This window comes from Ornithorhynchus anatinus, chromosome 10 (genome assembly GCF_004115215.2).
Source record: "Ornithorhynchus anatinus isolate Pmale09 chromosome 10, mOrnAna1.pri.v4, whole genome shotgun sequence".
NCBI lineage: Eukaryota > Metazoa > Chordata > Mammalia > Monotremata > Ornithorhynchidae > Ornithorhynchus > Ornithorhynchus anatinus.
The window spans coordinates 39,873,991-40,106,975 of record NC_041737.1 but is presented as its reverse complement, the minus strand read 5'-3'; the positions used below and the strand labels follow the sequence as shown (position 1 = coordinate 40,106,975).

Here is a 232,985-nt window from a genome sequence, read left to right as displayed (position 1 = left end):
TACCACTGAATGAATGACATCCAATATGGGGTTTGCCCAAGGTAGCATGATCCAATAGATTGTAAGAGCCTTGAAGGAAGGGATTGTAGAGTGCTTTCAGGTCAGAGATTGCATCTGTTAACCTGATTGTACTCTCCCAAGCACTTAATACAGTGCTCTGCATACTGTAAGGCTCAATAAATATCATTGATTGACTGATTGATTGATTAGGGCAGACCTCTAGACCTCTGATTTGCATTTACAGCCCAGCCCACAAGCCTGGAATGTACAACTTTTAATCCTAAATGTAAATAAGCTGATCTAGAGTAATTATATGGATGGGCCTACTTAGTGGTCTGTTGACCTTGACACTGTTGTTGCACAGAGGAAAGGTTCTCACTAAAATCACCAGAGGCCTGGGGGGCTACAGAACCTCCTCATACCCTGTTCCAATCCCCAGGAAGTATCTTTGAGGTTGAGAGCGTTTCCTATGATGTCACGATCAAATTTCTATCGTATTAAGCCTCTCTGGGCTGCTGCACATTGGAGAAATATCAAAATATTCTTCTCTGGCAGAGGGCAGACTTCCCTAGACTGTAAACTCCTTGTAGGCAGGAAATGTGTCTACCAACTCTGTTCTACTGTACTCTCCCAAGTGCTTAGTATCTTGCTATTACTGCACTCATTAATACAACTGTGATTATTTGGCATCTCTGAGCCCTCCTAGAATATAGTTATTCTCAAGCATCAGGGGTCCTTAGGCAGATACTTAACATGTTCATTCAGTCGTATTTATTGAGTGCTTACTGTGTGCAGAGGACTGTACTCAGTGCTTGGGAGAATACAATATAACAATAGATATTCCCTGCCCACAGCAAGTTTCACAAATGGGCCCATACAGAGATGGGGGGGTAAACATTCAGCCTATCAGAGTTTACACCTGACCAGGTCAGCTGGCCACTTGGCAGAGCTCTATCTGACCAGGCATGAGCCCTTACTGGATGTCAGAGGTCTCCAAGGAGGCTTGTCAGACTGACTTACCTTTCTAAACCATGATTCTCCATTCCTCATTCTCTCAGGGGAACCCAGATAGATCTGGCAGCTTATGGCAGCACAACAAATCTAAGGCAGGTATACAGTCCCATGATCTCAGAGCTGCACCTATCCTTGCCAGTCACCACCATCATGCTACCCTCCCCTCCACAACTCACCACCAAGAGCCTCTTAAGTACAGCCAGATGGAGTACATTCCCCCAACCCTGAGCCCCCATCCTTTCTCTTCCACAGCAGAGCTCCCTCTCTTCTCCACAGCCCCGGGGTTTCTGTCAGGGGCAGCATGCCGAAGGAAGTGAGAGCTGCAGCCCCCAGCTGCAAAGGAGCTAAAGCCCTGGCCGACCTGGTTCAGAAGACCCACCAGCTCAGCTTCAGGATGTCGGGAAGAGGAGCGATCTCCCAGACCTACACAGAAAGAAGGAGTGGGGAATCATCCCGTCACCTGTCCTCTCCCTCCCCCCATCCCAAATACCTCTGGATGGAAGAAAGTGGACTAAGTCAGCCATAGTTGCACCACCTGAGCCCAAAGAAAGTACCTGCCCTGCGGATTAAATGCCAGTCGCTCCACAGCACTTAGGTACTTAACCTTATGCTCTTCTATTTCTCTTATCTCTATGCTCTTTTTTTTCAAAATGGTGCTTGTTAAGCACTTGCTATGAGCCAGACACTGTACTAAGCACTGGGGTAGATACAAGCTAATCAGGTCAGACACAGTCCATGTCTCACAAGGGGTTCACAGTCTTTTAATCCCCGTTTTACAGATGAGGTAACTGAGACCCAGAGAAGTGTAGTGACTTACCCAAGGTCACACAGCAGAAAAGTGGTGAAGCCCAGATTATAATTCAGGTACTTCTGACTCCCAACCCCATGATCTAATTATTAGACAATGTTGCTTCTCTTGTGGGCAAGGTTCATTGCTACCAACTCAATTGGATTGTACATTCCCAAGCATTCAGTAAGGTGCTATACGTACAGTAAGCACTCAGGAAATACCACTGATTGATTAATTGATTGACCGGTGACTCACCAATTCTAAATGATGAGGGCTTCGCATTTGTTAATAGGCAGCACCTGGGCCCTGTAGAATCCCTTTTGGGCTGGGAGAGTGGGCAAGATGGCCACTGGGAGCTAAAATGTTCATGAAGATAGATGGCTTTTCTCTAGGCTTTATTCAGGTAAGCCTGGGATACTGTACATGTAAAAACCATTATACCCCCACCCCCTTCCTCCCTCCTTCCCAGCTCTGGTCCAAGCGAAAGGGGAATGGAAGGGAGAGGGGAATTAATGTAGTCCTGGCTAGTGATATCTTCTCTTCATTTTAAAATTACCTGCTTTCCTGGAGAGAACTCCAACAACATTTTTGCCTTTGCTTTTTCTATAGTATTTATTAAGTGATTACTATGTCAGGCACTGTACTAAATTCTGGGTAGAAACAAACTAATCATGTTGGACATAGCCCAAGTTCCAGATGGAGTTCATATCTTAATCCCCATTTTACAGATGAGGTAACTGAGGCACAGAGAAGTGAAGTGACTTGCTCAAGGTCACAGCAGACAAGTGGCAGAGCCGGGAGTGGAATCTCTGACTCCTAGCCCCGTGCTCTTTCCACTAGGCCATGTTGCTTCTCGGTATGGATGGAATGGCAGAAGCCTGATATATATTTGTATTAGATTCATGAATAGCTGTGTAGATTTGAATGAGGGAAATACATAGATGAACATCAAATGTATTTATATCTAGACTCCTATATGGATGTGTGTATGCAGGATTCCTAGAAATATATATCTAGAATGAGCCTCTGAAATCCTCTAAGGTTCTTAGATTTGACTTACATATTTACTCTGTCGCCAAATCCTGTCAGTTCTACCTTCACGACATCATTAAAATCCACCTTTTCCTTTCCAGCCTAACTGCTACCTCATTATTCTAACCACTTATCCTATCTCGCCTTGGCTACTGAATTAGCCTCCTTGCTCACCTCCCTGACTTCTGCCTCTCCCCATTCCAGTCCTTACTTCACTCTGCTGTTACCCAGATCAGTTTTCAAAAAAACATTTCAGTTCATGTTTCTCAACCTGAGCAGCTGGCATTAGAGGGAGTCAGAACAACAGCACTGGTTCACGGGATGGGAGGAAGAAACCACTTCATGAGCTGATTCTTTCTGAGGAAAAGCCCAGCGGGAGGAAAGACTGTGGGAGATTGTTGTTCCTTTGTGTATTCAACCAGTTCTTCTGTCTGCTACCTAGAGGTTTGTTTGTCTAAGTTGTTATGCAGCATTTAGTAATGAAATAATGACTGCCACTTTAATTTCAGCGGTTCCAACAAGATGATTTCTTTAAATCCATTTTTCAATTGTGGCAAACAGCATCATAAGTGCTATTCAATTAATACTGTTTTCATTACCTGAGGTTAGCTCATCCACCTCTGTATTAAAAAAAACCACAACACCTTACCATTGACTTTAAAGCCCTCCATCACCTTGCCCCCTGCTACCTCACGTCTCTCCTTCTGCAGTCCACCCCACACACTCTGGTTCTCTAGTGCTAACCTTCTCACTGTGGCCCATGACCCCTAGCCCCCATCCTGCCTCTGGTCTAGAAGGCCCTCCCTCCACTAATTTGCCAGACAAAAACTCCCATCCACTTCTAAGCCTTACTGAAGGCACATCTCCTCCAAAACCCCACTTTTCCTCATCTCGCACTCCCTTCTGCGTCACCCTGACTTGCTTCCTTTTGCTCTTCCCCACTCCCAGCCCCACAGCACTTATGTACATATCTGTAATTTTATCTGAAATGATGTCCGTCTCCCTGCCTCTAGACTGTTAGCTCGTTGTGGACAGGGAATGTCACTGTCTGTTGTTGTATTTTATTTTCCCAAGGGCTTAGTACAGTGCTCTGCTCCCAGTAACTGCTCAATAAATATGATCGAATGAATGAACGTGGTAGGAGCAGTCTGGTACTCTCAGGTCCTCGGGCTTTATTGTTACTGAATTGTTTATTCTCTCCTGGCTGAGACTTAAGATTCCACCTTGGGTTCTGTGTATAGAGAATAAATATTTTTATATTACCTATAAAGAGAGTTGCCTGTGTCATCTACCTGTGTGTGAGCTCAATAGCTCCAGGGGAGACCAGCTGGTTATTTGGGGAGTGGGTAGAAGATATTAACCCTGTTTCTTAATGGCTCCTGTCTCCTAGAAGTACCCAACTGAAGCACAAACCCCAAAAAGCCTCTCAGACAGCTTGGTGGTTCAAATGTGTCCAGCCACAAGACAGAAAATCCTCATCATCGGCTTTAAAGCACTCAATCACCTTGCCCTCTTCTACCTCACCTCGTTACTCTGCTACTACAACCCAGCCAGCACACTTCACTCCTCCAATGCTAACCTTCTCGCTGTACCTTGAGCTCATCTATCTCATCACCAACCCCTTGCCCGCATCCTGTCTCTGGCCTGGAAATACCCTCCCTCCTCATAACCAACAGACAATCAATCTCCCTGTCTTCAAAGCCTTAATGAGGGCATATCTCCTCCAAGCCTTCCCTGACTAAGCCCTCCTTTCCTCTTCTCCCATTCCTTCTGCATTGCCCTGACTTCCTTTATTCATCCCCCCTTCCAGCCCCACAGCACTTACATAAATTTACATAATTATTTACATATCTGTCATCCCCTCTAGACTGTAAGCTTGCTGTGGGCAGAGAATGTGTCTGTTTATTGTTAGATTATACTCTCCCAAGTGCTTAGTACTACGCTCTGCACACAGTTAGTGCTCAATAAATACAGTGAAATGAATGAATGAATGAATGAATAAAGGATGATGGCAGTGAATTTCCCGGTGCACTAGCTGGACCTGTATGGGAGGAGAAGGAATCCATATGTCCTCTTTTTCTCCAGGGCCACTCCAGTCAGGGGATGTTCTCTCTGTTGACATTTTCTGGCTAGTGCAAGCATGCTTACACAAACTGGGGACTTGGGACTTCAAGGCTCCAAGCTGGGCCGATCAACTTGAGTAATTTTGGGGCCAGGTTTTGCCTGCAGGGGCTACCAGATGTCATCTGCATAAATCTTGGCATCAAATTCAGGACAAAATCCACTTTATAGAGGCAGGGGATGTCACGTATTGTAATCTCCTTGAGGTCAGGGAACATTTGTTTTGCTTTGGTTATACTTCCCAAGAGGTCAGCGCAGGAACACCCCGCCCCCAGCTTCCGGACCACCCTGGGGCTTCGCTCCTGATCTGCCCTGCAGGCTCAAGGCTGAGGGGGATTTAAACAGGAACAGCCCCCACTTCCCAAATTTTAAGATAATGGAAAGATTTTGGTGGTGCCCGATGGACTCTGGTCAGCTTGTGTGGTTAAGAAACTTCACAGCAGCCTCTTCAACTGAAGTGTCCTGGTGCTCTCACTGTGTTTACAGTTGTCCTTGTGTTCTTATGTTGCACTGCTGCATTGCCTCTGCTTTTCTTCTTCAGTTCTCTCCTAGATGTCCTGCTATCTGCCTTCCGTTTCCTTCGCTCCAAGGAAACTGCCCTTTCTACGATCACCAATTCATTCATTCACTCATTCATTCAATCGCATTTATTGAGCACTTACTATGTGCAGAGCACTGTACTAAACGCTTGGAATGTACAATTCGGCAACAGATAGAGACAATCCCTGCCCAACAACGGACTCACAGTCTAAATGGGGGAGACAGACAACAAAACAAAACAAGTAGTCTGGCGTCAATATGACCACCTTCTTGCCAAATCCAACAGCTCCATCTTAAATCTCTTTGTCTTTCACACTGTGGACCACCCTTTTTCCTGGAAACATGATCTAATTTTCGTTTCACTGACAGTGTTCTTTCCTGGTTCCCCTATCTCTCTGGCTGCTCTGCCTCAGTCTCTCAAGGCTCCTTCCTTGCCTCCCCCCTTCTATCAGTGGGGGTTCCTCGAGGTTCCTGTTCTAGGTCCCTTTCTATTCCTCCTTTCACCCACTCCCTTGGAAGACTCATTTGCTTCCTTGACTTCCACTACCATCTCTATGTGGATGAGTTGAAATCTACCTCTCCAGCCCTGATCTCTCTCCTTCTCTGTGGTCTTGTATTCCCTCCTGCCTTCAGGACATTTGTACTCAGCTTATACTTGATATGTCTAAAACTGAATGCCTCATCTTCCTACCCACACTATCCTCTCCCTGACTTTCTCATCACTATAGATGACACCTCCATCCTCTCCATCTCTCTACCGATAACCTTAAGGAGGAACACAATACAATAGAGTTGGTAGACAAGATCCCTGCCTTTTTTTAAAAAATGGTATTTAAGTGCTTACTATGTGTCAAAAGCTGTTTTAAGCACCGGAGTAGGTGCAAGTGAATTAGGTCAGACACAGTCCCTGTCCCCTTTGGGCCCGCATGCTTTCAAAAGGACTTGCAATCCAACTGGGGAGATAGGCAAAATCAGTTATGGATAGGGGAAGCATCATGTAGTATAAAGTTGTGACTATAAGTCCAATGGGGCTGGAGATGGGCTGGGCATTACAGCGCTCAAGGGGTTCAGACTCGAGTGCATAGATGACACGGAGGAATATTTAGGGCTTTTTTTTTGAGGAGGTGAGTGGCTGCACTGAATTTGATTAATGGAGTGGTGGATCATGTCATCCAACGTGACTGCTTAGCTACCCTTTTAAAGGAACTATTCCTGCTGTCTCACAGTCGACCTGGAAGCTCCCACCGCCCCTGGTCATAGACCTACCCCTCACAAATCCTCCATCTCATTGGGGGAGAGAGGGGTGTCCCTTCACACCCAATACCCCAAAATTCTCAGCAGAGACTAGTCACCCTTCCAACCGAGCAGAGAGCAGTGACAGCCTCAGGGACCAAGGAAAACAGGCTGCTGCTGCTGCTGTGCTTGAGATCCTTTGGGACGTAGCACAAAACATACTTTCATCCCCTGCCGCCACTGAACTCTCTCTAGAGTGTCACTGTCTGCTCCCCTTTTCCGCCATAAAGGTTGGGTCCCATTTTGCAGCGGGAGCTAGGCAAATCTAATCCTGCTCCCTTCGGAGGTTAAAACACCAGATCTGTTCCCACAGCTTTCACAGACTTCCTGACCCTTCCACATCATCTCACCATCTGTCTCCCAGCTCCCGCCCCGCCCACACACATCCAACCACTTCTCTGTTTTATACTTTCTTTTATCTTTTATCTTTTATCTGGAGAAGCAGCGTGGCTCAGTGGAAAGAGCACGGGCTTTGGAATCAGGGCTCATGAGTTCGAATCCCAGCTCTGCCACTTGTCGGCTGTGTGACTGTGGGCAAGTCACTTAACTTCTCCGTGCCTCAGTTCCCTCATCTGTAAAATGGGGATTAAGACTGTGAGCCCCACGTGGGACAACCTGATTCCCCTATGTCTATCCCAGCGCTTAGAACAGTGCTCGGCACATAGTAAGCGCTTAACAAATACCAACATTATTATTATCTTACATATTTATATTTTTTGTGGTGTCTCAGATCAATAAATGGTATTTATTGAGTGCTTATGAGTGCAGAGCACCATACTAAGCACTTGGGAGAGTATGCTACACTAGAGTTGGTAGGCACGTTCCTGTCCACAGTGAACTTACAGTCCAGAAGGATCTACAATCTCCCCATATTGATATCCCAAATGCACTTTTAACACTTCGTTGCCACCTAAGTACTTGGCTTACTTGTCTTGAGAAGCAGCGTGGCTCAGTGGAAAGAGCACGGGCTTTGGAGTCAGAGGTCATGGGTTCGAATCCCGGCTCGGCCACTTGTCAGCTGTGTGACTTTTGGCAAGTCACTTAACTTCTCGGTGCCTCGGTTACCTCATCTGTAAAATGGGGATTAAGACTGTGAGCCCCACGTGGGACAACCTGATTCCCCTGTGTCTACCCCAGCGCTTAGAACAGTGCTCGGCACATAGTTAGCGCTTAACAAATACCAACATTATTATTTATGCCATCAAGTTGTTTCCAACCCATAGCGACACCACGGACACATCTCTCCCAGGAAGCCCCGCTCTCCATCTGCAATTGTTCTGGCAGTGTATCCGTAGAGTTTTCTTGGTAAAAATATGGAAGTGGTTTACCATTGCCTCCTTCTCGCAGTAAACTTGAGTCTCCACCCTTCATTCTCTCCCATGCCCCTGCTGCCCAGCATGGGTGAGTTTTGACTTGTGGCAGATTGCCTGCCACTCGCTAGCCACTGCCCAAGCTAGGAATGGAATGGTAGGCCTCTGCTTGACTCTCCCTCTTGTAGCCGAGACTGGTAGAGTACTGGAAACTCTCCAGGTGCGACCCTGAGAGGGGTACTGGCATACTATCAATCCCCCAAAGCATATGTGATCTCCCTACATCTCCCCATTTTTCAAATGCCTCCAACGGTTGCCCATCCATCTCTGCATCAACCAGAAACTACTGACCATTAGTCTTTAAAGCCCTCATTCGGCTCTCTTCCCACTACCTATTCTCGCTCCTCACCCACTAGAACTCAGTCACCATATTTTGCCCTCTAACCCCTTCCTACTCACTATAATTTGAACACATCTCTCTCATGGTTGACCCCTTTCTCAATCCCTCTTTCCTGCCTGGAACTCCCCCGTCTTCATCTCCAACAGATAGCCACTCTCCCTATCTTCAAAGCCTTTTTAAAATTATTTCTCCTCCAGGAAGCCTTCCCTGACTAACCTCTCATCTCCCCATTCTATTCTCCCTCCTTTCTGCATTGCCTATGTATTTGTTGTGAAGCCCCTTAAGTCTTTTGATAATCACCCCACCCCAGAGAATTTACATATGTATCCTTACACTCTGTGCTTCTCTTACCTGCAGTTGATTTTAATGTCTGTTTCTCCCCCCTAGGGACCTTGTCTAGAAACTCTATTGTATTCTTCCAAGCAATTAGTCAAGTGCTCAATATATACATTGGATTGATTGATACACATCCTACATATTCTATTAAGCGTTATCTTTTGCACAACATATCCCCTTTATTTTTTTCCTCCTCCTCCTCCTCCTCCTCCTATCCGTCAACTTAGAAGTCTGTCTTCCCAGCTTTCTGGTCAGCTTCCTTGAGAGCTGGGGTCGTGTCCATTCACTTTATTGTACTTTCTCAAGGGCTTGGTCAGTGCTCTGCATACAGTAGGCACCAAATGAATAATATTGATATTGATAATATTGTGCCAATGCTGCTGGCTCCGGTGAGGAACCACATTGTTGCTGCTGTTACAGCCACCATTTTGTCAGTCAGTCAGTTGTATTTATTGAGTACTTACTGTGTGAGAGCTCTGTACTAAGTGCTTGGGAGAAGGCAATATAACAATAGAACAGACACATTTCCTGCCCACAGTGAGCTTACAGTCTAGAGGAGGAGACAGACATTAATATAAATAAAGAGAATTTCAGATATGTATATAAGTGCTGTGGGGCTGGGTAGGGGGATGAATGAAGGAAGCAAGTCAGGGCCATCCAGAAGGGAGTGGGAGAAGAGGAAAGGAGGGCTTAGTCAGGAAAGGCCTCTTGGAAGAGATGTGCCTTCCAAAAGGCTTTGCAAGGAGGCAGGAAAGCAACTGTCATCAGATATAAGGAGGGAGGACATTCCAGGCCAAAAGCAGGGCAAGAGGTCTGTGGCGAGATAGACGAGATGGAGGCGCAGAGAGAAGGTTAGCATTAGAGGAGCAAAGTGTGTGGACTAGGTTGTAGTAGGAGAGTAATAAGGTGAAGTAGGAGGGGACAAGATGATGAAGTGCGAGGAATTTCTCTTTGATTCTGCTGCTGTGACCCCACCCTCAATGGCCATAGCCCTTGTCCCCCAGTTGGTTGCATAGCTGACAGTCCCCTCCTTCCCAGCTGCAAAGCCAGGGAAGCCAGGCTGGGCAGGAAGAGAAGAGGGAAGGCAATGGAAGTGGAGGATGAAGACCACCTATGTACATATCCGTAATTTATTTACATTAATGTCTGTCTCCCCCTCTAGAATGAAAGCTCCTTGTTGTCAGGGAACATGTCTACTAACTCTATTGTGCTCTCACAAGCACCTAGTACAGTGCTCTGAACACAGTAAGTGTTCAGTAAATACCACTGTTGATGGTGAAAAGGAGGTGTAAAATGGGGGAGAGAGTCCGAGGCTCCCACCTCTCACTTTTCTCCCACCTACCGCGTCTTTCTCCTGCTCCTCTTTCTCTTCTCTGCATTTCCTTCCCTCTCACTTTCCTCCCATTGTAGTCTGTCTCCAGTCCCTCAGATTTTGAGTCCCAGAAGCTGGTGATCACAAGCCATGAAAGGGGCAGGGGATGCTGGTTTGTTGGCAGTGGGGGAGGGAAGAAATGACTACAGCTACTCGCCCTAACTTCACAGTACTAACCATCTCCCAACTTTAAAGCCTTATTGAAGGCACATCTCCTCCAGGGACATTACCTGATTAAGCCCTCCTTTCCTCTTCTCCCGGCCTTCCTTTCCTCTTCTCCCGGCCCTCCTTTCCTCTTCTCCCGCTTCCTTTACTCATTTCCCCTTCCCAGCCCCATAGCACTTGTGTACATATCTGTAATATATTTATTTATACCTATCTGTAACATATTTACATTAATGTTGGTCTGTCCCAACCCCAAACTGTAAGATCACTGTGGGTAGGCAATGTGTCCGTTTATTGTTATATTGTAGTCTCCCAAGTGCTTAGTACAGTGCTTTTCACACAGTAAATGCTCAATAGGTTTGAATGAATGAATGTGAATATTTATATGTTTCCATCACTAATTTTAACTTATTCTAAGGTTTGTCACCCCCTGTAGAATGTAAGCTCCTTTGGGGCAGGAATTGCAGCTACCAACTCTAGTGTATTGAACTTTCCCAAGTGTTTAGTAGAGTGCTATGCACACAGTAAGTGCTCAGTAAATACCAGTGATGAATTGATTGATTTAAGGCTGTTAGTGTTGCCAAAAAAATTGATGCAAATAAGAAGGAAAAAAAAGAAGAGATATAAAGTTGAAGGGAGTTCAGTGGGGACCAGGGAGATAGGAGCCAAGTTTGGGGTGTGGGGAGAAAGCCGTGTGAACCAGGATGGGGTTGGCTGGTCAGAGGAGGGGCGGCTGGAACCACTTCCCTGAGAATTCCCCAAAGTAGAATCTGGAGCCGCAATCACTTTGAGAGGAGGGGATTTCCATTTTTGCGCCATAGACACTTTGTATCTGGAGACCTCCCTCTGTGGATTCAAGCACCCCTGTGATACTTCAGATACTGGGACCTTTGTTTTGTGGGTGAAGGAGTTGGAACCCACCCTCTTGGCTGAGGTAGGGGATGGAGACCCTGAGTCATTTTATTGTCTGAAGCAGCAGCAACTATTGAGATCTGGCCTACCAATTCTATTGCATTGTGTTCTCCCAAGTGTTTAGTAAGCTGTGTGACTTTGGGCAAGTCACTTAACCTCTCGGTGCCTCAGTTACCTCATCTGTAAAATGGAGATTAAGACTGTGAGCCCCACGTGGGACAACCTGATTCCCCTGTGTCTACCCCAGTGCTTAGAACAGTGCTTGGCACATAGTAAGCGCTTAACAAATACCAACATTATTATTATAATGTTCTGCACACAGAAAGTGCTCAATTAATAATAATTATTATTATGGTATTAAGCATTTACCATGTGCCAAGCACTGTTCTAAGTACTAAGAGTGCTCTGCACACAGTAAATGGTCAATAAATATGTTTGAATGAATGAAGTGCTGGGGTAGATACAAGGTAATTAGGTTGTCCCACATGGGGCTCATAGTCTTAATCCCCATTTTAAAGATGATGTAACTGAGGCACAGAGAAGTTAAGTGGCTTGTCCAAGGTCACATAGCGGACAAGTAGAGGAACTGAGATTAGAACACACATCCTCTGACTCCCAAGCCCATGCTCTTTCCAGCGAGCCACACTGCTTATTGTAATGGTATCAGTTAATACCATTGATTGATTGATTGAGTGCCCATTGTGTGTGTGGGACCCTGAATTGAGCTCCTCCAATATGCAGTGCACTATACTAAGCGTGTGGGACGATGGAATAGAAGTGGCTCTGCCACTTGCCTGTGTGACCTCGGGCAAATCACGTAATTTCTCTGTGGCTCGGTTTCCTGATCTGTAAAATGGAGATTCGATACCTGTCCTCCCCTCTATCTGGAGTGTGAGCACCATGTGGGACAGGGTCCGTGACCAACCTAACTTGTATCTACCCCAGCATTTAGAACAGTGCTTGACACATAGTATGTATTGAACAAATTCCATGAAAAATTAAAAAAGTTAAAAAAGCAAAAGATGGAGACCCAGTTCTTGAGGTGCTTGAGATCCAGTGGTAAATTTCTAAACTTTGTAACTTTATCATTTTCCTACTGCTGAGGGCCAGACAAGCCCCTCAGGACTCTCTCTCAATTGAGAGAAGCTCAGATAAGCCCCTCACTGACCTTGTAATCTTGGGAGCCCCAAAGGTCAGCTTTAAAATTTAGTTTGGCTTTTCAATTTAGCAATCCAGAAATCCAACTCTCCAATTTGTGCCCTGTAGATGCTCTTCACTGCTGGCCTGCCCCATCCTAACCTCCGGCCTAAGACAGGCGATGTTTTAATAATTATAGTTATGTTGACAATAATAATAGCGGTACTTAAGCACTGAACCCTTTTTAAAAACCTCCAACACTCCTTGTCCCCCTCTACCCCCAGGTTCTGCCCTGAAAATGGGCTTCCTTGGCTCTGACCAGTCTGGGTGGTCTGGGGTGTACCTAAGTTACGTCCACATATTTTGGGGTACCCCCAGTCAGAAAGCTGTGCAGCTCTTGCAAGAGGGACATGGTCGACTCAGCTTGGATCACCTTCTAGAGTTGATTGTCTGGAGAAGAGAAAAGGTGGGGGGAATTTTTCGTGCATTTTCAATATTGCCAATATCAATAGTTTTCCTCGAGATGATGGGATTATCTATTCTTGTTGCAGCCCGATTGTCCTTTCTCAGTTGTGCTCGAAACTGCCCTGATCTCATAATCATTCCCTTTGCTACTGCCAGGAACTCCCTGCCCCACCCCATTCTCCTGCTCCCTCCAGTATTCCCATACACACAGTTTGAACCCCACACCAGCCCTATAACCTCTCACTCTTAATGCTCTAATTTCACTAAGAGGCAGCACATTGGAAAGAGCACAGGCGGGGGAGTCAAAGGACCTGAGTTCTAACCCTGGATCTGCCATTTGCCTGTTGTGTAATCTTGGGCAATTCACTTAATTTCTCTGGGCCTCAGTTACCTCATCTGTAAAATGGAGATTAAATACTTGTTCTTCTCTCTATATCTGTGAGTCCCATGCAGGATAGGGATTGTGACTGATCTGATTATATCTACCCCAGCATTTAGTACAGTGCTTGGTCCATAGTTAGCACTTAACAATTACTATTATTATGTTTTTATAATAACTCTCCCAGTCCTGTCTGAGAAACTGGCCCAGCCTTGCCCCCAAGTAAGATGAACCAGGGCTTGGTGGTGGGGTTCTTCAAATGGGCAGAAGCAAGGGAGATGCCCTCTGAGTAACTGTGATGTTTCACAGGGGGGATAAGAATTGGAAGAGAAGGAAGGAATCAGAGGGACTGGATGGCAATCTCACTACCACCAACACCACAACCCATGGGCTGTTGGAAAAGTTTTGACAGGGGTCACGGTGGTGCTCTGATACCTTCCGATGTCCTAGAGGCAGTATGGTGTAGTGGCCTGGGAGTCAGAAGATCATGGGTTCTAGTCCTGACTCTGCCACTTGTTGGCTGGGTGGCCTTGAGAAAGTCACTTCGCTTCTGGGCCTCAGTTCCCTCATCTGTAAAATGGGGATGAGACTGTGAGCCCAATGTGGGACAGGAACTGTTTCCAACCTGATTCACTTCTATCTATCCCAGTGCTTAGAATAGTGCTTGGAACATGGTAAGTGCTTAACAAGTACCATAATTATTACTATTATTATTTATTATTATTCATGTACTGTACTTTGGGAGATGGAAGAAATGGAGAAAACAAAGTCCAGGAGGCAGGACAGTGATGAAGATCAGCCTCCCAGACTGTGGAAAGGACAGTTCTTGCTGACTACTGCTCTATGTATTCAGCTTTTTCCTTTCATGAAAATATCCAGATGAGGTTAAACCCCTAGCAGCCCAGAAGATTCCATCTGGGATACATTGGAAGCTTTTGGAAGACCACCAACCTTGACCACCTCAGAGCTGACCGGTGCCAGCTGGGAAAGGTGGGCCCAGCTAGAACTAACACCCTGACACCTGAGTCAGCTTCACTCATGACGGTTAGCGAAACCACCAAATCTAGATCCATTTCTTATGCCATCTCTGGAGGAGGGGCCATTACTAACCCACTAGTACCCTCTGGATCATCTTCTTCCACAAACTCATTTGGAATACGTGTGCAGAGCACTATGCTGGGAGTCCACTGTGGGCACAGCTTTAGACAGAGTGTCAGGAAGTTCTCCACAGGAAATCAGCACCCGTGATGTCAATCAATCAATCATTTATTGATTGCTTACTGTGTGCAGGGCACTGTACTAGGCACTTGGGAGAGTACAATATTACAGAGTCGGAGACATGTTCCCTGTCCATAAGGAATTTACAGCAAGGAAGCAACCATAAGGTCAGCTGGGCCCACACTAGGAGAAATGATGACCTCTGGGGTCAGCAGTGACAGCAAAGCTGTAAGGGAGGGGGAATAAAACCATTGACATTCTTGAGCATCAAACGTTATACTGAGAAGGCCAGGAGAGTAAGTAACAGATGTAAAAGTCCTTCAGAATCCCCTATCCTGTATTTATTTCATTGTGGAAGCAGTCATGTTTATGGAATAACATCCTAGATGAATTAAAGTACCCATCTGCCATTTTTATTCATCATCCACCTACATCATGATTGGACCATTATCCCATTCATGCTGCTAGTTTCCTTATTATTACTCTGCTTTGGTCTGGTGGCTTGGGTACACACTTGGATGGCCTCTGACCAGTAGTTTATTGTATTTTTCCCAGACCATATTGTGCCTAGATTTTCCAACCCAATTGATTTTGTGTCTTAAGGCCCTGAGGTATTTGTATTGCCTTTGTAGATTTTTTCACAGTATCTTTTTTTATTGGAAAAGGGGGGTTACCCACATTGACTTTTACAAGTCAAACAGGTTTGAACAGTGCGCTCTCCAAACAGGCGTCTCAACCGTGTTGGAGGCCCAGTCTTTGTCCTGTTTCTCAGATATTTGCTCTGGAGGCTTTCCTTTATTTCCTTTGTTCAACTGCAGGGTGATTTCCCAAACCCGTGGGGTCCCCTCTTCCTGGACAGAGTGAGTTAGCTCATTAAGTTTCACTCTTATATAAAAGTGGACAAAATGGGATAAGAAGAGATTGGAAACACTGAGGTGGGGAGGTGGATCAGATGGGAGGTGGGGGGAGGGCCAAGACGGAGAGGTAGCTTGCCAGTAGGTGGGGAGAGGGAGGCAAAGAAAATCGTAAGCTCCTGGAAAGCCATTATCAGATTTTACTTCCCTTGAACTCTACTGGGCACTTTAACTATAGTTTCCACATCAATAATCCAAGCACTTTAATACAGTGCTATGCACAGTATAGAGCGCTCGAGTGAATGGTCCTTTAATGAATACTGAGGAAAAGGAGGAGAAAAGAGGACTGGGGAGAAGGAGGAGGAGGCAGAGGAGGAGGAGAAAGAGAGGAGAGAATGGATTTGTGAGCAGGGAATGCATCTACCAACTCCGCGGTATTGTACTATCCCAAGTATTTAATACAGTGCTCTGCACACGGTGAGCCCTCAACAAATATGATCAACTGATTGAGGAACAGAGGAATTCAAAGCCGAGGGAAGGGGAGGAGTGGTCACGAAAGGAAGCAGAAGCCAGGACAAGGCATTGGCAGCGCAGGAGAGAGCAACGGAAAAGGGAAATTCAGGAGGCAGCAGGGCTTAAAAAAGAAAGGAGATGAGCGAAAACCCCAAGGGTTAGTCAGTCACCTATCTTGATTTTTCCTTTGGCTCTCCCAGGCGTCTCCTTGGGTCTTTGCCCCTTAACCAGACTTCCATCCTGAGGGTGTTCAATGTGTCTCAGCCGGTCTCCTGCTCTTGGTCCAAAGCTGTGGGGGCTGCAGGCTGAAATGGGGGCTTCAACAATTGGTCCAACTGGAGTGTGAGGTGTAACACTGCACTCTAAGACACATCTAGGCAAACTGGCACCGATGGCCTAGAAGGTTCTGGGAATTAACCTCTCTAAATTCCTGTGGGAAGAATGGGACGAGTGGAATTCAGAAAGATGGTTCCTCCTGAATTGAGGAAGCATCCGGTGGAGCCGTTAGAACTGAAACGATTTAGCCCGGGTCAGAAAACCAGATAAAGGTACTCACGCTGATAAAGCAATCCACTGGACCAGAGCGCCAGGCTCATTATAGCATGATCTGTCTGTAGGAGGTATCATTATAAACTACTACTAACAGTAATAATAACAAACACAATATTAATGATAGCTGCTTGTGGGCAGGGAACATGTCTATCAACTCTGTCATAGCGTGCAGTGCTCTGCACACAGTAAGTGCTCAATAATTACCATCAACTGATTGATAATAACTGTGGTATGTTAAGCACTTAAGATGTGCCAAGCACTGTGTTAAGCACTGGGAGAGATTCAAAACAATCAGATTGGACGCAGTCTCCTTCCCAAACAGGTATCACAGTCTAAGAGAAAGATTAGATACTTAATTCTCATTTTGTATATGAGTAAACTGAGGCACAGAGAAACCCACTGACTTTCCTAAGGTGACATAATTAGAGGATCTCCTTCTCCTCTGTGATTCGGCCTTTGAACGAGCAATGCATTTATTCTACTTTCAATCTCAAGGAACTCGCTCTCTCAAATCCCTTTTGAGTATGTTTAGGCAACAAGCCACCCTCACTGCAGCAACTAGAACAAAATAAGCTCTCTTGACTGTAAACTCAATGTGGGCAGGGAACGCGTCTATTTGCTGTTGTACTCTCCCAAGCTCTTAGTACAGTGCTCTGCACACAGTAAGTGCTAAGTAAATTCGACTGACAGTCTGAGACCGTTGGCTCAGAGTAGATACATGGGGGGAGGTTGGCGTGAAATGGGGATTTGAGAATGGTTTTCCAGTTACTTTCGGGACCCGTCGTTCAACCACCAGAGCCGCGATGCGGAGACAACAAACAAATCTGAAAGATCCAGGGTTCGTGTGCAACAACAACAAAAAAAACAAGCTGCATTTTATTGTCGAGCCTGAAACCACTGCCCCAGTAAGTAAATAGAACTTGTCTTGGCAGGCTTTCTGGGTCCAGCCGGGCAGCTTTCTTGGTCGGGAATGGATGTGGTTTCTGATGTATCTTCTCCCAGATGGCACCAAGTGGTGGCTTCTGCTGCATCCTGCCAGGGGGTGGGGGTGAGGCGGGGGTGTCTGGCATTTTTCTGAAGAACCAGATACGCACTACACGCGTCCGAGCCTACCAGTTTCCTGCCCACCTAAAGAGATGACTATAGGGTGTGATACTCACCCTTCTATGAGACCAGAAGTTCATTTCAGTTTCAGTGTAATATGCGATGAAAATAACTGGCCATAAAAAGAATGCATTTCAAATATAAAAAAAAAAATTATTTTCATACAAATATATTTTTATAGTGCAGAAGGTAATCATTCTTAAAATACAGCATTCTCTCAGTACAAGTTTTTGACGATATTAAAATAAATAATATTTTTCTAGAGGAAAATTCATTTGCATCATGAAATTGCAAACCGGAAATATATAAAAACTGATTCAAGATTAATTCTAGTTCAGTGGGTCTGCTTCTCATTCTGCCTCTCTTTCCCTCAGAAAAGCCAGTAGAAAGCATGAATAGCATCGGGGTCTGAGAACATCCACTGTGACCTCTGAACCCAGAACCTCAGGTGGGATGCATTGGAGTTCAAATGATTGGGAGTCCCCCAGGCCCTGGAAAGAACCCGCAAAAGCTCTCCTCCACCTTGTTCTCTGTTGCCTCTGGAGACAGGGCCTGGGGAGATCCTGAGGAGTGGAGCTCTCCTGGGGTCCTACAGCAGCCAGGGTCACAAGGAAGGATCGGGCAGACAGCCGATGGGTCTCGCTTTCGTTTCTCTAAGGACAATCGGTGGAAGGAAATCAATAAGCCTAAGGCAATCATGGAAAATTTGATTCTCATCATGGGCCCCACCAGGTGGCCAAGGAAGCTCACCTCTCTCCCCTCGGGCCCTAACAGAGCAGTGGGTGGGGGGAGGCGTTGGCGGGGCCTCGGAGCCAGTCTTCACAGGTTCGTGCCTCTCATCCTTCACACCGAAAGGAGATGGGCTTCGAGGTTTTTGCTTTTCTCGGGGAAATCCAGCTTATTGGAAGCCAGGGCAAATCTTCCAGGGCCGGCCACGCCTCGTGCGCTATTCCACCGGCGTGGGAAAGCCGGGAAGCAGGCACTTGGGGGCGGTCGTCCAAGCCACATCGGATGCCGGGACGTGGCCGACGGGACTCGGCCATCGGTGGGGCCACGTGCCTCCCTCTCGCTAGAGTCTGGTGTCCTGCACTTCCTCTTCCGTCTCCTCCTGGAGGGCCGTGATTTTGGGCCTGGACAAGCGCTTGCTCGAGTTCCGGCGGTGAATGGGGAACAGCTTCATTTTGTCCGAGTGGCTGATGGCCTGCTTGAAGACGCTCTTCTCATTCAGCAGCTTCTGGATAGACTCGTACTGCCGGACCTTGTTCTCCTCTATCACCTGGTTTAACGGAAGGCAGATCGAGTGACGGAAGGGACTCAAAGGGAGGGAGACCCTGACTTCATCGTGTGCTCTCTGAAAGGCGAAATGCCAAAGCCTCTCCCTGGAGGGTTTGAAACCAGCTGGCCCAGGCTGGGCTCTCTCTTTGTAACTGGGCCACAGTGAAGGGGGTGCTGGCCACCTCAGCCATTTCCTCCTGGCCCAAGTTGGAGCCACTCACCATCTGGACATTCTCCAGACACTGCACAGAGCTGGATGAGCTGACTGAGTTGGATCCTCTAACACACCCTGGGACTGAATTATTATCCCCGGGGAGTTTTGTACATGAAGGGGTTCCATAGGGTCAGGTGAATGTGTGGAGCTGGGGTCCGGATATAATCACATTTTTTTACTCCCCGTGCCAAGCCCGAGTCTCCACCTCCATCCCTGCCTGGTTGATGTCTCAACTCAGGGGCAGGAAGATTTCACCTGGAGTCAATGTCAGGTAGGCTAGGGGGTCTCCATGAGGACCTGGGAATCCTGTTGGAGAAGAAAGGCAGCAAGTCTGAAGTCTGAACACTGGTTTGCTTCAGCAACTCAGAGAGGCACAGGAAGTGCTGCGGACCACCCTCACCTCACCACAGACAAGGAGGCAAAGGGAATATCACTTCCTCTCCTCAGTTCCACAGAGTACCTGGGCACACACTTGAGAAGGAAATGAAAGACACAAAACTATGGGCCTTCCTGAGTCAAACCAATGGTTCCTTTGGCCCAGAATTCTGGCTGTGAAAACATGGAGGAAGCATGAGACGATCATCATCCTGGACACCCTTCCTCCTGCTTAGGGACAGACCTTTTAACTACCCTGATTTTTCTCTCCGAATTCATGATTTTTAAATCTTCATCTGTGCTCTCTGTCTTCATCTTAGCCTTTACATTCTACTCACCTATGGGATCTGTTCCATCCCCTTGATCATCACGGTTGCCCTTTACGGGACCTCCTCCAGCTTTGTTCTGTCCTACCTGAGACCAGAATGGCCTGCAGGACTCCAACTGTGGATGTCTCACTCTGTTTTTAGAAACTGGCACAACCGTTCCTTCCTGATGCTGCCCAGGAGTCCTAGAAGGAAGGTGCCATGCCCTGGAGGCCTCAAAAAAGGGCATGTGAGTGCACCTCAATACATCATGAGACGCGGAGTGACTAAGTGGATAGTGCACGGGCCTGGGAGTCAGAAGCCCCTCGGTTCTAATACCAGCTCCACCACGTGTCTGCCGTGTGACCTTGGGCAAGTCACTTAACTTGTCTGGGACTCAGTTCCTTCATCTGTAAAATGGGGATTAAGACTCTGAACCCCATGTGGGACCGGGACTGTGTCTAACCCGATTAACTCGTATGTACTCCAATGCTTAGAACAGTGATTTGCACAAAGTAAGCACTTAAGTACAATAATAATAATGATAATAATGATGTGGCAAAGGGCTAGATTAAGAGCTGCCATTCTGGACCGCCCGATCCATACCTGGCAGCTTCAATTTCCATTACAGAGACAATCCCGCTCTCAGAGTTGGGGAGATCCTTCCCGAAGGGGCTTCACAGATACAATCTCCTTCTCCAGCTTTACCTCCCAGGCCCCAAACCAGATGGAGCGCTTAATCTTCCTTTCTGAACCTGAATCAATTCTGCATATGAGATGAGGCCAGGGGGTGAGGGACGGCAGCTAGGTGTGTGAGCTGGAGCCCTCGACAGTGAGTAAAAGCTATTGCCTGGTGACACGTAATCAATGAATCATGCTCCGTAATTAATGTCTTGGCGGATGGAGTGCCAGAATACCTGAGAGAATAGGGGAATATTCAGGTGTGTTAGCAACCAACCACCATTGTAGTTCACCACCCGGATTAAATCGAGAAACCCGGGCAGCTATATTGGGCAATGCTGGATGGCATTAAGTGACAAAACTATAAAGGGAAGCTTCTATATTGGGGACATATATAGTTACGGGCTGAGCCAAAGGCTCTCAAAACAACACTGAAAAGCCAGCTACTCTTTGACACCCAAGAGACATAAAGATAGATATCTGGGAAATTCCCCCACATGGAACGAGGAGGAAATCATGCCCTGTAAAATCGCAAAATGCTCACCAGAAAGCGTTGACACTCGAGCATTGCTTCTATCCTGTGTTCTGAGAGGATGACTGTGCAGTTGGTAAATGCTTGCTTTAGAGTTTTGCGAATGACCTGGTATGTTCTAAGGAGAAAGAATCAAATCAGTCTTAGGTCCAAAAAGGAAACCCCTTCCAGGTATTTCCTTACTCCAGAGCAGGCTGGCCCTCACAGCTCTAAGATACCATCGAGCAAGCTCTTTCCCTCGGCCATTGGAGCTGATGACCCCTCATCTCCCCACTCCCCCCTTGCAAGTTTGCCCCCCACCCCAATCACCGTTCCAACCCCGCCTCTTTATAGGATCAGACGAAAGGGAAAGAAAACAAACATCGGCGTTGAACTCGTGTGGGAAGATCTGCCCTGCCCTGGGAGACACGAGAGGGTCCTTTGACCAGCCCTGATGTCCTCATCAATAACAATAGTGTTTCTTACACTTGGATGATGGGTGAAGTCTGCGCTCCAAATGTAATCTATGAATCATTCCTGTGTTCAAACCCCTGCTTTGGATTGGGGGGGGGGGGGGGGTCACCTCGAGGACAGGGGTTGTCTCCAACTCATCGTCTCTGTTTTCCCCAGTCTCCCACAGTGCCACACTCCATAGACAGTTTATGCCGACGGTGATGACAATGTAGTAGGATGATAAAGTAGTAGGTTTTTGAAACGCTCCAGAGGAATCCCTGCCCCGATAGATTCGGAATGGTGAGAAGTGGGCTATGTCCACATCTCTTGGAATTTTCAGTAAGGAGGCTCAATGCTGCCATCGTTGGGCCTAGCTCTCTCCACAATAGTTGGGGGTTGGCACCAGGTCACCAAGGGCCATGTCACACTCCATTCACACCTCTGAGAGAACACTCTGGTTTCACCACCTAGGCCCTTTCCTGGAAGGGTAGTCTTAGCCCACTGATTTGGGTGGGCTAAAGGAGTTTCTCCTAGTTTAGGCCCTGACAGAGTTGCCCATGCTATTTTGCAGGGGGTGAAAATTTTTCTCGGGGGTATCTTTGGGCCAGTGTTCTGCTGTTCATTCATTCGTTCATTCAATCAATCAATCAATCACATTTATGGTGGGCTTACTGTGTGGAGAACACTGTACTTAGCACTTGGGAGAGTACAATACAGGAGTAGTCCCTATCCCACGTAAAGAAGTGAAGCTACTTGCCCAAGTTCACACAGCAGACAAGTAGCAGAGTGGGGATTAGAACCCAAATCCTTCTGACTCCCAGGCATGTGCTCTATCCACTAGGCCACACACTCTTCAACACTGCTCTTGCCTGGGAGATGCAAATGAATTGCTACCCCTTGGATGGGGGTGAACTTGCTGGGGACCCAAGGGTTACAGTGATCAGTCAATGGTATTCATTGAGCACTGACTGTGTGCAGAGCACTAACTAAGCACTTGGGAGAGTACCATTCAACAAAGTTATCCCATATTAGCTTATAAATACCCCCTCCATCACATTCCTGGGTCACCTAAGGGCCAAGCAAGTGAACAGGACATGACCAAAGCCCAAGCGCCCTGGCCCACATCTCAGAATCATGAAGCAGTACTTTGGGATTTGCAAGTGAAGAACCGCAAGGTCAGGGGTGAGGAAAATTGACTCATAAAACTGGAAAAGACTTTCCCAGTCATGAAAGGGAATTCAGAGTGGAAACTCCATTTGGGGTCAAGGGCTTTAAGCCTGGGTCCGTCCTCGTAAAGTTGTAAGAGAACCTGTTTCCCTGGGAAGCTTTCTCAGTGTTCTGCAGGCCAGGAAAGACTGACCCATGGCAGAGTCAGTGGAGCTTTCTTATTTCTTTCTGTTGGCTGTCCACACACGACTACTCTCCTACTACAAGCCAGCCCGCACACTTCACTCCTCTAATGCTAACCTTCTCACTGTGCCTCAATCTATCTCGCCATCGACACTTTGCCCACGTCCTGCTTCTGGCCTGGAACACCCTCCCTTCTCAAACCCAGTTTGAGGCAGTTACGCTCCCTCGTTTCAAAGCCTTACTGGGGGTACATCTCCTCCGAGAGGCCTTACCTGACTTTCCTCTTCTCCCACTCCCTTCTGCATCGCCCTGACCTGCTCCCTTTGTTCACCGCCACCCCCCGTTCCACCCCCGCAGTACTTATGTACATATCTGTAATTTATTTATTTATATTAACGTCTATCTCCCTGCTCCCTAGACTATAAGTTTATTGTGGACAGGGAATATGTCTGTTCATTGTGGTGTTGTATTCTCTCAAGTGCTAGGTACGGTGCTCTGCACACAGTGAGTGCTCAATAAATGCGATTGAATGAATGAATGAATATGAGTCCTATGTGGGATAGGGACTCCTTCCAACTTGATTAGTTTGTTTTTATCCCACTACCTAGTGCAGTGCCTGGAACATAGTAAGCCTAACAAATACCATTAAAAAAAGTGTTTCACTCAACCCACCTTCACCCCCATCTCCTATCCAGAGCTAAATTTGGAATGAAAGAGGTGCCAGGGCTCAAATGAGCAGTAGAACAAGGCTCCACATGTGAAAGGAGAACGGTGATGGGATTATAACTACCAAGCCCAGAAGTGCCAAAGCTCTGAACTACCATCTTCATCACTGTCATCAATCATCACCATCATCATCAGTATCAGATCCTTCATTAGTATCATCACCCGCCTCATTTTCCTCTACCTACTGTGTCCAGAGCCCCGACGACAGTGCTATGGAGGACTCACAACGGAAGCAACGGACAAGGCCTCTGTTTTCTCCCTGTCAACCAGCCCAGAGGTGCTGTCAGAGTTGTGAACCCCTAGCCCAGAGACACTGGAGCAGAGGCTCAGAAAACCCCAGTGCAAATCCCTGCCTTGAGACCACCTAGACAGCATTAACTCTCAAGTTGGTCCACCTCAATTTGATGCTCCAAATGATTAAGACCTAAAAATCTCCCCACCCGACCAGTCACCAATCCATTCATTCTTTCATTCAATCATATTTTTTGAGACCTTACGGTGTGTGAAGCACTGTATTAAGCACTTGGGAAAGTACACTATACAATAATCAGGCAAAATCTCTGACCACAAAGAGCTGACGATCCACAGGGAAGGCCTCGGGTGAGCTCCCCTGTTCTTTGAGGACACGGTGGGGAGAGGAAGGAGAAAAAAAGGAGCAGCAGCTCTGAGGAACTTACATGGGGTCCAGGTGGGCACTGGGTTCGTCGAGGAGCAGGATTTTCGCCTTGCTGAGAACCGACCTGGCCAGGCACATGAGCTGCCTGTGGCCGTGGCTCAGGACGTAGCCTCCGTCGATGAGGACAAAGTCCAGCTGCCCCGGGAACTGTTCGATCACCGATTTCAGCCCAACCTACATGGAGACGAGTGGGAGAGAGTGGCCTGTTCAGCTGGGTGTCCGGGCTGGAGGACCCAGGGGGTCAGAGGTCGGGGAGGAACCCCTTTGGAGAGCCTGGAAGCCCCACAGGGAAGGGTGAGCATGGGTTCTTAACATAGAGAGCTCAGGAGCTGCAAATGCAACTGGGTATGGAGAGGTTTAGAATGGAGACTTGTGAGCAAGAGCTTAGACTTTTCCAATGAAATGAACTGAATGCAATAATAATAATAATAACTGTGGTATCTGTCAAGTGCTTACCATGTGCCAGGCACTGCACTAAGCTCTAGGGTGGATGCAAGAAAATCAATTTGGACACAGACCCTGTCCCAGGTGGGGCTCACAGTCTCAATCCCTATTTTAGGGACGAGGTAACTGAGAGACAGAAAAGTGAAGTGACTTGACCAAGGTCACACAGCAGATGAGCGGTGGAGCCGGGATTAGAATCCACGACCTTCTGACTCCCAGGCCCATGCTCTACGCTGCTTCCCACGGGTCCCTGTCTGCAAGTGCTCTACACTGTAAACTCATTTTGGGTAGGGAACTTGGTTGCTAATTCTGTTGTATTGTACACTCCCAGTATAGTGTCCCGCACATAGTAAGTGCTCAATAAATACTGTTAATAGATTGATTGCAAGTGACCGTCCCTGTCAAAATCAAGCAATCCATTGGTGGTATTTATTGAGCACTTGGGGAAGCAGCATGGCGCAGTGGAAAGAGTCTGGCCTTCGGAGTCAGAGGTCATGGGTTCGACTCCCGGCTCTGCCACTAGTCAGCTGAGTGACTGTGGGCAAGTCACTTAACTTCTCTGTCCCTCAGTTACCTCATCTGTAAAATGGGGATTAACTGTGAGGCTCACGTGGGACAACCTGATTACCCTATATCTACCCCAGTGCTTAGAACAGTGCTCTGCACATAGTAAGCGCTTAACAAATACCAACATTATTACTTACTGTATGCACAGCATTACAGTAACCACTTGGGAGAGTACAATACAACAGAGAAGGTAGACACGATCCCTGCACCCATGGAGCTTAGGAACAAAAATTTCCAACTGTCCCAGGGCAAGAACTCTTTCAGGGAGCCTCGTTCAAACTCAGGCTGGGGTGGTGAGGAGGGAGAGTCCTCTTCAGCCAAGCAGGCCCACCAGCTAGGCTGCCTCAGAAACACTGGTCAGCAGGAGCCTGGAGCCAGCAGACTGGGTATTTGTGGATTCCAGCTGGGTGGGGAAGGGAAGGGGGAATTCAGGGCTCAGAGCGGATCTAGTTAGATATGGAATGTCCAGATGCAATCCTTAGCATTTCTTTTCATCTTTTCTAGAATCCCAGAGCAGGAAAAGACTTCACAGCAAGTGGCCAGCCTCCTCTCTGAGACTGTAAAACAGGTGATGATGATGATGACGATAATGAGGATAGTTGGCTAAGTACTTACTTTATGCCAAGCACTGTTTTAAGCACTGGGGTAGATACAAAGCAATCAGGTGGCACATAGTTCATGTCCCACATAATAATAATAATAATTATGATACTTGTTACGTGCTAAGTGCCAAGCACTTTTCTAAGCACTAGGGTAAATACAAGTTAATCAGGTTGTACACAGTCCCTGTCCCACATGGAGCTCACACTCTTAATCCCCATTTTACAGAAGAGGGAACTGAAGCACAGAGAAGTGACTTGTCCGAGGTCTCACAGCAGAGAAGTGGCAGATCCGGGATTAGAACCCAGGTCCTTCTGACGCCCAGGCTTGTGCTCTATCCACTAAGCAGGGATCACAGTCTTAATCCCCATTTTACGGAAGATGTAACTGAGGCACAGAGAAATTAAGTGACTTGCCCAAGATCACACAGCAGGCAAGTGGCAGAGCTGGAACTAGAACTCAGGTCCTTCTGACTCCCAGGCCCGTGCCCTATCCACTAGGCCACCCTGCTTTTCATATTACCTGTGGAGCCACTTCTATCCCACTTTTCTGTGTTCTCCTACAAAGACAAAAATTCCCTCCTCCTGTTCATTTCCTTCTGGGTCAACCCCATGAGGTCATATCCTGAAACCTCACCTACTCTCAACCATAGATCAAAGATTCCACAGGGCATTGTTTGCAAATTGGGTTAATGTTTTCCTCTTGGGGGGAAAAAGAATTTCTGTTGGGTAATAAGGAAACTTGGCTGCTGAAAAGGCTTAATCTAACTAGTATTTTATTAGGGATATTTTAAGGTTGGGCACTCAACAGGTAAGTGTTTAACACTCTGAAGCAGTGCTAAGCAGGGTCAAACCTGAGTGCTCGAGGAGAATGAGCAGAGTCAGAGGACATCCCAGGATGTAGCGGACCACGGCCTAAAGGAAAGAGCACAGGCCCGGGAGTCAGAAGACCTGGGTTCTGATCCTGGCTCTGACACTTGTCTGCCGTGTGACCTTGGGCAGGTCACTTCACTTCTCTGTGCCTTAGTCTACTCATTCGTAAAATGGGGATCCAATACCTGCTCTCCCTCCTACTTAGATTGTGAGCCCTGTATGGGACAGGGACTGTGTCTGACCTAATTATCTTGTTTCTGCCTCAGCCTGTAGTACACTGCTTGGTACATAGTAAGCGCTTAACAGATACCACAGTTAAATCCCCCTTTCTGCCCACTGTGCTCTCAGTCCCATCCCAACCAGGAATGCACCAGGAACTTTGCCTTCCCTCTGCACAAATGCCAGACAGTGATGAGAAGTACCACGGCATAGTGGTTAAGGAAAGGCCTAGGAGTCAGAAGGTCATGGATTCCGCCACTTGTCTGCTGTGTGACTTTGGGCAAGTCACTTCACTTCTCTGGGCCTTAGTTCCCTCATTTGTAAAATGGGGATTGAGACTGTGAGCTCCACGTGGGTCAGGGACTGTTTCCAGCCCGATTTGCTTGCAACCACCCCAACGCTTAGTACAGTGCCTGGCACATAGTTAGGGCTTAACAAATACCACAATTATTATTCTTATTCTTTGTCTGGTGCCTTTAAAGCTCCCAGTGTCCAATCTTAGAAACCAGCAGGACCTTATGCAACTGTCTCTGCCAATTTCCCTTGGAGAAAGTCAGGCACTTGAGGAGGGCTATTAATCTTTTCAAACCTCCATCCCTTAGTTCTTCAAGTTCAGGGTGACAGTTCGTTAAGCTGCATCCTATTGGCCTGAAAGTACAAGCCTCACCCTTTTCCTTCTGTTGAGGCCTGGGTCTTCTGACATGAACCTCCTGGTCCTCACCTCCCCCACCCAGAACAGTTTGGTTCTGGTTTGTTCTGAGCTGAGGAGCCCTGGGGTCTCACCCTGCTGGAGGAGGTTGGAGGGGAAAAGAATGAGGACAGACTTGGACTGTTAGCCACGGGCTTTGCTTCACCTCTGGAGTTTTAGACAAGAGCCCGACGCCAAACTGGTCTCACAGAGGGTTCCCAACCAAGTGCTGCCCCGGAACCAACTAGGGTAGACCAAGATTGCTCACCCTCCATCACCCTGGGACCACGATGGGCTCTCTCCTGGCCAGGGACGTTGCGGGGGCGGGGAGGGAGGCTGTGAGGGAACGGTGAGAGGTTTTTGGTGGATTGCTATTAAAGGAAAAGTGGTTTCCCGGGGCTTTCTTCTGCAGAACTAACTCCCCTCTCCACCCCAGAAAAATCCACAGGGAAAATCTGAGTCTCAATGTTCACCAGTCACAGGCACCATGGAAAGTTATGCATATCAACGCCCCAGCTCCCCAAATTTGACTGCCATGCAGAAATGACAGTCAACCAAATGCGACTCTTTTGAGGACCACCAGGAGACTAGACCAAGGATAGTCCATGGAGGGAGTGGGAGGGATGGAACTCCCCAGGTCCTCTGTCACCGGCCGGGTGGTCTCGGCTCTAGTTCTTACAAGCGAGATGGGGGAAGGGCTTTGAAATTGTTGCATCCCTCTCAGCTTGTCTTTAAATGATCAAACCGGGAGAGGATTTGGAAACTGTCTTTGCTGCAGCTGTGTGTGATCGGGACATACGCTAGAGCATGTGTGAGTGCAAGGGTGCACAATTGCGGAAAACAGTGTTCTGTCAGATGTTCACATGTGTTAGCCGAGGGCCTTACCTCCTCTGCCACTTTCCATAGTTCCTGGTCTGTCCACTGCCCATAGGGATCCAGGTTCTTTCGAAAACTTCCGGAAAATATGAATACTTTCTGTCATAAGAAAGAGCCAGAAGACAACGAAGGATTGAATATTCCATCTCCCTGTTTGAAAGGTAATTTAAAATATTTCCAAACTTTTTAGCCACATGTCAAATTTCATATCAAAGATCAATCATCTCGGGGGTCCACAAGATCTCACCAACTTGAATTTGCTGCCACCTCTTTCCTCTTTCTCTTTTCTTTCAGGCTCCCCCTCTCGCCCCTTTCTCTCCTTCTCTGGGATTTCCCCTGTCATCCATCTCACTGTGTCAATTTGACTCTTTAAGCTATCATGGACCTGTGTAGTAATGCCTATGTTTGTCTCTTATTGATAATGAATGAGTCAATCATTTACTTGTAATTACTCAGAACCTACTGTGGGTGGAACACTGTAGTAAGCACTTGAGAGAGAACAAAGTAAGAAAAAGAAATGGTCCCTGCCCTTAAGTAGCTTAAAATCTAATGGAAAAAAAAATAGAGGAAATGAGGAAGAACAAGTATACAGCAGTGGCAGGATGAGTATTTAATGATGATGTGGATGAATAAATAATTGAACATAAATCTAGTTCTCCTATAACATGAGACCTGAACTTTTACAGAGTCCCGCATTATAGAAAAATTCCGCACTGCACGCATGAGTCACCATTTCTTCCAACCCTATATCATCTGTATCCAGGCATATTCATGTTGCCCGAAGAATGTTCCCCAATAATGGAGTTTGCAGTTTCGATCAATCATATTTATTGAGCACTTACTATTTGCAGAGCACTGTACTAAGCACTTGGGAGACTACAATACGGCCGTATTAGCAGATATGTTCTTTGCCCATAAAAGGTTTACAGTCTAGAGGGGAAGATGGTCATTAATATGAATAATGTTTCCATTATTCTATAGTCCTCATTACTCTAGCCAAAATGCGTAATGAAAATACGTGTTCTGACACCATGCCCTACTGCTTTTTTGGTTTTATTTTGGGTATTTGTCCTTGTCTTTTATGCTGCTTTAGAGTTTACAGTTTTCTTTCTTTCCTTACTTGTCCTGTCTCCAATCCCCTCTCCCAGCTTTTATTGTTAGTTGGTGAGCCTTTTGAGGGCCAGTAATTTCCATCCATGTTTCTTTCCCAGAGCTTAGTACACTGCTCTGCACACAGTAAGTCTTTAATAATGCCTATTATTACTCTTACTACCAAGTAAGTATAGCTATTGTATTTACTTGCATATTTGCTCCTTACCATAAGATTATGGCACTCCCTCAGCTCTGCCCTTCCTACCTTATCTGGCTGATCTTCTACTCCAACCCAGCCGGCCTATTTCATGTCTCCAACACAACCTACTCACTGTACTTCTATCTCATCTCTCCAGCTGCTGACCCCTTTCTCACTTTTTCCTCTGGTCTGGAACTCCCTCCTGCTTCATATCTGACAGATTACTATCCTCCCCATCTTCAAAACCCTCTTAAAATCATATCTCCTCCAAGTGGCCTTCCCTGACTAAAACCTTATTTCTCCTACCTGCATCTCCTATGTACTTGTATCAGTACCAGTTTAGCACTTCTTATTCACCCCACCCCACCCTCTGATTTCCACAGCAGTCATAACCATATCCTTACCACCTGCCACTTCCCCCATCTCTAATTTATTTTATTGTCTGTCTCTCCGCGTAGACTGTAAGCTCCTTGTGACTAGAGATCATCGTCATCATCATAACAATAATAATAAAAATAATAATGGTATTTGTTAAACACTTACTATGCTGCAAGCCCTGTTCTGAGCACTGGGGTAAACATAAATTCAGCAGATTGGACACCATCCCTGTCTCACATGGGGCTCACAATCTTAATCTCCATTTGACAGATGAGGTAAATGAGGACCAGAGAAGTTAAGTGACTTGCCCAAGGTTATACAGCAGATATGTGATGGAGCTGGGATTAGAACCCAGGTCCTTCTGACTCCCAGGTGCTTGTTCTGTCCACTGAGCCATGCTGTTTTTCTTGTCTATTTCTATTATATTGTACTTTCCCAAGTGTTTACTACAGTGCTCTGCACACAGAGAGGACCCAATAAATTCCTTGATTGACTGGTTGATTGCCCTATTTTAAAAAATAATTTTACAACCATCTGAGACCAACACCAAACATGCTCATGACGAGAGCCAGCCACTGAGATTTCCTCTGAATGACTCTGCTGCTACAGTCACATTGATTCCCTCTCCAGGGCCACATCCTCAAACTGAATAAATATTTGTTGAGGCCAATATTTGGAAAGCCTTTCTTCTCCCACTTTGCCTGCTCGCCTTGCAAAGGCTCACAAGGGATTTGCTTGAGAACTGTGGCCTGATTTAGCGATTTGTCCTCTTGCAGTCCTTCAATCAATCATGTTTATGAAGCACCTACTGCAGGCAGAGCACTGTACTAAGCATGGATTGTGATTATGGATTGGGAGCCCCACAAGGAACAGGGACCATGCTTACCCAATGCTTAGCACAGTGCTCTGCCTACAGTAAGCATTTAATAAATACCATTTCTACTCCTACTACTACCATTGGGAGAGTGAATCAAAAGTAAAAGTTGCTGCGGGAAGTGAACATGTCTGCTAATTCTGTTGTATTGTACTCTCCCAAGTGCTTAGTGCAGTGCTCTGCACATAGTAAGCGCTAAATAAATACCATTGATTGATTGATAAAAGACATATTTCCTGTCCTGGCTGGGGGGCAGAGGAGGGGTAAGGGGAGCAGGTTACTGTCTAGCAAGGGAGACAAGGAGACAGAAATCATTGAACAGTAGTGGGAGCGAGAGGAAGCGAACAAGAATGGAAATGGAAGTAATAATAATAATAATGTTGGTATTTGTTAAGCGCTTACTATGTGCAGAGCACTGTTCTAAGCGCTGGGGTAGATACAGGGTCATCAGGCTGTCCCACGTGAGGCTCACAATCTTAATCCCCACTTGACAGATGAGGTAACTGAGGCACAGAGAAGTGAAGTGACTTGCCCACAGTCACACAGCTGACAAGTGGCAGAGTGGGGATTCAAACCCATGACCTCTGACTCCCAAGCCCGGGCTCTTTCCACTGTGCCACGCCGCTTCTCTAAGTAGCAAGAGTATGGTGCAGTATGTGTTATGAAAGATAAACCAGAGGATATGGTGTCTTCATCAGAAGATAAGACTGTAGGATAAAGGTGCCAGTTATTAACAGTTGTTGGCCAGAGCCTTACCTAACAATAATAATAATAATAATAATAATGATGAAAATGGTACTTGTCAAGTGCTTACTGGGTGCCAAGCACTGTTCTAAACGCTGGGGTAGATACAAGTAAATCAAACTGTACACAGTCCCTGTCCCACATGGGGCTCACACTCTTAATCCCCATTTTGCAGATGAGATAACTGAGGGCCAGAGAAGTGAAGTGATTTGCCCAAAGTTCCACATCAGACATGTGGTAGAGCTGAGATTAGAACCCAGTTCTTTCTGACTCCCTGGTCAGTGCTCTATCCACTAAGCCACGCTGCAGCTGCCACTTTCCATTATTTCAATTTTAAAGGAAGCAAAAAAAGATTGAAGCAGCATAGCATAGTGGATAGAGCACAGACCTGGGAGTCAGAAGGTCATGGGTTTCAATCCCAGCTCCACTTCACTTCTCTGTGCCTCAGTTCCCTCATCTGTAAAATGGGGATTAAGACTGAGTCCTATGCAGGAGAGGGATTGCGCCCGACCCGACTGGCTTGTATCCACCTCAGCACTTAGTACAGTGCCTGGCACCTAGTAAGCGCTTAACATGGACCATAATTAATTAATTAAATGAAGACCCCGACGGAGAGAGGACATCAAAGTGTGATGAAAGAGTTCACCTGCTGCAAGGTATTTCATGAAGTCAAGAAGAAGGCTGTTGTCCAATCTAAGCTTTACAGATTCTTCTCGAAAATGGAAAACCACTAGCTCAGTCAGCAGAACAAGCATCTACTCTTGCAGTCATCTGCAAAGAATCATAACCCTACTACAACTCCTCCTTTAGGTACTGTTATCTCACTGTGGGCAGAGAATATGTCTGTTATATTGTTACATTTTACTCTCCAGAGCACTTAGAGCAGTGTTCTGCACATAGTAAGTGCTCGATAAATACAACTGATTGATTGATTAGTGATGCTTAACATAACAGTATATAGGTCATAAGGGAATTGAATTTACATTTCCAGAGGTTTGGGGATAGCAGGGATCATGTCTTCTAAATCTATTGCATCCACACATCCAATCCGTCACCAAAACCTGCCGATCTCACCTTCACAACATCGCCAAGATCCACCCCTTCCTCTCCATCCAAACCGAAACCAAACCAAACCTTGTTGATACAATCTCTCATCATATCCTGACAAGATTATTGCATCAGCATCCTTTCCGATCTCCCAACCTCCTGTCTCTCCCCGCTTCAGTCTATACTTCACTCTGCTGCCAGGATTATATTTCTACAGGAACGCTCTGGGCATGTCACCCCCCTCCTCAAAAATTTCCAGTGTTTGCCTATCAACCTTCATATGAAGCAAAACCTCCTCACTATTGGCTTCAAAGCTCTCCATCACCTTGCCCCCTCCTACCTCACCTCTGTTCTCTCCTACAACCCAGCCCGCACACTCTGCTCCTCTGCCACTAACCTCCTCACTATGCTTCGTTCTCACCTGTCCCGCCGTCGACCCCTGGCCCACATCCAACCTCTGGCCTGGAATGCTCTCCCTCATCACATCCGCCAAACTAGCTCTCTTCCCCTCTTCAAAGCCCTACTGAGAGCTCACCTCTTCCAAGAAGCCTTCCCAGACTGAGCCCTCTCTTTACCTCTGTCCCTCCTCCCCTCCTCACTGCCCCACTCCCTCATCCCACAGCACTTGTGTATATTTGTATATATTATTTATTACTCTATTTTATTAATGTGTATATATATATATATATATATATATATGGTTATATTTATCTATTTTGATGGTATTGATGCCCGTCTACTTGTTTTGTTTTGCTGCTTGTCTCTCCCTTTTAGACTGTGAACACGTTGTTGGGCAGGGATTGTCTCTATCTGTTGCCGAATTGTACATTCCAAGCACTTAGTACAGTGCTCTGCACACAGGAAGCGCTCAATAAATACGATTGAATGCATGAATGAATGAATAAAGGCTACTGACTGATTGGTCAAGAAAGATGGGCCAATCCACCCCCCAGACTGCAAGCTTGTAGTGGCAGGGAACATGTCTACCAACTCTACTATATTGTTCTCTCCCAAGTGCTTAGTACAGCGCTCCGCACACAGAAAGCACTCAGTAACTAATACTGATTGATTGATTGAGGATTGTGAGGTCTCCTACTGGCATTGATGTGGGATGGGTCTCTGTAGCTGCTAATTTGGCTCCTTCAGTTTTGAACCTGTTGGGGAGGAGCCTGCTGGTTTTAGGAGATCATAACCCCTGCAGAAAAGCCCATTTTTGCCTGAATCTTGACAAGACCTTCACCCTAGGCACAAACCTATCATTAGATTGGGTGATGTGGGCCTCTGGGGAGATCAGAGGGTCGTGATACTCACTGGCCTTTCTGTCTGCATGGATACCAATCAGAGAGTTGTGGCACCATCACAGGTCACTGTCCCCCACACCCTACTAAGTCTCATTTATACAGAGCCTTGGCATGAACCCAAGGCTCTGCAACAGCTGGTGGGTCTGTAGGACTGAAATCAATCAAGAAATCAATCATAATTACTGAATGCTTACTGTGTGCAGAATACTGTACTAAATGCTTGGGAAAGTACAATACAATAGAGTTAGTAGACACATTCCCCGCACGTGACAAGTTTACAGCTTACAGGCTGGGTTTACAGTCTAGAGGAGTGGAATTCTGCCCAGAATCTCGTAAAGACACCCATCTCTCCCCCTTGCCTGCCCACTGCCCAGCTAAATACTCAGAGGGAAAGGAGAAATGGGTAGAAAATCACATAGAGATGAAATCTTTCTCTCCTGGGCTTGATGCCCTGCTGAGCATAGGGAGAGATCAAGGCCCAACAAAGAAGAAAATATCAACAACTTTTCTTCCCTCTATGGCTTCAGCTTCTTCTAGGGCTACAGTCCATTTCTGGATCAATCTGGCTACAGGCAAATCTCCTTTATTTTGGAAGCGGAACCTGAAATATCATCACATGTCAAGCTGAGTCTGGGTCAGATCAGAGCATGTCCCCCATATCTATCCAGTGCAGAACTCTCCCTCTATATGAAATATGACCTCCTAGGTAATCCAAGCTAAATTTTGGCAAAGTCCTAAATTCCCCACTGCTCCCCTGGAAGGGGAAAAAAAATCTGCTTAAAGGGGGTGCTAGTGGAATCTCAAACTTGTCTACTGAGGCAGCATGAGCAGAGTAAAAGTGGATCTGGAGGCCCAAGAAGGAAAGTCAGGAGTGTTGGATGGTCCATCTCTAACCAGTATGATGGGTGTCCAGGATGTCAAGCGTATGGAGCTAATGTTGGAGACAGATATCTGGGCTGGATGGACCACATGGTTGACCCAGAAGGATGGTCAGGGAATGTGTCTGCTTATTGATATTGTACTCTCCCAAGTGCTTATTCAAAGCTTTGCACACAGTAAGCACTCAATAAATACAACTGAACAAATGAATGAATGTTACTCACAAGGTTTATGAGCAGAGGTAAGATTTGGATTTAGCCTACTGATCAGCTCATGAAGTCTTCTTTCACGAAATCAGGTTGGTTTTCATACTAAGGAATGAATAATCTCCCTTTCATGAGTTTCATGGACGAGAGGTCCATGATGAGCTGCTAGATGGAAAGTTAGTGTGTTGGAAGGCCCATCCCTTGCCACAAAGGTCAATGGCCAGGAAGGCAACCATCATGAAGTTCCTACAAGTCCTTTGGAACTACTTAGATATATTTCTAGTTGCCACCACCAATAAAAACCTAGTCTACAGTAATGCACACTCTATACTAGTCCTCAATACAGGGGAGTAATACCAGTAAAATAAAACCAGACCATGATGGTCAAATGAGTTTTGCTTCCCAAAGAAGGCAGATTTTCCAAGGTTCAGAAAGATTGGATTCTGTCAGCAGGGGGCCCCCAGCCCACAGAGTGAGAATCCTAGATCGGGAAACCGGTCTGAAATCGCGTCCCATAATCACCCATTTCACATCCCTTTCCACTTGCCCGAGCAAACAAAGTGGGCAGAGGCGGAACGGAGAGTTTCTGATTCCCGGATGTATGTCAAACATTTTCTTTTGACATTGTCGACTGATTTTTCAAAATTCGTGATGGGAGAGATCTGTTTACTGGGATTAGGTGCCCAGCGGTTTGGGGTGGGGCAGGATTAATCCCATTAGGGAAATAGAGTTTTGTAAGCCTTTGTTTACAGTTCATCTTTCTAACATTAAACTAATGAAGTTCTCTCCCAGGGGGGAAGAAAAGTCAACTGAACAAACCAGTTCTTTCCACTCCTTGAAGAGGAGAGGGGCACTTTCATAACCCTCCCCCAATAGGCTAGCCAGTTCTTTCGCATATCAGCCCCTATCTGCCTCCGGAAGAACCATTTAACCACTCCAGGCTCCCTTCTCAAAGGCTTCTGCTCCCTGACATAATCAGCCTCGATGAGATGCAAAAGACACTGCCACGAGTGATTCTCTTATCTCAGACTGCTGAACCAAGTGTTCATAATTAGGAAAGACTGGGGGGGCTGAATGTTAATATTAAGTGAGATAATCAACAATAAATCAGATGGTTCTCTACATATCTCGAAACTTGGCAAGCCACATGGGTACTGTGAACCTGAGTTTTCTCCCCCATCAAACTCCCTCCCCGCTACCTCGACCTTCCCATCTGAGGCCTGAAGGCGTGGGGAAGCTCTGGGGAGGACCCCTAGATCCATTGAAGACAAATGCTGGGTGAATTGATTATAGCTTATCTCCAAGGGACCAGAAAGAAGATGTCAGGGGTAGTTGGTACATACCAATTGACTGAGGAGCTTAAGATCCTTTTCTCTTGGAGTACCTCTACCCTAGCCTAGACTGAGTCACTATTCCTGAAGATTCTGTATTCACCTAGGGTGGCCTATGAATTGCAAAAGAGAATAAGGTGATGAACATTATCACTCCCGGATCAGACCAGTGGTTCTTCCAGGGAGGGACTGCATCTCCATAGCAACAGGAAGTTTGCAAGTACCTTGTGGTGGTTTTCCTCCTGGATGCTTCCCTTTATGCCCCTCTACATCTTTAATGTTCCTTCCAGTGATTAAGTAAGGAATTTATCATACTCTTCCAAGCATTTAGTACACTGCTCTACATACAGAAAGGGCTCCATAAATACTGTTGATTGATTGATCGATAGAATCAGGCTTCCAATATGTAATTTTCTTCTTTTGTCCTTCAGAAACTGCCGCCTAGGGGCCAATAAATCAATGGGGTTTTTTTTAGTTTTTACTGCACTAAGGACTTGGCAAAGTACAAGGATTGTATCTACCAACTCCCCTGCACTAAGCACTTGGGAAAGTTGGTAGACACAATCCTTGTCCTTGAGAAATTTACAATCTGCTTCATTTTTTCTGTCCAATAGGAATACCTGTCCCTGCCAACCTGTGAGGATTTGGGGAAGAAAAAATGAGGGGAGGGATATAAAAAGGGTTTGGAAAATTAAAGTGCTATATACATTCAAGTTATACACAATGCAAGGTACTCTCATTATTTCAGGTATGGCAAGGTGATTGAGTCTGCCCTCAATCCAACCAAACAGCCCTCTGAAGTGGGTGCCAAGCGCTGAATGGATCTTGCATCACAGGCCCCATATGACTTCCAGGGAATTTTACAAAAGCCAAGGCTGTTGTGCTGTGGTCAAAAGAGTGCTAATGGGGCTTTGAGAGACCCCATTCAGCAGTGAGTTCTTTGAAACGCCTAAGGGGTAGGGGTGGGTCTCAAGGAGAAAGCCCCTCACCTGGGGTTATGAGCAAGAGAGCATCAAGGGTGAACTTCCGGGTCTCCTCAGGGTTCCCAGAAATTGGGATTAGTGATGAATGGACATAGGGGGTTGATGCGAAGGAGAAAAAAAGAAAACTGCAGAGGGGGAAGGTCACTCCTAAACCAGAATAGCTCTCTCTTTCTTTAGGCCAGATTCCAGGAAGTTAAAAGAAAAATAATTCTTTCATCCAAAGTTCCAGTGAAAGGTTAGAAAAACAGGAGCTTCTCTGTCTGTCCCGACTGTGGAGAGTAGATGGGTGCTCTGGGTTTCTGGTTGGGAATCCACCCTGCTCTCAATTGAGAGTTTGGGGAGAATCGCGGTTTCGTGGCAAGAGGCCCGGTCGGGGCCATTGGCATTGAAGTCACTAGCCAGGGCAGCGGCACGGTCGGGGAGACCAGGCAGCTGAGCTCTGTGGCTCTGAATGAGGATTAGCAGTGGTATTTCAGGAAAAGTTTCATCAGGTTGGATGCAGTGGGGCCACAGAGCTAGACTACACGGCTCTTCTTGCAAAGACAAGCTGTGGAGAATTGGAGGTCCGGGAGGCAAACGAGCCACAGATAAGAAAGGGACGGACCGGCTGTGGAGAGTTTGGGGCTGGGGGGGACGGGACTAGATGCAGATGTGGATGCTGAGACCGTGAGCCCCACATGGGACAGGGGACTGTGTTCAACCCTATTTGCTTGTATCCACCCCAGCGCTTAGTACAGTACCTGGCACAGAGTAAACACAACAAATACCACAATTATTATTGCAATGATGATGGACTGGGACATCTAGGAAAGGAACGCAAGCCATCAGTGGTGGGTTAAATGCTAAATCACATCTCCTCTGCAGCCCTGCTAACTTCCACTTCTACCTCCAGAGCTCTATTCTTATAATAATAATAGTATTTGTTAAGCACTTATTATGTGCTAGCACTCTTCTAATGCTGGGGTAGATACAAGAAAATTGGGATGGACAAAATCCCAGTTCCATATAGGGCTCACAGTTTTAATCCCCATTTTACAGATGAGGTAGCTGGCGTGCATAAAAGTGACTTGTCCAAGGTCACACAGCAGACAATTGGAAGAGTCAGGATTAGAACCCAGGTCCTTCTGACTCCCAGGCCTTTGCTCTATCCACTAGGCCACAGTCCACATCCACCCCAGCCCTATCCTTCAATTGACCCTCCCTCTTATCTCTCTCATCTCCCATCCAATGCTCACACATTTGCCCCTGCCTGGCAGCATCCCCTCTCCTATCTGCTGTGAAAAACTTTTCTTCCCCTCCGTCCCCATTCCTATCCCAAATCCTTCCAAAGAGGAAGGAGCAGCAGCCTGGCTTAGTGGAAAGAGCACAGGATTGGGAGTCAGAGGACATGGGTTCTAATCCCGGCTACTCCACTTGTCTGCTGTGAGACCTTGGGCAAGCCACTTAACTTCTCTGTGCCTCAGTTACTGCATCTATAAAATGAGGATTAAGATTGGGAGCTCCAAGTGGGACAAGCTGATTACCATATACCTTCCCCAGCACTTAGAAGAGTGCTTGGCACATAGTAAGTGCTTAACAAATATCATTATCATCTTCCAAAAAGACACCATCTCCTAGAGGCATTCTCAGGTTAACTCTCCTACCCTTTCCTTCATGCCATTCAGTCACTCACTTGAACATTCCATGTATGTGTGCATTTATAAACATGCTATTGTTTTATTTATTTATTCCATCACTTGTGTTATTATTATATTTGTTACGTGATCGGTATGTGTCGAGCACTGTTCTAAGTGCTGGGGTGGATACAGGACAATCAGGTCAAACGGAGTCCCTCTCTCATATGGAGCTCACAGTCTAAGTATGGAGGGAGAACTTGTGTCCACTTTTGTCCACCTGTCTCTCCCATTAGACCGTAGGCCCCTCGAGAGCAAGAACCCCATTTTAGATGTTCTTCCTGGGCCTAATACAGTGCTTGCACCCAGAAGGTGCTCAATCAGTAGCATTAATCATGATGAAATACGTTTCTTCTCTTTCTCCGGAATTCAAGGCACTCGTGCATTTGGTCTAAAAAGTGATTATCTTGAAGACACCTAAGCTCTTGAACCGGAAATGGCAGAGCATCTACAGTCAGAGGTATTTATCGAGCACTTACTGTGTGCAGAGCTCTATAGGAAACACTCGGAAGAGTACAGTACAACAGAGTTCATAGCCACATTCCCAACTTCACCTTTACAACTTGGGCTTCTCCAGCCTTACCTGAGGTATTACTCCAAACGCCTTCCTCCACTGCTGCACAGGTACTGCGTCCCAGGATATGCCATCGATCCGGATATCTCCTTCAGTGTTCAGCAGCCTCAAAAAGGCGAACAATAAAGTGCTCTTCCCTGAGCCCGTTCTTCCCAGCAGGCCCACCTGGGGTTCAAAAGAAGAAGAAGGAGACTTCTGTTATCTACAAATGCTTTTAATGCCAAAACACGCTGCCCTTCAAGGCCTCAGTTCGGGATCCTCACCAGTTCTGACCCATTGGAAAGAGAAAAGAGCAGGGGACATTTCTACCAACTCTGTCAAATTGTACTCTCCCCAGTGCTTCCCACAGTAAGTGCTCAATAAATATCACTGATTGACTGACTGACCCTACAGAGTATACACGTCTCCTGGCTCATCCAATCCAACATGTGACTCAATACAGGGCTCTGAATGGGGTAAGTCCACAGTATTGTGCTTTGCACACAGACTGTGCTCAGTCCAGTGCTCTGAACCTAGGAGGTGTTCAATGCAATGGTCTGTACACAAGAAGTGCTCCCTACAGTGCACAACAGGCACTCCATGAACTCTGCTTCAATAATAATAGCAATAATAATGATGATAGTCACTGTCGAATTTGTTAAGTGTTTACTACATTCCAAGCACTGTACTAAGCACTGAGGCAGATACAAGATAATCGGTCCCAAAAGGGGCTCACAGTCGGAGTAGGAGGGAGAACATGTATTAAGTCCCCATTTTGCAGACACGGGAACTGAGACACAGAGATGTTAAGTGACTTGCCCAAGGCCACACAGCAGGTATAGAGCTGGGACTAGAACTGCGGCAGTGGCAGATAGATTGAGCCTTGAAGCATTGTTTGTGTCTGGAGATGCAGTGATTGTCTTTGCAATCTCGGTTAGAAACGGGCCGTTTTCCTTCTCCCCTCTTGGAGCGCCTCGAGAGATATCACAGGAAGGAAAAGCTGGACTCCACACAGGGAGCAAGCACTCCTTCCTCTTGGCTTCGTCTTTCCTTCTCTTCTGACCCTCTGGAAATTGTGCAATTGCATCTCCTCCACTTCAGCCTGATTGCTACTCAGGAGAGAACTCCACAGGTGTTTTGACAGCTGACTGGTCAGCTCAGTTCTGGGCTGTTGGAATCTGCACACCTGGGGCCTGGATGAATTCTTCTTGGCTTCACTTTGGATGTTCTTTTCCTGTACCACTAGGTCAGTTTGCCCAGGGAAAAATTCCATATTGGGGAGCGAACTTCCTTCAAGCATGCAAGAACACAGATGGACAATGCAGTCAAGTCCCCTAAAGGAATGGGCTCAGAGAACTGGTAAATGGAATATGAATCACTCCCCTGGCACCACCCCCTCGGGGAGATCCATCACCCCCTGTGGAATGCCCAAGGTCCGGCACAAACCAAGAGCAGCTGGCTTTTTCCACTGGGCCCAGATTTAGCTGTATGTTTCTAACTTGGCCCGCTGCACGTGGTGGGGAAAATGGGGAGGGCATAGAGAGGGTAAAGGAAATTGTTCTAGGTTTGGGGACAGGGAATGCATAAATTGGGTGACTGACAAGGTGCAAACTAACACCTCTATATCGACTGCTTCTAACTGACATCCCAGTTAAGGGCTTTTTCATCTATTAAGAGGGTTGGGCTTGAACTTTGAAGAACTGCCTGTTTTAGAAGAAAGCAAAGGAACAAACACTGGCATTTCTCTTGCTCCTGGACCTAACACTCTGGGTCTCTTTTATTTGTTGATGAAGCTCCCTCATTTCCTTTGTCCTCAACCTGGACTCTTCTCATCTAAGGTCTTCTCTGGCCTGAGTGGATCCCTCTGAACAATCATCCCCACAGTACAGTTAATAGAATCAATCAATCCATTGTATTTTTTGGGTGCTTGCTGTATGCGGAACACTGAACTAAGCACTTTGGAGAATACAATAGAATAGAGTTGGTAGAGGTAATCTCTACCCTCAAAGAGTTTCAAATCTCTTAACTCAGCTTGTTTCCGTTTTCCACTTCCAATTCAGACGCCAATCACCTGAGGAGGAACTCATCTTGCGTGCTGCCTGTTTCATGAAGCCCCATATCTGCATCCAGACTACACACATGGCAACACATCCCTAAGCTTCCCGTGATCTTTTCCTTCTCAAGAGATGCAATATTAACAATCTAGCCCAATATTAACAACTCCTACTTCTCCAGCAGCTAGGATCTCCATTTCTTCAGCAGTGAAGCCTCCTCCAGAGATAAAGATTCTATTTGCTTCTCCAGAAAATTACAGTTCAGGGTTCTAAATAGGCACCTAGGACAGTCAGTGCTCTGCATAAAGTAGTTGCCCCATAGAGCAGACTGCCTAAAGTAGTACAGGCTATGTACACAACGGATGCCCAACACAGTGCTCTACACATAGTAAGTGCCCAGAAGATGCAGTAGTTAGAATACAGTAGGTCCAATAATATAGATGCAATATTGAAAGTCAGGCCTCAAATCACTTCACTCTGCTTTTGTAACAAAGAAGAGTAGCCAGGTGTGCTTTTCGCTCAGAACAGTGCTCTACATAGAAGGCACCCACCACTGTGTGGTTGATGACAGTGTTTCCAGGGGACCAATGTTCTGCAGGCAACAGTAGGGTGGCCAATGGAAAGAGCACAGGACTGGGAGTCGAGACAGGGGTTCGAGTCTTAGCTGGACCAGTCACTTAACCTCCCTAAGCCTCCGTTTCCTCATCTGTGAAACAAACCACGGGTGGGATAGAGACTGGATCTGATTTCATAATCTTATATCCACTCCAGAACACTGCATATAATAAAAGCTTAGTAAATGCCATAATTAGTGCTTTCATCACATCCATTCATCGGTGACTTGGCGATCCCCCCTATTAAAAAGGCTACATCATAATATTGTGATAGGCCTCTGTGGCTTGACGCATTGTAAATCAGGTTTGACAATGAAGGAACTGTGGACCTCACCCTCTGACCGGAACTTATCGAAAAGGAGATATTGTCCAAGATGGCCGGACCTCCATCTAGGTACTTGGCTGTGAGGTCCTGGACGGTCATTTGGCCTCCTGAAGGCCAGTTCTTCTCTCTCTTCACATGCTGGTTCTCAATGATCAGGACTCCAGAGATGTCTTTGTTCTTTGCTGGGTGGGTGGGCCTGTGCTCCTCGGTTGGCATGTCGATGAATTTAAATACTCTGCTCACAGACCGCATCTGGAAACCAAAATAAACAACGTTCGAATGCTGTTTCCCAGGCCGGTGCCAAGGGCTCTAATGGGTCTGATTGTTTCTGAAAACAAAGCTCCCCTTTCCAACCCGACAACGTCGGGCGGGATGTAAACTAATCGGAAGCAAGCTTTCAATGATTTAACAGGAAATAATTGGCCATAATTAAAAGATTAATGGAGGAATAATTAGTCATAGGCCCTGTATCAATGGACTTTGGACAAATAGGTTAGAGATTTTCATGACCATTAACATTTGAAGCAATACAATGAAAAAGAGGTAACTAAGCTTTATGCCCATGGGAAGAGCCGAGGTGAGAGAGAAATATTTTCCATCGTGAGCAGTGTTGCCCAATTGCCCAAATACAATATGATGGAATTTACTGGCTTTCAAAACAACTTTCTTGTGCCCGATCTTTAGGCAGCATGGCTCAGTGGACAGAGCACGGTCCCGGGAGTCAAGAGACCTGGGTGATAACCCCAGCTCTGTCATTGGCCTGTTGTGTGTCCTGGGGCAAGTCATCTTTTCTGTGCCTCAATTTCCTCATTTGTAATTTGAGATTAAGATAGCTGCTCTCCTTTTCCTACTTTCTAAGACTGTGGGACAGGGACTATGTCTCAAATGTAATTATCTTGTGTATAAGCACAATATGTAGAACATAGTAAGTGCTTAATAAACATCGAGATTAATTGTCAGCTGGAAGATGGAGATTCCTGTTTCTTCAGGCATTTGAATTTCATTTTAGAATAATTTTGGAACATATATTGGTCATTTGTACCTATTTATGAGAAGCACCAGGCCTAGCGGAAAGAGCCCGGGCCTTGGAGTCAGAAGATCTGGGTTCTAAGTTTTCTACCTTTTCTCACTTGATCCTCTCTATTTCTGTAGCAGAAAGAGGGAAGTGTCTTTCCCTCTTCCTTGAAAAAATTTATGACTATGGAATGGATGGAATGTTTCGACTCTGACCTTCTGAAGCAATATGAATTGCCCCATTTGGTGTTAAACTTAATTATGATGCTAGGTTTCACAGTTGATTGAATGAGAGCGAGAGAGAAAGAGGTTGCACATTGCCTCAACCAGCCTCCACTTTGTCTAGTGACTCGTCTGGACTTCCCATCAATCAAGTCAGTTGAAATTTGAGGAATATGATAGGGGTAGTCCTGATAGGTTTGGGGCATTGATTTTGATTCTCAGAATGATCCATAATGGTCTTTAATAAGGACCCAACTCTGGGAGACAGGCAAGGCACACAAAGCTATTGTTTTTCATCTGCCATTGCTGGATGTTGTATTAAGAAGGACCTTGATAGGGTACACCTGATGTAGCCTGCTTCTGTTACTCTTAATTAATTTTGGACTATGGCTTATTAAATTTCACATGCTACGGTCATTAATGTAATTTCATTTCCCAATCCACATAGAGGCCCCGGTGTTTAACAGGTCTGGGAGGTGAAATAGGAGTGTAAACATCACTAGGAGTTTGTTGTTGTGGTACAACCAAATGGGAACGGAGTCAGGGAGGTCACAATTTTTATGGATTCATGCCTGTTGTACCTAAAAAGAGAAAATACCCTGAAGGGTTAAAGAGATGTGATAAACAAGTGGAAGAAACCAAATTTGCTTTTTAAATTTGATGGGTGAAATGGAGATAAGACTTGCCACATCTGTCTGTGAGCATTATTAAGTAGATGCTTGTCGTGTGTCCGCACATCTGGGTGCAGTTTCTTAGAGCAGCATAGAGCAGTAGAAATTACTTCTGGGGAGGCAGTGCGGCCTAACGGATGAAGCCTGGCCTCAGTTTCTAATTCCAGTTTCCACATTTGCCTGCTATGTAAACTTGGGCAAATCACTTAACTTCTCTATGCCTCAGTTTCCTCAACTACAAACTGGGAATTCGGTACTCATTCATGAGTTCATTCATTCAATCGTATTTACTGAGCACTTTCTTAATGTTCAATACTAAGTGCTTGGAAAGTACAATTCAGAAATAAAGAGAGACAATCCCTGCCCACACTGGGTTTACAGTCCAGATACCTGTTCTCCCTCCAACTTTAAAGTGAGTCCCCATGTGGGACAGGGACTGTATCCAGTCTGATTAACTTGTATTGACCCCCTTGCTTAAAACAGTGCTTGACATATAGTAAATGCTTAAAAAAAGCATAAAAAAGGCAACCAAGATGATCCGGAGGCAGAGCAGCTTCTGTGAGAGGCAGACTGGAAAGACTGGGTTTCTGAAGTTTGGAAAGGCAAAGATAGAGAGAGGACAGGATTAAAGTTCAGAAAATCATGAAGGGTGTGAACAGGGAAAACACAGAATTATTTTTCACCCAATCCCACAATACCACAATGATGGGTACACTGAAGCTTGAAGGTTTCAGGGTCACAACAAACAAAAGAAAACATCCTTCACCCAGCAGGTGGTAAGCATATGCAATTTGTTCCCACAGAAAGTTGTGCAGCTGAAAGTGCTAGAAGATTCAAAAGCAACCTGGAGAGATTCAAGGATAGGCAGTCCAAAATGCACCACTAGAGGAAAGATGGGGATAAAGAGGAGAAAATTAGGGATGTTGGATGATCCATCCCTAACCATGAAGGTGGGTGACAAGCAGAGAGAAATCATCACATGGGATCTTTAAGCCTCTTGGTGTCCCTTATCCTAGGCTGGTCTAAAATGAGATCACATGTTCTCATGTTTTTATTCTCTTTGATACACCACGAATACCGGGGCGGATAATAAATTCCATTGATTTCTCTACTGTTAAGCCAAACACGTTAACTCTCCATGGCATGTGTCTCCTTAAATATTCAAGTCTGAGATCCTGACTTGTGGCCTCCCCTTAATTCTCTCCATCTTGGATTTCAAACTTGGGTTTTCCCCCCTTCCAGTTCCCAGATCAGAGCACTGGATACCCTAGGGCTTTGGAGATAGCGATCCAGACATGGAAGCAGCAATCCACGGGAGATAGAAGCCAGGACTTGGGCATTGACACCCAGGCTCTTAGTAGCATTTCATGGGTCTAATGAGGGTGTTTAATGTGCCCCTGCTCTGGCACTCATGACAGCTAAACTATTCATTTTCTTTACTGCTGAGTGAAAGCTTTTGGGGTGGAAAAAATTTCAGCAGCAAAATAACAAGCTTATTATGTAGTATTCTCATAGGCTGCAAACTTCTCCTGAAGAGTGTAAGCTCCTTGTGGGAAGAGATCACATCTACCAATTCTACTGTATTGTCTTCCCTGAGCTCTTAGGATAGAGCTCTGCACACAGTAATTGCTCAATCAATAGCATTGATTGATTGATTCAGCATACACTATTCAATGGCACTTTAGTGACATATAAGCATTTTTTCCACTAGCAAGGAAGGAGGGCTAAGGGATGTTCTCAATACAGCAGGGTTAGTTTACAAAAAATGGGCAGGATCCTAACTCAAATCAATCAATTAATCAATGCTATTTATTGAGCGCTCACTGGGTGCAAGGCACTGTACTAATCATTAGGGAAAATACAGTGCAATCAACAGTGATGTTTTAAGAAGCTCTTTATTCAGTGACTTTGGCCAATAAGTCAGTGAAAGCTAGTTACTGAAAAGTACTAAAAGCTAATATAAGAAATTAAATTTCATTTTAACTTCAGGAAAATGCCCATAAGCAGCATTGCCTAGTGGACAGAGCAGAGCTATGGGAGTCAGAAGGACTTGGATTCTAGTCCTGGCTCTGCCATCTGTCTGCTGTGTGACCTGGGGAAAGTCACTTAACTTCTCTGTGCCTCAGTTCCCTCATCCGTAAAATTAGTACTGTGACCCTCACATGGGACACGGACTATGTCCAACCTGTTTACTTTGCATCTACCCCAGTGCTTAGTACAGCATATAGTAAACACTTAAACATCATAAGCAAAAAAAAAAAAAAGCAAAACAGGGCAAGGAATGTGTCTTCCAACTCTTTCATTCTGTACTCTCCCAAGTGCTTAGTTCAGTGCTCTGGACAGAGTAAGTATTCGATGAATACAATTGATTGATAGACTGCAAGAACAACTTTGCACCTCTGGGCTCTACACTGCCATCCTGAGAAACCACAAGCAAGAAAGACAGGGATTAAGAGGCAATGTTCAATGTCAACCTTTAGACTCTCCCTGGGCCAATATTTGTTCCTTATCGCTTTGGGATCGGGAAAGGCTGAATCTTGCCTTGGCCACTTATTGACTACTAGGTCCGTGGGTGGCAGAGAACAAGGTTCTCTCTCCTAACCGTAGCGTCCTCTCCCAAGCACTAGGCCCCTCACCGGTGCGGGTCAATGAAACATCCGGTAACCGCACCCTTGCCTCCCCATGTGCTCTTGCCCATCCCGTCCCCACCACCGCGAATGATTGAGCAGCCTCTCCTCCCCACCTCCCAGAGCCCTTGCCCCCAACATGCTCGGGGAGCCAGCCATGCTCCCTCCCTGGAAACCAGCTCCAGTTCTACTCCACACCACTGAGATGACCCCAACCCATCCTGCTTTCCAGCACCCTGGAGGGAAAGAGTACAGCACCGGTAGCATGAGGCCGCATACTAGCCTTGGGAAGGCTAGTAACTCTGGTAGCTGTGGCTGTGGCTGTGGGAAAAACACGGACTCTGAATTATGAGGAGCCTGAAATTCTGCATTGTGCATTTTGTCCTTGTCTCCTAGACCGTCTTACTGTTTCATTGTTCCCGAGGTGTATGCTTCCAGTCTTCTCCCTACCTAAATCCATAAATTATGAGCCTTTTGAGGGACGGGGGTCTGTGTCTGATTCCCACCCGTGTACTCTTCCATCATTTGTTTATTCATTCATATTTATTGAGCCCTTAAACTGTGTGCAAAGCACCGCACTAAGTGCTTAGGAGAGTACAATACAACAGCAGACACATTCCTGCCCTCAGCGAGCTCTCCTGGCCCTTAATACAGTGCTCTGTGCACAGTAAGCACTTGAGAAGCAGCAAGGCTTAGTGGATAGAGCACCGGCCTGGGAGTCAGAAGGTCATGGGTTCTAATCCCGGTTTCACCCCTTGTCTGCTCTGTGACTTTGAGTAAGTCTCTTTGCCTCACTTCTCTTTGCCTCATTTACCACATCTGTAAAATGGGGGTTGAGACTGTGAGCCCACATGGGGCAGGGACTACGTCCAACCTGATTTGCTTGTCTCCATCCCAACGCTTAGATCATTGCCTGGAACACAGTAAGAGTTTAACAAATACCACAATTATTATTGTTGTTGTCCTATGCTGTCGAGTTGTGTCCGACCCATAGAGATGCCATAGACACATCTCTCCCAGAATGCCCCACTTCCACCTGCAATTGTTCTGGCAGCATATCCATAGAGTTTTCTTGGTAAAAATACAGAAGTGGTTTACCATTGCCTCCTTCCGTTCGGTAAATGAGTCTCTGCTCTCGACTCTCTCCCATGCCGCTGCTGCAGCACAAGTGAGCTTTGACTTGTAGCAGATTGCCTTCCACCCACTAGCCACTGCCCAAGCTAGGAATGGAATGAGTAGGCCTCTGCTTGACTCTCCCTCCTGTAATTGTGACTGGTAGAGTACTGGAAACTCTCCAGGTGCGACCCAGAGAGGGGACAATTAGTAGTAGTACTATTAATAGTAAAATACTACTGAGTGATTGATGGAAAAATTGCACCTGAGAACTCATACTTGTTAAACTGAAAGAAACTCAACCACCTGCCTCGACATTCCACCACTTCCTTCACCATCAGAGGGAAACCTAGGATCGACAAAAGTGATTCCATTTTCCATAATACCTTCCAATCCAGCTTGGAGAAAGAAGACATTAGCTATGAATTCGGAAGATACACCCACTATCCACCCACATTAACCAAGCTTCTTTGGACCTCGCCCTGGAAAGAGGGTTGTCGATCGCTTCCACAACATGACATCACAGCCTTAAAAAAATGGGACTGTGGAGTTCCTTCTACAATCGCCGGCTCAAAGCTGGCCAGAACCTGATGACCTGCCATCTGTCCCAGCTGCCTGGCTTATCTCCTCTCCACACTTTCTTCATCCTCGCAACATGATCAATATTTAGCCAATGCAGTGTTTCAGCCAACTTCCAGAGGCAAAAATGGTGCTCGACACAGATAGCTGTGTTACGATCACTTCCACAAGCCCTGAAATGGGGTCACTGACAACACTGGTCAAAGCATTCATTGTTCTTGCTTCATCCTGAAGTTCACCCTGAGGAATAGGGGTGGCAAGGTTCTTTAGCCACTAGTCTAGCCTGTCGCTCTCTCCCTCGGTTTCCCTGCTGGTAAATGTACTTCGCTCTTTGTGTTGAAACAAGGTCATGCCATGTTATCTCACTTCCCGTCTGGCTGGATTATTTTCCTGGCGATTTTTCCAATTCATTTCATCTGAGCTCTAATTTCACTCTTCCCCGGCTCAACCTTTCCATGTGGAATGGGAGGCGGGTGGTACCATGGCTCGTCACCCTAAAGGTTCTCCTGGATGGAAATGCAAATTTCCATGAAAGCAGAAACAATCATGCAGTTTGATTTGATACTGGTCTCATGCTCCTTTCTCCTTCAGTTGGTTTGAAAAATGCAATGTTAGTTGGAAAGATCTTCCTGCTGAAATGCACCAATTGATGAATCCGTGACAATGAATGGCGTCCTGATCTTTCCTCTGAAACATGGTTCATTTTCAGTTCTTGAGCCTATTCTTGTATGGCTTCCTACTCAGACTCTCATCTGATCACTGTAGTAGCAATAAGACCATCCTGGAAAGATACCTCCACATCTTATAATGACAATGATAATAATGACAATGATAAAAATAATAATAGTGGTTTTTGTCAAATGCAACTTAATGGGCCAGATGCTCATGGTGGATACGATATAATCGGATCAGACAAAGTCTCTGCCCTAAATGGACTGCTGCTGCATCTGAAGAGGAGACACAGAAAAATTAAGTGATTTGTCCAAGGTCACATAGCAGGCAGGGGGTAGAGCCATAATTAGATCCCAGGCCTCTTGACTCCCAAGTTTGTGGTCTTAACATTAAGCCACACTTCTCTTCCTCATGAAATAAATGAATGGTCTTTCCAATCTTTTTTTTACTTTAGGGCTATCTGTTAACTGGTTTCTATATTGCCTATTCCACATGGGGCTCAAAGTCTTAATCCCCATTTTACAGATGAGAGAACCGAGGTACAGAGAATGAAGTGACTTGACCAAGGCCACACAGCAGACAAGTGGCAGAGTTGGGATTATTGGTTGGTATTTGTTAAGCGCTTACTATGTGCAGAGCACTGTTCTAAGCGCTGGGGTAGATACAAGGTAATCAGGTTGTCCCACGTGGGGCTCACAGTCTTAATCCCCATTTTACAGATGAGGTAACTGAGGCACAGAGAAGTTAAGTGACTTGCCCAAAGTCACACAGCTGACAAGCGGCGGAGCCGGGATTCAAACCTGTGAGCTATGACTCCCAAGCCCAGGCTCTTTCCACTGAGCCACGCTGCTTCTCTGGGATTAGAACCCAGGTCCTCTGACTCCTGGGCCCATATGGGCTCCAAGTTTTCTTTCCCATTTTACAGACGAGAGCACAGAGAAAGAAGTGACTTGCCCAAGGTCATACAGCAGACGAATGGTAGAGCTGGGATTAGAACCCAGGTCCTCTGACTCCTTGGCCCACTACGCAACACTGCTTCCCCCTTTACCTTTTGGCTGAAACAGCCCCATTCAGAACTTGTGTAGAATTGATGGCCCTTTGTAACCATCAGAAAGGACATCCTAATCACCCGGAAATTGATGGATAAGCCTCCACGACTGGTCCTTGATCAACGATGCTTTAGGCCAGAAGGCAGTCTGCCTTAAAGTAAGGACCAAAAGACTGTAAAACCGCCCTCAAAATCCTCCATAAATGTAAATCATTAACAATGTAAGATAGATTTCTAATAAAACTTCTCCAGGGACACAGTACACTCTAACCCTTCAGTAACTTATTAATTGTTTTTCCTCCTATCAAGAGTAAAGATCCAGTTGCCACTACTAATTCTCTGTATGATCAGAGGAATTTTTTATAACTAGAAAGAACAGCATTCGCATAAATGTAATCCTAGCCTTTGATGTAGAGCTAATTCTAACCTTGATGTTGGGGAAGGGAAGAAAATAGAATGCCTCGTTCCTCGGGGTGAGAATATTTAGTGAGGAAAGTAATTACTTGCTATGAAGGAGAAGGATTAATTCACTTGAATCATAAATGATTTCAGATTTGTTCTCAACCTTAATTTAAAAAGCTCGCTAATCCTGGTGCTCATGATCCCAATGGTATTTTTTCTTTTGTTTTTAATGGTATTTATTAAGCATCTAAGCACTGGAGTAGTTACAAATCAATCAGGACAGGCACAGTCCCTGTCCCAAACGGTTGCTACATGATGTAGTCCACAGAAGCATTTCCAAGGCAAACTCAGGAGAGACCTCACAGGAAAATGCTGGATAGGGCCTTAATAATTAAGGCCCATTTCAGCTTTTTAACTCTGCTGCCGAAGAACAGCAGAAAGTTTCAAACTAATGGGACAAAAGGGTGGTGAGGGAGATCTTCTGGAAATAAAATGAGTGACTGGTGATTTAGAAAGACAATATCAAGTCCCCAGCAAGGAAAGAATGCATCGATTCAGTCTTCAGTGCAGGCATTTGAAAGTCTGCGGCTGCTTTGTGTACCTATGATGGCATGGAGGCAGAGTTCTTGACAGCTCCTGCCTACAAGCTCTTAGTGAACATGTTCTTTTTGCTTCTCATTCCAGTTTTGAAACTTTTCCTATTCTTCATGAGCGAGAATGCCTTTATAGGCCGGTGAGTAGAGCAAAGAATAATTCCATCAGTGAGCTTCAGCAATCCCGACAGTGGACTCTTTGTGGGCAGGGAACGTGCCTTCCAACTCTTGTTATATTGTTATATTGCACTCTCCCAAACACTTAGTACAGAGCTCTGTACACAGTAAGCCATTCAATAAATGTGACTGATTGATTGATAGGACAAGGAAGGGGCCTTCAAAGGGAGGAGGGAAGGGGATCTCCAAAGGAAGCAGGGAAGAAGGGTGATTAACTCCCCAGGAGGTACCTTGCAAAGAGTAAGAAACCATAATCCAAAGAGAGACAGAGAATGAAGGAATGAAGAAACTTGGAAAGGAAATTGAGTCCTACAGATGATCCCTAAAAAACACAAATAAAGATTCAGGGGCAGAAACTGTTTCCACAAGAGATGAAATAGGAAGCTGAAGAGAGGTAGAGAAAAAACTCAATTTTTCTCCCTTCTCATCATGCTTTCTGTTGATTATCTAGCCAACAAAATGTGTCTAGTCACTTGCTCTTCAGTAGCAGCCCAGAATAAACACTGGAAATGTAAAGGCAAGAGGGAAATGGGAATGGGGTGAGGGACATTCCATTGACATAAAATCTAAGGCTTTCAGATTCCATCCATCTTCCAAATCCTTCTGGAATATCAATAATTACAATTCAGTTGCCAAGCCTTCAGCCACATGAGCTCTTTCCTAGAGAGCGCATCTTTACCTTCACCGACAATCAATCGTTTTTATCGAGTGCTTACTATGTGCAGATCACACTGTATTAAGTGCTTGTGAGAGTATGATATAACAATTAACAGACACGTTCCCTGCATCATTTTCCCCTCTTTGACTGAAAGCACATCATCTGGCACATAGTAAGCGCTTAACGGATACTACAATCGTTATCATCACTGGAATTGGACTGATCACTTGGAAAGATTTGTAACCGCACAACCATCTTCTTCATACCTCCTTGATGACCATCTCATTCACCTCTGGCAATGCTCAGAGTTTACTGAGTTGGAGGAATCACCTGGTGGATCGCAAATGTAATCTGACTCTAATTCCAGGCCTTGTTTCATAATCAGCAAACGAGGGCAAGAAAGAGATGAACAGGACCGTATCTAAAACATGATCCTGCTTGGTTCCAATGGTCCCAGGGAAAGGGTCAGAGAGGGTAACTTCATCCAACTTGATTACCTTCCATCTACCTCAGCATTTAGAAAAGTGCTCGGCACAAACAAAGCGCTTAACAAATGTCATCATCATTATTATTATTATTATTATTAATAGAGAAGCAGTGTGGCTTAGTGGAAAGAACATGGGCTTGGGAGTCAGAGGACGTGGGTTCTAATCCCGATTCCATCACTTGTCTGCTGTGTGACCTTGGGCAAGTCACTAACTTGTCTGTGCCTCATTTACCTCATCTGTAAAATGGGAATGGGGCATGATTACCCTTTGTCTACCCCAGCACTTAGAACAGTGCTTGTCAGATAGTAAGCACTTAACAAACATCATAATTATTATTATTATTACCTTCACCTCCACTTTGATCTAACATATTATCAGGAAGCTTCTCAGGGCAACTTTAGGAGTTGTTGAAGTTCATGTTGGCTGAGGGGGTCAAATGTATTTGTAAAGAAGTCAAGGCATTGTTCCCTGCTCTTTCCCTGAACCTGTGACGTTACAGAGAACATGTTCACTGAGCTGTAGTATGGAGTGAAGCCACACTGTGATTCAGAGAGGGAAGGTAAGATGAACTACTTCCCTAGTAGCCTGTCGAGAAGGATTGGGCTAGGATCGTGCTGGCAGTGGAAAACAGTGAAATATTGTGGTAATTTCCAAATTCTGCTCACTCCTCTTTCTTCTTGGAGACGGTGACTATGGAGGCTTACTATGGAGGCTTCTTTGAAGGGTTGTTGAATTTCTTTAGTGTTCCCTGTGTTGAAGAGAGCCTAGACAGATGATATCTAAACATTACACCGCCTCCTTACTTGTAGAGTTCTGAAGGAAGGCTGCCAGATCCTGGTAGACATCCTCCAAATTTGTAATTGAGGCCACACCTTCCTATTTTGACTGGCTCTCTATATTTAAAGAAAACTTCGTCCTCAATGGTAGAAGATGTCTTCAGGTGATTATGGAACTGTCATCTCCATTTCCACAGGATTTTCTTCTTGTCTACGATGGTGATGAGCGTCACCAGCATCCTTCAATGGGTTAGCATTAACAGTAGTGAGGATAGGGTCATATAGCTTTCCTAATAATGAGAATGAGTCCTTGGTTGGACTCAAAGTCACCCGAAGTCACACAGCAGACAAGTGGCAGAGCTGGGATTAGAACCAAGTCCTCTTCTCGCAGACCCACACTCTTTCCACAAGTTCACGCTGTTTCCCAAACTGGTTTCCAAAGCCGGTTTTTGAGGTCCCTCTCTAACACCCACTTCTTCCTTTAAGGCTCACCACAGATCCTCCAGCCCAACACCTACCTACCAGCTGACTCACCTCCACACCCTAAAGACAACTCAAAGCAACATGTCTATACAATGAAGATCAGCTGTTGTTCCTCTGCAGGGTAAACACTCCCTGAGGATTTTGGATCACCCACTAAACCTCAGAAGGAAAATGATGGCTATGGGTTGAATGGAGGCTCCTCGAGGCTATTTCCTGTCTGGGCCCTCTCTAAAGCTCGTGAACCCTGTGAATCCTGCGTGACACTGGAACCTGATAAATTTCTCTTTGAATTTTAGGATCTGGTGAACCTGAAATAATAATAATGATGATGGTATTTGTTAAGCGCTTACTATGTGCCAAGCACTGTTCTAAGCACTGGAGAATGGCCTTCCTCCCAGAACAGATATCTGAGACCAATCAATGATTCTCTCTATCTTGTTGAGATTCCCTAAAACAGTGATGTCAACACTATTGGCGAGAAAGAGCCTAGCAGGACGACAGAGAGGATTATGTGGAACCACCAAACTGAGTAAATGACAAGGCTTAGAAAATCACATTGCTTTAGCTGACAGAGAAAGGGAAAACGGCCTATTTTATTCTGACATTAGGGCAATGGAATATGCTTTTTGAAAAAGGTTTGCAAATACTGGGATAGTCCATGGGCTGTCTTGAAGCATGACCAACTGTAACATAGGGTCTATCCAGCCAAGATCTGAGAAGCTCGTTGCTAAGTGAGGGCTACATGATGCTCAGAGGGCCTACCTGTAAAACTGGAAAAATGTCTGAGCCCAGGTAACAAAAACAGAGAAAACAATTGCAAGGCAAGGCAAGGCACTAAGCCCATGTGTAAGGATAAGCTTCCTCTGAGTAGCAGCATGGCTTAGTGGAAAGTGCACGGGCTTGGGAGTCAGAGGTTGTGGGTTCTAATCCACCACTTGTCAGCTGGGTGACCTTAGGCAAGTCGCTTAACTTCTCTGTGCCTCAGTTATCTCATCTGTAAAATGGGGATTACAACTGTAAGCCCCACATGGGACAACCTGATTGCCTTGTATCTACTCCAGCACTTAGAACAGTGCTTGGCACATAATAAGCGCTTAACAAATACCATTATTATTATTATTCGTATCACAGTCAGAGCCTGTGTCTCCCTCCTCCACATTCAGGAAGAGGCTTTGAGCTCCAGAACCTAATAGAAAAAAAGACACAGATCCTGGCGACAGGAGACCAAATCTTTACTGTTCAAGGAATAGTATTCATTTCACCCTATGAACAAGATATAGAATATTACCCTAGCTGTTGCACTGCTCTGACCTAGTAAGAACATTCTATATCTTTCATTATTGTGATCTTAGGGATAGGTCTACAGAGCTATAGTCCTGTCCACGATTGTGAGACTTCCAGTGGCCATCCTGTCTAAACACCACATCAAGTCTCCTTGAACAATTTCCCAAGCCTCACTTATGCCTCTACTCAACATCAAATGGCAAACCAGGATCACAAATGATAAAGTCCTGGAAGGAAGTCAGTCTCTCAGTCTCCTACTCTGCTGGAGTGGTTTCTGTAGCTATGGGTGTGTCCTGAACTCTGAGACCTAAGGAACCTGAATTTCTGCTCTAGTCCCAGCACCCTACTGATTTTATTCTCACCTTGTAAATTTGTCTGCGTTGTGATTTAATCCTTCATCTTTCCTGATATGTCTGTCCCCAGTGCTTTCTCCCCACTTATACTGTTAGACTGTGGACCTCCTGAGGGACAGGACCATGTCTGATTCACACCTGTGTATTCCTCCCAGTGCTTAGTATAGTGCTCTGCATATAATAAGCACTTAATAGATACTATGAATATTACTATTACCACTGAGAAATTCATCAAGATTCTGAGATCCATGACAATAATTGTTGGTCACGTCAGAAGAGAAGGACCCGTCTGATCCTTTTGAAGTCACCAATGGAGTAAACCAAGTTTACGTTGTAAGTTACAATCTTGTACCCATGGTTGGAGATATGATAAATCTGCAAGTTGGTCTCAGAATATGATTCTTATCCACGGAAAAACTCAACTAGCTTTACGGGATTACGAACATCACCTAAATTCCTTGAAGCAATGATGCAGGAATGCCTGTCTGCAGATAACTAAACTTCAAGAAAACACAGAGGTGATTTAGAATCACTCTTCAGAAATGGGAAAGTGCAAGGGTCCAACATTCAGTCTAAAGAGTACAATGGTTATGTCCCTATCTGAGCTTGGAAAATAATAATAAAAAAAACACACAACACACAACACACAATTAAGCATCTGCGACTAAGGTTTAATCTTTACCTGCACATGATGTCGAAAGAAATCTTTCAGCCTCACTGGCACACTTTGATAAAAACCCCACCTTCTAAAAGATGTTCTTTGAACCCCAAAGGACTGCTATATACACAGCCTCAAATATGAGATAAAGACAGTAAGTTTGTTTTGGGCAGGGAATGTGTCTAGCAACTCTGTTGTATTGTACTCCCCCAAGAGCTTAGTACAGTGTTCTGTACAGAATAAGCACTCAACAAACATACTGACTGATCGACAAAACATATCTTCATATGAGTCATCTCCCTCTCTTCGTTGCTCCTCTTGTTGGCAAATCTATTCTGCATATGTCAAACCACCTGATTGCTAAAGGACCAAGTATCCCTAATATCTTCATATTTGGTAACTCTTCTGCAGAAACTGGAATGTTTGATCACTTAATACAGGTCTCGTGGTTATCTGTACTCACCAGAATTCTTCCAGTTTTTAGTTTCCAAAGTGTTCTATCAAACTTGTAAGGTCCATCCTAGCTTGTAAATTCTAAGTGCAGCTTTCTATTCAACTCAATTGTATGACCTTGTAAAGTCACTGAGCTTTGGAGGAAAATAATTAAAATGTTGGCAAGTCCTCAATGTGCTAAGGTTCTAGGCAATATAGAAACACTAAAAAAGATAGCATTGTAATACTGCAAAACTGTAGTATGGTTATATTGTTTAGTGGTCAATACAAAACTCTCTGAAAGCCCCGATTCTCTATCCTATTCAAAATTTTTAAAATATTAAATAACATTTCAATATTATAGAAAATATTTCTGACCCCTTTTCTTCCTATTTAGAATTGGAGCTACAAACTAGATGCTCAAATCTCTAGCTCAGAGAAGAAGCATGGCTTAATGGAAAAAGCATGGGCTTGGGAGTCAGAGGTCATGGGTTCTAATTCTGGCTCCACCACTTATCAGCTGTGAGATTTTGGGCAAGTCACTTAACTTATCTGTGACTCAGTGACCTCATATGTAAAATAGGAATTAAGACTGTGAGCCCCACATGGGACAACCTGATTTCCTTGTATATACTCCAGTGCTTAGAAAAGTGCTTGGCACATAGTAAGCGCTTAACAAAGACCACTATTATTATTATTATGTCATTCTCAGATAGAAATCCTGATGCCTTTATTTCTTCTTACTGTCCTACGTTGAGAATCAATCAATCAATCATATTTATTGAATGCTTACTGTGTGCAGAACACTGTAGTAAGCTCTTGAGCACTGTACTAAGCACTTGGTAGACCTGAGCTTAATCTAGAAACATTATATTTTTACTTCTCCTTCAAGAGGGCTTCACTTATGAGTCTTTCATTCCCCAACCCTATTTCCTCACCCAGCTTTTATTTCAATACGTCTGTGTCACCTAAGCAGTTGGTTCTCACAATCACCCCGAGAAACAAAATGCACAAACACACACACACACATGCACACACAATCAATCACACATATTGAGTGCTTACTGTGTGCAGAGCACTGTACTAAGCGCTTGGGAAAGTACAATAAAATAGAGTTGGGAGATACATTCCCTGTCCCCAAGTTTCACATACACATACGAGTTTCAAGCACTTAGTATAGTGTTTTGCCCACAGTAAGTTCTCAATAAATACAATTGAGTAAATACACATTCCCCTAGCACTTCTGTACGTATCTTTTGAACTCTGCTCCTCTCCCTTATTTGGAATTTATTTTGGGATCTGTCTCTCTGACTAGATTGCCTTGTAAGCTCCTTGAGGGTAAGGATAAAGTCTGCAAACTCTATTATACCCTTTCAAGTGCTCAGTTCAATGCTCCAAACACAGTAAGCACTCAATAAATATTACTGAATGATCGATTACCACAGGATAGTAGATAAAAAGAGTTATTTTGGTGCTGCTAATTCATTCTCTAAGTCTTCAACTACTAAGGCTGAAATCCGCTTGGGAAATGTTAAATATTAAGATAATCACGAAACAATATTTATTAACTGCCCCTGTGCACCTGATCCTGTGAAGGGAGTAGTGTCAGGAAGATTGGTCAGTATGAAATCATTTGCTGAAGTTCCAGTGAAACTTGTTTTTATGACAGTAATGCTTTTACCTTTCGCGTAATTAAAAACTAGGGAATGCTTGGTGTGAGTCATATCTCAGGGGATATAGAGAAAGTTGCAATTTTAAACATCATTATGGCAATGGTAAACAAAGCATTTCAATCATCTGCAACCATTGTCATGGAAAGTAGATCAGTGTTTTCACAAGTAAGATAGGCAGATTCCAAATTATTCTCTGGTTTCTCAGGCATCTTTGAAAAAAAGAATATATGACTAGAATGGCACACACAGAGTGGAGAGCTAATGAATTTAGAATTTATGTCCATGGGTTCATTTTCCATTTAAAGGTGGTAAGAAGGGCTTTTGCTGTCACAGGTCTACATTCTTTAATTTGAGTTTGCCCTCTGAGATCAAATGAATCAAAAGGTTGAAGATTGTTACAGGAAAGTATCTTTTCTCAAAATCTCCAGTCCCGATTTAGACAATAAAATCTGCAAACATGCAGGTTTTCAGACAGAGAGCCTGTCAATCAATCAATCAATTTATTGAGCACTTATGGTGTGCAAAGCACTGTATTAAGCCCTTGGGAGAGTACAGTACGACAGAATTAGCAGACATATTCCCTGCTCATAATGAGCAGTGGCAAACTTTGGTATGCCTCTAACTTCTCCTCATCAGGTTTAAATGAATTACAAAATCCATTGTCTGAACTAAGGGCTTTGTCACCCCAGCTCTATAATCAATCGACAATTAAGTAACAAGTGATTAATGTCAAAGAAAACATGCCAGCAGAACACATCCAATCAACAAAGGTTGTCAAGGCTAACAACATAGCCAGCATCTTCCAAGCCGATCAACTACCTCCTTCTCCAACCCTAACCCTTACCTTAATTTTAGCCCTTCACTTGCCTTGGGGAAATTTTAGAGTGATTTCTGCTTAAAGACAATTGAACTTTAATTTTTGTCATTTCTAACCAATATAGTTATGAATACTGGGCCATTACTCATTTGGTTTTCTATGGTTTTTGACTCATCTAATTTGCAGATTAAAGTTGCTGTGTTTTGGCACCTTCCAGTTCATTCTTTTAATGAAATTTGTTAACTGCTTACTATGTGCCAGGCACTGTACTAAGCGCCGGAGTAGATACAAACCAATCAGATTGGACATGGTCCCTGTCCCATGGCGGGGGGTGGGGTGGGCGGGGACGCAACACGGTCACAGTCTTAATCTCTATTTTATAGATGAGGAAACTGAAGCCCAGAGAAGCTAAGTGACTTGCCCAGGGTCACACAGCAGACAAGTGGCGTGGCTGGGATTAGAATCCAGGTCTTTCTGATTCCCAGGCCCATGCTCTATCTACTAGGTCATGCTGTTTCTCCATTTTCTCCATCTGATTTGTAGTTGGGACTTTGCATTCACAAAACCACAATAGTGAAACCATTCAGAACTGTACAAATCATTACGGCTTAGTTTGCCATTCCTTACCAAACTGTCCACATCAATGCTCGCGTTTACTGCCCACTGCAATGTACCCATGATGTTCATGGCTAATGTTAGAACAATTCCAACTTTCCCTTCTCCATCACCTAGAGAAAGGAAGAGAAAGCATACACGTTTTTATTTATAATCTTATTTATTTATAATCAGAAAATGAACAATCATGAAATAAAATGTGAGAAATTGGTAACCCAGGACCACTATGACTATGGTATTTGTAGATATAGTTGACGGATGGGGAAAACCGTTTCGATCTCGTAGCAGCTGACGCTAGTTTCCTTCTTTCCGTCTTCTGATATTAAGAGGGTCTCGTTTTTTTGGAAACTGTGCCATTAAATTTCCATAATACTAGCCAAGGTCAACGACAAGTGATGCCTTTTCTGGGTTAAACCAAAGGTCTTTCCACCTCACTATTTTGTCTCTGACAGAGACATCTTTGACCCTTGGACATCAATCTTGCCAGTTAAGAATGCACCATCTAACAGCCCTAACTTTTCCTTCTAATGACTCTTTCTTTTTTCAATCTGTTAAGTGCTTACTCTGTGCCAGGCATTGTACTAAGCCCTGGGGTACATACAAGCTAATCAGGTTGGACCCAATCCACATCCCATATGGGACTCACAGTCTTAATCCCCATTTTATAGATGAGGATTAATGGAGGCCTAGAGAAGTTAAGTGACTTGTCCAAAGTCACACAGCAAACAAGTGGCAGAGCCAGGTCTTTCTGACTCCCAAGACTGTGCTCTATCCACTAATTCATTCATTCATTCATTCATTCATTCAATCGTATTTATTGGGAGCTTACTGTGTGTGCAGAGCACTGTACTAAGCGCTTGGAAAGTACGATTCGGCAATAGAGACAGGCGATGCTGCTTCCCAATAGACCTATTAAATATTTCTAAATATTTCTCAAGTTTTCTAAGAGCCCTTTCCTTTTCTCTAATAACCCCTCCAGGCCTATTGCTTATGTAACTAGTAAACCTCCTCGAGCCCTAATAATGGTGGTATATGTTAAGTGCTTACTATGTGCCAAATATTTTACTAAGCACTAGGGTAGATACGAGCTAATCAGGTCAGCCATATCCCTGTCCCACAGGAGGCTTCCAAGGAGAAATGGGCCTGGGTTCCTTTTTATGTTGGCAGATGGCTGCCCATGGCATGCTGGGGCCAGCATCCAGGCTTTAAAGAGGAGGTAGCCCTTTTGTAGGGGAGAACCTTTTTGGGACACCAAAATGCTTGATTTTTCTAGGATAGGAGGGGAGACCTCCTGGAAATTCTACTGCAAAGAGGAAAGGTCTTGGGTTTTCATGGGTTTTAGCCTTAGGTCTGAGGAGCAGCATGGTCAAGTGGATAGAACAAGGACCTGGGAGTCAGAAGGGCTGGGTTCTAGTCCTGGCTCTACCACTTGTCTGCTGTGGGACTTTGGGCATATCACTTCATTTCTCTGTGCCCCAGTTACCTCATCTGGAAAACTGGGGTTAAGACTGTGAGCCCCATGTGGGACATGGACTGAGTCCAAGCTGATTTGCTTGTACCCACCCCAACGCTTAGAACAGTGCCTTGCACGTAAGTAAGAGCTTAGCAAATACCATAAAAAAAGTCTGCCTTCGGCCTTCTGTGGGTTCTCTCTCAGGTAAGTCATTTAACCTCTCTAGGCCTCAGTTTAGCCCTATGTAAAAGAGGGGTAAATGACACCTACCTTTTCTTACCTTACAGGAACATAGTAAGGGTAAAATGAGGTAACTGATGTGAAAGAACTTGGGAAAAATAAAAGCACTCAACAAAGTCAAAGTACGATACAAATCATACAAACTTACAAATTATTAATGATTAGTTTCCCATTCCTTGCCAAACTGTCCACAATCATCTAAATTCCATATACATTATTGATTGGAAGAATGAAATCAGAAAAAAAACACCTTGTTTTGCAATCAAATATGAATTTAAAATATATGCTATTTAAGTATATTATTTAAGTATACTATTTAAGTATATACTATTTTAAGTAATCAAATATGAATTTAAAATATATTATTTTATACTGTATACTATACTATTTTAAGTATAAAATATACTATTTTAATAAGTCCATTATTAACATATCCTAGCATTTTGGGTTGAATAGATAAATTTAATATCTATTTCTCTGAAATCATAGATTTGTGAAGCGTATGATAAATGGTAAAAACCATATGCCCAAAAAATGAATTCTCAGTGTGTGAAACACCAAACTAAATGACATCTCCATCAAATCGTTTCATTTACTTCTGTTGAAGGAAAACCTATAGAATGTTTGCTTTCCTCCATAGAATTCAGGTTGTCGTAACAGTGAATTTCCCTGACTCCTGGCATAAACCCTACAGGCCTTTGGCTTTTACCACTTGAGGACATCATCACCTCACCCCTGTCTGTCTATGAAGTTCTTCTCTGGAAGGGAGAGCTATCTTTTTTTGGATCCAAGGATCTCTGACCAAGAACAGAAGTGCAACCCAAAAACTGGAACACTGAAAGGGGAGTTGAGAATTTTAAACACAATAATAGTAATGATCATGGTACTCTTTAAGCACTTACTTGTGCTAAGCACTGCAGGAGATACAAATTAATCAGGTTGTACACAGTCTCAGGCCCACATGAGGCTCACGCTCTTAATCTCCATTTTACTGAGGACCAGAGAAGTTAAGTGACTTGCCCAAGTTCACACAGCAGACGTGGTGGTGCGGGAATGAAATCCAGGTCCTTCTGACTCCCAGGACTGTGTTGTATCCACTAAGCCATGAGTCACTGGCTTGCCGGTTGCTCCTGGAAAGCCCGTTTCATCTCCCTGTACCTTCAGCTGTCAAGTGGAAACTATATCACCTCCAAACACCAATCTTTCCTGAAAAGATGTGGTACAGAGGCACCTGGACACCAATCTTGCTAGTTAAGAATACACCATGTAACAGCCTTAAACTTTCCTTCTAAGGAATTATTCATAGATCTATCATGTATTACTTTTCCTAAATATTTCTCAACACGTCTAATACTAGGAAGCAGGTCCTGCGTGACGTGTGCTATAATCAACACCAGAAGAAGTCTAAACTGACCATTAGAGAGGATTTGGTACCTGTGGTTAAAATGGAGATGAAGGTCACCAGAATGAAGAAGATGACAAATACCATTTCTATCCTCATTTGGAACCAGCGGAGAGTGGACAGATACAGGAACCAGTTGGCGGTGTGTAAATTCAGAGCCTTGTGGAACAGCGCTTCAAAATACGTTTGGCGTCCAAATGCACGCAATGTCCATAGCCCCTTTAAGCTTGTAATAAGATGAGTAAATATTGGACTCCGGGCTGTGAAGTATTTCAATTAAAAGCACTGTAAATATTTTTATTATTCAGATTAATAGTATACTATACCTGAATAAAATAGCTAGCAATTCAACCTGTAGACTCAACCAGGTTACTGTGGTGATGATAACAATAAAAAATTGTGGTATTTGTTGCCAAACACTGTTCTAAGCATTGGGGTAGATACAGGGTAATCAAGATGGATTAAAGAGGAGGTAATCTGTCCAACATGGGGCTCACAGTCTTAATCCTCATTTTCCAGTTGAGGCAACTGAGGCACAAAGTAGTGAAGTGAGTTGCCCGAGGTCAAAACAGCAGACTTTTGGCACAGCCAGCAGTAAAACCCATGTCATCTGACTGTGACTCCCAGATTAATTCATTCATTCAATTGTACTGATTGAGCACTTACTGTGTGCAAAGCACTGTACAAAGCGTTTGAAAGGTACAATTCAGCAACAAATAGAGACTACCCCTGCTCCTTCCATTAGGCAACGGTGCTTCCCATAGAGGCAGTTCAATCAATCATTCAATTGACCGATGGCATTCATTGAGCACTTACAAAGGGCAGCATACTTTACTAAGTGCTTGGGAACAGAGTTGGTAGATACGATTCCTGTCCACAAGAGGCTTACTGATCAATGGTGTTTTATATATTAATACAAATGTCTAATATTAATTATCAGGATTCCTAATTCCTAATTTGTATTTATGGATTATAAATAGATCGTTGTAATTTGGCATTTTTCCCATCTCTGAGTAGTTAATGAGAGCCTATCGTTGAGCACTTGGGGCTTTCTTAAGCAATTTCAACACCGATGGGAGGAAAATGTGACTAATTCTGTTAGAACCTATTCATTCCAGTGTAATTATCAAGGATGCTTTCTGAGCCCTAACAATCACCTAGAATTAGTTAATGACCCACAGAGCAGAGCCTAGCTAGCCATTTATTCTTTAGAAATGATTACAATGCCAAGGGAATCACTCTCCAACTAATAGGACATTCATAACCCCATTGTTTTCCTTTAGAACTTAAAATAGTTGTGCCATGAATGTTGTTCTGAAGCAATAACATCCTATATGCTCAATGCAAAACCGAAGTGCTTAAAGTCACCGTTTGTCTAGCTACTGATTTGTTGTTTGACATTTCACCCACCTCCTGACTGTGGGCACTTTTGGCTTTTACCCTTAAAAAGAGGGGGGAAAAAACCTATTCTGCTTAAATAGAACTGATTATCAGGAGTAATCATTAGCAGGGAAGCTAGCACCAAAGAACTTTCTGATAGTCAACTTTTCAATGTTTTTTTTGTGTTGGTGCTGGTGTTGAATGTCAGTGCCTGCTGGGGGTGAGGAGGCGTTGGAACCATACCTTCAGATTCCAGTTGTTTAAGTTGCTGGGATGTGCGGAGAAAGTATGCTCTCAACAATACAAAGGCTATTACCACTGGCACAGAGGCGAGGAAGATGTAGGGTTGTAAAGCTGACACGACTGTCACGGCTCCAATCACAATCAGCAGTAGCTGTAGGCACAGAGAAAGTGGGATGGTGAGGGTAGGAACATATTAATAATAATAATTATTATTACAATCATTGCATTTGTTAAGTGCTTCCTATGTGCCAAGGACTGCACTAAGTGCTGGAATAAATGCAATATAATCAGGTCTCACATGGGGTTGACATTCTAAGTAGCGGGGAGCACAGGTATTGAAACCTCATTTGCAGATGAGGGAACTGAGGCCCAGGGAAATTATGTGACTTTCCCAAAGCCACACAGCAGGGAAATGGTGGACCTAGAGTCAGAACCCAGGTCCTCTGACTACCAGGCCCGTGCTCCTTTCACTAGGCCATGCTCTTTCTCAATGGCAGCGCGACTTGGACATCCATCCCCAAGCACCTCTATGGGTCATAAACCTTTATGCTCATGACAAAAAAGAATGTGGCTCCAACTAAAGACCTCGTTGAAAATAAATTTCAACGGGCTAGAAGTGGGTTGGGAGATTGTTCAGATTAAAGGACGCTTCATTTCTAAGAAACCAATTACGATCCAGTCCACGTCAGTACAAGCAGAAAGTAGTTGGCTATGAGACGCATGTGGATGGCTTTAGTCCAGTCTTATGCTGAGGGGGCTCTATTTCCATTAACACCCTCCCCATTACCCTCTCCCACCCCCACAAAGTGGTTAAAGCCATATGAGTGACCAAAAGGCCATGAGTTAAAGGCTTGGAAGGTCAAAGGAGACCGAGGTGTGTTTTTCCAAGTAGGGGGCCGGCTTAAAAACAAGGTAGCCTAATGACTTGGGTGACAACTTCCAAAACGGAACTATATGAGGGATGGATGGGAGAACTTGGGTTTCTGATTCTGTTCATCCGGAACCTTCTGTGAAACACTAAATGCACACAATTCATCTTTAAAGGGGAGAGACAATATTGTATAACATTCTTTTTGAGTTTCCATCAAACTCCATTCTTCTGGAGTATAAACAGAGTAATTGTCAGCAACAACAATTATGAAAATCAATTCATCGTAACATCCATCACAAGAAACAATGAATGAGCTCACTGGGCCCAAGATCAGCAGTTTCCACTGGTGACACAGCTTCTTTCCAACTCTTGCCATGTGGAGCAGGACTTTTTGTCAGGCTGCATCACTCAGCACAGTGTCTTCCTGTGGCATTGTCCTGGACGCTAACCACCAGCCTTCTGGGCTTCAGATTGTGTGGAAGGGGCACGAAGCACCACGAAGAATCAACAGAACAGAAATGAGCCTCCTGCAACCCACTCCAGTTCACTGAGAGGCACCAAGGAGGATGATTAAACCATCCAATACTTGGCTCCTTTTGAACAGTCAGGTAAGTGAGGAGATGCTTCGCTGATGACTAGCTGGCCTTCTTCAGATGGTGGGAATAATCTCTCAGGAACAAGGTCCTTTCTGCTTCTAGAATCTCTATATTTTCCTAATCAAGAATGGCTTTCAGAATTCCCAGATCAGGAGATACCCAGCTCTGATTTCCAGCTTGATGGATGGAGAAGCTGTTGAAGGCTCCTAAAGAGATTAAAAGGCATGGAACTCTTTCTGCATGGTAAAGCTCTCATGCCTGAAGGTCACAAAGTGATTTATTGACCTTAGAAGTTTACAGACCTGTCCAATTTATGGGAACCAAGAATTTACGGACCTCAATTTTTATTCAACTCAGGTTGCCTGTGGGAGATTAAACTTTAGAGTCGGGAAGTAATCCATCTATGGCATGCAATGAGTCACTGAATGTATTCTGGAGCAGAGCTCCAGGCAGAAGACCAATCCAACTATCACTGATATTTATTGAGCACTGTACTAAGTACTTAGCGAGCATGCTACAATAGAATTAGCAGATGTGTTCGGTGCCCATAATGACCTTATGGTCTAGAGAAGAAGCAAGACCCATTGGATTGTGTACTCAGTGGGGGTGGGGCCATGTCTTTTACTTTTATTGTACTCTTGCAAGCACTCAATAAATATAACTGATTTATTTTCTGTCTTAAATGGCATTCGTTAAGTGTTTCCTATGTGCCAAGAAGTTTACTAAGTGCTGGGGTAGATACCAGCTAATCAGGTTGGACACAGTTCACATCCCACATGGAGTTTACAGTCTTAATCCCCATTTTCCAGATGAGGTAACTGAGGCAGAGAGAAGATAAGTGCTTTGCCCAAACTCCCACTCACACTCAGAGACATGGAGGAGCCACACTTAACTAGTATAAGGTTCTCTGACTCCCAAATCCTTGTTCTTTCCACTAGGCCATCCTGCTTCTCAGTTGATTGATAATTCGGCCTCCTGAATCCACAATAGTTGTTGACATTAATTAAAAGCCCGTAGCTTTTTTGCATGACACTGATTAGAATTCAGTCAATAAAAGGAACTGTATTTCATAAAAAAAGGCTTTAAGAATAATAGCTATGAAGGTCTAGAGGCAGATGACTAGTGACAGAAAGATAACAGAGAAGATTGAAAATATAACAGCCCCTTTCTGGTTATCTCCAAGCCAAATCACAGAGGTAAGTGAGAAGCTGTAGGCAATTAAAACATAAAACGGGGCTCGGCCTCTAGATTACAAATGGTTTATAATGCTGTGACACAGAGCTTTCAGTTATTTCAGAAAATCTTCCGAGGCACCATACTCTTCCTTCTATTCTCATTTTTAAAACCATGGAAAAAGCCAAATTATCAATCAATCAGTAAGTTTTAAGCACCTACTGTGTGTAGAGCACTGAACTCATCATTTGTATACAGTAGAGTTAATAGACTGGATCCCTGGTCTCAAGGAGCTTATAATCAAGAGTTCCTCTTCCCCAACCCTATTGTCCTCATGATTCATTCATTCATTCAATAGAATTTATTGAGCGCTTACTATGTGCAGAGCACTGTACTAAGCACTTGGAATGTACAATTCGGCACCAGATAGATTCGGCAACAGAGAGATTCGGCAACAGATAGTGAGAGTCCAATATCACCGAATGCACCGCATTTCAATCAGTCAATCAATGGCATTTATTGAGGGTTTACTGTGTGCAGAAAGTCCCACATTCCCTAGGAACGAGGAACATGAGGTTGAAATTCAAAGGAATACAAAATCTTCTTTGGTGGCTCTCATATACAGTGATTAATTCAAAACATTTCTAAATTCCAAAAGTAAGTAGGTGCTAAAAGTTGCCCCCTGAAACAAGGTATGCTGGGTAAAATCCAAAACATGACAGCTCTTCTGGAAGCAAATGAGATTTAATTGCTTCAAGCTAAGGGGAGCTGACAGGCATTTTCGCACTGCTCAACATGTACTGTGGGCAGCATGAGGAGGGTCTAAAATTTTAACACAAGCAGACAAAATCTGATTCATCAGCTCAACTGGTGTGAAGTTGTGAACAGCCCGATCGTTGTTCAAAGCAACCTTCATTGTGAGAAGAACCTGCCAGTTGTTCTGTTAGCACAGCAAACATGCCTAAAAGTCAAACATTGGTTCTGAAGCAGGAAACAATGCTCCTTGTAATTCTGAATCAGGAAAAAGAGGATTTGAGATGGACCGGAATAGGCTGGCTCATCTATCGTTTTCTAGATTTATGAACAACTTGTGGGCAGGGAACGTGCCTACCAACTCTGTTATATTCTGCTCTCCCAAGTACTTAGAATAGTGCTCTTCATACAGTAAGAACTCATTAAACGTCACTGATTGATTGGCCTGTTTCCTGGGGGAGACACAATCCTCCACTTCCCAGGACATCTGGGGTGGGGAAGAGGGAAACGTCTATCCTGTGGGAGTGAGGTAGGAAGGAGTAACAGCAGCCACACCCTGCAAACATTCAGATCATTGGGATGGGAGCTATGTCCAACTTGATTATCTTCAATTTGCAAAGTGGTAAGAATGATAATGCCATTGTCTGAGCACTCGCTGGATGCAATGCACTCTACTAAACAATGGTATTTGTTGAGCACTTACAATGTGCCAGGCATCATCCTTAGCGCTGGGGTGGAAGCAAGCAAATTGGGTTGGACACAGTTCCTGTCCCACATGGGGCTCATAGTCTCAATCCCTATTTTACAGAGGAGGTAACTGAGGCACAGAGAAATGATGTGACTTGCCCAAGGTCACACAGCAGACAAGCGGCGGAGCCGGAACTAGAACCCATGACCTTCTGACTCTCAGGCCCATGCTCTATCCACTACGCCATGCTGCTTCCCATACGAAACATTTGGAAGTTTTTGATTAATTGATTGTAAGTTCAAGGACCAGGTCTTTAACCTATTTTGAATTCTCCCCACACTATAAGACACTCAATCCATGCTATCGATACTGAGCATGATTCTCATTTCAGTCTTTGGAAATGTCAACGACTGAAATTTGCTGACAATAAAATTGTAGATGTTGAATGTCTTCGTTCATTCACTCTGAGTCTCCACATTCTGCCTTCGATTTTCATTCTGAATCCTCATCTTTTCTCCCAGGGGACAAGAACGGGTTTCTTCCTCTCAAGCTCTTGATTTGTGAAATGAAAAGTCAATCCAAGTCAAGGACGATCCTTCATCTGCTTCCTCCATCTGAGGATCTCTGAGAAGAAGGATCCTCATTCCCAGAAAACATGAAGTCAGACCGATGGATGGGTCTGACATACCAGCATCCATAGCAGCATCTCATAATGCTCTGATGATCCAAAGCCTAAGAAAAAATCCTATGGTAGTTTCCAAACATGTGGTGTCTTACCATTATGGACCAAGGCTTCCACATGTCATTGACTCAAATGATTATTTCTTTCAGCCACTGGTTACTTATATGCTCAAACACATATAAATATGTAGAATATACGTACATTATATTTGCAAATATATGTGCATATATGTGTATATATATTTGGAAAAGCTGTTATTTACTACATTCAATTAAAGGGAACAACTCTCAAATGCCACTAATATTTGTATCTCTTTTTAACAACAACAACAACAACAAAAAACCTTGAAAAAGAGATGTTGCTTTACCAACCTGAATGAAGTCAAATATTGTAAGTGGCAGAAGGTCATCCAAAATGGCCATATCTTTGGAGAATCTGTTGAGAATGCTACCTTCAAGGTAAATACAAAATAAAAGGTGGATGGTCAGAGGAAAATTCACTCAACGAATTATTGATAATCTGGAGATTCTGAACTTTCTAAAGGCAGTATCACCACAGATCATCTCAGAAGCACTTGCTAAAGAAATGAATCATTCAGTTAATCAATCAGTGGTATTTATGGAGTGCTTATTGTGTGCATAGCACTGTACTAAGCACTTGGGATAATAAAACAGAGTTGGTAGACACGTTTCCTGCCCACAGTTGAGACGTAACAACTGATTACATTACTGGTTCCCACAAGACTTAGCATCCAGCAGTTCATTTCTGCATCCAACAGGTTTTAATCAAGATAAACAAGATTAACCAGGATTCTGAGATTATCCGATCTAATCCAGAAAAAAACCTGAAAATGATGTCCAACTGGAGATCTATTTCTTACCATGGCAGAGAGGTTGTTCACAACGGCACTCACCAGCTCTACCCAACCAATAACCACTGCATTTCAAACAAAGGGGATTCTTACAAAGAATGCTTTGGGGAGACGAGAATAATTTGGATTGGACCAATTGAGGTCAAAGAGTAAACGGTTTTACCTATTGATTTCATTCTAGACTATTTATTCATTAAAACCTTGCAATATTAAAGTAAAGCTTGTAACACCTAACCATCAGCACAGGAAGACAGAACTGAGGGATTCATGGTAAAGGAGAAAATAGTCATCACAATAGAAACTTTTCACCCTCAGGCACATTAGACCAGGCTAGATCCCTCTGCTCATTTACTAGCACAGAGCAACTCCTGATGCCACTTAGCACGACCATCCCTGTTCTCCAGGAGTGATTGGCACAGGCCCAGGATCCACCAAAGAGAAACAGCATGGCCTAGTGGATAGAACACAGCTCTGGGAGTCAGAAGGACTTGGGTTGTATTCCCGGCACCCGACTTTCAAAAAGTCACTTCTCTAAGGCTTCATTTACCTCATCTATAAAATGGGGATTAAGACTATAAGCCCCTTGTGGGACAGGGACTGTGTCCAACCCTATTTGCTGGCATCCCCCCCACCCAGCGCTTATTACAATGCCTGGCACATGATAAGTGTGTAACAAATACCACAGTTATTATCATTATTTTTTATTATTCCAGGCCAGTTATGGGACATTGGTCTTCTCCAGCCCGGAGACCTTGCCCTCTTCCCCCTTCCCCTCAGCACTGTGCTCACTTACATATATTATTTATTACCCTATTTATTTTGTTAATGAGGTGCATATCCCCTTGATTCTATTTATCTTGATGATGATGTCTTGTTCTGTTTTGTTCTGTTTTGCTTTGCTCTTTGTCTCCCCGGTTTAGACTGTGAGCCTGTTATTGGGCAGGGATTGTCTCTATCTGTTGTTGAATCGTACATTCCAATTGCTTAGTACAGTGCTCTGCACATAGTAAGCGCTCAATAAATACTATTGAATGAACTGAATTAATGAATGCAACCAAGGACTCGGGAGCATTCTCAACCTGAGGGTCTCCTCGCCTCTCTTCCCCCTCCCTCTCTCCTGTTCTGCCTCAGTGGTAGGGCTGGAAAGAAAGGAGGTGGGATCAGAGAGGGAGAAAGTGTGTACTCAAGGGGCAGGTTGCGTGTGCAAATAGGTTCTCTAATTCAGAGTATAAGACTTGGAACTCAACCCTGTATGCATATAAACGTGCCCTTCTCCCTAAACAACTGCTTGTTGTTGTTTGTTCATGAAACGTGTATTTTCTTTCAAAGGCAGATCCAGTCTAAGTCTTTCTGGTGAGAATCTTGACTGTAAGCCCCTTCTAGACTGTAAACTCATTGTGGGCAGTGAATGTATATCAGCTCTGTTATATTATACTCACCCAAGTGCTTAAAATAGGCCTCTGCACACAGCAAGAGCTCAATAAATACGATTGATAAGATAAGAGGCAGACAAGAAGGTATAGCTATGATGGAATCTCAAAAAACTCATCGAATCCAAACAGGAAGGGATCTCAAAAAGTCATCTGGTCCACCCTCCTGTCTCCAGGCTGGAACCCCAACAGTAGCCCATCCCAGATGGAAGGTGCTCCCCGTTCAAAGGTCTTCAAATAAAGTGAGTCCACCATCTCCTTCAGTCGCTAATTCCAGTGTTGGACAGCACTTTGAATTTGGAGATGAAATAAGTAGTAATGAATTTTTTCCAAGGGGCAGGGTCATCTGCCTCATATGGTCCTTGGAAACATGACCTTCAATTTGTTCCAACATTTTGCAGCATTCTCCTAATTGATCAATCAGTGGTACGCATCGAGCGCTTACTTTGTGCAGAGCACTGTATTCAGAGCTCAGGAGAGTACAGTATAGCTGAGTTAACAGGCACACACTGAGCTTACAGTGCTATCCCTTCAAAAAGCTCTAAGGAAAATGGGTTCCCAGGTGCTCGCAAGCACAATTGTTCATGCTCTGTGCACCTCCAAGTCCCCTCCTGAACCCCTGCAGAAACCCTATTCTTCTCCACACTACAAGTTTCCATTCTTCGCCGGGTCAGCCAACTGTGGATTCTCAGTACCTGTTTTCAAAGTGTTGAAAGTCGACATGGGCGCCTGCAGGACCGAATGCAGCATCTTCTGGTGGAGAATTTTGGAAACGGATATCAGGCTGTGCACCAGGGGGAGTCCACGGAGGAACCCCAGGGCAAGCAAGGTGTCTGCTACCCCCACATAAATATAAAACATGTAATAGGTGCTCGTGTTGGTGACGATCACGGCGAACCAATCGAGTGTGCTCGTGTGGTTTAGATTACTGGTGGAATTCATTCTTGAGGCCCTGTGAAACACAAAGGAAACTGTTACTGTGAATGAATGAACCAGGAGGTTGGAGATAGAAGGAGAGCAGCCAATACCAGGCTCCCTTATGCATTTCTTGGAGCAGGTGTTTGGAAACGGTTTGACCCAGGATGACACTGTTTACAGATTTTTAATCTTACCATAACTGTGATTGTGTTTGAGCTCATCTCCAGACTGTAAGCTTGACGTGGGCATGGAATGTGTCTGTTTATTTTTATTTTGTACTCTCTCAAGTGCTTAGTACAGTGCTCTGCTCACAAGTGTTCAATAAATATGATTGAATGAATAAATGAAGTGCTTATTTTGTGCCAAGAACTGCACTAAATGCTGGGTAGATACAAGATAATTAGGTTGGAAACGGTCCCCGACCCACATGGGGCTCAGAGTCTAAGAGGGAGGAAGGACAGGTATTTAATTCCCATTTTACAGATGAGGAAACACAGAGAATCTACGTGACTTGCCCAAGGTTACCCAGCAAGCAAGAAGTAGAGCTGGGAGTCAACTAACACCCAGGCTTGTGTCCTTTCCATAGGGTCATGCTGCTCCTGTCCTTCCAAAGAGCAGTGGAGACTGTATAAATGACCACATCCCATGTGGGTAATAGGAATTGCTACAGTAAGGACTGAAGGGGCAAACTGAAACACAATGGATTTAGGACATATTTTCCATGAACGATCTGGGTTTAGGTGTGGGCCAAGTCCTCACAATTCCCACCCTCCCCCTCCCCATCGTCCTCTGGGCCAAAATGGCAGTTTGCCTGGGTTCCCAATTCTCCCCGGGGGGAAATTCTGGAGGGAGGTGCTGCAGCACCATCCACCTGAATAGGGAGTACTACTAAATCACTACCCAACCGCTGAAACAGACACCCGTAACGTCTCTAAGCAACATAACAGTTTCCTCTGCCGCAGAAAGGGTGTGTCTACATTAGCTTTTGGAGTGGATCCAAAAATGCAAAAACACTACAGCCTTGGACTTGCTCCAAAAGAGCTCACTGCAGCTAAACCGAAAATTGAAAACGCCTTCAGGGGACCATGGGAAAAGCACAGTTTAGTGAGGTCAAGCAATTTTCTTATTTAGAAAGGTCAGGGCAGACGCTTCTCAAGAAGATCACTTAAAGTTCGGAAATTAACAGTCCCTCTGCTTCCGATTATTGCGCCCATATAAATATAAAACATGTAATAGGTGCTCCCTGACCTAGGGCACCCTTCCATTTTGGCATCACCAAATTCCCTCCCTACCTTCCTAAAAAGACACCTCCTCTAGGAGGCATTCCCTGATTTCGAAGCTCCTTGAAGGCAAAAATCATGCCTACCATTATACTTTCCCAAGAACTTAGCACAGTGCTCTGCACAAAATATGTGCTCAGTAATTACCATTCATTGAGTTCTCCACCACTTTGCTGCTCACCTCAGTCACCTAAGCCACTCATAACTTATCTGTTTGTTTGGGAATTAATTTATTTAATCGACGATATTTACTGAGCACTTACTATTTGAATAGCACTGGACTAAATGTTTGGAAGAGTACAGTACAACAGAGTTACCAGACACATTTCCTGCCCATAATGGGCAGCGCACTGTACAAAGAGCTTGGGAGAGTATATTGCAACAATCAATCAATCAATAACGTTTGCTGAGCACTTACTGTGTACAGAGCACTGTACTAAGCTCGTGGGAGAATATGCAACAGAGTCAGTGGACACATTTCTTGCCCACGAGGAGTTTGCAGACTGGAGGGTATTAACTTGGGTTTTTTTTTTTTCCTATCTGCTCTCCTACTCTTTTAACTGTGATGTATTCATCCATGTATATCTGCTTATCTTCCCATTAGAGTGCAAATTCTTAAATTTCATTTATTTACATTAATGCCCGTCTCCCCCTCTAGACCGTAAGCTCATTGTGGGCAGGGAATATGTCTGTTTATTGTTATATCGTACTCTCCCAAGTGCTTAGTACAGTGCTCTGCACCCAATAAGTGCTCGATATATACGACTGACTGAATTAAAGGGCAGGGCTATACCTTACATTTTACAAATACCACAATTATTATTTTCATTATTATTACTTTTTCTATGCTATCCCCAAGCTTTGCGAACACTCTAGACTGTAGACCATAGAGTCTAGACTCAAGACTGTAAGCTCCTTGTGGGCAAGGAATGGATCAGTTATATTATTATACTGTGCTCTCCCGAGGGCTTAGTACAGTGCTTCACACACAGTAAGTGTTCAACAAATGCAATGGACTGACTGACTGACTGAGACGGCACTGCTCAGAGCAGGCTCTCCATCAATACTGTTGATGAAAGCTGATAAAAGCCAAATATATTAACTTTATTACTAGTAATAGTAGTAATAATAATTGCGGTATTTGTTAAGTGCTTATTATGTGGCAGGTACTGGTCTAAACACTGGGGTGAATATGAACAAATCAGGTTGGATACAGTGTCTGTCCCACATAGGTCTCACACTCCTAAACCCCATTTTCCAGGTAAGAGAGGCCACAGAAATGAAGTGACTTGCCCAAGGTCACACAGCACAGACGTGGTGGAGTCGGAACTAGAATCCAGACCCTTCTGACTCCCAGGCCTGTGCTCTGTCCACTAGGCCATGCTGCTTCTCATTATATATACAAATAAGGCTGGACCCAGTAGTTATAAAAATGTTTTAACCCCGAAATTGTCACAGGAGATCTAAAGAATATCTCCCAGTCAAGCATGACCAACTCACCCATCTTTGAATAAACACAGCCCAACCAAAGACGCAGCCACCTGCAGGGGAACAATATAGATAATTGTTTTTCATTTGCAACGTGTTCTTTTACAACTCCCCTTCTCCCCAGAAAGCACACATTCTTTTTCCCCCCTCTCAGCAGCTGTAATGATTGTTCCATGCAGCATTATTTGCAGTGAGAATACATCAAGTGAATGGAATTCCAACTTCACTGAAGTGAAAACTTTTCCGACTCCCATCCCTCCCTCTTCAGGGAACATTCAGTGAACTTCATCAGGAGAGTTAGGGTGACGGTTTAAGTTGCAAACTACATTTTTCACTGGGTGATTAAGAGAAGCTTGCAAAAGCAAAAATTCAGGATGGAAAATCAGTTTACATGATATGTTACGGCAGTTTGTTAACAGGATTTTTAAAATGAAAGCCTATATGCAATTTAGAACACTCTCCCATGATGCTAGGGATTGGGTTTAAGCTCTATGTTCTCACAACCCTAATACCTTAACTCTTTGCAGTAAATTAAGTAATCGGCCTGTTGAGTGCTAAAAATATTTCATAAGTCACATAATTTCTCCATTCGCACCTGGAAAGCAATCCATTACCAGGAGAGATGAGATCAATAACTATGAGCCGGAATAAAAACCTTTCGGCTCGATGTGAAACAATGACAGGTATTTATTTTTTTAAAAGAGCAAAGATGAAGGGTCACTTCCAGGCATTGGTCATTAGTGTTTCCCTGTCTTTTGTGATCTCTTCTGGGGAAACCTGTTTATTTGACCAAGGAGAACTACTCTCACCCTGGCTTGACTGAAATGCAGGCATGGTTCCACGGTCCATTTGATAATGAGAGGGTCCTGCCCTCTGCCCTCGCATCAGTATCCCCATGAGTTAAACCCCCCTAACCTGATCTCGTAGTTATACAGCACAGTTAGTTACACAGTGAAAGTGACTGTGGCATTGCACAACTGTTCTGCTGATGACTCTACCCAAGGATCAAATAGCAAATGAATGTAGCGAAGCTGCTGTGACTAAAAATAGACTAAAAACAAACATAAAAATAGGTGAAAGCCCAATAGATTGTGCTTGATGACTCCACCAGTAACACTTCCGTCTTGTAGAGAGCCTTCCCACCTACCACGGCTGCAGTGTGACAGCCCAAAATCCTCCATTTAAGAAGCCAAAGACAGATTTTGGACAGAGGGAATCCAGGCGCTGCCGTTAATACAGCCAATTACCCGGTGGCTTTATCTTTCTATATCTTCAACTAATAGTGGGAGAACCCACGAGCCCATCACAATTCTTTCAACCATTCACATGTTCTCTTAGAGTACAAGATGGTCTCTGGAACTAGAAGATAGTCTCTGTGCTCTGAATATAAGTTCAGTTTACCCCCCCGTCTTCCCTCTGAAATACAGGCTAATATCTACTCCACCCAAAATCCAAGGAAAGAAACAGAGACTTGGGATAGGTGAGGGAAGGATTCCCTCGTAGTGCCATTTTGGCAGAGTTGGGAATCTAACCTGCTGTGGTTTACACTCACATTATCTACTTAATACCTCAGAACCTCTGAGACACCATCCTAGTTAGGAAAGCTGTGAGTTTTTCCAGGCTCAGAAACAAAATACTGGGGAAGCCGTAAGCGGTAGAGTGCCTGGGTATTGAGAAGAGGATGGAGAATGAAGAACAGAGATGTGTGGGAGGCTAAGAAATGACACTCTCCTATGAATCAATGCCTTACCATGGCAGATGAGTTTGTGTATGCTAATGAAGCTTAGAGCTATGCTATTGGGACATATTTTCTCATCAGGGTTACCCCTAATGTGAAGGTCTAAGCCGAAGCATCAAAGTGGATTCACCTGTGCTGGGCGGCTGTGGCATGGGAAAGAGTCAAAGACTGATGATCAAGTGATCAAAATGTTGATCAAAGACAATGGCAGAGACTCAAATTTCTACTGCATGGAAGAAGGCAATGGTAAACCACTTCCGTATTTTTTACCAAGAAAACTCTATTGACCACATATCAGAGCGACTACAGATGATGATATGAGGAAGAAGATGTGTCCATGGAGTCGCCATGGGTCAGAAACGATCTGAAGGCATTTGACAATGACAACAAGAAATGAAAAGTCCATTTACTGAGTCACAAAGGAATTTGAATGAAATACTGAGGACCAATAGATTGCATTACTAGTATTGTTACTGTACTGCTGCTGTATTCTAGCTCCTCTCTGGACTGTAACCTCACTGTGGGCAACAGATATTTCTACCAATTCTAATATATTGTATCCACGCAAGTACTTCGGGCAGTGCTCTGCCCAAAGTGCTCAATAAATATCATTGGAGCAGAGGAATAGAGCCAGGGAGACCCAATATCGACACAAGTTACTTGTCATTTCACAAAACATCCAGGGGCCAGTTTGATGCTCAGAGACAGGTCCCAGCAGTATCAAAGTACAATCTTTCATTTGCTGGGACAATTTACAATCACTTTGCCACTTTGATGGTTGTGAAGAAACACATTATGAATAAATGGTTGCAGAATTCCCTGACTGCCCATCAGAAAGGCTGCCCAAACTCAGATCCTAGGCACAGCTGTTCTTTGACTTTTAATAAGTTATTTCCATATTACTTCCATCCAATAAAACCTGATATCCCATTCAAAGTATTAACCAAAAAGTTAGCTTTGGCCTAACTAAGATTTACAACTCCTTTGGCCCAATATCTAGAGTCAGATATTGGATGAGAAAAGAAAAAAAAAAGGAACCAACTCCTTTTTCCATTGCTCTCCTGGCCCTGTGAGGATGAATTACTGAGATTTAACATCTTGATAATAACTGATCCATCCATCAATCAATTGGTAGCATTTATTGATTCAGTGTTCAGGGCCCTGTACTAAGCACTTAGAGAACTACAATAAAATGATTAAACAGGATCCCTGCTCTCCAGGAGCTATCAATCTAGTGGGGGAGACAGATCCTTAAACAAATTAAGGTAGGGGCGGCAATAGAATAAAAAAAACATACACATAAGAGCTATGGGGGATGTAGTAACTAGAGTGCTTTGGTGGCATGGCATGGCTGAATTGGCAGTCGTTGGGGATGTATAAAATGAGGAGATCAGAGGTTGCTCAGCGAATGTCTCCTGGAGGAGAAGTGCTAGGGCATGGGCTTGGATTCTAATCTTGGCTCTGCCACTTGTGTGCTGTGTGACCTTGTGCAAGTCAGTTGACTTATCGGTGCCTCAGTCATCTCATCTGTAAAATGGGGATTAAGACTGTGAGCCCCACAGACTGTATTCAACCTGATTAGCTCATCTCTATCCCAGTGTTAGTACAGTGTTTGGCACAAAGTAAGTGCTTAACAAATGCCATTAAAAAATGTGATCTCAGAAGGGCTCTGAAGGAGGGGAAAGCTGTAGTCTGTTAGATGTGAAGCAGGAAAGGGTTTCAGATAGGGTGCAGGACACGAATATAAGATCAGTAGTGGGAGAGGAGAGCATAACACCAGATAATTTTGCTTAAAAGGCACCAAAAGTGCAAGCTGGGGTGCAGTAGGAGAGGATTGGCTAATTAAGAGGGAGACAACTGATTGAATGTCAGGAGATTCTGCTTGATCAGAATCATTTGAGGCTTTCAAGGAGTGAGGAGAAGGGTGCAAAAGGATATTGTAAGCAGAGTGAAATGCAAATTGGAGAAGGGAGAGACTGAAGGCAGGGAGATCAGTGAGGAGGCTGATGCAGCAGTCAAGCAGGGATATGAACAATGTGGCCCTTTAGATGAAGAGAAAGCTACCGATTCTGGAAATGCTGTGGTGGAAGAACCAAAAGAATTTGGCAACAGATTAGGTTGTGGGTTTGAGAAACAAGGGAGGACTGCTGTAGGATTAGAACAGAATAGAAGAAGTTTGGCAAGGAAGAAGTCATTGGTGACCATGACGAGTACAGTCTCAGTGGGCAAAACATGACTGTAGACTTCCAATAACTGTGGTGTTTGTTAAGGGTTTACTATGTGCCAAACACTGGGCTAAACACTGGGGTAGATACAAAATTATCAGGTCGGACAGTCCCTGACTTGCATGGGGCATCATAGTTTCAGTAGGAGATCATAATGGGAATTCAAGGAAGGGTAGAGGAGACAGAGAGTGTACACAGCCTATGTGAGAAGTTTGAACAAGAATGGGAGGGGGCAGATAGGGCAATAACTGGGTGGTTTAGTGGGGGTCCAGATAGGATAGGAGAGACACAGATAGGATTTAAGTCACCATCAGAGAGCGAGTGGTTAAAGATGAAAGGCAGGAAAGGAAAAAGGATGATAGGGTTTGGTGGATTTTAAGGTGTAGGTGGATGGGGTCAATTTTCAAAAGCAGGTGAAAGCTCTCCTCCTGAGAGATAGTCAAGAAGGACGAAAGAGCAGTTAGGGGGGTGGGAGGGGGCTGGTGAGGTGAGGAGATTTGGGGAAGCTATGCCAATGGTTCCAGTTTTGTCAACAGAATGGAGGGTACAATTATAAAGGTTGAGATATCGGGTGGGGAGCACTTGGATACAGGAGGGATTTAAAGGTCTGGATTAGTAAGTAGGGACATGGGAGTCAGTCAGAGAGTGGTACTGAGAGAAGAGAGGACAGAACTAGAACAGGCAAGGATGAATTTAAATTGGCAGAAGTCAGCCTGGTGCCTAGATTTTTATCAGCAGCTTTCCACAGCATGAAAAAGGAGTGTACGGAACACCTTGGGGAGGTGGTCCAGGCCTGGGGGTTTGGTGGTACAAGATTGACCGAGGCACAGGGGGCAGGGGGATTTGAGTTGGGTGGAGGTGTGGATTAGGAGGAGGTTGGGAAATAGGACATGATGGCCTGGGATAAATGGAAAGGGGTCTAGAGATCGGATCTCTGTGGGGAGAGAGAGGTCTGGTGGAAATTCACTTCATAGGCCTAAGATATCAGTTGGTTCAGGGATCTAGTCGACAGTGGGCCAACGGAGAGAAACTTATGGATGTAGAAGGGAAAGTTAGGGTGTCCAAGAAGGCAATCAGCACATGGTTTATCCAAATATCCTTGTGCCACTGTCAGAGATAGACTCCTGGGCTGGTTGGGAGATCAGTCTGACTCAAGAATGACATTACTCTTTGACTGATGATTTTGTCATATTTATACCAAGAAGGTACCTGGCAATTCTTAAAATGACATTCCACTGGACATTAGGGTACATATCACTAGGCTACTTGGCTACCCCAGCAAAGGCAGCTGGTTTCTTGAATCTGAACTAAATTAATGGAAATTCCTTACCTTAGGCTTTAAAGCACTCAATCACCTTGCACCCCTCCACCCTTTCCCACACCACCTAACCTTCCTGCTCTCCTACTACATCCCAGCCTGCATACTTCAATCTAATGCCAACCTACTCACTGTACCTCAGTCTCATGTATCTCGTCACCCAACCCCTGCCCACCTCCTAGGTCTGGCCTGGAACTCCCTTCTGCTGCACACCCAACAGGCAATCACTTTCCCCCCCCGCTCAAAGCCTTATTAAAAGCAACATCTCTTCCAAGAGGCCTTCTCCCACTAAACCCTCATTTCCTCTTCTCCCAATCCCTTCACTATTGCCCTTGCACTGCGATTTGCACCCTTTATTCACCCCTCCCTCAGCCCCATAGCACTTATGTACACATCCACAATACATTTTTATTAATGTGTATCTCCCCCTCTGGATTTTAAGCTCACCGAGGGCAGCGAACATGTCTACCGACTCTGTTATACTGTATTCTCCCAAGCACTTAATACAGTGCTCTGCACATAGTAAGCACTCAGTAAATACGAGTGACTGATTGATTGGTCTGATTTAAAAGACCGGGTCAGTTCAGGTTGCTGTTCAAGTGAGAGTATTCTCAAACACCAGGTGAAAGATCCCAACTGGGAACACTGGGATATCCATCACTTCTTTGCCTTCTCTAGCAGCAGTGACTCTTCCTGGGACCCTGGATTATTCACAGCTGCAAAAGGTTGGGTAGGTTTTACGTGTGTCAGAGGAAGCAGCATGACCTAATGGATAGAGCATGGTCCTGGGACTTAGAAGGACCTGGGTTCTAATCCCAGCTCTGCCACTTATCTGCTGTGTGACATTGGGTGAGTCACTCAACTTCTCTGTGGTTCACTTACCTCATCCCTAAAATGGGGATTAAGACCGCGAGCCCCACTTGGGCAGGGACTGTGTCCAACCTGATTACCTTATATCTACCCCAGGACTTAGTACAGTGCCTGACACACTGTAAAGTAAGCGCTTAACAAGCACCATAAAAAAAGAAGAGGACACGTTGATCTCTCTTTATGGAGCCCTTTGGCATGGCCGTGACAGATCCGTGACACTAATTCCGAAGACTTTTGTGGGAAAGCTCTGAGTAATTGCTGGCTGGGAGAGAAAACCTGCCATCAGCACCTCCCCAGTGAGCCAAGCTCAGGACTGCTGTTTGAGCTCTTAAGAGAGATGCAAGGCAAGGACACTGTAATGGGATAAGGGAGCTATTCACAGGGATGATTCACAGCATAAAACAATTGACCGTTAAGGGTATTTCAGCTGGACCTGCTGGTCACTAGAATGCCACATTAGGTGTGCTGTGTCTACGGCACTACAGAGGACCTGCAGTTGGTGGCGGCCAGAGAGGGCTGGGGGAAGGAATGCTGTAGCCTGGAACGCCCTCCCTCCTCTATTCTGGCAGAAAATGACTCTCCCCACCCTTCAAAGCCTTATCGAAGGCACGTCTCCTCCAAGAGGCCTTCCCAGGCTAAGCCCTCCTTTCCTCCTCTCCCACTTCCTTCTGTGTCACCTGACTTGCTCCTTTTTATTCCTTCCCCCACTACCAGCCCCAGAACACCTGTACATATCTTTAATTCATTTTTTCATATTAATGTCTGTCTCTCCCTGCTCACTGTGGGCAGGGATGGCGTTTGTTATCAAGTTATGTTGTACTCTTCCAAGTGCTTAGTACAGTGCTCTGCACACAGTAAGTGCTTGAGAAGCAGCGTGGCTCAGTGGAAAGAGCGCGGGCTTGGGAGTCAGAGGTCACGGGTTCTAATCCCGGCTCCGCCGCTAGTCAGCTGTCTGACCTTGGGCAAGTCACTTAACTGCTCTGTGCCTCAGTTACCTCATCTGTCAAATGGGGATTAAAACTGTGAGCCTCACGTGGGACAACCTGATCACCTTGTATCCCCCAGCGCTTAGAACAGTGCTTTGCACATAGTAAGCGCTTAACAAATACCACAATGTATTTATTTAATAAATACGATTGACTGACTGACTGAATGTGCCATCTCTGATGTTGCCCAGGCCATTGCTCTGCCCCAGTTTCCGGGGCAAAACCGGGGCGGTCTCATTCCCTCTCCTGCCCTTGTTGCTGTTCACACCTCCCAGCAGTTCCCATTCACCCTCTGGTGATCTTCTGTGGGTGGATGGGGCTAGGGAGGTGGAGGTGATAAGGTGGGGATGAAGAGAGGGAAGATACAGGGGTTGTGGGGAAACAAGGATGGAAAGGAGTGCAGAAACACCTTAATACAACCTGGATGGGACACTTGTAGCTGATCTACTGCATAGTGTCACAGAGAGAGAGGGAGAAAAGGAGAGAGGGAAAAAGAGAGAGACATAGAGAGAGAGTTTATCTCATTTTACAACTGTATAAATACGACAAACTTGTCCCCAGCCTCTAGGGCCTATATGGAAATGGACATAAAATCAAACTGGCCTCTTCTTTCTGATCACCCTTAGTTTCTATTTGTGGGTGGAGCAGTAGGCAAAGACTGGTTTGCCTAGGATTGGAATAGGTGTGGCTCTGATAAGTGGGAGTGAAGCCAGAGAAAATCTCTGTGGGCCTGCAGATTTCGGACCTATCTGACGGGATTCTGTAAAACGGCTACTAAAGCAGCGGAGTGTGCTGGCTTCATTTCATAAATGCATAATCCCTGAAGGTGGGGCAGCGGCTCTCACGGAGAGTTGTGAAATAAACAGGGCAAGTGGATCTCAACTATGGGCCTGGTCTAGTTTTCCACCTTCCCACTGATTTCCTTGCTTTTGGACTTTTTCTCTGGAGCTTTCTAGTTTCTTTTCTTTCGGCCCTATCTGTTTGAACTTGATTATCTTTGCAAGTACCAGGTTTAATAAAAATACGTCAAAGATCTTCTTGGTTTTGTTTCTTTTCCTAGATGTAGAATCTGGTTAACTTGTAAATGAACCAAAATGAGAATTTCCCACTTGGAATTACAGAGATTACTGATCACCATAAACAAGTTGCATCAAGACTAGTATAGAGACTTTTAGGAGCAGCCATCTGGGAGACCTCCCCCTCAGCACACCTGGTGAGCAGCAATCAAGAAAGGGAAAGCAAAATTTCACAGACATTTGGATACCAAAGAGGCAGACTTGGAAACAGGGAGGCCTTTTGGGGACAAATAGTGTAGCAAGGAGTTATCCTTACATGCAAAGAATGTGGGAGGGTGTGTTGGGCTTGTACTTGTCTCTTACCATATTTTTACAAATTTAGATGACCTCATGTGTAGACACACACGGATACACACGGTTAAAATTACAATCTCACTTCCATCTTGAAGTGAGGAAACATTAAGAACTGAAGATTCTCACCTCAATCAAAAAGATGACTAGGCACATCATTAGCACAAAAATCAACTTCTTGTGAATGGTCATGTATCTGAGATATGTATTCCATGTGGTCACAGAAGTCGTGCTCTCTATGTCATCAATAAAGCACTCCTGGAAAGAATGGATAAAACCCAGTTATTTTCAAGGAATCAATAATGACTGTAGTATTTGTTAAATGCTTACTCTCTGCCAAGCACTGCTGAAATTACATTACAGTCGGATCAGACACGATCCCTGCCTACATTGGGACTGTGGTCTGAGGTAGAAGGAGATGGTCATTTCATTTTACAGATGAGTAAACAGTGGCACTGAGAAGTTAAGTGATTTACCCAAAGTCCCATAGCAAGCAGGAGTCAGAAGAACCCAAGTCACCTGACTCCCAGGCCTAAGTTCTTTCCACTAAGCTCTGCTGCTCTTCAACATGGTATTGCACTTCTGTAAAAGCCAAGTTTTAAACTGGAGAAGCAGCATAGCCTAGTGGAAAGAGCATGGGCCTGGCAGTCAGAAGACATGAGTTCTAATCGTGACTCTTTCAAATGCTTGCTGTGTGACCTCGAGCAAGTCACTTAGCTTCTCGTGCCTCAGTTCTCCTGTGAGCCCCAGGAGGAACATGACCTGTGTCCAACCAAATTTACTTGTATCTCTCCCAGCACTTAGAACAGTGTTTGACATATAATAAGAGCTTAAACAAATAACATTAAAAAATGAATGAATAGAAATCTGGGGACCATAAATCAACTGCAGCTTGCAACCACACTTTATTTCAGACATCGACTAGGCTTATATTACGTATCTGAATCAATTAAGAGATAATAATAATAATTCATTATAATTATGGTACTTGTTAAGCCCTTGCTATGTGCCAAGCACTAATCTCAGCTTGCAGGTAGATACAAGTTAATCAGGTTGGACGCAGCCTCTGTCCCACAAGTCGATGTAGGAAGGAGTAGGATTTAATTCCCATTTCACAGATGAGGTAACTGAGGCACAGAGAAGTTGAGTGACATGCCCGAAGCCACACAGCAGACATATCGTGGAGCCGGTTTTAGAGCCGAGGACCTCTGACTCCAAGGCCCAAGATCTCTCCGTTAGACCACACTGCTTCTCAAGAGATGCTATCAAGCAACTTCTGTACATAACAAAAATTATGGGCAGTGATTCAGATGGTCATCCATTTTCCTGTGGAATGGAGCTCTTGACAATGAAATCCCTCAAAATCCACCTGAGGTATGAGGTCACAGTGAACTCAAAATGGAATCTGAGGTGGGGTTTGGAGTTTTACTACCAATCCTATCCTTATTCCTCATCAGGCCTATCCCGCCTCAGGATAAATCTCCAATGGTCTAAAACGCTCTCTCCTCAAGGGGTGGACGACACAGTGCTCATTCCAGTCATTTCTGGATGAGACCACCATTATGCTGGAGGACGGAAGAAGCTAACCCAAAAAAGGAGAGGCAGAGGACATTCACACGAGCAGAGAAAACATCCGCATTCAAGGAGGACAGGTAAGAAGTTGACCTTGATGCCTGTGTTTCCTGAAGCCTGAACGAGTTTGTCACTCCCATCCTTCAAGAGGCAACTCACAAGTTGAGGTGTGAGAAATCGATTCAGATTTCAGTGGAACTCACATTTGAAAACCTTCTTCCACAAGGCAGTCTCCTACTAAGGCCAAGCTTCCTTGACCTCCAAGCCTCTTATCTGCCGAGGCTCCCACAATATGGTTAGGCCAGAAGGATCATGCCAGAGATTTTGGGGAAAGTTGTTAGTGGGATATATCTCCACAGGAAGATGTGCAGGGAGAAAGTATCAGAAGGTTCAGGTTAGCAATCCCTCTCCCTTCTGCGTCATCTTTGCCCTTGAATGTGTACCCTTTATTCACCCCACCTTCAGTCCCACAGCACTTATGTACACATCCCTAATTTATTGCAATATATGTCTCTCCCTGTAAGACTATAACCTCCTTGTAGGCAGGGAACATGTCTACCAACTCTGTTATAGTGCACTTTCCCTAGCACTTAGTACAGTGCTCTGCACTCGGTAAGCACTCACTGAATACGATTGATTAATTGATTGTTAGCCATGTAGTGGGATCTTTGGGAGTCCAACCCAAACCACAAGGCTGGGCAATCATCTCAAAGTTTGCCCAAGCCTCCTATTTTTTGTAGGGTACTTGTCAAGCATTTACTGTGTGCCAAGCACTGTTCTAAGCTCTGGGGTGAATATAAGTTAATCAGGTTGGACACAGTGAGTATCCACATGGGGTTCACAGTCTTAATCCCCATTTTGCAGATGAGATAACTGAGGCCCAGAGAAGTCAAGTGACTTGCCGAAGTCACACAACAGACAAGCAGCGTGGCTTAATGGGTAGAGCATGGGGTTGCGAGTCAGAAGTACCTGGGTTCTAATCCTGACTCCGCTACATGTCTGCTGTGTCCCTTTGGGAAAGTCACTTAACTTCTCTGTGCTTCAGTTACCTCATTTGTAAAATGGGAATAAGAGTGTAAGCCCCCAAGTGGGACAGGGACTGAATCTAACCTGACTAACTCGTATCTACTCCAGTGCTTAGAACAGGATTCGGCACATTGTAAGAACTTAACAAGTACCCCAATGATCGTTATTATTATCATTATTATAATTAAGTGGTGGTGCTGGGATTAGAACCCAGGTCCTCCTGATTCCCAGGCCCTAGGCAATGCTGCCTCTGTGATCTGGCCGGAGTTTCGCATGGAGCCGGGCCAAAGAAGGCCTACCTTTAAATCTTCCTCGTTAATCTCCTCGCTGATTTCCAATCCGCTGTCTTTTGAGAGGCGCCGGGAATAGATATCCATCTCCGACATATTGGACTGAGGGGCCACGGACATCTTGCGGGCCGAGGCGCTGCCCTTCTTGTAAAGGCTCGAGCCTTGGTGAATGGAAGGCCGGGTCATCAGATTCAGGACCGACTGCCTCCTCCGGGCTCGGAGCACCGGCCCAGGGTTTAGCATGTTGCTGCGGGGGAGGATGGCCTCTCCTGGCTCACTGTCGGGTACCAGGGAAAGCTTCCGCTCCGGCGGCTCGTCCAGGGTCTCGTCGATGCAGTTCATCTGGAGCGGAGCCTTCTGGACCAGGGAGAACTTCCGGATGGAGTTGAGCGGGTTGAGGATGGAGTTCTTTCTTCTTTCGCCAAACTCTCCCGTCTGCTTGAACGACTGCTTCTTAGTTTCATTCCAGGAGCCGGCGGCATCGCCGTCCAGGGAGAAACGCCGCAGGGTTTCCGTCAGGATGGAGTTTCTCCTTTCGGCGCTGAACTGGTCGAAGGAGTCGTAGCCCATGAGCTTGGAGCTGAAGTCTGGCCGCAGGTTCTGAAGTTCTGAAAACGCGCCGTAGAAATAGCAACTGCCTTCGTGCAGAATTAAGATTTTGTCGGCTTTCTTCAAGTGTTCCATTTTGGAAGTGACGAGGATCCTCGTTTTATTGGCCATAAGCTTGCAGACACAGCTTGAGGGGGAAAGGAAAAAGGGGGCGTGGGTGAAATGAAAGTTTTCCAGTAAATAAGATGTTCATTCACCAGTTCATCCTGAGAGTTAGCAATTGCCTTTGCAATTTTGCCTTTTGCTAAGATGGCGTTCATATTCTAAATGTTTTCTCTTACTCTCTTTCAATATTCCCAAAATATCCCTCTCTAAGAAGCAAGTAGCTGAATTAATAGAACTATTTTTAGATTGTTCAAAGAGAAAAGTTACAATTTCAGAAGATATTTGTTACCCAAGTGCCTCGAATTGCATTCTTAAATGCTTTAATCGGCAGTAAGTAGTTAAATTCTCAAGAGTACATCCTGAAAATATTCTGATTTGCATTCAGATAGGGAGGGAAGGAAGGAGGCAGAGGGAGGGAGGAAGACGGAGGGAGAGAGAGAGAAGGAGAATGGAAGGGAGGGAAGCAGGATTACCAATTGATAATCAAAACTGGGAGGTGTGCCTGGGGAATCATCCTACTTGAGGCCTAAATAAGCTAAGAAACCATCAATTTATTGAGCACTTACAATGTGCGGAGCACTGAATCAAGCTCTTGGGAGAGCACAATGCAATAGAATTGGTAGGCATGTTCCCTGCCAACAACAAGTTTACAGTCTAGAGGAATGAAGTCTTTTTATTACTCCACTGATATGAACCCATATAGGTTCGCTCCCCTAAGAGCAAATCGCTTTGAGATCCTTCAACGTAACTGCTCCAAAGACCCAGCTAATCCTCTGTTGACCCCGCAGGCATGACACCTGACACTTTGTCCTGAGTTCAGCAGGGGCACTAGGAAATTTGGAGTAGCAGTGAGGTCGGTGTCCCTTTAAGCACCCTCCCCATTTGAATGAAAGTTTTGCTTCATCGGCAGACTAATTCAAGGATCAGAGAAGCAACTTTGCCTAGTGAATAAGAGCACGAGCCTGGGAGTCACAAGGATCTGGTTCTAATCCCAGCTCCGCCACTTGTCTGCTGGGTGACCTTGAGTAAATCACGTAATTTCTCCATGCCTCAGTTACCTCACCCATAAAATGGGGATTAAGACTGTGATCTCCATGTGGGATCTGGACTGTGTCCAACCTGATGACCTTGTATCTACCCAAGTACAGTGCCTGGCATATAGTAAGTGCTTAACAAGTACAATTTTAAAAAAGTAGTCATAGAAAATAAACCCGAGAGCCTAATTCTCCCAGTGTCGCAGCTTAATCCCTGGTGGTATCGTAGGCACTGTAGGAGGTTTATTACATCCCCTTGATTCTATTTATTGCGATTAAGTTGTCTTGTTTCTGTCCATCTGTCTCCCCCGATTAGACTGTAAGCCCATCAATGGGCAGGGATTGTCTCTACCTGTTGCCGAATTGCACGTTCCAAGCACTTAGTACAGTGCTCTGCAGATAGTAAGCGTTCAATAAACACTACTGAATGAAGGAATTAGCTCTTCTAGAAAGACCAGTGGGTGTGGGTGGGTAGGTGGGTGTGAAGCTTCTTGTAGCACAACCCTTCAGGTGGCACATACACTGCCACAATGCAATAAATAGTCCCTAGAGGTTGGAGACCATTGCCCTTGAACTTGGATTTGTTCCCTTTATTCACCCTCTGACCTTTATTCTCTCTGACCTCCCTCCCTTCCTCCTCTCTCGCCCCACTCCAGTCTATTCTTCACTCTGCTGCCCGGCTCATCTTCCTGCAGAAACCATCTGGGCATGTCACTCCCCTTCTTAAACAACTCCAGTGGTTGCCTATCAACCTCCGCTCCAAACAAAAACTCCTCACTCTAGGCTTCAAGGCTCTACCTCACCTTGCCCCTTCCTACCTCTCCTCCCTTCTCTCTTTCTACCGCCCACCCCGCACGCTCCGCTCCTCCGCCGCCCACCTGCTCACCGTCCCTCGGTCTCACCTATCCCACCGTCGACCCCTGGGCCACGTCCTCCCGCGGTCCCGGAACGCCCTTCCTCCTCACCTCCGCCAAACTGATTCTCTTCCCCTCTTCAAAACCCTACTTAAAACTCACCTCCTCCAAGAGGCCTTCCCAGACTGAGCTCCTCTTCTCCCTCTACTCCCTCTACCACCCCCCTTCACCTCTCTGCAGCTTAACCCTCTTCTCCCCCCATTTCCCTCTGCTCCTCCCCCTCTCCCTTCCCATCCCCTCAGCACTGTACTCGTCTGCTCGACTGTATATATTTTCATTACCCTATTTATTTTGTTAATGAAATGTACATCGCCTCGATTCTATTTAGTTGCCATTGTTTTACGAGATGTCCTTCCCCTCGACTCTATTTATCGCCATCGTTCTCGTCTGTCCATCTCCCCCGATTAGACCGTAAGCCCATCAAACGGCAGGGACTGTCTCTATCTGTTGCCGACTTGTTCATTCCAAGCGCTTAGTACAGTGCTCTGCACATAGTAAGCGCTCAATAAATACTATTGAATGAATGAATGAATTCACCCCACCCTCAGCCCCACAACATTATTACAACCTGATTAACTTGTATCTACCTCAGTACTTAGAACAGTGCTTGGCACACAGTAAGAGCTTAAGTACCATTTGCAATAGTAGTAATACATATCTGCAATTATTCATTTACATTAATGTTGTCTCCCCCTCTAGACTGCAATTTCTTTGTGGGCACGGTACATGTCTCCTAACGCTGCTACATTTTACTTTCCCAAGCACTTAGTACAGTGCTCTGCACCCAGTAAATGCTCAATAATTATGATTGATTGGAGTCACTGCATCTCCCAAATTGCCTCACTTCTAGAGAAAGAATAACCTGAAGCACTGAAAAAACTGGGCTGAGCAATTTTACAATTGCAATAATTTTACCTCCTATCAACACAGATCCTGTCCCAAGGAGAGCAAAGAACCTCAGAAACCACTGTATTATTTTTTTTTCTAACCTAGGGCTCATAATAAACCAATAGCTTGTTCAGAAAACATACCTTTCAAATATTTCCTTTTCCGTAAGCACATCCAAGTAGCCAAAAGGAGAGTCTAGGAGATATAAGTCAGCATCTTTGTACACTGCTCTGAAAGAAAAAGGGAAATCAAAGTAATTTCCTTAGATAATTTCAAGTATTAAAGGGTCATTTACTGTGAAGTCTAAGCTTGTTGTGGGCAGGGAACATGTCTATCAACTCAGTTGTACTATACTCTCCCCAGCATTTAGTAGACTGTTATGTGCACACTAAGCGCTCAGTAAATACCACTGAGAGACTGACTGACTCTCAAATCTGGGGGAGGGTCAGTGTAGAGAGTAAAAGTGAGTTAAAATTAAAATAACTTTTTCTGACTTGTTTCCAACAAGGCAAACATCACAGTGGTGGTAGTTTACAATTTATCGAAAAGCTGCACACTGAATCTGAACTTTCTACAGAATTAATAATATTGTTCTTTTAATAGAATGATATTATCTCCAAAAAAAGGAGCTCCTCTAGAATGTCTGAGCTGAACAATAGGAGAGGGAACTCACAACACCTGACAATTCAATATGAGCTGATCATAATGCTGGCTGCAGAAGAATCACTACACATTATGTTCTTGATATCTTCAACTGTTAGTCAATTTATAACTTCTTTGAACAACTGAAGCACATTGGATGATGTGTGCTGGGTTATGGCGTTGGCATTTTATTGATGTTTCTTAACTTCCCAAAGGAAGGTTTATAAAATGAGGAAAACCCTATTGCCGTGGTGTTATAAAGTCACGATCCTATGGCATGCCAAGAATTGGGCTCATTTCTGAATCACTTTTAAGCTTTGGAAGAACAGTAAAATGCTAAAAAAAAATTAGGAAGAATATGAAAACTTTCATGTAGTTTACATTATTATCTAAATATGTTGAGACATTCCTTACTCAGAAAAATCTACCTATTAAGCCATGATAAGTAATGATGATGATAATAATAATAATAAAAGCAGTGTTGACTAGTGGAAAGGGTACGGGCCTGGGAGTCAAAGGACCTGGGTTCTAATCTACTTCTTGTTGTGTGACCTTGGTCAACCCACAATTTCTCTACTCTCCAATTTCATCTGTAAAATGGGGATTACATTCCTGTTTTCCCTCCTCCTTAGGCTGCGAGTATTGTACGGAACAGAGACTCTGTCCTTCTTAATTATCTTGTATCTACCCCAGCCCTTAATCCAGTGTTGGCTCAGGTAGCCAGAGCTTGAAAGAGATAAGACTGGGCCTCTTAAAACTCAGACAGTGAGATCCCCTCTTCAAAGCCCTAGTGAGAGTTCACCTCCTCCAGGAGGCCTTCCCAGACTGAGTTCTCCCTTTCCTTCTGCTCCTCCTCCCCTCCCCATTGCCCCAACTCCCTCCTTCTGCTCCACTCCCTTCCCCTCCCCACAGCACTTGTGTATATTTGTACATACTTATTACTTTATTCATTAATTAATGAGGTGTATATATCTGTGATTCTATTTATCTACTTCGATGGTATTGATGCCTGTTTTCTTGCTTTGTTTTGTTGACTGTCTCCCCCTTCTAGACTGTGAGCCCACTGTTGGGTAGGGATTGTCTCTGTTGCCAAATTGTACTTTCCAAGCGCTTAGTACAGTGCTTTGCGCACAGTAAGTGCTCAATAAATACGATTGAATGAGTAAATCAATCAATGAAACGTTGAATACATTCTGCCCCTTCTCTTTTGAGACATTTTGATCAGTATTTTCCACAGATTCTGAATCTATGAGGAGGATGGAAAGGACCGGACTCATGGGGCTTGCTTTCTTACAGGCCCTATTGATATTGGGACAGTGAAGGATGTTGGCATTAATGAGGAGAGGCAGAGAAAAGGAATAATTGTGGATTGTCAAGTGGAATTCCTGTGAATCCTGTTCCACTTCCAAATAAGCAAACAGTTCTTACGCTACTTCCATTCTAATCCATACACAGCATTTTCTGCAGCAAAGATAGGATTCAGGGTGCCTGGGAAACTTGCAGCAATTCAGTGGATTTAAGCCCAGTTCCCTGGCTCCAGAGCATCGAACACAGAGCTGAAGAAAATTTTGGAGAGCAGTCACTGTGCTTAGTGAATCAACTTTGATTGCTTTCAGCTCAATCAGTCATGTTTATTGTGTGCTTACTATAAGCAGAGCACTGGACTAAGCACTTCAGAGCTCGGTGATAAGAAATCAGTGATCAGTTTCAGAAGCCAAGGCCAAGAACAGGGCTAACCTGCCTCTCTGTCTGCTACTCGACTTCTCCCACAACACCCCAACTCACATGCTTCGTTCCTCTCAAGGCAACCTATTCACTGGGCCTGGTTCTCATCTCTCTTGCCAAGAAACTCTTGATCACACCCTCCCTTCTGCCTGAAATTCCTTCCCACTTCACATCTGGCAGACCACTGCTCTCATCTTCAAGACCCTTTTGAAAACACATCTCCTTTAGCAGGCCTTCCCTGATTAATCTCCTGCTACCTCAGCACTTCCATGTCACCTAAGCACTTGGGTACAAACCTCTCCCTCACCACCCCAGCAGCACTAACATGCATATTTTAAATTGTGTTACTTTCTGAACCTGCAATTTATTTTAATGTCTGTCTCTCCCACTAGATTGTGAGCTCCTGAAGGGCAGGGATTGTGTCTGCCAACGCTACTCTATTCTCCCAAGTGCCTAGTACAGTGTTCTTCATAGAGTATGTACCCAATACATATGATTGATCGAATGACATGGGAACTGGTAGCCATTCATGGGGTTCAGCAGTTCTGACTAGATAATAATAGTAATAATAGGACTTGTTAGGTGCTTACTATGTGCCTAACACTGCTGTAAATGCTGGGATAGATACAAGTTAATCTGGTTGGATGGCACTGATTTTGGTACTTTTGCCCAGAGAAAGTTATGGAAAAGTTTGGTCCCCAGAACTCGAGGTACCAAATCGTAGGATACCGGAAGGGACTGCCAATGGCAGTGGCAGGTGTGGGATGGGAAGAGGATGCCCTTTTATGCTGTTTTCTTTTTGCACCTCATTGATTCCTTAAGCATCACCTTTGTAGTCCTTCAGCATCTCTGTCAATAGAATATCTCTTATACTTCTCTGGTGGGTGATTCTAAATTCCAAAAGGGAAAGTGCTGCAGATTTTCAATCTCATCCCTCCCCATCTTGGAGCAATATCGTACTTTACTGTTTATCAAATCTTGACCTACAATTCAACTCAAGAAATATTCTTCACCAGCAACTGGTCCGGCCGCCTTGGCAATCTTGCAGCAACATGCCCCACTTTGCCCCAAGTGTCATTTCAAACACCCGTGACAACCCTCCCTCAACATGGAAAGGAAGGTGGGTTTCCTTCTCGGGAACTTTGCTCTTAGCAGCAAATCAAACGCCACCTGAAATACTCACCTGGCTAATGAAATTCTGGCCCGCTGACCTCCACTCAAGGTGATGCCACCTTCCCCCAGGACTGTATTATCTTTTTCTGCAAACTTGGAGATTTCCTGTAACAAAGGAGTGCAGTTATGGTTAAAGAAAGACAACGGGAGAAGCTTGCCATATTAGAACTTCATGAGAAGTGGAGATGTTCAAAAGGCTCAGCATGGTTCGGGAGGAAGAAGATCAAGCCTAAAAGGGAAATGTAAATCTCAATGTCCTTGAAATGAGACTGGACCTAAATACAACCCGGTTGGGGGCTGGCATTCAAAGGAAACTAAAATGTTGGTCTACACACTTGGTTTGAAGGTCATTTCCTGCAGAATGTGGTCATTCCTGTGGATGGACTGAGGAAGCAGTCAGACAGCTGCATATGTCTGCATTTTTTAAGAGATGAAAATTGCTAAAGAATTATTTGTAACATTATTATCAGCCTAACCTATTGATCAATAGAGCTAAAGGGAATGAAACTGGTGATAAGGGATTTCTGCTTTTTTCTTGGGCTGTGGTATTAGTCAGAGGGCTCCCAGAATTAGTTGGGAGGCTTCCAGGGAGGTAGGGACAACTGGCTAAGAATAGTGAGTAGGGAGGAAAAGGCATGAAAAAAGGGACAGAAATGGAATCACAATGAGAGATTGACAAGAAAGACACACTGACATGGGAGAGACAAAGAGCCCTGCACAGAAACAGAGACAGAGAAGAAAACAGTACCACAGACTTACTGACACAGACAGAAATACAGTCAGAGACAGACAGATATAGGGGAAGCAGAGGCAAACAGAGACTGAGAGAGACAAAGGCACAGTGAGAAACACAGATACAAAGAGAAACACAGAGAATAGGCCAAGGTAATAATGAAGACTGAATCCTGTGTATGTTTATGTTATGTGACTGTGGAGGAGGCGTGTGTCTGTATGTAGCTGTGGGTGAGGCTATCTCTGCGTGTACAAGTGTGGATGTAGGTATGCATATACGCATGTGTCTGCATGGTAGCATGAATATGTTGGTGAGTATGTAATTCCATGGGTGTATGTCAATATTCGGTCTATATATGTATATGAATTTGTGTAGAGCCTGTATATATCAGTTGAATTCAGCTGTGTTTAAGATTGCATTCAGTTGCATTTTGTGTGTGCAGATCCCTGTGCCAATTTATGTATTCATTAATTCCATCATATTTATTGAGCTTACTGTGTGCAAAGCACTGTACTAAGCGCTTGTATGTCTGGTCACGCAACCCTGGTGAAGGCCCCATACTCAAGCACCCTGCCACCTCTAGGTCCTTTCTCCATTTATATGAGAAGCAGTATGACCAAGTGGATAGAGTATGGTCTCGGAGCCAGATGGATCTGGGTTCTAATCCTGACTCTGGCACTTGTCTGCTCTGTGCCTCAGTTACTTCACCTGTAAAATGGAGAATAAGACTGTGAGCCCCATCTGGAACAGGAACAGTGTCCAACCGGCTACCTTTTACCTACTGCAGTGTTTAGTGCTGTGGCTGGCACATAGTAAGCACCGCACTGTGGTCTGTGAAACCCACTGTTGGTCCCAGAGTAGAATGCATTCATGGAAAGAGAGACTTTCCAGGAGAAGACTTTGCGGTGAACATGTGATCTTGGTGACCAGCTGATCCTGGCAGGTGAAAGATGGACTGAACAGGTTGAAAGAGTCCTCTTACTGCTCCAGTGGTGTTTCATTTCCACCTGGGGCAGTTGCGATTTGATCCCAGGGGAAGTCTGGTTCTGTTCTGTTTGGATTAGCCTAGGGGCCATGTGTTGGCAAAATAATGGATGGAAATCCTGAATCGCTCAGTTGTGGTGACAAATACAACCTACTGGGGTGCTGGGATGGAAACAAAATTGTGCAAATGACCTACTGTTCATTAAGGATACATTGACACCTAACCAGCTAAAAATATTAAGCTGACTCTCTCTAGTCTTTCCAAATATCTCATTTCTCCTATTAGCTCTCCCTTCTATGTTGCCTATGCGTCTGTGTTCTAAACACTTGATACCCCACCCCGAGTCACACAGCACTTATGTACAAAGCACTTAAACGCTTAGTATAGTGCTTTGCATACAGTAGCCCTTAATAAACATAATTAAATAAATGAATTATAAGCATATCCTTGTACTCTTCCATTCCCCTATGTGTAATTTATTTTAATGTCTGTCTCCTCATTTAGACTTTAAACTTGAGGGCAAGGAGTGTGTATACCAGCTCTCTGTATTTTCTCCCAAGCACCTAGTAGAGTGCTTGGCACACGGTAAGCTCATCACAGATTGCTATCTATGTTCATTATGCAGCATATCAAACCACAACCCAGTGCTGCACTTGGGTTTTGGTTGGGTTTTGTCATTGTTCCCAAAGAGTCAAGAGCAAAATACTTGTCAAAATTAAACCACAGTTTTCTTTTCTCTTAATAAAAGGATGTCATGGATTCAAAGCCAGGCTATGTCATAGGAGAAGTGTCATAGGAGAAGGAAATGCTTCTACAAAGCTTTCACTGGGAAATGAGGGGGGAATCTCTATTTCCAAATAACTTTTAGCTGTCTTTAAAACACCTATGAACTCCCCTGATCATCGCTCAATCCCAAACTGGTAGTGAGTCCACTGACCCAGAAAGACAAACCTAACATGCAACAACGGCAGAAGGATAAATGATACAGACGCAGTGAAGTACAGGTACAATCAATGTATTATAGCAACGGACTGTTGGGAGACCCTGAGGTGAAGAAACAGTATGGCATAATGGATAGAGTTTGGGAGCCTGGGAGTCAGAAGGTCATGGGTTCTAATCCTGGCTCCACACACTCATCTCAAATAGCCCTTGTTCAGCCACACTAGCACATACGGATAAGATAGTACTATCAGTTCCATCGATTTACAAAATGAAGGACAGATGTACATAGAAATATAACAGCTGTTTGAAGGTGGTTACTTACACAGTCACAGAAGGCTAGCGTGTTGCCCCGTGTCAAACAAAACTAAACACTTTGCTTCTAAAAGCAAGGCGCTAGCTCTTCTCATACCACAGATTGGTCTTGGAGTCTTTCTCTTAAAGTATGATGTGAAATCTTGGTGTTCCCAAGCATGAAAGGCCAAAATTTATGGATGAAGTTGTGGGGAGGGAGAGATTTCACCCTTTAATCATCGTGCCTGTCACCAGAGTGTAAACTTCTCAGGGGCATATAAATATGTTATTTATTTATTTTACCATCTGTCTCCCCTTCTAGATTGTGAGGTCTTTGTAGGCAGGGAATGTGTCCACCAGCTCTGTCATACTGCACTCTCTCAGGTGCTCGGTAGGGTGTTCTGCACACAGTAAATGCTCAATACAGGCCAATGTTTGATTGATTACTCTTACTGCATGCTCCCAAGCCTGGAGTATAGTACTCTGTTCACAGTAGGGGACCAGAAGATCACTTTCCACACTAGGCATTCAATAAATGATGATGATGTTGACACCTCCACCACTGATATCACCTAGATCCTTGAATGGAGATGGCCCATCAGGTTGCATCTGTTGCCAAAGGGGCATCGAGGACCAGGAAATTCCCGTAAGATGTTCCTGCCTCCAGTGGCAACTCTAGAAATGGCCTATGAGAACTAAACGGCTGAGCTATATGCTCTTGGTTCTTCCAAGAGCTTAGTACAGTACTCTGCACAAAATAGTACTCAGTAAATACAATCGATTGTTTGACTAGGCTGCTTTCTGCTCTCTTTTCCTCCACTACTGTATTCTCCCAAGAGCTTAGTAGAGAGCGGAAGAAAGCAGCGTGGCTTAGTGGAAAGGGAGTCAGAGAATGTTGGTTTTAATCCCGGCTCCACCAGTTGTCTGCTGTGTGATCTTGAGCAAGCCACTTAACTTCTCTGTGCCTCAGTTACCTCATCTGTAAATTGGGGATTAAGACTAATTAAGCCCCACATGGGAAATCGTAATTACCTTGCATCTACCCCAGTGCTTAGAACAGTGCTTGGCACATAGTAAGAGCTTAACAAACACCATCATTATAATTATTATTCAACAGAGCTGCCTGATATCATGGTGTTCCACTTAGATTTGGGAAAGCAAATTAAACAGGCAGGGTGGGGGCAGTCCAACGGATAGATTGAAAATTGGGGCAGCTGGGATAGGCGACGTAAAACAGGGCTGTGTCACTTAACCAATGGATGATGGTTTCTTACTTAGTACTCTTGATATTCACCCCAATCCAAACCCCACAGCACTTATGTACATTTCTGGAATTTATTTTATATTAATGTCTGTCTCCCCCTCTAGACCGTAAGCTCGTTATAGGCAGTTAGTCAGTCATATTTACTGAGCACTTACTCTGTGCAGAACACCATATAAAACACTTGGGAGAGTATAATATAACAATGTAACAGACACATTCCCCGACCAAAATGAGCTTACAGTCTAGAGGGGGAGACAGACATTAATATAAATAAATAAATTACATATATGTACATAAGTGCCCTGGGGTTGGGAGGGGGGATGAATAAAGGGAGCAAGTCAGGGAGATGCAGAAGGGAGAGGGAGAATAGGAAAGGAGGGCTTAGTCAGGGAAGGCCTCTTGGCAGGGAACATGTTTGCTAATTCTCCTGTATTATGTTCTCCTAAGCACTTAGTTCAGTGTTTTGCACATAGTAAGCAATCAATAAATACCATTGATTGATTCTTCTAGCAGCAGCCAGGGAAGAATAGGAGGCAATTAGTGCTTAGGTTCCTAAGGTAACCATTCCCAGGCCACCCCATCCTTGCAGCATTTTGAGGCAAAATACTTATTAAGAGGTAGGAAGTCTTAGGGAAGGCAAAAGTTCAGCTATTTCCCAGCACCCGAATCTCCCCATTTTACTCCCGCCCAAACTTTCCTTCAGTGAGCTTTCCTTTATCCCTGTATGAAAAGAGCAGGTTGGGAGAGGCCGGCTCTCTTCCCCTCTGGCTCATCCCTTTCCCCACGTGGGTTTCCCTGCCTGGGCAGTACGAGGCCGATCTGCCCCTGTGCCAGGCATAAGCCGCATTCCTGAGATGTCCTGCTTCCATCCTCCGCCTGCTACGTGAGGCGAGGCAGAGCTTCCTGCCTGGCTGGGAGGATTCCCTGCTCTAGTGCTCGGGCAGAGGCAGGGGTGGAATGGAGCCCCTCCCTGCGTCCCCTTTTCCAGCCCCCAGGCAGAGGGAGCGTACCAGGCTGGGGTGTGCCTGGAAGGAGCAAGCCAGGCCCTCACCAGCTTGGGGTGGGGAGAAGGGATTTGTCCGGGGTGGGGGAGAGGAGGCAATAGAGAAAACCCGCACAGAGGGCCTGCCCATCCTATGTTATAAGGGAATTGGAAGCAGTTTGGCCAGGCGGAAATATCCTGTGCTTGGGGGTCAGAGGTCCTGAATTCTAATCCAGGCTCTGCCATTGGCCTGCTTTGTGACTTTGGGCAAGTCACTTAATTTCTCCCAGTGACCTGATTATCTTGCATCTAGCCCAGCACTTTGTACAGTGCTTGGCACAGGATAAGTGCTTAACAAATACCATCATGATCATCAAGTCAGCCTCTTTATCTCTCTACATGTTAGCACGTGCATATTTGCAATGTGGGGCTCACCATCCTGGCAGACGGACGATGAGATATACTAGAGCAAATCCCTTGGGGGACTATGAAGGAAGACGCCACGGAACCTCCTTCTTTACAACTACTCTAAAGCAATAAATGAGAAGCAGCATGGCCTAATGGAAAGAACATGGTACCTGTGAGCCAAAGGACCTGAGTTCTAATCACAACTCTGTCACTCACCTGTTGTGTGACCCTGAGCAAGTCATTTCACTGTGCCTCAGTTTCCTCAACTTGTCTTAGTGACAAAAGCATGTGTTTGGGAGTCAGAGGACGTGGGTTCTAATACTGTCCCTCCACTTGTCTGCTGTGTGACACTTCTCTGTGCCTCAGTTCCCTCATCTGTAAAATGGGGATTAAGACTGTGAGCCCCACATAGGACAACCTGAAAACCTTGTATCTACCCTCGCACTTAGAACAATGTTTGGCACATAGTAAGTGCTTAACAAATACCATCATCATTATTATTACTATACCTATTCTCCCTCCTCCTTAGACAGTGAGTCCCATGTGAGATAGGGCCTGTGTCCAACCTGATTAGCTGGTATCTACTGTAGCGCTTAGAACAGTGCTTGACATACAGTAAGTGCTTAACAAATGTCTTAAAAAAAGAAGCTGAGATCTTTCATCCCAGGAAATCTGCAAGTTAAAGCTGAAAGACTGAAAAGACTTCTGTTCCACAGGAGATGTATGGGAGCCCAACCAATTTGAACTGTGGGTACAACTAGCAAGGGTGCCAAATCATGGTTTTGGGAAAAAAAAAAAGAGTTGTGGCACTCAGGAACCAATGGGAACTGGGTCTTCTCCAGATTAATCACCATCATGGTCAAGAATTATTGACTGAGTGCCTACACTGCTTGGAATGCTGAGCTAGGCAACTGGGAATATTCAGAGAAAAACTAATTAGAGACAAGCTGTCTTCTGATTCCAAGAAGCATAACCTCTTTCCCTCCCACCCTGATTTATGAGAGACTTGGTTCTACTCTCAGATGTGCAAGACCCAGGGAAAGTAGAGAAATGGTATTTCTTGTGAATCCCTTTGTGAATGAGGCAGTGGTAAACTAAATACACAGCAGTAAAAATATCCTAAATATGCTGAGCACATTTATTTGTCACAAGGTGCTTTCATGTCATTTGTACTTCACAATAATCCCATGATATATCATCACTGATGGCATTTATTGAGAGCTTAAAATGTGCAAAGCCCTATACTATGGGAAGCAGCATGGCTCAGTGGAAAGAGCCTGGGCTTCGGAGTCAGAGGTGATGAGTTCAACTCCCGGCTCTGCCACTTGTCAGCTGTGTGACTGCGGGCAAGTCACTTAACTTCTCTGTGCCTCAGTTACTCATCTGTAAAATGGGGATTAACTGTGGGACGACCTGATGACCCTGTATCTTCCCCAGTGCTTAGAACAGTGCTCTGCACATAGTAAGCGCTTAACAAATACCAACATTATTATTATACTAACCTCATGGGAGAGTACAATACAACAGAGTTGGTAGATATATTCCCTGCCCACGACGAGCTTTCAGACTAGAGGGAGCTTACAGTCTAGAGAGGGCATCACAATTATTAATATTCTTATTATTATTTATAATAAGAATAGTAGAGCAGATGTAGTACTAGTAGTAGTAATGATGATATCATCATCATTAAGGCAGGAATTATTTCCCCTTTTATCAGAGAAGCAAAATGAAGCCCAGAGAGTTTAATAACTTGCCTGATGCCACACAGTGTCACCAGAATCCCAGCCCTCTCAACCACCCTGCCTATGCTCGCTAAACAGCCAGCCTCAAGGCAGAGATTCTGGAGGGCAAGCCCCCAGGACAGGAAAAGATCACACCAGAGAGAGGGGAGGGCTTTAAAGAGCTCCCAAGAGCTAAGCAGATCACTTCCCCAGCTCCCACCATCTAACCCTTCTGTCTTGGCTCTGGCTTCAGTACCCACATTACTGAGGCAGCTTAATCTCCTCACAACCTCCTCCCATCCTCCTCCTCCCCTGACTCCCACCCTGCCAGAACTCCCAGCCAACCATGGATCTGGGAGTTTGCCGTTCCAGGATGTTTCTCCATTAAAACAGCCAATAAAGAAAGAAATGAATGAACAATGCCATGCAACACTATGTGCTAACTGGGCTGGAGAATGCTACAAGAGTTTCTTTTGGCAGGCAGGTGAATGATAAGAATGTTATTTTCTCTGCCAAATGATTGACAGGCAGGCTCCTGCTCGAGAAACGCCCAGTTAGATAAATACTTTGGCAATCTGGATGACGGAATCCTCTCTGGGAGTGAATGTTCCCATCTTCCTACCTGAGAGGAAAGGGGATCCATCGCCCTCCCCAGCCTGGAACTGCCCTGGTTGATGCAAGAGGTTGTGGGTAGGGTCAATTTAGATCTCCGCCCCGCCGTTGCAGACTGTCCCTCATGGGGTCTGTGGGATTTCAGACAGGGTGGTTGAGGGAACCCCTCATGTTCCAATGCCTGGTCAACCCAATGAACATGCTCCCCTGAGGCTATTTTTTTTGGACATCATTTAGTACAGAGCTTGACACAAAGTAAGTGCTTAAATAACACAAGTTTCATTATTGACTGGCCCATAAGTGGCATATCTCAGAGAGAAAAGAATTTTCCAGGGTGTTTTGAGTGATTGGAAGCAGAAATGCAAGATGTATCAGTGGTTCCTTTTGACACTCTTTTGAAATGGTTTCTGCCATCAGCAAAAGCCCGGCTGGATAGATTTCAAGTGATTAAGGATAATAATAGTCCTTGGCATTTACCAGACACCCTTATGACCCAGAATCCCAAAGAGTACTGTGTATGTGTGTGACCTGCATTTCTGTGCTGGGTGTGGTTGCTGAGTTGTGTCTGAGGCTAACACTGTGGATTATAATACACATTTGCTTGTGTAAGTCTCCACCAAGAAGAACTGTGTATGAGACGTTTTTTCATTTTATTTTACTTTACTTTTTATTTTTATGGCATTTGTTAAGTGTTTACTATGTGCCAGGCACTGTATTAAGCACTGGGTAGATATAAAATCATCTGGTTGGACACAGTCCATGTCCCATACTGAGGCACAGTCTTAATCCCCACTTTACAGATGAGGTGAGATAAAGAGAGTTAAGTGGCTGGCCCAAAGTCACACAGAAGACAGGGCTGTGCTCTACCTACTAGGTAACACTGCTTTTCATGGGCCACACTGCTTTTCAAGATTTTTTATTTTCTTGATCTGATTTTCTTATCCTCTTTCCTGGGTAGAGGGGACAATCTCCCTAAGGAGTGGTGGACTTACCCACCCCCGTTTAAGGGGTATAGAAATTGGTAGCTTGGAATTCTCTCCAAGTGGGCAGAGGCAGCCTGTGAACGCTGGGTGAAGTGGCTGCCACTGGCTAATCCAGCTAAAAGGGGGCCAAGCCAACCTGAACCTGGTTCAGATTGCTCCTTTTTTAAGAGGAGTAACGACGTTCTCTCTCCTGCGAATCAATGCCTTATCGTGGCAGGAGAGTTTGCATACGCTAATGCAGCTTAGAGCTGTGCCATATAGGGCTATCCATAGTGAAAAGGTCTAAGCCTAAACTCAAGTTTTAACTGCACAGAAGAAGGTAATGGTAAACCACCTTTGTATCTTTAGCAAGAAAACTCTAAGGATACACATACCAGAATGACTTTAAGACAGAAAATGGCACGTTCTGAAAAGGATGTGTCCATGGATTCACTATGGGTGGAAAATGACTCGACAGCATTTGAAGAAGAAGAACAACCATGTTCTGGTACACCTGAGGTACTGGGAACCTGGGATGCCATTTTTCCCAGCCTTGGAACTGAACAGAACCAAGGCAATGGGCTCGGTGAGCTTTGCTTGATGTAGCCTTCAGATAGGGGTAATTCAATAAATACTACTGAATGAATAGGGGTAGGACATGGTCCACTTCAGCTGAAGGAGCACCCTTTGACCAGAAACGAACTTCATGTTGGCAACCACCTAGAAATGTTTCCTTGGACTCTCATCACCACCATCATTCATGGTATTTATTGAGCACTTAATGTGGTGCAGAGCTCACTACTAAGCGATTGGGAGGGTACAATACAACAGAGTTGGAAGACATGTTCCCTGCCTACAACAGGAAGCAGTGTGGCCCAGTGGATAAGGCATGGGCCCAGAAGTCAGAGGACCTGGGTTCTATTCCTGGCTCCACCATTTATCTGTTGTGGGACCTTGGGTATGTAGTTTATTTCTCTGAACCTCATTTACGTCATCTGCAAAATGGGGGTTAAGACTGTGAGCCCCATGCAGGACAGGGACTGTGCCAAACTGACAACTTTGTATCTACCCCAGCCTTAGTACAATGCCTGGCACATAGTAAGCATTTAACAAATATCACTTAAACAAAACGAAACAAAAAAACGAGCTAACAGTCTCTTCAAGACAGCTCAGCTCTGGAGACCAGATAATCAGTGCAATTTACCGAGCGTTCATTTTGTGCAGAATGTTGAACTAAGAGCTTGGGAAAGTACAATGTAATAGAGTCGGTAGAAAGTATCACTGCCCACATGGAGCTTGCAGTCTATATGGGGAGATATGAAACAGTTGAAAGGCCCTAGGGACAAAGTGAGAGGTAAAAATAAAGCATCAAGCAAATGAGCAACCTGGCAAAGAGGCAGTCTTCTCAAGGGACTCTTGTAGACTGGAGGGTTCTGATTGGAGTTCTCTGTCCCAGCCCCCACCCAGCCCCTGTCAATATCAGACAGCACAGCCTCAGTATCCAGACCATAGCCCTTGTCAATCAGGAGCCTTGGGTTCTAGCCCCAGCTCTGCCACTGGCTTGTGCTGAAACTTGAGCAAATCATGTGACCTCTCTGGACATCAATTTCCTCATCTGAAAAATGAGATAAGATACCAGCTCTCCCTCCCTTTTAGATTGTGAGCCTCATGTGGGGGAGGGACTGCATCTTATCTGATCATCTTTTTTCCCCCCAGTGGTATTTCTACTCTACTAAGCACTGGGATAGCTACAAGCTAATCAAGTTAGACACAGTCCATGTCCCACCTGAGGCTCACAGTCTTCATCCCCACTATACAGGTGAGGGAACTGAGGTGCAGAGAAGTGATTTGCCCAAGGTCACACAACAGATAAGTAGTTGAGCAGGGATTAGAACCCAGGTCCTCTGAATCCCAGGCCTATGCTTTATTCACTAAGCCATGCTACTTCTTGAATGCACTCCAGTGTTTAGCACAAAGTAAGTGTTTAATGAATAATACAATTATTATATTTAAATGTGTGGAACTGTGCAGAGTTAAACAAACACAGATCCTGCTTGCTGGGAACTAACAACTGACCGCTACAGGAATTATAAATGAAGCCAGTGGGCCTTGATTTAAAAACAAAAATGATTAAGGTGGAGGGAGATGGCATTATTAAAAAGCAAAAATGTTTGTAGTGATACAGATCCCACAATTAATGTAATTACCTGTTCTGAGTACCCTGTTTATTGCCCACTGGTGGATAACTTTATTAGTACTTGACTCTCTCTTTATTTGATTTGTCATAAAACACTTAAGCTGTTTTGTATGCCCAGTAAAACATTTATGTTTGGTGATGGCTAGAGACTCTCAAACAAGGTGATGTAACTATCTCTTAACCTTGGCAGTTCTTCAGTCTTAAAGGCAGATTCCCATTTTCACTAAAGTGGCATTTTTGGAAGCCAGAAATCCACCTAGGGTGTTCTGAGGGCCAACTTTTACTAACTTAGAAAGATACTGACTGTTGGAAAGGCAGTGAAACTACAGGGCCAAATAGCACTCTCAGACCTTGGGCTGTGTGATTGCTAATATACACCCAGTGGGAGTTGACTAAAACTTAGGCACATTTCTGTCTTGGTGTGCCTTTGAGCTGTTGGGAAAATTACATTTCTGATCAAAGCCCCGAAACCTTCCTTCCTCCTGAGACGATTAGACATTCGAAGCTTTCAGATTCAGATTCGGATTTGGGGAGACCTATCATCTATCGGTGGTATTTTTGAGCGTTTACCATTTGCAGAGCACTGTACTAACCATTTGGGAGATTGTAAAAGAGTTAGTAGGCACTACCCCACTCTCTCACTGGCTTTGATGTAGGGCTCTGTCAGGCAAACTGTCCATCCAATGTGTAAAAGGGATTTATCACCCGTAAGTCCTCCCCACTCATTTAACTAACGTCTCTCCCATGACAGTTTTCTCAAGATTCTTCTTGCTCTACTGTCCGGAGAGCTCAGAACGGATGGTTTCTCTACCCTGGGAAATAGCAGTTTGGCTGAGTGAGAACCAGTGTGAACTAGTGAGTAGAACACGGGCCCGGGAGTCAGAAGGACCTGGGTTCTAATCCTGGCTTCTCCACTTGTCTGTTGTGTGATCTTGGGCAAGTCACTTCACTTTTCTATGACTCTGTTTCTTCATCTATAAAAGCAGGGGTTAAGACTGTGAGCCCTATGTGGGACAGGGACTGTGTCCAATCTGATTATCTTGTTTCTACCCCAGTGCTTAGAAGAGTGCCTAGAAAATATGAAGTGCTTAAAAAATGCCACAATTATTATTATTATTATTCACTGAGCTAAATAACTCTGGGCCTTTTCACCCTTCCTCTCAGACCTACATAGTTTCACTTAGAACCCTGTCTTGGTTTTCTGGAGGTCAGAACTGGGGGCCACGCTCTACCCTGAAGAAACAGGGAGATGAAATGATTAGTTAAAGCTCAGGTCTTGAGGATCTGACCCTCTTTTAATTTCTCCACTCTGCTACCTTACCTGTATCATTACTAACCTCACCAACTCTTTGACTGCAACTTCCTAATCTGCCCTCTGTCCCACACACCCCCAAACTACGAAACTGTGCTCTCCCTCCAAAAAATCCACCAATCTTTTAAACCACCTCCTCTTAACCCAGGTCATCATGATTCACTCGAACTCACTATTTAACCTCCCCTCTCTTTATCTGATAGATTGCAAGTTCCCTGTCCACTAGATTGTCTTCTCCTTGTCCACTACATTGGGAAAGCCTTGTGGGCAGAGAACTTGTCTACCTGTTCTATTGTACTCTCCCGAGTCCTTAGTTCAGTGTTCTACACAGAGTAAGCACTCAATAAATACCACTGATAGATTGACTCCCCAATCCACCCCTACACAACACCACTTCTTGGATCACCTCAGAGTACACTTAATTGCTATTGTTTTACTGAGAGGTTCATCCCCTTGATTCTATTTATTGCTATTGTTCTTGTCTGTCCGTCTCCCCCGATTAGACTGTAAGCCCGTCAAAGGGCAGGGACTTTCTCCATGTGTTACCGATTTGTACATTCCAAGCGCTTAGTACAGTGCTCTGCACATAGTAAGCGCTCAATAAATACTATTGAAACAAATACTATTGAAAAATACACTTTCTCCCTTCCTGCTCTTACTCCACAAAGTGCAGTTGGCAGAAATCTAGACACCAGACCAAATTTGGCCTCTTCCCATTCATCCATACTTGTTGTAATTGTGTGCTCTCTTTCACACAGCAATATTACTGTCAAATCCCTCATCAACAGCCATGCTCATCATCCCTACCCATTCTTCCAGACCTTTAATTCTCTTCTTAAAACCTCAGTGTCCCACCTCCCTCCTCTCTCATCCCTGATAATCTTGAAAACAGCTTTGTTGATGAAATAGAAACTATCAGGGGAAAATTTCCCCAAATCTCCAACTCACCTCCCCACCTCCCTCCCACCCCCACGCTAATTCTCTCATCTTTTCTACCATGTCTCAAGAGGAGATCTCCTTCCTGCTCTCAAAATCTAACCCACCAAAACAGCCACCAGGCTGGTCCAGGATCCTGACAAATCTCAGCTTGGTTCCTGGATCAGGCTTCTTCCTGGTCTCCCACCCTCCCGTTTCTCTGTTCTTCTGCCCAAACTTCACTCTGTGTCCTGGATCACTCAGGTAAAAACATTCTGCACACTTCTCCCAACTTCGGAGAAATCTCAAATGGCAAACCATTCTTATCTGATCAAGCAGAAACTCCTTAACATTTACTTTAAAGCATTCAATCAGCTTTCTCCTTCCTAATTATCCACTCTCTTCTCCCATTTTTGCTGCCAGATCATTTTTCTAAAGCTTCACTGTCTTTCCTACTCCTCACAAATCTCTAGTGGCTGCCTGTTCACTCCACATCAAAGAGAAACCCCCGAATATTGATTTGAAAGCATCCAACCAACTCTCTCCCTCCGATTTATCCACCGTCTTCTCCCAGTATACCCACCTCATACTTTATATGCAATGTTCTCACCTCTCCCACTGCTGATCCTCTGGATCTTAATAATAATAATTATGGTATTTGTTAAGTGTTTAATATGTGCCAGGCACTGTTCTAAGTACTGGGGTGGATACAAGCAAATCAGGTGGGACACAGTCCCTGCCCTACATGGGACTCTAAATCTTAATCCCCATTTTACAGATGAGGCAACTGAGATACAAAGAAATGAAGTGACTTGCCCAAGGTCACACAGCAGACAATTAGCAGAGCCGGGATTAGAGCCCGGGATCTTCCTCTCTCCTCCCTCTTTCTTTGAATTCAACATATCCAAGTTCTTCCCAGTTTCAAACCCTCCTGAAAGTCCATCTTCTCCAGAGGGTTTTCCAGATTCATATCTAATCTCTCCTTCTCACTTCTCTCGACTGCCTCTCCAGCACTTCTAGACCAGCTAAGCACTTAAGTATTCATCTCACTTGCATCACACTTCTGTACATATCTTAAACACCCTATTACTTAAGCACTAATTCATGCACATATTGTCTTTTCCTTCTTCCTCTTATCTATAATTTATTCTTGTTTCTATCTTCCTCAGTGGTAGGGATTACCATTTAAGGATTGTAAATTTCTTAAAGGCCCTTGTCACGTCCACTAATTCTATTGTTCTCCCCCAAGCACTTAGTCTTTACAATATCGCCAAGATCCGCCCTTTTCTCTCCACCCAAACGACTACCTTACTGCTACGGGCTCTCGTTATATCCCGGCTAGACTACTGTGTCGGCCTTCTCTCTGACCTCCCTTCCTCCTCTCTCACCCCGCTCCAGTCTATTCTTCACTCCGCTGCCCGGCTCATCTTCCTGCAGAAACCATCTGGGCATGTCACTCCCCTTCTTAAACAACTCCAGTGGTTGCCTATCAACCTCCGCTCCAAACAAAAACTCCTCACTCTAGGCTTCGAGGCTCTACCTCACCTTGCCCCTTCCTACCTCTCCTCCCTTCTCTCTTTCTACCGCCCACCCCGCACGCTCCGCTCCTCCGCCGCCCACCTCCTCACCATCCCTCGGTCTCGCCCATCCCGCCGTCGACCCCCGGGCCACGTCCTCCCGCGGTCCCGGAACGCCCTCCCTCCTCACCTCCGCCAAACTGATTCTCTTCCCCTCTTCAAAACCCTACTTAAAACTCACCTCCTCCAAGAGGCCTTCCCAGACTGAGCTCCCCTTCTCCCTCTACTCCCTCTACCACCCCCCCCTTCACCTCTCTGCAGCTTAACCCTCTTTTCCCCCCATCTCCCTCTGCTCCTCCCCCTCTCCCTTCCCATCCCCTCAGCACTGTACTCGTCCGCTCAACTGTATATATTTTCATTACCCTATCTATTTTGTTAATGAAATGTACATCGCCTCGATTCTATTTAGTTGCCATTGTTTTACGAGATGTTCTTCCCCTTGACTCTATTTATTGCCATTGTTCTCGTCTGTCCGTCTCCCCGATTAGACCGTAAGCCCGTCAAACGGCAGGGACTGTCTCTATCTGTTGCCGACTTGTTCATTCCAAGCACTTAGTACAGTGCTCTGCACATGGTAAGCGCTCAATAAATACTAAATACTACTACTAGTCCAAAAGGTGCTCAACTGATTGCTATTGATGATAACAGCTCTCAGATGGGCTCCTTGAATCAAAACCAGCTGAGAAGTAAAGCAACTTCTCTGACACTCAGAGCCCACTCCAAATGATGTAGTCTACTGGCCAGCGAACGTTTTCCAGGAATAAATCAAATCAATGGTATTTATTGAGAGCCTACTATGTGCAGAACTCTGAACTAAGTGGTTGGGAGAGCACAGTAAAACAGATTTAGTGGACATGTTCCCGGCCCACAAGGAGCTTACAGTCTAGAGAGGGAGACAGACAAATATATAAATAAATTATGGAAAATAAATACATATATATGGGGTGGGGTGTATCAAAGGTGCAGATCCAAGAGGAGGGGTACTGCGGAAGGTAGAAGATGTAGGGGAGTAGTGGAGGAAGGCCTCTCAGTCGTCAAACTGACCCGAGAAAGGGGTAGTGGATGGAATGCAGCAACAGAAACCCGATTGTGTTCCCAGAGATTGGATGGGAGTAAGGACTCTATGCAAGGCTCCTACTACACCAGCTTTTATTATAAATGTATGCAATTGCCTTGGTGCCGTTTCGCCAGGTTGACTGCCATCTGAGCTGGAGGAAATAACAAAGGCTAAGAGATATTGGCCATATTTTGGTAGAGTTCTTCTCTCGATCAATTGCTCAAAGGGGAAACAGAGGGGCCTAGTAGACAGATCACCGGCCTGGGAGTCAGAAGGACCTGGATTCTAATCCAGGCTCTGCCACTTGTCTGCTGTGTGACCTTGGGCAACTCATTTAACTTCTCTGTGTCTCAGTTACCTCATCTGTTGAATGGGGATTAAGACTGTGAGCCCCATGTAGGATAGGAACTGATTAGTTTAACTACCCAAGTGCTTAGTATGGTGACTGGCACATAGTAAGTACCCAACAAATACCATTAAAGAAAGCACAAAGAGGAGAAAGGACCTAGGGCTATCAGAGCAAACCATATTCAAATGAACCTTCCAATTTAAAGCCATCTTTAGGGCAAGTGAATTTTGGGTCCCAGCCAAACTCCTGCTGGTATAATGATATTTCTTCTCTTCTAAACTTCCCTAAAGCTTCAGAAGGCAAAGCAGCGTGAACCTCCTTTTCCTACTGAGTGGGCAGTGACTCAAGGGAGAGGGCTCATCATTAAACGCCACTTGTTTCAGTGTTAGAACCCAATCAGAGGACCTGGGTTCTAACCCTGACTCCTCCACCTGTCTGCTTTGTGACCTTGGGTTACTCACTTTACTTCCCTGGGCCTCATTTACTTCATCTGGAAAATGGGGATTATGACTGTGAGCCCTGTGTGGGACAGGGACTGTGTTCAATCAGATTATCTTGTAACTACCCCAGCTCTTAGTACAGTGCCCTGAACGGTATAGGTACTTAATTACCACAATTATTAAGTGTAGCAGCCATTCAGTGGTGGATAAAGCAGTCCCCAGGTCAATTCAGTAAAGAAAGGCAGTACACCCAGTAAGACCAGGAACAAATATCCAGTTTGACCATTATGGGCATATGACATAAGATCTTCATGAGAATTTGTGAATATATAGCTCATTTCTCTTTTTAGAAAATGGTATTTTTAAAGTGCTTAATATGTACCAGTCACTCACTCTATGTGCTGGGGTCGATACAGCACATCTGCCAGAAAACAGAGAAGCAGCAGGGCTCAATGGAAAGACCACGTGGGACAACCTGATTACTTTGTATCCCCCCAGCGCTTAGAACAGTGCTTGGGACACAGTAAGCACTTAAATACCATCATCATCATCATACAGGATTGATCATCTTTGGACACATTCTCTGCCCACATGGGGCTCACAGTTGTAATTCCCATTTTAGAGATGAGGGAACTGAGGCCCAGACAAGTTAACTCACCCAAGGCCACACAGCAGACAAGTGGTGGAGCTGGGATTAGAACCGAGGTCCTTTTGACTCCCAGGCCTGTGCTTTATCTGCTAGGCCATGCTGTTTCTCTAAGCTTATGAAGGCACGTAGCCCAGTAAGAGCGATGACCTTGGCCTTTCCCAACAGCTTTCATCTAAGAGGATAATATTACTTTACTGCTAAAAGGAAAACAATTCCTCAAATTTATGTGTGTGAACTGTTTATATAAATGTTTAGGGTGGGTTTTTTTCCTTTAAATGAAGCACCTGATGATCATTCTAATACTCTTCACGTTTGTGAAGCCAAGACTGAGGACTTGGAAAGGGGAATAGTTGAAATGGGGTTCATTATCACTGAGTTTGATGCATTGGAGAAGTAAAGGTATGCACTAGGCTTAGTCAAAGAGCTTTAAAGAAAGGGTGGGGTGTCTTTCCTAATCATTCCGGATAATTTTGCAATATTTACCGGGCACACTTTAGGGTGACTTTGCAGACAGAAAAAAAGCTGTAAATCTTGGTTTATGACTGGCTTATCAGCCTTTTGATAAGGCCATGACAACCCATCACTGGCCACAAAATAGGAAGAACATAAGCTTGTGTTAACTGGGTCAGAACCAGAGAAGAGTGTCTCACCTGCAAACTCTGTTCCAAAAAGCATATCTGAGGGGCACTGTCAACGACTGGAGAGTTAACCCTCTTCTCTAAACTGTGAGCTCCTCTCTAAACTTTGAGTTTGTTTCTAGACTGTTAGCCCATCTCTAGACTCTAAATTCATTATGAGCAGGGAACGTGTCTGCTAATTCTGTCATACTGTCCTCTCCCAAGGGCTTAGTATAGTGCTCTGCACATAGTAAGTGCTCAATAAATAGCACAGTTGATAAAAAAAATTTTAACATTCAATTCAGCCGCCAAGCTGAGGCTGGAGCTATGAAAATTACATAGATGCCACTTTCCACTTCTCACTGCGCAGTCACACAAAGAGGAAAAAATGGGAAGTTTGTGTTTTATTCCAGAAACTTAGAGCGGTGGAGGAAGGGCCCAGAGGCTTAAGTTCCCACACTTGCTAAAGAGGAAGGAAAGGCATGAAGCTTCTGCCCCATCTTGGCGATGGTCTATGGAGGTCAATACTGTAATGAGACACATACGTAGGTGGAGCACAATTAGTCGGTGGCGCACAACTAGTCGTGTTTCCAACCTGGACTGGCTCAAACTGACTTGACTGGGATTGGGAGAAGGCTGACAGGATTCTTACACTTTGGGACTTTAATTATATGCAAAGCAACCCTATGCCTCTCTTTAAGAACTCAATAAATGTCACTGATCGATCGACAAATCACACTGTTTACTAATGAATCACCCTGCCATGTAGGCGGGTAATAAAGAGCAAGAGTGTAGGCTCACTGTGGGCAGGGAACATGTTCGCTAATTCTGTTGGATTGTACTCTCCCAAGCACTTAGTATAGTGCACTGCACAGAGTCTTGCCACATCTTATGATGTCAAGTCTTTTCTGACCCATAGCGACACCAAAGACACATCTCTCCCAGAACTCCCCGCTCTCCATCTGCAATCGTTCTGGTAGTGGAACCAGAGAGTTTTCTCGGTAAAAATATGGAATTGGTTTACCTAGGCTGCCTTCCACACAGTAAACCTGGGTCGGCGCCCTTGACTCTCACCCATGCTGCTGCTGCCCAACACGGGTGAGTTTTGATTTGTAGCAGATTGCCTTCCACTCACTAGCCAAGCTAGGAAAGGAGTGAGTACGCCTCTGCTTGACTCTCCCTCCTATAGCCAAGACTGGTAGAGTACTGGAAACTCTCCAGGTGCGACCCTGAGAGGTGGTGCACAAAGTGCTCAATAAATACAACTGGTCGACTGATTTAAAACAGAAGCACTATGCTGCTATTACCGCTGTCAATGGTCCCACCATGATTGTCACCAGTGAAAAGCAAGATTTTATGAAGACTTGATAGGCTCATAGAGAAGGAGTGTGGCCTAGTGAAATGAGTCACCAGAAAACAGAGGATCTGGGGTCTTATCCTGGCTCTGCCACTTGTCTATGGTGTGACTTTGAGCAAATCATGTAACTTCTCTGTGTCTCAGTACCCTCATCTGTAAAATGGGGAATAAAATCCTGTTCATTCATTCAATCCTATTCATTGAGTGGTTATTGTGTGCAAAGCACTTGCAAGACAACAAATGAGCTCACAGTTTAGATCCTATACCTTCCTACTTAGACTGTGACCCCTGCATGGGACAGGGACTGTATCCAATCTGGCTATCTTGTATCTAACCCAGTGCTCAATACAGTGATTGGCACATAGTATTTAACAAGTATAATAATAGTAATAATAGCAACAACAATAATAATAATCAATGTCAATATTTTATAAGCCGGTTATCACGGGAGATTTTAAAGCACTTATTGACAGGAAGATTAAAATCACTGGACCGATGGGATTGGAAAAATAAATAGCAATAGCCTTCTCCTACTCACAGGATGACCCCTCTCAGGGTTGCACCTGGATAGTTTCCAGTACTCTACCAGTCTTGACTATGGGAGGGAGAGTCGAGCAGAGGCCTAGCCATTCCATTCCTAGCTTGGGCAGTGGCCAGTGAGTGGAAGGCAAACCGCTACAAGTCAAAACTCACCTGCGCTGGGCAGCAGCAGCATGGGAGAGAATCTCGGTCAGAGACGCATTTACTGCGCGGAAGGAGGCAATGGTAAACCACTTCTGTATTTTTACCAAGGAAACTGTACGGGTACACTACCAGAACAACTGCAGATGGAGGTGGGGCCTTCTGGGAGAGATGTGTTCATGACATCGCTATGGGTCAGAGACAACCTGTCAGCATAAGACAAGACTCATTGGATGTGTTCAACATCAGCTTGTAAACATCAGCTCTTTCTTCCACTTGGGAATAGGATGAAGATATTTTGAAGGCACCCATGATCCATGTAGTGATGCCTTATTATTTTTTTATGGTATTTGTTACGTACTTACTATTTGTCAGGTACTGTTCTAAGCACCAGGGTAGATACAAACTAATCAGGTTGGACATGGTCCATATCCCACATGGGGCTCACAGTCTTTATCCCCATTTTACAGATGAGATAACTGTGGCACAGAGAAGTGAAGTGACCTGCCCAAGGTCAAACAGCAGAAAAGTGGCAGAACAAGGATTAGAACCTAGGTCCTTCTGACTCCAATCCACTAGGCCATATTGCTTCTCAATGACTACATCACTGGCCAAAATCAGACCTGAAGGATTTTCAACATAATTTCTAGACTGAGTTATGCTGAGTGCTTGCTAGGTTCCAAACTCAAATGCTCTCACTCTTCATAAAGTCAGCGAAGTCCAAAGTAGCATCTAAACCATTCTGACAGTTGAATATCAAACTTCCAGAGAATGCAGATTCCTTCAAGAAGTTTCAAACAACATCAAACAGCTCTATGACTGGAAGAGGCCCCATTCACCTCTACTGATGTGACAAGTGAATGGTGTCCTGGTCTATTAGGCAACCACTGTGACTGTGGACACCCCAAGAGGCCTAGGTCAGCTCATTGTGGGCAAGTAGCAAGCTTTTACTACAATTCTCCACGCACACAGTCAGCGCTCAATAGATACAATTGAATGAATGAATGAATGAGCAAGAATGATTAAGATTTCAAAGAACTGCTCACAAAAAAACCAACAATGCTTCTTCAGACTCTGACCCAAAGGATACCTTTGGAGTCTACATCTTGCTATTTGGAACAAGGTACAAGGGGGCAAGTTAAGGGGCTATAATGGGATGTCAAAGCCAAAGAAATCTAAGCCTAAGCATACCACATCCAAGCAGTGGTCTTATTAATAATCATAATAATACTAATAATGGTATGTTTCAAGTCCTTACTATGTGCCGGGCACTGTACTAAGCGTTAGGATCGATACACACAAATTAAGTTGGACACAGTCTCTGTCCCACATGGGACTCTCAGTCTTAATCCCCATTTGACAGATGAGGTAACTGAGGCACAGAGAAATGAAGTGACTTGCCCAAGTCACACAGCAGACTAGTGGCAGAACTGGGATTAGAATCCACATCCTTCAGACTCCTGGGCCTGTACTCTTTCCACTAGGCTGTGTTGCTTCTTCCCCTCTCTTCTACCCCCAGGAGAGTTTTTGTTAGCTCTACAAACCACCATGGCACCACCGAAGACTCCAGTCAATCAAGCAGTGGAATTTATTGAGCACTTTCGTGTGAGGAGTACTTCACTGAGTGTTTGGGAGAGTACGATACGATACAGTTCAAGAGTCCAGATAGCCCCACCCTCATCACCAACACAGCAAAGACCTGGCCAAAGCCTTTCGATAATTTCCTTATTATGCCATCTAGGATTAAGACTGAGGCCCAGCGAAGAAGAGTGAATGCGCTGGCAGGTGGAGGAAATGTAATTAAGTCTCCTCTGCAGTGAGAGCCACGAAGAATGGCAGGGCTCCCGGATCTGATAGTAGGGCTGCCAAGATCGTCAAGTATGAAGAGAATGTTCTGCTCCTGGGCCTGAACAGGCTCTTCCTTAACATATGGAATGCTGAGGAAATACCACTGGATTTCAGAGATGCCACTATTATCACCATCCCCAAGAAGACAGATAAGAAAGATAATCTCAGAAAGTATTATGAATGATCACCGCTTTTCATTTCTGGCAAGATCACGGTCAGAATCTTTCTTGGCCCTATCCTAAAAACACCATTAAACTGTTAACTATGCATTCCCAAGAATGTAATGTGACTTTAGACCACAGTGGGTACAGCAGTCACGAACTTCGTTGCAAATTCTGCCCAAGACAAGTGCAGAGAACAAACTCCCCAAACAGCTTAGACTTTATGAAAGTTCTTGATATCAAGGGCAGATCTGGGCTATGGAAATTATTTGACTCTCCAGAGAAGTTTATCAATCCCTAAAATCACTCCATGGTGGTATGGTGGCTGAATCGGAATCGAGAGGGCTTATAATCTAATCCTTCCCCCATCACCAGTGGAGTAATGAAGGTTTGGATATTAGATCCAATCTTCTTTATCCTAATCGGCAAAGCCACGCTTGGGGATGTGATAAATAAATTAAACTCATCAGGTTAAGAGGGTCATTAAAAATTTCTGAAATCATTAAAATGGGAGTTGTTATACTCCAATGACAGGAGCCTAGTTGCACACTCTCAGTAAGTCTTGTAAATGTCTATAACATGAGAAGCAGTGTAGCCTAAGGGAAAGAGCTCAGGCCATGGAGTCAGAGCACTTGGGTTCTAATTTTGGCTCTGCCTCTTATCTGCTGTGTGACCTTGGGTAACTCGCTTGACTTCTCTGTGCCTCAGTTTTTCATAAAATAGAGAATTAATATCTGTTCTCTCTCCTTCTTAGACTGTGCGCCCCATGAGGGATAAGGACTGTACCTGACCAGATTATCTTCTATCTACTCCACTACTCAGCAGTGTGCTTGGCATAGAGTAAGTGCTTAACAGATACCACAGTTTTATTATTATTATTATAACTACTTTTCTGACTCAGAAAACTGCTGAAGACTGAGCTCCAAACTACTATCCTGTATCCAGCAAGCCCTAGCCAGACTCTGTTGTCGGTGAAGAGTTAAAGATCATTTCTCTATTCTGCTCTCTAAACAGCACATTATTCAATAATGATCGGTGAGACTGAAAGGCAGAAAACCAAAACAAGGGATGTGTGCATCTTCTGGGAGAGTCCCAAGCAGAAAATGCAACCCTGACACAATGAAAGCAACATGGCTTAGAGAATAAGAACAAGAGTCTGGGAGTCAGAAAGATCTGGGTTCTAATCCTGGCTCTGCCACATGTCTGCTGTCTGACCTTAGGTGAGTTACTTAACTTCTCTGGGCCTCTGTTACCCCATCTATAAAACGGGAATAAGACTGTGAGCCCCATGTGGGACAGGGACTGTGTCTGACCAGATCAACTTTTATCTACCTCAGTGCTTGGAACAATGCTTGGCACATAACAAACAGTTAACAAGTACCGTAATTATCATTATTTTTATCTTCTCTGGGCCCAGGAGAACAGTGGTTTAATTAGACCAACCTGGGTCTTAACAGCTGTGCGGTGTTCCTACCTGTCTACAAGCTAATTAAAAGGGAAAAGCTTGTGCTTGGATTTAGGTAAGAGTGTGATGGAAATACAGAAAACCTGATTTCAGAAAATCTGACTTCTCCAATGTCCAATCAGACCCCACTCCAGGCATCTGGTGCACTTAATCCAGCCCTGTTGCCAACATGGCACCAAGAGTCATACCAAACCCAAGGTTTCGGGGATAAATGTAAAGTCCAAACTTCTTTCTGGCTGTGAGGGCTAAATTTACAGGAAGAAAGATGGAGGATGGTAGGAAGAAAATGGCAGGCTATGGGTCACGTGTGTGTGGCTACCTCACAACCTTCCTACTTTGAATGCAAAGAGACCTACAGATATCATAAGAAATAAGTCTACCCACCAGGACATTTCTGCTAGCCACCTTTATCATGGAATATGGAACTGTCAGAGTCACGTTACAGTATCCGTAAAAGGAAAGAAACTGGCATTCTGATAAGAACAAACTCAGAGACCATTACTGGACATGTGTATAGCATTTGATGTGCTGTCTTGTTGGAGAGAAATGATTCAGAAACCAGGGATATTCCCCTGTAACCTTGGTTTTCAGAAGAAATGTTTGCCACACCTAGTCATCCATGGATGAAGCTTCGCATGATTTAGGATTTACCACCATCATGATTTTGGGAAGAGTAAAATGACAGAATGACTGACCATGGAGAAGCCACATGGCCTAATGGATAAAGCACAAGCCTGGAAGTCAGAAGAACCTGGGTTCTATTTCCAGCTCTGCCACTTGTCTGCTGTGTGACCTTGGGCAAGTCACTTAACTTCTCTGTGCCTCAATTATCTGTAAAATGGGGATTAAGACAGTGAGCCCTGTGGAGGACAGGGACTGTGTCCATCCTGATTACCTTGTACCTACTTCAGTGCTTAGTACAGTGCCTGACATATGGTAAGTGTTCAACAAATACCATAATAGATAAAAAATAATAATTAATATAGGCAAGGGGCATGTGATACCGGTCATCTAAACTACAGTAAGGCCAGTAATTGATTTGGAGTGCAGCATAAAGGAATCCCACAAGACAAAAATCCCTTCTTTTTCTTTTTTTTTTAAAATAGTATGTGTTAAGCACTAACTATATGCCAAGGCATTATTCTAGGCACCAGGGTTAGATACAAGCTAAGCAAGTTGGACACAGTACAAATCCCATATGGGGCTCACAGTCTTAATCCCCATTTTACAGATGAGGTAACTGAGGTATGGAAAAGCTAAGCGACTTACCCAAGGTCACACAGTAGATATGTGGCAAAGGCAGGATTTGAATCCAGGTCTTTCTGACTCGTAGGCCCGTGCTATATCCACTAGGCCATACTGCTATCTTTTGACAGATTGGGTAGAGGTGGTATGTCAAGAAGCTTCTTGTAGTTTGTGTCTGAAAGCGTTGTAACTGATGGCTCAGTGAGAAACTCAGGAGATGAAATTGGCATGGGTTCTGGAGCAAGCTCCATTTAGGGTGTTTAACTGAATCAAAAGCCTGAACATACAATTGGCAGATGAGTCTAAATTGTGATGCTATGGTAAACTACAGATAAATAGGAATGAAATTTAAGCATACTGTGAAAATAGTCTGGCAAAACGAAGTGGAAATTCAGTAGGGACATGTGTAAGGTAGAGCAGTGAGGCATGGAAAATCAAAGGCCTGTTACAAGATGAAGTGAGGTTAGTTAGGGGAAAGTATCATGTGAGTGGACTGGAAACTGAACTGAGTGCTATCATTTGAAAAATCAGCATGGTACTGGGATGTATCAGCAAGAGCTTGGCCTGCAAGAACCAGGAAGTAATCTTTCTGCTACACTCTGCATTGGTAAAACCATTGTTAGAGTGTTGGGTCAAATCTGGGTCACTAAACTGTAAAAAGAACATGGGGAAACTAAAGAGGGTTTAGAGAAGAGTGATCAAAATGACTAAAGGGATGGAAAACAGGCTCCATGAGGAAAGGAACTGGAGACAATGAATCATTCTTTTCCAATATATAAGAGGGTCTCATGGAGCCACAAAGAACTGAAGAAGAAATGGGCATAAATCATAGCCAGAGAGAATCAGTTGAACACAAAGAGGAACATCCTGACTGTCATGGGGAATGAAACATGGGAAAACGCTTTCAAGGAAAGGTGTGGTGCAGCCACACCCAAAGATCTTTAAGGAATGTCCTGATACCCATTTGCCCCGAATGACTTAGTCATTCACCTGGATGGAGTTAGGGGGCTGGACAAGATGACCTCTGGAGGCCCATGCCAGCCCTAGAATTCAGTGTTGAGTCTCCTAGAGCTTGAAAGGTTGAACTTGCTGGGAATTCCTCTGGTATTAGAATCCCCAGAATTCTCTAGCCCACCTCCTCCCCACAAACCACATCTGGGATATGGGTGCTCAGCTTCACTTTCCTCCAGTGGCCAATGATATTGCCTAGCTTTTGACCAATAACTGACCCTTCTGCAGGGTAGCTGAGGATAAGGATTGACCTAGGGTGATAAGTTGAGCAGCTCCAGGCAGGAAGAAGTCATCCGGTCACTTCTAATCAACAGAACACAGAGTCAATCATAATAATAATAACGGTATTTGTTTAGTGCTTACAATATACCAAGGTACTGTACTAAGCAGCGGGGTAGATACAAGGTAATCTGGTTGGACACAGTCCCTGTCCTATATAGAGCTCACAGTCTGAATCCCCATTTTACAGATGAAAGAACTGAGGCACAGAGAAGTTAAGAGACTTGCCCAAGGTCACACAGCAGACAAGTGGCAGAGCTGGGATCAGAACCCAAGACCTTCAGATTCCCAGGCCAATGCCCTATCCACTATGCTATGATGCTTCTCCTGCCCCTGCCTGGCTCCCAGAGGTAAACCCCACCTAAGCAGGGGCATAGCCCTGTGTGTGCTTTATTTTTAATGGTATTTATTAAGTGCTTTCACTATGTGCCAACCTCTGTACTACATGCTGGGATACATACAAGTTAGGTTGACAGAATCCCTGTCCCACATGGGGCTCACAGTTTCACGTGCTGGGATACGTACAAGTTACTCAGGTCGACAGAATCCCTGTCCCACATGGGGCTCACAGTTTCTGTAGGAGGGAGAACTCTAGGGAAAATAACAGTGTACTCCAAAATCTTGGCAAAGAGAGTGCCTGCTTCTAGTGCCCATTTATCAGGCCTCAACCCATGGTGACATTTTCCCATGAGTCTCCGGTGCTCAGGGCTCTTTATGCCTGAACATGAATGATTGACTTTGGTCACTGAGGTGATGGGGCTGGGTGTGTCTCTTCAGGTGCCCTAAAAGCCTGCTAGTTCATTCCAGTTGTCCATTGAGTTTCTGAAAACTCAACTGAGATTGTCAGAGCGCTTTACCCAATCAGACGTGGCGTCCTGCCAAGCCGCCTATTCACCGCTCTCCCAGCTGGACACCGACTGACTTTCCCATGTTCTGCTTTCAACTCCTGCCTGTGGAGGGCCAAAACTTGTGCCCGAATGTCAGAATCAAAGCTCATTAGTTGCCTACTACCAGCAAAATAGTTGTTATAGGTGATAACCATACTTACCCGAAGAATTCAGCTTTCTTGCCAACATCCCTCCCCAGAAGTTTTCATTTCCTTGTGCTTTAAAAAATAATTTCAACTAGGGAGTGGACAGACTGAACCCAAGGAGATTTTATCTTTTTAGTGCTACCCAGCAGAATGTTTAGTTACTACGCCTATTCGGAAAATGCCACAGAAAACATTTCATAATGATGACTTTATCTCTTGTACTTCTTGGCTGTCACTGTCGTCATCATCATCATCATCCTCATGACCAATAGCATTTCTTGAGCACCTACAGTGTGCAGAGCACTGTACCGAGTGCCTAGAAGAGGCACAATACCATACTGAATGTCTGCTGCATAGGCACGGGATTCTCAACGAAAGAATTGAAAGACACGATCGCTATTTTGTGGAGCTAGCAGTACAATACGAGATACAAGCAGGCATATATTCTTAGGATGTGAGCCTTATAGGGGATGGGGACTGTGTCTGACCTGTGTTTACTTATGTTTACTCCAGCACTTGGTGCTTGATGCATATAAGTATGTAACAAATACATTATGTATACATTTAGTGGTCTTTCATATTCACAAAGGTGAAACTCCCTGCTGGTCTTGGGTGTATGGACAGTGCAGAGGTCGTTTCCTTGCCCATGCTCCCTTCTAGTTTTGAGTGTTTGGACAGGGCAGATGTAGTATCCCTGCACATGTTCCCTATCAATATTGGAGGTGTGGGTTTGGTGGAGGTGGTAGAGGGAGCAGGAGTGGCAGGAAGGAATAGGGTGATCCTAGCCTTCCTGTTCTCCATGATTCCAACCATATCAGCTTTCTCTGGCCACTCACAGCGTCACTGACCAGCCCTAACCTTGGCATTACATCAGTACAGTGCTTTGCACTCAGTAAGTGCTCAGTAAATACGACTGAACAATTTAATGAATTGGTTCCCCCCCACCCCCCCACCCCGAAGAACTCCGGCCCCACAGGATCAGTAGAACTTGCTATTTCGAGCTGCTACACCTTTGTTCTTAGAAAAATCACACCAAGGATGCACTGGCCTTTTTTTTTTTAACGTGAAGAAAATCAATCAATCAAATCAATGTTATTTTTTGAGTGCTTAACTATGCGCAGAGCACTCTACTAAGTACTTGGGAGAGTTCAGAACAACAGAGTCGGTCAGCATGTTGCTAAAATTCTTGGTACCTCTGGCTCCTCTTTTAGAATGGGCGGTTCCAGGTTTCTTAACTTGCAGAGAGCATTTGTTTGAAAGTGTGTTTGATCACTGTGTCTGTCCTCCCCCTTTATTCATTCATTCAATCAATCGTATTTATTGAGCGCTTACTGCATACTTACTGCGTGCAAAGCAATGTACTAAGTACTGGGGAGAGTACGCTACAACAGCAAATCCTTCAGATTGGAAGTTTCTGTGGGTCAAGGAAAGCATCTAAAGCAAAGTCCCCGGATTCTGACTGATGTCCAATACAGCACCTGTTGAGCCCTGAATCAATGTTCGCATTGATGAATTGTTTAATTAAGCTTTGACCAATATTTTCCAAGCACTTAGTACAGAGCTCCGCAAACAGTGAGCACTCAATAAATATGATTGAATGAATGAATGAATGAATGAATAATTGTCATGTTTGTTAAGCACTTATCATGTGCCAAACACTGTACTAACCGCGGGGCTAGTTTCAAGATATTCAGAGCACAGTTCCTCTCCTAGATGGGGATCATAGTCTAGGAGTGAGAGGAAATAGGTCTTTGATCTCCAGTTTACTGATGAGGAAACTGAGACACAGGGAAATTAAGTGACTTGGCCAAAGTCACCCAGCAGGCGAGGGGTGGAGCCAGGATTAGAACCCAGATTCTCCAACACTTGAGTCGATGCTCTTTCCATTAGGCCCCACTGCTTCTCCCGCCGGTAATTTCACAACAGCAGTCAGACACCTTTACCTTCCTGGATCCGACAGTAGTGACTCGAGGCTTCCACGTGGCTTGCTGGCTCAGGTGCTAGCGAAATGAACGTTTGAAAAATGCGGATGCGGGGAATAAGAGGCAGTGCGGCCAAGTGGAGAGAACACGGGCTGGGCCTGGGAATCAGAAAGTGCTGTGTTCTAATCCCGGCTCTGCCAATTGCTTGCTGCATGACCTTGGGCAAGTCACTTTTACTTCTCTGTGCCTCAGTTTTCTCAGCTATGAAATGGGGACTAAGTACCTGTTCTTCCTCCTACTTTGGCTGTGAGCCCCATGAAGGACAGGGACTGTAAATGACCTATTTAATTTGTACCTCTAAATAATTAATTAGTTTCTTCCTCTACACTGTAAGCACCTTGTGGGCAGGGAATGTGCCTGTTTATTGTTATATTGTACTTTTCCAAGTGCTTAATACAGTGTTCTGTACACAGTAAGTGCTCAATAAATGCAATTGAATGCACACCTACCCCAGTGTTTAGAACAGAGTTTGACACATAGTAAGTGCTTAACAGATACCGTAAAAAAAAAAAGTGAGGCTCTGAAGGCCAGTTTCAGGCCACATCCTACCTCCTCCAATTGGCAGGCCTTGATGACACTCCTGTATCGGTACTCATCGAAAGAAACCCCGAAGACGATGTTCTCCTTGATGGTTCCTGGCATGATCCACGAGAATTGGGGAGAGAAGGAGATCCTTCCGCTGTGCTTGATTTTGCCTTCCAAAGGCTCCAGCTCACCCATGATCATCATCAGCAGTGAGGTCTGCAAGGGCAAAACAGAAGCATTCACGATCAGCCCTGGGCTGGAGATTAGGGGGGATTGGGATTTCTGTCCTTCTCTCCCACCAGCCTCCCAGTACCGCACCTTCAGGCCGAATCCACCGGTGGCCACGGAGAGCCCTCCCCGACCTTCCCCTGCTCCAGCCTCGCCAGGGAGGGCCCGACCAGTGGACACGTGCCAGCGGGACTCCAAAGACGTTGAGAAGATCACCGACGTGGCCACGGTCGTGGCCTCTCCGGCTGTCGGTCTGAGCGATGTGAAAATCCTGCTGAACCTTTCACGTTTGACATCATATATGTCTTTTCTACCTTTGTTCACCTCTCCTTAGGTGTCTGGGGCCAGCACTCTCCCGGTCTTCCATCCTTAGACAGGGAGCCTCTTAAGGCCTGGGATCCTGTTCAGGTCTCATGTATCTATTTCTTTCCCAGTGCTTAGTATAGTGCTTTCCAAACAGTAAGCCCTAAATAATTTCTACTACTTATTAAGTTAGTTCATTTTAATTTATTAAAGACACTCTCTAAGAAAAGGTGGAAAATAAAATATTTTCACTAAGATTCACAGTAAGTGCTTAGTATAATGCTTTCCAAAGAGTATGCCCTAAATAATTTCTACTACTGATAAACTTAATTTGTTTTAATTTATTAAAGACATTCTCTATGAAAATGTGGAAAATAAAATATTTTCACTAAGATTCACAGTAAGGGGAAAGCATGAAATCCACTCTGGTCTGTTTTTTTTTTTTTAATAATATTCTGTATTTCATAGATTGTGGATCCTTTGAGGGACAGAGTCTGTATCTAATTCTTACCTGTGTACTCTTACCCAGCACTTAATTTCATTCTCTGCACATAGTAAGCACTTAATAAACACTATTAGGATGACGACGACGACGACTATTACTACTACCGCCACCACCACCAGCATGGCCTAGTGGTTAGAGCAGAGTCCTGAGAGTCAGAATATCATGGGTTCTAATCCCGATTCCGTCACTTGGCTGCTGTGTGACCTTGGAAAAGTCACTTAACTTCTCCGTGCCTCGGTTCCCTCATCTGCAAAATGGGGATTAAGACTGGAGCCCTGCATGGGACAGGGATTGTGTCTAACCCAATTATCTTGCATCTAGCCCCAGCACTTGAAAAGGGCCTGGTACCTAGTAAGCCCATAACAACTACCATAATTAATATTATTATTACTATTGGAAACCACAGTGCAACCCAGTACACTGCCCCTCCACCAAACCAGCTTTCGTGCACATAAAGCCCTGAGGAGTTCCATTTCTCAGGTGTGTTCATTTGGCCGAATGGCAGAGTTTGATTTGACTGATTCTTCCTTCATAACTGTTATCCCTAATTCAATGACACGAATATGTAACTGTAATTCTAGCTAGCTTTTTATCAGCACATCATATGCTGGAAGAACTGCCTGCAATGCAAGTGCTGACAAGCACCTATAATGCCAAAATTAATCAGTAACTGCCGGTAACATTTCTGTTCACCCGAAGATAAAACATGGCATAAGAGAAAAGGAAACTCATTATAGGAAATGTTCAAACATTAATCACCCACATAACTTTGATATGCTGGCCAATAATCACCAAACTATCTATTTGAAAATCCTGTTTTTCTTTTTCCAGGAAAACCCATAGACTTCAAAAAGGAAAAAGACACCAGAAGTAAAAAAAGGTATTTTACTGGGGGGAAATCCCAGGGGTACTGTGGACAATTGGGGCATTCATACGCCAGCTTCTCTGACAGGGAAACATGAGAGAAGATTTTGAGGAAGTTGTACAGTATCAGTGTCTGTATCAATGAGTGAGAAAGACATTGAAAATCCTGAATCTGAGAGGCACCTGGGACATGATTTTTACTCCACTAGAGACTAGATTCTCCATTCAAGTGTAAATCCCTTGTGGGCAGGACAGGCATCACTCCTTAATTTGGTATTTCCCAAGCACTTAGTATAGCGCACTGCATCTGGATGGAGCTAGATAAATATTATTATTAAGACCACTATTACTACCAATCGAAACTTTTTGCTGACTCCTGTTTCTAGACTTTATGTTCCTTGTAGGCAGAGAACATGTCAACCAAGTCTGCGGTATTGTACTCTTCCAAGCACTTAATGCAGTGTTCTGCACCCAGCAAGCACTCAGTAAATACCTTTGATTGACTGACTGATTGATTGATTCAGAGCATCTGGCCTGGCAAACTTTAATCCATCCCCAAGAATTTCATCTATCCCCAAATGGACAGCTGTTTGAATCACCTTGAAGAAGAAGCCTAATAAACTGGAGTCGTTGTTCTTACTATAATAAAACATTGAAGCTATTGTGTTATCCATGGGACCTGGATATACTATTAACTCCTAATAATAATGATAATAATAATAATATAAAGAAGTATCTATCTGTGCCTTTCAATTATCACTGCACATCTTCGAATACCTCACGGATCCTATTACTTAGCCTGTGAGTTTCATGTTGGATAGGGACTGTGTCCAAATGACTAACTTGTATCTAGCCCAGGGCTCACAGTACTTGGCACACAGTGAGTGCTTCACAAAGAAGCAATGTAGCCTAGTGGATAGAGAATGGGCCTGGAAATCAAAGGACCTGAGTTCTAATTCTGATCTGCCACCAGTCAGTTGTGTGACCTTGGGCAAGTCATTTAACTTCTGTGCCTCAGTTACTCAGTTACCTCCTCTGGAAAATCTTTGTGCCTCAGTTTTCTCAGCTGTAAAATGGGGACTAAGCACCTGTTCTTCCTCCTACTTTGGCTGTGAGTCCCATGCGGGATATGGACTGTGTCCACCTTGATTCGCTTATATCCATCCCAACACTTAGTACATTGCCTGGCATATAGTAAGTGCTTAACAAATACCATAAAAAATACCATACTTATTATTAATCATTTCTACTTAGCCTTTGAGAAGTCTTCTGCAAGTAATGCACACGAAGTATTTGATAGAATCACATTAGAAAGAGAAAGGGGAAATCAAGTAACCTGGCTATGGCTAAACACCAAGCCTACAGCGTGTCAAGAAAGTGGAACGAGAAGATAGTCAAATGAATACCTTGCCTGCCCCAGTAGATCCAGCTACAGCCAACAACTGTCCTTTTTCTATCTTGAAACTGATGTCTTTGAGGACAGGGGGACCGAGGAGCGAGATGTTACTAAAGATGAGGTTTTTGTCATCACTGGAGACTTTTCGGCTACTGTCATTTTGCTTTGCTTTGACGAGCAATTCCCCGAATCCCTGCAGAGGAATATTGAGAAAGTCATCGACGGCTGCACCAACAGATTGCTCTATGTTGAATATATAAATCGTGGGGTTAATTTGAAAATAAATGAGAAGCAGTGTGGCCTGGTGGAAAGAGCATGGACCTGGGGGTCAGAGGACCTGGATTCCAATCCCAACTCTACCACAGGTTTGCTGTGTGACCTGTGACATGTCACTATGCCACTCAACCCAAAATGGGGATTAAGACTATGAGCATGGACTGCGTCCAACCTGATTATCTGGTATCTAAGCCAGTGCTTAACACAGTGCCTGGCACATTGTAGGCACTTAACAAATACCATAAAAAATAACATCGATCCACAGTTATATAGGACTTTAGGCACGCACGGTACTGTAACATATGCTCACTCTTCTAAATCAGAGCAATGGCGGATCCAGCCCAGGATTCTGTCTCAGAGGGAAGCACAGCAGGAAGAGGGCGATAAAAATGCGGGCTGCAATTTACTGCCAGTGGGAATCTCTCCAGCTCACATTCTTGTAAACAGAATGAAATGGTTTTAACAATCCTGACCTCGTCCCAGAAAGCTGTTACGTTTTCCATCACAACATCTGTAGTTGTTAAGTTGTATTCCAATGTCTTGTACTCTTCTTTTTGAAGGAAATCCTGTTCATAAAAGAGAAGATAAACTGTACTGTCCCTCTAGATGGTAAACTCCTTGTGGACAGGGAAACTATCCACCAACTCTGTTACACTGTACTCCCCCAAGGGCTCAGTACAGTGCTCTCCACACAGGAAGCACTCTCTAAATATCACTATTAATTGTTTGATTGTATGCTTGATAAACCACAGTGATATTCAACCACCGGAATCCCCTGTTGGGTTCAAGCACTACAGGAACTCAGCCTGCAGCAGTGCTAACCTAGATTTGGAATTCAAAACTACAAAACCATTTCAGGGGCATCTGCTAGAAAGGGAAGTCCACATCACATTGCGCCAGGATCCTAAGTTATAAAAGAAAATGAAAAATGGCCTCCCCCTATCAAAATGGGAATCTGGGCACCTCCCGGCTAGCCTTGACTCCAGGACTGGTTCTGCTGTGAGAGATGCTCCCTCAGTAGTCTGACCCTTTGGTTTGAGTAGCCATGGGCCTCCTGGGACTGGCCATAGCCAAAGCTGCTCCTGTCCTCAAAAGGGTACCCCTTGAGGACCAACTGGAGTCCATGGGTAAAAAGAGACAGACACACCCTCCATCCCCTAGTATTCTCTATTTTTCCTTGTCTCTCCATTTCCCTGTTTATCTTTTTTTCATGGTATTTAAGTGCTTACTATGTGCCGGGCACTGTACTAAGTACTGGGGTAGATATAAGCAAATTGGGGTGGACACGGTTCATGTCCCTCATGGGACTCAGTCTTAATCCCCATTTTACAGATGAGGAAACTGAGGCACAGAGAAGCAAAGTGACTAGCCCAAGGTCACACAGCAGAGAAGGGGAAGAGCTGGGATTAGAACCCAGATCCTTCTGACTCCCATGCCTGTGTCCTATCCACTAGGCCATGCTGCTTCTCATTTTTTTGGAACTGTCTTCTCTATCTTTGCTTCTCTCACTTTCTCCCTCTGCTTGCCTGTCTCTCTCTCTCTCTCTCTCTCTCTCCCCCCCATGTGGTCCTGGGCTGCCTGCCCCCCAGACTAACTTGCCAGACGAAGTTGGATCTGCCTCCGATTCACCACAGTGCCTGATGTACTGTGTTGCCCAGAGGAACAGTGTGACCTAGTGAAAAGCCCACAGGCCTGGCAGTCAGAGGATTTGGGTTCTAATCCCAACTCTGTCACCTGCCTGCTGTATGACCTTGCACAAGACATTTTAACTTCTCAGTGCCTCAGCTACCTCATCTGTAAAATGGGGATTCGATACCTGTTCCCCAGCGTGGCTTAGTGGAAAGAGCTCAGGCTTGGGAGTCAGAGGACATACGTTCTAATCCCGGCTCCACCACTGCTGAGTGACCTTGGGCAAGCCACTTAACTTTTCTGTACCTCAGTTACCTCAACTGTAAAATGGGGATTAAGACTGTGAGCCCCACAAGGGGCAACCTGATTACTTTGTATCTATCCTAGCACCTAGAATAGTGCTTGGCACATAGTAAGTGCTTAACAAATACCATTATTATTCCTACTTACTGGGAACTCTGGATGGGACAGGGACTGTGTCTAACCTGATCATCTTGTATCTTCCCCAGTGCTTAGAACAGTGCTTGACACATAGTAAGCACTGATCAAATGCCATCATTATTATTATAATGCAGGTCATCACTAGGTCAGTGTTGGACTGTGTCCAACTCAATTACCTTGTATCTACCCAAGCACTTAGTACAGAGCTCAGCACACAGTAAGCATTTATCAAATCCCACGGTTGTTACTATTAATATCACCGTTCAACATGAGGGTCTTCTCAAAATGATTTGTTCTTCAAATGAGGGGGCCCCATACAGATCCTATAGGTTGTAAGCTCATCCCATACACTGGAAAATCCTATTCATTTATTACTTCATTCAGTCATATTTATTGAGTGCCTACTGTGTGCAAAGCACTGTACTAAGCTCTTGAAAGACTGCAATATAACAATAAATGGACACTTCCCTGCCCACAACAAGCTTACAGTCTAGAGAACAAACTTAGTGGGCAGGGATCGTTTCTACCAACTCTTTTGTAGACTCTACCACGGTCCTAGGACAGTGCTTTGCACATATGAAATGCTCAGTATATACCACTGATTGACTGTCATCCCACCAACCCGGTACCCACACTAGAAAATACCTTTCCAGATGGTCCGGAGGAAGAGTCTTAGGATCAGAAAGAAAACCCAGTGGATCAAGTTCTACAGATTACAGATTTCATTGGGAATTTAGTTTTCCAGGACCCGAGAGGTATCTGACTGATGGGTCCTCGGTACCTGTATCTTGTAAATCGCTCCGATGGAGTCGTACCACATCTGCACGGCCCAGGGGAACTGCCGGGTGACCGCCATCCGCAGTACGATGCAGAACGAGATGGTGGTGAATATCTTGCGGAGGACAATTCCCTTGGTCAGCATGGAGGGTAGCACCGACAGGAACACCACGAAGAACCCCGAGAAGAAGAAGGCTGAGCTATTGAAGTACCTCATATAAGCAGCCTTTCGGGTCAGCTTCAGTTCCGTTCTGTGAAATAAAAGAAAGAGCCACATCGACTAATGAAGATTTAGGGGTCTCGGGTCTCACTGGCAAAAAAGTCATTTCACTGGCCGGGCTACAGGTCTCCTGGTCTACCGATCTACAGGCTACAGGTTGCTTGGGGCCACCAGCTCTCAAGAAGCAATTTCCTGCTCCAAACACTAGGCTGGAAGTTCCTCAAGGGAAGGGGTCATTTCTTGTGCTTTTAAGTGTATGTCCCAGAGTATCTACTATGGGTACTCTGCACCCGGTAGGCACTCAGTACAGTCTTTTGCACACGAAGTTGCTCAGTACAAAGTTGCCCATCCAAGGCAGAGCCCTACAAAGAGTAGTCCCTAAGCACCTGCTATGGTACTCTGCACCGAATGGGTCAATATAAGGTTTGGCACAGTGTAGGCTCTCAGTACAGTCTGTTACATACAGTAGGTGTCCAGTACAAGGTTCTCCACCCAGGGTAATGCTCTGCACAGAGTTTGTCCCTAAGTACCTGCTCTGGTGCTCTACATCTAACAGGTGAGAGTATAATGTTTGGCACCCTGTAGGTACTCAACACAGGCTTTTACACATAGTAGATGTTCAGAATAATGTTGTCCACCCAGGGTAGTGCTCTGCACAGCGTACGTCCCTAAGTATCTGCTTTGTTGCTCTGCATCCAGCAGGTGATGGTATAATGTTCTGCACACTGTAGGCACCCAGTACATATAGTCTCTTGCAAACTGTAGGCATTCAGTACAATGTTCTCCACCCAGGGTAGTGCCCTGCACCGAGGAGGCAAAAAACGGAGAACAGACTTTCACACCATTGTGAATGAAGAAGAGTTTCATTAAGTGCACAGTGCAAGAGGATCTAAACGTGGCAGACACACTCTCAGTCTGCCAATTACTTCCCTGCTGAAACGAGAAAGTCAAAGGTCAAACAGATTTTCTCTCATCAAGTGTCTAATAGTGCGCTGCGCACAGTAAAATTTTTATTAAGGGGTCAGTAGACACTTGATAAATACCATGAATTGACTGAATGAAAAGAGAAGCAGTGTGACTTTGTGGATAGAGCATGGACGTGGGAGTCCGAAGGAACTGGATTCTAGTCCTGGCTTCTCCACTTGTCTGTGGTGTGAACTCGAGTAGGTCACTTTACTTCTCTGTGCCTCAGTTACCTCTTCTGTAAAGTGGGGATTAAGACTGTGAGTCCCAGGTGGGACAGGGACTATGTCTAACCTGATTACGTTGTCAGTACTCCAGCACTTACAACAGTACTTCACACAAAGCAAACAATTAACAAATGTCATGAGAAAATAAAAAAAGTCTAGAGATAGAGCAGGTCCGGTGGTTGGAACTGGAAGTAAAGAAGGCCTTAAATGCAGTAAACATAAGACGTGTTTTGAGGAAGCATTTCCATTTCCCCACCCAAATGAAGCCCTTACTGCTAAGATCATTGATGGTAGGTTCAGAAATTCTTTCCAAAAATACCTACACAACTTGAGGGAAAAAAATAATCCAGAGAAGAGAGCAATATATTTAAGGAAAGATTCCCAGTAAATGTTCAGAATGTGGTCATGGAGGAGGTGGCATAACCTCTCAAAGATAGAATCAATTACTGCCAGATATCACTGATATAAGTCCAAAAAAAAAACCCCTAGAGATACCTAAGCACTAATATATATGTTTTAGCTTTAAGAAATCTTGATGCATTCTAAACAGCCAAGCCTTGTGAAAACAAAAGTAGAAATTCAGAACTTCAAAGATCAGCTGAGTGTTTTCACTCAGCTTTAACCAAAGAAGAGCGAGACAATGAAGTCTGAGGGCAAAGAGGATCAAGGCCAGGGGCCTGTGGAGCCAGAAGTAAAAAAACAAATGTTCAATATTTGTTGTAACTATTCAGAGTGCTTCTCTATCACTTCCAACATCACAAACTTTATAGCCTTAGTTCAGCTAATATTTACTTATAACTGATTTGGGCACTGAAAAGCGTGAGAAAGACTGTTTTTTTAAAAAAACATAAGGAATATCAGTCCTAGTCAGCATTATTGACTGACCAAAGAAAATGTACAGAGTTTCTCTCTCGGGGAACGGAACTCTTGCTGCCATTTTGCACCTTAATTGGGATGGAATACTTGAAGGCATTTAAACAGCAAGCAAAAGCCAGGGGAAGTCATTAACAATTGAGCAATTTAACATTAGCATGTAGCATTAACAATTTAGATCACACAGCAGAGGAGTGGCAGAGTCGGGATTAAAACCCAGGTCCTTCTCATCCCCTAGGTTCATGTTCTATCCACTAGACCATGCTGCTTCTCATGTTTCTATAGGTGAATCATAGGAAACCACTAGGCCTGAGCACCGTACTTAGTGCTTGGGAGAGTACAATACAACGACAAAACAGACACATTCCCTGCCCACAATGAGCTCACAGTCCAGAGGGTGAAACAGACATTATATGAATAAAAATAATTATAGATATGGACATGAGTGCTGTGGCGCTGGGAGACAGAATGAATAAAGGGAGCAAGTCAGGGTGACACAGAAGGGAGTGGGAGAAGAGGAAAGGAGGGCTTAGTCAGAGAAGACCTCTTCATAAATTCATTCATTCAATCATATTTATTGAGCTCGCATTTTATGCAAAGCACTGTACTAAGCACTTGGGAGAGTACAGTATAACAATAAACACATTCCCTGCCCACAAAGAGCTTAGTCTAGAGGGGGACAGGAGTTAATACGAATGAATAAATAAATTACAGAAATGTACATAGGTGCTGTGGGGCTGGGAGAAGGGACAATAAAGGGAGCAAGTCAGGGTGACACAGAAGGGAGTGGGAGAAGAGGAAAAAAGGGCTTAGTGAGGGAAGGCCTCTTGGAAATGTGCCTTCAGAGAAGCAGCGTGGCTCAGTGGAAAGAGCACGGACTTGGGAGTCAGACATCGTGGGTCCTAATCCCGGCTCTGCCACTTGTCAGCTGTGTGACTTTGGGCGAGGCACTTAAATTCTCTGTGCCTCAGTTATCTCATCCGTAAAATGGGGATCGAGACTGTAAGCCCCACATGGGACAACCTGATTACCTTGTATCTACCTCAGTGCTTAGAACAGTGCTTGGCGATAGTAAGCACTTAAATACCATCATTATTATTATTACTATTCAATAGAGCTTTGAAGAGGGGGAGAGTCCTGTCCCTACCTCCATTCTCACTGCTCCGGCTGTGAAAAGGATGTGGGGATACAAGTGATAGCCGGGAGGTGGTGTCACATCAGGAGGGGGCATGATGCCAAGGGCAGGTAGTACCCCTGCCCCGGGGCTGGGTGAAAGCATAATTGAACCGACTGTGCCCGCCAGTGGCTTTCAGCAGAGATGAGGACCGTGGGAGTGGCAGGTCGAGTGACAGGGAGCCCGGGTGCTTGGCTTGAAAAGCGGCCTGGGGAGGAGAGAATGGGGAGGAGTGGAGCAGGATTCTGCCCCTCCCAGAGCACAGACTTGAAGCCCATCTTTGGCCTGGGTTTTGGGAGGGAGGCAGCTCAGGGAGGGCCTGAAGGAAGAGCCAAGATCTCAGGCAGACTCTCGATGGTCACCCCAATTCTTGGCTGCCTCCCTCCCGAGATGTTGGCCCAAACAGAGAACTGGGTTTCAATCACTTTGGGAAGTGGCAGGTTGGAGGAGAGTGGGGAGGGAATTAATTTGCCTGCAGGGATTGGAAGAAATGTCCAGCAGGACTTAGGACACCTGGGCTATGTCAGCAATTAGTGTATCTCTGCATTTTACATACTGTAATTGTTTAGAATCGGGGGAATAACTCTGTTCTCTTAATCTTTGGGTCTGCCTGTCTCACTCATTAGACCGTAAACTCTTCAAAGGCAGGGACCATGTAATTTTCTGCAGCAATACAGAACTCTGCTCACAGCAGGCACCCAGTACTACATAGTACTGTAGTCGATTAGACTGTCAGCCCGTCAAACGGCAGGGACTGTCTCTATCTGGTGCCGACCTGTTCATCCCCAGCGCTTAGTACGGTGCTCTGCACATAGTAAGCGCTCAATAAATACTATTGAATGAATACATAGAACTCCACATACAGTAGCCGTTTAGTCCAGTGCTCTGCCTACAGTGGGCTCCCGATAAAGTGCTCTGGTCACATAAGGTCTTCAATCCAGTGCTCTGCACAAGATAAAGACTCAGCCAATGAATATTTTGATGATCCCAACAAAAATATTTAATAATAATAATAATGTTGGTATTTGTTAAGCGCTTACTATGTGCCGAGCACTGTTCTAAGCGCTGGGGTAGACACAGGGGAATCAGGTTGTCCCACGTGGGGCTCACAGTCTTAATCCCCATTTTACAGATGAGGGAACTGAGGCACAGAGAAGTTAAGTGACTTGCCCACAGTCACACAGCCGACAAGTGGCAGAGCTGGGATTCGAACTCATGAGCCCTGACTCCAAAGCTCGTGCTCTTTCCACTGAGCCACGTCCTTTTTCATTGTTGACCTAGAGTGAGTTGAATTGCTCTGTTGATGGTTCATCAACCTCTCATAGAGCACTATCCTTCTCTGGTCAAAGCAGCTCTTCCCCACGGTCACAACGGTTCAAAACACATTTCCCACCACTCTTCCTGACCCGTTAGGAGAACTCTAAGAAGCTGGGCTATAGGAGCTGTGGCTAAACTTTCAACCAAAGCACCTAAATGCCACTAATTTGCAGAAAAATTTGCCTTAACCTTTTATGCTTGAAATCCCCGCAACAGAAGAAAGAATGCGTACAATGGAAGAGGGAGAGGGGAAGCTGAGCTAGAAGGGAGAGTTGTAGCATAGATCTGGAATCTAGAAAGCAATTCTCCAGGTTTTCCGAGCTGCATACAGGCTATAACAAGGTGATAGGGAGTTGCGGTGACCTCAGAAAACAATCTCAGGAAACCAAGGCAAAATTTTCCAGGCAGAGGGGAGACAACATTACACCTTTCCTGGATTTTTCGCTGAAAAGCAAAACAAAACTAGGTGACCACAAGGTGTGTTTGGGAAATAGCAGCCCTTCACTCCTTCTATTTACCAGGCAGGGGACTTAACATTTCTCCTTTTCTCTTCCATTGTTGTTCCAATCACACAGCTGGGGTTCCATGCTGGCTCCAGTCTGTCTGGATGAATGCCTGTCTCTGTGCCCAGCCCTGACAGCGTGGCTACCAGGAAACCTCTGCTGACCAGACCAGGTTGGGTGGTCCTTTAGGTTTTGTTTGCCCTAGTGAAAGAAAGTGGCGTAAGCCCCAGAAAGGAGTTTGCTCACTCTGGGAGAAAGGGCAGATTTTCTCAAGACCCACTCACTTGTGAGCTGCTTGAGGGCAGGGATCATGGCTACCGACTCTAGTGTACTGGACTCTCCCAGGCACTTAGTATACAGTTAAGCACTCGATAAATACCAGTGACTGACTGGATTCAGTCGTGAGCTTTGCAATCCTGAACATCTAGACTCATCTGGCCTTGGAAAGGCTCTAGATTAAACCCTGGCTTACCCCTCTAGAATGTAAGCTCCCTCTATGTGGTAAGCTTGCTGTGGGCAGGTAATGTATCTTTTACATTGTTATATTGTACTCTCCCAAGCAGTTAGTACAGTGCGGTGCACACAGTAAATGCTGAGTAAATAAATACGATTGACTGACTGGCTGACTGCCCCAAGAAGGGACCAGGGTCTAGGGGGTTCCTTGGCTCTGGACGGAATCTCAGGGGATTCCAGGTGGAAGGATATTTGGAGATGTGGGAAAGTAAGGGCTCGTAAGGGCCAATTATTGATTTTCCACTTCAGTTGGTGAACCCCATTTCCCTGAGATCTCAGCAGGTCATCAGCAATCACACCAGAAAAGACTCCAGTTTCTCCTTTAGCAAATCAATAAGCTTGCTGAAAGGAAAAGCAAACTAGAGAGGTGGTTCTTTTATTCAGAAAAGATTGGCAGGTGTTTACATACAGAGGTTTGCCATATCTTGAAGGGGTTGTGACCGCTCTGTGGGTAGTAGGAAGCAAAGGTGTTCAACACGTCACTATTATACTCCAGACCATAAATTGTTCAGGGAGTTTTCCATTCCTCAGGCCACTTCTAAGCTGTGAAGGAGACATCACTATTATGACATAATGAGGACAGACAAGGGGAACTCAGCACCTTTGTACAGGAGCACATGATCAGAGATCACTGAGGTGATCTAGTGGAAAGAGTATTGGCCTTGGGGCCTGGGTTCAAATTCTGGCCCCACTAGAGTCTCTAGATCATCTTTCAGAAGGACAGATCAGTCCTAACTGCCACCGTGTTAATCCAAGCACTTATCCTATCCTGCCTTGCTTACTGTATCAGCCTCTTTGTTGACCTTCCTGACTCCCCCACTTCAATCCATACTTCATTCTGCTGCCTGGATCATTTTTCTACAAAACTGTTCAGTCCGTGTTTCCTCCCTCCTCGAGAACTCCCTCCCCCTAAGCGGTTACTCATCCACCTCTGCGTCAAACGGAAACTCCTTACCATACACTTGAAAGCGTTCTATCACCTTGCCCCCTCCTACCTTACCTCTCTGATTTCCCCCTACAACCCAGCCCACACACTTCTCTCCTCTAATGCCAACTCTCTATCTCCAAAGGAAGAGCTGGGATTAGGCCAGCTATGCCGTTTCTCCACTGGGTGATCTTGGACAAGTGTCTTCACTTCTCTGGGCCTCAGTTGCCTCAGCTGTAAAATGAGGATTAAGACTGTGAGCTCCATGTGGGACATGGACTGTGTCCATCCTGATTAGCTAGTATCTACCCTAGCATTTAGGGCAGTGCCTGGCACATAGTAAATGCTTAACACATATCATTTAAAAAAGGGACCCTGGGGAAGTGCTGTTTGGATGTCCCTAAGGGGGTTACATGAAGGGAAGATGCATGTGTGGGGAGCTGCAGGGGGGTCACTGTGCAGCCGAATGAAATCACTGGTTTCTGCCTCCTCCCCTCTGTGGCCCTGAGACCCTTGCTCCCAACATGCTCTGTGCCTGCCAGGCCGTGAAGATTTAATCTACTGCTGAGCACCTCCGGCTTCCTGCGCCACACCACCCACCTTCCTGCCACCAGTCAGATCTTGGGAATCTGGCTAGCCTCTGCACCATCGAGGAGCCCCCATCCTGTCCTGCCTTTCAACTCTCCAGCAGGAAAGAGAAAAGCACCCACAGCAAGAGGCCTCTATGTCTCAGAAAGACCGGCCGCAGTCGGAGCAATTGCTGTGGCCACAGCACCCTGCTGATTTTAGGGGTTTTTTTATGTATTTGTCCTTGTTCTGTATGATGTTTTAGAGCTACATTCTGTCATCTCTCATTATGTGTCTGTCTCCAAGCCCCTCTCCCCTCTCATAGTCTGGAGTGCCAGGAATCACGTCTAATTCTCACCAGTGTAGGCTTAGCGTATAGTGTTAGCACAAAATACGGTCTTACTACTAATACTATTACTACTGCTATGTGAAACTTTAAGATCTCAGGCATAGTTTCTCTAGAAGTTGGAAAAATAATTCTCTAGGTTGTCACCCTTTCATCCTTCCCAACTCCTTGGACCCAATCTTCAGGGGGAAAAAACCCCAAAACCCACAATGTAGTGAGTTGAGGGTTATTTGCAAAGGGCTGTACAAACCAGAAGAAATTAATGGTGCATTTACCCTAGAAGAAATTAATGGTGTGCTCATAGATCCAGACTTCTGCACCATAACCACCGTCAGATATTTACTAAGCTCCTGCAAGCAAAGGCAGGCAATGCTTGATGCTATTAATGAAAGATAGAAAAACTCTTTTAAAGTTTCTGACCAGCTTTAAAAGAAAACCACACACCAGGATAATACTGTCGTCAGGAGCCATCCCAGTTAAGTTACGCTCTGTTGCCCAGAGGCTGCTGTCCAGTGCTTAATTAGGGCTGGGACTGTGTCTCAGAGCTTGGCCCCATCAGTCACAGGAAAACAAGATTATTATCCTGCTCCCTGTTTGAATTGTTTTGACCCCAGGACCTTTTTTTTTTTTAAAAAAAAAAAGTACCTACTCTCTCTCCTCTGGAAGACTTTAAATGATCTGGTCCCAAAGAGGGGTGCAATCTGACAAGTAAGCTGAACCAGAGCCGAAGCCCCTGGCCATGGCTTTCTCCGATGCTCCTCCAGGAAAATCTGTAGATATCTCTGAGCTGTAAGTGGCCCTGGCTCTCTCTTCCTCTTTCTCCAGAATTTGCCACTGCTCTAGGCCATAAAGCGTTCATTATGGTCAGCCCTGCTGAAGGTAAAGAGGCTTGAATAGGCTTTTAGAAAGGGAGTTTTCAGTCAGCCAATCGTCAGTCAATTTATTGAGGGCTTATTTTGTTCAGACCACTTTACTGAGCACTTGGGAAAGTACACAGCCTAAAAGACACACTCCCTGCCCACAGTGAGCTTACAGTCTAGAGGACTTCAGGTGGGGAAGTCCTATTTTGACCTGCAGCTGCATGAAACAAATCTAATTTTAGACTTCAAATCATTCATTCATTCAATCCAATTTATTAAGCGCTTACTGTGTTTAGAGCGCTGTGCTAAATCAAACTTTGGAATGAAAACTAAAGTTGAACAGGCAATAAACAATTTGGAAAAATACACCATTAGTCCTGCCTTTCAACCCACCTAGGAAACACTGCTTTGGACATGTCTGTTTGAGGGCCAGGGAGTTTTTCTACTCCTTGAGTCAAGACAGCTGAGTCCTGGTGGGCTGGCAATTGGGTGGAAGGGGCAGGGTAGCGCCAAGCCTCTCTTTTCCTCATCTCCCACTCCCTTCAGCGTCACCCTGATTTGCTCCCTTTGCTCTTCTCCACCCTCTCCTCCCGGCTCATGGTTGGCAGGTATTGTCACTGTTGATTGTTGTACTTTCCCAAACGCTTAGTACAGTGCTCTGCACACTGTAAGCATTTAATAAATATGATTAAATGAGTGAATGAATTAGCACTCCCCAAGGAACAGCTGTCAATCAGGTAAGCTCCTGAGTCAATCAGGAGGCACCCTTGAATATGCAAGTACACAACCCTAAATCCTTGTTGGTGAGGACAGATCCCCATGACTTTCAGCCAAGGCCACATTTCTTGAAGCCCAGGCCTGTGTGGGGCCACCCAGTGGATCCCCTCACATGACTTGCAATGCAGGTGACAGTATACAGAGCTCTGAGTGGTGGCACCATTTTATTGCCACTAAGTCAGAGGGACAGCAGAGAGAAAAGGGAGCTATGAGGGGATTCGGTTTGCTGCACATGCTCAGTCAGGCAGCTATGGCCTTTTGTCTGGGGTTCGTAACAGGAAATAAGAGTCAGGGAGACCACCATGACCAAATGGAGTTTCCTGGCCGTACTCTTCTCCTCCACGCTTTGGGGCTGTGAAGGACAGAGGGAAAGAGGGAAGAAGTGGGGGAAGAAGGGAGAGAAAACAGGAGGGAAGAAGGGAGGGAAAAAGGGAGGTAGGCAGGCTATAAATGAGTTTTCACATTCCCTCAAGTCATATAGTGACACCCTGCATCCCAATGGAGCAGCAGAGGACAAATTAAACAAATACACCACCCTCCCCCGCAACACTCCCAACACTTATACCTATCCAGGGTTGAGAAGGGACTGGGAGAAATCACCCAGAGTCAGTCCTTAATAATAATAATGGTATTTGTTAAGCACTTACTATGCACCAGACACTGTACAAAGCACTGGGGTGAATACAAGCAAATCGGTTTGAACACAGTCCCTGATTCACATGAGGCTCCATTTAAGCTGCCAATCTTAAATGGGTTTACTGAATCCATTCAGTTTCATCTATTCTGTGCATCCAAGCTGGGGGATTTGACAAGGGATCTGAGCCCTGGCATTAAAATATGCTTCTGATCCCCAAAGGAACTCTTCTAACTCAATATGCTTAGGAACATCAAAGAAAGTCCTATAAGCAATTATTGAAGATTTGCTCTAGCAGGATAATGAGGGTTAGAGGCACACACTCAGGCAGACACACGAATGATTGTAAACAGCTCTCCAAAGGCACGTAGGAACTAGGGGACAGATAAGAATCTTGACACCAGAAGTAATGTATCAGTTAAGGAAACTGAACCTGAAATCACAGATCTAAAAAGGAACTAAATGCTGTCCCAGAATTCTGATGCTTGGATAGCATACTAATGGCGCAATGGCAGACGTGGAAATAGAAAAGCACATTCCAAAGGCTAGCACATCCTTTGGGCTACTGTCACTGAAACTATGGTCACAGTGTAACATGAGGCTTCAGACTAAACAGAAGTTCTACCAAAGTGCAGTCTCGTCCAACTTTCCCTCTAGTTGCAAGACCTCGACTGCTCCCAGGCACCGTATTCTTTGTCAGCATGGCCTAGTGGAAAGAGCCCGGGCCTGGGATTCAGAGGACCTGCGTTCTATTCTGCGTTGTGCCACTTGTCTGCTGTGTGACCTTGGTCAAGTCTCTTCACTTCTCTGGGCCTCAGATCCCTCAATGGCAAAATGAGGATTCAATACCTGTTCGCCCTCCTACTTAGAGAGTGAGCTCCACTTGGGGTCTGATTATCTTGAATCTGCCCCAGCACTTAATTCAGTGCTTGGCACATTATTATTACCACCTTCATTTGAAATCTAGCATCCTCAGCATCAAGAGGCAAGACAAGGTCGTGAACAATAAAGTCCTGAAATGAAGTCAGACTACTAGCACTGAAGTGCTACTAACCTCAGTACAGATTTACTGGGTGGGAAATGTAAGAAGGATGGATCAAACAGTCATCCAATCTATAGTATTTATTGAGTGCATACTGATTGCAGAGCCCTGTACTAGTTGCTTGGGAGAGTACAATATAACAGAGTTGGTAGACTTTGCCCACAACGAGCTTACAGTCTAGAGGATGGATGGCAGAAGGATACTCAAACGAAGCTGAAACTGGAAAAAGGCACCCAGAGAAGACATATTAAGGACACAGTAAAGAGAAACCTCAGACAATATGACACCAAAATGAAAACTGGGAGAGAAATGTAGCAGACAGACCATCATGACACACTGCAATCAAGAAAAGAGTGACTCACTTTAAGCAAAAGCTCTGAGATGATGATGATGCAAAGAGGTAAAAGTGAAAATAGTGCCAGACATTCCAAGCTACAGACACAGCAACACCACAGCACAACAATGGACTGTCCTTGTGTGTAGACAGTGAAGCCTCATCTGTCTACCTCATAATAGCCTTTTAGTCACCCTCACACCCAAAGTTCATCCTCAGTGGTGACATCTTTGAGTTTGAAGAACAACCATGATCAATAAAACAAGCAGGTACTGAATGTGTTAGTACTAAAGACACGTGACAAGTCTTGCAAATGGCTTAGTTTAAATAATTTTCTGGGAGAGAAACATAAAAATCTATTTTTTACGTTTCACTTTAATCAGGTGCAGCGATGCGCTAGAAAACCTCATGGCATTCTCCAATTAGGGATAAATAGTGATGACTTTGAACTGGGAAAAAAGGATTGACTGCCATTAACGAAATAAATTTCCTTAGTCTTTTACAGTGAAACAGAGTGACTGCTACCACTTGATGTAACGACTCCACTGAATCTTAGTTTCGTTTACATTCGTGCGTCTCCCTGATTTTTCGGCTCCCTCATCAGACTGCAAACTCCTTGAGGACAGGGTCTTTTACTTTTATGTACTTTCCCAAACAACCAATATGCTGCTACAGGCAGTAAGTAATCAATTGTTCAATCAATTAATCAGTGGTATTTACTGAGCACTTACTGTGTTCAGAGGGAATACTACTGATTGATTGATAAATAATCATTTGTGTATATATATAAACATATATTACATACACATATGTACATATGTATATTCACACACACACATGCATGGAAAATTAGAGTTTTCTCCCAACCCATTTTTTAAAGAGAATTAATTCCTAACTAATCCAGGATCTTTACATTAGGAGCGTAGATGCAAGGGAATCTGCAAGATGTTCACTTACTCTCTGAGGCTTTCAATCATGTTTTCCATTGCTTCCTCCCAACAGTAGGCTTTAACGGATTGGATATTCTCAATAATTTCTGCGGTGATCACAAGTCTCTCATTTATCTTTCCGGCTCTTCTGTCTCTGTAAGAACAGGCTGAAGTTAAAGGCGGGTTTTGCGTCTGGATTTAGAGATAGCAGGATCTAACATTCAACGAAGCCTACCTATTACACTTACCTACATGCACATAATTGTAATGAAAGGTGACAGTGATTAGATAAAATGAAGATAAATAGATACAATGTTTCTACAATCTCCAGAAGTTCTGGGAAGGAAAAAGGAGGCACTTCCCCAATGTGTCACCTGAGTCTCAATCTGAGCCCTTTAGAGAGGGGCCTCAATCTACCATACTGCCGTGCTCCTGCGAGAAATCCGGCCAGAAAGCAGCCCCGAAAGCTGGCAGGTTACCTGTACTTCATCATCCTGTGCCCCAGCCAGGCTTGGAAGAGGACAAGGACGACGAGGACTGCCAAGCCGCAGAAGGCGGAGGCCTGCAACAGATCCCACAGCAGCCCCATCAGCAGCATCACCTGGAGAGGCGCGATCCACACAAAATGGGCCAGCGCCAGACCCTGTGGGGAGACACACAAACCCGTCCGCGTGTGAGGCTCCCGGGACAGATGGACGGAGGATGGACGGACAGATGGAAGCAGAAGCAGCTGGTGCGGATCATGGCTGGGGTGGGCAGGGATTGTCTCTCTTTATTGTTGAATTATACTTTCCAAGCGCTTAGTAGAGTGCTCTGCACATAGTAAGCGCTCAATAAATCTGATTGAATGAATGATTTCTTAGTTCCCAGCACCTTGGCAGCTGGGAGCTGATGACAAGACTGGAGGTGGGAGCCGGGGGTGCAGTCTGGCCATGTGCACACATCCTGTATGTCCAAGTGGATCCCTTTATTCATCTCCCCCTTCATTCATTCAATCCTATTTATTGAGCACTTTGTGTGCAGAGCACCATATTATACACTTGGGAGAATACAGTATAACAATTAACGGACATATTCACTACTCACAACCACCTTACAGTCTAGAGGGAATATTAATGGTATTTGTTAAGCACTTATTATGTGCCAGGCACCCTCCCAGCCCCACAGCACTTATGTCCATATCTATAATTCATTTATTTATATTGATGTCTGTCTCCCCCTCAAGGTTTTAAGCTCATCGTGGGAAGGGAATGCACCTTACACCGTACTCTCCCAAGTGTTTAGTACAGTGCTCTGAACACAGTAAGCACTCAATAAATACAATTGAATGAATGATTAAATGAATTTTCCCAAGGGGCAGATGTCTAATCCTAGCATCTTCAGGTTGGACTCTGGGGAGAGGTTTTCCCTCAATATGGAAGGCACCAATTTTTTTTTTTAATAGTATTTGTTAAGTGCTTCCTACGTGCCAGTACTAAGTACAGGGTTAGATGTTAGACACGGTTCCTATCCCATGTGGGGCTCCCAGCCTTAATCCCCATTTTACAGATGAGGTAACCGAAGCCAGAGAAGTTAAGTGACTTATCCAAGATCACAGAGCAGACAAATGGCACGACTGGGACTAGAAAGTAGGTCTCCTGTCTCCCAGGTCCATGCTCTTTCCATTAGGCCATGCTGCTTCTCCAAATGGAAACACTAAGCCCCAAGCTTGCCCTGAATTTTAGGAAGGCTATAGGGTGGATGTGCAGACTGATTCTGGTGCTGAATCTTGGAAGAGACTAAATCAGCACATCCTCAGAGACTCGGGAAGACAGGACACTCTGACTCTGTCAGCATCAGGTAGCCTGAACAACTCACTCGAGAACAAGAGAGAATGGGAGAGAACAGGAGACCTGTCTCCATGAGCAAACATTCAGTGGCTTGAAAGGGACAGTCAATGGAAGGGACTCGATTCACAATGAGAGATCTTTGTTTAATTTGAAGATGGTAGGCTGGGTTGGTGGAGAAGGAGCAAAGAAGATATGGTAGAGCCTCCTTGACTGGCCTAGGAATCCATATCAATCAACTGATCATTGGAATTTATTGAGCACTTATTGTGTGCAGAGCACAGTGCTAAACACTTGCGAGTGTACAGTAGAGATGACTGACCCAATCTCTACCTCAAGGAGCTTACAGTCCAGCAGGGAATTGATGCCCAAGAGATCTTGAAAGCTCCCAGCTTCCTTCCCTTATCTCGAGATTCTCCAGACCCTAGGATTCCTTTAACATAATGTCCCCGGTGTAGAGAAACTGATGACACTTCCCTTCAATCAAGGTAATGTCCGAACATCAGTTTTCTAAGAATGGGCTTGAAGCCTTGGCTACTGGTGAAGACTTCCTTATGGGGAGTTGCATTCATGTGAGCCAAGATCACCATTACTCTAGGCTGGGCCTTGAGCATCAGGAAATATGCCCAGGGCAAAAGTTTTCACTGACTTTTTCCGATTGACATGCCACACATCAGTGTAGACCCACTGAGGGTGAATTGTGCTTGCAAGGGAGGGAGCTAAGTGTCTGAGTGTACTTATTTGGCATTCACTTAGTATAACGCCCAGCACAGAGCAAGCTTGTTCAATAAATGCTGTTACTGCCATTATTAAGTACCCAGATATTTAGAATTTCCCACGTGTTACCACATGTTCCCACTTATACCACGTGTTAGTGCTGAGACACTCAGCTTTTCCAAGTCTGGATTGCAGACCAACTGGGAAAAAGAGGGATGCAGCTGCTCTGCCATTGAGAAAGAAATACACTTTGGGGTAGTTGGTCCCATCATAGGCCTGGGGTAGGAGTGGGAGAAAAGGGGGAGTAGTAATAGTGAACTCAAAAACCTACAAGAGCAGAGCAAATTTTAACAGAGATGCAGCGGGGCTTAGTGGATAGAACACAGGCCTCCGAGTCAGAGGGGGCTGGGTTCTATTCCCGGCTCCACTACTTGTCTGCTATTTGACTTTGGGCAAGTCACTTCACTTCTCTGGGCCTCAGTTATTTCATCTGTAAAATGGGGATTAAGACCGGGAGTCCCAACGGGGATGGGGACTGTGTTCAACCTGATTGGCTTGTATCTAGTTCAGCACTTGGTACAGTACCTGGCACCTAAGCACCTCACAAATATCATAAAAGAAAAAAACAAAAAATGGACTCTTACTCTGGGGACCCAATAACTATTTAAATCCTTCAAGATGGCCAACAGATACACTAATCCTCTGTTAGTAAACCAAGAACTATAATTATTTCCCTCAAAGCACTGGGCCCAAGTCCCCCTAGTGGACTAAGAAGCACCTCCAATGGTGCTGATATCACTGGGTGAAAAACCCTGGAAGAACTAATCAGAATGAACCAGTTGCATGAAGACTTCGGCTCACTCTCTTTTATGCCTACGACACGTCACGCACAAAGATAAAATCAGCAAAAACATACTTCATCAAATTTGTTCAAGTTGTTTGAAAGAAGGCTAACGAGCTGTCCGGTGCTTATTTTATCCAGGACTCGGCTTGACAATTTTAAAGTCTGCAGAAGGAGGAAAAGAGAAAAAAAGATTAGCCCTTAAGGTAATTTCTCCAGACAGAACAGTGATGATTCCCATCACTGTCATCTGCCTTACTGACACGCTATCCACATCATCAAAGTTTTCGTGAGGGTTGGCCTGGAAAGGTGAGAGACTTTGACAAACCTTAGACCATCACCTGGGAGGTCCGGCTAGCTGACCCTGTCAAAATTTCAGACATGCCCAGTAGAGCTATTTGACAGCCTACAAGGCACATTCACCTCTCTTCTTGAATTACTTCTTGTTCTAGACTCCTCCAAACTGATCACTGATGAACTGAATCCAATGCAGATTGGTACACGGGCTGGAACCTGAATCATCCATGTCTTTTTCCACGCCTATACTGTAAGCTTGTTCATTCATTCAGTCATATTTACTGAGCACTCACTGTGTGAAAAATAGTGCTAGGCATTTATGAGAGTACTTATATAATGATAAACTGTCACATTCCCTGCCCACAATGAGCCGTGGGCAGGGAACATTTCTACCAACTCTATTATATTGTATTCTCCCAAGCGCTTAGTACAGTGCTCTGCACCTAGAAGGAGCTCCTTAAATATGATTGATTGGTTTTTCTGCTTCTCCTTCATGATGCAAGGCTTCTGCAGGGATTCACTGTGACTTAAGAACTTCCCTTAGGCAACGGAAGAATCGATAGCTACCAGCTACCCCCCACCTATCGGCTCCCACCATCTGCCATTAGATAGATGACAACTGGTTCTTCGAAACCAAGGAGGATGATTGCTGGGATCTTGGAAGTGCCTGCATTTTTTTAAATGAGGAAATGGCCCGTGTCTATGTAGCCGAAGGCGAAGGTGGGAGTTGACGATTATCCAGCAAGTCAGATCGGCGTAGACGGTGAATCGGATTCTTTCAGTCCTCTAAGTCTATGCAACCCTAAATCTCCCAGGGCACTCCAAGTCTCCCTTTCCTCCTGCCCGCTTTGGGCTAGGCCGTTGTCTCAGCGACTTTGGAAGATCCATTTCAGATTCTTAATCCTCATAAGCTCATCTGCACATTTACCACTTTGCAAGCGTGAATGGTTTAGGACCAGCCAAACAGCCATATCCCAGTCCCTCCCTCCCCATTGGCTTCCCAGCTCCGCAACCACCCATCATTTTCCGTCAGACGGGCCCCGGCATGCCGCGACAGTGGCTTGTGTCTTCTAAATCCACCTAGAGTACTTGTGATCCCGCCAGGGCCCCTTTCCGCTTGGACCTAAGCCACCACAAACAGACAGATCAGATTGGGCACCAGGCACCTTTCACAGGTAGGAAGAGAAGTGAGAGCTCAGGCTGCCAGTCGGCCTCTAGATATATAGTTCCCCATTTGAGGGTTCTGCAAGTTCACCAGAGGGGAATATCGAACTCACTGCCCAACAGCTTATAAAAAATGTGTCACATTACCAGCAGGGACAAAGTCTACTGTTACTACAATTAATCACAATTATATGGCACAGCGTCCACTTTGATTAGGGGCAATGGTGGTCGAAAGGCAAGACAAAGGGGCAATTTTCCTTCACAGTGTTCTCCCTAGCAGTGATTCTAAAGGCCGCATTCGGCCCCTGATTTTTATTCGGGGTGCTTCAGTAACTGTCAGGGTCTTATGCCATGGAGGTTGTTGAAGTCCCTCTACCTAGCACCCACACTCAGGAGGGGGATGAGGGATCCAGAAGATTCATTCCCAACTGCCTCACATTGAGAGGAGCTTAAATAACACTGTATCAAATTTGAGGAAACTTGGAGAAATCTGAGAGCTCTAAAATGTAGGTCGTCAGGGTCTAGAGGAACCAAAACCCCTTGAAAATGGAGAAACCAGGATCAATGATCAAAATTGATGATTGTGGGATTCCAGGCCCATAAAAGAAATCTGGCTATGAGTTGGTACAAATATGGTTGAAACATGTCCTGCTACTGATACTAATGGCCATCGGGTACTTTCTAACTGTGATCTTGTAAGACAGGGGAGAAGATGAAGTACCAAGAAGTGAAAAGGAATGTTGGCCTATTATTTTAACCTTTGGAGTTGAGTCTGCACTAGGCAAACGTTTCCAAACCACAATGTCCTGTTTGATCCCAGGTGTCTTTTCCTCCTCCTGGGTGGCCCCCAGAGATAAGGCCAGGTCAGCCGATTGTGGAGGCTGATTGGTGGCCTAACAGGAACTTTGGTGAGGTAGCCTCCCCTAGGCTGGGCCAAATGGTGAAAATCAGTAGTTGCGTCTGAGTGGGGCAAGTGCATGTGTTGCATCGATTTCGATAGAGGAAAAATGCTTTCTTTTTCTATTTTTTTTTTTTTACCTCCACATGCAAACTGAGCCTCTAGCACAAGTCCAACATCTGCAGGGAGAACATTGGATGGAAAGTGGAAAGACCACAGGACTGAAAGTCAGGATACCTGGATTCTAATCCTGGCTCTGTCACTCGCCTGTTGGGTGACCTTGGGCAAGTCACTTGATTTATCTGGGCTTCAGTTCCTTCATCTATATAATGGGGATTAAATACGTGTTCCCCGTTAGACCAAGAGCTCCCTGTGGGATAGAGGCTGTGCATAATCTGACTTTATTTACCCCGGTGCTTAGCACAGAGTAAGTGCTTACCATATACCACCATCATTATTATTACTATTATTATTTCCCAACCCTCTTCCCCTCGCTGCACCTCAGAACCAGACCAGGGAATGCTGATGTCTGCATAACTGCCCGGTTGTCTGATTGAATCACGTTTTTACTATCCACACTATGGCCCAGTCCCTCTCCCGGCTTCTGCTTTTCCACTTCAGGGCTCCTTTGCTCTGTCCTCGCTCAATAACTAAGTTTTACAAGAGGAAAACCGAAAGCGTTAACTGTGGGGAGGAAACGTGTCTACCAACTCTGGTACAGTGTACTCTCCCAAGCCTTTAGTACAGTGTTCTGCACATAGTAACCCCTCAACAAATATAAATGATATATTGGCTACGCTTCCATTAAAATGTAATTCCTAAGCACCTACTATGTTTCTGGCAGTGTATTAAGTGCTGGAATAGATACAATGTTGTCAGGTTGGACACAGTCTCTGTCCCTCATGGGCCTCACAGTCTTAATCGTCATTGTACAGACTAGGTCTCTGAGGCAGAGAGAAATGAAGTGACTTGCCCAAGGTCACCCAGCAGACAAGTGGTAGAGCCAGGATGAGAACCCAGATCCTTCTGACTCCCAGGCCTGTGCTTTATCCACTAGGCCATGCTCCTTCTTGGGCTTAACACCTAACAACCCAGGTTGTAACTCTTCTGTTCTACATGGTCTACCCAGATATCACGAGATTCCAACCCTCCCATCTCTCATTCCCAACATCTTGCACACATTAAGAAACCCACAGGGGTGTCAAGGCCTTCGGCGACCACCTCCTCCCTCCGCTATTCGACTGCTCTCAGGAAACCTTGGCTCTCCCCTTCTCTCTCAGTCCAGTCTCATCTGCTGGTTCCTTCTCCTTGAAAATTCAGATCTTCCAACTCAGATCCTGTGGGGAGAGCATGGTGCGCAGCTCGGACCCAGTAATGCTTCCCTGCCAGGCTGGACTTTCTCCAGCTGGACCAACCAATTACCTTTTTGTAAATCAGACTGAACAGGGCGATCCTCATCTGCATTCCGATGTGATGGAGGCCAAAAACGGCAGGGTGCAGCAACAGGGTGCGCACAATAAAGAGAAGACACAGGCCGATGCCCAGGTAGTACGCGATAGAGCGTTCGTGAGCGTTGTCTGGGTCATAGGAGGCAATGATTCGCCCCAGGAGGAGAGGCTGCACTGCCTTGGTCACCTCCTGTCAGGTGGAAAAACAGAGGTAGGAACTTTCAACCAATGGATTCATGGCATCAAGGACAAGAGTTAACAAACTCATCAGACTCACCTTGAGGAGAGGATTACCAGAGGACAGAGAGCCTCACCCTAAAAGCCCACTTTCTTGCCTGCTATGGCCAGCTTTCTGACAGGGAATGGGCAGGGAATGTGTCTGTTTATTGTTATATTGTATTCTCCCAAGCACTTAGCACAGTGCTCTGCACACACTAAGTGCTCAATAAATATGACTGAATGAATGAAACCAGGAGCTGAGGGTTAGCAGGGAGATTGATCTCCAGATGCACTAGCCAGGGAGCATTATTTCTTCAAGTGTCACACCCGTTTCGGGAATAGCAGTTTTGGCTAGGCCCCAACATTAGTCCTCATTGTGGGCAAAGAACATGTCTGTGCTACTGTTGTATTTTACTCCCCCAAGTACTTAGTACAGAGCTCTGTACACAGTAAGCAATAAATACGATGTGTGGAACCTCTGTAGGAATCGCAGCATAATCCAACCTGAGGTCAACCACACAACCGAATCGTTCAGTCCTGGATGAATAATTCAGGCTCCAAAAATACACTTTGGCTTCAAAAGTTAGATTATTCAGTTGAAAAAGATTTAGGGACCCTGAAGGATTCAGATGATTGAGTCCAGAGTGAATCTTTTAAGCTTTGATCATTCATATAACTCAAGTGCCCCCCTCTTTTACTGAACCAAATCTGCTAAATTTAGATTTTAATAATAATAAATGTAGTATCTGTTTAGTGCTTACAGTGTGCCAGGCACTGTAGTAAGCACTAGATAGATACAAGATAATCAGATTAGACACAGTGCCTGCCCCACATGGGGCTCACAGTTTAAGTAGGAGGGAAAACAGGTATTGAATTTCCATTTTTACAGATGAGGAAATTGAGGCAGAGATAGGGTAATGGACTTGGCCAAGGTCACCCAGCAGTCAGATGACTATCTGAGAGTAGAACAAGAGGAGGAGAAAAGGAAAAGCCTCCCAAGAAGAGAAGCTGGGGCCAAATCAAGACCATGAAATCAAAAGGAAATAGCCAATCTTCCCCAAGCAGTGTTGAGCTCCCAGTTCTTAGCCTCTTCATTCATTCAGTCATATTTATTGAGAGCTTACTGTGTGCAAAGCACTGTATTAAGCACTTAGGAGAACAATATAACAGTAAACAGACACATCCCCTGCCCACATGAGCTTACAGTCTAGAGGGAGAGACAGGCATTAACATTAATGTCAGATTATGGTCAAAATGCCTTTCAGATTCATATAATAGAATCCCCATCTATCTTTTAGCTCCAATTTCCACTTCCACCTCATCTGGTTCCTTGTGCTTCTTCACAGACTCCTGCCTCTCTGGACCCTGTGATATCTTTTCAACCTGGCCCCCAGTGCCACTTCCACAAGATTTCTGAATCTCTGACCTCTTTCACCTCACCCACCAGGATGCCTCCTTCTCTTTTGGCCTAATAAAATTCACGTTCCAAGTGGATAAACCTGCAAAGAGACAAACTGGAGGATATAATCTCCCTATCAGCACCATTATTTGCAAGCCAGATAAACCTCTACTACAATATCTCTAGGGCCTAGACTGTAAGCTCCTTGTGGACAGAGAATGTGTCTACCAACTCTTTTGTACTATACTCTCCCAAGCACTTAGTAGAATGCTCTGAAGTGAGAAGCAGTGTGGCCTAGTGGAAAGAGCCTGGGCCTGGAAGTCAGAGATCCTGGGTTCTAATCCTAGCTTCACCACTTATCTGCTGTGTGATCTTGGGCAAGTCGCTTCACTTCTCTGTGTTTTAGTTCCCTCATGTGCAAAATGGAAATTGAATAGCTGTTCTCCCTCCTTTTAGACCCAGCATCACATGCATTTCTCCTTGGTACTAAAAGATGACGCTCCAGACTCTTGGTATTTCAGTTGAATCTCCTCCCCACTTCATAGAGACTATTTATATCCACCTGTTTTCCCATTGGATTGTAAACTCCTAAGGCACAAATCTTTACTTCTGTTGTGCTATGTATACAGTAGATGCCCAGGATAGTGCTTTGCATAAACAGGCTCTTGGTAGAGTGTTCTGTGTACAGTAAGCTCCTGGCACATTTCTCTGAGCATAGGAAGTCCTTGAGTAAGTGCTGTGTTCTTAGTAGGTGGTCAGAACAGTACTCTGCCCAAGATAGGTGCTTAATATAGTGCTCTGCACATAAATAGATAGCGCTAAATATTAAATTTAGTGTACTGAGTACGGATTGATGGACGGACATTGGATGGATGATGAATGGATGAACAAAGAAATAATGTGAGATCTTACCCGTGTACAAGAACCAACTGAAAGAAAATGCACAATTGACATTACTTCCCAAATGAGTGCCCAAAATTTAACCTTTGCCAGCCAGATATCCTTGTCTCCATTTTTCGAATTTCCTATTAATTTATAACCCCATATGCATAGAACGTACATATATGAGCCTCTAATAAACTTGTTTCGAGTGAGTGAGAGGCAGGTGGGTTTTAGGGCATCTTTCCTAGCCCCTTCTACTGCCCAGATGCACTAAAAATCTCCCTAGTGTTCTGAGAGAGTCACTCCTTCTCTCAAGAGTTCAGTACTAGGAAGAAATTTTAGGCACTGGGAGAGTTGTTTTTGTGTTGTTTTATCTCCCACTAAGCCTCATTTGAGGAATGGGGTGGAGAGGGGAAAAGCGGTATGTGTGTGTGTGTGTGTGTGTGTGTGCACGTATGCTTGCTTATGTGTGTGTGTCTTTCATATTCAAAGATTACACTCATAAGAGGCTCTATCCTTACATATGGAACTGGCTAGAAAGACCTGTAGGTGACTGACACTCCATTTCACACCTTGATCAGGTAAAGATCAGTCTTTGTCAAGGTGCTGCATTTGCCTCATAGTCTCAATCCCCATTTTACAGATGACGTAACCAAAACACTGAGAAGTGAAGTGACTTCCTCTAGGTCACACAGCAGAAAGTGGCAGAGCTGGAATTAGAACTCAGGTCCTTCTGACTTCCAGGTCCGCACTCTATCCACTAGGCCATACCGCTTCTCCATTCGAAACCAGGGTATGAAAAGAAAGGTTTAGGATTAGAAACATAAAGTTGTCTCCTTGCAATTTCCCTCCTTGGTTCAGAATTTGGACTCCACTCCCTGACAGGGCGTCCTCATTCAACCTCTTGAACTCTCCCTTCTCCCCTCCACCACAAACCCACTGATGAAGTTGCTCACAGCATACACACAAGGAAATAAGTTTACATCACCAACTGAATAGGACACCTGTTTGGTGTGCTGGCGTAACTGGATTAGATCTAATTTTGCATCAACACAAGTCCTTAAACAGCAATCGCTGTTTTGGCCAAGACAATGGTAGTTTGACAGGGAGAGGGGATGTGATAGTAGGGAAAAAAAAACATCTAGGCTTGGCGATTCAGGACAGCCTGGCTAAGGAATCCATCGAGAACTGGTAAAGCCAACCTACACAGACCTCAAAAAAACCCACAGAGCAACTGACCCTTCAAGGGCAAAATCAGATCTCCATTCAATGGCTTCAGAGTTTTTGCAATAGGGTCTCCTTAATCTTTCTCAGGTGAGAGGTCCTCTAATGATTTCAAGATATTCACTGAATAATAATAATAATGTTGGTATTTGTTAAACGCTTACCATGTGCCGAGCACTGTTCTAAGCGCTGGGGTAGACATAGGGGAATCAGGTTGTCCCACGTGGGGCTCACAGTCTTAATCCCCATTTTACAGATGAGGGAACTGAAGCACAGAGAAGTTAAGTGACTTGCACACAGTCACACAGCCGACAAGTGGCAGAGCTGGGATTCGAACTCATGAGCCCTGACTCCAAAGCCCGTGCTCTTTCCACTGAGCCACGCTGCTTCTCAAGAATAGCATGGAGTTGGGAGTTTTTAGAGAGTCTGCTGAGGAAAATGAGGGAAGCAATCACAAAACCACATTCTAACACCATCGCCAGAATTAACCGAGTCCACTGGGTGAAGAGCACTGAGTTAGGTCCTTGGGAACATACAGAAGAGTTCTATGCTTGAAATCTTGGAAAGCATGTCACATGAGCTTGAAGACCTCATGCCACTGGTGCTCCAGAGGTCATGGGGTCTGCCGGCCACACAGACCAGCCTCCTTCCTCCACACGTTAACTCCTGCAGTGAAGTCCACGCCGACTGTTGAAACGCTGGGGAGGTTGTGGAAATTTGTGTGGGCAGGGAAGGGGTTTACCAAATCTGTTACACTGCACTCTCCCAAGTGCTTAGTACAGTGCTCTGCACACAGTAAGTGCTCAATAAATACGAATGATTGACTAAAGACTGGACGGTTTGCCTGGAGGAATGAGCAGCCTTAGGAATGTAAGCTTCTCCTCTAGACTTGAATTGGCACACTTTATTCACCCCTTCTTCAGGCCCACAACACTTAATAATAATGTTGGTATTTGTTAAGTGCTTACTATGTGCAGAGCACTGTTCTAAGCGCTGGGGTAAACACAGGGGAATCAGGTTGTCCCACGTGGGGCTCACAGTCTTAATCCCCATTTTACAGATGAGGGAACTGAGGCACAGAGAAGTTAAGTGACTTGCCCACAGTCACACAGCTGACAAGTGGCAGAGCTGGGATTCGAACTCATGAGCCCTGACTCCAAAGCCCGTGCTCTTTCCACTGCGCCACGCTGCTTCTCTGTGTACATATCCCTTGTGTACACTTGTGTAACACTTGTGTACATATCCCTAATTTATTTATTTACATTAATGTCCGTATTCCACTCTAGACTCTAAGCTTGTTGTGGGCAGGGATCATGTCTACCAACTCTACTTTAGGCTACTCGCCCAAACGCTTAGGACGGTACTCTGCAAACAGACGACGTTTACTCAATACCACTGATTGACTACCCACTCCAATTACATTTAATTGGTCTATTTACCACCATTCATTCTTTATTCTTTCATATTAGCTTGCTTTCATTGTATTTCCAGGCCATTCTCCTGTTCTATTTGATGCCTTCCCCCACTTAGACTGAGATGCTCTTGTGGATCTGGGACTATGCCTTAATGTGATCTTATATTTACCCAGCTCTCAGTTGCTTAGTAAAGGTTGTAATGATAATAATAATAATGGCACCGTCCTTAAAGAACATGCCACTTGGAGGGAAAAACAGGGTTAATGGTTAAAACATTATGAGAAGCAGCATGGCTCAGTGGAAAGAGCACGGGCTTTGGAGTCAGAGGGCATGGGTTTGAAACCCGGCTCTGCCACTTGTCAGCTGTGTGACTGTGGGCAAGTCACTTAACTTCTCTGTGCCTCAGTTACCTCATCTGTAAAATGGGGATTAAGACTGTGAGCCCCACGTGGGACAACCTGATTCCCCTGTGTCTATCCCAGCGCTTAGAACTGTGCTCTGCACATAGTAAGCGCTTAACAAATACCAACATTATTATTATTATTGTTATTAAAGGATTATAAAAATACATTCTGGAGTTTGGGATTTGAGAGCAATATGGGAGAAAGCCCTAATTTAGCTCTAAAGTAGCACTCTCTTACATTCTGCAGGTTCACTACAGCTCAAACTCATATTGATCCTGTGGAAAGAGCACAGATCAGGGAATTAGGAAACCTAAATCCTAACAGAAATAGTCAAAGTAGTAGTAATTGCAATAATAGCAGTAACAGTAGTACAAGTAGCATTTATTGAGCACCCACTCGATGCAATGCCTTAGAGTAGGTACTTGGCATAGTCCTTGACCTACCCGCCCATAAGATCCTCCGACTTTATAAGTCGGCGATATCTGCCGGGACTACGCCATCATCCATGAAGGATTCTGCCCCAAGGACTGCTTAGGGCTTTCCGTGAGGAGGGGAGGCCCAGTAGGAACCCTGGAAAATACCTGACTCACTTGGGAAGGAAAGATCACTGCAGTGACCAAGGAACGCTGTGGCACAAGAATGCCACTATCGGTGTCCTGTAAAAACCCTTTGCATACACTTTTACAATGTTCTACGTCCCTGCCCACCTACTCACGTCCACTCATTCGTTTCTTTTTTTTTTAGTGGCTGTTATTAAGTCCTTACTAGGTGCCAGGCACCGAACTGAGCACTGGGATAGATCCAAGTTAATCAGGTTGGACACAGCCCATGTCCCACATGCAGCTCACAGACTTAATCCCCATTTTATAGACAAGGTAATCGAGACATAGAGAAGTTAAATAAGTTGTCCAAGCAGACAGGTGGCGGAGCTGAGATTAGAATCCAGGCCCTTCTGACTTCCAGGCCCATGTTCTATCCACTAGGACATGCTGCTTCTCATCTGTTGGCCTTCATGCCGGGGAATGGGACTGGCAGGAACCAGAGAGTGTAAGTGACGCTGTAATCATAGGTTTGAAGTCTGCTGTGTGACCTACGGCGAGTCACTTTACTTCTCTGGGCCTCAGTTCCCTCGTCTGTAAAATGGGGACCGAGACTGTGAGCCCAACATGGAACAGGGACTGCGTCCAACCCGATTTGCTTGTATCTACCCCGGTGCTTAGTACAGTGCCTGGCACACAGTAAGTGCTTAACAAATACTATAATTGTTATCATTATTATTACTTTTAGTGAAATCTCAAGACTGAGACTGGTTTGTCCATCCCCATCACCGGATGAAACTGGCCCAGGTTCCTAAGCACCAATGTCAATGGAAATAGAGGCCCAACCTTTGACTCCTATGAAAGAGTGCAGGGTTTGATTGCTACAAACTCTATTCTATTTCCCAAGCGCTTAACACTGTGCTTTGCACACAGTGAGTGTTGAATGAATACCACCGATTGAGTGTTTGACGGATCCTGACCCTATCATAATGCTTCAGGTGTTACTGGGTTGAGAGACAGCAGCACAATATGTGCCTTGTTAAATTCAGCTCCTGTTCTTAATAATAGTAATAAAAATAATAATAATAATGATGATAATGATAACAACAATAACAGTGCTTGTCAAACCGTTACTACGGTGTCCAGCGCTGTCACTGAATGTTAGAGAGATTCAAGATAATCAGGTCAGATGCAGTCTGTGACCTATATGGGGGTTGTAGTCTAATAGGGAGGGGGAAAAGGTATTGAACCCCTGTTTTACAGATGAGGAAACTGAAGCACAGAGAAGTTAAATGACTTGACCGAGGTCACACAGCAGGCAAGTGATAGAGCCAGAATTAGAACGCAAGATCCTCTGATTCTTTCTATTAGGTCACATTGCTTCAGATTCTCATTCCTTCTGACTTAGATCAACTATGAGCTGCAGACCCCACTTGATGCATCCATCCCACGCTAAAGCTGGTCAGCCTCAGGCACTGGAGCACCAGTAGACTCAAATTCAGGATCTCACTTGGATAACAGGCCTGACACCGTAGGTATTCCACAAGTCTTTTAGACTGTAAGTTCCTTGTGGGCAGGGAATAGATCAACAACTGTGTTATGTTGTACTCTCACACAGAGAAGCAGAGTTGCCTAGCAGCTAGAACACAAACCTGAGAGTCAGAAGGACCTGGGCTCTAGTCCCGGCTCCTCCACTTGCCTGCTCTGTGACCTTGGGCAAGTCACTAAACTTCTCTGTGCCTCAGTTACCTCATCTGTAAAATGGGGATTAAGCTTGTGAGCCCTGTGTGTGAGAGGGACTGTGTCCAACCTGATCATCTTGTATCTATCCCAGGGCTTAATACAGTGCCTGGCACATAGTAAGTGCTTATCAAATACCTTTTAAAAAAAGTAAGTGCTTGATAAATATGACTGGTTGACCGACTGGCTGATACCTGTCCCACATGAGGCTCGAAATCTGAGGGAGAAGGAGAAGAACTATTTAATCCCATTTAACAGACGAGAAAACCAAGGCAGAGTTAAGTTACTTGCCCAAGGTCACACAACAGGAAATGGCAGAGCCAGAATTAACCCAGTCTTGTGCTCTTTCCTCTAGGCCGCGCCGCTTCTCTAGCGCCAACCCTCGCTCTCAAGCCAGCAGGTGGGCAGGTTCTGCTATTCAAACTATATTTTGGGTCCCCATAAATTGCTGCCCATGGAAACAATGATTTTTCCAGTCAATTTTTTCCTGATATCAAATGCAACTAGGCAGTCTTTAACAAGTCTTCCCAGATCTGTTCCACAAAGCAAGATGCTGCCTCACTCCAAAGAACTATCATTGTACCCTGAGCGATGGCACACTTGGAAAAAGTGTTTGTGTCTGCCCTGCTTTTCAAATTTCCCATAAAAAAGGAATTTTTTAACAGTATTTGTTAAGCACTTTCTACATACCAAGCACTGTAATAAGCACTGGGGCAGATATGAGCTAATCAGTTGGACACAGTCCATGTCCCACATGGGGCCCACGATCCTAATCCCCATTTTACAGATGAAGTAACTGAGGCACAGAGAAGTTTATTCATTCAATCGTATTTATTGAGTGCTTACTGCATGCAGAGCACTGTACTAAGTGCTTGGAAAGTACAATTCAGCAATAGAGACAATCCCTGCCCACACCAGGCTTGACCTCCCCAAGGTCACATAGCAAACAAGTGGTGGAGCCAGGATTAGAACCCAGATCCTTCTGACTCCCAAGCCCTTGGTCTAATCACTAGGCAACACTACTCATTATACACTTATGAAATTATGGACTTTCTTTCAAAGGCTCAGGTCAATATTATGAAGCATATGGGCACAGCTTCAACTCAAAAAAATTTTCCCCCATAATGCCTACAGCCCAATATGTGGCGGCCAGTCTTAAATGAGTTGTGAAAAACAAACATTTAGCAAAAGGGAGAGAGAAATAACATAAGGCACAGAGAGGCAGTGAGAGAGGCAGGCACCAAGTGCTTAAAAAATACCATTTAAAAAAAAAAGAAAACGAGACAGAGAAACACAGAGGGGCTGAGAAAACGAGAACACAGCTTCCACGGGTAACTTTTCAACGGGACAGCCCAGAAGGATTCCTAGAAGTCAAGAGAGAAGGGGAGGGAAGTCAGAGAAACTATATCCATGGGCCTTCTTCTCTGAACTCAAGAGACAAGCTAAAAGCTTTATTGGGAGTTTTCAGTCTCTTGGTTGTCTGTCAAAGATAGAATCTCCCTCCAACATGTGGCATTTCACATAATTCCTTAACTTGTTGGTCTGACTTACTAAACAAGAATTCTGAAAGCAACCACTGAACCCAATTCTGAAGTCAGGGTTAATTGGACTGCTGCTGTTCTATCCTTTTTTCAAAGTCTCATCCAGAACAGGCTGCTTTCTTTAAAAAAAAAAAAAAAATCCATTTCAATGCAGCCCTGAATTTGTTAACCTTAAAACATCCCCCTGGCAACCCCCACCCTCAACACAGATATTTTAGAGCTCCTCACTGACCTCCCAGCCTCCTGTCTCTCCCCACTCCAGTCCATACTTCATTCTGCTGCTTGGATCATTTTTCTAAAAAAAGTTTAGTTCAGGTCTTCCCACTCCTCAAGAACCTCCAGTGGCCATCCATCCACCTCCGCATCAAAAAGAAACTCCTTGCCATGGGCTTTAAAGCACTCAATCAGCTCACCCCATTCTCCCTCAGCTCACTGATCTCTTGCTATAGCCCAGCCCACACACTTCACTCCTCTAGCTCCAGCTTACTCACTGTGCCCTGATCTCATCTATCTCACCACTGGAACCTTTTCCACATCCTCCCCGTTGCCTGGAATTCCTTCCCCCTCCACAAATGCCAGTCCACCACTCTCCCAACCTTCAAGGTGTTACTTAGGGGACATCTCCAAGGGGTCTTTCCCAATTAAGTCCTCTTTTCCCTGGCTCCCTCTCCCATCTGCATCGTTTATGAACTTGCATCTGGGACCTCTGGGCTTTTTGATATTCTCCCATCCCTCAACCCCACAGCACCTTTGTGAGAAGGAGCATGGCTTAGTGGAAAGAGCACAGGCTAGGGTGTCAGAGGGTGTGGGTTCTAATCCCAGCTCTGCCACTTGTCTTTTGTGTGACCTTGGGCAAATCACTTAACTTCTCTGTGCCTCAGTTACCTCATCTGTAAAACGGGAATTAAAAGTGTGAGCCCCATGTGGGACAACCTGATTACATTGTATCTACCCCAGTGCTTGGAACAGTAAGCACATAGTAAGCACTTAAATACCATCATTATTATTATTACCTATGACATATCTTGAAATTATATATTATAAATTGCTTACATTAATGTCTGTCTCTCCCCTCTAAACTGTAAGCTTGTTGTGAGCAGCGAATACATCTGCTAACTCTATTGCAGCATACTCTCCCAATCGCTGAATACAATGCTCTGCACATAATAAGCACTCAATAAACAGCATTAATTGACTGACTGATGAAAAATCACCTGCCCCATTCAATCAAAACTAGTTCACAAGAAGGCCATGCCTAGAGAACTTTGAATTTGCGGTACCCTAAATAAGAGAACGAACGACTATCTTTGCAGGCACACAGTGTAGGAGGGAAGTTCAGTCATGCGTGAATCTTTTCATTCAGAACTTGCATATGTGAAGAGGTCCTCACCACAAGCAAGGGAATAATTAAAAATGAAGCCTAATGCAAGACTGAAACTGCCTTCGTCACTGTGGGTTTTTTGAGTGCATGTGGGCCTATTGAAGGCTAAAATCCTGCTTAGCTCCCCTTTTTGATATTGCTCAGGTCTTGCAGGCTTAATACCTTAACCTTAGAGAATTTAATCACAAAACACCCAAACGGGACTCTTGCGTGAGGTCAGTGGAAAATTTCGTCATGGAAGAGTCAATCTGTGGCAGGCAAACCTGAACGGGAACTGCATTGTGTTTGTCTTCAATACAAAAGTGTTTTTAGGGTTCTTTGAAACGGGGAAGCAAGAATTTGTCCACGTCTGATATTGAAAGAAAGCTTGCGTATGCCTAATACATTGGAGAATTGTTCAAGAAGAGTTTATCTTTCCATAAATAGTCCTCTTATTTAGAGCCAATGGTCAGTGTCCTTTGTGTTTGCTTTCTCAGGGGAACGAGTAAGACCAGAGTCTCCAAGGAAATTAGCGTCTTTAACCCTCAAGGTGCATGAATTACATCTCATTAAACGGCCCAGTGCCTTTCCCATGCTTCGGTCACTTCTGGTCCCGACAGTAATGTCCATCTACAGAAAAGCTCACAAGTTATCTTATGTACTTGGATCTCTACCCTTTGGGCACTTGGTATTCACCACACCTTCAACACTTATGAACATATTCATAATATATCTATCAATATTAATGTTTTTCTCCCCCTCAAGAATGTAAGGTCATGGTGGGCAGGGAACCAGATCTGCTTCACTGTACTCTCCCAAATGCTAGTTCAGTGCTCTGCACACAGTAAGTGCCCCATAAAAACCATCGATTGACTGACTGTTTATCTTCCCAAGATAATCTCTCCAGCTTTAGCGATCTATTGAATGATTCCAGTGATGTCTGCAATACGAAACAAAAAAATAACTATTTTCCTGCTTTATGGAATCTGGGATGAGACACGGTGGGAAGCAGATGACAGTTCCCAGTTTCGAAAAACAGGCAGCAGGAGCAGAAAGAATAAAAAATAGAGAATGCGGGCAGGAAAAAGAAACAGGAAAGGCTAGTGATTCGGCTACAGAGGTAACTTGGAATTCCTGAAATTTTTGTTATTTGGGGAGTCACTCATCATTGTCTAGATGGGAACCCCATGAAAGACAGGGTCTGTGCTCCACTTGATTATCTGGGATCTACTCCAGTGTTTACTACAGTGCTTGGAACATAAGTGCTTAGCAGATACCAATCGATCACTGGAATTCATGTGCTCAATACTGAGTACGTACGGTGTGCAGAGCACTGTACTAAACACTTGAGAGACTGCCACAGTTATCTTTATTGAGACCATCTTGTAAAGTAAATGCTACCATAATCAAATTTTGGAGGAAGGTCAGAGTGATGAATCTCCTAAAGACAAAGAAAGATATAACATAGGACCACAAATAGGAACTAACATTGTAGTTTTCAGAAGACAAAATGGTGCTTAAAGATACTAAGGAGAAAATGTGGTCAACCACTCCCATGAGAGGCCCTCAGAAGCTGCTGGCTTTTCAGGCTCCCAATTCTACTGTTACTACCTCTTCAGCATTGCCGTACCCTCCCTAGCTATATACATCAACATTTCTGCACCAACTTCACATTTAGGCATTCCAGCTCCCCTGTAGCATGTGTGTCCATCTTGACTTATTCACCTAAATATTCAGATAGAGTCACTGTAAACTCGTGGACCGAGAATGTGTCTTCTAACTGCGTTGTATTCTCCCAAGCCCTTAGTTCAGTGCTCGGCACATAATAAGCGTTCAACATATCATAAATGGGTTGATCTTTAGTTCTTTGGAATTGAGCTGGATTCTCAAGAGAAGCAGCATGGCTCAGTGGAAAGAGCCCGGGCTTGGGAGCCAGAGGTCATGGGTTCGAATCCCGGATCTGCCACTTGTCAGCTGTGTGACTGTGGGCAAGTCACTTGACTTCTCTGTGCCTCAGTTCCCTCATCTGTAAAATGGGGATGAAGATTGGGAGCCTCATGTGGGACAACCTGATTACCCTGTATCTACCCCAGTGCTTAGAACAGTGCTCTGCAAATACCAACATTATTATTCTCCCATTCAATCTGAGATGTTATCCCGTCCTTTCTCTAATCAGAGGGGATGATATCCCCTTTCCCTGACTCCCAGTTCCAACCCTTCTCCCAAACCAGGCTCCCTGCAGTCACTATCTTCCCACTAATTCCAGTCTCCAGCCCTTCCTGGGGATACTCATGAGGCCTGAGCTGCCAAAGCTGAAGAGTTCAAGAGACAAACTGACCCCCTCAAACTAAGGAATCGTGCCTTTCACTGAGAAAGTCCTACCACCCTATCCACACAATACCCTGGTCCCGCTGAAGATGGAACCACCCTCGTCCCAGACAAAGAGACAATCCTATACAGATGGTGAGAATACTACAGTGAACATCTGAACCTGCCTTCCACCACCAAGACGGAACACCTTTGAGATACAGAAAAGTAGCTAAAATACGAAGACGTGACCATAACTTGAGGGAGTTACCTCTGTGGCCAAAGCCATGGAAGACTGAAAAACACCCTGATCCGACAGTGGCACTCCTACCAAAATCTACAGATGTTCCTTCTCAAAAATACATCCCCTTTGTCAAGGTTCTAGCCACACTCACCAATGTAACAGTGCAAACACCAACGGGCCATGCAAACACTATTCCTCTCCTCTCTTCTCCAAAGAATGGCTCCTTTGTCATTAACTCCACTAGCCAACAGTCCAGCAAATCGACTGCTGTTAAAAACATAGCATTGATAAGGACCCAGCTACTCTGTAGTGAACACATTCTCTTTTCCCTTGAGCCTCACAGCCGCAGTGATGTCAATCGAGATTTGGCTTCTCCGCTGCTGGAGGAGTGCAGCGTTATTTATGCTTGGCAGAGGGAGAGAGGAGGAAAGAGCCAAGAGCCTGCAGAAGAGGCCTGTCTTCCTGCCATATCGATACAATCTGGAGTCATGTTTGCACTGACATCCCTCCGTTATACGCTCACTCGGTTAACATCAACAGAGGCGGTAGCCAAATGACAGTACTCCCACTGCCTCGGTATCTCTCCAGCAGCAAAAGTCCCCATTGGAGGAGAGAAGCCCACCGTCAGATTTTCCTCTCATCACTGAAAAACCGAAAGAAGGGGTCCAGGTACGGACTGAAGCCATTTGGCCATGTCAAGCTGACCGGGCTTCCGCAAGCAAACTACGACAGACTCTGACGAACGCAACGACGTGCGACAAACGGGAATATTTTATGGCACACGGTCTTTGGTCATTGGCCACTTTTCTATCTCAGTGATGGTAATCCAAAATACCCTTTGCTTGCTGCATACTACATCTCGTGGATATTTCACCAGTAGAACTCTTACACGCATGAAGTTAGGGCTTTCCTGGCTGCTCTTATATAGCATGTATAGATGTCCTGTTCTTTTTGCTGTCGCCTGATGATTTTCAAAACAATCGCAAGGTTGCATGTCCCTTGGTGGCAGGCGTGTCTGCTGAGTTATTATTCTGGCAACTGTGGAAGCCAACAGAGTTTTTCTAAGGGGAGCAGCACCTGATATTATTAATGGAGCATCGATCTAATATACAATCTTTCCATGAAAAGTAAGTTCATCTGCGCCAGTTTAATTGATGGATTTCTCCAGGTGTGCAAAAAAGAAAGCCCTCCAGAAAACAATGCCGCTTTGTGATGTTCCTGTTTACCCCCTGCCTGCCTGATTCTCTGCCTTCCTGTGGCTCTGGGGGAATCTGGGAAGACCAACACAAATACAAGTTGGCACACACAGCACCTGAAACCCCAAAACAAATACTAGGTGCAGCCTGCCTCTTGAGACTGACTTTGAATCGGAGTCCAGTTCCGGCCTCTTCCTGGTTTCAGGCCAAACCCGAAGAGGTGACGGTGCCGGAGCTGAGGAGGATGAATGGCTCAGAGAGGCTCTAGAGCACTGTGCCAGGCCTGGGGGGGTGAGGCCTGGATTTCCCCCCTCCTGGACCACATCAACACAGGCTACGTGTGGGACGAGGAACCGCTACTCGACCACGGTGCCTATTCAGTCGGTGCCGCTACGTTGGCCAATGAAACCACAGAGAGACTCGCCCAGTTTCAACAACGCAAGTGAAAGACGCAGGTGGGGTTGCATAAATGAGCCTCCATTTCAGCACCTGTTCCCCGGGCTCCTACCGGCAGGAGTTGGATCTCTGCAACTAAGTGGGAACCACCGATATGCACGGATTTAGAGGCATGGGCTGAAGGAGGGGCCTTGTACACTGAGCATTCTCTTCCAGTGCATAAATCTTTTATTCTCATTTATCATTCTGTAACCCCAGGCTACTGATTTTTTAATTAGGCGAGATACTTCCAACAGAGATCTTAGAGAGCTCCCAGCAGTGAAGAATGCTGCTCTTTATCCCCCTTCCCACTATATTAACAGACAAAGAAAAGCAAGATGCACCAGACTTTCATTAATTAATCATCAGGGGACAGATGATTTTCAGATGCGCACAATTTTACTGAAATGATCCTTACCCCTAAATACAGCAAGAGTCCATAGAACATGAATCTCCAGAAGAAGCATCGTCGAAGGGCATTAATGAGTTTGGGGTTCTTCTTGGAAGCCAGCTCTCTGTCCCATTCCCTGAAAGGAAACCAATAAGTGAAATCATCAAGTTCCAAGTGCAAATGTTGGAGTCACTGGGTGACCTTAACATCGCTTGAGTCGCACAAGTATAACCCGGGAGATGGGGCCCAAGGGATGAGACAATACTTTGTGAAGCCCCCAAGACCTAGGGTTCACTGATTTGATCATCCAACAGAAGTTGAAATCCAGTTCAGCCACATATTTGGCAGATTTCAGTATCCCACCGTACATCAGCCGGTGGGGAGTCCATTCATGAAAAGGTCACATTGTGTGTTTTCAAGAAACCCGCTGTACTTCTTCAGACCAATACACAAATAATGGGCAAATAAGCCTCCTGGAGCCAATCCAGCTCTTAACAAGAAGAAAACAAAGAGGAATTATTCCAAAATATGACTTCCGATTAATGCGCTGGGCTGCAAAGGTTTCCTTTGTCTTTAGCTGATAGGGTTGGTAGATAGTAACGTTCGACTCACTCTTCTCAAACACCGTGAGATTCATTCATTCAATCATATTTATTAAGCACTTGGAAAGTACAATGCAGCAACAAAGAGATGGGCTCACAGTCTAGAAGATTGATTTTCTCAATGTGTTTCTTGTTGCTCGAAATACGCTTGGACATGATCCCCACATTATTTAGATTGGTCTTAGCAATTTTGATTTGTAAAAATGATATCATAAATGATTCCTATAGAACATTAAAATGATTTCAGAATGTGAACCCAATATTTGCTATGAGATGAACTGATCCATCAATCAGTGATGTTTACTTAGTCTTTACTGTTTGCAAAGCACTGTCCTAAGAGCTGGTGAGAGTATGAGAGTTGTGGTTTAAGACCAAATTTTTCCCTGAGGTGGGAAAACCAGATTGATTCCTCTGAATGCATTTACATACTTCTTAAAACTGATGGGATTGGTATGGGTTAAAGCTAGAGGCCCAAAATACTCCAGTACCTAAATTGCCAAGTGCAAGTCAGATTTTAATGTTTGTCTTTCCCCGCACACTGTAAGCTCCTTGGAGATAGGGATCCCGTCTACTAAATCTATTGTATTGTACTTTCTCAAGCGCTGAGAATAGTGCTCTGCACATAGTAAATGCTCAGTAAACCACCAATTGATTAATTAGTGTATTCTGAAAAATGTTAGTGGCAATGACCCAGTTAGTTAAAAGTCAAAAAGCCACTTTCTTCTGCTTTTCCCTAGAGGGACAGAAGTCTTATCTGGGACATTCTTAGAGCAAGATAAACGGGGATGGGGGCACCACCCTAGGATCCATAATCTTTGCAGGGAGGGACCCTGCCATGCTCCAATGCAACTAGAATCGAAGATCTAATCGCCCCAGGGAGAAAGGGTATCGAAAAACAGAGGATGGAACTGGACTCTGAGGAGGTATGCCAGGTGACCTTTCATATAGACTGTCTTCAGAGTATAATAATGTTGATATTTGTTAAGCACTTACTATGTGCAGAGCACTGTTCTAAGCGCTGGGGTAGATACAGGGTAATCAGGTTGTCCCACGTGAGGGTCACAGTCTTCATCCCCATTTTACAAATGAGGTAACTGAGGCACGGAGAAGTGAAGTGACTTGCCCACAGTCACACGGCTGACAAGTGGCAGAGTATAGTAAAGTGGGCTACTGCCAAGCACCTGGGACAACGGTTTGCTATAATATGGTTTCCCCTCCCCATACCCTGCCACTGGCCAAGGATGGTTTCCTATCTTTCTCCACAGTAAGAGCAGCTCTGATATCATTTTTCATGCTCCAATCCCATCCTTGCAATGCTAGCACTGAAAACACAGCTAAAGATGATTCTTTTTGATTACCCAGCCTCTCACACAGACACACACCCACACACCAACATACAAAAAAATGGGGTATGGGAAGACTAAATTACAGAAACTTCATGAAAGACTTCAAAAGCCATTTAAATCCAGAAGAAAGGTGAGCATAGAGAGGACATAAATAGAGGAATGTAGAAGGAAGAGAAAATAAGGATGGAATGACCATTTTTGTGGGAATTAGAAAGAGAGACCTACAGAGGAAAAAACTGGAGAGAAAAGGCCAGGTCTGCATGGGGTAAGCACCATAGCAGGTTGTGAAGACTCCCAGACTCCACATGTTTCTGAAATGTCTTAATGAGATCTCACCTGGTAGACAGCTCCCATGAGGAAAATTAGATATTAAATTCAGTCCAGTAGGACTGTGGGTTTTGGCTATAACTAGTGCTGAGGGCATATTTTTCTTAGTTTCCTTTGGGTGCCAAGAATATTCATGATTGACAACAGCTGCCTGGGGTGGCTGGAAGCCCTGTATTCTATCCTCCCCCTCCCTTTCTCTCCTCACCCACCCAACTACCAAGCTCAGTGGACTCTGGAGATTTTCTTTGAGGATTTGAGGCAACTCTACACTAGAGTCCATGGCTGAGCGCTAGAAAAATCCAACTGCTGCCTGAGCTAGGGAGTTGGTAGACAAAGCCTCCAGATATACAGGGCCACTGAGGAAACTGGTACTAACTAGTATAGTTGGCCCCCACCTTTGCATTCACTGTGAGCAAACAGAATTGTGGCTATCAGAAAAAAAATTTTTGGTTAAATGCTCTTCCCTCATTCCTGACTAGGCAGATGCAAAGGGGCAGATGGGAAAAGCCCCAGAAAACCTACAGTTCAGAGCCTAATTCCCAAGCCCCTGAGCTGGGGACTAGGGCCCTGATTCCAGGAGTCATCCCCCTGAGCTGGTGAAGTTGATCTTGAAGATCACTTTCCACCTCACCCATCCCTTGTTCACTATTGTGTGACCTTGCCCAAAGGTACAGTAGTGGCACATAGGATGTATTAGATGTCCTATGTGCTGGACACGCCTGTTCTCCCTCCTACTTAGACGGTGAGCCCCACATGGGATGGGAACTGTGTCTGTCCTGATTAACTTGTATCTACTCGAGTGCTAAGAACTGTACGTGATACCTAGTAAACACTTCAAATAATAATGATGGTTATAATAATGATGACGATGACAATAATAACCATGAGGGTGAATGAACGGGATGGCAGGGATGACACAGTTCCTTCAAGAAAACTAGTGCCCCTTTCAGGGACAAGTAGTGCAGATCTGATCCCTGCCCTTTAAGGATTAATCTATGATGACTTAGAGGCACCTTGTTCGTTCTAAATCCTAGAATGAGCACCATCACCCCCGCCCCCACTATGGACTCACAGAGAAGAGGTGGAAAGTGATCAATTGGTCTGACCCAATAAAAGTTGCTGTTCATGGTCTGAAATGGGGCTGCTGTTGACCCGGAATCAGCTCCCATTGACTGCTGGGTAGCTGCTGCTCCTAGTAAGATGACTCCCGTATCCTTCAGAAAAACATGTACACTGTAGGGGTCTTGCAAGTGACCAGGGTCACTGTGGGAAAGCAGGCTAAGCCAGGCTGGAGAAGAGCCTCCAGACAGGCCAGAGAGAGGGCCTTCTCCCTCCAAGTTCTTGGAGGGCTTGGAGATTGCAGCATCTCCAGATGGACCAAATAGAGCATCTTCTCCTTCCAAGTTTGGGATCGGGGGGAGGGTATTCAGCATTTGTTGGGGCTGCCTGGGAAGATACAGTCCACCAAACCAAGCAAGTAATTTACAAATGTGATTTGAGTTCAACTCATCTTTCCTCCACCTTCACTCTCATTTTCTCTCTCTCTCCCACTCTCTCCACTCTTTTTCTCCCTTTCTGCCCGCCTTTCCCTCTACTTTTTCTCTCTCCCTATCACTCCCTTTCTCTCTCTCTTCCTCTGTCTCTTTCTTTCTCTATCCCACACTCCTTTCTATTTTACAAAATAAGGAACTTTTTGCAACCAACTCAAGCCGCCTGGGGAATGCGATGATTGAATCTCAGATAAAAATGGGAGAAGAGTCAAGGGTCTGAAGATTTCAAGAATACAAATCTGCAAAACCTTTTGAAGTGTCCAACTGACATTCTCCTACTGCTGCTCAGGACACATAAATGAAGGAGCAGCCTGTTCCTAGCCAAAAGATTCAGCAGTCGCTGACTCCTGCATCCAACAGACTGTATTCTTACACGTTCCTGATCTACCACTTACAATCCAAGAGTATTTTCTTCATCCCTTACCAAAAAAGTCCTTTTTTTTTCCTTTTCCATCAGACAAGCTACGTGAGGGCAAATTGAGGAGTCTGCACTGTGAAGACCATAACCAATATCCACAGTTGATATATGGGTAATTTTAAAATCTAGGGTTGGTAGATTTTACTCTTCAGGTAATAAAATATTTACATAAGCACACCTTTCTAGTTTTTCAGATAGGTTGTCAGCTGAATCAGCGGTGGGAATTTGATATATGTCGGACAATTCCAGATGTTGTCTATATCCTTTCTTCAAAATCGGTTTTGTCCAGCTAAAAAGAAAAAAAAACAGAGAGAGGAAAACACTTCCATTAGTTGATTCCGGTATCTTGCCCGGTCTTGAGCATGTTATGCAGCAAAGATGAAAGAAATTCTAAGTGAAAAATCACAAAATTAACATGGCCTGGTTGAAAGAGCACAAGTCTAGAAGTCAGAGGAACTGGGTTCTAATTCCCGAACTGCCAAGTAAAGTCAGTTACCTTCTCTGTGACTCAGTTTACAGACTCCTCATCTGTAAAGTGGAGATTAAGACTGTGAGCTCCTGGTGGCACAGCAACTGTGTCCAACCTGATTATCTCGTATCGACCAAAATGCTTAGTACAGTGTCTTGCACATAAGCAGCACCTAACAAATGCCATTTAAAAAAAAAATCAGTGGAATTTACTGCATACCTACTGAGGGCAAAGCAGTCAGCAGAGGACAACAGATGCAAAATATACATGCCCTGCTCTCAAAGAACCTACGACATAATGGGGGAGAAAGATAAGACTCTTTAGTGAGGATAAGAGAACAGGAAGACGATGAAATAACTAAGTAAACACATCGTGGACAGGGAACATGTCTACCAACTCTGCTGTACAGTTCTCTCCCACGCACAAAATACAGTGCTCCAACCACAACTGGGACTCAATAAGTATCACTAATGATGGGAAAAGTTGGTAAAAATTTGCCTCTGGATACCAGGTGGTATAGCCTTAAGGAGGATGAGGCTGAAACAGCCTGATGTGCTGCCTCAGTCTTACCCAAGTGAAAAGCGGGGAGTGGATTTTAGCCCATACGTGAGACTAAAATTAAGTAAGAGGAATCATGCCATCCTTAGAGTCTATATTTTTATCACGTGAATTGTCTTAGCAGACCAAGGATTTATTAGGCATCCCCTTGGCTCAAAACGCTATGGGGTGATAGAGAATAATTTAACCACTCCGAATATCAAGAGAGAGACAAGGCAGACTAATAATTGTGGTACTTGTTAAGTGCTGACCATGTGTCAAGCACTGTGCTAAGTGCTGGGGTAGATATGAGATAATCAGGTCCCACATGGGGCTGACAGCCTAAGTAGGAGGGAGAACAGGTACTGACTCCCCATTTTACAGATGAGGAAACCGAGGCCCAGAGAAGTTAAGTGGCTTGCCCAAGGGCACACAGCAGGCAGTGTCGGAGGCAGGATTAGAATCCAAGTCCTCTGGCTCCCTGGCCCACACTCTCTCCAATAGGCCACACTGCTTACTGCATGGATAATCAGCAAGAAAGCCTATTTAAAGAGCAACCTAGAAATCTACCATGGGGTTGGTGACTGCTTCATATCTGAGTTTGTAGGAGCCGTCTTGTCTGAAAAGGGCACTCGAGATGACCGCTGGGAGGATCTTCCGCTAGTCTGTAAGCTCCTCAAGGGCAGGGCTCGTGACTACCAACTCTACTGTATTGTACTCTCCCCAGCGCTTAGGACAGTTCTCTGAACTCAGTAAATATTCAAGGAGTACCATTGATCTATTGATTGATTGGGAAGCTTCCTTGAAAGGATGGATTGAAAGCATTAAGTCCATTCTGGGTAGCTAGAGAAAATGATCAAGATGTTAGATGGTCCATCCTCAGCTGTGAGGATGGATGTCTGCTCCTCCAAGAGTCCCATTACTACTGCCAGAGACAAGATCCTGGCCTGAATCAACCATTCGTCTGACTCAGAAATGAGTTCACTCACGGTTTTATGTTCTTGTAAGTAGGCCATAACTCCCCCAGGGCAAACGCTGTATCATCCCTAGGCTCGGGAGCAGTGAAAGAGCATGGCTAGAGGAAGTGACCTTAGACAAGTCACTTAACTCTGTGCCTCAGTTCCCTCATCTGCAAAATGGAGATTGAATACCTCTTTTCCTGGCCCTTTAGACTACAAACCCCACGTGGCTACCTGATTACCTTGTATGTCTACCTCTGTACTGACCTGGACCCCATAGCACTTTGGTACATATCTTTAACTTTATATTATAAATTACTTATTCATTCATTCAATCATATTTACTGAGCCAAGCACTGTACTAAGCACTTGGAAGAGTACATCATAACAACAAACAACCTGCGCAGGGAAATCCCATAGGATTTCAAATCCAATTATTCATGTTAATGGCCATCTCCCGCTTTAGACAGTAATTTCGTTAGGTTCAGGGAACGTGTCTGCCATTTTTTTTGTACTCTACTTTCCCAAGTGCTTAGTACTGCTCTGCGCATAGTAAGCGCTCAATAAATACCACTGATTGACTGATTGCTAAGTAAAAATACTTGGCACATAATAAGTATTTCAATACCACGACTATTATTATTAGCTATTATGCCAGTAACCTTGCCCTAGAGCATTTGGTTAAATGTTGAGGCTGCAAAATAATTATTAACTGATTATTAATATTCCCACTTTAAAATTGGAGGACAAAAGCAGAAGGACAGAGAATCGGAAAAGGAGAGGTACAAAGCAGAAAGAAATTTCCCAGAGAGATTCCGGTCATCAAGACGTTCCTCCAGGCCTAGAACAGTGTTTAAACCACTGGACTCCTAGGTCACAGGCTGATGACATCACCCTGCCTTTGAACCCTGCAAGGTCATGCCCTTGAATATTTGGTGCATTTAGATTTTGGAGTCCACCATGGTATACAGTGAATGGAAAGCCTTAGAAAGAAGCTGAATTCAATCCTTGGAAGCCGGATGAACTTTGCAAAAGCAAGGATTTTAGTAAGTAAAAGCTAAAACACTACATTATATTGGTGCAGGTATGTCGACAGACGGTTGCATTTCTGTTTTTCATCTGTGCAGTATAATGAGTATATGGGGAGCTCTGATGAGTGGACAGAAAATTCTAGCCTGTTAAAAACAAATGGCATTTTGGTGGATGGTAATCTCCAACATTTGAGTGGATCTAGCAAGTCTCCCAATGAGAAGATTGTTTAGAGACTGCCCTTAAGTTTATGAAAGACATCCTTCTAACAAAACTTTCATTTCTGACTTTCCCTTTCAAACTAAACTGCCACTTTTTCTCCATGTGATGATGAATGATAATGATGATGGTGATGCTGATGATAAATGTATTTTTTTTTCTTCAGAATTCAAATGACTATCCTGTTTTCCCTATGGATGCCGTGCGTAAAGCATTCTGTACTGATGGAAGCATACAATAGGGTTAGAAAATAAGATCCCCGCCCTCAAGGAGCTTGCAGTCTAGTGGAACTTATATTCTAGCCACTAAGATATTGAAATGTGGTCCAGCAAACCACATTACCCACAAAAAGGGGTAAACCAGTCAACTCTTCTTGGTAAAACTTAGGTGGAAAAGACCACCACCCAGAACCTGGCAGCCCTACAGAACCAATGAGTGGATGACAATTGCAAGTAATAACAATGATTGTAGTATTTAAGCATTAAAGCAAATACCAAATAATGATTATTATTAATAATCATCCTTAAAAGTTCTAAATCTTTCTAGGGCGACACAGCTCACATCATACCGTTCTGTTTATTTGTCCATTATACACCCGGCAATCGGCTTTGCTAATCCACCAGAGACATTTGAAATTTTCAACTGCTGGAATTTAAAGGTAAGGAGTGAGCAACTGACTTTTCTCGGGCTATAGTGATTTAAATGAACAATGGGAGGTAGAGGGACTTTCCCAAGTGCTGTCCGTCTCCCCCGATTAGAGCGTAAGCCCGTCAAACGGCAGGGACTGTCTCTATCTGTTGCCGACTTGTTCGTTCCAAGCGCTTAGTACAGTGCTCTGCACATAGTAAGCGCTCAATAAATACTATTGAATGAATGAATGAATACACTTCAGTAGGATTTTAATGTTAATGCAGAGCGCCACAAGAAGCCAACTCACAGTACTGATAAAATGAATGGTACCTTTCTAGTCTAACTTTCCACTGGACTGGAGGCAGTTAAAGCATGGAGCGGCCGCAGCATGGCCTAGTGGATAGAGAATGGGCCTGGGAGTCAAAAGGACCTAAGTTCTAATCCTAACTCATCCACTATGTGACCCTGGGCACAAATCACTTCTCTGTGCCTCATTTACCTCATCTGTAAAATGGGGATGAAGACTGTAAGCCCCATATGGGACAGGGACTGTGTCCAACTTGATTACCTTATATCTACCCCAGCACCTAGATCACTGCGTCACACATAGTAAGCACTTAACCAATTCCACAATTTTTATGACAATCCTTTAGAACATAAAGGATATGGTCGCTTCTAGATTGGAGACAGTGGGATGGAAGGATTGGGTTAATTTTAATGAATGAAGTTTAGATTTCATGTATTTGTCTCCTGTCCTCCAGATAGTAAACTACTTGTGGGTAGGGAATGCCTTCAGTTAATGTTCTTTTCATATATTCCCAAATACAAAGAGTAGTGTCAGGCTCAAAGTAGGCATTTATTAAATATTAGGAACGCTAATAACAACAACAATACTGATATTAAACATCTCAAACCACTCCTAATTTGAGGCAATCTGAAATCCATTATAAAAGGCTGAGATGGGCCAGGAATCAGGGATGTGATCTTTCTCTAGTCAATCAGGTTGCCTGTCTTGGCCTACCAGTGCAAGGGCTGGCTAGCTCAAGTCCAGCAGCAGCACAGAAGCAGTGGCGGTGCTGAATTGGATATGGAGAGGATGTAGTGCTTTCTAATCCTCATTCTCCCTCCTCTCATCCCAAACCATCCTAAATGGAAATTGTACTGCTTTTTCGCTAGACCCTCCAAACAGAGGAATTGCTCCCTTCGATCTAATTCACTTTGCACTGAATGGGACCCTCCAGAATACACAAATTTTAAAGCATCAGCCAAATTCCAGCCTCTAAGCCAAAATTTCTGATGGCAGCAGTGCTGGCCTGCTTGGAAACCTTATGAAAGAAAATGTGGCAGGTCCCATGTTCTATCCTGAAGCAAAGGTAAATCTTGAATGTCCATAATGCACCAGAGCAAGTCATAGTGCACCAGGGATCTTGGAACCTGACACCGCAGGAAAAGTGCAAAGTGCTTGCCTGTCGCTATTGGTCAACTTGAATGATGAGAATATTTAAGTGGCCCCGTTCTGATAAGGCATGTTTACTTTCCTAATTCTCTTGTGATAATCTTTGCCTTGTCGTGCTCTGTCAAAGGACAATGTTCTTCTAAAGAAAAAAAAAATCTCTTGAATTCCAAATCTCTTCTTGCCCTTTGCACCCCCTTTAAAATCATTTATTCAAACAGTCAATCAAATGAGGAGTAATGAAACATTCCTGGGAGGGCTATCTAGGAGTCACATCCAGAAGTTATTTATTTACATTATTAATCTGTCTCCCCCTCTAGACTGTGAGCTCATTATGGGCAGGGAATATGTCTGATGTTATATGGTACGCTCGCAAGCGCTTACCACAGTGCTTTGCTCACAGTAAGCACTCGCTACGATTACTAATAATAATGTCACCGAGTCCAGCCCCAGGCTTTCACTCTGACTTTCCCTAAGCCATCTTGGATAGTTTAAAAATTTCTCTAAGCAAGAAGATTCCCAGTCCTGTCTCCCTTCTTTCCTTGCTCTCTCTCCCTTCCTGCCTCCTTTCCCTCCCTGTAGTCTAATGATTTCTCTCCTCAGGTAGCTATTTGCATTAAATTGAGACAAACTCAGAGAAACAGAAGGAGGGGGTATGTGAAGCCAGCTGGTCAGTCAGTAATCATATTTATTGAGCGCTTACTGTTTGCAGAGCACTGCACTAAGCCCTTGGGAGAGTACAATATAACAATATAACAGACACAGTCCCTATCCACAAGGAGGGGAAGCACCAGGGAGAGAGCTTACCATCTCTCTGGAATCCTTATCTCTCAACCAGCCCATCCAGAGGCAGGGAGCAGAGACGGACAAGAGGGTAATCTCCATATTATAATTCTTTGGAGAATGGTGTTGAGAAACTAAAGTCAAAAAGACAGGTTCAGTCCCCTCCGTTTCCCTCTCTTCTAGGATGTGCTGCTTCACCAGAGAAATCCAGTCAGCTCCCATTCAAGGCACCAAGTTGAGGCTTCTTCAGGACTCTATCAGTAATCAGTGGAATTTATTAAACACTTACTGTGTAGGGAGCATTGTACTAAATACTTGGGAGAGTAGGGAGATTGCAGTGTGAAAGAGTTGATAGACATGTTCCTTGCCCAAAGGGAGCTTACTGCCTCCTGGGAATGCTGCCATGGAGAATTTCCCCAAAGGGGAGTAAGTTATCTCATGCAGAGAAAGCATTCAAAGATGAAGTGAGGAAGAAGCAGCATGACCTAGTAAAAAGAGCATGGGCCTGGGAGTCGGAGGACCTGGGTTCTAATCCCACTTGCCTGCATGTGATCTTGAACAAGACACTTATCTATACCTCAGGTTCCTCATCTGTAAAATGGGGATTGAATCCTACTTCCTCCAACTTAGACTGTGAGTCCCATTTGAGACAGGAACTGTGTCCAACCTGATTATTTTGTATCTACCTAGGTGCTTAGTACCATGCTTAACTATCATAAAAAAGGAACAAAATTTTGTAAAGTTTATCAATCAGCCCATAAAGTGAACACCTAATGGTGCCACATACATTGTGCCTGCATCCTGCAATTGCTTGATTATGAATTTTTCAGAAAGTTGAAATTCTGCTTTACATTTCTCTGTCCCTCTAGAGTGGTTTACATCGCAGCTCTTTGCCCCAGGTGTAAAATAACTGCCCAGGTCATGCATGGCAGAGTCCCAAAGCGACAAGAATGGCAGAGGTCATGGGGCGAGTTGCTACTGGGTCGGTGGTACCTGTGGCCACTCATTCATTCATCCAACGCAGTGGCCTTACGCACCAGTCCCTTACCCAAAGATTCCTCCTGGGTGTATTTATTTTCATTTAATTGACTTTTTCCCCCTCTTGACAATAAGCTCGTTGCAGGCAGGGAATGTCTGTTTATTCTTATACTGTACTCTCCCAAGACCTCAGTGCAGTGCTTTTCATATACTAAGCACTCAATAAATGATTGAATGAACTAATCATCCCATCTTTCATTCAACTGAATTTACTGAGGGCTTACTGTGTGCAAAGCACTATACTAAGTGCTTGGGAGAGTGCAAAGCAACAGTAAACAGACACAGAGAACTATAGCTTTGCTGTAGGCACCTGTGGGGATGCTAGACACTGATCAGGAAGTTTAGAACTCTATTTCTAGAGCCTTTCTTTCCAAAAACCTTCTCCAGTGATTTTTTTTAATGGTATTTGTTAAGCTCTTACTGTGTGTCAAACCCCATTCTAAGCACTGGGGTAGGTGCAAATTCGTTAGACAGGACACATGGCTCTGTCCAACACAGGGCTCACCATCTAAGTAGCAGGGAGAACAAGTATTCTCATTTTACAGATGAGGTAACTTAGGTACAGGGAAGTTACATGATTTGCCCAAAGTCACACAGCCAACAACTGGCAGAGCCAGGATTAGAACCCAGGTCCTCTTAACACCCAGGTCTGTGCTTTCTCCACTACGCCATGCTTCCTGTCCATCAGTTGAATGTCCCAATGAATCCTTGAAAAGATCCAGGTCTCACCCGCAGGCCTGCTGACACTGAACACAGTACTGAACCTTCCAAAATGGTCTTAGAGAGGCCAAATGACAGGTTGTGGCAAAGATAAAGCTTGGCTTCAAGCTTGGGGAGGTGCTGGTCTTTAAGCCCTGCTCCTAGAATCCAAACATGCGGGCCTGAGGCAGACAAAAGCCAATTCTGAAAAACAACCCACCCACCCAGAGACGGGCTGCGACACAAAGGTCTTGATTTATGGCCTCTGCATCTTGGGCCAAAGCTGGCCGGGGGGTCTCTGCCCATACTCGGGTTTGAGGTTTGTTCTCGATTAGATTGTCTCTGGGCACTGAACCATCAAAGATATAAAATGGACTGCAGCTGGAGAAAGATCAGTGCTTCCACTAGCAGTGGTGACCCTGGCCCCCAGAATGTGGCAATGAGAGTACAGGACACATCTCTCTTCCGTTATGCCCCCGCCCCCAATCCTGACTCCTTCCTACCAACCAGGAGATCCATCCCTGGGGAGAAAAGGAAAGAGGGAAAGAATCTAGTAGGGAAAAATCACTGACTTAGGGACCAGGACTCCAGACCACAGAAACAAAGACATCCATTTATTCATTTATCCATCCAGCAGTATTTACTGAGTGCTTACTGGATACGGAAGCAACGTGGCCTGGTGAAAAAAGCACAGGCCTGGGAATCAGAGGATCTGGGGTCTAATCCTGGCTCTGCCACATATCTTCTGTGACCTTGGGCAAGTCACTTCACTTCAGCAGGCCTCAGCTCCCTCATCGGCAGAATGAGATTCATTACCTGTTCTTCATCCTTCTTAGATTAAGACCCCCATGTGGGACCTGCTTAGCTGTATCTACCCCAGGTTTAGTACACTGCTTAACAAATACTATTATCAGTGTTACCATTATTACAAAAAACTGTCCTGAAAGCCTAGAGCTAAATTCTCCCCTTGGGAGCAAAAAAGTAAAGTAAAAGTAAAGACCCCATACCTGCCCTCATGAACTTACAAGTTAAAAGGCAAAAGAGGCTGATGAAAATTGTACATGTACAATGTAAGCACAAAGAAAAATATAGAAACTGGTAACAGCAAAAGTAGTGTGTAAAGATGAATAAATTCATAAATGAGTGGAGTAAATGGGTGGTCTGCGCCTTCAGAAGTTTTAAGTTGAGGCAAATGACACTTACAAGGTTTCTGAATTTACATCTGTTTTAAGCATAATAAACACATCAGTTTGGAGTTGACACCACTAGGCTCCTTTAAGATCCTGGCCATGGGAGCATGAGGGCAAAGGGTTAGGGGGCGGTGGGGAGAGGGAGGAACCCACGTGAAGCCATAGCAAAATGCTGAAACAATTTAAAAAGCCACAATTAGTTGAGGGAAATATAGGGAGGGTTTAAAGGGAGCACAGGAGAGACACAAAGAGGCTAGGGGTGGGCAAGGCAAGATCACTATGAAGTGTAGACATGTTCATTATCATCACCATCTTATTGCTTTAGCACTTACTACATGGCAAGCACTGTTCTAAGTGCTGGGGTAGACACAAATTAATCAGATCGGGTATAGTCCCTATAATTCATGGGGCTCACAGTCGAAGTAAAAGAAAACAAGTATTGAGTCCCCATTTTACAGTTAAGGAACAGATATGTTAAGTGACTTACTCAAGGTCACCCAGGAGGGACGTGGCAGGAGCTGGGATTAGAACTCATGTTCTCTGACTTTTTCCACTAGGCCACACTGCTTCACTATGAAGCAAATGTTGGCAAGACTGTTACGGAGCCTCTCTGACTCAAAATAAATACATTAATGTAATTATACACTACTCAGCAACAATTGATTGAATACATATTTATAGCTAATTTAGGTAAATATGAGTTCAGGAATCAATCCCTCATTTATTACAATGCTTCTCTGAGGTAAATGATCCTAACAAGCAACGTTTCACCTTAAGACTCCATTTTCAGGAACCAACGATGTCATGTCCAAACCGTGGCTCAGTGGAAAGAGCACGGGCTTTGGAGTCAGAGGTCATGAGTTCGAATCAGTTGTCAGCTGTGTGACTGTGGGCAAGTCACTTCACTTCTCGGTGCCTCAGTTACCTCATCTGTAAAATGGGGATTAACTGTGAGCCTCACGTGGGACAACCTGATGACCCTGTATCTACCCCAGCGCTTAGAACAGTGCTCTGCACATAGTAACTGCTTAACAAATACCATTATTATTATTATTAAAAATTGAACCGTATAGGAATGCTGAGTGTGGTTTTTGGGGTGATCTGACCGGCGAAGTGGGCATTAATTTAGGATTGTCTCCTGGAGGAGGGGGTTTCAATCCATTGTATTTATTAAGCACTTACTGTGTGAGCACAGCACTGTACTAAATGCTTGGGGTGGGGGGGGGTACAACACAACAATGTAACAATCACATTCCTTGCCCACAGTGAGCTTACAGTTAAGAGGGGGAGACAGACATCAATATAAGTAAATAAATTATAGATATGTATGTAAGTGCCGTGGGGCTGGGGGTGGTGAATAAAGGGAGCAAGTTAGGGCGATTCAGAAGGGAGTGGGGGAAAAGGAAATGAGGGCTCAGCTGGGGAAGGTCTCCTGGAGATGTACTTTTAATAAGGCTTTGAAGGTGGGGAGAGTAATCGTCTGTCAGATATAAAGAGGTAGGGCGTTCCAGGTCAGAGGCGGGATGTGGGCGAGACATGGGCGAGATGTTGGCGGTGAGATAGACGAGATCAAGGTACAGTGAATACATTGGCATCAGGGTCTGCAGGAAAACTTTGAGGAAAGGGAGGAAGGTGGTTTTGCAAACAGGAGAGATGAGACCGGTCAGCTCCGTCTCCCAACCCAGCCCCACCTGTCCCTACAGGGGGAGCCTGTTCCCACTGGCGTCACTGGGGAGGGAAGGACCTGCGGAACCTGGAGTCGTTGCCCATTGCAGCTCCAGGAAGGCGGCACATCTGCTGCTGGTGCCTGGGAGTTCAGTTCCAGTTCTGGAGAATTTGCCCCAGAAGCTGTAGAACCTGCTCCCAGAATAAAGCAGACCCCTTCCTCCTCACCCCTCCACTCCCATAATCCTCCCAGGACCAGCCGCTGACACCCGTTTGAGGAGGAAGAGGAAGAGAGGGAGGAAGAGGAAGAGAGGGAGGAGGAGGAAGCGGAAAAGGGGAGGAGGAGGAAGAGGAGGAGGAGGAAGAGGAGAAGGAGGAAGAGGAAAGCTGGCAGCCTTAAGAAAGAATAAGAACTGGAAGAAAGTCCAGATGAACACTCGAATTAATAATCAGAGAAGCAGCCTGGCCAATAGAGCACGGGCCCGGGAATCAAAAGGACGGGGGAATCTAATTCAGCTCCACCACTTATCTGTTGTGTGACCTTGGGCATGTCACTTAACTTCTCTGTGCCTCAGTTACCTCATCTGTAAACTGGGTATTTACACTGTGAGCCCCATGTGGAACATGGACTGTGCCCAACCTGATTAGCTTATATCTACCCCGGCACTTAGTATAGTGCCTGTCATATAGTAAGCGCTTAACAAATACCATAAAAACAAAGTCTTGGAAAACCAGCAGGGAGTGTTTATTTTAGATCTGGGAGATGGGAGCTGAACAAAAGGGGTGAACAAAGTGCTACAATGAGGGATTTAGAGTTCCCGAAAAAGGAAGGGAATCCTAAAGAAATAGGATAATTGTAAAACAAACACGAGTAAGGTAAGTCAATATGTCATGAGTGTGATATCCTCATATCACTCATATGCGATGTATTTTATTACCAACCCGTCTGCAGAAGAGGTGGAACTTGTTTTTCATCCTTCTTTCTTACCTCCAGCCCCCCTCTAGAAACAGGGTTTCTGATGTAAGCGCCTACAACAACATCCTCAGTGAGTGCCAGCCAGCAACCTTGGGGCATTTTCAGACTTCTACCTCCAAGGTCAGCCTTTTCCCCATCTTTCTTATTCTTCTTTTTTGAAATTTCAAATAGATTTTGCCACAGCCCCAGCCAGAAGAGAAACCAGGACCTTAGAATCTGTTACAAGCTGGGGCGTGCCTAGACCTCCCCCTGTTCCTTGGCCTGACCAGCATGGCCTAGTAGATAGAACATGGGCCTGGGGGTCAGAAGGACCTGGGTTCTAATCCCAGTTCCTCTACTTGTCTGCTGTGTGACTGGGCAAGTCACTTCACTTCTCTGTAAAATGAGGATTAAGATTGGGAGCCCCACGTGGGGCAGGGACTGTGTTCAACCTGATTAGTTTGTACCTACCCCGGCACTTAGAACAGTGCTTGACACATAGTAAGCACTTAAATACCAACATTATTATTATTATTAATACTCAGACACCAGGGTAAGTGGGGTGACTTCAGTTCGGACAGTTCAGACAATCCTCAAATAGCTGAAAATTCCATCCCTGCCTTTTTTTTTCCCCCAAAAGCAGAGTCTTTGAGACGGTGTGACCACCTCAAAAGAGGTCCTATTGACCTACAACAGGGAGCTGCCATTTTTTCCTCCACATTTTCAGCATCTGTCTCTTCCTCTCCAGGCCAACTGCCACCATGTTGTCCCAGGCACGTTTCAGAGCCCAGCGTAACTCAGCATCACTGCACTGCAGACTTCCCTGCCTCTGCTTTCCAGGTAATTCTGCTGTCCAGCTCATTTTTCTCAAACTTTGCTCTGCCTTCACACTCCTCAAAAACCTCCAATGGTTACCCAGTTTGCTCTGAATCGAGAAGAAACTCCTGATCATTCGATTTAAGGCAGTCAAATTAGCTCTCTCCCTGTTACCTATTGACTCTCTTCTGTCATTATACCCCAGCTGGCCCTCTGCATTTCTCACCAAATCAGGGTGCCGCACCCCAAACTCTTGCTCACACCCTGAAACTCCTTCCCTTTCAATCCACTAAAACCACAGCTCTTTCCTATCTTCAAAGTCCTTCTGAAATCACAGTCTTCTTCAGGAAAACAATCCCTATTAATGTCTCTTTCCCCCAGGTTTTATTCCCCGTATGAACCACTTCAGCCCTTCAGCACTAACTATGACCTTGTGAACCTGAAACCCTCTGTAGCATTCGTGTTCAGAGGGTCTAAACTGCTCAACTGCTTGAAGTTCCCATCTGTAAATTACCACAGGGTCTGTCTCCCCGACTAGATTGTCAGCTCAAGGCCAGGGATCGTGTTTACTCACTCTGTTGTACTCTCCAAAGCACTCAGTAAAGTGCTATGCACATAAGTGCTCAATTAATACCTCTGAATGACTGATTTACTGATTTATGTGTTGTCTTTTGCAAGATCTCTTGCTGTTTTCAATTTGGCTCGATGTCCACTTCCTACTAAAGCGTCTGCTCGAGGAGACTAACCCCTCTCTCCTTTGACATCTACTGGGGAGGCGAGGGCTCTTCTGCTACTGAAGCTGTTTCAGTTAATCAACTATTGGTATTTATTGAGTGCTTACTTTATGGAAAGTATTCCACTAAGCACTTGGAAAAGTATAATACAACAGAGTTGGTTTGCCATGTTCCCTGCCCTCAAGGGGCTTACAGTTAAGAGGAAGCTTACAGCCTAGAGTAGTCTGAGAAGGAGCATTGCCTAGTCTAAATCCAGATCCTCCACTTGTCTGCTGTGTGATCTTGGACAAAGCACTTCTCTTCTCTGGGCCTCAGTAACCTCATCTGTAAAATGGGGATTAAGATTGTGAGCCCCATGGGGGATAGAGACTGTGTTTGATCTGATTTGCTTGTATCCACCCCAGCACTTAGTAGTGCCTGGCACATAGTAAGCACTTAATAAATGCCATAATTGTTATTAGTAGAGTTAGTATTGGCTGTCCCTGATCAAATGCAGTGTTTCCTTCCCTGGCTTTTTGAAGAGTTTATTCTGCCTTTCCAGTTGGTGTGTTCACCTCACAATAGCTGCTTGGGAAGCTCGCTAAAGTCCAGTCTCCCCACTCAGCTCCTCAATGGAGCTGTGTTGCCATGATGATTGCTTCAAAGGTGGTGAGCTGTCCTGAGTCTGCCTGAAGGTGATTCTGGAGACACTACTCCGTAATAATTGTGGTATTTGTTATGAGTCAGGCACTGCACTAAATATTGGAATAAATCCAGATAATCTGGTTGGACACAGTCTCTCTCCCGCATGGGGTTTACAGTCTAAATCAATTGTATTTATTGAGCACTTACTGGGTGCAGAGTACCGCACTAAGCCCTTAGGAGAGAACAATACAATAGTGGATAAACACATTGCCTGCTCACAAGAGCGTAGTCTAGAGGGGGAGAGGGGAAGAACCGATTTTGAATTATTGAAAAGTGAACAGATAAAGAAGGAGGAAGAACAGATACAGAATCCCCCATTTACAGATTGGAAACTGAGGTACAGAGAAGTGAAGTGACTTGTCCAGGGTTACATAGCACACAAGTGGCTGAGATGAGATTAGAACCCAGGTCCTCTTTCTCCCAGGCCTGTGCTCTTTCCACTGGACCACACCACTTGCTTGAGAAAACGGTTATAGGCCCAGACACGAAGAAGGCTGAAAACCACTTCAATTCTTTAAACCTCGATTCTCCCGTTGTCCCCTACCTCTGCCTTTCAGTCTCCCAAAGGATATTCTGGACTTCGTGAATTGGGTTTACACTTCTTTGTCTATCTGGTATCATCAGGTAGTGTAGACAGTGTCCTGCTAGGTAGCAGACAAATATGGTGAGTCACATCAGCCAGTGAGTCATATCATATCATTACCGTGTCGCCATTCTGCAATTTCCCAGAATGGCGACCACCCAACCCCTTCATCCTCATCAACAGCACTTACTGACCACCTGCTGTGTGCTTGAAAAAGTAAAAAAGGGCTAGGAGATACTGTACTTCTAATGTACCTTCAAGACGTTTACAATCTAGCAGGGAAAATAGGCATTTAAATTAATTTCAGTTAGGGGGTAGCTTTCAGAGACTCCTGGTTCAACTCTGAGGGTTTGGGGGAGGCTTGGGGTACAGGCCGTCCACCTTGGCCTTAGCACAGTGCTCTGCACATAGTAAGCACTTGGTAAATACCATGGATTGATTGAATTCCCTGGGAGAGAGGAAATCCCTGGAGGCAGACTCCAGAGGTATTCATCTTCTCTGAGATTTCCAAAATCTTTCAGGATTCCAAGGAGTCTCTAGAATCTTCCTGGGAAGTCTGCTAACTGGAAGAGAGATATCCCAAAGATCACCGGAATTTCCCTAAGGTCACTTCAGCACCAGGGACCTTCCTAACCTAGAGAAGCAGCGTGGCCTTGTCTTATGCCGTCGAGTCATCTCCGAACCGTAGCTACGCCATGGACACATCTCTCCCAGAAGGCCCCACCTCCATCTGCAATCGTTCTCAGAGTGTATCCATAGAGTTTTCTTGGAAAAAGAGGGAAGTGGTTTACCATTGCCTCCTTCCAAGCAGTAAACTAGAGTTTCCACTCTAGACTTTTTCCATGCGCTGCTGCCCAGCAAAGGTGAGTTTTGAATTGTAGGAGATTGCCTTCCACTTGCTAGCCACTGCCCAAGCTGGGAATGGAATGGATGGTAAGCGCTCAATATATAAGACTGAATGAATGATATGCCTCTGTGCTTGACTCTCCCTCCCGTAGTTGAAACTGGTAGAGTACTGGAAATGCTCCAGGTGCAACCCTGAAAGGGGTAGCATGGCCTAGTGAATAATTACGTTAATTAATAATAATTATGGTATTTGTTATGTGCTTACTATGTGCCAAGTACTGTTCTATGCACAGGGATAGATACAAGGTAATCAGGTTGTCCCATGTGGGGCTCACAGTCTTAATCCCCATTTTACAGATGAGGTGACAGGCACAGAGAAATTAAGTGGCTTTCCCGAGGTCACACAGCTGACAAGTGGCAGGGTTGGGATTAGAACCCACATCTTCCAACTCCCGAGCCCATGCTCTTTAGGCCTAGAAGTCAGAAGGATCTGAGTTCTAATCCCAACTCCATCCCTTCTCTGCTCTGTGACCTCAGACAAGTCAGTTCCTTCAGTTCTCTCATCTGTAAAATGGCGATTAAGACTGTGAGCCCGCTGGGGGACAGGGACTGTTGTCCAACCTGATTTGCTTGTATCCAGAGCTTAGAACAGTGCTTGGCACATAGTAATTAACAAATATCACAGTTATTATTATTATTATCATTATCATTATGAACCCAACCACCTGGATAAGAGATCTCTGGGATTGCAAAACTCTTGCTGGCACTGCAGATTTACTGGGTTGTAGTAAGCTCCTCAGAACCAGGGAAGCAGATCTTTTACTTCTAACGTACGGTCCTAAACACCTAATAAAGCACTCTGCACAAGTAAGTGATCGGCACAGTGCTCGGCCCCCAGGAGATGCTCGATACAATGCCCCTGGCATGGCAGTCTCTGAGTCATTGCTCGTGATGATGATTCACCCCTGACACCGAACAAAGCAGTAGGAGCATTTCTCCCTAGCAATATTTCTAGACGTTTTCAAATATTAACTCAGCATCCTAATTAGACATATTGAATTACTAGCTACAAAGTCTCAGTCAGTCAGAAGGGTTATCTCCCACACTACATCCCATTAACTGGCTTCAGTGGCAATGCTTTCCCAGACAAGAAAGAATATAGGAAGGGCAAATTTGGGAAATATAAAAACAAAACCCATTTCAAAAGTGACTAATGTCTCAGCAGATTCTGGCAGGACTTATATGGTTTTGCCATTCACCATTGGGACCCCGAACTTTAATACTGTACAGACTCCATCCAGCTGGAATCTTCTTTCAGCCTATCTGCCTGGGAGTTGAGGATTCCCCTTTCCAAAAATCAAATCAGTCCATCACATTTATTGAGGGATTGTGTGCAGACCACTGTAGTAAGAGGTTGGGAGGGTACAATATAACAGAGTTGGTAGATGCGTTCCCTGCCCACAACGAACCTACAGTCTAGAGGACTCAGTGAGAATTCCCAGGGGTCCTAAGTTGGTTCTTAATTTCCGAAACAAGTCTCCAGGTTCCACCGCGTGATCTGGATGCAAGACCACAGGATATTTTCTTTCTGATCAATACTGGCCAACTGCACTAACACCAGAAAGAAAAGCTAATGCCTTGGGTGGGCAGAATGGAGACGTAGTACAGTTCCTCTTAGGAAAGTCTTTTCTAACTTTCCTCAGTAAGAAAGCTTTTATCAGTAGAAAAAATGATCACACTGACTACTACGCATTCTTTCTTATGCAAGGGAGAGAGACAACGTGTAACGTACACACAACACACACACAATTGCCTTCCTGTTCAAAGATGACTCCACAGGCAGTGAGAGCCTATCCATGCATGTGAATGATGCTGTAAAGACCAGATGTGACCCCAGTGGTGAATATCAAGATTATTCCTTTTGTATTTTATGAGTTTACCTCATACAACATCTCTTGTTTTGAGCTTGCTCGTTATTCCTCTCCTTCCATGACCTTAGAAGAGCATTTGACAGCATCAACCAACCATATAGCTGGCAACTTGTATACTACACACACACAAACACAAATATTTTCAAAGACGGCACTTCTGATGGTGAGATCCCACCCATGCAGGCAGATGGGGCTCAGTGACCAATTTGTGAGCAACCTTCCCATCAGCACTCTGAACACAGGGAGATTGTCCTTTCCTGGGATTCTCCTCCTGCTTCCTGCAACGTTCTGCCACTCTTTCCTCATCTGAGTCTTGGCTTCGTGATTGTCTGACATCTCTTCACAAGGATTGTGAACCACAGGTGGGACAGGAACTCTGTCTGATCTGATTACTTTGATCTATCCCAGTGCTTAGTAATGTGCTTGTCACATAATAGGTGCTTAACAAATACCACCGATATCATCAATATCTTTATCATCATCATCATTATTATTATTATTATTACAACTGTGGGTTTCCCTCTCACGGGGCCCTGTCCTTGGGGCTTTTAGATCTGGATCTAACTCCCAACCTTCCTTTCAGCAGGGCAGAGCCCATACATAAAAAATAATAATGATGCTATTTGTTAAGTGCTGACTATCTGCCAAGCACTGTTTTAAGCACTGGGGGAGATACAAGGCTATCAGTTTGTCCCAGGTGGGGATCACAGTCTTAAACCCCATTTTACAGATGAGGTAACTGAGGCACAGAGATGTTAAGTGATTTGCCCAAAGTCATAGAGCTGACAAGTGGAGGAGCCGAGATTAGAACCTACGACCTCTGACTCCCAAATCCGTGCTCTTTCCACTAAGCCACACTGCTTCTCTGACAGTGACAGTGCCATTGGCCTCTAGACTGTAAGCTCTTTGTGGGCAGAGAATGTGTCTGCTTATTGCTATACTGTACTCTCCCAAGCACTTAGGATAGTCTTCTGCACACAATAAGCACTCAATAAATACGGTTGAATGAGTGAATGAACTCCTCACCTTCCCACCCAAACCCTCTCCTCCCTACAACTTTCCCATCACTGTCCACCACACCGTCCTCCCTGTCCCATAAGCCTCTAACCTAGACATTTACAGATTCCATCTGTCCCCAGATCCTGTCTGTTCTACCTTCCCAACATCTCTAGAATCCACTCCAAACTCTCCATCGAAACTGCTGCCGTGCTGGTCCAAACGCTCGTCATATCCCACCTCGACTGCTGTATCAGTCTCACTGCTGACCTCCTGTCTTTCCCCATTCTAGTCTCTGCTTCATTCTGCTGCCAAAATCTTCTAAGAAACCAATCAGTCCACATCTCCCTACTCCTCAAAAGTCCCCAGTGGGTATCCCATCAACCCCATTTATAACTAACTCCTTACCATTGGCTTTAAGACATTCATTTGGCTCTTCCCTTCTACTTTACCTCACTAATCTACTACAAGGCTCACCTAACCACATTACCTCCATCTCATCTGTCTCACCATCTATCCCTCTCCCACATCCTCCCTCTGGCCGGGAACTCCTTCCCCCTTCATATCAGACATACCATCATTCTCCCCATCTTCAAACCCTACTAAAATCTCATCCTCTCCCAAGAGAACTTCCTTGAACAAATCCCTTATTTCCTGACCCTATTTATCCTCCCCTCTCAGAGAGGCCCAGGGAATTCCTGAATTTCATTCAAGTTAAAATCCTCTCAACTCACACACCAAAATTATGAACACGTTATGTACACATGTACACATATGTGTGCATTACACATACACAAATCTTGTAAACCAAGGTTCCTATGTCTCCACTTTTGCCTGATGGTCCAGGCACATGAAATTAAATGTAATAATGGTATTTAAGCACTTACACTGTGCCAGGCACTGGGACGGATACAAGCAAATCAGGTTGGACACAATCCCTGTCCCAAGTGGGGCTCACAGTCTCAATCCCCATTTTGCAGAAAAGGAAACTGAGGCACAGAGAAGTGAAATGACTTGCCCAAGGTCACACAACAGACAAGCGGTGGAGTCCGGATTAGAACCCAGGTCTATCCACTACACCACGCCGCTTAACCCATGGTAGGCTTTCACACCCAAGCTGAAAATAATCCTAAACTTGGCAATGATACTGATAAAAGCAGAAGAGCTAGAACTAGCACACTCAAATCTCAACCATTTTTCCAGGTCCTTAAACTATCTGTCACGAATCTTGACAATATCTTTGACATTAAGGAGCTGATTTTGCAGTGGTTGCTGAAATTCATACATTCAGAAACTCATTCTTGGATGCCATTTGGGTTGTTTACATTCTGCTTTGATTTCACCACTTTTATATCACCCCTTATGTACACTAATAAAAATTATTTGATCCTCTGACATTATTTACTCTCCATTTTGACCACTCGTTTCCCAAAAGAACCTACTAACCTCTTAGCCTGGTTGATCAAGATTACTTTTTTTGATGGTGTTTGTTAAATGCTTACTCTGTGCCAGGCACTGTACTAAGCCCTGGGGTAGATACAAGCTAATGACGTGGGACACAGTCCACATCCCACATGGAGCTCACAGTCTTAATCCCCATTTTACATATGAGGTAACTGAGGCACAGAGAACTTAAGTGACTCGTCCAAGGTCAAACAGCAGACTAGTGGTGGAGGCTGGATTAGAACCCAGGTTCTTTCGACTCCCAGGCCCGTGCTCTATTCAATAGGCCTTGTTGCTTCAGATTATTCCCTACTCAAATGACCCAAATTGCACCCAATTGGGATGCATTCACATTCAGGGCGACCTTTCTTCAGACTCTGTGGCCACATCTACCCGGGTTTAAGCTTTCCAGCAGAGGGCAGTCAACCAATGGCATTTATTGAGCTCTTAATGAGTGCGGGGCACTGTACTAAGCAGTTGGGTGAGTATGACATAACAGAGTTTGTAGATAAGTTCCCTGCTCACAGGGAGCTTGGTGAGAAAGAGCATGTTACAGTCTGGAGTCTCCCCCTGGACTAAGCATTAGAGCCTAGGTAGAAATAATTTGAATTTTCAGAAGCAATTTTTCCTTTGATTCTGAAAGTCACAATGATGTAGGTGGGACATCTTTCTTCAATAAATTTAATCTGTAGCTCGGGCTTTGTTTTATCATGCATCAGAGGCAATAAGACATGGGCATTAGCTGTAAGAAATACTTATCGAAAGAACAAAAAAAAGGCTATTCCTTTGCGGAAGGGTGAAAGTTAGTACTAGGATTCTGCTTAGTACAATGTTCTGCACATAGTAAGTGTCCAATAAATACCATTAATTGATTGGGATAGTCAAGTGGATTCTAAGCATCTCATCCAACACCAAATGGAAATAAATACATTCATAAGCTCCTCCACCAGACGGTAAGCTCCTTGTGGGCAAGGAACGTGTCTACTACCTCTGTTCTCTTCCAGGTGCTTCGACAATGCTCTGCACATAGTAAGCACTCAATAAATACCACTGGTTGATTGGTAAGACACCTACATATCTCTTTAGGAAGAGTCATACAGCTGCCACTCCGGGGTGTGTTGAAAACTAATTCAGAAAAAAATTGCCTGATAGAAATCTTAGGTGAGAGTCTTAATGATCTGGGGTGGGTAAATATTGGATCGTTTCTTCTAACAACAGGCTCAAACACTTAGTCCCCTAATCAAAGATTAACTCTTAAATTCCTTTCCTTTTAGTAGAACACTGGATTAGGTCCCTCCCACAGTTCATCTCTCAATCAATTGCATTTGAGTGCTCACTGTGTGCAGAACACCGTACTAAGCACTTGGGGGAACACAACATAACAGACACATTCCCTGACCAGAATGAGTTTACTCTCAGAGAGCCTTGACTGCTCCAGCTAAGAAGAGACCCCAGTGAAATCGTATTTGAAACACAGGGCGGCTTTGGAAGCTTTCCATCAGTACTTGCTAACTGATGTACGGCAAGGAAGAAGGGCCGGGTATTTAAGTGACAAATCCTGATTTTGAACAGTCAACAGCTCGGGACTCTAACTGCCCTTGGAATGAGCTGGTGTCGGTAGCCACCCGTGTTAGGTTGTTAGCTATGTCAGAAGCTATGGAGAAGCAGCGTGGCTCAGTGGAAAGAGCCTGGGCTTCGGAGTTAGAGGTCATGGGTTCGACTCCCGGATCTGCCACTTGTCAGCTGTGCGACTGTGGGCAAGTCACTTCACTTCTCTGTGCCTCAGTTACCTCATCTGTAAAATGGGGATTAACTGTGAGCCTCACATGGGACGACCTGATTACCCTGTTTCTCCCCCAGCGTTTAGAACAGTGCTCTGCACATAATAAGCACTTAAATACCAACATTATTATGTCAGTGCCAGTAATTTAAGGATTAGAGAGTCAATGGTAGAGAGCCAGTGGTAGGGGGCAATGTTAGGTACCCTCTGCAGACCTTTCTAAGCCCTCATTTCCCCTCTGCATTGACCATGCCACTTGGCTGTGGACATTTTTAAACACTGATTCTCATCCCAGCCCCACAGCACTTATACTTGATTTCTCCTGTCTGCAATTTAACATCTGTCTCCCCCGCAGCCTGTAAGCTCTTTGTAGACGGACACTGAATCTTCCAACTCTATTGTTTTGTACTTTCCTAAGTGATTAATCGCCTCTCGCGAATGCACGGAGAGAGTTTCCAGTGCACGGGGAGAGTTTCCAGTACTCTACCAGTCTCAGCTGCGAGAGGGAGAGTCAAGCAGAGGCCTACCCATTCCATTCCTAGCTTGGGCAGTGGCTAGCGAGTGGAAGGCAATCGGCAGCAAGTCAAAACTCCCCTGTGCTGAGCAGCAGCGTCATGGGAGAGAGTCAAGGGCGGAGACTCAGGTTTACTGTGCGGAAGGAGTCAACGGTAAGCCACTTCTGTATTTTTTACCAAGAAAACTTTATGGATACACCACCAGAACGATTGTAGATGGGGATAGGGTGTTCTGGGAAAGATGTGTCCATGGAGTCATTATGGGTCAGAAATGACTCGACAGCAAAAGACAAAAAGTGATTAGTAGCTTAGTGTGCACACAAGCAGCACTCAATAAATACCAACTCTGATCGATTATACTCTCCGAAGCATTCTAGCATTCAAATACAATTCATTGAATGGATTGATTGAAATGCCATTGAGTGACAGGTCAGTCACCTCAGCAGTCAAGTCTCAATCCCCAGAGTCTTCCAATGTTGGCGGGGGGAGGGGGTGGAACCCTGCCAAGCACCTCAAAATGGCAAGGGGAAGGCTGTACCCCTGGCTTCTCAGATTCCCAGGCCCAAAACGCTTTCTCAAGGGTGGGTCTTCAAACTGCTGTGGAGGATGCAGTAGGACAACTGTTGGTAGTGAAGAAGGGAGATGCCCTTGTTTCAAAGAGGTGGAATCCTGGCTTGTCTTCCTCTCCCCTACATGGCTATGTAGCTCCCGAATTTTGTTGTCAGAGCCACCTTTCCTGGGGTGGGGAGAGGGGGAAGGCACCTGCCCCTCTGATCGTCTTGCCTGAGTGACCATGAGAGAACTGGCAACTCTAGAGCCCTCTAAGAAGGGGGCAGGTGCAAGAAGCAGCGTGGCTCAGTGGAAAGAGCCCGAGCTCGGGAGTCAGAGGTCATGGGTTCGAATCCCGGCTCCGCCACTTGTCAGCTGTGTGACTGTGGGCAAGTCATTTAACTTCTCCGGGCCCAAGTCCCCTCATCTGTAAAATGGGGATTAACTGTGAGCCTCACATGGGACAACTTGATTCCCTGTATCTACCTCAGCGCTTAGAACAGTACTCTGCACATACTAAGCGCTTAATACCAGCATTATTAAGGGATGGCAGTTCACAAGATGAGAAGCAGCATATCCTACTGGAAAGAGAATAGGCCTGGAAGTCAGAGGAACCAGGCTCAAATCCTGGCTCTGCCACACATCTGCTGTATGATTTTGACTAAATCACTTAATTTCTCTGTGCTTCAGTTCCCTCATGTGCAAAATGGGGATTCAATACCTCTTTTCCCTCCTACTTAGGACTGTGAGCCCCACATAGGATCTGATTATCTTGTACCGGCCCAGTGCTTTGTATGTACTAGGCACATTATAAGCCCTTATACATTATCATTATCATTACTGTGGTTTCAGAGGGTCCTATTAACCATTACGCATCATGACTCAAAACCTGTAAGACCCATATTTGCCGGTTGGATGGAGTTTCAGATAGAGACGGCACTTGGAATAGTAGAGGAGGAGGGAGGCTTCATCCGAGAGGGAAAATGTGGCACCCAAGAGTTGGTCTCGGGCCTGAAGTCACAAGTTTTGGTTCTGAGGCTTCCAACAAATTCTGCCCTCTGTCCCACACCTCTTAAAAGTTCCGGGTCATGGATGACAGTAGGAGGGGGAAAAGGGTGGGAAGATATTTGTCCAAGAACACTTCTTGGCAATAGGACCACTTCTGTCTCCCCCATTAGGCTGTTAGATCTTTGAGTGTGGGGATTATTTATTTCGCCTCTACTGATAAATTCCCAAGCACATAGGAGGTACTCAATAAATACTACTGATAATAAGTGTGGAATTTGTTAAGCGCTTACCAAATTCCAGGCACTGTTCTGTGCACTGGGGTAGGTACAAGGTAATCTGGTTAGACACAGTCCCTGTCTCACAAAGGGTTCACAGTCTTAAATCCCTATTTTAGAGATGAGGGAACTGAGGCAAAGAGAAGTGAAGTGACTCGCCTAAGATCTCATAGCAGACAAGTGGTAGAACCTGGATTAGAACCCATGACTTTGACTCCCAGGCCCATGCTCTATCCATCAGGCCATGTTGCCGATGAAGTGAATAGTACACTTGACTGCAATCAATCAGGCCATCCATCACACCTTTTCCACTCCCCGGAGGCATTCTCTGGACAGCCCCTGAGACCACAGCATGTTGCCCGATGGTCTTCCCACGTGGCCAGAACGAATAGTTCCAGACTGAAGCTTTTCCTGAAACTAGACCTACCCCCTCGGACCTCCCCCTTTCCAAGGAAGTGACTTGACTGCCTGCATGAGCTGCAGCTAGTTGACTTCTTTCTCTGACCCTCACTGGGCCAGGACCAGGTCCCTGCGGGTCACACACGAGAAGCAGCGTGGCTCAGTGGAAAGAGCACGGGCTTTGGAGTCAGGGCTCATGAGTTCAAATCCCAGCTCTGCCACGTGTCAGCTGTGGGACTGTGGGCAAGTCACTTCACTTCTCTGTGCCTCAGTTCCCTCATCTGTAAAATGGGGATCAAGACTGTGAGCCCCACGTGGGACAACCTGATTCCCCTGTGCCTACCCCAGCGCTTAGAACAGTGCTCTGCACATAGTAAGCGCTTAACAAAATACCAACATTTTCACCACGTGCCCAGCCCCCTGGAAATCCGGTTCCTCCTTGTAACCTTCAGAACCTCGGGGGTCCTTGTTTCTGGAATGGTTTCCAAGCAGATGTCAATCGTATGACACCGACCCCGCCCACTCTCCTGGGGATGAAGATGCAGAAAGGTCCTGGGGTCTGATTCGGCCCTCCGGAACATATAATAACCCATTTATGTCACCCCGGTGGCATTGCAACCTAAGGATCCTAGAAGGTCCCATCCTGAGGCTGTCAGGCCAGGAGGGTAGCAGGCTGTTCGTACCCCATTCCCTGGCTCCCACTTCCTAAAGGACTGGCTCTTCTCCCTCGGTTACGCATGTGAGATCCACACGTGACACCCTATTTACCAAACCACCTCACCAATATTTTAGGTTTGACGTGCCAGACTAAACATACCCCAGTGGCTCCTGACGTACCGGGCACATCATACATTAGTGTCTCCCGGAGACTGGAGAGGGATTAGCGGTCACTGCGGACAACAGGTTCCTGAACAAGGGCCCTGCTCCACCTGGAGGGTATCTACGTCCCAAGAAAGACCTTCCCCATGCCGTCTATATGCCCCTCCTTTCCAGAAGCCCCTTGGGTTTAGTGGTTATAGGGGCAGCACTACAGATGTAGTGTAGCCTAGTGGATAGAGCACAGTCCTGAGACTCAGAAGGTCCTGGGTTCTGATCCCGGCTCTGACCCTTATCTGTTGCGTGAACCTGGGCAAATCACTTAACTTCACTTAAAATGGGGATTAAGATGGCGAGCCCTATGTGGGACAGTGGCTACGTCCAACTCAATTACCTTGTACGATGCCTGCCATAGTAACAAATACCACAGTTATTATAATTATTAATTGTTCTCAGTCGGCTGGGTCGGTAAGGGGGCTCAGGACGCAGTGATTCTATGATTGGAGCAGGCAAAAGCAAAAGGAAACCTAAACTTCCCACTGCACTCTCCCGGGGGTGTTGTGGAGCTGGGATTCAGACCAACTCTGCACAGAAAAATGTAATCTCTGAGACGCTAATCCATTCCAGTTCATACCCAAGTCTGGACCTGTAAAAATGGCTTCATTTGCCAGGGAATTGCCAACCACCACTGATAACTGATAACCAAGAGAGTTAATTCATTTGGGGCAGCAGGCTACAGAAGGCGTGTAACGGTGATTTCTGGAAGAAAGGAGCGCTTTCAAATGTGGTGAATACTGGCCTATTATGGGCCCAATTTATAAGGGGATCGATGGGGATGAGAGGAGATAGTGGGCATGGAAGTTGGGGAGGAACTTGGGGTGAATAGAGAGGGAAAGTGACTAGGGGATGAGGATTCAGTGGTAGTGAAAAGAGGACAAGGGAACTAGCTGAAGGGAGACGGGATGAGAGAAAGGAGGTCGCTGCCCCTAAAACCCAGAGCCCTTACCTCAGAATAGGTGCTTTCCACCATGAGAGGACAAGGTACTTCCCGACGGGTTCAAACTCAATTGGGTAGCCCAATCCTGGGCCTCTTGAGACACCCTTGGGTCCTTTTGTGTTTGTGTGAGAGTCAGCCCTCGGTCTAGGTAGCAGCAGACATCCTAGTTATAGACCAGACACATATCCACACTGCCTGAGATGCTGACTGGTGATTTTCTGTTTGTTCGCTGGGCAAACACAGGCATCAGAGTTTTTCTTTCCCTGAGTCAGACATCCGAATGTTTGAAAAGCCCTGGTCTTATGGGCGTGTACTATTGGCATCTCACTGAGGGCGAAAAGCCAAGGTAGAATGCCACTATTGCAGGCTGGACTTTTACAAAACTATTGCAGGAACACAAGGGAACTTGAGTTCCACTGTGAATATACCACGGTTGCTTAATACCTGCTGGCCGTCAAGAGCCAAAAGGCGCACACCCAGCCTAAAACAAGAATGGGGGAAGAAGCAGTGTTGCCTAGTGGTTAGAGCACGGGCCTCTGAGTCAGGAGGGCTTGGGTTCTAATCCCAGCTCTGTCACATGTCTTCTGGGTGGCCCTGAGCAAGTCACTTCACTTCTCGATGCCTCAGTTATCTCATCTATAAAATGGGGATTAAGATTGTGAGCCCCATGCAGGACATGGACTGTGGACAACTTGATTAGTCTGTAACTACCCCAGAGCTTAGTACTGTGTCTGACACAGCGTAAGCACTTCAATACCATGAAGGAAAAAAAAAAAAAGGATGCTTAAAGCACAATTCTTCCATTCAGATTCTCTCTCATTCATATTCTCTCTCTGGTAACCCCTATACATTGAATTACAGCACTTGTTAATTATGGTACATGTTAAGTACTTATTACGTTCTACGCACCGTACTAAGCACTGGGGTAGATATGAGATCATCAGGATGGATACAGTCCCTGTCCACTTGGGGCTCACAGTATACGTAGGAGGGAGTGGAATTTAATCCCCATTTTACCGATGAGGAAACTGAGTCTCAGAGAAGTGAAATAACTTGCCCAACGGCACACGGGAGATAAGAGGCAGAGCCAGGATTAGAACCCTTGTCCATGCTCTTTCCATCAGGCCACGTTGCTTGGCACCTCCCAGCTGGCTCCCACCCATAAACCAGTGGTTCCAGAACCCACATCCTATAGGGAAAAAAGCCTTGATCTTGGGCTGAACCCTAGATGCGGTGATTCATCATACATTAACAGCTTTATCTGACCTCCCAGAATCAGAACTTGTCTTCCATTCATTTTAAGTGAAGGTGACCATGTGCTTGTATATGTGCCTGAGATTTTTGTTCCTCAATTTACAACACCAGGTTAATCTATAATCACGTAGTAAATCATCTTAGCTCCAGAGTAACATGTCCATTAGAGATATGTGTTGCTAACATTACTTCATTTCCCAGGACTGCCATATTACCTTCAGGATACATAGAACCCTTTTAGAGAAGCAGTATGGCCTAGTGGATAGAGCACTGGCCTGGGAATCAGAAGGACTTGAATTCTAATCCCAGCTCCGCCTCTTGTCTGCTGTGTGACCTTAGGCAAGTCATTTCATCTCTCTGGGCCCCGGTTACCTCATCTGTAAAATCGGGATTTAACACTGTGAGCCTTTTGTGGGACAGGGACTGTAACCAACCAATCACCTTGAATCTACCCCAGCGCTTAAATGTTGGTATTTGTTAAGCGCTTACTATGTGCCAAGCACTGTTCTAAGCGCTGGGGTAAATACCAGGTAATCAGGTTGTCCCACGTAGGGCTCACCATCTTCATCCCCATTTTACAGATGAGGAAACTGGGGCACAGAGAAGTGACTTGCCCAAGGTCACACAGCTGCCAAGTGGCGGAGCCGGGATTAGAACCCATGACCTCTGACTCTCAAGCCCGGGCTCTTTCCACTGAGCCACGCTGCTTCTCTATGTGCTTAGTACAGTGCCTAACCCATAGTAAACACTTTACAAATATCATTTTTAAAAAAATGGACTTGAGCTTGACTTAAGTCTTTGGTTCCACCCTGATAACCCCAATTCCAAGTGCTGGGACCAAACGGACAATTTCCCTGACCCCTGGACCCTCTTCCCACTCTTGGCTATGATTGGCTTGGCTTTACTCATCACCCTCCTCTGGTGATTTCTACTCCTCCCCCAACAGCCACTTCTTGTACAGGGGATAGAACTCAGTAACACCAGGGTGTGTAATAAGGATCAGAGGGGAGAAAGACTAAGCCACCTTCAGGACAACACTTACAAAGCCTTAACTAGAAACCTGGCTGAGAACCGAAGGCTTATTCTCCATGGATATCTGTAAATTCACTGCAGCCCCTTATCTTTGAGGTATTCGTAAAGTGCATACTATGTGCCAGGCACTGTGCTGAGCACAGGGGTAGATGCAAACTAATCAGGTTGGCCACAGTCCCTGTCCCGCAGAGGGCTCCCAGCCTCAATCCCCATTCTACAGATGAGGGAACTGAGGCAGAGAGAAGTTAAGTGGCTCGCCTGAGGCCACACAGCAGGTAAGAGTCAGAGCTAAGATTAGAACTCAGGTCCTTCTGACTCCCAGGCCCATCTTCTCAACACTGCTTCTCTGTGAATGGACCATATATCTAATTGCCCGCCTCAAACAAAAATGTTTTATCACCTTTCTGTTTCATTTAGCATGATTGGGACCCCCAGAATAATCATCATCAATGGAATTCATGGAGCGCTCACTATGTGTAGAGCACTGTACGAAGCACCTGGGAGAAAATAAAACAGAGTTCTTTCTGAAGTTTACAGGTTTCTGTCTGCCAGTTTATTGCCTCTCAGAACGGGGAAGTAATTGAACTTCGATTCCATCGTGAAGTTCAAAAGCAGATGCCTTTTGAACTCTGTTGATTTTCCCAAGCACATGCTAGTGCCAAGAGTGGAGGATTTTCTCCCAAGTGTCTGTTGCCAGCCACACCCCCATTTTAGATTGCGATCCCCCTTATGAGCCAGGGACCAGAAAGTCCCCCTCAGTAGAATGTTTTACAAAAGCCGGCACATGACAAATTCAATTATTGCTAATTATAACCATTATTATGCCATAGATAATAACCAAGTCTTTTCAGATACAAAAATACCCTTTCAGGCTATTAAGCAATCAATCAGTAGTACTTATTGAGGGCTTACTATATGCAAGAACTGTTCTAAACACTTGGGATAGTACAACAGACATGTTCCCCACCCATGACTATCAAGACCTATTCACACTTTAAAAATGCAAATATTTTAGCAACCTTAACTCCTTTGATTGGCTCCTCCCTTTGAGGTGAAAAATATACTAATAGGATTCAAAATGCCAATTCTAATTCCCCTCTTTTAATATTCTGTAAAGGGAGATAGCATATTCAGAGTTTTAAATACTCAGGTAATGGACATTTCTGAAAAGACCAAACTCCTTTGCAGTACATCTTTTGACCCCAGGAGAGAAAATGTTTAGGACTATATGCAGTTTATTTAAAGATTCTATCTCTTAAAATGACACATGCATGAACTTCAGTGCTTAGTGTGCAGAAAATAGTAAGTTTGCTTATTTTAAAAACACATCTACTCAAGAGCCACTTAGCACAAAACTAAGAGTGAAGAAAACAGCATGAATGCTATTAATCTAAAGTATCATTTATGGATTCATTCTATTGTGTTCCACCATCAACATTCTAATGGCAGTATGCTCGAAAGTCAGCGGAGGATCTGAAATATGTATACTCAGGACGAGGCTTTCCCCCCCACACTTTTCCATCTTACTTATACACACTCTTCACCTGTTCCTCCCCTGCTTCTGCTCTTTACACCTCTCAAGCTCACTATCTAGCTGTACTTTGCTTTTGACTCTCTCACTCCCATACCCTTTCCTCAAGCTGTTCCCTTGATCTGGAACTCCCTCTCCTGTCCCAAATCCAGCAGACCACGGCTCTCCCCAACTTTGCAGTCCTCCAAAAATTCCACCTCTTCCCACAAGCCTTCCCCACTTATTCCCAAACCCCCAAGGCATACCAACCCAACAGCCACCTCTAAACACTGAGAAATGGATTTATTCTCTTCCTCAGCAATTGTGTGTATACACACATACACACAAACACACATATATATAATTTATATAGATAAATTATGGAGTCAAACATTTATATGCATCTTGTCTCCCCTGTTAGAATGTAAGCTCTTGATGTACAGGAAACTTGTTTCCTGCTTCTCTTGCCGCTCAGCACACAGTAAGCATTCGATAAATACTGATTGTACTTTCTCAAGTGTCTAATACAGTGCATTGCGCATAGTAGTTGCTCAGTAAGTATCATTAATTGTTCATTCCCAATTTCTTAGCACCCAGAAAATGCTCAATAAATGCCATTATTTCCATTGTACCCAACTTTTATCTTGTCAGGACACCAGTTTAAAGACAAATTGCTGAGGGGGAAAGGGAAGGAGTTGATAACTAAACAATACAAACAAGGCAGTTGGACCCTGTGGGACAAGGGAGAGAGTCAGCCCCAGGAGCAGAGGGGAATGACAAAAGATCAGAAGGAATAAGGCTGCTGAAAACTTTTTTTTTTTTTAAATACAAAAAGCCCAGCTGTGGATAAACTACCAAATTAATAATCCATGCATGGAAACTCAGGAGTTAAGTTTATGAGTAAAAATCGAAGTCCTTATACCTTGCCTTGCCCCAGAGTATCTCAAATTGCTTTTATCACTATCTACAAACACCTCTTCGTTGATCTTCGGCACACTTGGGAAGTGTATAGAGAGTAAATATTTTGAATCCCCCTTACCCAGATTATAATAGTAATGATGGTATTTGTTAAGCACTGTTCTAAGCACTGTGGTAGATGCAAGGTAATAGGGTTGGATACAGTCCCTGTCCCACATGGGGCTCGCAGTCTTAATCCCCATTTTACAGATGAGGTAACTGTGGCACAGAGAAGTGACTTGCTCAAGGACACACAGCAGGCAAGTGGTGGAATCTGGGATTGGAACCCAAGTCCTTCCGACTCCCGGGCCGCTCTTACCCACTATGTCATGGTGCTTCCTGATGAAAAGGCGCAAGATTTTGGCAATGAGTAGGAAGCTGAACCGAGTCCCGTCCCGTCCCCGCCACCCCCATTCCCAAGAAACTGTTCTAAACTCCAGCTATGGCTTCCTTTGGGGGAACATCGACACAAAAAGTGATTCTAAAGAAGGTGTGGGTCTCACCCTCACAGGGAGCGGCTGTTTTGGAAATTTTGTTTCTACCTAGAGGTACTGATTCCAAATCTTCTATGCCCATACACGGAATCTTCCCCTGCACCAGTGATGGATTCCCCCCCCCCCCAAATATTAGGGAGAGAGTGATGCTCAGTACAGTGCTCCGCACACAATAAGCGATCCAGAAATACCACCGACTGATCAGCTGTTCTTCCCTTTATATAAATGTGCTAATCGGGGGCTCTGGGAATTAGGAGAGCGAGAAACTGATTCAACTCCTCATAAAAGCGTTTTTATCATAATTGTATTTTCAAGAGTAAAAGTAAAAAGCGAGAACTCATCCCCGGGGCACTCATGACCTAAAATAGAGCTATTTAATCGAGCGCCTCTGCAGGCGATAAACTTAGCCACTTTGGAGAAACTTTCCCTCAATGATATTTCTACAGCTTCTGCGCAGCTCATCCAGAACTGCTTTCCACGGAGAGTGGGATGAAGATATTACACGTTATTCGGCTATATAATCGATCTATTTCTACGGCTTCCCATTTCCATGGTGACAATGGGCTCCTTCCCAAATTTTCACTTAGTGGATCCTGGGGTTGGAATCATAGGGTGAGCGGGGTGCCCTGCTAAGGGCGAAAGGGGAACCACCGATGGATCGACTGATGCCGGATCTCTAAATCGAGCGGGTGTCGGGGCTTCTTCGGGCATCCTGAGCTCTGATATTTTGGATGCGTCGCGACTTCGAAGGCCGGAGGAACCAGGTTGCCGAACTCGCAATGCCGGTGGGACAGACGACCGTTTCCAGGCCCGGATGAAATTAGGGGCAAACTCGGATTCGAGGCAGAGAGCCTTTCCAAGACTATGGATTGTCCAAGACGAGGGGAAGACCATGGAAGGGAGACTCTTGCAAATTCCCCAACTGGATGGCGGCAAGTGGGGAGCGCTCCCTTGCCCAGAAGGGAGGTCTGTGGGATGACCTCAGGCCCGGGTCCAGGTGCAGGGGAGTCTCTCCTGGTGGGAGGGCCGTGGTCGGTGGGGCCCGGGGGGAGCTGGGCCCCCCCTCCCCGCGCCCCCTGCCCGGACCTCTTCTTACCTGAAGAAAAGTTTGGAGAAGAGGTTGGCTCGCTCCAGCGGTGATCTCTGCATGGTCCTCGGGGCGCTGCCGGGCCGCCCTGCGGGAGCGCACGACGGCTGCAGCCTCGCCTGCCGGCTGAGCTCCGCCTGGTCCAGCCCGGGCCCGGGTCCCCCCCCTTATTCGCTCTGCCCACGGTGATGTCATTTGCCTCCCCCCCCACCACCCCCACCCCAGCCATTCCTGCCCTCTTGTCCCCCTCCCCTCCCCGCCTCCTTCCCCCTCGCCACCCCCGAGGCGCCCGCGCGGGGTAAAAGCGGAGCTCCCGGGTGGCCCTCCCGTCTGTCCGTCCGTCCGTCCGTCCGTCGCCCCTGACCACACACCTACCGAGCCTTCCTCTACCGGGCCCTTCTCCCTCCCCGCGACCCAGGCCGGGATTCCTTCAACCCCTCCCTCCCGCCTACACTTTTCCAGGTGAGCCTCCCCTCTCTTCCCCCCCGCCCCCGGCAGCCCTTACAGTCTAATGCCCCCAGCCCGGACCAGGCCGGACAACCTAATGCCCCCAGCCCGGACCAGGCCGGACAACCTAATGCCCCAGCCCGGACCAGGCCGGACAACCTAATGCCCCCAGCCCGGACCAGGCCGGACAACCTAATGCCCCCAGCCCGGACCAGGCCGGACAACCTAATGCCCCCAGCCCGGACCAGCCCGGACAACCTAATGCCCCCAGCCCGGACCAGGCCGGACAACCTAATGCCCCAGCCCGGACCAGCCCGGACAACCTAATGCCCCCAGCCGGACCAGCCCGCAATCCCCGAGCCCGGACCAGCCCGGCACAACCTAATGCCCCCAGCCCGGACCAGCCGGACAAACCTAATGCCCCCAGCCCGGACCAGCCCGGACAAACCTAATGCCCCAGCCCGGACAGCCCGGACAAACCTAATGCCCCCAGCCCGGACCAGCCCGGACAACCTAATGCCCCAGCCCGGACCAGCCCGGACAACCTAATGCCCCCCAGCCCGGACCAGCCGGACAAACCTAATGCCCCCAGCCCGACCAGCCCGGACAACCTATGCCCCCAGCCCGGACCAGCCCGGACAACCTAATGCCCCCAGCCCGGACCAGGCCCGGACAACCTAATGCCCCCAGCCCGGACAGCCGGACAACCTATGCCCCAGCCCGGACCAGGTGTGCCCCAGCCCGGACCAGGCAACTAATGCCCCAGCCCGGACCAGCCCAGACAACCTAATGCCCCCAGCCCGGACCAGCCCGGACCAGCCCGGACAACCTAATGCCCCCAGCCCGGACCAGCCCGGACAACCTAATGCCCCCAGCCCGGACCAGCCCTTTCAACCTAATGCCCCCAGCCCGGACCAGCTCGGACAACCTAATGCCCCCAGCCCGGACCAGCCCGGACAACCTAATGCCCCCAGCCCGGACCAGCCCTTTCAACCTAATGCCCCCAGCCCGGACCAGCTCGGACAACCTAATGCCCCCATCCCGGACCAGCTCGGACAACCTAATGCCACCAGCCCGGACAATCTAGTGCTCCCAGTCCGGACAACCTAACGCCCCCAGCCCGGACAGCCTATTGCCCCCCCGACCCGACCCATCCCGGGAAGTTTATTGCTAGGACCGTCCCAGGGCTATTCTCTTTCCCACCACCCACCGGCCCCGGGAACATTCTATTACCCCCTCTGGAAGCCCCACGTGGGACAATCCGATCACCCCGTGTCTACCCCAGTGCCGAGAACAGTGCTTGGTACATAGTGAGAGCTTAACAAATACCATCATCGTCATCAACTGCCTCCACCCCCACCTTCCCGGGCCCGGGGGACATTCAAATCACTTCCTTTTCCCAGCCCTGGGGCCATTCGATTGCCAAGCCGCCCCCCTCGATATTCCGATACCCCCACCCAAGTGAGGATAGTCTATTCCCCGCTCCCTCCCGCCAGCAACACTCTATCACCCCCTCCCAGTCCCGGGGATATCATTCTCTATCCCTCCAACCTCCCACCCCCCCCCCCCCGTTCCCGTCCAGTCCTGGGGAAATTCCGTTCCCCCTGTTGGCCCGGGACCATTGCATTACCTCCCCCAGCTCGGCTACTTACTACCTCACCTGCCCCGACCCCGGGGACATCTATTGCGCTCCCCGCCCTCCAGCCAGGACAGTCCCGAGCGGGGGCTATTGCCTATTATTATTATTATCATTATTCCCGCACCTGCGGGCGGCGGGACACCAGGACGCGGCCGCCACGGGACTCGAGCTGAGACCGAAAGAGAGAGAGACGGGGAGCGCACCTACCGGCTTCCCGCACCTTCCTCCTCCTTCTCCTCCTCCTCCGCCCCGGCCTCCGGGCTTGTCCAGCCGCGCTGGGCCGCCGGCGAGGTGCATTTTGAAAAAGGACGGAGAGACCTCCCCTGGCCGCGCCATCTCGAGGGGCTTTAGCTCCGAGGAGCCCCAGGGGACGAGCTGGGCACGGCGGTGGGCACGGGCTTCGTCATCCCGAACAGGTGGCGAGGGCGGCCGGGGCTGGTAGTCATGAGCTGGGGGAGGTGGGGAGGGCCGATGCCCTGCTCTCCGTCTCCGGCTTCCCCGCACGGAGGAGGCCGACAAAGGTTCAGCGGAGCCCCAGACGCCCGCGGCCTCGGGTCGGGGCCGGCAGCTCTTCCTTGGCCACCTAGGCCGGTCCCGACCCCCCTCCCCCTCCCCCCCACCGTCTCCTTCGGGGAGCAGCACTCGAACTCGGGGCTCGGCAGAGCCAGGAGAAGCTGCTCCGACGTCCCCCGGCGAAAATCGCCCTTCTCCCAGCCCAACGACGGAAAAAATCAGCGCAGCGGGCCGTCCGAGCCAGGTTGGGATTTAAAGCGCCAAGCACGCCTGCTGGTTAATCGGGCCGGAGATTTTTTACCACTGGAATCGGACAAAAGGGATTTCAAAAGCAAGCTCGCGGGGATGGGACTCTGTGTTCCACTTTTTTTCTCGAGAAAACGCATTGGGTTTCCTCGAAAAAGAGTCGATTCCCTCCCGAATTCCGTTCATCTCATGAAAAGGGCGCAGCTGCGGATACTCGGCAGATTATGAGGGTTGACGGGCGACTCCTTTAAAAGAATGGGGCGAGACGCGTTCGTGTAGCTCTGCTTTGCGATGGAACACATTTCTTCTAAAGATCTTAAGGCACTTTCAGGTTTATACTGATGGTCGCGGGGTGGGGGGAATAAAAAAGCAGCCTAAGAGATGTGAATCGGATCAGAGAGTAATCAGAGATCCCCTGGAACTTCTCCTCTTGCTAAAACTCTAACCCGGGCCACGTTCTCAGAAACCAGTTCCCGGACACATCCGCCGCAGCCGTTTCTTTACTGTTGACTTTCCCAAGTTTGTCAATGCCGCTCATTAAATCCACTTTTGCCCTCTCCGACTATTTGCTTTAGAACTTTGAGTGCAGCACACCAAAGTGTAGAGGTTCACATGATTGACGCTGATGGATGGAATCCTTTCCTCTTGACTCTCCGATCTAAAATATGACAGGGCCAGAAGCGAAGACCGACCTCCCTCTCCGACCCCGCCGGTAAATTTGAAGGCTCTCTAAATTAAATGGCCCATCCCCCTGCCTCCGGACAGGCCTGCGCCCACATCTTTCCACCCTCTCTCCCACCATCTGTGTTGGAAATAACAACTGTTAGATGAATCAACGATAAGGGTGAACAACACGTGGAAACTAAGTCAGACGACCCAAGTAATATAGTGGGCATGAGTTTCTGCCCGTAGATGAACACGTTGTGTATTAAGTGCTTTTACGGTGAAAGGCACATGAGGGCACCCGATCTATACTGCGGGGTTCAAGTATAGAATCGTATCATCTTAACGCCTAGATTCTCTCCCGTGAATCAACGCCTTATCGTGGAGGAGAGTTTGCGTAAGCTGATGAAATTTAGAGCTATGCCACATAGGGCTCCCCAGCATGGCAAGGTCTAAGCCGGAGCGTCAAAGTCGATTCACCCGTTCTGGGCAGCGGCGGCGGCCTGGGAAAGAGTCGAAGGCAGACGATCGAGTGATCAAACTGTCGACCGAAGACAACGGCAAAGACTCGAGTTTTTACTGCGTGGAAGGCGGCAGTGGTGAACCACTTCCGTATCTCTACCAAGAAGACTCTGTGGGTACACTTGCCAGAATGACTTGATGACAGAAGATGGGACATTCTGAAGAGGGTGGAGTCAGCATGAGGTGGAATCGGCTGGACAGCATTTGAAGAAGAAGAAAGGTTAGATTAGCTCTGAAGGCATATAGTGACTTTCCACAATCCGTAGGTGACAGATGTTCCGTAGAAACATAAAGCGAAAGCAAAATGGGTTTTAGGAAAGCTCTTAAGAGCTTTCAGAACGGGAAGATCTGGATTTCAGGTCTTTTCAGCCCCTTTTGGAAACTCTCACTCTTTCTGGCCCTGCTCTGCAATTCTCCAGTTTAGCCCGATTTTTGGCAGAAGTGTGGAATCCAGCCCAGAGAGCTTCCACAATTCTAAATCTGGAGTGGGGGCAGCTTCCACTATCCCCCGTGGAGCTGGCACCTGTATGTCTCCGCCATCTTAAACTTACCCATCATTGTCCAGGGAGGAAATACCAGGAGCTGTCAGCCAGGTCACGGCTTCGGCACAAAACCGGCATTATGTTACGGCATCAGCCATAAATGGATCCTGCAAGAATGAACCTTGGTGTGCATTTTGCGGTGTTCTCTACCCCCTGCCTGCCTACTTGCTTATGGTGCCCCATGCCCTCATGGAAACGTGGCTGGCAGGGAAAAGAGAGGGTGAGTGGCACTGCACAGTCCACTGTCACTGTTACCAATTTTTCCATGCAGGTTCTCGGTCCTTCAATCACAGAACTGAGGCTCAAGGCTCCGTCATCAACCCTCACCACTGAGATGGCTGTGCTGTCATTAATCGAAACTGTGGTATTTGTTAAGCACTTACTATTTGCCAAGCACCGTGCTCAACACTGGGGTAGCTACAAGATAATAATAATAATAATTGTGGGGTTTTTGTTAAGCACTGACTATATGCCAGGCTCTGTACTCGGCGCTGAGTTGGATACGGGGAATCAGGTTGGACACGGTCCTTGTCCCAGATAGGGCTCAAGGTCTCAATCCCCATTTTACAGACGAGGTAACTGAGGCAAAGAGAAGTGAAATGACCTGCCCAAGATCACACAGCAGACAAGTGGCAGACCCCTGGGGCAACTGATTCTGTATATTGGGGACCCAGAATGATCGTCCATTTCTCGCACTGCCGTGTTTGATACCTGCAGCACCTGCAGCTGCTTCGTGACTTCCTGATGTTCCTGAGCCTGAGGAGAGCGACTCGTCTCTTGAGTGCTGCCCACCAAGCCGGTCTGTCTACCGAGCTTGGCATAACTGCACCGGCCACTTCCGTTACTTGCTAGTACCATTATCGTCACATCCAAGGGCCCTAGTGGTCTGGGCTGCGATGTTTACTTCCATATTTGCTAGCTCAAAACCACTCCCAGTGGCAAAATAGCCCCGCAGAAACTGAATGGAGACACAGGCTGAGCCTAAGGCAGTGGCTCCCCTCCAGCAGGGCCTCCTCAGGTCAAGCCCCCAGCCCACTTCTCCGGCCACGGGGATTATAAAGTATCCCAGGAGGTTCAGGCTGGCCTTGAGAGCAGTAAGGAGAGACCAGCCAACTCTTAGCCAAGTCAACTTCAAGGGAGTAGTTTGTTAAGGGGAGGAGGGACTCGACCTAGATATTGGGCCAGAAGCAGGGTCATTTCCTCATACAAGAAGAGTAAGAGAAGGGACAAACCCTAAACTGGGAGCATGGTGGGGTGGAGAGAGGAATAGGAAGAGAGAGACAGAGACAGAAGAGCACTGGTTGGGGAGATCCTGCTTTTCCTGCAGTCTCAGGACACATTGAACCTGTTAATTCCAGCTCTCATTCTTGAATTTAGCGGCTCTGACCAATTCCATAAGTGTACAGGAGCTGCGGGGCGATTCCCCAGCACGAAGGATTGCCCGGGTCTGTATTCATTCATTCATTCATTCATTCAATAGTATTTATTGAGCGCTTACTATGTGCAGAGCACTGTACTAAGCGCTTGGGATGAACAAGTCGGCAACAGATAGAGACAGTCCCTGCCGTTTGACGGGCTTACGGTCTAATCGGGGGAGACGGACAGACGAGAACAATGGCACTAAACAGCGTCAAGGGGAAGAACATCTCGTAAAAACAATGGCAACTAAATAGAATCAAAGCGATGTACAATTCATTAACAAAATAAATAGGGTAACGAAAATATATACAGTTGAGCGGACGAGTACAGTGCTGTGGGGATGGGAAGGGAGAGGTGGAGGAGCAGAGGGAAAAGGGGAAAATGAGGCTTTAGCTGCGGAGAGGTAAAGGGGGAATGGCAGAGGGAGTAGAGGGGGAAGAGGAGCTCAGTCTGGGAATGCCTCTTGGAGGAGGTGATTTTTAAGTAAGGTTTCACCAGCCTGAGGCCTTAGCCTCTAATAAACAGTGCAGTGTTTGATTATTTTGATTAAAGATCCAGAGAGATCCTTGCTTTGGTCGAGAGAGACCTAAATTCTCTCTGTTCTCTGTGCGAGTACAGTAGTCAATTTGATGGCACTGCTGCTATTCCTGATGTGTTTGGGGCTATTAGTAAGAAAGAGGTCAGAGGAGATTTTAGAGTGACTTTGCGTGGGAACATCCTGAATCTTCTGGCAGCGGGTGGTCCTCAGGCTCCATTGACCAAGTCCGCTTTCATTTTCACATAAAACTTTTTTTTTCTGAGAGTTAGATAATTCAGAATTTTAGGGTAACTTTTCCTAGGTAATCTCCTGTTGAGGACTGGTCACTGACCATGAAATTGGTAAAACAAAGATCACCATCATTATATCCTCTGGGTTCCAGTTAGTGAGGCACAGTGTGTGCGTGTTTGTGTGTGGGTGTGGGTGCGTGTGAGCGAGGGAGAGAAACAAAAAACAGATATCTGCCCTTTGTGTTCAAAGATGATGCTTATTAATAATAATAATAATAATAATAATGGTATTCATTAAGCACTTACTATGTGCCAAGCACTGTTCTAAGCACTGGGGTAGATACAAGCTTATCAGCTTGTCCCACGTGGGACTCACAGTTTTCCTCCCCATTTTACAGATGAGGGAACTGAGGCACAGAGCAGTTAAGTGGCTTGCCCAAGGTCACACAGCAGACATGTGATGGAGCCAGGATTAGAACCCATGTCCTCTGACTCCTAAGCCCATGCTCTTGTCACTAAGGTGCGCGGCTTCTCTGATGGTAAAGCCTTATCCATGTGTGTGAGGGTGGCTGAATAGAAGGAAGCCAAATTTACACCTAAGGATAAATTCTTGCAGCATTCATCGGTGTGTCCCAAACAATACCCATGTCTATTTTTAGGCCTGCCAGTTGGCATCTTGCTCTTTGCAAAACCTTTGCTCAAGGAGATCAATTACTTTACAGATTGTTGTATTCCTATGGCTGTTCTGTCCACTGCAGTGGCCTCCAAATCATCCACTGCTATTTGGCATTGCTTGAGGCCGAGCTTCCCTAAGTCTTAATATTGTTTATTCTGCCCTCCTGTCCACCACTGCTCTTTGAGTTCTGCATACTGCTCTTATCCATCCTCTTCTTAGGCTCTGCTCAAAAGAGCTGGGCCTGGCTTCAGTGCTAGTGAGATGATTCTGTTTAAGGATCTCATGGTTGGCGAACTTGTCCCGTCACTTCAGGAGAAGTGGCAGGACACAGAGGTTTGTGCAGTGACATGGGCTTTCGAGTTCTAGGCTCAGTGCTGATCTTGTGGGGAAACTGTGACAATCAATAAATGGTATAGTTTGAGCACTTCTGTCTGCAGAGAACTCACTGTACTAAATGCTGGGGAAAATGCAATCCATCGGGGCTGTGGATGCGAACCCTGCCCAGGAGTAGCTTGCAATCTAAAGGGCAAGACGAGCATTAAAATAGAAGAGGGATAGGAGAAATAGTAGAGCATAAAAACATTTACCTAAATATTCTTTAATGGTATTTGTTAAGAGCTTACTATGAGTTAGGCAGTGTACTAAGCACTGGGGTAGATACAAGCTAATAATAATAATAATGATAATGTTGGTATTTGTTAAGTGCTCACTATGTGCAGAGCACTATTCTAAGCGCTGGGGTAGATACAAGGTCATCAGGTGGTCCCACGTGGGGCTCTCAGTCTTCATCCCCATTTTACAGATGAGGTCACTGAGGCTCAGAGAAGTGAAGCGACTTGCCCACGGTCACATAGCTGACAAATGGCAGAGCCGGGAATCGAACCCATGACCTCTGACTCCATACTGGACATAGCTTTTGTCCCACACGGGGCACACAGTCTTAAGCCCCATTTTACTTATGAGGTAACTGAGGCATACAGAGGTTAAGGGACTTTCCCAAGGGCACCCAGACAACTGGCAGAGCCAGGATTAGAACCCAGGTCCTTCTGACCCCCAAGCCCATGCTCTATCCACTAGGATGTGCTGCGTCTCTGTATTATGGGACTGGAGTATCAAGAGCATAACTGACACAGAAGGGAGGACATATATGAAGGGTTTAATCTGGGAAAGCCTTTTGGAGGAGATATGATTTTAGGAGAGTTTTTAAGGTGTGGAGTTTAGTTGACTGTCAAAATATGAATGGGGAGGGAGTTTCAGGCCTGAGGAAGAAAAGGCCTGGGGGCAAGGAGTCGGAGGTGGGATAGGTGAGAATAAGGTATACGGAATAGGTTGGTGGTAGAGGAAGAGATTGTGTGGGTTTTGTTGTAATAGGAAATCAACAAGGTTAGGTAAGAGGGAGAGAGCTGATTGTGTGCCTAAAAGCCAATGGTGAGGACTTTCTGCTTAATGTGGAAATGAATTGGCTGATTGAGTGCCTAAAAGCCAATGGTGAGGACTTTCTGTTTAATGTGCTTAATGTGGAAATGAATTGGCAACCACTGGGGGATTTTGAGGAGTGGAAAATGTTGCCAACAACTGCCTCCCACCAGCAACATACAGGGGTTTCTATAAGAGGACACCCTCAAAAAAGAAAAGGACCCTCCCATCACCCCGGTATAATTACCAATCCAAGAATGATCGAGACAATACATCAAGAGTTCAAGCGTTTAGTACAGTGCTTTGCACACAGTAAGCACCCAATAAATACGATTGAAAAGAGGTCCATGACACTGCAGTATACTGGCTTGCCCATACTGGCGCGGGGACCAATGGACTCCAGACCACAGAGTCAAAACCACTGTCCTCTGGACCCCATTATATCCTTCCAATGGTCTTTGCCCCTCCCCAGTTCTGCCCCGAAGGGGCACTTATGTACCTATCTGTCATTTATTTATTTTTATATTAATGCCCGTCTCCCCCACTATAGACTGCAAGCTCATTGTGGGCGGAGAATGTGTCTGTTCATTGTTGTATTGTACTCTCCCAAGTGCTTAGTACAGTGCTCTGCGCATAGTAAGTGCTCAATGAATGAAAGAATGGGCATCCTAGCCACCTCAATCTGGGTGGTCTAGAGGGGGCTCCTGAGGTGTATTTGTATGTTTAGGGGTGTCCCCCGGTTGGGAGTCTGAGCAGCTCTGGGCTAAAGGGTCCTGGCTGTGTTAACTAGTGAATTAGGAGAGGACAGTTTGTGCAAAGTCAAGTTAGGTAATATTTTCAGGAGAAGAAGGTGGTCCAGAGTTTCCACATCCATTTTCTCAATTACTAAATGGAAATAAAAACACTTGTCCCCCTCTAGCACTGCAAAGAGTCATAATTCACAAAATGACCTATAAAGGATTTTCAAAATGCCTTTCTTGGCGTTGCCCTCAGATATTTCCAGCCATGCACATAGATATTACAGTGTGTCTTCTACTGGGACTCCAATTTTCCAGCCTCTAGAGAAAATGTTTTGTCATCCTGTTGCAAGTCATTGATCTACTGATCAAGTGCCTACTCTCTCTCAATCAATTGCATTCACTGAGCTCTTATTGTGTGCAAAGCTTTGTACTAAGTGCTTGGGAAAGTACAATAAAACAGAGTTAGTAGACAAATAGTAGACAAATTCCAGTGCTTAGCACATAGTAAGCACTTAACAAATACCATCAATATTATATTCCCTGCGCACAGTGAATTTACAATCCAGATGCTACCTGTTGTTTCTCCACTAACATGACTTTAGGTTACGTGACTCATCCAACTCAACAAAAATAAAACTAAAGAATATTTTTAAAGGATTAACAATATACTTTTCTTCTTAGAATTTTAACTATTCCTACCAACTTTGGCCTGGAAATAGAGTCATATAAAATCCTAACTGAATCTCTAGCCTTTGTAATTCTCTAATTAACAGAGTAAATCTGTAGTAATTCTGTAGTAATCTTCAAGCACTATCATGCAACTGGAGAGGGTCACTTTGAAACATGCTAGAAATTTTCCCAGATAAATCAGTCACTAAAGATGAACCGCCGGCCCTCGAACTTCCTATTCTGGGTCCTCCACCTGGACCCAAACCCACTTTCTCCTCAGCCTCGTATAGCTCCCATCCACCGCCTCCCAAAGGTCTCACCGTTTGGTGAATCCAGGGAATTTTAGTGGAAGGAGAATGAATCCAGGTGGTCTCTCATTTGTCCGGCATGGGCGCGAGACCCCTCTGCCGTCAACCAATGCACTCTCAGTGGAATGCTGGATTTTCACTCTCCCTTCAGGCCAGCAGCCTTATTTGAAAAGAATCTGTGCCTTGCTCTGCTCAGTGACTGTGGGATACTTCCAGCTGCTTGCTCTTTAGTAAAGCATTGCTTTCAACTGGGGGAACTGTTTTCCTGTGTCCCCAGTGTCATCCCAATTTTCTCTAATTTTAAGAAGGCTCAACAATTTCTCAAGCATTTCTCTAGAATTCTTTCTTTAGAATCCCCTCCGGATGAAGGGATATTTACCTCACCATATTTTTTTTCCTGGATGGCCATTATATGAATGTCTATGAAACTACTTGCCCAATACCTCTTACCTGTAGAATCCTCATTGCACAAGATCAGGAGATCTGGATTCCAAACCCAACTCTGCAACTTGCCGACTGTGTGACCTTGGGTGAGTCATATCCCTTCTTCATGTCTCAATTTCCACATCTTTAAAGTTGGAATTAATAACCGTTTTCCCTCCCCCTTAGACTGTGATCCCCATATGGGAAAGGAACTGTGTATGATCTGTTTGTATAGTATCTAACCCGGCATTTAACATAGTGCCTAACCCACAGTAAGCCCTTACCAAATGTATTAGTGGTAGTGATAGTGTTAGAATTAGTCTAAGCATTGTAATTATTATTAGTACTAAGTTCATCATTCTGGGTCAGTTCAGAAAATGGAAATAGGAGACCCAAGGTTTGGCTTCCGTGGACAAATTTGAATTTGTTTGTTGTTTGGAATTTAAAAAAAAAATTATATTCAGCAAAGCCCAATCTCCACCCCCAGGGCCTGAAACCAAAAGCTACTGGGACTGGTGGGGTGTCAAAGGTAGGTGATTTGGGGAAATGGAGTCGGGGAAAGTGTAGACAGCAAAAAGGGGTGTGGGGACAAAAAAAATGGAAATTACCTAGGACTTTTTTAAAAAAAGAATTAAAAAAATATTTTAAGAGTCCTGATTTGTTCTCTTTTCTAGTTAGGAGTTCTCCTTGCTATTTTACATTGGGAAAGCAAGGTGTTAGCTAGCAATGGGAAGTGAGAAGAGGGTGGCCTAGTGGATAGATCAAAGAGGACCTGGGTTTTAATCCCTGCTTCACCACTTGTCTACTTTATGACCTTAGGCAAGTAATTTAATTTCCCTGTGCCTCAGTTACCTCATCGTAAAATCGGGATTAAGACTGTGAGCCCAATGAGGGACGTGGACTGTGTCCAAGCTGGTTATCTTCTATCTACCCCAGCGCTTAGTACAGTACCTGGCACATAGAAAGTGCTTAACAAATATCAATCAGTTATAGTTAATAATAATAATGTCCGTATTTGTTAAGCGCTTACTATGTGCAGAGCACTGTTCTAAGCGCTGGAGTAGACACGGGAATCAGGTTGTCCCACGTGGGGCTCACAGTCTTCATCCTCATTTTCCAGATGAGGTAACTGAGGCACAGAGAAGTTAAGTGACTTGCCCACAGTCACACAGCTGACAAGTGGCAGAGCTGGGATTCGAACTCATGACCTCTGACGCCAAAGCCCATGCTCTTTCCACTGAGCCACGCTGCTTGGTAGATAGGGGAATCAAGTTGTCCCGCATGGGGCTCACAGTCTTAATCCCCATTTTACAGATGAGGTAACTGAGGCACCGAGAAGTTAAGTGACTTGCCCAAAATCACACAGCTGACAAGTGGCCGAGCCGGGATTCGAACCCATCACCTCTGACTCCAAAGCCCGTGCTCTTTCCACTGAGCCAGGCTGCTTCTCAGTTATTGAACACTTACTGTGCTTGGAAGAGTACAATATAAGAGGTGGTAGACTATATATTTTTTTAAAAAGGTGGCTGGGGAAAGTAAAGGCATGATTGAAAATATTTGCAGAATCAGAGAAGATCCCCTCCAGTTTGGGAAGAAATAGTATGCAAAATGGCAAAGTCTTGACATTTTCAGTGTAGAAAGATTGAATCAAAAGTCTCTGCCCTGTGATACTCACCCACTCTCATAGACAAAATGAAATCAGATAGTGCGTAGTGCCTGCTGTAAAACTGTAAAAAATTAGGACCAGTTTTGACGAGACATTTCTTCCTATTCACTGTATCTAGACATAATAATCGAACGCCCATATGGCACTGTTTTAAACATTTGTTGAAGTTACTTGACTATACTGTAAAGAAAACACTTCAATCTTGGAAGAGTCGTTACAGAAGCCATGAATCTTTTGTCTCCAGATAAACCTTTAACCTGGACAACAAATTTGAATTACATTTCCCCCATTTGTGGTTGGTTTAAGAGATATTTATTTTCGGACAAAATATTTAGTCCGGGTACTCATTCTCTGTTTAACACTGACATGTTTCACATTAGAAAGTGATAAAATTATATCAATTTACCCCATTTATAAAACATATCAGGGTATTTTGCAATGAAGAGTCCTTTAGAGATTACAGTGTTGTGTGTTGAGAAACAACTCAGACTCTGTTTTTCTCCTCCTTATTTTAGGTTCAGGGTGTTGACATCAAAATGAATTTGATTGTTTTGAAGACATTCATTTAATTATGCTATGATTTTTTCGGCCTGAAGCAAAATCTGCCATATGTGAAATCAAGGCTAGGTGAGGAGAAAAAAATATTATAAAGTCTACCGATTGACTATTTGAAATCAGTGAGCCAGAATGATGGTAGAATTTGTATTACATTATGTATTCATAAAAGAAAGGTAAACAATCAGTCAAAATTTATTGAGTGCTTACTGGGTGCAGAGCACTGTACTAAGAACTCGGGAGAATACGATATAATTGTAGGTGGACATGTTTGCTGCTTCCAATGAGTTTACAGTCTAGAAGGGAACACCAACTTCAATATAAATAAATTATGGATATGTACAACAGCGAGGAGGTACTGAGAGAAGGGTGAATAAAGAGTAAAATCTAAGTGCAAGGGCGATGCAGAAGGGAGTAGGAGAAGAGGAAATGAGGACTTAGTGATGGCTTCCTGGAGGAGATGTGCCTTCAGCGTGGCTCAGTGGAAAGAGCCCGGGCTTGGGAGTCAGAGATCATGGGTTCGGATCCCGGCTCTGTCACTTGGCAGCTGTGTGACTGTGGGCAAGTCACTTAACTTCTCTGTGCCTCAGTTCCCTCATCCGTAAAATGGGGATGAAGACTGTGAGCCTCACGTGGGACAACCTGATGATCCTGTGTCTACCCCAGGGCTTAGAACAGTGCTCTGCACCTAGTAAGCGCTTAACAAATACCAACATTATTATTATTAATAAGGTTTTGAAGGTGGGAAGAGTAATTGTCGCATATGAAGAGGGAGGCTGTTCCAGTCCAGGAGCAGAATCAACATCATTATGGTAGTTGTTAAGTGCTTACTAGGTGCCAGGCACTGTACTAAGCGCTGGGGAAGATACAAGCAAATTGGGTTGGACACATTCCTTGACTCACGTGGGGCTCACAGTCTCAATTCCTGTTTTAAAGATGAGGGAACTGAGGCCCAGAGAATTCAAGTGAGTTGACCAAGGTTGCACAGCAGACAGTATTAGAACTCATTATCTTCTGACTCCCAGGCCTATGGTCTATCCACTACACCATGCGAGAGGTCAGCAGCGAGGTAGACGAGACCAAGGTACAGTGAGGTGGTTAGACATAGGGGAGCAAAGTGTGTGGGCTGAGTTGTAGCGGCAAAGCAGTGAGGTAAGGTAGGAGAGTGAGAAGCAGCATGACTCAGTGGAAAGAGCACGGGCTTGGGAGTCAGAGGTCATGGGTTCGAATCTCAGCTCTGCCACTTGTCAGCTGTGTGACTGTGGGCAAGTCACTTAACTTCTCTGGGCCTCAGTGACCTCATCTGTAAACTGGGGGATTAACTGTTAGCCTCATGTGGGACAACCTGATGACCCTGTATCTACCCCAGTGCTTAGAACAGTGCTCTGCACATAGTAAGCGCTTAACAAATACCAACCTTATGATTATTATTACAGTTTATATTTACAATTTCTGTCAGACTGCCTCCCCTATTTTATTGTGAACTCCTTGAGAGCCGGGAATGCATTTTCTATTTCTTCTACGTGCTCCCAAGCTTCTAGCTCAATGCTCTGCATATAATGCTTATTAAACACTGTCGGTGATGATAATAATGAATAATTATGGCATTCGTTAAGCACTTACTATGCACCAAGCACTGTTGTAAACGATGATGATTTTGACTTAGTATCATCATGAAATGCCATCGAGTCACTTCCCTGGCCATAGCAACTCGATGGACATATTTTCTCCAGAACGTCCTATATTCGCTCTTCTGTAGTCATTCCGGTTTGTATATCCATAGAGTTTTCTTGGTAAAAATACGGAAGTGGTTACCACTGCCCCTTTTATGCAGTAAAAACGAAAGTAATAATAATAATAATTATGGAACGTGTCAAGCACTGTTCCAAGCACTGGAGTAGATACAAGGTTATCAGCTTGTCCCACATGGGGCTCACGGTCTTCATCCCCATTTTACAGATGAGGTAACTGAGACACAGAGAAGCTAAGTGACTTGCCCACAGTCACACAGCTGCCAAGTGGCAGAGCCGGGATTAGAACCCAGGTCCTCTGACTCCCAGGCCCAGGCTTTTTCCACTAAGCCACACTGCTTCTCTGCCATTTTCTTTGATCAACATTTTGATCGCTTGTTTTTCCACCTATGACTCTTTCCCATGCCGCTGCTCCTCAGCACAGGTGAATCAACTCTGATTGATGTTTAGGTTTCAACTTTTCCATTATAGGTAAGAGAATCCCTCTCAGTGGCATAGCTCAAAGCTTCAGTGACGTATGCAAACTCTCCGGCCGCGATAAGGTGTTGGTTCCTAGGAGCGTTGAACAGTATAGACTCGGTCAAATAAAAAATTGAATTATGCACTTTCAGTGCCAAGAGATAGAAATTTATTGTTCATTTCACTTCATGAATTTCTTGGATTATTGACAGGCAGAAAACTTTGGCATTAGAGACGTGGAAAATAATCTTCTTTTTTCTTAGAGCAAATTGCTTATTTTCTTAGTATCAGTTTCGCCCCTACTTCTGGATGAATTTCAAGGTCACCACTGTAAACATTTCTCTTTTCCTATTTAACCTTGAATCTGGGAACCTGTGAATTTGTAACTGGACTGAGATGAGACATGAACAGGTAATTATCCTCCTCCCTGAACAAACTTCAAGTAGGTAGCCTAAAGGTGAACATCTTCGAATCTTAATAACAATCCACAGAAACATTCATATTTCCTGACCTTGGGTGCAATCCCTAATTCAGCAATTCTATTTACATAATACTTAATGGAGAAGTGCTGCCAGATGTCTTTAGTTATACAAATATTTCAGCTCACCTATGTCTCACTGCAGACTTTAGGGCTTAAGAAAATTATAGTGTGCTGAAGGATACTTCCTGGATGAATTGGATTCCATGTACCTTCCTACAGACGGGAAAATTGTAAGGTGACAAAACTCCATTCAAAATTTGAAGGGACTGTAGTGTGCGGAAACCGTATTAAAATGCCTCTGTGCCCTTGACACAACTTAGCCCAAATTTTACTCACGCTGAAAGAATTTGGTAGAGGTAAATCAGCTCCCGTAAAAATCATGCTTTTGTATTGTTTAGCCAGGATTGTCTGGTGAATTTCCTTCCCTTGCTCCCCTCGAGCAGCGCTGAAGCGGGGGACAGGGCCACTCAGGGTTTGCATCCCAAATCAACTGGCATCGCTAATTCATTCAGTCGTATTTATTGAGTGCTTACTGTGCGCAGAGCATTGCATTAAGCCCTACAATTTGCTTGAAGAGTACAGTAACTTACTTTGCTTGTATCCACGCCACCACTTAGTACAGTGCCTGGCACATAGTAAGCGCTTAACAAATACCACAACAAAAAATAGCACAATACACAATAAACAGACATATTCCCTGCCCACAGTGAATTTACAGTCTACAATTCTGTTTTACTGTATTCTCCCAAGGGTTTAGTATTGTGTTCTACAATACTGTACTGTCTATTGTGTACACAGTAAGCAGCATGGCTCAGTGGAAAGAGCCGGGGCTTGGGAGTCAGAGGTCACGGGTTCGAATTCCGGCTCTGCCACTTGTCAGCTGCGTGACTGTGGACAAGTCACTCACTTCTCGGTGCCGCAGTGACCTCATCTGTGAAATGGGATGAAGGCTGTGAGCCCCACGTGGAACAACCTGATTGCCCTGTATCTATCCCAGCACTTAGAAAATTGCTCTGCACATAGTAAGCGCTTAACAAATAGCAACATTATCATTATTATTATCGATAAATACGACTGATGACGACGACGATGATGTTGGTATTTGTAAAGTGCTTCCTATGTGTCAAACACTGTTCTAAGCACTGGGGTAGATAAAACCTAATTAGGTTGGACAGAGTCCCGGTCCCACACGGGGCTCACGGTCTTAATCCCCATTTTAAAGATGGGGTAACTGAGGATGAGAGAAGTTAAGTGACTTGGCCAAGGTCACACAGCAGACAAATGGCGAGGCTGGGATTAGAACCCTAGTCCTCGTGACTCTCAGGCCTGTTCTCTAAGTACCAGACCACAGTTGTCCAGCCTGCCTACCTTCAAGCCCAAATGAGAGGTAACTGATAACTACAGACATTTAAGGGGATGGAAGATGTGCTACCCAAGCACTTGTTCTATGCCCCAGTTCTATGCAGACCTCTCCCCTGATTCAAGTCCCTGAGGGCACTGTGCCACACAGCACCACGGGGGAACAAATATGTCTGCCCTTTTAAAATGGCCCCATTAGAATCCACTCTTTACCTTGCCAAAAAGTGGGCCAACTTTGATGCCCGCTCCACACCTCCCAACAAGCTGGGCTGTTAGGCATGCCGATGGGATTGCAGTCTCTCCAAACTCTGTTTGCTCTCCCGGATGTCTCCTCATCCCTGGAAGATGCTGGAATTACAGGGAAATGCAGCAATTTCATCTCCACCTCAGACGAGGGTCTCAGTTTCTTTATCTGTAATATGGGGATAAGGTACCCGGCTCCCCCCGCTTCTTAGATTGTGAACCCCATGCGAGCAAGGGGCTACGTCCAATATTCTGTACCCGCTCCTGTGTTTAGGACCGAGTAAGCACTTAACGAATACCATCATTATCATTATCATTATTTATCATCAATATGCTTTTTATTTACCCTCAGATTATGCCTTCTTCTCAAAGTCACCCTACCGTAGGGAAGCTAAAGTGCTAGTTTTGCCCAAGAGAGATAAAACCTTTCCAAGAAAGGATCACTGAATTAGATGCTTTGCTATTTGGTTTTTGGGTCTGGTCTTGGTGTTTCCATACCTCAGAATAGTTTACTTCCATAGAGGAAGGCAACAGGCAGGTCACTGTTCTTTTTGGAAAAGTTTCCCTTGGACATTTTGCTCTGCTTGAAAAATCAGTAAGTAAAGAAAAGAAGAATCAAAAAAAATCCTGACTTTGGTACCTTAATGTTTTCCCCAAACATAAAATAAAAAGCAGGCAATTGCCTTTAAAATGTTTTTAACTTCTCACACTTAGAGCCGTCATAGCATTTATTAAGATCCTACTGGGTGCAGAGCAGTGTGGGCTTGAAAGTCACAGGACCTGGTTCTAATCCTGGATCCACCTCTTGTCTGCTATGTGACCTTGGATGAGTCGCTTCACTCGTCTATGCCTCAGTTACCTCATCTTTAAAATGGGGATTTAGACTGTGAGCCCCATGAGGGACACAGACTATGTCCAACCTGCTTATCGCATGTCTATCCCAACGCTTAGTACAGTGGACCGCACAGAGTAAGCACTCAATAAATACCACTGATTGGTTGATTGGTGCTATTTGAAGATTTCTGTTCGGGGAATCCAAAGCACAGGCATGGCAAATAGGATTTTCATTCTCATATCTGACAGATCTCCTCAGTCAGATAATAGCTCTCCTCCACTTCATAGCTTTATTGAAGGCATATCTCCTCCAAGAAGCCTTCACCAAATAAATCTTCCTCTCTTCTCCCACTCCCTTTTCATTCACCCTGACTTGCTTACTTCATTCATCCTCTCTCCCAGCCCCACAGCACAAAGGTATATATCTGTAATTGATATACACTGATATCTATTTGTGTGTATTAATGTATGTCTCCCCCTCTAGACTGCGAGCTCAAGGTGGGGAGGGAATATGGGCTGTATTGTACTCACCCAAGTGCCTAGATACAGTGCTTTGCACACAGTAAGCTCTCAATAATTGAATGAATGAATGAATCCCTATTTCCTCCATCAAAATCAGCAGGAAAAAGGTATGGCACTTTTCAAGTCAAGGACCTGGCCAATAAATGAACGTTTCAACTCACGTGTCTTTTCTGTCACCATCTAACACCCTTACCCTCCCGCATCTATCTGTTGCACTGAAGAAATCGTAACCAACTGCCTGCCCTGGTGATTCTATGTTCACTGAAATGGAGCGGGGCCGGCTGCTTTGAACTGTGGTGCACAAGTAGGGAACAAGGACTTCAAAGGTGATCCATTCGAGTTCTCAGTGAAAGAACGAGGCCAATTGAAAGGTTGAGAATCCGCAGTGTGTTTCACACGGGATTGAGTACTTCTGCAGATTTAGATTTCTGAAGATTGTTCCTGTTCAATGCTTTCCTTTTTATATCTTCATGCAGTAATCCCAGAACAATGGCATCATTGAAGCTGAAAGGGCAGAGACCCAAGATTTGGCATGACTTTTGACTTAACAAAGGTTATTTGCCCGCTGTCCCAAACTGTTGAACAACGTAGAGTATCATGCCATCTACTGTTTTCAAAAGGATGTTTTAATATTGACTAAACAAATTTAAAGATTGTTTAAAGGAAAAATAACCTGAAAATGTAATGTCAGTGGTTTCCAAATACGTATTTAAACAGTCCCATAAACCATGCCATTGTGTGCAACCTGTCGAGTTCCTCTTGAATTTACCTTAAACACAGAGTATTTTCAAAGGCATTGTATCTCAGAACAGGCTTTCACAATTCGAGATATCTAAATATCGGCCAACAGACCAGGTCGGAAAGAGACCTGGAGATCCATGTGACATTGTCAGGACAGCAAATCAATCTAAAATTAGGTAAGATCTTCATCCACGTGCTCCTCGATGGGAGGGACTGTATCTCCTTCTTTTATTGTATGCTCCCAAGTACTCAGGACTAGACTGCTCGAGAAACAGAGTTGTCACTCAAGACAGTACTTTGCACACAGCTGGTGCTTAGTATAGTGTTATGGGTAGGTTAGGCAAACAGAATAGTGTTCTAATTCAATACATGCTATTAAACGAAAAAAAAAAATTCAGCTCTAGATTAGTCTGGGTAAAGGGGAGAAGAGTTGACTTTCCACTTAAACACTAAGCAGGATTCATTTGTAAATCTCGTAAATTCTTTCGAAAACACTCAAGTCCAGTAGAATACACAGAAATGGCTGCATAGTAGGAACATAAGAGAGCTGGATGAACTAGAATCTTTGGAATGTCCTGATTTGCTCTGAAAAGGGGCTCATCGTCTAAATAATCATGATGGTATTTGTTAAGCACTTACTATGTGCTATGCACCATTCTAAGCGCTGGGGTAGATAAAAGATAAGCAGGTTGTCCCTCGTGGGGCTCAAGGTCTCAATCCCCATTTGACAGATGAGGTAACACATGTGCACAGAGGAACGAAGTGACTTGCTCAAGGTCACACATCAGACAATGGTAGAGGCGGAATTAGAACCCACGTCCTCTGACTCCCAAGCCCAGACTCTTTCCACTAAGCCAAGCTGCTTCTCAAAGGAATGAATATGAGTTTTCTTTACTCTCCCTTTTGCAGCAACCCTCTGGTGGAGGTAGGAGGAGAAAGGAAGAGGAAGGAGCTTGGAAAACCCACAAAACAATCTAACCCGGAAAATCGGGTTGGCTGTACCGACTTAGTGTGCATCTGCTGAAGAGCAACACGGAACATTACGAAAGCCCGCAAAGGGCGACCAGCACGCCCTATCCGCTTTTGACTCCGTGGGAGGAATCGAAGAGTTCCACTATCAGATTGAGCGAGAAACACGGCTTAACGAGCAAAGCCATGCTGCTTCTCCCTAACTGTATCGTACTTGCCCAAGTGCGTTAATACAGTGTAACTTCTCAGGAAACGCTACTGATGATTTAATGATTTAGAGATAGGACAATCGACACCCCCCCAAAACTGCAGATGCACTCTGTTCCACCAGAATGTGCATTTTCGCCACACATTTTGGATAGTACTCAACAGCAGAATTCAGCTATATTTTTCAAACAAAGCACACCTGGCTGAAGCAGAATGATGCAGTGTCAAAAGAAGCAGTCATGTATTTGTACGCAGCACTGGACACAGGGTGAGTAATCCAAGGAAGTTTTTCCTTAATGCAGTGTTCTCTGTTATAGGAGTCAGAAGGGCCTGGGTTAAGTCCCGGCTCTGCCCCTTGTCTGCTGTGTGACCTTGGCAAGTCACTAAATTTCTCTGTCCCTTAGTTACCTCTCCTGTAAAATGGAGATTAAGACTGTGAGTCTCATGTGGGAGGCTCATGTAGACAGTGTGCAACCTGACTACCTCGTATCTACCCCGGTGCTTGGAATAGTGCCTAGCACACCCTAAGCGCTTAAAAATACCATATCTAGGTGCGCTGAGTTCAGAATAAAATCTTAATAACCCTTTTATCTGAGCATTATATCTGGCAAGGTGAACCTTCCAGGTGTGAATGAATATAAGCAAAACAAGTTCAGACTCTTCCTCTGTGAATGATGCCACTAATGCCCTGAGAAGACTTGAGTGTCATTAAACTCAGTAGAGATGGGGAAAATCTTCTAGATTTATATCCTCTGTAAACGATATCTTCCTCTCAAGGGGAAATGCCACATCACTAGTAGGAAACTAGTAGTGGATCGGGCTTGGGAGTCAGCAGGACCTAGTTCTAGTCCCGGCTCTGCCACTCGTCCTGCTGTGTGAACTTGGGCAAATCGCTTCATTTCTCCGGGCCTCAGTTTCCTCATCTGTAAAATGGGGATTAAGACTGTGAGTCCAACCTGATTTCCTTGTATCCAAGTGTTTGGCACATAGTAAGTGCTTAACAAATACCACAGAAAAAGAAAAAGAAAGTTTCCAGCCCTGCATTTCTGAAGATACTCCACCATTCCCCTGCAGTCACCTGCAGTCACTGCTGGTTTCCTCTCGCTACAGAAAAGCCACAAGCTGGGAAATAGGCAGAAGGGTGTGCAATAGGCTGGGGAGGGAGATATGAACAGGGTCAGGGTCAGCCACAATCCCTGTACACTGGTCTTTTCCCTAATGGACTGCCGGTTTCCCATTCCCCCCACCTTGATCTCCACCCCTCTCCAGTCAACTCCATAGCAGGCACAATTTGGTAGAGTGTCAGACTGTCCTCTATTTTATTACGATCATTATAATTATGATACTTGTCAAGGGCTTACTCTGTGTCAAGTCCCATTCTAAGCAGTGGGGTAGATACAAGTTCATTAGGTCAGACACAATCCCTGTCCTTCCTGGGGCTCACTGATTACACAGCAGAGAGGACAGGTATTGAATCCCCATTTTACAGTCCTCTGCCTCCTGCCCTATGCAGTTTCTACCTATAAAGTTTCTGCATTTGTATTTTCAAGGAATCAGTGGTATTTATTTAGTGCTCAGTGCGTGCAGAGCACTGTACTAAGCGCGTGGGAAAGTTCACTATAACGCACTTGGTAGCCGTGATCCCAGCCCATAAGGAGTGTTCACTCTGTAGGGGGAGAAAGGCTTTGAAATAAATTGCAGAAAGGGGAAATAATAGAGTACGAGGGCTAAAATATAGGGCTGGGGAGGGTATCAAAGTGTTTAAGGAGTACACAGTCAATTGCAAAGTTGACTCAGAGGGGAGGGCAGATATGGTAAATGAGGGCTTAGTCAGGAAAGTCCTCTTGGAGGAGATGTGATTTGGGGAGGGTTTTGAAGCTGGGGAGAGTAGGGGGCTATCAGATATGAAGGGGGAGGGAATTTCAGGCCAAGGGAGGACGTGAGCAAGGGGTTGTTGGTGCGGACATGGGATTAGACTGCACAAAGAAAGTGAGCGCAATGAATGCACATTATAATAAAATCAACAGAATTATATTGTCCGGTGCTTTTTCTGCAATTTTAGATTTCTGCTTGGTCAAGTATCGCATGCTCTGCCCTCTCTCTTTGGCTAGAATTCTCAAGTGGACATGGGCCTTAGAGATCATTGAGTACAACGCCCTGCCAGTAGGCATTCTCCTTGCAAGAATCCCACCGAAGGAGGGTTCCACGTGCCGGAATTCCCTACTCCGCTTTATTTCCGATAGTCTCGGGTGACTTCAGGTCAAGATTCCCACAGACCTTGGGAAAGTGGGCATGACCATGATCCGATGACTTAACCCCCCTTCTAACTTGTGGTTTGACTGGTTTTTGCAATAGGTTTGCTCTGTCAACTCCCAATATTGAAGCTGCGGCAAACAGGCTAAAATTGGCATGTCTGAAGAATTGCCTCCATGATGCACAGCGATGCCAGTCATCTGACAAGGTGCGAGACTCAATTCACATTTCATTAATGGGTGAGCTGGCTCCTTCGGCGGTTTAGAAAGCTGAAATTCAACAAGTTGCCAGATAACTTATTCCATCAATCTTAGTATCAAGCAGCCCTTCCCATCTACCTGATTTCCTGTTAGAGTTCAACCTCATTTCATCTTGTTCAGCCCACCCGTTAAATGACCCACTGTAGTAATCCTTCACATACTGTGATGCAGAATATTTTAGGAGAAGCCTACAAAGAGGAAGGAGGATAAATCGGTGGGCACATGGAGGTCCCAATCAGTTCAGGAGCATCTAAGATTTGTGCTTACACACCATCCACCTGTAGAAAATTTCCACTTCCGGAAACAACTCCTTAAAGAAGCAGCGTGGCTCAGTGGAAAGAGCCCGGGCTTGGGAGTCAGAGGTCATGGGTTCGAATCCCGCTCTGCCCCTTGTCAGCTCTGTGACTGTGGGCAAGTCACTTCTCTGGGCCTCAGTTCCCTCATCTGTAAAATGGGGATGAAGACTGTGAGCCTCACGTGGGACAACCTCATTCCCCTGCATCTCCCCCAGCGCTTAGAACAGTGCTCTGCACGTAGTAAGCGCTTAACAAATTCCAACATTATTATTAAAGAAAAGATAGGCTAATAATTAAGTCTATCAGCACCATCTATCGAATATATTTGGAATTGCCATAAAACCCGCACAATTCTCAAAATTGAAACGCTCTTCAAATCAATCATCAAGTATATTTATTCGTTCGATCGTATTTATTGAGCTCTTACCCTGTGCAGAGCTTGGAAATACAATTCAATTTACTGAGTGCCTTCTCTGGACAAAGCACTGCATTAAACGCTTGGAAATACAACAGAGCTGGTAGACACGTTCCCTGCCCACATGGAGCTTACGGTAGGGTCTTCACTGAGCTCCCACTTTGTGCGGTTCTAAGTGCTCGCCCGAATCATCTTTCTAAAATGCTTTCTGGACATCTCTCTCTTCCTCAGAAATCTCCAAGGGTTACTCACTTCCCTATGCCTCAAACAGAAACTCTTAATCGCCGGCATCGAGAGTTTTCCCCGCCAGCTCTCTGCTTAGTACGTCTGCTCTCTTCCTACAGTTATCCTGCTCATCCTCTCTGTTCCTCTTCTCACTGTGTCTTGCGTTTGTTTTGAGCAGGGCATCTGTCTTCCAACTGTGTTATGCTTTCCCAAGTATTTAGCTCAGTGCCCTGCACACGGTAAGCACTCAATAAATGCCACTGCACAGAGCAAGTACAGAATAAACATTATTGTTTGATCGATTGTTCATTCCATTCCCTCTGTCTGGAAATCTTTCCATCTTCAGATCTGCCAGACCCCCACTCTGACCAGAGCTCACCTCCTCCAGGAGGTCTTCCCAGACTAAGCCCTCCCTTTCCCTCTGCCCCTCCTCCCCATTGCCCCCACTCCCTTCCCCCTGTGCTCTACCTCCTTCCCCTCCCCCCAGCACTGGTGTATATTTGTAAATATTAATTATTTTATTAATGATGTGTATATATCTGTGATTCTATTTATCTATTTTGATGGTATTGATGCCTGACTACTTGTTTTGTTTTGCTGTCTGTCTCCCCCTTTCAAACTGTGAGCCCGTTGTTGGGCAGGGATTGTCTCCATCTGTTGCCGACTTGTACCTTCCAAGCGCTTAGTACAGTGCTCTGCACATAGTAAGCACTCAATAAATCTGATTGAATGAATAAATCACCAGATTCCAAATCTTCCAGAAGTTCTGTCTCTTCCAGGAAGAATTCCAGTTGAATTTCTCCTCCCCAGGTCATATCATTTCAATATTCAATTTAGTACTTAATGCAGCCATCCTCAGCACACTTACACAAATGTATCCACAAACCCATTAACTTACTATTTCCCCACCTGTCTTTCCTGTCTTACTCATCCAGATATATCTTCACCTGTTTCCACTAATTGTAAATATAATTTATATTCACATGCTTCCTCCCATGAGAATGCAAGCAGGTGGAAGGGATCCTGTATTTTACTTCCATTGGACTCACCCAAGTACAATTCTCAGAAGACAATAGTTGGTCAGTGAAATACTACTGATGACTGATGATGACAGCCATCAAAAATACTTATAATTTCCACCCTGACAATTTGGTAATAAACAGCTCATCCTAAATTGAGATTGAGGCATTTTTTCAAGTAAATATTTAGAGAAGGAGCTGTGCTTTCCTCATAAAAACGAGATGATGCTACATCGTGCAATTTGCCTGAAGTTCCTTCCCAAACAATGGACATGTGTCAAAGTAGAGGAGCTGCTGTCTTGCAAAAAAAAGCGGCTTATCAATGGGACTAATTAGAAGGTGGGAAGAAAATTGTTGCTTTGAGGAAACACTGTTGTGAGGATTAAGGTTACCCTCACCTATTTTAACTCTGCCCTCTCTTCTGCCTGGCAATATTATTTCTCCATCCTCCCTGACCGCATCACCACTGTCAGGAAGCAAAGCGAAACGTCAGAAACCGCATCGACTCTGGCTTCTCACTAATCTCCGATGCTGCCGGGATTCTAGCCCAGGTCTTCTAGATCAGCCACAGACGCGAGAATATTAATGACAGATTCCCAAGTACCGGTGCTATTTCCAAAAGCAGTGCACCGAAGTGGCCATAACCTTTACAGCATGTCCAATATGAGAGAATGAAAGGAGCAATACCAAGACCTCCTTACTAGAGTGTTTATTTATTTATACTGTCTGTCTCCCCCTCTAGCCTGCAAGCTCTTGGAAGGCAGGGAATATGCGTACTAATTCTGTTGCACTGTACTCTTCCAACCACTTGATACAGTGTTCGGCACAGAGTAAGCATTCAATAAATACCTTTGATTGATTTTGCATCTTCAGGATATAATAATATTAATTGTGATATTTGACTAGGTCTGAGTAGGTGCCAAGCACTGAACTTAGTGCTGGGGTAGATACAAGATAATCAAGACCCAGATGGGGTTTGCATTCTAAGGAGGGAGAACAGGTACTGAATCCCCATCTTGCAGATAAGAGGACTGAGGAAAAAGAGAAGTGAAGCCACTTTCCCGGGATCATTCAGCAGGTAAGTGGCAGAGCGGGGGATTAGAAGCCAGGTCCTCTGATCCTGAGGCCCGAGCCCTTTCCACTAGGCCATGCTTCTTCCTTAGGATGGGTAGGCTAACCAGGCTCTGGCTAATCAACTGGGCTGTTCTGGGGAGTTCAAGATACAAGACTATTCAGACATGGACGTTTGAGTCAGAGTTGAATGTGCCTTATAATTGAAGCTATTCTAAGGCACTTTCAATTTTGAATGTGCCTTATAATTGAAACTATTCTAAGGCATTTTCAATTTTCCAAAAGCGCTGTACCATAGTATCTCACTCTAGCCACACAACAACCCCGTGAGGTATAGAGAGGCAGGTACTAACAATAATAATAATTAATAATAATAATAATGTTGGTATTTGTTAAGCACTTACTATGTGCAGAGCACTGTTCTAAGCGCTGGGGTAGATACAGGGTCATCAGGTTGTCCCACGTGAGACTCACAGTCTTAATCCCCATTTTACAGATGAGGGAACTGAGGCCCAGAAAGTGAAGTGACTTGCCCACAGTCACACAGCTGCCAAGTGGCAGAGCTGGGATTTGAACCCATGACCTCTGACTCCCAAGCCCGGGCTCTTTCCACTGAGCCACGCTGCTTCTGTATGAAAACTGTAGTATTTGTTAAGGGCTTATTATGGGCCAAGCACTGTTCTAAGTGCTGGGGTTGAAAAATCCTTCGCTTCCGGTCCTAAAGGAAACTAAACTCTGGATTTCACTTTCAAAAAGAAAAAGAAGAAATAAACCATGATTTTTTAAGGGTATTTGTTAAGCACGTACTATGTGCTGGGCACCGTCCTAAGCACTGGGGTAGATACAAGATAATCGCTTGGAGATGATCCATGTCCCACATGGGGTTCACAGTCTTAATCCCCAGTATACAGATGATGAAACTGAAGCACAAGGAAGCAAAATGACCTGCCTAAGGTCACAGATGGCAGACAAGTGGTAGAGTCAGGATTAGAACCCAGGTCCATCTTACTCTGAGGTGTGTGCTCCGTCCACTAGGCCATGCTGCTTCTCAAATGATTCAGTTAAATGGTAATCACGAGTTTTGCTCATGCAATACGTGGGGGGCTCAGTCAGAGGCTACTTAGCACCCAACTTTTGGATTAGAGATTGCAATTTACCCAAATGAACACTATAATGAACCTCTTGAACCTCTGGGGAGGCTTGTCCTGGGTGATCGGCCACTAGACTGTGATAACCCTCTGCTCATTTCCGCTTTTTCTAAGCAGTAAAACTTTATGCAACTTTACACCATTCCTCTACTGACTTATTTCCCCATTTCCATCTAAGTAGATTGATTACTTGCAATCTTTCTGTTCATTAACTATCAGGAAAAAAAAAAACAAAACATAAACTCAGTATATCAGCACATAATTCCAGACTTTCTAAGCAATACTTTAGGAGGTCCTTCCTTGAAATTTGTATCAAAATGGAAATAAATTTGAATTTGCCAACTTTTCACGTGTAATTTTTCCATATTTCAAACCCCAAAATCTTTTATCTTACCTCCTACCAGAAGCCACTCCGGATGTTTTACGTGATAAAATAGTAGAGAACTAGAATTCACAGAAAGAAGCCTCTTCAGAAAGGAAAACAGAGCAAACAGAGAAGCCCAAAACAGAAGGAAGCATGAATAACCCAGAGGCTTGAAATTGATTCTGGGGAGAATTCACGCTTTCTGGAAATAAGACTAGCTCTGCTAATCAGCTTTAGATGGTTTGTTAAGTTAAAAGATTGATCAAAAACCAGGAACTGTGGACAGTCCACATGTGAGCAACATTTCCTCCCAAATGAATCCAGTTTTTTTCCCTCTTTGCTTCCAGCTGCCTGGGATCACCAGTGAGCCCCGAAGAACAATGAGGCTACTAACATCGTAGGTGGGCAGCTCCTTTATCGTCGGCTCCAGGAAGATTGGAACCCTGGACTGGAGGATTCCCAACTCCCTCTGGACCAAACCTTTTTGCCATTTCTATCTCTCTGTGTGAGCATGCCGAACTGTGACTTAATAATAATAATAATAATGTTGGTATTTGTTAAGCGCTTACTATGTGCAGAGCACTGTTCTAAGCGCTGGGGGAGATACAGGATCATCAGGTTGGCCCACGTGAGGCTCACGCGTGGCTCAGTGGAAAGAGCCTGGGCTTTAGAGTCAGAGGTCATGGGTTCGACTCCCGGCTCTGCCACTTGTCAGCTGTGTGACTGTGGGCAAGTCACTTCACTTCTCTGTGCCTCAGTTACCTCATCTGTAAAATGGGGATGAACTGTGAGCCTCACTTGGGACAACCTGATTACCCTGTATCTACCCCAGTGCTTAGATCAGTGCTCTGCACATAGTAAGTGCTTAACAAATACCAACATTATTATTATTATTTGTTAAGTGCTTACTATGTGCAAAGCACTGTTCTAAGCGCTGCAGGGGATACAAGGTTATCAGGTGGTCCCAACTGGGGCTCACAATCTCAATCCCCATTTTACAAATGAGGTAACTGAGGCACCGAGAAGTGAAGTGACTTGCCCAAAGTCACACAGCTGACAAGCGGTGGATTCAGGATTAGAACCCACCACCTCTGACTCCCAAGCCCGTGCGCTTTCCACTGAGCCACGCTGCTTCTCTTTTGCTGTCCCGTAGGTACATCTAAGATTCCAGGCTGGGAAATGGATTGTTTCCGGTGGGTAATTTTGAAAAACTTCACAGATAAAGGGGGAATTGTGTGGGTTAATGCAGGATCTAATCTTTTTTAATAGTATTTGTTTAGCCCTAACTAGGTACCAGGCATTATTCTAAGTGCCGGGTAGATTTGTTCATTTGTTTATGGTATTTGTAAAGCACTTTAAAACCACAATCATTATCACATTCATTCATTCAATAGTATTTATTGAGCGCTTACTATGTGCAGAGCACTATACTAAGCGCTTGGAATGTACAAATCGGTACAAGATACAGCCCCTGCCCTTTTGACGGGCTTACAGTCTAATCGCGGGACACGGACAGACCAGAACAGTGGCAATAAACAGAATCAAGGGGAAGAACATCTCATTAAAACAATAGCAAATGAATAGAATCAAGAATGAAGAATCAATCCCAGTCAGCTGGGCCCAGGCTGTGGGGGAATCCATCTACTGTTTATAATGATGTTGGTATTTGTGAAGCGCTTACTATGTGCAGAGCACTGTACTAAGCGCTTGGAATGTACAAATCGGTACAAGATACAGCCCCTGCCCTTTTGACGGGCTTACAGTCTAATCGCGGGACACGGACAGACCAGAACAGTGGCAATAAACAGAATCAAGGGGAAGAACATCTCATTAAAACAATAGCAAATGAATAGAATCAAGAATGAAGAATCAATCCCAGTCAGCTGGGCCCAGGCTGTGGGGGAATCCATCTACTGTTTATAATGATGTTGGTATTTGTGAAGCGCTTACTATGTGCAGAGCACTGTTCTAAGCGCTGGGGGAGATACAGGGTCACCAGCTTGTCCCACGGGAGGCTCACAGTCTTCATCCCCGTTTGACAGATGAGGTCACTGAGGCCCAGAGAGGTAAAGTGACTTGCCCACAGTCACACAGCTGACAAGTGGCAGAGCCGGGTTTATCAACAATTGTTAACTGTAATTTATTTTTGTGTCTGTCTCACCTCCACACAGTGTGCTCCCGGCGGGCAAGAATTTCATCTAGCAACTCAATTGTATTGTACATTCCTCGAGAGCTTGGTACACGGCTCTGCACACGGTTAAGAGCTAAATAAATGGCATTGGGTGCTTGATAGTCTCCTAATCAATTATTGCAGTGCCCTGCACACGTTGCTCGATAACCACCTTTCCCTGAGTGATCGATTAATAATTGAGGGATTTGTTAGATGCTGATTGTGTGCCCCAAATCGTGCTGAGTACAACAAAATCTGAGGAGGCTCAGTCTCTGTTCCACATAATAATAATGGTGGTATCTGTCAAGCTCTTATTATGTACCGAGCACTGCTCTAAGCGCTGGGGGTAGATACAAGGTAATCGGGTTGTCCCACGTAGGGCTCATGGTCTTAATCCCCATTTTCCAGATGAGGTCACTGAGGGCCAGAGAAGTTAAGTGACTTGCCCAAGGTCACACGGCAGCCCAGTGGGGGAGCTGGATTAGAACCCACGACCTCCGATTCCCAAGGTCTTTCCATGGATCTCATAGTCAATAGAGGGAGAACAAATATTTAATCCCCATTTCAGAGATGATAAATCCGAGGCAAGGAGATGGTGACTGAACGCTCCATAAATACCATTCGATTGATTTCCCCAATCGTTAGAAAGCGTTAGTCAGGGCTCTGGTGGACCCGGGTGCGAATTCCGCCCTGGATACCGGCACGATCCCCGCCTCCCCGTCTTTCATTCCCTCATTCATTCAATTGTATTTATTGAGCGCTTACTATGAGCACAGCACTGTACTAAGTGCTTGGACAGTACAATACAGCAAATCACTCATTCATTCATTCATATTTACTGAGCGCTTACTATGCGCAGAGCACTGTACTAAGTGCTTGGAAAGGACAATGCAGCAATTCATTCATTCAATCGTATTTATTGAGCGCTTACTATGTGCAGAGCACTGTACGAAGCGCTTGGAACGTACAATACGGCGATTCATTCATTCATTCATTCAATAGTATTTACTGAGCGCTATGTGCAGAGCACTGTACGAAGCGCTTGGAAAGTACAATGCAGCGATTCTTTCGATAGTATTTATTGAGCGCTTACTGTGTGCAGAGCACTGTACGAAGCGCTTGGAAAGTACAATGCTGCAATTCATTCATTCAATAGTATTTATTGAGCGCTTACTATGTGCAAAGCACTGTACGAAACACTTGGAAAGTGCAATACAGCAATTCATTCATTCAATCATATTTATTGAGCACTTACTATGTGCAGAGCACTGTATGAAACACTTGGAAAGTGCAATACAGCAATTCATTCATTCAATCGTATTTATTGAGCACTTATTTTGCGCAGAGCACTGTCCTAAGCATTGGGAAAGTACAATGCAATTCATTCAATTGCATTTGAGCTCTTACTATGTGCAGAGCACTGTACGCAGCGCTTGGAAAGTACAATACAGCGATTCATTCATTCATTTATTCATTTATTGAGCGCTTACTATGTGCAGAGCACTGTACGAAGCGCTTGGAACGTACAATACGGCGATTCATTCATTCAATAGTATTTACTGAGCGCTATGTGCAGAGCACTGTACGAAGCACTTGGAAAGTACAATGCAGCGATTCTTTCGATAGTATTTATTGAGGGCTTACTGTGTGCAGAGCACTGTACGAAGCGCTTGGAAAGTACAATGCTGCAATTCATTCATTCAATAGTATTTATTGAGCGCTTACTATGTGCAAAGCACTGTACGAAACACTTGGAAAGTGCAATACAGCAATTCATTCATTCAATCATATTTATTGAGCACTT

At 45.1% G+C, this 232,985-nt stretch overlaps 1 protein-coding gene, 1 long non-coding RNA gene, 2 other non-coding genes and 1 pseudogene across 5 annotated transcripts; 1 reads left to right on the top strand and 4 right to left on the bottom strand.

Annotated features, from left to right (window-relative positions):
• Positions 1–8,201: 8,201 nt before the first annotated feature.
• On the bottom strand, positions 8,202–8,338 carry LOC114814928. Its single transcript, XR_003762723.1, has one exon. It is a non-coding gene; the product is annotated as a small nucleolar RNA SNORA7 (small nucleolar RNA).
• A 9,325-nt stretch (positions 8,339–17,663) lies between these two features.
• CFTR (CF transmembrane conductance regulator) lies at positions 17,664–206,612 on the bottom strand. Of its 2 annotated transcripts, XM_039913194.1 has the most exons (31): positions 206,466–206,612; positions 204,242–204,401; positions 203,476–203,717; positions 203,393–203,437; positions 201,192–201,319; positions 169,029–169,205; positions 164,635–164,743; positions 149,286–149,501; positions 145,580–145,669; positions 142,600–142,763; positions 142,149–142,274; positions 129,921–130,167; positions 127,543–127,635; positions 126,804–126,986; positions 123,522–123,713; positions 93,908–94,002; positions 90,501–90,587; positions 86,817–87,543; positions 84,049–84,177; positions 75,428–75,468; positions 72,425–72,681; positions 69,800–69,879; positions 64,666–64,816; positions 63,075–63,302; positions 59,960–60,060; positions 42,602–42,844; positions 39,630–39,785; positions 28,349–28,438; positions 24,075–24,247; positions 20,902–21,007; positions 17,664–18,783 (listed from the first exon to the last, which is right to left on the bottom strand). In XM_039913194.1, exons 1-31 carry the CDS (start codon positions 206,610–206,612, stop codon positions 18,577–18,579), a joined length of 5,190 nt encoding a protein of 1,729 aa, XP_039769128.1. In that variant the 3' UTR covers positions 17,664–18,576.
• LOC114814930 lies at positions 48,305–48,442 on the bottom strand. Its single transcript, XR_003762725.1, has one exon. It is a non-coding gene; the product is annotated as a small nucleolar RNA SNORA7 (small nucleolar RNA).
• Positions 113,019–113,149, bottom strand: LOC114814846 (annotated as a pseudogene).
• On the top strand, positions 156,792–160,638 carry LOC103170916. The gene is made up of 3 exons (XR_486483.3): positions 156,792–156,924; positions 157,489–157,533; positions 160,532–160,638. It is a non-coding gene; the product is annotated as an uncharacterized LOC103170916 (long non-coding RNA).
• Positions 206,613–232,985: the final 26,373 nt, after the last annotated feature.

Bases quoted from the DNA above. Each gene is read 5' to 3' on its own strand.
- CFTR (XM_039913194.1), bottom strand. From the start codon at position 206,612: ATGGTACTAGCAAGTAACGGAAGTGGCCGGTGCAGTTATGCCAAGCTC. The intron at 90,588-93,907 runs GTGAGTATTTCA...TTTTTCTTTCAG, and splicing joins GCCAGAATTTCATTAGCCAG to AGCAGTGTACAAAGATGCTG. The intron at 87,544-90,500 runs GTATGTTTTCTG...TTCCCCCTCAAG, and splicing joins GAAAAGGAAATATTTGAAAG to CTGTGTCTGCAAGCTTATGG.